At 44.6% G+C, this 288,358-nt stretch overlaps 2 protein-coding genes across 6 annotated transcripts; one reads left to right on the top strand and one right to left on the bottom strand.

Moving 5' to 3' along the window:
* Positions 1–101,465: 101,465 nt before the first annotated feature.
* LOC141154698 (G-protein coupled receptor 12-like) lies at positions 101,466–112,718 on the top strand. Of its 2 annotated transcripts, none has more exons than XM_073641033.1 (2): positions 101,466–101,888; positions 104,229–112,718. In XM_073641033.1, exon 2 carries the CDS (start codon positions 104,231–104,233, stop codon positions 105,251–105,253), a length of 1,023 nt encoding a protein of 340 aa, XP_073497134.1. In that variant the 5' UTR covers positions 101,466–101,888; positions 104,229–104,230; the 3' UTR covers positions 105,254–112,718. The 2 variants fall into 2 exon arrangements, with proteins under 2 accessions (XP_073497134.1, XP_073497135.1); XM_073641034.1 differs by lacking the exon at positions 101,466–101,888 and adding an exon at positions 103,125–103,306.
* Positions 112,719–148,246: 35,528 nt separating this feature from the next.
* On the bottom strand, positions 148,247–264,675 carry LOC141154697 (actin-binding protein WASF3-like). Of its 4 annotated transcripts, none has more exons than XM_073641029.1 (9): positions 264,513–264,675; positions 191,383–191,557; positions 180,121–180,255; positions 169,328–169,481; positions 162,557–162,674; positions 156,884–157,059; positions 156,287–156,547; positions 151,820–152,205; positions 148,247–149,755 (listed from the first exon to the last, which is right to left on the bottom strand). In XM_073641029.1, exons 2-9 carry the CDS (start codon positions 191,513–191,515, stop codon positions 149,598–149,600), a joined length of 1,521 nt encoding a protein of 506 aa, XP_073497130.1. In that variant the 5' UTR covers positions 191,516–191,557; positions 264,513–264,675; the 3' UTR covers positions 148,247–149,597. The 4 variants fall into 4 exon arrangements, with proteins under 4 accessions (XP_073497130.1, XP_073497133.1, XP_073497131.1 ...); XM_073641032.1 differs by having other exon boundaries at positions 156,944–157,059; XM_073641030.1 differs by lacking the exon at positions 264,513–264,675 and adding an exon at positions 225,867–226,116.
* Between the last annotated feature and the right edge of the window lie 23,683 nt (positions 264,676–288,358).

Here is a 288,358-nt window from a genome sequence, read left to right as displayed (position 1 = left end):
GCTTATTTGACTTATATGATGCATTATGATCTTGGAACCAAAATCACTTGCACTATGTCATGATTCGAATTAGGGTTTCCAACTGGTCTTGCATCTTTCAGCTGTGTTGTGGTAAACATTATTAGGGGATATGTGTTAGGGCGCTGCAGCTTTCCTTCCCAGCACATTGCACCTTTTCCTGTTTGGATAAAAACTTTCTGATTGAATATTTGAATAAACTTTATATATGTATTAAATAAATAATAAAAAATCTATTTTTATGCCATACTTACTCGTTGTTTCTCCTGGTTCTTATTATGCTATTTTTGAGTAGGCACATGGGTGAAATGCACAATGCATTGACTGGTTGCTTAGTAACCCGATCATTAAGCCTTGATGCGCGGGGTACTCTCCCAAGGAATGAAAAGTTGCGGAAGATGCTGAGGGAGTACCTTGCCGACAGTACCAACGTCCTCCGTGATTCCTCTGTGACTTATTATTGGGTATCCAAGCTGGACACGTGCCATGAACTAGCTCTCTACGTCTAGGAGGTCCTGGCCTGCCCTGCCGCTAGAGTTAATGCTGACAGGGAAAATAAGGCAAAATAAATAACCATAAACAAAAATGCTCCTCCACACCTTGGGCTATGTTCACAAGTAGCATTTTTTATGCGTTTTTGCACTTTTGCATTGTTTTCAACCCAGACAAATGCATTCACCAGGAAATGTCATTTTAACATTTTACAACCTTTTCTGGCCATGGGGTGTGTGACACATCATGAGACACATCCTGTTTCATTTATGATGGAGGGACTCTGGAAGTCACAAAGCCTATTTTTATAGGGCCATCAGGCGGTCCTTACTATTCTTAAAGGGCCAGCAGTCAGCCCTCGCTATTGTTAGAGAGCAATCAGCCAGCTATGCTTTGTTGTTCCCATTATTAACGAGTGGGTCTCGTATACTGTTATTGCGTATGCAGGGACTGCAAGGGCTGCCAAAAATTGGGACACAACCCAGTACCCCTTGGAAGAGACATAGAGGAGGGTCTCAGTGAAAAAAATGTTCCCATTATAAAGGAGCGGGTCTCCTATAGCTGTAATGCCCATGCTGTGACTACAAGGGCTGCCAAAATTTGGGAAAAACCCCACTAACAATTTAAAGACACATAGAGCTGGGCCACAGTAATGACATGTTCCCATTAGAAAGGAGAGGGTCTGCTATTCAGTTATAGGGTATGCAGTGAGTGCAACGGCTACCAAAATTTAGGAAAAACCGTGCTAACATTTTAAAGACACATAGAGCTGGACCACAGTAATGACAGGTTCCCATTAGAAAGGAGAGTGTCTGCTATTCAGTTATAGGGTATGCAGTGAGTCCTACGGTTGCCAAAATTTATGAAAAATCCCACTAACAATTTAAACACACATAGAGGTGGGCCTCAGTAACAACATTAGAAAGGAGAGGGTCTCCCATACTGTTTGCCTATGCAGTGACTGCAATGGCTGTCAAAAATTTGGAGGAACTCCAATGTCCCCTGCAAGAGACCTAGAGATCAGAGGGGCTCCTGAAAACATTGTTCCCAATATTAGGAAGTGGGTCTCCCATACTGTTTGGCTATCCAGTGAAGCAACGACTGCCAAAAATTTGGAGGAACTCCAATGCCCCTTGCAAGAGACGTAGAGGTCGGAGGGTCTCCTGAAAACAATGTTCTCATTATTAGGAAGTGGGTCTCCTATACTGTTTACCTATGCAGTGAAGCAACGGCTGCCAAAAATTTGGAGGAATTCCAATGCCCCTTGCAAGAGACATAGAGGTCGGAGGGCCTCCTGAAAACAATGTTCCCATTATTAGGAAGTGGGTCTCCCATACTGTTTGCCTATGCAGTGAAGCAATCGCTGCCAAAAATTTGGAGGAACTCCAATGTCCCTTGCAAGAGACGTAGATATGTTGATATGGTATATATGGTGGTGATATGGTGGTGGAGGATGAGGATGCGGAGAAGGAGGAGGACAAGAGCAAATAGACAAAATCAGGAAGCGTATTTGACTTTATGTTACGCTGCTATCATTTGGTGTTGTTGAGATGTCTGGCCCAATCCAGTCCTTGTTCATTTTTATAAGAGTCAGCCTGGAAAGGATGTTCCTTAACATATTTCCCAGGAAAATCCATTTTGGTTACGTTTTTGTATGTTTTATTGTGAGTCCGTAAAAGTGGCATAATACCTCTGAAAACATTGTTGACAGCAGTGACCTGGGAGTCAGAAATGCTTCCAGGGGTTTTCCCCATGTGGTTCCATGTCATTTGAGCAATGTTCCCATCGATTTGGGCAATGTTTAGGCCGTCTGCAGACCGCCGGGGGGAGCCACCGGAAAATGCTTGAGTTTCCCATAGACTTACATTGGGCTCGTTACTCGGACCAAGCACTAGAGTATTCCAATTTGTTTGACTCGAACAACGAGTACCTGAGCATTTTAGTGCTCGCTCATCACTAGTTTTGAGGTAAGAAGAGGCCGTTCACACTGCTGTCCACATTGTCTATCTGATATAATACTGGAGACACCAGGAGTGCTGAGGTAAGAAGAGGCTGCTCACATTGCTGTGCACTCTTTCTATCTGATCTAATAATGGAGTTACCAGTGGTGCGGAAGTAAAAAGAGGCTGGTCACAGTGCTGTCCATCCTGTCTTTCTGAGTGCTGAGCTGTTGCCATGACCGGGACATAGCTTGTCAGTATAGTCATTACCAAAAGTTTTGAGACTGACACAAATTTGGGGTTTCACAAGGTTTGTTTCTTCATTGTTTGTAGATCTTTTAATGAGATATTTATCTTGTGTACTAAAGTACATTTATCAGCATTTCATAACTTTTTAAACTTTTATTGACAAATATAACAAATGTATGCAAAAACTGAATATTTACAATGTTGACCCTTAACATGTCATTTTAAATTCTTCTGCATTTCGCGCCAGCAGCTGGATATCAGTATCTGAGCCAGATCCTGACTGACGACAATCCATTCTTGCCTAATTGGTAAATGGAGTTTATCACAATTTCATAGGTTTTGTTTGTCCATCCTTTTTTGACAATTGATCACAGGTTCTCAATTGGATTGAGACCTGGGAAGTCTCCTCTCCATGAACTCAAAATTTCAATGCTTTGTTCACAGAGCCGCATAGTTATCACATTTGCCTTGTGACACGGTGCTCCATTGTGTTGTAAAAAACTTTGTTCATAAAAAAATTGCTCCTGGATCATTGGGAGAAATTGCTCTTGGAGGATGTTTAGATACCATTGTTTATTCATGGCAGTGATCTTAAACAAAATTGTGAGTGAGCCCACTCCCTTGGAAGAAAAGCGGCTCCACAAATGAATGGTCTCAGGAGGTTTTACTGTTGGCACAAGACAAAACTCATGGACAGGACTTTGTTCAGTAAACAAAATACTGAGATATTGTCTAATCCAGGAATCTTCCAATATTTCAATCTCACTGGGAACCTATAGTTAATCCTCAAAAACACAGATATTGTGATAACCTCCAGTCACTGATTTGGCAAGAATGGGTTGCCATCAGTCAGGATTTAGCTTAGAATTTGATATACATCTGTCAGGGTGAATTGCAGAAGTTTTGAAACGTAAGGATCAACATTGTAAATATCGAGCGTTTACATAAACTTGATGGATTTGTCAATAAAAGTTTAAAAACTTGTGAAGTGTTTTACTTGTACTTTATTAAGAATAGGAACATCTGAATAAAAAAATGTAGACACTGAAGCAGCAAACTTTGTGAAAACCAAAATTTGTGTGACTCTCAAAACTTTTGGCCATTACTGTACATGGTATAGGTTATCTCCATGGAGCTTCCTACTACACTTTGTCATGGGAACAATTCCTATCAACTTTCTAGGACGGGTCTCTGTCAGTTTAACAAGAAAGTGGCCATTTTGATGTATTAACCCTCAAGAAAATATAAATGTGATTTTCTAATCAAAGATATTTAGGAAGTTACGTATAATTACATTTCTATTCTCTCATAGATGTTTATGGTCTTAAATACTCTTTGGGGGTTCTCACATTTGTGAGTTTTGAAACACAATCTGTGTAAAAAAAACTATAATTTTGTGGCGCTGAGTCACTACTTAAGGGCAAGCCGTGAGACCGGGTAGTCAGGAGGTGCATGGTCAGATACCAGGAGGGCTCGTAGTACAGAGGGGAAAGTCAAAGATGTGGTCAGGAAACAATCCAGGGTCAAATGCCAGGAGGGTATGTCAAAACCAGGGAATACAACAAACGGATAGTCTATGTCTGATCAGTTGGGGTCCTACATCTGGCACCCTCGCCGATCAGCTGTTATCGGTGGCAACAGCTGCGGCTGCCGGCTGGGAGTACTCACTTGCGGAGCTGGCCATCTTCTGATAGTGGCCGCCGCATGGTAGTACACATCCGCATCCTATTGATTTGAATAGGAGGTGAAAGTGTAGTACCAAGCCTCGACCACTATCAGAAGACGGCTGGCTCCGCAAGTGAGAACTTAAGGCCAGCGGCCCCCAACCGGGTGTCGGATCAAAACCGATCAGACATTGATGACCTGTCCTGAGGATAGGTCATCACAGTTAAAGTAGTGGACAACTTCTTTAAGCCACGGTTGCCACAGGTCCAGCTTTTGGCAACCACAGCAAACAGATGCAGAAGAAATACATCTTATGGTGCCTATTCAAATGAATGGCTATCCTGTAAGACATGGAAGGTTTGAGTCTGATAGAGTAGGTTCTGGCTAATTGAGGAGACCCACATCTGTGACATCCATATATAGTAAAGTATATGGACATCGGTGGTAATAATGAAACAATCCTATTGAATAGCAGTGTTGTAAAGTCTGCCTAGCCTATACCTTGTATGATTTGTCCTAACAGAATCTATTTTCTTTGAACCCTTTTCAGGACACATTTTATGACTTTCTATTTTATATCCTTGTCATTTATTTAAAAATCACTTTTATAAATTATTTATGAGAACCATCAGGTAAACGACTATTACTTAGTGCACCCATCACTTCTAATGTCAAATCTATATTCAACTACATTTATAGTAATATGGACGTTTTAGCAGAAAGAATAATGATAAAAGTAAAAATAGACTTTTGACTTGTTACTTAGAAAAACATCAGTGATTGCTTTTCCAAGTTTTGTAAGTATCTCCTATATTTTAAAGAAAAAAAATTACACTCAGAATCATTAAAAGAGAGAAATAATGGCCTGCAACATTTTTGGTGATCATAATGGCGTTATAGCTATTAGACATTTTTATCTATGCAGGGTAGATGGGGCTCCACGATTCAAACTTTATGTGCCACTCACTTAAATATTTAATCCACACCATCAACAAAGTAAGGAAAACAGAGGAAAGTGGAACACAGAAAATCCAATCTCCACAATCTCTGACAGGTATTCCCTACCACTATGTATATTATCAATAACAAAGCCATATAGTCACTGCTGCTTTCCCTGATACCCAGTTCAACTTGCTTTATACCTAAACATGACCTTGAACTGAATTTAATCTTCTTTTATCTGTTGAACAGATTTGACCACATCCCTGCCTTTTGAGTTTGTCTTTTCTATCATCTACCTGGTTTTGAGCCATCTCATTGATTTTCCCTGCCAAATCGCACCACCAGCCAGTGGCTGCTTTGTGTATGCGACTCAGGAACCTTCAAATTGAAGGTCAGATTCCTATAAAGGGATGGAAGGTTAAAAACCAAAGCATTACTTGGTACCTGTTACACCGAGTAGCTAGTGCAAAGACTGTCCCTGAAAGCTTGCTTAAAGAGGACCTTTCATCAAATTATTCACGTTGAACATGAGTGCCGACACATCTGGAACGGCGCCGGGACCAGAGGCGAATAGAAGTGCTTTTATTTTAACAGGGGCAAACATTCAGACTGAGAAGAGGTTGTCCTAGTAGTGGAGAACCACTTTAACACAAACAACATGGCATTAATAATGTTAAAATTAGTTCAACATATAGGTAAACGGATGGAACTGGTGGTAACCAAAAGCCTGTTGAATGATACACTGACAGATTTTTTATAACTTTTAAATGTAAAGATAGTTTAAAAAATCCCTTTTTGGGGGCAGATGCCAGCCGTGCCAGTGTTTATAAACAATAAGTGTACACAGAAGAAGCCATGACTTTTTCACAAGTGATAATAGAAAAATTATCCCTGTTCGGGGAGTTTCAACAGGTCTACTGTTAGGTAAATAAAGAAGCTATAGATTTGTAACCCCTTCATGACTGGGCTATTTTCTGGTTTTCATTTTCGTTTTTTCGTCCCTTTCTTCCAAGAACATAACTTTTTTATCTTTCCATCCACATAGCCGTATGAGGGCTTATTTTTTGCGGGATGATTGTACTATTAATGACACTATTAATTTTAATCATTTCATGCACTGGAAAGTGGAAGAAAATATTCCAAGTGTGCTGAAATTACAAAAAAAGTGCAATTCCACAATTTTTTTTTTTGAGGGGGGGGGGTTATTTACCATGTTCACTATACGATAAAACTGACCAGGCAATATGATTCTCCAGGTCAGCACGATAACGCAGATACCAAATATGTATAGCTTGTTTTTTTTTATCTGGTGAAAAAAAATCGGAAATTTGTAAAAAAAAATAAAATAATGCATTTGTCGCCATTTCTGTTACCCATTTACAATTTTCAGGAAATGGGGGTGCGTGATGGCTTATTTTTTGCGCCCTGAGAAGACGTTTTTACTGATACCATTTTGAGGTAGATAAAATGTTTTGATTGCCTCTTATTGCATTTTATTGCAATGCTGCAGTGGCCAAAAACCGTAATTCTAGCATTTCGATTTATTTATCATTACGTCATTTACTGATTGAATTCATTTATTTTATATTTTGATAAATCGGACTTTTACAAATGCAGCGATACTAAACATGGGTTATTGTTTAATTTTTACTGGGTTAAAAGGGGGGTTATTTGAACTTTTGTATTTTTTTATTTTTACACATTTTTTTTCACACCTTTGACTGTGCTTGTTAGTCACCGTTCGATCGCTTGTACTATACAGTTAGGTCCATATATATTTGGACAGAGACAACATTTTTCTAATTTTGGTTCTAGACATTACCACAATGAATTTTAAACAACACAATTCAGATGCAGTTGAAGTTCAGACTTTCAGCTTTCATTTGAGGGTATCCACATTAAAATTGGATGAAGGGTTTAGGAGTTTCAGCTCCTTAACATGTGCCACCCTGTTTTTAAAGGGACCAAAAGTAATTGGACAATTGACTCCAAGGCTATTTTATGGACAGGTGTGGGCAATCCCTTTGTTATGTCATTCTCAATTAAGCAGATAAAAGGCCTGGAGTTGAATTGAGGTGTGGTGCTTGCATTTGGAAGGTTTTGCTGTGAAGTAAACATGCGGTCAAAGGAGCTCTCCATGAAGGTGAAACAAGCCATCCTTAAGCTGCAAAAACAGAAAAAACCCATCCGAGAAATTGCTACAATATTAGGAGTGGCAAAATCTACAGTTTGGTACATCCTGAGAAAGAAAGCACTGGTGAACTCATCAATACAAAAAGATATGGGCGCCCACGGAAGACAACAGTGGTGGGTGATCGCAGAATAATCTCCATGGTGAAGAGAAACCCCTTCACAACAGCCAACCAAGTGAACAACACTCTCCAGGAGGTAGGCTTATCAATATCCAAATCTACCATAAAGAAGAAGACTGCATGAAAGTAAATACAGAGGGTTCACTGCACGGTGCAAGACACTCATAAGCATCCCGAATAAAAAGGCTAGACTGGACTTTGCTAAAAAACATCTAAAAAAGCCAGTACAGTTCTGGAAGAACATTCTTTGGACAGATGAAACCAAGATCAACCTCTACCGGAATGATGGAAAGAGAAAAGTACGGCGAAGGTGTGGTACAGCTCATGATCCAAAGCATATCACATCATCTGTAAAACACGGCGGAGGCAGTGTGATGGCTTGGGCATGCATGGCTGCCAGTGGCACTGGGTCACTAGTGTTTATTGATGATGTGACACAGGACAGAAGCAGCCGAATGAATTCTGATGTGTTCAGAGACATACTGTGTGCTCAAATCCAGCCAAATGCAGCCAAACAGATTGATCGTCGTTTCATACTACAGAAGGACAATGACCCAAAACATAAAGCCAAAGCAACCCAGGAGTTCATTAAAGCAAAGAAGTGGAATATTCTTGAATGGTCAAGTCAGTCACCTGATCTCAACCCAATTGAGCATGCATTTCACTTGTTAAAGACTAAACTTCAGACAGAAAGGCTCACAAACAAACAGCAACTGAAAACCACCGCAGTGAAGGCCTGGCAGAGCATCAAAAAGGAGGAAACACAGCGTCTGGTGATGTCCATGAGTTCAAGACTTCAGGCAGTCATTGCCAACAAAGGGTTTTCAACCAAGTACTAGAAATGAACATTTTATTTACAATTATTTAATCTGTCCAATTACTTTTGGCCCCTTTAAAAACAGGGTGGCACATGTTAAGGAGCTGAAACTCCTAAACCCTTCATCCAATTTTAATGTGGATACCCTCAAATGAAAGCTGAAAGTCTGAACTTCAACTGCATCTGAATGGTGTTGTTTAAAATTCATTGTGGTAATGTCTAGAACCAAAATTAGAAAAATGTTGTCTCTGTCCAAATATATATGGACATTGTAACCCATTGACACACCAAGATCACATCACGGGCAAGCCAATGGGCGCATGGAACAACACATCCCCTGCCGGCGCATGTTAAATGCCGTTGTCCACCCGTGGCTGTTAGAGGCAGATGATAGTTGAATAAATCAGCCGCCATCTTCCGGGAAATATGCAGGCTCGGTGTGCAAGCCTGCATCAAAGGCAGGTACATGACAAAAGGTTAATAATCCTTCCAAAAAGTGTCCCCTTTTTCAAAGCAGTAGGTTTTCTTTTTTAAAGAGAAGAAGCAATGGCTTTTTTGAAAAAGTTAATAAACATCCAAAAATCATGCCTTTTTTGTGATAAGCAACAGGTTTGTTGTTTTGAACACGAAAAAGCAATGTTTTTTTACCAAAGCCTTTAAAAAACGATCCCTTTAGGGAGCTGTTTCAGATTTATTTACTCTTTACAAAGTAGTGCTCCCAGCAGCACTACAGTATTGCTCTTGAACACAATGGACAGGCAAGAGATGTTTGGCTGTCTATCAGTAGTGGCAGAGACAGAAAACACACAGTATATGAAATATACTGAAATTGTATGTGAAATATCCAATTGGAACAAACGGTGGACACCGTGTTCCCCGGCCAGGACTTCCATTCTTCTTTCTATTTTTATACACCAGAGCTACCGCACCTTTTTTGGACCTCTGTCCTTACAGGCTCACTGGGTACATTTTATTGTACACTGATGAAGGACTATTGTGACCGAAACGTCTTTTTTGTACTCCATTTCTTTTAAAATTGTCGAAAGAATTTATTGAGTCACTTGAGTGCCAAGTTTTATTTTCACAATTGGCTTTGGACCCGACTTGTGCACCAATTCACTCCATGATTATTGAGGAGCAAGCGGAGGAAGTGTAAGAGGAGGTGTATATCCACTGCCTGATAGTGGTTCCAGACTTAGCGCCTGACCATGAAGAATTCATCACTTTTCTTAGTTGTGGTGGTGCATGGGTACTGTTAAAAACATTCACCCAGTAGGTTGTGAAAGATACATAATGTATTTGTCCATAGCTTCTGTTCTATGTGTCTACCGTGCAGTGTACGTTTGAGCTCAGTGCCAACTTGAATAAGTGGCCTATGTTCTCGTACAAGTGAGAGCACAAAGCAGGCCCTTCATTTTGAGAGAAATAATGGCAGCTGGTATCTTCCAGTAAGGCCAAACATACGTCATAATTTTTCAAAAGGCAGAAGAGTTCACTTAGTGGTACGGTAACGACTGCGCCACCAATGACTTCCCCAGGTGGGAGATGAGTTAGCACACAAGCAGATAATGGGAAGCTACACTTGTTTGCTAGCCACACAATCAGAGGTAGATATCTGATTATGCAATGGAGAAGGAGAAATCGGAGTATGGCAATCAGTAGTTGTGGATGATGATGATGACAATGAGCAGGTACTATTTGAGGATGTGTCCTGGCTAATTTGCCAACAAGGAGAGATATACATACTAAAATAGAACTTTTAATGATATGCTTTAAAACACCTAGATTAAAATAAACAAACATAAACATAGACCACCAATGATAATAGTTAAAATTCAAGTTCTCAAGACAATCAGCGCTCATATAAAAAGGTTTGGTCTCACCAGCGTTTTATGTGATGAACATCTGTCATCCAGGCAGGAAAGTAGGAGCAGATAATATTAGGGACTTGGTCTATCACACCCTGTCGTGCCCCATGCGTTTCTCCTGCCATGACAAGGGCAATACCCAAATATAGTACTGCCTAAGGCTGCGTGCCCACTATGCGTTTTTCAAGCGTTTTTGCCGCGGAATTTCCGCAGCGAAAACGCTTAAATAACGCGTGGTAATACGTGCCCCATGGTCCCCAATGATAATCCGCATGTGCTGTGCACATGCTGCGGAAATCTCTGCTGCGGATTATCATTGCGGAAAAATCCGCAGCATGTCCATTAATTTTGCGGACACGCAGCGTAATTGCCGCCATTGACTTGCATTGAATCGATTAATATCAGCATGACTACATGTGCACATGTGGATATTAAGCGATTCAATGTGCGGATGGTACCCGGGTCTGGAGAAGAGGAAACTCTCCTCCAGACCCAGGTACCATAGTACCTGTTAAAAAAAAGGAATTTAAAATAAAAAATATACAATAATGTATATAATCATATTATATTATAGTGTCATATTATATTAATGTATATACCCCACTCTCAGATAAGGAGGGAGTACTACCCGGGACCCACCCACCTACATTCAACACTACACCACTCCAGACCAGCAGGCGGGGCAAGATGCATTTGTCTACTGCTGAACCCTGTCCCTGGCTGGAAGGGGGGGGAACCAAAAGAGAGGGGGAACCATGTAGAGGGTGTGGGGGGAGGAAGAAGTTCAGTGGAGCACAGAGGGTAGGAGTATAAAAGAGAGGGTGGAAGGTTCTGGAAGTGGACAGAGCTCAGAGTCGAGTTGGAGGAGCTCAGGAGAAGCTCCGCTCAGAGGAGTTGAGAGAAGAGTCGAGCCTAGTGAGAGAGGCCCAGAAGGAGAGTGGAGAGAGGAGAGAGGAGCAGTGAGAAGGGCTCCAGAGAAAGACAGAGGGGATCCCAGGGCAACGGCGAGTGCAGAGGCCACCCGTGCGCCCGAATTCACGCTGACGTGGAGGGATCAGGCCGAAGAAGGGGACCGGCCCCAGACTAGTGGAGAACAACCAGGCTCAGCTAGCCAACCGGAGGCTGCAGCATTTTCAAGGTGTTGCAGCCAAAATCCACGATTATATCGCCGAAAAGGTGGCCGCATAGGGTCCAGGGGACTGAGAGCACGTCACCCGACAAGGCCCGAGACCACTGGCTTGGGATACTGATTGTGAGGCACAGGGCAGGAGGGCGAGAGCCAGTGCAGCGAGACGACCGGGAAAGGTACATAGAACGGGGTCCCGTTTAAGTGCTCCTGAGGTACCTGAGAGATTGCTGGATCCCTACCCCAGTGGACACAGGACGACGTGGGCGGTCATTACCGACTGCGGTGGTAACCTGGAACTGCCTAGAACTGTGAGTAAAGCCTGAAGACTGCACCCCACTGTGTCCTTGACTCATTACTGTGCCACCAGCCCTGCACTACACTGCACCAACAACATCTACCTCATAGCATCACTATATCCTGCCCTGGAGCTTAACTCTACCTGTGGAGAGCTGAACCAACTCTGCTGCGTCACCATCAGCTCCAGTGCATCTGCACCGCAGCGGCGGCCCCATATAGCCGAATACCACAGGTGGCGTCACGAACATTATCTCTAAAAACTTTATTCCCCTATTACTTTCCCTTTAATTGACCGCCCTAGGTCACAGACCGGGTCACTGCCACCGTGACATCCCAAGCACCGACCGGCCCGGCTACCGAGTACCCCACGCCCCAGGAGGCGCGTCATCTCTGTGTGTTGCATTCCGGTACCTGCATTACAGTGGTTCCCCAGAATAAATTGTAGCCTTCCCTACGGTTTTCCTCCTCTATCCAGGCGATTCATCAGGGGAGTGTGAACTGTAGGGGTAGAAAGGTGTAAATGAAAAAGAGTTTCTGCATTGGCAGGTAACTTTAGACATAGGTCTAACCGGTCATGTCAAGACCCTAAATTGAAGGAAGTGGTCAGGTGCTAATCAGCAATCTGTGCTGCCTTAAATAGCTATGTGCCAAAAACCTTTAATGACCTGGCATCTGACGTCATTCGCCGTGGCTTCCAGTATTTGGAACGCTCATGTGACTTTCAACTTCTGGTTTGTAATATCCGCATAGCGGAAGTGACACGGTCTACAGCACTTGGAGCACACGTGACCTCGGCCGCATCACTTCCGGGTAATGAAACGCATGCCATGCGCCGCTGATAGGAAGGTAAAGACATTGAAAGATAACTCCTCATATGGTAATTAATGTGGGCCCGCCCATCATAGCGCCACAGTGTAACTTCTACGAGAAGTCCTCTCTTCCATACGGATAAATACTTATGTAGACCTCATAGCCATGGGTGGGTATCCGCAGTTTTCTTTTTTGTGGGGGGGGCACTTAGCATTAGGTCTATAGTGGTCTACTTGACCAAAAGTACACTTGTTTTTATTAGCTCAACTTCAAATAAGCAGAATCCCAGGTGCAGAGAGGGACACTTGTTGCATACAATCATCATAACAGCAGGAATAGATAAATAAGTGAAGGGGTCAGAAAGGAATTGAGAGAGAAGATAATGGGGCACATGCTGGGGGAAAATATCACAGGAAACAACAGTAGTTTAGCTGTTCATTCAAGCCTCAGGGGTGGTGCTACGCTCGCTCCCGGACTGACTGGCGTGAGCGTGATTAGTGATCCCACTGTACCATGAACCAAGGAGTGCCTGGAGGGGCGTAACTAAGTATCAACCCGATCCGACCAAGGTCGCACGGTGGCTTAGTCGACTCCGTGGACCAAGGAGGAACCGAGCAGAGGGACCAGGTGCGACTCCAGGTCAGACCCCGGTCACAGTTGTTGACCCACACCGGGGAATGCAGGAACAGGCAGGTTAAACTGGCATACGGGCAGGTGGGTATTGACAAGTACGGCTGGTATGCAGACAGGTGGGTACTGGCAAGTACGGCTGGTATGCAGACAGGTGGGCACTGGCAAGCACGGCTGGTATGCAGACAGGTGGGCACTGGCAAGCACGGCTGGTATGCAGACAGGTGGGCACTGGCAAGCACGGCTGCAGTGCAGACAGGGAGATTCTGGCAAGCACGGCTGGAGTGCAGACAGGGAGGTACTAGCAGGTTGGAGAGCAGGCTGGATAGTGTCCAGTACAGACTGGGAGACAGGTACAGAGCCGCAGATGCGGTAGACAAGCAGAGAAAAACGAAACCGCCGGAGTGGAGGTCAAGGCAGAGCAGAGAGGAACCGCTGGAGCAGTAGACAAGGCAGAGCAGAGAGAAACCGCAGGAGCAGTGGACAAGGCAGAGCAGAGCGGAACCGCTGGAGCGGTGGGCAAGGCAAAGCAGAGAGAAGCCGCCGGAGTGGTGGACAAGTCAGAGCGGAGAGAAACCGCCAGAGCGGTGGGTAAGGCAGAGCAGAGGGAAGCCACCGGAGCAGTGGGCAAGTCAGAGCAGGGAGAAACCACTGGAGCAGTGGGTAAGGCAGAGCAGAGGGAAACCGCCGGAGCGGTGGACAAGTCAGAGCAGAGAGAAACCGCCGGAGCGATGGGCAAGGCAGAGAGGACAGGGCTCTGTTCACATGGAACAGATTGGAAAATACAGGAAGATACGGAGGAAGGGAAAAGGGACAAGCAGAACCAGATACACACAAGGTACTTACTATGCAGTAGCGAGTGGACACAAAACTCACAAACACAAGTACAGAGACAACAAGTTGGAGTTAGGTGCAGGTTCAGATACTGCAGGAAAAGGGAAGGTACGGACATAGAGATAAACAGGTAACAGGCTAGGATACAGTTCAGACAGGAACTGCTACTGCAACGAGACACAAAAGCGAGCCTGGGAATAAAGCCCCCAGAGTGGCGGAAACAGACTAGAAGTCACAGGTAACAGGCCTGGGAATACAGCCCCCAGAGTAGTGGAAACAGACTAGAAGTCAGAGATAACAGGTCTGGGAATGCAGCCCCTAGAGTGGCGGAAACAGACTAGAAGTCAGAGATAACAGGACAGGACCTGGCAATACAGTTGCAAAGACAAACTGAGTGAAGGTGTTGCTCAGGCACCTCCTTCTGGGTGGAGGGGGTTTAAATATCCAGTGACTCACAGCAATAGGCTGGAGACGCATTAGGGGTGCGCCCACAGCAGCTACAAGAATCAGGAAGTAACCGGGCCGCCGCCCTAAGCAGTCAGTCAAGAGGCATGCACACAGCATGAACTGGAGGAAGATTAGCAGGCTGGACTGACAGGTAAGATTGCGGTCTTGCATAGTGGGAGGTGGTGCACTATGCAAGTGACGCGCCCCTGGGCCTGTGTCGCGCTGCGTTGCGCACGCGGGAGCTTACCCGGAGCCGGATCTGTTGAGGGTTGTAGTCTCGTGGCGGTGACCCGGTCCGTGCCCAGGGAGTCAAACTGAGCGGCGATGTATCAGCGGTAGATGTTGGACGACTACGCCACCCGTTGAGTACAGCTAAGGAGCTGCTGCTGCAGGGCAGACCGCTGAGGCCGGTGGTAGGATTGTGCAGCGTGATAGTATAACCCCCAACGGGAGGGGTATGGCCTCAGGGCAGCCGACGTGGATGATGGGGGTAGCAGGAACCACTCGGAGACGGTACGGTGTAGTTCAGGGTCTTTACTGGTGACAAAGATAGACCCTCCCGGAGTACTGGCTAGCGATTGGGGCCTGGTCAGTCCTTGAGCAGATGGGATCTCCCCTGGCCAGGCGGAGTTGTAGGCCTCCCAAACTAACTGTACTCTTCTGGTTACCTTGCTAGAGGCGGGTATAAGTAGCCCACGTCCCTCAGTGTACCGTGTGGTGCTCACCCGTATGGCCGGTGACTCGGGGCCTTCTAGTAGCTTCCGCTCCACGAAAGCGGTGCTGGTCCCATGCGTGTGACCGTGCCTTCGGGTTTCTTGGCCAGAGGACCTGGAATCCCCTGCCTGACGGATTCTGCTGCTGGGTAGGAGTTAGTCCCCACAGCCTCGGACTCCGGGTCCGGTAAGAAATCTTCTCAGTCAGGGCGAGCTCTGCAGCTGCCAGCCCCTGACTCCTTGTAACACTGCTCCCACAGAGCTCCTGATGTTCTGTTCCTATATTTGCTTCTTTTCTCTGTCTCTACTTCTTCTCTACTCACTAACCCTGCCTCAGCCCCAGTTTTATATAGGGGAAGTTCTTCCCCTCCCAGGACTGTGCAGGAGGTGTGGCATGCATAGGATTCCTGACCAAGAGACCTCCCACCTGCTCTCAGACGTAATATCTCTATCACTGTGGCAACCAGACCCCTGGGGTGTCACACAAGCATGCCACCAGGGATGTTACAGGTGGCAAGAGTCAAGTTTAAAAAGCCATCGGGATTCCCTCTGCAGCAATAATTTCTTAAGATTGCCACCCTTTTGGATAGTCTTATTCTGTCAATATCCATGAATTTGATCACTTTGATGTTACCTTGATGCTCACAATTCACATGTCTGGCCAGGGGCATGTCACATTAATTCGTGATATCCCCCAGATATTCCCCCATTAGTTTCCTGAACTTCCTAATCTTTTTGCCCACATAGGTCTTTCCGCAACAACAAGTGGCCTTGTGTTATGCACACGCCCGGACTGACTGGCGTGTGCGTGATTAGTGATCCCACTGTGCCATGAACCGGAGAGTGCCTGGAGGGGCGTAACTAAGTATCAACCCGATCCGACCCAGGTCGCACGACGGCTATGACGCCGTGCACCAGGGAGGAACCGAGCAGAGAGACCAGGTGCCACTCCAGGTCAAACCCCGGACACGGCTGTTGACCCACACCGGGGAATACAGGAACAGGCAGGTTAGAGCACAGGCTGGGTAGGGTCCAGTACAGACTGGGAGATGGGTTCAGAGCCGCAGATGCGGTAATCAAGCAGAGTAAAGCGAAACCGCGGTGGGACAAGGCTGAGCAGAGCGAAACCGCAGGTGCGGTGGACAGGGCTGAGCAGAGCGAAACCGCAGGTGTGGTGGACAGGGCTGAGCAGAGCGAAACCGCAGGTGCGGTGGACAGGGCTGAGCAGAGCGAAACCGCAGGTGCGGAGGACAAGGCTGAGCAGGGCGAAACCGCAGGCGCGGTGGACAAGGCTGAGCAGAGCGAAACCGCAGGCGTGGTGGACAAGGCTGAGCAGAGCGAAATCGCAGATGCGGTGGACAAGGCTGAGCAGAGCGAAACCGCAGGTGCGGTGGACAGGGCTGAGCAGAGCGAAACCGCAGGTGCAGTGGACAGGGCTGAGCAGAGCGAAACCATAGGTGCGGTGGACAAGGCAGAGCCGAGCGAAACCGCAGGTGCGTGGACAGGGCTGAGCAGAGCGAAACCGCAGGTGCAGTGGACAAGGCTGAGCAGAGAGAAACCGCAGGTGCGGTGGACAGGGCTGAGCAGCGTGAAACCGCAGATGCGGTGGACAAGGCTGAGCAGAGCGAAACCGCAGGTGTGGTGGACAAGGCTGAGCAGAGCAAAATCGCAGATGCGGTGGACAAGGCTGAGCAGAGCGAAACCGCAGGTGCGGTGGACGAGACAGAGCGGGCAGGAACCGCCGGAGCGGTAAGTAAGGCAGAGCAGAGATAAACCGCCGGGGCGGTAAGCAAGGCAGAGCAGAGGGGAAACCGCCGAAGCGGTGAGCAAAGACAGAGCGGAGGGAAACCGCCGGAGCAGTGAGCAATGACAGAGCAGAGGGGACAGGGCTCTGTTCACACGGAACAGACTGGAAGGGAAAGGCAGAACCAGATTCACACGAGGTACTTGCAAAGAAGTAGCGAGTGGACTCCAAACTCACAAACGGAAGTACAGCGACAACGAGTAGGAGTTAGGTGCAGGTTCAGACTCTGCAGAAAAAGGGAAGATACGGACATAGAGCAGAACAGGTAACAGGCTAGGTGAGTGTTCAGACAGGAACTGAGTGTTCCACCAGGAACTGACACTACAGCGAGACACAGGAGCGAGTCTGGGTATACGGCCCACAGAAAGGTGGACAAACAGGCTAGAAGACACAGATAACAGGTCTGGGTATACGGCCCCCAGAGGGCGGAACGAACAGGCTAGGAGCGTGTTCAGACAGGCCTGGAAATACAGCCTCCAGGAAGGCGGACAGGCAGGAAAACAGAACGGGACCTGGCAGATCAGAGGCAGGGAGCTCTCTGAGGTAAGAGTTGCTCAGGCATCAGCTCCAAGGTGGAGCTGGTTTAAATATCAAGTGACAGACAGCAATAGGTTGGGAACGCATTAGGGGTGTGCCCACGGCAGCTACAAGAAACAGGAAGTGACCGGGCCGCTGCCCTAAGCAGTCTGAACTGAGACAAACAGACAGCATGAAAAGAAGCCAGGCTAGCAGACTGGACTGAAGATCAAGTTTGCGATCTTGCATAGTGGGAGATGGTGCACTATGCAAGCCCGCCGCCAGGTATGTTACACCTTGTATATGACGCCTTTTGTTTTGCAATTAATAAAGTCTTTTATCCGAAGTGTTGTCATTATGGAATAGTTTCCCTGTTTGACTAGTCACATGCTACACAAGTGCCACACTTAAAGGAGCCATTTGGTTTAACCGGTAGCCACGTGTTAGATATTGGTGGTTGTGTATAGTGGTTGTGGACAACACGGTCACCTATAGATTTACTCTTACGGTACATAATGGTAGGAGATGCTCCAATAGCCTCAGAAATATCCTCATCCATTTTGAAAATGCTCCAGTGCTTCTTGAGGATCCTTCTCACCAAGGGAGCACTGTTATTGAAATTAGAAATGAGATGGATGCATTTGTCCTTATCAGTTGTTTTATCTCATGATACAAGGAGTCCCTCCCTTTTTTGTCCCAGTGAATTACGGAAAGCCTCCCTCAGCACCCGGTCAGGGTATCCCTTGGCAAGAAATCTTTCTCTTAGATCATCAGACTTATTTATAAAGTCTCTTGTTTCAGAACAATTGCGTCTCAGTGTGAGATACTGACCCTTAGGGGTGCCCTTTTTTGGGGGTACGGGTGATGACTATTTCACCGTAATAGTGCATTGGTAGATGTGGGTTTACAAAATATGGTGGTGTTTAATGTCCCCCTATCCAATTTGGCAATCATAACATCAAGAAATGGTAAATTTGTACAGTCAATCTCCTATGTAAATCGGAGTCCAATGTCATTATCATTAAGTGATTGGACAAAGAGCATGAAGGTTTTCCTTGTACCACTCCATAAAATGAAGATGTCATCGATAAATCTTACTTACAATTCTATGAGTCTTGTGAATCCCGACATGGTTTCTGTAAATACCCTGTTGTCCTCCCACAAGCCCAGGAACAAATTGGCATAGCTGGGCGCGCAAGAGATGGCCATGGCAGTGCCAATGGGCTGGTGGTGAATGTTGTCGTCAAAGATGAAATAGTTATAACACACACTAGAGAATTTCTCTAATGTTTTTGGAGTATTTCTCCATAACACTATTTCTAATTTGAGATCTGTGACATCAATTTTTGCTTCGGCTTTTATACAGGCTATGATAGTCCCTCCTGATTGGCTGAACACACAACAAAAAAAATGACAAATTTGAAAATATTTATTTCAAAGTGATTGAAAAGGTATTTTGGACAGAAGTTGCAGTAGAAAATATACGATTTGTGTGTCAGTCTAGGTATAAGGTGGTTGCCCTTTCTGTAACCAGAATGACTAAACACAGATTGTAATGGAAAAAAAATTACAGCTCTGACTATTACAGACTGAAATAGAGCTTGCTCTTTCAGATGGAATGTTCTCATTTCCTTTTTATGTGGAAAAGTATTAATTTTTCTAAATCTGCGAAATATTGCTTTCATCTTTGATCTTCATTTCATTACATTGAAGATAGGGAGATAGTGGTTACTTACACCTTTTGTAAAAAAAAAATATAGCAGCCAGCAGAGTGACTTTATTAATGCCCACAAGTGTATTAATGGAGAGTACAGTGAGATATTGCAGCTTGAAAAAAAGATGTTATTGCTGGAAATATAGGAAGGAACTGTATCTAGGAAACAAGCTTGATGGCTAGGTGAGCCAATTTCTTTCACATTAATATTTTGTTTTGCTACTTAAGGATTACAATGTACCCCCTGTGAAAAATTAAACCTCTTAGGTTCTTATATACTATATAGTTAAAAAAGAAAAAAAAAACATATATATACTGTATACTGTATATACATACACTGCTCAAAAAAATAAAGGGAACACTTAAACAACAGAATATAACTCCAAGTAAATAAAACTTCTGTGAAATCAAACTGTCCACTTAGGAAGCAACACTGATTGACAATCAATTTCACATGCTGATGTGCAAATGGAATAGACAATAGATGGAAATTATTGGCAATTATCAAGACACACTCAATAAAGGAGTGGTTCTGCAGGTGGGGACCACAGACAACATCTCAGTACCAATGCTTTCTGGCTGATGTTTTGGTCACTTTTGGATGTTGGTTGTGCTTTCACACTCGTTGTAGCATGAGACGGACTGTACAACCCACAGAAGTTGCTCAGATAGTGCAGCTCATCCAGGATTTCACATCAATGCGAGCTGTGGCAAGAAGGTTTGCTGTGTCTGTCAGCGTAGTGTCCAGAGGCTGGAGGCGCTACCAGGAGACAGGCCAGTACACCAGGAGATGTGGAGGGGGCCGTAGGAGGGCAACAACCCAGCAGCAGGACCGCTACCTCCGCCTTTGTGCAAGGAGGAACAGGAGGATCACTGCCAGAGCCCTGCAAAATGACCTCCAGCAGGCCACAAATGTGCACGTGTCTGCACAAACGGTTAGAAACCAACTCCATGAGGGTGGTTTGAGGGCCCGACGTCCACAGATGAGGGTTGTGCTCACAGCCCAACACCATGCAGGACAATTGGCATTTGCCACAGAACACCAGGATTGGCAAAGTCGCCACTGGCGCCCTGTGCTCTTCACAGATGAAAGCAGGTTCACACTGAGCACATGTGACAGACGTAACAGAGTCTGGAGACGCCGTGGAGAGCGATCTGCTGCCTGCAACATCCTTCAGTATGAACGGTTTGGCAGTGGGTCAGTAATGGTGTGGGGTGGCATTTCTTTGGAAGGCCGCACAGCCCTCCATGTGGTAGCCTGACTGCCATTAGGTACCAAGATGAGATCCTCAGACCCCTTGTGAGACCATATACTGGTGCGGTTGGCCCTGGGTTCCTCCTAATGCAGGACAATGCCAGACCTCATGTGGCTGGAGTGTGTCAGCAGTTCCTGCAAGATGAAGCTATGGACTGGCCCGCCCGTTCCCCAGACCTGAATCCGATTGAGCACATCTGAGACATCATGTCTCGCTCCATCCACCAATGTCACATTTCACCACAGACTGTCCAGGAGTTGGTTGATGTTTTAGTCCAGGTCTGGGAGGAGATCCCACAGGAGACCATCCACAACCTCATGAGGAGCATGTCGATGCATTGTAGGGAGGTCATACAGGCATGTGGAGGCCACACACAATACTGAGCCTCATTTTGACTTGTTTTAAGGACATTACATCAAAGTTGGATCAGCCTGTGGTGTGTTTTTCCACTTTAATTTTGGGGGTGACTCTAAATCCAGGCCTCCATTGGTTAATAAATTTGATTTCCATTGAAGATTTTTGTGTGATTTTGTTGTCAGCACATTCAACTGTGTACAGAACAAAGTATTCAATGAGAATATTTAATTCATTCAGATCTAGGATGCGTTATTTGAGTGTTCCCTTTATTTTTTTGAGCAGTATATATATATATATATATATATATATATATGTGTATATATATATATATATATATATATATATATATATATATATACAGTACAGACCAAAAGTTTGCACACACCTTCTCATATAAAGATTTTTCTGTATTTTCATGACTATGAAAATTGTACATTCACACGGAAGGCATCAAAACTATGAATTAACACATGTGGAATTATATACTTAACAAAAAAGTGTGAAACAACTGAAAATATGTCCTATATTCTAGGTTCTTCAAAGTAGCTACCTTTTGCTTTGATGACTGCTTTGCACACTCTTGGCATTCTCTTGATGAGCTTCAATAGGTAGTCACTGGAAATGGTTTTCACTTCACAGGTGTGGTCTGTCAGGTTTAATAAGTGGGATTTCATGCCCTATAAATGAGGTTGGGACCATCAGTTGTCTTGTGCAGAAGTCTGGTGGATACACAGCTGATAGTCCTACTGAATAGACTGTTAGAATTTGTATTATGACAAGAAAAAAGCAGCTAAGTAAAGAAAACGAGTGGCCATCATTACTTTAAGAAATGAAGGTTAGTCAGTGCGAAAAATTGGGAAAACTTTGAAAGTGTCCCCAAGTGCAGATGCAAAAACCATCAAGCGCTACAAAGAAACTGGCTCACATGAGGACCACCCCAGGAAAGGAAGACCAAGAGTCGCCTCTACTTCTGAGGATAAGTTTATCCAAGTCACCAGCCTCAGAAATCACAGGTTAACAGCAGCTCAGATTAGAGACCAGGTCAATGCCACACAGAGTTCTAGCAGCAGACACATCTCTTCAACAACTGTTAAGAAGAGACTTTGTGCAGCAGGCCTTCATGGTAAAATAGCTGCTAGGAAACCACTGCAAAGGACAGGCAACAAGCAGAAGAGACTTATTTGGGCTAAAGAACACAAGGAATGGACATTAGACCAGTGGAAATCTGTGCTTTGGTCTGATGAGTCCAAATTTGAGATCTTTGGTTGCAACCACCGTGTCTTTGTGCGACGCAGAAAAGGTGAACGGATGGACTCTACATGCCTGGTTCCCACCGTGAAGCATGGAGGAGGAGGTGTGATGGTGTGGGGGTGCTTTGCTGGTGACACTGTTGGGGATTTATTCAAAATTGAAGGCATACTGAACCAGCATGGCTACCACAGCATCTTGCAGCGGCATGCTATTCCATCCGGTTTGCGTTTAGTTGGACCATCATTTATTTTTCAACAGGACAATGACCCCAAACACACCTCCAGGTGGTGTAAGGGCTATTTGACCAAGAAGGAGAGTGATGGGGTGCTACGCCAGATGACCTGGCTTCCACAGTCACAAGACCTGAACCCAATCGAGATGGTTTGGGGTGAGCTGGACCGCAGAGTGAAGGCAAAAGGGCCAATAAGTGCTAAGCATCTCTGGGAACTCCTTCAAGATTGTTGGAAGGCCATTTCCGGTGACTACCTCTTGAAGCTCATCAAGAGAATGCCAAGAGTGTGCAAAGCAGTCATCAAAGCAAAAGGTGGCTACTTTGAAGAACCTAGAATATAAGACATATTTTCTGTTGTTTCACACTTTTTTGTTAAGTATATAATTCCACATGTGTTAATTCATAGTTTTGATGCCTTCAGTGTGAATGTACAATTTTCATAGTCATGAAAATACAGAAAAGTCTTTAAATGAGAAGGTGTGTCCAAACTTTTGGTTTGTACTGTATATATATATATATATATATATATATATATATATATATATGTATATCACATATATATATATATATATATATATATATAAATATACAGCTCTGGCAAAAATTAAGAGACCACTGCACAGTTTTCTAAAAATCACCATCTCTACATGTCTGACAGCCATTCCATTCCAGTGTCAGTTGAATTCCAACCAAAGTCCACCTCATTCTACTTAATGTGCTTCTGATTAGGTGATCACCTGAACCAAATGTTATGTAACGAGGGAAAGTATAATAAACACTGCTGTGGTCTTCACAACCCTCTTACAATAGGACAAGCTGGATGGCAAAAGAAGTGCTAGGAATAGCCCAAAAGTAATTTGAATGAAAAAATAACTTTTAACCATGTGAAAGGAGTTGAAAAGAAAAGTCTTGAGTGAGGAAAAGAAGCGCTCAATTCTGGCTTTACTACCAGAGGGATACAGTGAGCGTCATGTTGCCTCTATTCTTAAAATTTTGAAGACGGCAGTCTATTACAACAAGGTCAAGCAGCAGACATTGGGGATAACAAAGCTACAGACCGGCAGAGGGCGAAAGCGACTCTCCACTGACCGGGATGACCATCATCTTATTCGAATGTCACTCAGCAACCGCAGGATGACATCAAGTCACCTACAAAAGGAATGGCAAATGGCAGCTGGGATGAAGTGCATGGAAAGAACAGTTTGTAACAGGCTCCTAGAGGCCTCAAGTCATGTAAAGCTAGAAAAAAGCATTTCATCAATGAGAAGCAAAGGAGAGCCAGGCTGAAGTTTGCCAAAGACCTAAGGATTGGACCATAGAGGACTGGAGTAAGGTAATCTTCTCTGATGAGTCTAATTTTCAGCTTTGTCCAACACCTGGTCGTCTAGAGGTTAGACGGAGACCTGGAGAGGCATACAAGCAACAGTGTCTTGCATCCACTGTGAAATTTAGTGGAGGATCAGGGATGATCTGGGGATGCTTCAGCAAGGCTGGAATTGGGCAGGTTAATCTTTGCGAAGGACGTATGAATCAAGCCGCATACAAGGTTATCCTTGAAAAACACTTGCTTGCTTCTGCTCAGGCAATGTTCCCCAACTCTGAGGACTGGTTTTTCCAGCAGGACAATGCCCCATGCCACACAGCTAGCGCAATCAATGTGTGGATGAAGGAGCACCACCTCAAGACCCTGTCATGGCCAGCCCAATCTCCAGACCTGAACCCCATTGAAAACCTCTGGAATGTAATCAAGAGGAAGATGGATAGTCACAAGCCATCAAACAAAGAAGAACTGCTTACATTTTTGTGCCAGGAGTGGCATAAGGTCACCCAAAAGCAGTGTGAAAGACTGGTGGAAAGCAGCCAAGACGCATGAAAGCTGGGATTAAAAATCATTGTTATTCCACCAAATATTGATTTCTGAACTCTTCCTGAGTTAAAACATGAGTTTTGTTGCTTCTAAATGAATAACTTGTTTTCTTTGCATCATTTGAGGTCTGAAAGCACTGTTTCTTTTTTATTATTTTGACGATTTCTCATTTGCTGCAAATAAATACAAAATTTTTAGCTTTGAATTTCGGAGACATGTTGTGAGTAGTTTATAGAATAAAACAACAATGTACATTTTACTCAAAAATATACCTATAAAGAGAAGACTCAGAGAAAATGAAAAATTTGCAATGGTCTCTTAATTTTTGCCAGAGTTGTCTATATATGTATATATACATATATATATATATATATATATATATATATATACAGTACAGACCAAAAGTTTGGACACACCTTCTCATTTAAAGATTTTTCTGTATTTTCATGACTATGAAAATTGTACATTCACACTGAAGGCATCAAAACTATGAATTAACACGTGGAATTATATACTTAACAAAAAAGTGTGAAACAACTGAAAATATGTCTTATATTTTAGGTTCTTCAAAGTAGCCACCTTTTGCTTTGATGACTGCTTTGCACACTCTTGGCATTCTCTTGATGAGCTTCAAGAGGTAGTCACCGGAAATGCTCTTCCAACAATCTTGAAGGAGTTCCCAGAGATGCTTAGCACTTGTTGGCCCTTTTGCCTTCACTCTGCGGTCCAGCTCACCCAAAACCATCTCGATTGGGTTCAGGTCTGGAGACTGTGGAGGCCAGGTCATCTGTCGTAGCACCCCATCACTCTCCTTCTTGGTCAAATAGCCCTTACACAGCTTGGAGGTGTGTTTGGGGTCATTGTCCTGTTGAAAAATAAATGATGGTCCAACTAAACGCAAACCGGATGGAATAGCATGCCGCTGCAAGATGCTGTGGTAGCCATGCTGGTTCAGTATGCCTTCAATTTAGAATAAATCCCCAACAGTGTCACCAGCAAAGCACCCCCACGCCATCACACCTCCTCCTCCATTCTTAACGGTGGGAACCAGTCATGTAGAGTCCATCCGTTCACCTTTTCTGCGTTGCACAAAGACACGGTGGTTGGAACCAAAGATCTCAAATTTGGACTCATCAGACCAAAGCACAGATTTCCACTGGTCCAATGTCCATTCCTTGTGTTCTTTAGCCCAAACAAGTCTCTTTTGCTTGTTGCCTGTCCTTAGCAGTGGTTTCCTAGCAGCTACTTTACTATGAAGGCCTGCTGCACAAAGTCTCCTCTTAACAGTTGTTGAAGAGATGTGTCTGTTGCTAGAACTCTGTGTGGCATTGGCCTGGTCTCTAATCTGAGCTGCTGTTAACCTGCGATTTCTGAGGCTAGTGACTTGGATAAACTTATCCTCAGAAGCAGAGGTGACTCTTGGTCTTCCTTTCCTGGGGTGGTCCTCATGTGAGCCAGTTTCTTTGTAGCTCTTGATGGTTTTTGCAACTGCACTTGGGGACACATTCAAAGTTTGCCCAATTTTTTCGCACTGACCTTCATTTCTTAATGTAATGATGGCCACTCGTTTTTCTTTACTTAGCTGCTTTTTTCTTGCCATAATACAAATTCTAACAGTCTATTCAGTAGGACTATCAGCTGTGTATCCACCTGACTTCTGCACAACACAACTGATGATCCCAACCCCATTTATAAGGCAAGAAATCCCACTTATTAAACCTGACAGGGCACACCTGTGAAGTGAAAACCATTTCCGGTGACTACCTCTTGAAGCTCATCAAGAGAATGCCAAGAGTGTGCAAAGCAGTCAACAAAGCAAAAGGTGGCTACTTTGAAGAACATAGAATATAAGACATATTTTCAGTTGTTTCACACTTTTTAGTTAAGTATATAATTCCACATGTGTTAATTCATAGTTTCGATGCCTTCGGTGTGAATATACAATTTTCATAGTCATGAAAATACAGAAAAATCTTTAAATGAGAAGATGTGTCCAAACTTTTGGTCTGTACTGTATATAGCCACCTTTTGCTTTGATGACTGCTTTGCACACTCTTGGCATTCTCTTGATGAGCTTCAAGAGGTAGTCACTGGAAATGGTTTTACAACAATCTTGAAAGAGTTCCCAGAGATGCTTAGCCCTTTTGCCTTCACTCTGCGGTCCAGCTCACCCAAAACCATCTCTATTGGGTTCAAGTCTGGTGACTGTGGAGGCCAGGTCATCTGGCGTAGCACCCCATCACTCTCCTTCTTGGTCAAACAGCCCTTACACAGCCTGGAGGTGTGTTTGGGGTCATTGTCCTGTTGAAAAATAAATGATGGTCCAACTAAATGCAAATCGGATGGAATAGCATGCCGCTGCAAGATGCTGTGGTAGCCATGCTGGTTCAGTATGTCGTCAATTTTGAATAAATCCCAACAGTGTCACCAGCAAAGCACCCCCACACCATCACATCTCCTCCTCCATGCTTCACGGTGGGAACCAGTCATGTAGAGTCCATCCGTTCACCTTTTCTGCGTCGCACAAAGACACGGTGGTTGGAACCAAAGATCTCAAATTTGGACTCATCAGACCAAAGCACAGATTTCCATTGGTCTAATGTCCATTCCTTGTGTTCTTTAGCCCAAACAAGTCTCTTCTGCTTGTTGCCTGTCCTTAGCAGTGGTTTCCTAGCAGCTATTTTACCATGAAGGCCTGCTGCACAAAGTCTCCTCTTAACAGTTGTTGTAGAGATGTGTCTGCTGCTAGAACTCTGTGTGGCATTGACCTGGTCTGTAATCTGAGCTGCTGTTAACCTGCGATTTCTGAGGCTGGTGACTCGGATAAACTTATCCTCAGAAGCAGAGGTAACTCTTGGTCTTCCTTTCCTGGGGCGGTCCTCATGTGAGCTAGTTTCTTTGTAGCGCTTGATGGTTTTTGCAACTGTACTTGGGGACACTTTCAAAGTTTGCCCAATTTTTTGGACTGACTGACCTTCATTTCTTAAAGTAATGATGGCCACTCGTTTTTCTTTACTTAGCTGCTTTTTTCTTGCCATAATACAAATTCTAACAGTCTATTCAGTAGGACTATCAGCTGTGTATCCACCTGACTTCTGCACAACACAGCTGATGGTCCCAACCCCATTTATAAGGCAAGAAATCCCACTTATTAAACCTGACAGGGCACACCTGTGAAGTAAAAACCATTTCCGGTGACTATCTCTTGAAGCTCATCAAGAGAATGCCGAGAGTGTGCAAAGCAGTCATCAAAGCAAAAGGTGGCTACTTTGAAGAACCTAGAATATAAGACATATTTTCAGTTGTTTCACACTTTTTTGTTAAGTATATAATTCCACATGTGTTAATTCATAGTTTTGATGCCTTCAGTGTGAATGTACAATTTTCAAAGTCATGAAAATACAGAAAAATCTTTAAATGAGAAGGTGTGTCCAAACTTTTGGTCTGTACTGTATATATTTTACCTTGACAGTAATATCATTATTAGAATCACAAGAGTAATACAAAATATAAAACTAATTAAAAAATTATAAACGGGTTAATTTTTAAATGTGATAGTGCAGCAAACTTTTGGTCTGTACTGTATATACAGGGTGGTCCAAAAGTAGGTGGACAGAAAGTGTAATAAGGTTATGAAGGGGGAGATTTATCAAACATGATGTAAAGTGAAACTGGCTCAGTTGCCCTTAGCAACCAATCAGATTCCACTTTTCATTCCTCACAGACTCTTTGGAAAATGAAAGGTGGAATCTGATTGGTTGCTAAGGGCAACTGAGCCAGTTTCACAGATCTAGTTTTCACAGATAGATCTCCCCCAAATCTGTTTTCTTTTCAGATAATTCAGATAACACATAATGGCAAATAATTTAAATACAGATAAAAAAAATGGATTTTAACAGAGTATTGGAAATCTCAAAATGCTGAAACCGTTAGAGCAAATTGAGTTGAAACATTTGGTACTCAAGCCCCAAAGAGACAAACCATTTACCGCATTCGTGACAAATTCAATGCCACTGGCTCAATCCTTAATGCTCCAAAAACTGGTCGACCCAAAACAGTCTGTACAGAAGATAATAAACAACTTGTTGCTGAAACATTGGTTCAGAGTCCAAAAAAGTCCACCAGAAGAGCCTCTTTGGAATTGGGAATATCACGAGTTTCTATCATGCGAATCCTGAAATCTATTGGGTGGAAAGCTTATCGTCCACGTCTAATTCATGGTTTATTGGAGGATGATCCAGACAAGCGGCTGCAATTTAGTGAGAGTATGCTTAACGAAATTGAAGAAAATCCAGTAATTTTAGATAACATTATGTGGAGTGATGAAGCTTCTTTCAAATTATCCGGCCATATTAACAGACATAATTGTATTTACTGGTATAATGAGAACATGCATTTAACATTAGAGGAACCACTAAATGAGCCTGGTGTCAATGTCTGGGGTGGTATTTCAAGTTTTGGTGTTTTAGGACCAATATTTTTTGATGGAACAGTCACAGGAGATAAGTATCTCGAAATTCTAATGAATCAAGTTGTTCCCCAGTTACTGCAACAGCCTAATTCAAATGCTATTATTTTCTGTCCACCTACTTTTGGACCACCCTGTATATATATATATATATATATATATATATATATACACACACATATATATATATATATATATATATACATACACATATATATATATATATATATATATATATATATATATATATATTCATCGGAGTTAGGGTGCAGCCCCAGAGGGGCGTGCCTCCATCCATTTTAAAGATAGGGAGAGAGCCATGTATTCCAGCACATACACTTAGGCTATGTGCCCACGATGCAGAAATGCTCCGGATTTTTCCTGAGTGTTTCTGCATCTCCCTGGCAGAAAAAACGCATCCGATTTTACATGCGTTTTTCCTGCCATGGACAAGCGTAAGTGAAGTGTTTTTCACATGCATTTCCGCATGCAGGTTGTCAAGCGCTTTCCAACCGATTTTAGCATCACTTGGAAAGTGCTTGACAACTTGGGCACACTATATAAATCCATGCAACCGGCATGGATTTATATAGTGTGACCAAGTTATAGTAAAAAAAATGGTAAAAAATAAACATTATACTCACCTTCCGATGGCCCCCGGTCTCCTCCGGTGCATCCGGTGTGTTGGGCGGCTTGCGGTGGTCTAAAAGGACCTTCCATGATGTCATTTAGTCATGTGACAGGTCACGCGACCACCGACATCAGCGGTCATTGCAGGTCCTTTTAGACCATCGCGAGCCACTGGGAAGCCAGGACGCATCACTATGGAGACCGGGGGCCATCAGAAGGTGAGTATAATGTATTTTTTTATTTTAATTCTTTTTTTTTACAGGTACTATGGTACCCGGGTCTGGATGAGAGTCTCCTCTTCTCCAGACCCGGGTACCATCCGCACATTGAATCGCTTAATATCCGTATGTGAACATGTAGTCATGCGGATATTAAGCGATTCAATGCAAGTCAAAAACGCCGAGATTACGCAAAATAATTGGTAGTGCTGCGGATTTTTCCGCAATGATAATCCGCAGCGGAAATTTCCGCAGCATGTGCACAGCACATGCGGATTATCATTGGGCAACATGGCCGGCCTTCTACCATGCGTTTTTTAAGCGTTTCTGCAGCGTTTTTGCCGCTGCGGAAACGCTTAAAAAACGCATAGTGGGCACACAGCCTTAGATAGTGCCCCTACTGAACTACTGAAGTAGCATAATTTCCCTATACAATATAATTCCCCCATATATATGGTATGATGGTATGATATTCACATAGTGAATTTCCTTATACAATTTGCCCTCACAGTAACTCACATGCAAATTATGATGCCCCCACAGTGCCCCTAGCAAAGTATAATGCCCCCCGTACAGTATGATGTCTCTTAGAGCTTCAAAACCAATATGATATCCCCACAATTCCTTCCACACATTATGAGGTTACCACAATGTTCCCAACACAGTATGATGCTCCCACAGTGCTCCCAACACAATATAATGCCTCCACAATTTCCCATGACACAATATAATGCCACCACAGTGGCCCCCTCCACAATATGATGCTTTTGCACTTCCAACAACACAGTATCAAAGCCAGACAGTTCCCAAACATCATAATGCCTCAGTAGACCTTCCCACATACAGTATGATTCCCCTCAGTTTCCTCACATAGTATGATGCTCCTAAAAGTTGCCCCATTCAGTATAATAACACCACAGTACCCTCCACAAAATATGATGCCCCACAGTTCAGCCAAACACAGTATGATGCTTCTACATTTCCTCCACACATTATGATGCCTCACAGTTACTCACACAATACGATGACCCCACAGTTTCCCCATACATTATGGTGCCCCCACAGTTCCCCCACACAATTTGATTCCCCAGTTACCTTACATTCATTTTATGAGGGCCTTACAGTAACCCCTCAACAGTGTAATGACACCACAGCTCCCCTACACAGTATCATGCCACCCAATAAACCCCTCACGCACAGTATGATGCCTCTACACTTCCTCCACACATTAAGAGGCCCATCGTGCCTTCCACAAGTATTGTCTAAATTAAAAAAAAAAATACCTAGACCTGTTCCCTTGATTTGTTACTCCAGTTTGTGCTGTGTGCAGACTGAGGCACCACTGAGCAGGCATGATCTAGTGATGTCACCGAGTGTGCTGCAAAAGATGAATGGAGGAGCAGGGAGCTAATGGCTCCCTGTTCCATCACTGTATTCAACTGTATCTGAATCCTGAGGGTTCAGGTACTGCAGAAATCAAGATACTGAGCAGGGAGTCAATGACACTCAGTACTGGGCCCCCCACCTCACGGGCCCCGTTTGTCTAAGTTTTATGGAAGAATGTGCGGCCTCCACTTTTGCTACTTACATTTTGGGAGTATTGCTAGTGGATCTGTAAGTTTGAACCCATAATGGAGAACTGGTGCTGCTATGTTTTCTTTTTCTTATCTATCTAGAAAAATAAGAGCAGACAGAATTCCAAACTATGCAAAAGAAAAAGTGGACTTTCATTAACCCATGTGGTGGAGCAACGTTTTGGTTACACAGAACCTTTCTCAAGCCACATCATATGGGCTAATTAAAGTCTACTTTCTCTTTTGCATTATTTGGAGTGCTGCCTGCTTTTATTTTTCTAAATACTTTACAACTGGATATTTGTTTGGGAGGCCTTCTGCCCGTCACCCATTTTTGTATTGCGCTGTTCCATTTTTTCTCTATCTGTCTGTCTATTTATATTTAGAAAAATAGAGTTGTACCTTTAAGAAATGAAGGTGCAAGTCCTCACTGGTACATACTAAACCATCCAGATATAAAGGTAAAACTGGAGGCAGCACACCAACGGAGTGTACAAAAGTTGATTGTTTATTTAGTATAGGTACGGAAAGTATTCAGACATCTTTACATTTTTCAATCTTTGTTTCATTACAGCCATTTGGTAAATTCTAAAAAGCTCATTTTTTCTCATTAAAGTACACTCTGCACCCCATCTTGATGGGAAAAAACAGAAATCTACAATTTTTTTCAAATTTATTAAAAAAGAAAAACTGAAATATCACATGGTCATAAGTATTCAGACCCTTTGCTCAGTATTGAGTAGAAGCACCCTGTTGAGCTAGTACAGCCATAAGTCTTCTTGGGAATGATGCAACAAGTTTTTCACACCTGGATTTGGGGATCCTCTGCTATTCTTCCTTGCAGATCCTCTCCAGTTCCATCAGGTTGGATGGTGAACGTTGGTGGACAGCCATTTTCAGGTCTCTCCAGAGATGCTCAATTGGGTTTAGGTCAGGGCTCTGGCTGGGCCAGTCAAGAATGGTCACAGAGTTGTTCTGAAGCCACTCCTTTGTTATTTTAGCTGTGTGCTTAGGGTCATTGTCTTGTTGGAAGGTGAACCTTCGGCCAAGTCTGAGGTCCAGAGCACTCTGGAAGAGGTTTTCATCCAGGATATCTCTGTACTTGGCCGCATTCATGTTTCCTTCAATTGCAACCAGTCATCCTGTTCCTGCAGCTGAAAAACACCCCCATAGCATGATGCTGCCACCACCATGTTTCACTGTTGGGATTGTATTGGGTAGGTGATGAGCAGTGCCTGGTTTTCTCCACACATACCGCTTAGAATTATCACCAAAAAGTTCTATCTTCGCCTCATCAGACCAGAAAATCTTATTTCTCATAGTCTGGCAGTCCTTCATGGGTTTTTGAGCAAACTCTATGCAGGCTTTCATATGTCTTGCACTGAGGAAAGGCTTCCGTTGGGCCACTCTGCCATAAAGGCCCGACTGGTGGAGGGCTGCAGTGATAGTTGACTTTGTGGAACTTTCTCCCATCTCCCTACTGGATCTCTGGAGCTCAGCCACAGTGATCTTGGGGTTCTTCTTTACCTCTCTCACCAAGGCTTTTTCTTCACGAAGAAGAACCCTGCTGCCACGGGCGAAGATGAGGGCCTGATATGTCCCTTCTCCAGACTTTCCGCAATGAAATCCTTCATGGCTTATCTCTCAGCACCATAAAGATTATGCAGTCTGGACTTTGGTAGTTTAGCTCCGGGGGTCAGGTTAATAGGACAGTCATATGCACGATAAGGAGGCAAATCCTGACACCCCCTGTCAGAAAAAACGTCCTCAAAACCAGACAAAAATGCAGGTAAGGTCTCTGTAGAGACTGTAGAAAGGGAAATATTTAAACAGTCCTCATGGCAGTAATCTCCCCACTCTATGATCTCCCTGGATTGCCAATCCACCAACGGATTATGTTTCACCAATCAGGGTAGACCCAATACAATTGGAGTGGGAAGACCGTCCAGGACATAGCAAGGAATTATCTAACAATGAATCAACCCCACCCTCAGTCTTACATTATGAACAATCTGAGTCAAAGCTTTCTGTGCAAGTGGCGCTGAGTCGATGACGAAGATGGCAATGGGTTTAGTTAAAGTACAGCAAGCCAGGCTATGAGTTCTTACAAACCCAGCATCAACCATGCTAACTCCAGCTCCACTGTCAACGAACACAGACATTTTCTCTGTCTTGCTCTTTAGCACCACCTCTGCTGTCAGGACAAACCGAGAACTGCAGGTAGATGATGAATGCACCGCTTGCTTATCCAACTCCAGACTACCAAGGGTTAATCGAGTTTCCTTTTGCTTAGGAATCGAAGGACAGGCCCCAATAAAATGTCCCTTTTTTCCCCACACAAAAAAACATACACCCTTTTTTTTGCGGATCTCAGGGGAAAGTATGATGCAGAGGTACCCCCTAACTGCATGTGTGGCACCCCAGGAGTCCAGTTGCCACAGTGGCATTGCCTCCCTCACAGGGGGTGATGCCATGCCTGGAAGCATGGAGTGGTCCCCTAATCAGGTTTACCAGCATACAACACTTTCCTGGCTCCAGACCAGAAAGGGGAGCTCCTCTCCTTAGCAACTGGAATCTGGAGGCGGGGTTAGTAAGAGTGAGTTGAGAGGAGTTGAAGACAGGACAGTGACGAGGAAGGACCTGGGGAGTGGAGCTGTAAGCCAGCTCACCCCAGAGGAGAGAAGCGCAGAAGAACCGGACACCAGAGTCCGAGGTTGTGGGGCACTGAAGGACCAGCAGCAGAAACCGGAGGGCAGGAGACTGCAGGTCTCCTGGCCCCATCAGACGCCCGGCGACACAGCAGCACCATAGGGCCCAGCACCGCCACGTGGGAGCGACACATAAGGAAGGCCCAAGCTGCCTGCCATACGGGTGAGGAACAGACGTTTTACTCAGGGACGAGGGCCGCAGCATAGCTACAAGCAGCAGGGCCAAAAGAGATTAGCGCAGAGGGAAGGCCTACAACTTCACCTGGTGAGGTGAATCCCCAACTTGCTCCCAGGCCGCCCGGACCTCTACTACCAGCTAGAAGCCCGGTCTGCTTAACAACCGCAAGTAAAGATGAGAGGAAACCACCATTAAGTTGTGGACTGGTTATTATCTGCGCCATCACTTGCACTACACCGCACCAACAACATCTACCCTATAGTATCACTAGATCCTGCCCTGGAGCTAAGCTTTGCCTGTGAAGAGCTGATCCAACTATGCTGCATCATCATCAGCTCCAGAGGATCTGCACCACAGCGGCCGCTCCATATAGCCATATACCACAGGTGGCGTCACGAACGTTATCTTTAAAAACTTTATTCCCCTTCTACCTTTTCTTTTAATTGACCGCCTTGGGTCACGGACCGGGTCACTGCTACCGTGACACCCCCAGCACAACCCCAGCACCGACCGGCCCGGCTACTGAGTACCCCACGGCCCAGGGGGTGCGTTGCATTGGTTCTTCCACCTCCCCCAGTACTGGTTCACCCGCCAGACCGCTCCCCCGGCAAAGGAGCATTACCCCGAAAAGAAGGCTCCGGAGAATGAGGTTTCACCCACCTATCCCGAAGGCGTCTATCAAAACGTATAGCCAATGACATGGCACCCTCCAACGACTCCGGGGTCTCATACACTGCCAAAGCATCTTTCAACCTTTCAGTAAGGCCCCGACAAAATTGGCTTCTAAGAGCCGGGTCATTCCATTTTTGCATCAGTTGCCCACCTGCAGAATTCTGAGCTATACGTCGCTACTGACTGATTCCCCTGCTTAAGGCGACGCAGCCTTGACTCAGACAAGGAGATTCGGTCAGGGTCATCAGAAATGAGGGCTAGAGGCCTGAAAAACCCCTCCACAGATTGGAGACAAACCGAATCCTGCGGCAAAGAGAAACCCCAGGATTGAGGGTCTCCTTGCAACAGTGAGATCACTATTCCCACCCGCTGCTCCTCATCTCCAGAGGAGTAAGGCCGAAGTTTAAAATACAGTTTGCAAGCTTCCTTGAACACAAAAAACTTGTCCCTACCTCCTGAAAACCTGTCTGGGAGGGAAACCTTGGGTTCAAGCTGGACCGGCCTACCTGTAGAGACCCCAACATTAGGGACCTGCAGCCGCTGTTGCTCCTGCTGAACCTCATAGCGGAGGTCAGTCACCTCCAGAGACAGCCTGCGCAACTGCTCTGCCAGCTCTGCAACAGGATCCATGAACCCAGGGAGAAAGGAAAAAAAAGACCACACCCGAAAAAAAACCACACACAAATAAAACCACATGTCAGTTTTTTTTTTCCGTAGATGTGCAAGGCCGGTGATAATGTCACGCAAGGTGTGGGAAAGACTAAAAAAATGTGGATCTAAAGTAAAATAATTTTTGTGAAAAAAAGTCAAATGTTAATTTTTCCCTTCCACATTCCATTAATTCCTGTGAAGCACCTGAAGGGTTAATAAACTTCTTTGAATGTGATTTTGAGCACCTTGAGGGGTGCAGTTTTTAGAATGGTGACACTTTTCGGTATTTTCTGTCATATAGACCCCTCAAAGTCATTTCAAATGTGATGTGGTCTCTATAAAAAATGTTTTTGTAAATTTTGTTGTAAAAATGAGAAATCGCTGGTCAACATTTAACTCTTAAAACTTCGTAACAAAAAAAATTCTGTTTACAAACTTGTGCTGATGTAAAGTTGACATGTGGAAAATGTTATTTATTAACTATTTTGTGTGACATAACTCTCTGATTTAAGGACTAGTGTTGAGCGAGCATGCTCGACACTGCTCGGTACTCGCCCGAGCATCACGCTACTCGGGATGTTCGGCGAGCACCGAGCATTTCCGAGTTACTCGGGCGGGAGCTCGGGTCTCCGCCCTGCATGTTTGGCGCTCTTTACAGAGCCAATGAACATGCAGGGATTGCCAGCCAGTCACTGTAATGCCGCAGCCATGTTGTTTGTGGCCATTACAGTGATTGGCTGGCCGCACAGCGTCACCTCGAGTATTTAAAACCGGGCGCCGCCATCTTGGACACAGTCGCTCCGGATTAGACAGTGTAGGGACAGCGCTGCTGAGCTATGGAGAGATTTATCCTGCGAAATAGTTAGTGTAGGGTCTGTAAAGGCTGCCAGAGCAAACAAACAGTCCTTCTCAGGACTAATATCCATCCCAGATATCAGGCAAGCAGGCTGTATAGGAGACGCAGTGGTTATACCAGCAAACGCTGCATTACAGTCCTGTGTGCTCCTGTTTCTGAAATTGCTTGGCTTAGCTCCAGGTCTCGGGGGCCAGTAAAAATCCTTTTTTTTTCATCTAAATCCTCTTTTTTTTTTCCTCCTTCACACTGTACAAATACCCATCTTATTAACCTATTGGTGTACCCCCCCACCCCCCCCAAAAAAATGTGTGTCTCTGATTTTTCAGACACAAATATATCTGTTGAAAAAAGTCTGGTATAGGCCACAGAAACAGAAGTGTGGTTTTGCAGTTCCAATGGTCAAATCTCTGTATTATCCAGTTTTGGGCCTTTTGTATATAAAAATAAACAGTTTGAGTGTGTCGCTCACTGTTCAGCCGCAAATCTATATATTTAAAAAAGTCTGGTATACACCAGCAAATTATAACTGTCGGTTTGCTGTTCCACGGTAAAAAATCTCTATTATTCTGCTTTTCGCATTTTTTGCAGTAAAAAAAAAATGTAATTGTGTCTCCCTGATTGTCCAGACACAAAAATATATCTGTTGAAAATAGTCTGTTGTAGGCCCGACAAATCCCAGTGTGGTTTTGCAGTTCCACGGGTCAAATCTCTGTAGTATCCAGTTTTGGGCCTTTTGTATCTAAAAAAAACCAGTTTGAGTGTGTCGCTCACTGTTCAGCCGCAAATCTATATATTTAAAAAAAGTCTGGTATACACCAGTAAATTAAAACTGTGGTTTTGCTGTTCCACGGTAAAAAATCTCTATTATCCTGGTTTTCGCTTTTTTTGCCTTCAAAAAAACCAGTAGTGTCTCCTGACTTTTCTGACACAAAAATATATCTGTTGAAAATAGTCTGTTGTAGGCCCGACAAATCCCAGTGTGGTTTTGCAGTTCCACGGGTCAAATCTCTGTAGTATCCAGTTTTGGGCCTTTTGTATCTAAAAAAAAAAATTGAGTGTGTCGCTCACTGTTCAGCCGCAAATCTATATATTTAAAAAAGTCTGGTATACACCAGTAGCTTAAAACTGTGGTTTTACTGTTCCACGGTAAAAAATCTCTATTATCCTGGTTTTCGCTTTTTTTGCCTTCAAAAAAACCAGTACTGTCTCCTGACTGTTCTAACACAAAAAATATATCTGTTGAAAATAGTCTGTTGTAGGCCCGACAAATCCCAGTGTGGTTTAGCAGTTCCACGGGTCAAATCTCTGTAGTATCCAGTTTTGGGCCTTTTGTATCTAAAAAAAAACAGTTTGAGTGTGTCGCTCACTGTTCAGCCACAAATATATATATTTAAAAATTTATGGTATACCCCAGTAAACAATAACTGTCGTTTTGCCATTCCACGATAAAAAATCTCTATTATTCAGGTTTTGGTATTTTTTCCGTAAAGAAAAACAGTAATAGTTTATCCCTGATTGTTCTGATTGTTTAAAAGAGTCGGGTGTAGGCCAGAGAAATAGAACAGTGGTTTTCCTCTTCCACGGTTCTAATCTCCTTTTTATTACCCTTTTTCCATTGATAGTGCGAGTGTAAGCTATTTTACTTCCTTTACAATGGGCAAGGCGCTGGCAAGGGACGTGGAACTGGACGTTCTGGTGATGGTGCGTGCAGAGGACGGGGCCGTGGCCAAGATGAAAATGTGCCACAACCAACAGCCACATCTTCTCGCTCCCACTTCTTGACCGAATTACTAGGGAAGCACAGAACAACACAAGTATTGCGAACTGATCAGTGTGAACAGGTTATTAATTGGATAGCAGATAATACTTCCAGTTACCTGAGCACCACCACCTCCAGTCTGTCTTCCACACGGTCAAATGTTAGTAGCCGTGAGTCTCGACCGCATACTCCTCCTCACCCTGATGCTCCTTCCTCCCACCATGCCGAGTGTCGTCAGACAGCAACTGATCCCACACTTGGACACGCTGAAGAGCTGGTCACTGGTCCATTTCCATATTTGTGCCCCTCGCCTGCTCCGCTTGAAGTGGTGGAAGAGGAGATCCCATGTAGCGATGCTCAAATATTTGAACAGCCACGGCCACAGGAAGTCGACGCTGGCAATTAGTCACAAGAGGTGAACGATGACAAGACACAATTGCCAGGAAGTGAGGAAGAGGATCGTGGTGTGCAAGTGGAAGAGGAGGAGGTGGTGGATGATCTAGTAACTGACCCAACGTGGCAGGAGGACATGCAGAATGAGGCCAGCACCACACAGGAGGAGGGAGGCAGAGTACCCCAACAGGCAGGAAGAAGCAGTGTGGTGGCCGTTCCCCGTAACATCAACATGAGGGACGTTGCCAGTACAACCTGTAGGTCTTCCAGAGTCTGGATTTTTTTAAAGACTCTGCTGATAACCCCAAAAAGGCCATTTGTACCACCTGCCATGCCAGCATCAGCAGGGGTGACAAAACTACCATCCTGACCACCACCAGCATGATCAGGCACATGGCAGCAAAGCACCCGACTTTGTGGGGCGAACCCCAGGGTCCACGACCAGTGTCAGTGGGTGTCACTGCTTCTTCCGCTGTTGTGCGTGCAATAGAACCCCCTGTTGTGTGCAAGGCAATCCCCTGTCCATACTGCATGTAAAGATGCCCCCTCCTCTCAGTCTTCACTTGTTATGGCAGTTTCTCAAGAAACAGCATCAACGTCCACGTCCACGTCCCACCACAGCGTTCAATTGTCCATATCCAAGACCTGTGAACGAAAGCGGAAATTCGCAGCTAACGCCCCACAGGCCACAGTCCTAAATTTGCACATTTCACGACTGCTTGCGTTGGAAATGCTGCCTTTTAGGCTGGTGGAGACGGAATCCTTCCGCAACCTTATGGCGGTGGCCGTCCCTCGGTACTCGGTCCCCAGCCGACACTATTTTGCCCGGTGTGCCATCCCCGCACTACACAAGCACGTGTCCCAAAACATCTGCCGTGCCCTCAACAACGCAGTTACTGGGAGAGTCCACCTGACAACGGACACGTGGACAAGTGCTTGTGGCCAGGGACGGTACATCTCCCTGACGGCACACTGGGTAAACATAGTGGAAGCCGGGACCCAGTCAGACCTTGGGACAGAACAGAACACATACTCCCCACACCGAGGATTGCGTGCCCTATGTCAGTCAGAGTTTCCCCCACAGTGTACAGCTCCTGCGCATCATCCTCCTCCTCCTCCTCATGCTCAGCCTCCATCTCAGATATCACCACATCAGTTACAAGCTGGAAGCACTGCAGTACTGCCTCCGCCAAGCGGCAACAGGCTGTGCTGAAGCTCATAAGCATAGGTGATAAACCTCACACTGCTTGTGAGTTGTGGACAGCTGTGAAAGAGCAGGCAGATCTGTGGCTGAGACCGCTGAACCTACATCCAGGCATGGTCGTGTGTGACAATGGCCGTAACCTGGTGGCGGCTCTGAGGCGAGGCGAGATCACACACGTACCATGCCTGGCTCATGTGCTTAACCTTGTGGTTCAGCGGTTTCTTAAATCGCACCCCGAGTTGCCAGATCTGCTCGTGAAAGTACGCCGCCTGTCAGCTCATTTTCGCAAGTCGGCTACAGCTTCCGCCGCCCTTGCTGTGTTGCAGCAGCGTTTGCAGCTTCCTGCACACCAACTGGTGTGTGATGTCCCCACACGTTGGAACTCTACCCTCCACATGTTGCTAAGGATTTGTGAGCAGAAGAGAGCAGTTGTGGAGTACCAGCTGTAACAAGGCCGTCGATATTCAGGTCAGACTCCACACATAAGACCTCAGGAGAGGACCTGGATGTCTGACATATGTACCATCCTGACAAACTTTGAGGAGGCCACCAAGATGGTGAGTGGCGATGACGCCGTCATTAGTGTCAGCATCCCACTTGTCTGTCTTTTGCAACGCTCTCTGCAGAGAATTAAAGAGGAGGCATTGCAGCCAGAGTATGATGAGATGGATCAAGAAGCCATAGCGGGCGATTACACACAGCCCAGCCTCATCTCATCCCAACGTGCATTGGGGGACAATGAGGGAGAGGAGGAGGAGGAGGTGGAGGAGGAAGAACAGGAGCTGGTATCATCCGCTACAAGGAGAACTTTCACTCTCTTATTCCTGAGGTGGAGAGGTCTACAAAAATGGGGCAGTACCAGAATGCCCTTGCTGCAGAACTGTTAAAAAAATTCCCATCTGAACACGCTAGCGGCAACCAAGGCGTACATGCGAGAGAGACGCAACTCCAATCCAGCAGAGGCAGGGGAACACTGTCAACGTTCTGGGACAGTTTTCTCAGACCCTCCCTTCGGACAGACTCTGAGGCGCGGGGTACTCTCACAAGGAGTGGAAAGTTTCAAAAGATGATGAGGGAGTACCTTGCCGACCGTACCAGCGTCCTCCGTGATTCCTCTGTGTCTTTTAATTATTGGGTATCCAAGCTGGACACTTGGAATGAACTCGCTCTGTACGCCTTGAAAGTCCTGGCCTGCCCTGCCGCTAGCATGTCATCGGAGCGTGTTTTTAGTGCCGCTGGGGGAATTATAACTGATAAGAGCACTCGCCTGTCAACTGACAATGCTGACAAGCTGACTCTTATCAAAATGAACAAGGGCTGGATTGGGCCAGACTTCTCATCACCACCAAATGACAGCAGAGTAACATTAAGTCAAATCCACTTAGTTATTTCGGGAGGTGTATTCCCATGCACCGCTTCACACCCACACATGGGTATATGCTTCCTCATTTCAGCTGTATTTTGCTCTTTTCCTTATCCTCAGCCTCCACCACCACTATACCACAAGGATGACCGTGGTCCGTGTTGCCATTATTGAAAGTTCTTCCATCCTGATTTTTGTCAGCTTTTGCTTGGAAGGCATAAGCAAAGACTGTGGGAGACCCACTCCCCAATAATGGGAATAATATTTTTAAGATGCTGTACTGTATGGCTCTTCCAAGGGGCATTAAAACAGTCTTGTTATACCACTCTGACCTCCACGTCTCTTCTGAGGGGTATTAAAAGCGTCTTGTTATACCACTCTGACCTCCATGTCTCTTCTGAGGGGCATTAAAAGCGTCTTGTTATACCACTCTGACCTCCACGTCTCTTCTGAGGGGCATTCAAAGCGTCTTGTTATACCACTCTGACCTCCATGTCTCTTGTAAGGGGCATTAAAAGCGTCTTGTTATACCACTCTGACCTCCACTTCTCTTGTAAGGGGCATTAAAACCGTGTTGTTATACCACTCTGACCTCTACGTCTCTTCTGAGGGGCATTAAAAGTGTCTTGTTATACCACTCTGACCTCCACGTCTCTTGTAAGGGGCATTAAAACCGTCTTGTTATACCACTCTGACCTCCACGTCTCTTCTGTGGGGCATTAAAAGCGTCTTGTTATACCACTCTGACCTCCACGTCTCTTCTGAGGGGCATTAAAAGCATCTTGTTAAGCTACTGGGACCTCCACGACTCTTCGAACGGGCATTGCATTTCCTCATAATTTTTGGAAGCTTTTGCTTGGAAGGCATAAGCAAATACTATGGGAGACCCACTCCCCAATAATGTGACTTATGTTTGTAATATGCTGTATTGCATGGCTCTTGTAAGGGGCATTGCAAGTTGCTCCGTCCTAATTTTTGTAAGCTTTTGCTTGGAAGACATAAGCAAATACTATGAGAGACCCACTCCCCAATAATGGGACTAATGTTTGTAATATGCTGTACTGCATGGCTCTTGTAAGAGGCATTGCAAGTTGCTCCGTCCTAAATTTTGGAAGCTTTTGCTTGGAAGGCATAAGCAAATACTATGGGAGACCCACTCCCCAATAATGGGACTAATGTTTGTAATATGCTGTACTGCATGCCTCTTGTAAGAGGCATTGCAAGTTGCTCCGTCCTAATTTTTGGAAGCTTTTGCTTGGAAGGCATAAGCAAATACTATGGGAGACCCACTCCCCAATAATGTGACTTATGTTTGTAATATGCTGTACGGCATGGGTCTTGTAAGGGGCATTAAAACCGTCTTGTTAAGCTACTGTGACCTCAACGTCTCTTCTGAGGGGCATTAAAACCGTCTTGTTAAACCACTCTGAACTCCACAGCTCTTCCAAGGGGCATTAAAACCGTCTTGTTAAGCTACTGTGACCTCAACGTCTATTCCACGGGGCATTGATATTGTCTTTTTATTCCACTGTAACTTCCACCACTCTTCCAAGGGGCATTAAAACCGTCTTGTTAAGCTACTGTGACCTCAACGTCTCTTCCAAGGGGCATTAAAACCGTCTTGTTAAACCACTCTGAACTCCACAGCTCTTCCAAGGGGCATTAAAACTGTCATGTTAAGCTACTGTGACCTCCACGTCTCTTCCGAGGGGCATTAAAACCGTCCTGTTAAGCTGCTGTGACTTCAACGTCTATTCCACGGGGCATTGATATTGTCTTTTTATTCCACTGTAACTTCCACCACTCTTCCAATGGGCATTAAAACCGTCTTGTTAAGCTACTGTGACCTCCACGTCTCTTCCAAAAGGCATTAAAACCGTCTTGTTAAACCACTCTGAACTCCACAGCTCTTCCAAGGGGCAATAAAACTGTCTTGTTAAGCTACTGTGACCTCCACGTCTCTTCCACGGGGCATTGATATTGTCTTTTTATTCCACTGCGACCTCCACCACTCTTCCAAGGGGCATTAAAACCATCTTGTTAAGCTGCTGTGACCTCCATGTCTCTTCCAAGGGGCATTAAAACCATCTTGTTAAACCACGCTGAACTCCACAGCTCTTCTAAGGGGCATTAAAATCATCTTGTTAAGCTACTGTGACCTCAACGTCTATTCCACGGGGCATTGATATTGTCTTTTTATTCCACTGTAACTTCCACCACTCTTCTAAGGGCCATTAAAACCGTCTTGTTAAACCACTCTGAACTCCACAGCTCTTCCATGGGGCATTAAAACCGTCTTGCTAAGCTACTGTGACCTCCACGTCTCTTCCACGGGGCATTGATATTGTCTTTTTATTCCACTGCGACCTCCACCACTCTTCCAAGGGGCATTAAAACCATCTTGTTAAGCTACTGTGACTTCCATGTCTCTTCAAAGGGGCATTAAAAGAGTCTTGTTAAGCCACTCTGAACTCCACAGCTCTTCCAAGGGGCATTGAAATGTTGTTTTTAATTACCTTACCTCTAATCTCCACAACTCTTCCAACGGGCATTGCATTTCCTCCTAATTTTAGTCAGCTTTTTCTTTTCAATGCAAAGGTGAAAACTAAGGGAGACCCACTCCCCAATAATGGGTAGAAGGTTTTTAGTACGCTGTAATCCACGTCTGTTTCAAGGGGCATTGCAGTTCCTCATAATTTTTGGAAAGCCTTCCATTCACTGCTTAGGCCAACAGTGCACAGGAGACCCAGTTGCTATAAATGGAAAAAAAGGTTTAGTTAAGGCCCTCTGACCTCCATGTCATTTCCAAGGGGCATTGGAGTGCCTCAAAATTTTTGGTAGGCATTGCACTCACTGTATGCCCTATAACTGTGTAGCCAAACCGCTCCGTTTGTTACAGAAACATATCCTACAAGACATATGTGGTTGACTGGCCTGATATTGATGTGAATGGTCCCTGTTCCTCCTGCTCTTTCTCCTTTGCCACTACCTCATCCATCATTTATCACCTGAAGCTTTGTTTTAACGGGAGTCATAGAACTTGGATAGTAGCAGGAAAACATCCAGCAATCCTCGGAGGAGGTAGGATATGCGCAAAAACGCTGACCACCTCAGGCCTAACCGCTACTACATACATGCACTTGCATTCCTTGAAAACAAAGCAGATGCTAACTTCTATCATCCTCATCATGCTCCTCACCTTGGCACTCTCAACTCGCCTGATGGAGAAGCCAGGGCCCACCGAAGGAGTCGGGTTCTCTGGTGGGCTCGTCCAATGCTGCCCTAAAGCAGGCCAGTCTAAGAAAAGTGTGTTGGGATGTTCCGCAGAGAAATCGGGGTGGCTGGGGACCGTGTGTGAACACCCGGCCGCGGGGCGGCTGGGGACCGAGTGTGGACACCCGGCCGCCGGGCGGCTGGGGACTGAGTATGGATAAAAGAGCCGCCGACGCAGCCATGACATTGTGGCCGGCGTCTGCCTCCACATGCCTAAAAGGCCCAATTTCAAGTGCAAGAAAGCTAGCAGTATGGTATTGCAGCCTGGGGGTGGGTGGGTGGCAGGTTGCACACTTACGCTTGCTTTCTAACAAAACAAAGGAGATGCTAACTTCTATCATCATCATGCTCCTCACCTTGGCACAAACAACTCCCCTGATGGAGAAGCCAGGGCCCACCGGAGGAGTCGGGTTCTCTGGTGGGCTCGTCCAATGCTGCCCTAAAGCAGGCCGGGCTAAGAAAAGTGTGAGGGGATGTTCCGCGGAGAAATCGGGGCAGCTGGGGACCGTTTATGGACACCCGGCCGCCCCCAGGCGGCTGGGGACCGTGTGTGGACACCTGGCCACGGGGCGGCTGGGGACCGAATGTGGACACCCGGCAGCCCCCTGGCGGCTGAGGACCGTGTGGGGACACCCGGCCGGGCGGCTGGGGACCGAGTATGGACACCCGGCCGCCCCCTGGCGGCTGGGGACCGAGCGTGGACACCCGGCCGCCGGGCAGCTGGGGACTGAGTATGGATACCTCGCTGCCGAAACAGCCATGAGGTAGTGGCCAGCTTCGGCCTCCTCAAAACTAAAAGGCCCCATTTCAAGTGCAAGCTAGCAGTATGGTATTGCAGCCTGGGGGTGGGTGGGTGGTTGGCTGCATATTTGCGCTTGCATTGCAAGGAATGGGGGAGGTACAATTGAACACTGCCCTGGGACAAGGACTTGCACGGGGATAGTTGCAAGTCTGCATCTTCTGATGCGGCAAGGATCACTTCTGATGGGCACACTTTTAGGCAGTGACCTGGGAGTCAGAGATGCTTCCAGGGGTCTTCCCCATGCTGTCCCCATGTCTTTTCAGCACTGTATGCATGTGTCACACAGCACATGGCCAGATAAGGTTGTAAAATGTTAAAAGGACATTTCCCGGTGAATGCATTTGTCACAGTTGAAAGCAATACAAAAGTGCAAAAACGCATAAAAAATGCTACTTGTGAACATAGCCCAAGGTGTGGAGGAGTATTTTTGTTTTTGGTTATTTATTTTACCTTATACACAAGTCTTTACCCTGGAAAAGAAATTCCTTAACATATTTCACAGGAAAAAAGTTTCACTTTCGTTTTTGAACGTTTTATTATGAGCCTGTAAAAGTGGCTTAATACCTCTGAACACATTGTTGACAACAGTGACCTGGGGGTCAGAAATGCTTCCTGGGGTGATCCCCATGCTGTCCCCATGTCATTTGAGCACTGTCACTATCGTTTTGGGCACTTTTTAGGCTTTCTACAGACTGTCGGGGGTGCCGCCGCAAAAATGCTCGGGTCTCCCATTAACTAACATTGGGCTCGTTGCTCGGGTCGAGCACCTGAGTATCACGGCGAGCTCGGCCCGAGCTTTGAGCACCCGAGCATTTTAGTGCTCGCTCAACACTATTAAGGACATAAAAATTGAAAGTTTGAAAATTGCAAAATGTTCCAAATTTTCACCAAATTTCTTTTTTTTTTCACAAATAAACGCAATCATATCAAAGAATTTTTACCACTATCATGCAGTACAATATGTCACAAGAAAGTAATCTCACAATCAGTGGGATCCTTTGAAGCGTTCTATAGTTATTACCTCATAAATTGACAGTGGTCAGAATTGTAAAATTTAGCCCGTTCATGAAGGTGAAAACAGGCCTGGGGATGAAGGGGTTAAATAAAAAACATATTTTTGTTAAAAAATAATTATCAAGGCAGTGGATCGTCAAACTGTAAAAAGCTCGCAAAGAGAGATGAGTCATCTTGTTCATCATTAACATATGTTCTGTAAGAGAAGAAAAAAATACATTAATCATCATATTATAACACCATATGATAAGGAAGGGGGGAAAAAACAAGCAAAAGGGGCAAACATCATAACTACATAATACAATTAATTTTAAATTCTACATATAAACCATTAGGTTTAATGCATTTAAAGGAAACCTGTCACGTGAAAAAACATTATTAACCTGCAAAACTGGCAGCTGAACCTAATGCTGAGCTGCTTTCAGTCAATGCTGGGGGTGCGGTTACAGCTGCCACTCTATATACACAAAGTGGTGACTGAATGCCGAACGCTGTAATTTCCTCCTAGCAGCAGGGAGGTCTAAGTGCAGGAGCCGGGCAAGTTAAGAACGCTATTTACCCCCCAAGTTGGTTTGCACGTTAATGACCAGGCCAATTTTTACAATTCTGACCACTGTCACTTTATGAGGTAATTACTCTGGAACGCTTCAATGGATCCCCCTGATTCTGAGATTGTTTTTTCGTGACATATTGTACTTCACGATTGTGGTAAAATTTGCTTTTATATCACTTGTGTTTATTTGTGAAAAAAATGGAAATTTGGCAAAAATTTTGAAAACTTTGCAATTTTCAAAATTTTAATTTTTATGCCCTTAAATTAGAGAGATATGTCACACAAAATAGTTAATAAATAACATTTCCCACATGTCTACTTTACATCAGCACAATTTTGGAACCAACATTTTTTTATTAGGGAGCTATGAGGGTTAAAAGTTGACCAGCGATTTCTCATTTTTCCAACAAAATTTACAAAAACATTTTTTTAGGGACCACATCACATTTGAAGTCACTTTGAGGGGTCTTTATGACAGAAAATACCCAAAAGTGACACCATTCTAAAAACTGCACCCCTCAAGGTGCTCAAAACCACATTCAAGAACTTTATTAACCCTTCAGGTGCTTCACATGAATTTTTGGAATGTGGAAGAAAAAAATTACCATTTAACTTTTTTTCACAAAAATGTTACTTTAGACCCAATTTTTTTATTTTTGCAGGGGTAACAGGAAAAAATGGACCCCGAAATTTGTTGTGCAATTTCTCCTGAGCACGCAGATACCCCATATGTGGGGAAAAAAACACTGTTTGGGCGCACGGCAGGGCTCGGAAGGGAAAAAGCGACATTTGACTTTTTGAATATAAAATTTGCTTGAATAATTAGCGGACGCCATGTTGCGTTTGGGGAGCCCCTGATGTGCCTAAACAGTGGAAACCCCCCATAAGTGACACCATTTTGGAAACTAGACCCCTCAGGGAACTTATCTAGATGTGTGGTGAGCACCTTGAACCCCCAGGTGCTTCACAGAAGTTTAGAACATGGAGCCGTAAAAATAAAATTTTCATATTTTTCCCACAAAAATGTTTTTCTGCCCCCAATTTTGCATTTTCATAAGGGTAACAGGAGAAATTGCACCATGCAGTTTCTTGTGCAATTTCTCCTGAGTAGCAGATACCCCATCTGTGGGGGAAAACCACTGCTTGGGCGCACGGCAGGGTTCAGAAGGGAAGGAGCGCCATTTGACTTTTTGATTGTAAAATTTGCTTGAATAATTAGCTGACGCCATGTTGCGTTTGGAGAGCCCCTGATGTGCCTAAACAGTGGAAACCACGCACAAGTGACACCATTTTGGAAACTAGACCCCTCAGGGAACTTATCTAGATGTGTGGTGAGCACCTTGAACCCCCAGGTGCTTCACAGAAGTTTAGAACATGGAGCCGTAAAAATAAAATTTTCACATTTTTGCAACAAAATTTTTTTCAGCCTCCAATTTTGCATTTTCATGAGGTTAACAGGAGAAATTGCACCATGCAACTTGTTTTGCAATTCCTCCTGAGCACGCAGATACCCCCCATATGTGGGGGAAAACCACTGCTTGGGCGCACGGCAGGGTTCAGAAGGGAAAGAGCGCTATTTGACTTTTTGATTGTAAAATTTGCTTGAATAATTAGCTAACGCCATGTTGCGTTTGGAGAGCCCCTGATGTGCCTTCAACAGTGGAAACCACCCACAAGTGACACCATTTTTGAAACTAGACCCCTCAGGGAACTTATCTAGATGTGTGGTGAGCACCTTGAACCCCCAGGTGCTTCACAAAAGTTTATAACATGGAGCCTTGAAACTAAAATTTTTACATTTTTCCCACAAAAATGTTTTTCAGCCCCCAGTTTTGCATTTTCATAAGGGTAACAGGAGAAATTGCACCATGAAACTTGTTGTGCAATCTCTCCTGAGTAAGCGGATATCCCATATTTGGCGGAAAACCATTGCTTGGGCATACAGCAGAGTTCAGAATGGAAGGAGCACCATTTGACTTTTTGAATGTAAAATTTGCTTGAATAATTAGCGGATGTGACACTGATGTGCCTAAACAGTGGAAAAACCCCACAAGTGACACCATTTTGGAAACTAGACCCCTCAGGGAACTTATCTAGATGTGTGGTGTGCACCCTGAACCCCCAAGTGCTTTACAGAAGTTTATAACATGGAGCCATGAAAATAAAAAAATCAAACTTTTTCCACAAAAATTATGTTTTAGCCCCAATTTTTTTATTTTCACAAGGGTACGAGGAAAAAATGGACCCCAAAAAGTATGCCAATACACCATATCTGGGGAAAATACAGTGTTTGGGCGCACGGCAGAGTTCAGAAGGGAAGGAGCACTGTGTGAATTTTTGAACGCAAAATTGGCTGCAACTGAGAGCGGACGCCATTTTGCGTTTGGAGAGCCCCTGATGTGCCTAAATAGTGGAAACCCCCCCACAAGTGACCCCATTTTGGAAACTAGACCCTCAAGGATTTTATCAAGGGATATAGTGAACATTTTGAACCCAGAGGTACGACAGAATTTGATAAAATTAGGTCATCATATTAAATAAGTTGTCATTAGTCTTGAGCGCAAGTGCTTCCCACTTGAGTTTTCATCGGGTACTCAGGTATACACCATGTATCGCGCGTTCTTGAGTGACATGCTCGAGTCTCCGCCCGCATGTTTCACGGTTATTAGACACTTAGAAAAAAACATGCGGGGATCGCTCGTGCATGACAGGCAATCCCCGCAAGTTTTTTTTGGCCACGAAGCATATGGGGCGGAGACTCGAGCATGTCACTCAAGCACCCGGGATACTCCGTGCATACCCGAGCACCTGATGCAAACTCAAGTAGAGAGCATTTGCGCTCAACACTAGTCGCCATATCATCATCTTTTTTTTTTACTTTTGAAAAAAATCCCAACCCTATCCCCATCCCTAATTCAACCGCAACCCTAACCCTAACCCTAGCACAACCCTAACCCTAACCCTAGAGTTTATTTTTTATGCAGTTCCTCGTGTGGTATAAGTGTTTAGACGACTTTATTCTTCGGGTTGGTGCGATTACAGCGATACCAGAATCATATTGGGTTTTTATTATTGACAGCTGTCACACACTAAAAGATCTAGTTTTTGCATCGCCATATTTTGAGAGCTATAATTTTTCCATATTTTGTCTGACAGAGTCATGTGATGGCTTGTTTTTTGCGGAATGAGTTGATGTTTTTATTAGTACCATTTTCACTCACGTGACATTTTTTGATCGCTTTCTATTCCGATTTTTGGGAGGCAGAATAAACAAAAACCAACAATTCAGGAATTGTTTATTTTTTTGATTTTTTTATGCTGTTCCGCGAGTGGTAAAATTGATAAGGCAGCTTTATTTTTCGTATCACTACGTTTACAGCGGTACCACATTTATATTGTTTTTCTATGTTTTGGAGCTTTTACACAATAAAAGCTATTTTATAGAAAAAACTATTTTTTTGCATCGCTTTATTCTGAGAGCTATAACTTTTTTATTTTTCGGCTGATGGAACGGTATAGCGGCTTGTTTTTTTGTGGGACAAGATGACGTTTTCAGCGGTATCATTTTTATTTATATTTGTCTTTTTGATCGCTTGTTATTCCATTTTTTGTTTGGCGGTATGATAATAAAGCATTGTTTTTGCTTCGTTTTTTATATATTTTTTTCTATCGTGTTCACTAAAGGGGTGGGACAGTTTTATAGGGCAGGTCGTTCTGGAAGCGGCGATACCAAATATGTGTACTTTTATTGTTTTTTTTTTTTTTTCGCATAATAATATTAATTGATGGGTACATTATATTTTTATTTTTGGTGGATTATTTTTTTGATTTTTTTTTTATATTTTTACAATTTTTTTTTTTTTTCACTTTGACAGTTTTTTTACTTTTATTCTTTGACCCACTATGGGATTTTCACTTTTTTTATTCTGATCGCCTGTATAGCACAGGGATGGAGCACTGCAGATGCAGAAGATACTTTGGTCAAGCACTGCTCATGATCAAAGTATCTTCCTGCTGTCTGGTGACTCGGATGTTGTCATGACGACATTGGGTTGTCATGGCAACATCCGGGAAGCCGCGGCAGACAGCGTTGGAAGCCGGCAGGAGAGGTGAGTATCGGCGATCACCTCCCTTTGCCCCGGCAATGCTGCGATCGACTTTGATCGCAGCATTGTGGGGGTTAATGTGCCGGGAGTGGTGCAGGACCACTCCCAGCACATAGCATCGGGTGTCAGCTGTAACAATCAGCTGACACCAGTGGCGATCGCGCCCGCACAGCCTGTGTGCGGGCAAAATCAACAGGGCGTACTAATATGTACCTGGCTCTTAAAGCCCATTATTAGTATTAGTACGCCCTGGGCTTTTAAGGGGTTAAAGGGGTTGTGCGGTCCAAATTGATAAGTCTGCAGTGATTCTTTGTGACTGCAGTCTTAGTAATCCCCCCAGGTCACGCACTGTGTGCTGGGGGAATTCGCCCGGTTCAGAGCCGGGACCGGAGGGTGTGTATGCGTCTGAACTTCAACTGCATCTGAATTGTTTTGTTTAAAATTCATTGTGGTAATGTCTAGAACCAAAATTAGAAAAATGTTGTCTCTGTCCAAATATATATGGACCTAACTGTATGTGTGATGCACAGTGTCTGGCTTGCAGCCTATTGATGACGCCCATACTATTAGATCAGGCGGGTTGCCCAGCACTATATACGTGCACCCCACAGGAGAGACGCCTCAATTCACCCAGCCAACACTAAAGAGGCCTGGCCGCATCCTGCAGAAAAAATGTGCAAAAAAGATGAAAAATAGTGTATAAGATAAATACCCCCCTTTATCATGGAGGCTTGCTGCATCCTGTAGTGCATCGGTAATCTGACCTGGTGTTGGTAAGGCATTATCTTTTACTGTGATGTTTTTTGAAATGATGTCCAATGTTCACCATTTTCACTGTGCTTCATGTCAGTGAAGTGTTTAGACACCAGGAGATCCATTTTCTTTTCCCTTATGGTATATTGGTGATTATTTACACAGGTTTTAAAATCCTATGTTGTCTCACAGATACACCATAGGTTATACTCCAACAATTAAAAATCAAATTCAGAATCATAAGGTAAGGTAATCAGAAGGTAAGGAAGTGTCTAATACTATACTCATTTTTGTGGTGTACAGATCTGTCTTCTTTCAGAATTCAGGGACGGTTAATGCAATTAAGACATGGGACACAACCCTTTCTTAGTTTTCTGTCCGATACATGTGTGTAGAGGATTTGAATGAACCTATATCGACTTTAACCTCTGGGTGATTTTCGGTTTTCATTTTCGTTTTTTGCTTCTCTTCTTGACAGAGCCATAACTTTTTTTTATTTTTCTATCAATATCGCCATGTGAGGGCTTGTTTTTTGCAGGAGGGGCTTTACTTTTGAATGACACCATTGTTTTTACCATATAGTGTGCTGGAAAACAGAAAAAAAATCCAATGCGATGAAATTGGAAAAAAAGTGCAATTCCACAATTGTTTTTTATTTTTTTTTATTTACCATGTTCACAAAGTGCTAAAGCTGACCTGGCAATATGAGTTCACAGATACCAAACATGTATAGTTTTTTTTTTTTATTTAAGTGGTGAAAAAAATCCAAAGTTTGTAAGAAAAAAAAAAGTCTGAATTTTCCGAGACCCATAGCATCTCCATTTTTTTTGATCAGAGGGAGGTTGAGGGCTTATTTTTTGTGCGCTGAGCTGAGGTTTCTATTGATGTAACTTTGGGGTAGATATGATGTTTTGATCGCCTGTTATTGCAACGTAATTCTGGCATTTCGATTCTTTTTCTCGTTAAGCCGTTTACCAATCGGATTAATTTACTTTATATTTTGATAGATCGGACATTTCTGAACGCAGCGATACCAAAGATGTGTATTTTTTTTCTTTTTTCTTTTATTGTTTTATTTTGAATAGGGCAAAAGGGGAATGATTTGAACTTTTGTGTTTTTGTTAATATTTTTTTATGTATTTATTTTTTACTTTTTACTGGCTTCAATAGTCCCCTTAGAAGACTTGAAGCTGCGATCATTCGATCGTCTGAGATACACATAGCAGGGCTTCGGCCATGCTATGTGTAGCATAAATCAGGATATCCTATGAACGCCGACCATGAGCCGGCGTTCATAGATTTACAATGACAGGCACGGGGGTCTTTTGCAGAGCCCCAGCGGATGGAGACTGGGATTGTTGTGGGACCTCCATTTGGACTACAGCAGATTGGTGTGGGTTTTTTTTTTTTTATAAATTGGTGAAAGATTTTTTTTTTTTTGTGTGTTTATTTCTTTTGACTACTGGGTTAGTAATGGGGATATCTGACAGACGCCTCTCCCATTAGTAACCCATGTGCTTGATGTCAGCACCAGCTGCTGACATCAACCCCACAATCCCATTACCCCGATTGCTACTGCACCAGGGCAATCGGGAAGAGCTGAGGCTAAGCAGCAGAATTGACGCATCTAATGGCTGCGCCATTTCTGGGGCAGCTGAGGGCTGGTCTTATTAGGCTGGGAAGGGAATAATATCCATGGCCCTTCCCAGGCTATCAATATCAGCCACCAGCTGTCTGCTTTGCCTTAGTTGGTTATTAAAATTAGGGGGGACCCCACGTTATTTTTTTTAGGGCCCCCCCATTTTTAATAACCAGCAAAGGCAAAGCAGACAGCTGGGGGCTAATATTAATAGACTGGGAAAGTCCATGGATATTGGCCCCTTCCAAGCATAATAAGACCAGCTCACTGCTGTCTGCTTTCTCTTGGATGGTTACTAAAAATAATAGGTGGGACCCCACTTCTTCATTTACTTATTAACAACTGCAGTAAGGTACACCTGCAAGGCACTGCTCCACTCCTCTACTTGGACCTCCGCCTCCTGGTTCAAGATTATAGATTTTTTTATTATATGTTATTTTAAGTCATTTTCCTATCCACATTTGTTTGCAGGGAAATTGTCCTGCTGTCACCCCCATTTTGCTTCCTTTTGCAGTGCCCTAGCCCTTACAATGACCATTTTACAGTACCAAAGTTCGGGTCCTCATTAACTTCTATTTGGTTTGGGTCTGGGGTCAAATTAGGGTCAAGTTCTGGTATCCAACTGAACTTTGTACTCAAGTTCGGCCGTACCCGACAAACCCGAACTTCCACGGGTCCGCTCATTCCTACACATGAGCCATTATTTTGGATTAATATGTTGCAAATTAGTCACACATGAATATAAAAATGTGAGCCAATGTGTTTTTCAGTTGTTTTCTATGAGTCTTCTTACTAGGCGCCTAATATAATTTAGTGAGAAAGCTGTGAAAGAGAAAAAAGACAATAGGTAGGTGAGAACAGGGACAATACATTACTGCTATGCCTGGGTTATTAAATAGCTCTAAAATTGTTTAAATAGCTGTACAATCTAATTTACTGTTCGGACGCAATTACAAAAGAAAGATGTGGCCAGATCTGCTCCTGATCTCATAAGGAAGAAAAGCATCACACTGTTATTTTATGAGATATTGTCGGAACACTCAAGTTGTGACATTTGTGCAAAGTACTATTACATGTCAAGACACAGATTGTTAGATACAGTGTAGTAATGGGCGAGCACTAAAATGCTCGGGTGCTCGATGCTCGGGTCGAGCAAATTGGAATACTCGGGTGCTCGACCCGAGCAACGAGCCCAATGTAAGTCTATGGGAAACTCGAGCATTTTTCAGGCGGCTCCCCTCGGCAGTCTGCAGAGGGCCTAAAAATTGCCCAAATCAGTAGGAACAGTGCTCAAATGACATGGGAACAGCATGGGGAAGACCCCTGGAAGCATTTCTGACTCCCAGGTCACTGCTGTCAACAACGTTGTCAGAGGTATTACGCCACTTTTACAGACTCACCATAAAACATACAAAAACTAATCCAAAATGGATTTTCCTGGGAAATATGTTAAGGAACATCCTTTCCAGGGTAATGACTTGTATATAAGGCAAAATAAATAACCAAAACCAAAAATACTCCTCCACACCTTGGGCTATGTTCACACGTAGCGTTTTTGATGCGTTTTTGCACTCTTGCATTGCTTTCAACCAAGACAAATGCATTCACTGGGAAATATCATTTTAACATTTTACAACCTTAACTGGCCATGTGGTGTGTGACACATCATCAGACTCATGCATACAGTACTGAAAAGACATGGGAACAGCATGGGGAAGACCTCTGGAAGCATCTCTGACTCCCAGGTCACTGCCTAAAAGTGTGCCCATCATAAGTGATCCTTGGCGCATGCGAAGATGCCTCCCGCCATGCACCTGTCGTTGCAGACTTGCAACAATCACTGTCCACGTCCTTGTCCCAGTGCAGCGTTCAGTTGTCCCTACCCCATTCCTTGGAATGCAAGCGCAAGTATGCAGCCAGCCACCCACCCACCCACAGGCTGCAATAATATACTGCCAAATTTTTAACAGCTGCTTGCACTTGAAATGTGGCCTTTTAGGCTCGTGGAGGCGGAAGCTGTCCACAATCTTATGGCGGCGACGACCAGGTATCCATACTCGGTCCCCAGCTGCCACTATTTGTCCCGGTGTCGTCTCCACCTTCCACAAGCATGGGTCCTACAACATTACCCGTGCCCTCCCCAGTGAACTTACTGGGAAGGACCGCCTACCCACAAACACGTGGTCAAGTGAATGTGGCCAGGGATGGTACAGAGCCAGTCCACAGCTTTTTTTGCTGAGTTGTATTTCACCACAGCCATATTGTTTAGCTTGGTGAAAGGACTGGCATAGAGGGAAACCATATCTACTTTCTCCCAGGAAGTCCTCTAATGCAGCTTGTTGCAGAAGCAATGGCAGGCCGTCCAACATCAACTCGCACTTCTCGGTGGTGCTTTGACACACAAACATCTTTCTTTGCGCATTTAATTTCATGACAACCGAGTTGGGCAATGGCCTGATTAGCAATGCGGTTTGAGAAATAACATGCATAAGCACGTCCGATCCACATTAAAAAAGCAGCCATAGAGAGTCCAGAAACCTTCCCCCACACTTATCTTAGCCAGGGCTACTTCTCGGCAGGCTTGGACGGGCCCACCAGAAAACTGGAGACTCCTCCGGTGAGCCCTGGCTTCTCCTTCAGGAGAGTTCATAGTGCTGAGGTGAAGCCATGATGATGATGATAGAGGCCACCATCTGCTTTAGTTTTCTGTTACTTGGAATGCAAGCGCAAGTATGCAGCCAGCCGCCTACCCACAGGCCGCAATACTAAACTTCCAGATTTCTGGGCAGCTGCTTCCACTTGAAATGTGGCCTTTTAGGCTCGTGGAGACCGAAGCTTTTCACAACCTCATGCCGCGTGTCCATACTCGGTCCCCAGCTGCCACTATTTCTCCCGGTGTTGTCTCCGCCTTCTACAAAAACGGGTCCCTGAACATTACTGCTGGTACTTTTCTGTGGGAATCTGCTTGCCTCCTACCAGCCTGGAATATTTCCAGTAAACTATGGTACGAAGCCATGCTATTAGCACTGCAACCAGTAACAGTAGCGAAGCCATCCCCAATTTCATTCTCAAGAATTTTATTTGGTAGACTGAGTGGCTGCCCAAATACATTAGTTTCTCACAAAGGAGCTGAAGATAGAGTGGCAGTAGGTGCAAGTTTCTCTAGCCTGTTAGATATCAGAGGGTGAACGGCAGCACTTTGGATCAGTGGTTAGCACTGAAGCCTTGCAGCGCTGGGATCCTGGGTTCAAATCCCAGCAAGGACAACATCTGCAAGGATTTTGCATGTTCTCCAAGTTTGCGTGGATTTCCACCTCAGTAAAAAAGCAGCCATAGAGTGTCCAGGAACCTTCCCACACACTTTTCTTAGCCAGGACTGCTTCTCGGCAGGGTTGGACGATCCCACCAAAGAATCCTCTGGTGTGCCTGGCTTCTACCTCAGGAGAGTTTATGATAGCGCTAACATTGCAGCTGCTATGGGGCTCTTGAGTGGAGGAGAAAGGTGAGCCCTCCAGAATCAAATCCTTTGGTGGGCCCAATGTTTTTCAATCTGAAACAGCTTCTCAGTGGGAGTTGTATTTCACCACAGCCATATTCTTTAGTTCGGTGAAAGGACTGGCTTAGAGGGAAACCGTATCTACTCCGGCTGTCATTTCTCCGTCACCAGGTTCCGACCATTGTCACACACGACCATGCATTGCTGTATGTTCAGCAGTGAGAGCCACAGATCAGGCTGCTGTGTTACAGCTTTCAACAACTCTGCAGTGCTGGGCGGTTTGTCACCTAAGCATTAAGCATGTTATCTTCAGCACAGCCTGTTGCCTCTTGGCCAAGGCAGTGCTGAAGTGCTTTCAGCTTGTGACTGATGTGGTCATTTCGGAGATGGAGGAGGAGGTGCAGGAGCTGCACAACGTGATTACATTGAGGTTACATTGGCGACTCTGTTTTTTATACTAAAGAAAGATCCTGCTGTTTTGTTTTGTTTTTTACGTTATTTTTTAAGACAAATGCATTTGTGGGGCCCCTGAGGGTTCGGTCACCACAGAGGTACTGCATCTCACCCAGAGGTGTGGTACCTCACTCTCAAGTAAGGAAGGAGTACAGCCCGGGACCCTAACACCTGCATCCAACAATACACTACTCCAGACCAGCTGGAAGGGCAAGATGTGTCGCGCTTCCTGCTGAGCCCTGTCCCTGGCTGGAGTGGGGGGAACCAAAGTAGGGGGAACCATGTAGTGGGTGTGGGTGGAGGAAGTAAATCAGGGGAGCACTTGTTAGGGATATAAAAAGAGGGTGGAACATTCTAGAGGGAGTTCAGACAGGTCAGTCAGAGGAGGACAGTGAGAGGAGCAGGAGCTCTGTAGGAGCTCTGCTCAGGAGGAGGGCCTGAGGAGAGGCCCAGGACAGACTGAGGAGGAGAGGAGCAGGAGAAAGCCTCCAGGAATGTAGAAGGGACCCCAGGGGTACGGGCAGTGCTGGAGGCCACCCGTACGCCCGAATCTGCCAGGCGGTGGAGGGGTCAGGTCGCACAGAGGGGACCGGTCCCTAAACTAGCAGAGTTCTTTAAGCTTCAACTAGAAAACCGGAGGCTGCAGTATTTCAGGTACTGCAGCCACAAGCCACATCTAATCACCAGAAAGGTGGCCATAGAGGACCCAGGGGACAGAGAAGACGTCGCCCGGCAAGGTCCACGGCCACTGGCCTGAGACACTGGGTGTGAGGTGCAGGGAGACGGCCAGAAGGAACACACAGAAGGGGTCCCGTTACATATTCCGGAGAGACCTGGGAGTTTGCTGAACCCCTCCCTGAGTAAGCACAGGACGCCATGGGAAGTTACTCTAGTACTGGTAACTGGGAGTCTATGAAACCGTGAGTAAACACTGAGGACTGCACCTTACTGTCTCTGTGATCATTATCTGCGCCATCCTCTGCACTACACCATAACAGCAACATCTACACTGCCCTGGAGCTAAGCTCTACCTGTGGAGAGCTAAACCAACTCTGCTGCATTCACACCAGCTCCAGAGGACCTGCTTCGCAGTGGCGGCTCCCTTTAGCCGCATACCACAGGTGGCATCACGAACTGTATATAAAAACTATAAATCCCCTGTAAATATCCCCCCTTTTATTGACCACCCTGGGTCACGGACTGGGTGACCGCCACTGTGACAACTCCCCTAGCAACGACCGGCCCGGCACCGAGTACCCCACGGCCCAGGGGGCGTGTCACATTCACCGGGAAATGTCATTCTAACATTTTACAACCTTATCTGGCAATTGTGGTGTGTGACACATCATCAGACACATCCTGTTTCATTTATGATGGAGGGACTCTGAAAGTCACAAAGCCTATTTTTATAGGGCCATCAGGCGGCCCTTACTATTCTTAAAGGGCCAGCAGTCCGCCCTCACTATTGTTAGAGAGCCATCAGCCAGCTATGCTTTGTTGTTCCATTATTAACAAGTGGGTCTCCTATACTGTTATTGCGTATGCAGTGACTGCAAGGGCTGCCAAAAACTCGGACGCAACCCAATACCCCTTTGAAGAGTCATAGAGGAGGGCCTCAGTAAAAAAAATGTTCCTATTATAAAGGAGCGGGTCTCCTATAGTGGTAATGCCCATGCTGTGACTGCAAGGGCTGACCAAAATTTGGGAAAACCCCCACTAAGAAGTTAAAGACACATAGAGCAAGGCCACAGTAACGAGTACGTATAGGGTATGCAGTGAGCCCAACGGCTGACCAAATTTAGGAAAAATCCCACTAAGAATTTAAAGACACATAGAGCAGGGCCACAGTAATGACAAATTCCCATTAGAAAGGAGAGTGTCTCCCATAGTGTTGACTTATGCAGTGAATGCAAGGGCTGCCAAAAATTGGGAGGCACTCCAATGCCCCATGCAAGAGACGTACAGGGCCTCTTCAAAAAATATTCCCATTAGAAAGGAGCTGGTCTCCTATACTTGTAATGCCCATGCACTAAGTGTATGGGCTGACAAACATTTACCCCTGGGGGGTTTATATGAACATATTGTATAAAAAAAATTTTTTACGGGCATCATAAACACCCTTTAAAAAAAATATGTGGGTGTTGCATCACGGACCACGGTCACCTTGGTGATATGGTGGTGGAGGATGAGGAGAAGGAGGAGGATAAGAGCAAATAGCCAAAATCAGGAAACGTATACCCATGTGTGGGTGTGAAAAGGTGCATGCGAATACACCTCCCAAAAAAAGACACTGGATTTGAGTTTATGTTACGCTGCTATCATTTGGTGGTGTTGAGAAGTCTGGCCCAATCCAGCCCTTGTTCATTTTTATAAGAGTCAGCCTGTCAGCATTTTCAGTTGACAGGCGGATGCGCTTATCAGTTATAATTCCACCAGCGGCACTAAAAACCTGCTCTGAAAAAACGCTGGTGGCAGGGCAGGCCAGGACCTCCAAGGCATAGAGAGCCAGTTCATTCCACGTATCCAGCTTGGATAGCCAATAATTATAAGGCACAGAGGAATCACAGAGGACGTTGGTACGGTCGGCAAGGTACTCCCTCAGCATCTTCCCAAATTTTGCACTCCTTGTGAGAGTACCCCGCGCCTCAGGGCCTGTGCGAGGGGAGGGGCTGAGAAAATTCTCCCAGAACTTTGACAGTGTTCCCCTGCCTCGGCTGGATTGAAGTTGTCTCTCTTGCCTGTACTCCTTGGTTGTCCAACGAACTGCGACCTCTGCCGCCAGCATTTTCAGATGGGAATATTTTTAACAGTTCCACAACAAGGGCCTTCTGGTACTGCCCCATTTTTGTAGACTTGTCCGCCTCAGGAATAAGAGAAATAAATTTCTCCTTGTAGCGTGGGTCTAGAAGTGTCACCAACCAGTAATGACTGTCACCCAAACTTTTGAGAACGCGAGGGTCATGGGAAAGGCAGCGTAACATAAACTCAGCCATGCGTGCCTGACTGCTAACAGGCAAGACTACCGTGTCCTCACCAAGAGAATGACTGACCATGCTCTCCTCCTCCTCCTCTCTGTCCTCTGGCCATCCACACTGAACAGACGGTATTACAGTTGTGCAGGTAGTAACGTCTATAGCGCATGAAACTAGCTCCTGTTCTTCAACATTGTCACCCAATCCACGTTGGGATGAGATGAGGCTGGGCTGCGTGTAATCTAATCATCCTGTATGGTTCCTTGTTCCATCTCATCGTGCTCCGCCTGCAATGCATCCTCTTTGATTGTGTGAAGAGATCGTTTCAGAAGACAGAGAAGCGGGATGGTGATGCTAATTATGGCATCATCGCAGCTCACCATCTTAGTGGAGTCCTCAAAGTTTTAGAGGATGGTACATATGTCTGACATCCATGTCCACTCCTGAGGTCTTATGTGTGGAATCTGAACTGAATACGGACAGCCTTGTTGATGCTGATACTCAACAACTGCCCTCTTCTGCTCACAAATCCTTCCCAACATCTGCAGTGTAGAGTTCCAATGCATGGGGACATCGCACACCTGTCTGTGAGCTGGAAGTTGCAAACGCTGCTGAAACACGGCAAGGGCGGCGGAAGCTGTAGGTGATTTTCTAAAATGGGCACACAGGCGACGTACTTTAACAAGCAGCTCCGGGTAGGATTTGAGAAACCGCTGAACCACGAGGTTAAGCACATGGGCCAGGCATGGTACGTGTGTGAGCTCGCCTCGCTTCAGAGCCGCCACCAGGTTCCGGCCATTGTCACACATGACCATGCCTGGCTATAGGTATGAGCCACAGATCTGCCTGTTCTTTCAGAGCTGTCCACAACTCTTCAACATTGTGTGGTTTGTCACCTAAGCATATTAGCTTCAGCACAGCCTGTTGCCGCTTGGCCGAGGCAGTACTGCAGTGCTTCTAGCTTGTGACTGATGTTGTCATTTTGGAGATGGAGGCTGAAAAGGAGGCTGAGTAGGATGAGGTGCAGGAGCTGTAGACCATGGGGGCAACCCTGATTCACATAGGGCCCGCAATCCTTGGCTTCGGGAGGAGGTGTTCCATCCCAAGGTCCAACTGGGACCCAGCTTCCACTATGTTAACCCATTGTGCCGTCGGCGAGATGTACCATCCCTGCCCACAAGCACTTGTCCACGTGTCCCTGGTTAGGTGGACTTTCCCGGTAACTGCGTTGTTGAGGGCACGGCTAATGTTTTGGGACACGTGCTTGTGTAATGCGGGGACGGCACACCGAGAGAAATAGTGGCGGCTGGGAACCGAGTACCGAGGAACGGCTGCCGCCATCAGATTGCGGAATGCTTCCGTCTCCACGAGCCTAAAGGACAACATTTCTAGCGCAAGCAGTCGCGAAATGTGAGAATTTAGTAGTGTGGCCTGTGGGTCGTTGGCTGCATATTTGCGCTTGCGTTCCAAGAACTGAGGTATGGACAACTGAACGCTGCGCTGGGACAAGGACGTGGACGTGCTTCTGGATGCTGCTACTTGAGAGTGTGCAATGACAGGTGCAAGGCAGGAGGCATCTTTGCATGCACCATGGACAGGGCATTGGCTTGCATGCACAACAGCGGAAGAAGCAGTGGTGCCACCCTCAGACACTGTTCCTGGACCCTGGGGTTTGGCCCACAAAGTCGGGTGCTTTGCTGCCATGTCTCTGATCATGCTGGTGGTGGTCAGGCTGCTAGTTTTGCCACCCCTGCTGATGCTGGCCTGGCAGGTGGTGCAAATGGCCTTTTTGGGGTTATCGGCAGAGTCTTTAAAAAACAACCAGACTCGGGAAGACCTAACAGTTGTACTGGCAACTTCCTTCGTGTTAGTGTTATGGGGAACGGTTGCCTGCCTTCTGTCTGCGGCCACCACGCTGCTTCTTCCTGCCTGTTGGTGTGCTCTGCCTCCCTCCCCCTGTGTGCCGCTGTCCTCGCTCTGCATGTCCTCCTGCTAGGTTGGGTCAGTTACTATATCATCTACCACCTCGTCTTCCACTTCCGCACTCTGGTCCTCCTCCTGACATTCTGGCAATTGTGTCTCATCATTGTGCACCTCTTGTGACACTTTCCCACCATCGCCTTCGTGTGACCGTGGCTGCTCAAATATTTGGGCATCGCTACATGCGATCTCCTCTTGCCCCGCTTCAAGTGGACCGGGCGAGAGGCCCGAATCTATAAATGGAAAAGTGAACAGCTCTTCGGAGTGTCCAAGTGTGGGATCAGTTGTCTCTGGGCACTCGGCATGGTGGGAGGAAGGAGGTTCAGGGTGAGGAATATGCGGTCCTAACTCACAACTGCTGAGACTTGACCGTGTGGAAGACAAGGTGGTGGTGGCTAAGTGACTGGAAGCATTATCTGCTATCCAACCAATAACCTTTTCACACTGCTGTGTTCAATAGTGGTGTTCTGCGGTCCCCTATTAATTGGGACAGGAAGGTCGAGCGAGAAGATTTGGGTGTGTGTTGTGGCACAATTTCAGCTTGCCCATGGCCTCGGCCTCTACATGCACCATCATCACCATCACGTCCAGTTCCCCGTCCCTTGTCATGTGCCTTGCCCATTTTAAATGGAGGACAATATCTTCCACGCTCACAACAAATGACTGAATTTGGAGCAAACTTATATGTGATCTGTGTGATGGACAAACCACAGTTTTAAACACCTGGCCTGTAGGTAACTATTTTGAACAGCAAACTGGTGTCAATTGCTTCACTGACACACTGAAACAAATTTTAAATGGATGCCAGAAATGGCAGTATTTTTAGCGCAATTATATGTGATCCATGTGATGGACAAACCACAGTTTTAAATAGATGGATTTTTAGCGCTGTAATATGGAAAGGACCTGGCTGTATTCTAGCTGCCTGCCTGCCTATATACACTGCCTGCCTGATATCTCTGCAGATGGATTAGTCCTCAGAAGGACTGTTTGTTGAGATGGATATATGTCTCTAATATAGTTTGGTACACCTACACTAATTAGAAACAAGCAAATCTCTCCCTAGCTCAGCAGCAGCTCTCCCTACACTGTCTGATTCAGGAGTGACTGTGACGAGCATGGTGGCGCCAGGCCAGGTATAGACCTGATGACCCTGAACGGCCAGCCAATCACTGTAATGCCACAACCAACATGACTACGGCATTACAATGAGTGGCAGGCAATCCCTGCATGTTCATTGGTGCGCTAAAGAGCGCCAAACATGCAGGGAGGAGACTCGAGCTTCCACCAAGCAACCCCGAAAATACTCGGCGAGCGCCGAGCATGTCGAGCAGTGAGATGCTCGGGCAAGCACCGAGCAGTAGCGAGCATGCTCACTCATCACTAATACAGTGGCATGTAAAAGTTTGGGCACCCCTGGTCAAAATGACTGTTATTGTGGATCATTAAAGCGCACCTGTCAGCAAGATTGTGCTCAGTAAACCACATACACTGTCAGCTGGGCGACATTACACTGATTAATATGATACCTTTGTTGATTAAATCCATGCTGTGGTTCTTTTTTAATATTTTATTTTCAGTTTTGAGATAATGATATTCTCGTGCTTCAAGACGGCCTGTGGTGGGCGCTCTATCAGGTGCTCTGCTTATGTATTCCACTCTATAGCTTCTGACAGTTCACTGTGCCTTTAGTGACCTGCCTACTATTTTAAATACTGCATTTGTAATTGTGGTACAAATCAAGAAATTTACATGCAGCAAAACGGCCCCGCCGCCCGCACATGCGCAGTAGCATGTCTCGTTTGCTGAGAGATGCTAATGCGCAAGTGTGGCTGGCGGCGCCATATTGGTGCAGGCAAATTTATTTTTTCTTTAGCAAGATGGCGCAAGCTTGTGCGCATATATCGGCAAGCGAGAGATGCTACTGCACACGCGCGTCTGCCATTTTTGCTGCATGAAAAATAAATTTGCCTGCAGCAATATGGCACCGCCAGCTGCGCTTGCGCGGTAGCATCTCTTGGCAAATGAGAGATGCTACTACGCATGCGCGGGCGGTGGGGCCATTTTGTTACATGTAAATTTCTTCATTTGTACCACAATTGCACAGGCAGTATTTAAAATAGGAGGCAGGTCACTGAGGGCACAGTGATCAATCAGAAGCCACAGAGTGGAATACATAAGCAGAGCACCAGATAAAGCCCCTCCCCAAAGGCCGCCCCGAAGCACGAGCATCTCATTAACTCAAAATTGAAAATAAAGATTAAACAAGAACCACAGCATGGATTTCATCAACCAAGGTATCATATTATTCAGGTTAATGGCGCCCATCTGACAGTGTATGGGGTTTACTGAGCACAATCCTGCTGACAGGTACGCTTTAAGCAAGTTGAAGATGAAATGATCTCTAAAAGGCCTAAAGTTAAAGATGACAAATTTCCTTCATATTTTAGCTAACAAATATATATTTTCACCTTTTACATTTTAAAAATTACAAAAAGGAAAATGGTCGGATGCAAAAGTTTGGGCACCCTGCATGGTTGGTACCTAGTAGCACCCCCTTTTGAAAGTATCCCTGCTTGTAAACGCTTTTTGTAGCTAGACAGAAGTCTTTCAACTTGTTTTGAGGGATATTCATCCATTCTTCCAGTTCTGTGAGATTTCTGGGTTGTCTTGCATGCACTGCTATTTTGAGGTCTAGCCACAGATTTTCAATGATCTTCTGATCAGGGGACTGTGAGGGCCATTGTAAAACCTTCATCTTGCACCTTTTGAGGTAGTCTATTGTGAATTTTGACATCTGTTTAGGATCATTATCCATTTGAAGAAGCCATCCTCTTTTCAACTTCAGCTTTTTACAGATGGTGTTATGTTTTAGATCAAGAATTTGTTGAAATTTCATTGAATCCATTCTTTCCTTTACCCATGAAGTGTCCCCCATGCCATTGGCTGCACCACAACCCTAAAGCATGATAGATCCACCCCGATTCTTAATGGTTGGTGAGATGTTCTTTTCCTGAAATTCTGTGCCCTTTTTTCTCCACACAAACCTTTGATCATTGTGGCCAAAGAGATCTATTTTAACCTCATTGGTCCACAGGCCTCGTTTCCAACATGCATCAGGCTTGTTTAGATATCCTTTTGCATACTTATGATGCTTAATTTTATGGTGAGGATGCAGGAGAGGTTTTTTTCTGATGACTCTTCCATGAAAGCCATATTTGTGCAGGTGTCTCTGAACAGTAGAACAATGTAACACAACTCCAGAGTCTGTTAACTCTTTCCGAAGGTCTTTTGGAGTCAAGTAAAGGTTCTGATTTGCCTCTCTAGCAATCCTATGAGCAGCTCTCACTGAAATTTTACTTCGTCTTCCAGACCTTATCTTGGCCTCCACTGTTAACTGCCATCTCTTAATTGCATTTCGAACTGAGGAAAGAGCAACTTGAAAACTCTTTGCTATATTCTTATAGCCTTCTCCTGCTTTACGGGCCTCCACCATTTTCAATTTCAGAGTGCTAGGCAGCTGCTTAGAAGAACCTATGGCTGTTGTTTTCTGGCACAAGATTAGAGGAGGCTGAGTTTTTATAAAGCTGGGAAATTTGCATCACCTGGCCTTTCCTAATGATAATAGTGAAGAAGCCATAACCCTAATAGGCTAATTAAGGTCCGAAACCTTGGTCAAAATTATCTGCGCACACAAATCTCTATGGGTGCCCAAACTTTTCCATCTGCCCATTTTCCTTTTTGTCATTTTTAAAATTTAAAAAATGACAATATATTTTTTTGCCTAGAATACAAATGTGTAAACTTTAACTTTAGGCCTTTTAGAGATCATTTCATCTTCAACTTGCTTAACTGTTCACAATAACAGTAATTTTGACCAGGGGTGCCCAAACATTTACATGCCACTGTAGATAGATAGATGTTGCTAACAAATAAAGCTGTAAAATAATGTTCAGTAATATCCTGACCCTTTATCTTTATCTTGGAGTTTTACCCAAAGAAAGAAGTTTGTGTTTTGCTTCTAAAATAATAATTGAGAGAAATTCGGTACGGCATATAAAAGTGTGACTCATCACAGTTCCTACATGAACTGCCTGCATTACTGTTTATCAGTGTTAGTCAGAACTCTTTCCTAATTATAGCCCAACCTGATATTCCAAACTTATATCAAGTCTTGAAGGCTTGCAGACTATAGTCAGCAAATTCTAAAATTAAAAATAAAAGCTGTTACCCAATGTCACTAGTTAAAAGTACACATTTTTTAATGTTACAAGATAAATCTGATCACGACTATCTGAAATCCCAAATACCAAACTAATTATAATGAATTTATATTAGGCTACAGCTACCTTGAATAAAGCCATGGATAATAATTCTATTTAGTCATCATAACGTATTTATTCATTTCCCATTGCTTATATTGTGGCTGTAACATCCCTGGTGGCGTGCTGGCATGGCTTACCACCTCCCACCATGCAAGACGGCCATCTTACCTATCAGTCCAGGCTGCACACTTTGCTCCAGTAGCTGCTGTCTGCATGTCTCTGGTCTGATTGCTTAAGCGGCGGCGTGGAAACTGCCTTTTTCTTATAGTTACTGTGTGCACAGTCCTAATGTGTGCCCAGCCTATTGCTGTGAGTCACTGGATACTTAAACCCCCACCACCCAGTAGGAGGTGCCTGAGCAACACTTTCTTTCAGTGTGCTCTGTGCAACTAAGTTGCCAGGTCCTGTCCTGTATCTTGTCTGTTTCCGCCACCCTGGGGGCTGATTTCCCAGGCTCGTTCCTGTATCTTGTTCCTGGTTCAGTTCCTGTCTGAACAGTGTCCTAGCCCGTTACTTGTTTGTTTCTATGTCCGTATCTTCCCTTTTCCTGCAGTGTCTGAACCTGCACCTAACTCCAACTCATTATCTCTGTACTTCTGTTTGTGAGTTTAGTGTCCACTCGCTGCTTCATTGTAAGTACCTTGTGTGTATTTGCTTTGCTCTGCTTGTCTACCGCACTTGCGGGTTTTGCTCTGCTCTGCTTGTCTACCGCACCTGTGGGTTTTGCTCTGCTATGCTTGTCTACTGCACCTGCGGGTTTTTCTCTGCTCTGCTTGTCTACCGTACCTGCGCGTTTTGCTTTGCTCTGCTTGTCTACCGCACCTGCGGGTTTTGCTCTGCTCTGCTTGTCTACCGCACCTGCGGATTTTGCTCTGCTCTGCTTGTCAACCACACCTGCGGGTCTTGCTCTGCTCTGCTTGTCTACCGCACCTGCGGGTTTTGCTCTGCTCTGCTTGTCTACCGCACCTGCGGGTTTTGCTCTGCTTTGCTTGTCTACCGCACCTGCGGGTTTTGCTCTGCTCTGCTTGTCTACCGCACCTGCGGGTATTGCTCTGCTCTGCTTGTCTACCGCACCTGCGGATTTTGCTCTGCTCTGCTTGTTTACCGCACCTACGGGTTTTGCTCTGCTCTTCTTGTCTACCGCACCTGCGGGTTTTGCTCTGCTCTGCTTATCTACCGCACCTGCGACTCTGTTCCTGTATCCCAGTCTGTACTGGTCCCTATCCTGCCTGCATTCCTACCTGCCAGTACCCACCTGTCTGCACACCAGCCGTGCCATCCAGCACTCACCTGTCTGCATACCAGCCGTGCCTGCCAGTACCCACATGTCTGCATAACAGCCGTGCCTGCCAGTACCCACCTGTCTGTATGCCAGCCTAATCTGCCTGTTCCTGCATTCCCCGGTGTGGGTCAATAGCTGTGACCGGGGTCTGACCTGGAGTAGCACCTGGTCCATCTGCTTGGTTCCTCCCTGGTTCACGGAGTCGACTGACCCGCCGTGCGACCTTGGTCGGACCGAGTTGATACTTAATCACGCCCCTCCAGGCACTCCTCGGTTCATGGTCCAGTGGGATCACTAACCACGCTCACGCCAGTCAGTTCGGGCGTGTGCGTAACAGTTTGCTCAGGCCATGGTCCCCATTGAGGCCTACGGCCCTTCGCTCTCAGAGACATTTGAATCCTTGTCTGGCGAATACGTGCACAAAGAAAAAATTTTTTTTTCTCAAGCTGAGGTCCAGGCGATTTACGCACCAGCCCAAATGGAGCTATCAGCACTTGTTCCTGCGGATCCACCACGGTACTATGGGGATCCTTAACAAAGCCGTGCGTTTGTGGAGCAATGCATGCTGCATTTCAAATTCTATGCTCACTATTTTCCCACTGATCGGGTTAAAGTAGCATTTCTGATGTCCTACTTAGCGGGTGATGCCTTGAATTGGATCACCCCCCTATGTTAAGCATGGGATCCTATCGTCTTTGACCTGCAGGCCTTCCTGGTGGCCTTTCTAATGGTCTTCGATGACCCTAACCCTGAGGCTTCTGCTAAAGCTTCCCTTCCCAATATCCTGGAGCAGTCCTGATGGGTGATGCGTGTAGGTAGCCCACCAGCTCTCCATCCTGAAGAGACTGCTGCCCACACACAATCGACAAAGGATGACAATGCTCCACAGAATACTTCTCTTCCCAACCTCAAGAGGCAGTCCAGACGTGCAAGGCGTAGAGGTAAACCGTCACGCCAGGTTCTGTCTTCCCAAAGACCTCCGGTTCCCCAGCCTGTAGAGGCAGCTATCTGCACAGAATCCATGAAGGATAACCATGTTCGTCAGGCAAAGCAGAGCCCGGAACTCAGTCAAAAAATGGGATTGCGGTCCCGCTGCGGTTGTTTGGGACCCCCTAACGGTCTTTGTCCAGCGAAGGTTGGAGAATCCCAAGACATTAGGCCTGTAGGAGAGGCTGCCCTTGGCATTAGTGTTTCTTCTCCACAGATGACCATGACTGTCTCCGTGGAAAGTGAAGGCCTCGGATTAACTGGAAGTTTCGGGCTTAAAGCCTTGAAGAGTCGGTGTCTGATTCCCGTCCGACAGCTCCAGAATCCGGTTGGGGCATTGTCAGCGGAAGGACGAGCCCTACTCAGAAACAGTCAAAATATGTCTGTACAAATTAAGCTCCAGATTGGAGCATTACACATGAAGAAGTTCACATTCCAGGTGCTGTCTGGTTTACCCACAGGTCGTCCAGAGCCGAGAGATCTAGTGCACGCTCAGGTCTGGAGATCCTGTATGGTGTTTCCTGGGGGACTGCTGAGGTACAAGGGGTGTCCAGTCCCCATATCTTCAGAACAGTCAGCAGTGTCTTCTTCTTCTTCACCAGTTCTGCTAGTCGCTGACTCGCTGTGCGCTGAAGTCTCCAAAGGAAGGGAAGCGGAGGCATTGTCCCCAAACAGCCTCAACGATTGTACCAATGATCTGGCTTTAGGCACCGCCCCGCCTCGCAGACGTGTCATCTCAGAAACCAGACTGAAGTTGGTCCCTAAGCAAGGATCCTCCATCTCTAACAAATCTGGCAATAAGTCCATCAAGGCGGTGGCTACCTCCAAGTCTCTGCACCCCTCCAACCAGGCTTAGGAGCTCCAGTTGCCTCCTGAATCCTCCGGGGTGCTACCTGATAACAAATGGAGAGAGACTTTTCTGCACCCTGTACCTGGTACTTCGCCCACTTCATGTTAAGATCTGCAACAAGAACTAAGGAAAGATAGGGTAAAGCTGTCCCTACAGTAAGACTAAGCTGAATCCCTACGATGTAGCGGGCTGCCTGTTCCTAGTGAACAGACCCGCCTTCGTCCTGGGCTAGTCTGAACGAAGACCTATAGAATTAAGGGAGGGGTCCCTAAAAGAACTAAGGACTGGGACAAAAATGGGACACCTCCTAAACAGAAATTGTTGTAGAACACAAAAGACAAACTGACAAAAAGTACTAGAGGTCCCAGAGGACCAAGCAAACTGACAGAGAAAGGCATCGAAGCACCAGGCTAGCAAAACAGTCAAACAACACTGAAGTCCAGCAAAGCCAGAAGGGCGGAGCTGGAATATATAGGCAGATGGTCACGTGACAGCAAAACACAAGATCGAAAAAACTAACTGGAGGGTTCTAACACTTCATCCAGTAAGCTTGGCAAAGTGTACGTCAAGGCAGTGCTTACTCCTGAGTCTCAGCACCCCTCCAACCTGGTGGAGGATCTCCAGTTGTCCCGTGAATCCTTTAGGGTGCTACCCGATATTAACAAATGGAGAGAGACTTTCCTGTGTCTTGTTCCTGGTACTTCACTCACTTCATCTGTTGCTGAGGATGGCTCGATGGGAGGAAGCATCCTAGTCACCAAGATGGTGAGACCAGTTTCGTTCCCTCTAGTGGACAGAAGAGGTAATCTTCTTGAAGAGAAGGATCGGCCTCGAAATTCTCTGCAGAAAATCCTTGCAGGCTTGAAGAGGGGGGGCGTAAAGGTGGGGGTACTGTAACATCTCTGGCAGTGTGCTGGCATGGCTTACCACCTCTCACCATGCAAGACCGCATGTTACCTATCAGTCCAGGCTGCACACTTTGCTCCAGTACCTGTTGAGTGCATGTCTCTTGTCTGATTGCTTAGGGAAGCGGCACGGTTACTGCCTGTTTTTTATAGGTACTGTGTGCACAGTCCTAATGCCTATTGCTGTGAGTCACTGGATACTTAAACCCCCTCCACCCAGTAGGAGGTGCCTGAGCAACACTTTATTTCAGTGTGTTCTGTGCAACTGAGTTGCCAGATCTTGTCTTGTATCTTGTCTGTTTCCGCCACCCTGGGGGCTGAGTTCCCAGGCTCGTTCCTGTATCTTGTTCCTGGTTCAGTTCCTGTCTGAACAGTGTCCTAGCCCATTACTTATTTGTCTCTATGTCCGTATCTTCCCTTTTCCTTCAGTGTCTGAACCTGCACCTAACTCCAACTCGTTGTCTCTGTACTTCTGTTTGTGAGTTTAGTGTCCACTCGCTACTTCATTGTAAGTACCTTGTGAGTATTTGCTTTGCTCTGCTTGTCTACCGCACTTGCGGGTTTTGCTCTGCTCTGCTTGTCTACCGCACCTGCAGGTTTTGCTCTGCTCTACTTGTCTACTGCACCTGCGGGTTTTGCTCTGCTCTGCTTGTTTACCGCACCTGCGGGTTTTGCTCTGCTCTGCTTGCCTACCGCACCTGCGGGTTTTACTCTGCTCTGCTTGTTTACCGCACCTGCGGGTTTTACTCTGCTCTGCTTGTCTACCGCACCTGCGGGTTTTGCTCTGCTCTGCTTGTCTACCGCACCTGCGGGTTTTGCTCTGCTCTACTTTTCAACTGCACCTGTGAGTTTTGCTCTTCTCTGCTTGTCTACCGCACCTGCGGGTTTTGCTCTGCTCTGCTTGTCTACCGCACCTGCGGGTTTTGCTCTGCTCTGCTTATCTACCGCACATGCAGGTTTTGCTCTGCTCTGCTTGTGTACTACACCTGCGGGTTTTGCTCTGCTCTGCTTGTCTACTGCACCTGCGGGTTTTGCTCTGCTCTGCTTGTCTACTGCACCTGCGGGTTTTGTTCTGCTCTGCTTGTCTACCGCTCTTGCGGGTTTTGCTCTGCTCTGCATGTCTACCAAACCTGCGGGTTTTGCTCTGCTCTGCTTGTTTACCGCACCTGCGGGTTTTGCTCTGCTCTTCTTGTCTACCGCACCTGCATGTTTTGCTCTGCTCTGCTTGTCTACTGCACCTGCGGCTCTGTTCCTGTATCCCAGTCTGTACTGGTCCCAATCCTGCCTGCTTTCCTACCTGCCAGTACCCACCTGTCTGCACACCAGCCGTGCCTGCCAGTACTCACCTGTCTGCATACCAGCCGTGCCTGCCAGTACCCACATGTCTGCATACCAGCCGTGCCTGCCAGTACCCACCTGTCTGTATGCCAGCCTAACCTGCCTGTTCCTGCATTCCCCGGTGTGGGTCAAAAGCTGTGACCGGGGTCTGACCTGGAGTAGCACCTGGTCCCTCTGCTTGGTTCCTCCCTGGTTCACGGAGTTGACTGAGCCGCCGTGCGACCTTGGTCGGACCGAGTTGATACTTAGTCACGCCCCTCCAGGCACTCATCAGTTCATGGTCCAGTGGGATCACTAACCACGCTCACGCCAGTCAGTCCGGGCGTGTGCGTAACAGTTTGCTCAGGCCATGGTCCCCGTTGAGCCCCACGGCCCTTCGCTCTCAGAGACATTTGAATCCTTGTCTGGCGAGTACGTGCACCAAGAAAAAATTTTTTTTTCTCAAGCTGAGTTCCAGGCGATTTACACACCAGCCCAAATGGAGCTATCAGCACTTATTCCTGCGGATCCACAACGGTACTATGGGGATCCAAAACAAAGCCGTGCGTTTGTGGAGCAATGCATGCTGGATTTCAAATTCTATGCTCACTATTTTCCCACTGATCGGGTTAAAGTAGCATTTCTGATGTCTTACTTAGCGGGTGATGCCTTGAATTGGATCACTCCCCTATGGGAAGCATGGGATCCTATCGTCTTTGACCTGCAGGCCTTCCTGGTGGCCTTTCTAATGGTCTTCGATGACCCTAGCCCTGAGGCTTCTGCTAAAGCTTCCCTTCCCAATATTCTGGAGTAGTCCCGATGGGTGATGCGTGTAGGTAGCCCACCAGCTCTCCAGCCTGAAGAGACTTCTGCCCACACAAAATAGACAAAGGATGACAATGCTCCACATAATACTTCTCTTCCCAACCTCAAGAGGCAGTCCAGACATTCAAGGCGTAGAGGTAAACCGTCACGCCAGGTTCTGTCTTCCCAAAGACCTCCGGTTCCCCAGCCTGTAGAGGCAGCTATCCGCACAGAATCCATGAAGGATGACCATGTTCGTCAGGCAAAGCAGAGCCCGGAACTCAGTCAAAAAATCGGATTGCGGTCCCGCTGCGGTTGTGTGGGACCCCCTGACGGTCTTTGTCCAGCGAAGGTTGGAGAATCCCAAGACATTAGGCCTGTAGGAGAGGCTGCCCTTGGCGTTAGTGTTTCTTCTCCACAGATGACCATGACTGTTTCCGTGGCAAGTGAAGGCCTTGGATTAACTGGAAGTTTCGGGCTTAAAGCCTTGAAGAGTCGATGTCTGATTCCCGTCCGACAACTCCAGAATCTGGTTGGGGCATTGTCAGCGGAAGGACGAGCCCTACTCAGAAACAGTCAAAATATGTCTGTACAAATTATGCTCCACATTGGAGCATTACACATGAAGAAGTTCACATTCCAGGTGCTGTCTGGTTTACCCACAGGTCGTCCAGAGCCGAGAGATCTAGTGCACGCTCAGGTCTGGAGATCCTGCATGGTGTTTCCTGGGGGACTGCAGAGGTACAAGGGGTGTCCAGTCCCCATATCTTCAGGACAGTCAGCAGTGTCTTCTTCATCTTCTTCACCAGTTCTGCTAGTCGCTGACTCGCTGTGCGCTGAAGTCTCCGAAGGAAGGGAAGCGGAGGCATTGTCCCCACACAGTCTCGACGATTGTACCAATGATCTGGCTTTAGGCACCGCCCCGCCTCACAGACGTGTCATCTCAGAAACCAGACTGAAGTTGGTCCCTAAGCAAGGATCCTCCATCTCTAACAAATCTGGCAATAAGTCCATCAAGGCGGTGGCTACCTCCATGTCTCTGCACCCCTCCAACCAGGCGGAGGACCTCCAGTTGCCTCCTGAATCCTCCGGGGTGCTACCTGATAACAAATGGAGAGAGACTTTTCTGCACCCTGTACCTGGTACTTCGCCCACTTCATCCAGTAAGCTTGGCAAAGTGTACGTCAAGGCGGTGGTTACCCCCGAGTCTCTGCACCCCTCCAACCTGGTGGAGGATCTCCAATTGTCCCGTGAATCCTTTGGGGTGCTACCCAATATTAACAAATGGAGAGAGACTTTCCTGTGTCTTTTTCCTGGTACTTCACTCACTTCATCTGTTGCTGAGGATGGCTCGATGGGAGGAAGCATCCTAGTCACCAAGATGGTGAGACCAGTTTCGTTCCCTCTAGTGGACAGAAGAGGTAATCTTCTTGAAGAGAAGGATCGGTCTCGAAATTCTCTGCAGAAAATCCTTGCAGGCTTGAAGAAGAGGGGGCGTAAAGGGGGGTTGTACTGTAACATCCTTGGCGGCGTGCTGGCATGGCTTACCACCTCCCACCATGCAAGACCGCCATCTTACCTATCAGTCCAGGCTGCACACTTTGCTCCAGTACCTGCTGTGTGCATGTCTCTTGTCTGATTGCTTAGGGCGGCGGCGCGGTTACTGCCTGTTTCTTATAGTTACTGTGTGCACAGTCCTAATGCATACCCAGCCTATTGCTGTGAGTCACTGGATACTTAAACCCTCTCCACTCAGTAGGAGGTGCCTGAGCAACAGTTTCTTTCAGTGTGTTCTGTGCAACTGAGTTGCCAGGTCCTGTCCTGTATCTTGTCTGTTTCCGCCACCCTGGGGGGCTGAGTTCCCAGGCTCATTCCTGTATCTTGTTCCTGGTTCAGTTCCTGTCTGAACAGTGTCCTAGCCTGTTACTTGTTTGTCTCTATGTCCGTATCTTCCCTTTTTCTGCAGTGTCAGAACCTGCACCTAACTCCAACTCGTTGTCTCTGTACTTCTGTTTGTAAGTTTAGTGTCCACTCGCTACTTCATTGTAAGTACCTTGTGTGTATTTGCTTTGCTCTGCTTGTCTACCTCAGTTTTCCTCCTGCACATGCTTAAATGTTCCAACTAATTCAACTATATCCCCCACTCTGACTAAACCAGGAAGTACTCCTATTTATAACTTTCCTACTCCTCCCAAGTGGTAAACTAAAGTTAATAACTATGACTTTACCTACTACTGACTTCAGTGCCCCTGTCTTTTACAAAACCCCTGTACTTAGCTAACCTTTTCTTAATCCTACACTTATACCCTATTATTTCCCTATATTATTTTGTCACAATACATTAACACACATTTTTAATATTTCACAATTATATGCATACTATACATTATACATGTACCTGTTTTATCAGGAAGTGATGCAGAGCGGGTGCAGGCGCCCACACTCCCTTAAACATGGAAGAAATCCTGGAGATGGCTGTGTGAGGAGCAAACAAGAGGTGAGCAAAGAAGGAAGTCTTGTGAGAACTGGAAATTATGGGTAGGGAGAAACTGGGAGATTAAGTCAAAAATTTAAGGCAGTAGGTTGTGTAAGCCTTTTAAGTCAGTGTTAATAGTCTGAACTGGATTCTCTGGGCAGTGAAGAGGTTGGCAAAGGGAAGAAGCAGAAGAGTAACAAGGGGGAAGGTGGAGCAATCAAGCTGCAAACTTTAGGATGGATTGAAGGGGCAAAAACTATTAGATGGGAAACCATAAAGAAGGATGTGACAGTAATCTAGGCACAAGATGATAAGGGTATGCACCAGCATTATTGCTGATTCTCAGTTGAGAAAAAAAAGGATTCGAGAAATGTTGGTTATGGATGTTGACAGAAGATGGCACGGACTTGGATGTGTTTTTTGAAAGACATGGGAGAGTCACAGGTAACCCCCAGTGCATTGGACTTGAGACACTAGGAAAGAGTGGAGTTATTAACAGTGCTCAATATATCTGGTAGGGTGTGGAGTGGGATTGTGGAAAGATAATGAATTCCATTTATCCATGTTGAGTTTAAGAAAGTGAGAGAAGAAGGATAGCTCTGGAAGATACTCAAATTTTGGATAGCAGAAAGTTTATATTTGTACTAAATTCCGTGGATACTTTACCTGCAGATTAAGATACACTCTTGCCTAGCTGTTGTTCCTGTGTTAATCAGGGTTCAAATCAACAAAATGAATTTCAATTCTATGCTTCATATTATTTTTAACTTACGATGTACAATGGACAGGTTTCCTTTTTGGTTTCATCATTTTAAGGAAAAAATTAGTGCAGCATGTGGTGCTATTTGTTCTGGTAAAAATGATGGAATCTGTGATGGAGCCAAGGGGATGGCCAGAAGTTACTGATGATCCCATTAGTCACAGTGGAGCCAACATGGTGCAAATAGTGAAGCAATGAAACGATCAGTAAGTTTATAAAACAAGCAGTAACACTTTTTCTTTTAACGGCCTTCGGCTTGATCTTGTACCATGGTGACTTGATGAATGATCGATCTTGTGCAATCTTAGATAAGTCCTCTCCACCGTTATCTTGATAGTATCATGCCATCACATTGCTGGTCTTCCTCTTCACCTTGTTCCTTCTATTCTTCCAACCATTATGTACTTCTCCAGTAATTACTGTCTTCGTATGATGTGTCCAAAGTAGGCAAGTCGTAATTTATTGAAGTTTGCTTCAACTGACATGTCTGGCTTGATTTGTTCCAAAATTGATTTGTTTGTTCTTCTTGCCATCCATGGTATTGATAACATCCTTCTCCAGCACCACATCTCGAAGGTGTCGATTTTTCTTTTGCCTTGTTCCTTTATTGTCCAGGTTTTGCATCCGAAAAGACCAGACTGTGTACAAGCTATGTCTTTGTCGCTATTGAAATGTTCCTCGATTTGAAGACCTTGTCCAGTTAATTCGTTGTTGATTTGCCCATAGCTATTTTCCTATTCTTCCAGTGTCGCCACTGCATCTTGAGTGATCATCGATCCGAGTAGGTTGAAGTCCTTTACAACTTCCAGTTCGTTGCTGTCCATCTCAAATGTGTGCTGGTCGTACCTGGCAGTAGTCAATATCTTTGTCTTTGATGTGTTGAGTAGCAATCCCATGTTTGAGCTTTCCGTCTTGACACTCTGTAATAAGTCTTCATTCCTTCGCTTCCAGTTGAGAAAAAACACTGTGCAGGACAAAATTTTGCATATAATGTTGCTGAATAGGAATAAACAATTATTTTTAAATATTATTTCTTTTAAGTCGTTGGATACTGTCACTGTTCATATTTTTCCATTGTCTAGTAATTCCAAGGTTATGATGTTTGGATTTATGCTTGTTCATCAATTTGTAAAACACATTGCTGTGCTCTATACCTATCATTCGAATATATTATTGAAAAGTTATCACAAAAGTACTAACATTCATTTTTGGATCATCTTTTGTTGTAATGATGTCCAAACTTTTTCTATTCTATGACATAACAAAAGTGTTAGGTCTATTCAAACATCCGTGTGTCATGATCCAAGTACAGACCACAAAACATGGTCTGGCCATGGGTGTCCTGACCCGAATTTCACAGCATCATATATGCCTATACAGCTGTTGACTTTGGGTTGGGAGACCCATGTTGGGTCCATGAACTATAGATCATGGCACCTGGTTTATGGTCAATATCTCATCATAATGCACAACTCCACCCGCTTTGGAGGTATAAGTGGGACCCTTTACCTCTTGCGCCAATGGTCAGTCTGCGCCTGGGTAGTTCTAAATAGAATGCAGAGCTGATAATGAAAGTCCTGTATAAAAACTGATTGCCAGGAAAGGATCTAGAGTTTTTATTTTTTTTGAACGGGTCAGCTCCAAAAAATTGCTTAAAGAACGGCTGAAAGACTCATCCTCTTCATTTCTATTTTAAAACCACTTTGATGTTTAGTATTTTTAGCGTTTTTTCCACTTCAGATTTGGACAAACGCCTGTCGGAAAAAAAAGAAAGTGGATGCCACTGGTTTGAAATTCCTCCAGATAAAATCTTGTCCTATCAGAAGTCTGCAAAAAAAACCTTCAGGAAAAAAACTCATCCAAAACACCTTCAAAATACTTTTTCTAATGTATGAACAGCAGTTGTTGCATATGTTCATTTTCTGGGTGCTTTTATCAGGTGGTTTTGGTGCAAACCTGCCTGAAAAAGATGACTTGTGCACATACCCTAAGTCTATTTTTTTATGAGTAATGTCAGAGATGTCTCTTAGTCACTAGTTATCTGTAGTAATAACAGTAAGGTGGCATACAGAATGACTAATATTTCTACTGTATTGAAACAAAATGAGAATATATCCTGCAGTAAGTAAATAGTACATATAAATAACATAGGTCTCCTATGTTATTTATATGTACGATTACTATTTACTTCTCATTTTGTTTCTATCTTAGGTTTTGTCTGTTAAATGGCTACAATGTGAACATGCTTCTACGCGTTGTGTACCAGATTGTGCTCCAGCTCATTTCTTTGGTTTTATTTGTACTGTATTGTGCCTAGACATGCCAGATAGTGGCGACTCTATCGATATTGTATATGAGCCTCAGGGCAGTAGATGTAGCTGTAGAAAACACCTTCCTTATTTTTATGCTCTGGTTTGGAGCAATTCCCTAATGTAATGTTATTATAGGAAGCACAACAGGTTTCCACAAACAGCAGTACATTCAGAGAAAGCAGCGGTGCCTTGCTATCTACCGCAGCCTTTATTTTTCTGATGTGATTGTGAAGGCTCCTGCAGGGTAATCACAGAGAACTTTAAATTCCTCATGGCCCTTCAGGCTTATTATAGTATCACAATTTCAACAGTAACCTATTTTGGAGCAACTCTGCTAATATAATAAATTACAGAAGATTGCAATTGTTGATTTAGCATTTGCACCCGAGTCCTGGTGCCCCAGGGGGACCCAGGGCCATTTTCCCCATACAAAGGCGTTAGTACTGTAAATGACACATGGTAGGTTGAGAACCCTGGTACGGAGACTCCGGAAATACCACTCATCTGGGAGGTTAGGTTAGTTTTTGTCTGTGATGTTTCCTGGCCTGGATTATTGTTTTCTATGAGAAATGAGATTACTTTTCTGACAGTTGAAAACACAAGGAAGGAACTACATTATGTAGGAGTTGCTGTCATTTTCTTTCAAAATATAATACCAACTTCATTTAGATGAGTTTCTTATTATGCAGGGATATTATTCAATCTTTTCATCATAATAACATCTATTAATATACCCTTTAATCCATTAATTCCCCCATTTGTCAGTATGGTGAGTAACTGCATAATTATTTAATTGTTATGTGGGACTCCTCCATCCTAGGGAGAGCTGCATAAATAAATTAGACGTTCTGCTGTATTAATGTCATAAAAAGTCTAAGAGAAGAATAACTATGATGAACAGCATGTCATATAAACCAAGTAATTATACTTTGTAAGAAAACGCAGAAGACTGTTTTTGGCTTTATTCAAATAACAATAATGTATTGTATTCCTCACGATATTCGAGACCTATTTTCTAATAAGTGGGCCCTTATCTCTCTCTGTCTCTCTCTCTATATATGTATACCAAAAACATATGTTTATGCTCAGCATAAATGAGTACACCCCAATAGATTTGTCCTTGCCTTGGTCCTTAATGGATCCATGAGTAAGGACCATGTTTTAATCCAAAACACGTAGGAAAAGCTTTTTTTTTTTTTTTTTTCAGTAATGAGAATATTCTGTTTTATCTGGAATTGCAATAAATCTTTTATACATTTTTTTAGCCAAAAAACAGATTCTCTGTCCATTTTACTTGAGCTGGATCATACTTTTACTTGTATCCATTGATGCCATGTGTAAATGTTGGCAGCGGATCATTCAGGATACTCTCAAAGCGTGTTGACAACAGAACAAAGCTTTAATTAGCTATAAACAGGTACAGATATGATAGGCTTTGTGGAATCAGGAATATACATATCTTAAGTATCTCTGTGCAGCATCAGCAGGCTGCTTCTCCTCTCATGCACAGACACAGGAAACTGAACACAGTCACATGGTCTTTTCTGTGTGTGAGCCTCTGGGAGTTTTTTTTTTTAACTTTATAGACAATGCACAAACCTAGCAATAGAACATTTACATACACAAGAAAGGAGTTGTTGCACTAAACATATTCCAACACCTCCACTCAACAACTACTTATCCTGTTAGTCCCACTGCGGTTCTGAAGTCCTCAAACTTGGCTCTTGGCAATGGTTTTGTCATACCATCAGCTAACATCTTGTCAGACTCGCAATAAACTCTAGTACACCACGTTCTACTAAGTCAAGTAAGTGGTGATGTTTAACATCAATGTTTTTAGTCCTTGCACTAATCTTCTCACTGCTGGCAAGTTTAATACATCCTTGCTTGTCCTCATAGATAACTGTTGGCTGAGCTAGTGCCTTACCGAAATCTTGCAAAAGTTGTTTCAAGCAAATAAGTTCTTGACTTGCATAAGCACATGACACATATTCTGCTTCTGTAGAAGACAATGCGACTGACACTTGTTTTCTGCTGGACCAAGAAATTTAATTTTCTCTTAACTTGAACAAGTAACCACTTGTTGATTTCCGATCACTTGTATCTCCAACCCAATCTGCATCCACATAACCTCTGAGAGTGAGATCTTCTGATGCAGATACCTTAAGATTTAGCCTTTGAGTTTCCTTAAGATATTGTAGAATTCTCTTAGTTGCATTCCAGTCTCTTTGGCGTGGCTTGCTTACACGTCGACAGAGAATTCCAACTGAGGCTGTAATATCTGGACGAGTTGTGGTTGCTATATATAGAAGCGCCCACACTGCTTGTCCGTAACTCTCATTGGTGGGTAGCAGATCTTCTTCTTCCAACTTTAAGTAGGATGGATCCATTGGTGTTGACGTACCTTTGTTTCTGACAGTCCAAATTGGTTCAGGAAGTGTTCTGACCATATAAGAAAGGCGTCTAGCTGGGATACCTTTGTTTGGTCTTTCTGATCTCCTGACTGGAGGTTGACTTGGTTTTTCTGTTTCTTTCTTGCTGGCTTCAGAGCTGATCCAGACTTCAGTGTTTTCTTTTTCAGTGTCTGGGTTTGGTGATTGAGATTCTTGTTCTTGTTTCTTGGCTTGAATGACTGGTGTAACTTCAAGGAATTTGAGCAAAATGGAGTTCTCATCAATCAGTAAGTCTCTGCTGATTGTTACTGTGTTGGTCTCTGGGTGCAAGATTCTGTATCCCTTTTGAGTTTCGCTATAGCCCACCAGGACTCCTTGCTCTGCATGTGATTCCCACTTGGAACGTTTTTCTTTGGGAACATACACAAATGTTTTGCTTCCAAATATCCTTAGGTGCTTCAGGTTAGGCTTCTCACAGTTCCATAGCTCATATGGAGTTTTATTTGTGGCTTTACCTGGCAGTCTGTTTTGAAGATAGCAAGCTGTCGTGATGGCTTCTCCCCAATACGTTGTAGGTAGATTCGCATCAAACAACATACTTCTTCCACTTTCACAGAGAGTGTGGTTCTTTCTCTCTGCAATGCCATTCTGTTCTGGGCTGTATGGGATGGTAGTCTGGAACATGATTCCATTCTTTTTCAAAATGGTTTGCACCTTACCACTTGTATATTCAGTCCCATTATCTGCGCACAGGGCTTTTGGCATTCTTCCAAATTTGTTAAATACTATGGCAAGATATTCTTCAAGTTTCTGTGGAACTTCATCCTTACTGTGAAGCAAGTAGGTGACTGTATATCTGGAGTAGTCATCAATAAATGTGAGAAAATATCTTTTCTTGCTTGGAGTTTGAACACTCATTGGACCGCAAACATCTGTGTGCATCAAATCCAGTGGCTGTGCAGATCTAGTGGTGCTTACTTTAGGAAAGGATTTTCTGGACATTTTCCCTTTAAGACAGCTAGTGCACTTCATCATTTGACTACATTGCTTGATTTCCACACCATCTGCAAGCTGACCTAGCTTCCTTATTGCTTCTGGGTCTCTGTGCCCAAGACGTCTGTGCCATATATGGATACAGTTCTTATGCAGATCTTGTCTAGCACTGTACACTCTTTCTTTGCATTTTACCTGATAAAGTTCATTTTGGATTTTTCCTTCTGCAAGAGTGTGACCCTTCTCTGATATAATGAAGCTGTTGTCTTTAAAAGTAACTACATTCTCTTTTTGCATAAGCTTCATTACTGACAGAAGATTGCTTTCAAGACTGGGAACATAGAGAACATCCTTTACTGGGATCTTTCTGCTTTGTGCTGAGGAAACTGTACAGTGGAGGTACCCATCTCCTACTCCTTCTGAAGTCATATATTGACCATTAGCTAAGATGAACTTTTCTGACTTGCTTTCATCAAGGTCAGTGAAGAAATCCTTGTTATTCGTCATATGGCTGCTAGCACCAGAGTCTATACACCACATATGCTTTGCAGATGAGCCTGTACTGGTATTAAATGCAGTTTCAAAGCATGCAAACTTTTCCTCTACAGCTGTTTTTACCTTTTGATTACTGTTCTGCTTTTTAAGCTGACTCATTCTTGCTTTCCAAATTCTGCAGTCTGCTTTAAGGTGGCCGGGCGTTCTACAGACAAAACATTCACGAGTTTCCCTTAAATTGCTCTTATTTTTAGGAAAGTCCTGGGTCTTTTCATGCTGTTTCTGCTCTAGATTCATTACTGCTGCTTACATTGTGTGTTTTTCGCTTGAATTCATCTACAAGCTTGCCTTTGACATATTCTAGTGTGAGCTCATCATCTGGCCGTGCATCTAGTGCAGTGACAAGTGTGTCATAACTTTCTGGAAGACCACTTAATAGTAGTGCAGCAACATGAAAGTCTTTAATTTCTTCTCCAATGCCCCTGAGACGCTCTACAATCTCTAGGGTGTTTCTTATATAGTCCTGCATATTCTGCCCATCACTTAGCTTAGACTGACAGTTTTCTCATGAGATAAAGCTTATTGCTGAGATTTGATCTTTCATGCACTTTCTGTAATTCATCCCACATCTCTTTTGCAGTTGCACATTTGCATATATGCACAATCTGATCATCATCTACACTGAGGGAGATAGTGCTTTGTGCTTTCTGATCATTCTCTAGCCAATCATCTGGTAATGGATGAGGCACTTGTTCCTGCATATATTTCCACGTACCTTCTATTATGTGCAGCATTTTCACATTAAATTTCCAAGATTGATAATTCTGATTGGTGAGACTTTGCACTAAGAACTTGCAGTGATCCCTGCTTGTGGACATCTTCTCTGTTGCTCTGTGCTGCTTTTGCTTTGGATTTCTGTTGCTGTATTACTCTTCTGTGTCACTCCTGGGGTTCTGTGTCACGCTGGAGTTCTGTGTCACACTGGGCCCATAACCTGTTGGCAGCGGATCATTCAGAATACTCTCAAAACATGTTGACAACAGAACAAAGCTTTAATTAGCTATAAACAGGTCCAGATATGATCGGCTTTGTGGAATCAGGAATATACATATCTTAAGTAGTGTTGAGCCACCCCCGTAGTGTTCGAGTTCAGTTCGGTTCGTTGAACACCCGTGTGTTCGCCGAACTGTTCGTCGAACTGTTCGTCGAACACCGTTAAAACCAATGGCAGGCAAACAAAAACACATAGAAACACATAGAAAACACCTTCAAAGGTGTCCAAAAGCTGACAAACTGCTCAGAAGACACAACTAACACATGGAAAAGTGACAAGTACATATAGTCATGCGAAAAGAAAAGAGGTGGAGGAGTAAAAGGAGGGGGAGACACAGATATAGGCATGTCATGCCCTTCTAAAATCCAAAAAGTGAGAAGCCGACACGTTCAGTCCGCTCCTGCCCGTGCCACCTCCATGTCGCCGGGTTTGTGCCAGAGCCGCGGTGAACCCTGATGGCCAGCCCCCCTCTCCCAATACTGGTGCCTGTCCGCTGGTGGGTCGAGCGAGCCCCCCTGTGGTGGAGGCAGCTCTAAGCTTTTTAATTTAAATTGTCTCTCTAATTTGAATGAATACACTTTAAATCCATTTACAAGGATCTATTGGAGGGCAAGTCTCATGCCAGCAGCCGCGTAATTCCAGCTCCAGTAGCGTCCACTAAAGCTGCTGCAGTTAAAAAGCTTTTATAAGGATAGAGCTCGGCTGTCCACCGCAAGGCATCCTACTGCCAGTCCCAGCCCCTATGCCTTGGGGTGCCTCCTGATGCTCTTCACTGAGTATCCCGTGGTCCCGAAGCATTTCCTTTGAAAAAATTAAGTGTCCAAACTACAGGTGGTGTAGCTTGCTTAACAGCCGGGATAATCCGCTGACTAGCAGACACTGCTACTAGGCACAAAGTATTTCCTGGGCTAGATGCAGTTAAAAATTTATAATTAGATACTCTCGTTGGATGCTGAGAAAGCATTCCATAGAGTCTCCTGGCACGCCATATATGATTCTCTTAAAAACCTTGGGGTAGGGGTCTAGGGGACCCTTTTATAGCCAAAATCACGGCCCTGTATCACAATACGTCACCTAGGCTGAAGATAAATGGAACTGTAGCACCCTGAGGGCTCGGTTGCTACAGAGGTATTGCACCTCACCCAGAGGTGTGATATCTCACTCTCAGGTAAGGATGGAGTGTGGATCAGGACCCGACACCTGCATGCATTACACCACATTGCCATGGGGCAGGGCGACCAATATGCCTCTGAGATGGGCACGACAGTCCCTGTCCCTGGCTGGAGTGGGGGGAGGGAACACTGAGGAAGGGGAACCCTGTAGTGCAGGAGCAGGGAGGAAGCAGTTCCTGGGTGCATTGAGAAGGGAGTATAAAAGGTGGGCACCATCTTAGTTCAGTGCAGAGAAGTCTGAGCAGAAGTGGCAGGGAGCAGGGGCTCTGCATGAGCTCTGCTCCGGAGGCGAGCCTAGTAACAGAAGCCCAGGCCTGGAAGAGGGAGAAGGAAGGAAGAGGAGCGGAGAAGGCTCCAGGAACGAGGAATGAAGGGATCCCAGGGGTGCGGACGGGCGAGTCGCCACCGCACGCCCGAATCCACCTGCGTGGAGGGGTCAGGCCAAAGGGGGAGACTGGTCCCCGAAACTAGTGGAGGCAGGAAACGACCCTCAGCTAGAAACCGGAGTCTGTGACATTTTATGTGGCGCAGCCCCTCGCTACACCCGCTAGGAAGGCACCACATAGGGTCAGGGAAACTGGCGCCAAGTTTACCAAGAGGAGGCCCGAGGCAGCCGGACAGAAGGGTTGGTAAGAAAGACCAGACAAAGGACACACAAAGGGGGTCCTGTGAAGCGCTCCAAAGTTATCTGGGAGTTGTCTGAGCCCCTCACCTGGTGAGCACAGTACGACGTGGGCAGCCGTTACCTGCAGACGTGGTCTGGATAATAAGAACTGTGAGTAAAGGCTCTGGACTGCATCACCCATTGCGCCTTGTTCTCTCCTTTCTTTACATATTGAGTCTGCTATTGCTGGGGGCTTAGCCTCAAGACCAGGAGCTGCAAATTGGGCGACCCAGATTGTTCTACACATCGAGAGACGGAAAAACCTTGCAGAATCATCAACAGATAAGAACTGTGTTTAAGACTTTAAAATCTAAACTGCTGGATCATTATGGACTTTTATGTGACCAATAGAGAGAAATTTAGATTATCTCTGATCAATACAGCCCTTAGTAAAGACTTTAAAGATGGCGACAGATGCATATATAATAATCCAACTATGCTGAATGATATAGATCAAAAAAGGTTACGTGGACTGTTTTTGAACTTAGAAAATAATAGCAAAATAGAAATAACTAATCACATAGACACGATGTTTTTAGAACATTACATTAAGGATAACATAATACCTAAGGGATTGAGAATGAATCTCAATTCATCCTTTCCTCAGGATATTGTTTTTACTGAAAGATGGGACAGGTGTATTTCTGATTGCTCAACAACACTGATCAGATTGTTGATTGATAAAAGGAATACTCTGGCTATGCATGCTGTAGAAACAATAGCTAAAATTAAAGGGGATTTGGAGTTCTTTTCTTCATCTACGGAATATTTTGCCACAGATAATGAGGTAAAACTAAGACTGGCTAAGTTTGAAAATGATTTAATAAATAAAAAAGCAAAAAAATTTGAAAGAGATATAAAAGACTCTAAAAAAGAAAAAATCCAATCACCACTTCAAATTTCACCTGTTCCCATCATCTCTGTGCAGAGAACAACTAGGGATAATCCATCATCCCCTATTCTAAGCAATGATACTGATAACCATACAAAACAAGTGAATAGTTTTCAAAAACAGTTTTTTATGGATAAAAAACAACAAGCAATATATGAGACTCATAAAAAGAAGTTATCCATTAACAATAATTACAAGAAAAATACTGCATTTAATTCTAATTTGGAAAAAAATAATGACCTTATAATAGAGGGAATGTGTATGGAAATTACTCCTCCCTCCATACTGATTACTGATCCACCTATTTTATCCACACAAGCAGCAGATGTAGAATTTATTGCTAATCCGTCTACTATTTCCACACAAGTAGCAGATATTGATGAACTGAACTTCACATTACATATTAACACACAGGAGATATCCCATAGTGGATCTAATATCTCAGAGCTTTCTAGTGCAATACAGACTCCTATTGCTGGGGAGTTATCTGGACAGATCCCGTTAGCGGATACACTGAATATTTTTAATCAAGGGAGACCCTCTGATAAAATAAGTGGTATAAACCACATAAAAACCCCTATAAACAGAATGACATCCTTGGAATTATCTCCGATTTTGAATGAAAATAGTATCTTGATAAATTCTCAAACACAGAATGCAGTTGCATCTCAAACTAATAAAACGAAAATTACACATTTTTTCCACGTGGTCCCCGGACGTTGTCCAAAACGAAAAAGAAATTTAGGGGATGTAGAGGGAGTGGAAAAACCCGAGGCCTCAATAACAAAAATAGTCCAAATGCCGAAATTGAGACACAATCCAAATATAAAGAAAATTAAATCTTGCCAATGAACCAGAATACAAATTCCCTGCAGATAGAAACCCCTATCGGTTGTGGGGGTATTTTTAATATTTCTAGCTATGTGCTATCTGAAGCTGAACAATCCTTGTTAGGTCGAGGATTGTCTTTCTGTCCAGCTGTCCCATTTAATAATTTCACTTTGTTCTGTGGTTTTTTTTGGGAAAAAATTTTTTTATTTATTTATTTATTTTATTTTTTTTTTTTTCCTTTCCTTTCTTTGTCTACTTTTCCCTACTTATAATGATAGAAACTGATTGTAATTTTATAACTTTATATTTATATATTGTTTTATGTTGTATGTAAAAATTATTATTTATGATTATAGGATTCACAAGTTTTTATACAGTGAATCCTTTTTATAAGAATCCTTAATGCTTCATTAGGCATTAATTTATAGCAATCCTTTTTACTCTATTGAGCATATATGAACTCAAGGGGTTAATATAGAAGTATTACTCTGTATCTGGCCCCGCCCCTTTTAAGTAATTGTATACCTAGTCAAATGTATATAAGGATCAATTGTTTGCTGCTTGTCACACCTGATGAAGGTGGCTGTGTCCACCGAAACGCGTTGTGTGTGTGTGTGTATTAATAAATTAGTCCTTTTAATATTTTTGCCCTGTTATTGGCGCTCTGGTACCGCTATTCATATCCATTGACTGGACTGCATCACTGACTCCGTGTCGTTACTGCTGCTGCCCTGCACCATCACCCCCATCCTCCGCATACACTGCCCTGAGGCTATACTCCTTCCGTGGGGAGTTATGCTACGCTCTGCTGCACCCACAACACCAGCCTCAGCGGTCTGCCCTGCAGCGGCGGTTCACTCTGACCGCAATCCACGGGTGGCGTAGTCGGACATTTAAACATCAAAACCACATAAATAGTTCCGCCACTGGTTTGACCACCCTGAGCCACGGAACCGGGTCGCCGCCACGAAGACTACAACCACCAGCATCCACCAAAAAGGGTCCGGCTCCGGGTGTCCCAAGGCCCAGGGGGTGCATCAGAACATTTTCATCACCTTTCACAATCACCAATGGGACAAGACAGGGATGTCCTCTGTCCCCTCTCTTATACATCCTAGTGACGGAGCACCTGCTCTCATCAATTCGCCATAACCCCAATATTAGGTGGATTGAGGTGGGAGGCACCGAGTACAAGTGCTCTCTATTTGCTGATGATGTCCTAGTATATATCACTCAATCACATATATCCATCCATGCTGTTATGGCTGAAATAGATCACTTTGTTACATGGTCAAATTTGAAAATCAATGCAGCGAAGTCTGAGGCCCTCGATGTCTCCCTCCCCAAATCCATATAGGATTCCATCCAGTACAACTTTCCCTTTGCCTGGCCCTCACAGGGTATCAAATACTTAGGAATTCCTATTCATAGAGACCTCTCCCATCTATGTTATCTTAATTTTGGGCCCTTTATTGAACAACTCCATACAGACCACGGTTGGCAAGTTAGAACTGTAAGATTCACTACGTGAACCACTGGTGTTTTGTGGAAAAGCACATGTACACTGTGTTCCAAATTATTATGCAAAAAGTGTTTAGGAGTGATAAGGGAAGAATTTGTTTGTTTGTCAGTTAAACTCATTGATGGTGATGTGTGTCAGGGCTCTTTATATCACTGTAAGCAATTGCAGACACCTGTGCTAATTAGTTTGGCAGGTGTGTCCAATGAAAGGCAAGACTACTTAAGAAGGCTGTCTCACATTATTAAGCAGCCTACATTTTCTGCCAAAATGGGAAAGAAAAAGGATGTGTCGGCTGCTGAGAAGCAACAAATTGTGGAGTGTTTAGGTCAAGGCATGACTACAATCAACATTGTGCGATGATCAGGATGAAGTGTCTTGGCAATCAAGAAGTATGTAGCTGATTCACAGTACACACGTGTGCGTGCTGATAAGGGCAAATTGAGGACTCTTTCCTACAGGCAATTACGTCAGGTTAGAAGAGCAGCGGCAAAAAAGCCTTGTCATAGCAGCAGACAAGTTTTTGAAGCTGCTGGTGCCTCCAACGTCCCCCGAACAACAAGATGCAGGGACCTTCAGAGGTTTGCAGCTGTGCATACGCCATCCTGTCAACCTCCTCTATCCACTTCACACAAGCAGAAACGGCTCCAGTGGGCCAAACATTACATGAAGACTGATTTCAAAACTGTTTTGTTCACGGATTAGTGCCGTGCAGCGCTCGATGGTCCAGATGGATGGAGTGGAGGATGGCTGGTTGATGGACACCCCACGCAAACACGGCTACAGCGCCAACAAGGAGGAGGTGGAGTAATGTTTTGGGCTGGAATCATGGGGAGAGAGATTGTCGGCCCCTTTAGGATCCCTGAAGGCGCTAAAGATGAACTCCATAATGTATGTGGATTTTCTCAAACAGCACTTCCTGCCATGGTTCAAGAAGAAGAACCGTGTATTTCACAGCAAGATCATTTTTTTGCATGATAATGCACCATCTCATGCTGCACATAAAACATCTGCATCTCTGGCTGATATGGGCATACCATAACTTATGGTGTGACCCCCATGCTCCCCTGACCTCTACCCCATTCAGAACCTCTGGAGCATCATCAAAAGGAGTGTCTATGATGGCGGGAGGCAGTTCACATCTAAGCAACAGCTCTGGGAGGATATTCTGTCCTCATGCAAAACAATTGAAGCAGAAACCATCCAAAACCTGACAAATTCAATGGACGAGAGAGTTCAGAAGCTCCTTTCGAACAAGGGGTCCTATGTGAAAATGTAACATCACCTAGAATAAAGTTTTGAGTTGAAAACTGTTTGATTTCAGTTTCTAATAACCTGCTAATGCTTATAATTTCAAAAATGACCATTTTTTTGGTCTTTATTAAAATGAAAAGGTTGATCGAAAAGTTTGGGGGATCTAAGAGTGTGGCAACCCAGTAGTCATGATTACTTCGAATTCTGACAATATGAGGGTCATGTTGCAAGTAGTGCAGCAAGAAGGCACTTATGTGTCTTGCGCATCTCGGAGCCCCAAAATTATTTTCCGGGCTAGATGCAGCTAAAAATTATTATTAATTTTAAATCTGGTAGAGCTTAGTATAGATGGCCTAATAGGATCAGTGCTGCACACTGCTACAAAGCCCAAATTATTTTCCAGTCAAGATACAGATAAACATGATTAGTAATTTTAAATCTGGTGGAGCTTATTATAGATGGCCTAATAGAATCAGTGCTGCACACTGCTACAAAGCCCAAATTATTTTCCAGCCAAGATACAGATAAACATGATTAGTAATTTGAAAGCTTAAAACGGTTGGTAGGGTGATTTTAACCAATCATCAAGCTTTTACTCTCCCCAGGATGACACAAGGGTAGAAAAGTCGTTTCGGATCCATGATTTGTTCATCTTTATGAACGTGAGTCTGTCTACAATATCAGTGGAGAGCCGCGTGCGCTTATCTGTCAGCACACCACCAGCAGCGCTGAACACACGTTCAGACAGAACGCTGGCTGCGGGGCATGACAAGATCTCCAAGGCGTAAGTGGCTAGCTCCGGCCATTTATCCAGATTGGAAGCCCAAAAAGAGCAAGGGTCCAGTGACACAGTCATGGCTTCAATGTTTACTTGGAGATACTCCTGTACCATCGTCTCTAGGCGTTGACTATGTGTCAGACTTCTTGTCTCCTGTGGCCTTGCAAAGGATGGGCTAAAAAAGTGGTGAAATGATTCCGCAAAATTGATGTTACCAGCAGAAACTGTGGTTCTGTTACGGTTTGAGTGCTGAACACTTGACGGTCCCACGGTTGGCAAGTTGGAACTGTGAGATTCACTACGTGCACCACTGGTGTTTTGTGGAAAAGCACATGTAAGATTCTTCAACAGTCTCTGCTGATACTCCTGCATGCGTGCATCCCTTTCTATGGCAGGAATAATTTCTGCAAATTTACTTTTGTACCGGGGATCTAACAGTGTGGCAACCCAGTAGTCAGGATTATTTCTAATTCTCACAATTCGAGGGTCATGTTGCAGGTAGTGCAGCAAGAAGGCACTCATGTGTGTTGCGCATCCAGGAGCACCAAGTCCCTATTGTGTTGGTGGCGAGGTAACAATCATGCTTCCTTCCTCTGTCCTCTCCCCCCAACCTCGCACAACAGAAATGTGATCAAGGTCTCCCTCATCTGATGAGTCTTCCATCAGTTCGTCCTCCACTTCTTCCTGGGCTCCTGCACCTTCCTCACTAGTTTGGCTGCTACCATGCGCCCTGGTAAAACCATCTCCCCCACCCTCACATGCCTGCCGCCTTGGTGCTGCCGACCGTCTGGACCTTGCAGATGTTAGCCCTTCCGCATACAACTCCTCCTCCTCTACTTCCTCCACCTCCTCTTGTGCCACCACCTGACTCCAAATTCTGTTTAACATGTGCTCCAGCATGTAAATCACCGGAATAGTCATGCTGATAATGGCATCGTCAGCACTAAACATCTTCGTCGCCATTTCAAAACTGTGCAGAAGGGTGCATAGGTCCCTGATCTGAGACCACTCCTCCAGCGTGTTTTGCCCCACCTCTGGATCTCGTTGGCCCAGGCTATACGTCAGAACGTATTGCACCACGGCTTGTCGGTGCTGCCACAGTCGCTGCAACATGTGCAGAGTTGAATTCCACCGGGTAGGCACATCGCATTTTAGCCGGTGAAGTGGCAGGCCCAACGACTTCTGTAGAGATGTAAGTCGCTGAGCTGCGGGATGCGAACGGCGGAAGTGAGCACACAGCGACCGTGCCCTCTGCAGAAGGCCATCTAGTCTGGGATAGTGGGCTAAAAATTGCTGGACAACCAGGTTCAACACGTGAGCCATACAAGGCACGTGTGTGACATTGCCCCGGCGAAGGGCCGCACCCAGGTTTGCAGCATTGTCGCACACGGCCTTCCCTGGTTTCAGGTCCAGTGGAGACAACCATTCATGAAATTGGTTCTCCAGAGCTGACCACAACTCCTCAGCTGTGTGACTCACATTTCCCAGACATTTCAAAGTAAAAACCGCCTGATGACGTTGAGCCCTACTGCCAGCATAGTAAGGAGGTGTGCAGGATCCCTTCTGCGCAGTTAGAAAGCTTGTGGCATGACCAGACAGGCTTTGGGTGCAGGTGGAAGACCGAGAGGAGGTTGAGGAGGCAGAAGCAGTGGAGGAACTTTGACATAAAGAGGATTGACGCACAACTCGTGGGGACGGCAAGACTTGGACAGCAGCCCCTTGTCCTGCTGTCACCATAGTTACCCAGTGCCCAGTCAGCGACATGTAACGCCCCTGTCCATGCCTACTCGTCCAAGTGTCTGTGGTGAAATGCACCCTGTCACACACAGAGTTTCTCAAAGAAGCGGTGATGTTGTGTGCGACATGCTGGTGGAGCGCAGGCACACCTTTCTTTGAGAAGTAGTGCCGACTGGGCATCTGGTACTGGGGCACTGCGACGGACATAAGGTCTCGAAAATCCTCTGTGTCCACCAGGCGGAAAGGCAGCATTTCTGTAGCCAAGAGCTTGCAGATGGTGAAATTCAACCTCTTAGCTTTCTCATGGCTAGGAGGAAATGGTCTTTTACTTGTCCACATTTGAGGGACCGAGGGCTGGCTATTGTGCTTAGACGGGGTTGATAAGGGTGTCCCCGGCAAACTGCCGGTCTGTGAGGAAGATGCAGGCGGACATGTTAGGTTGCCTTGATCCAAAGGTGGTGCTATCGATGTCGGACAGCGCTCAACACCAGCTGGTGTTACCACCTCCAAAGAAAATGATGACCTGCCAATCACGCTGGCTGTTGCGGGTAAAGAGGTGGCAGGTCTGCGCCCCAAAACAGGTGTGACTGCTGTCCCCCCAGTCACAGAGGATGAAGAGGCCGCGGATGCACAAGATATGGCAGACGGTGGTTGGCCCGGCCGGCTGGGCCGCATTGTAGCACACTGAGCTTCCCACTGCAACTTATGCTTCATGTCCATGTGCCGGTTCATGCATGAAGTACTCAAACTATGTATTTTTTGGCCTCTACTTAGCTTTTGCTGACAAATGTTACAGATAACACGAGTTGGGTCATCTTTATTGATCTGAAAAAATGCCCAGGCTATGCAAGGCTTAGCACCCATGCGACCTGAAGAGCCACCACGACTTGTGGTGAGAGGCAGAGTTGTGTTTGAGGATGCAGTTGTTGACGTGCTTCCAGTACTACGTCTCTGTCCAGGAAGGCGCAACCTGACCTCGTCGTCACTAGCATCTTCCTCCACCTCCTCTGCTGACCTCATCTCTTGGCTGACTGTGGGTTGACAGTAAGTGGGATCTCCAACCTCATCATCATCACCCTGTGCGTTATCACACCCGTCGTCCTCAGAGCCAACCTGTTCCTGCCCTGACAAAAAACTAAAGTTGTCGCTCCAATCAGGTATTTAAGTCTCATCATCGTCTTCCTCATTGTCTCCACCAACAGGAGTTACAGTTTGGGAATGAGGGTCTACATTATGGTCAGAACCTTCTGCGTCTGGTCCTGGATCCGACTCATAAAGATTCTGGGCATCAGTGCAGATCATTTCCTCGTCTGGATTCACAGAAGCGCTGGAGTCGACCTCTGATTCCCAGGCTATAGTATGAGTAAACAGCTCTGCAGACTCAACCATCTGTTCTACCTCATACTCAGACGGGCAGCTGGAGATTTGGGAGCTGTGAGGAAGCAAGTGCGATTGGGGTGACACCTTTGAGGACTGGAGTATTTGTGATGTTGAAGTTGATGTGGAGGAGAGCCCACTTAAAGGAGCACTTGATATCCGTTGAAGCACCTGCTGTTTTTGTGCCTCATCTGGAATTTGTAGCGATTGGCGTGGCCGTAAGAAAGGGATCTTATCACATTGTCCGCTAAAAGAAGTAGACATTTTAGTTTGGCTGGAAGATGGTCTTTCTTCTGCAGATGTTACTGTTGCTTTAACACCTACCCCACGGACACAACCTTTTTTCCCCTTCCCAACACGCCTATTCCCCTTTCCACCAGCAGCAGGCCTTTTTCCACTCATTTTGGTGGTTAACTAATTCACAACTCTGGAGTTGTTTGCACAAAAAAACAATGGATGGGGACCGAGCAGAGCTGAGTGGCCAAACTGTGGTATTAGGCCAAAACTATTGGCTGGGTTAGATGCAGAAAAAAATTATATTCAGTTTGCAACCTGATGGAGGTCAGTATAGATGGACTAATAGAACAAGTCCCACACACAGCTAGAAGCCCAAATATTTTTTCAGAGGTAGATGCAGAAAAAAATTGTATTCAGTTTGCAACCTGATGGAGGTCAGTATAGATGGACTAATAGAACAAGTCCTACACACAGCTAGAAGCCCAAATATTTTTTCAGAGGTAGATGCAGAAAAAAAATATATTCAGTTTGCAACCTGATGGAGGTCAGTATAGATGGACTAATAGAGAAAGTCCCACACACTGCTAGAAGGCCAAATATTTTTTCAGAGCTAGATGCAGACAAAAAATTATTTTTAATTTGCAACCTGATGGAGGTCAGTATAGATGGACTAATAGAGAAAGTCCCACACACTGCTAGAAGGCCAAATATTTTTTCAGAGCTAGATGCAGAAAAAAATTATATTCAGTTTGCAACCTGATGGAGGTCAGTATAGATGGACTAATAGAACAAGTCCCACACACAGCTAGAAGGCCAAATATTTTTTCAGAGGTAGATGCAGATAAAAATTATTTTTAATTTGCAGCCTGATGGAGGTCAGTATAGATGGACTAATAGAGAAAGTCCCACACACTGCTAGAAGGCCAAATATTTTTTCAGAGCTGGATGCAGACAAAAAATTATTTTTAATTTGCAACCTGATGGAGGTCAGTATAGATGGACTAATAGAGAAAGTCCCACACACTGCTCGAAGGCCAAATATTTTTTCAGAGCTAGATGCAGATAAAAAAAATTTTTAATCTGCAACCTGATGGAGGTCAGTATAGATGGACTAATAGAGAAAGTCCCACACACTGCTAGAAGGCCAAATATTTTTTCAGAGCTAGATGCAGAAAAAAATTATATTCAGTTTGCAACCTGATGGAGGTCAGTATAGATGGACTAATAGAGAAAGTCCCACACACTGCTAGAAGGCCAAATATTTTTTCAGAGCTAGATGCAGACAAAAAATTATTTTTAATTTGCAACCTGATGGAGGTCAGTATAGATGGACTAATAGAGAAAGTCCCACACACTGCTAGAAGGCCAAATATTTTTTCAGAGCTAGATGCAGAAAAAAATTATATTCAGTTTGCAACCTGATGGAGGTCAGTATAGATGGACTAATAGAACAAGTCCCACACACAGCTAGAAGGCCAAATATTTTTTCAGAGGTAGATGCAGATAAAAATTATTTTTAATTTGCAGCCTGATGGAGGTCAGTATAGATGGACTAATAGAGAAAGTCCCACACACTGCTAGAAGGCCAAATATTTTTTCAGAGCTGGATGCAGACAAAAAATTATTTTTAATTTGCAACCTGATGGAGGTCAGTATAGATGGACTAATAGAGAAAGTCCCACACACTGCTCGAAGGCCAAATATTTTTTCAGAGCTAGATGCAGATAAAAAAAATTTTTAATCTGCAACCTGATGGAGGTCAGTATAGATGGACTAATAGAGAAAGTCCCACACACTGCTAGAAGGCCAAATATTTTTTCAGAGCTAGATGCAGAAAAAAATTATATTCAGTTTGCAACCTGATGGAGGTCAGTATAGATGGACTAATAGAACAAGTCCCACACACAGCTAGAAGCCCAAATATTTTTTCAGAGGTAGATGCAGAAAAAAATTATATTCAGTTTGCAACCTGATGGAGGTCTGTATAGATGGATTAATAGAACAAGTCCCACACACAGCTAGAAGCCCAAATATTTTTTCAGAGGTAGATGCAGAAAAAAAATATATTCAGTTTGCAACCTGATGGAGGTCAGTATAGATGGACTAATAGAGAAAGTCCCACACACTGCTAGAAGGCCAAATATTTTTTCAGAGCTAGATGCAGACAAAAAATTATTTTTAATTTGCAACCTGATGGAGGTCAGTATAGATGGACTAATAGAGAAAGTCCCACACACTGCTAGAAGGCCAAATATTTTTTCAGAGCTAGATGCAGATATAAATTATTTTTAATTTGCAACCTGATGGAGGTCAGTATAGATGGACTAATAGAGAAATTCCCACACACTGCTAGAAGGCCAAATATTTTTTCAGAGCTAGATGCAGAAAAAAATTATATTCAGTTTGCAACCTGATGGAGGTCAGTATAGATGGACTAATAGAACAAGTCCCACACACTGCTAGAAGCCCAAATATTTTTTCAGAGCTAGATGCAGAAAAAAATTATATTCAATTTGCAACCTGATGGAGGTCAGTATAGATGGACTAATAGAATGATGCTATGCCCAAAAGATTTTACTTCACTAGGTGCAGTAAAAAAATTGGTATTCTATACACAGGTGGTATATCTTGCAACACAGATAGGCTACTCCACTGACTAACACACTCTGCAATAGGCCAAAAAGGATTAGCTTTGCTAGATTCAGCCAAATGCTGTGAAAAAAACTTGCACAGGACTGGCACAGACCTGCCTGGCAAAAACTGATAGGAACTGATGTAACCTAGTCCTGAAAAGGACTGCAATTACAATTAGTCTTTACTCCCACAATCTATCTATTTAAGAGCACAGACCTGCCTGATAAAAGTCGTAGGAAATGCTGTAACCTAGTCCTTAAAAGGACTGCAATCACAACTATTCCCTACTCCCAAGCTATCTGTAGATTTGTGCGAAAATTGGCTTGAAATTAACAAGGTATAGCGCACACAGCAACAGCGGTGCCGTCTAACACGCAGCTGCAGCAGTGAGAAAATGGTGGCGACAGGGAAAATGGCTGGGTCTTATAGGGCAAGGACATGTGACATACACTGCCAATGACACATGCCCTTGCTTGTGTGAAAAAAGCACTTCGCTCCGTGTGTGCGCTGCTGATAGGCTGACAGATTGCACCTCCCCACTGCAAATGCGGGAAAGAGAAAAAAAAATGGAGATCTTCATTGTTCCTGCAGAGATCCATCCCCTGCCCCTCCCCCCGCCCCGCTGTACACTCAAACTGCGTATTAACATTAATTTTCATCATTACTGAGAAAAAATCCAGTTATGATTTTGGTGCACGAACAGTTATCGAACATAACCTCGAACAGCCGAATTTTTCTCAAATCGTTTGTGTTCGCCGAACGGCTCGAACACCGCCCAAAACAGCTCGAATTTGAGATTGGCGAACAGTTCGAGTAGAACAACGCTCATCTCTAATCTTAAGTGTCTTTGTGCAGCATCAGCAGGCTGCTTCTCCTCTCATGCACAGACACAGGAAACTGAACACAGTCACATGGTCTTTTCTGTCTGTGAGCCTCTGGGAGTTTTTTTTTTTAACTTTATAGACAATACACAAACCTAGCAATATAACTTTTATATACACAGGAATGGAGTTGTTGCACTAAACATATTTCAACAGTAAACATAGCTGGAATGTCTCTGTTGTCTAAAACAAGCCTGAATGTGTAACATACTGTACACTGTATGCACAATTATTAAGCAATTTGTATTTGTAATGACTAATTTTATTACTGAACCACTACAGTGCGTTCGGACACTTCAAAAGGTTAATAAACCTGAAAACTGAATATTTAAGAAAGTAAAAGTTTCATAGGTTGAAAAAAGACCTAGGTTCATCAAGTTCAACCTTTCTCTACCAATTTGAGGTTTTGTCTTTCTTAGGAGAATGTGTGCAGAATTATTGGGCAACTATTAGTATGCAGAATTGTTGTATAACTAAATGAGAAATGTAAATTTTCCCATCACAATTCTTTATATTCATGTCATTATTCCTTTATTTTCAAGGCCTTTACTGGCAGAAGAGCAGTGGAGACTTCGATGCTGCGATGGAGCATTTTCTTGCATAGAAATCATGGTTTTCTTGAAAGATGCAGTCTTTTTCCTGTACCACTGCTTCAAGAAAGAGTCTTCTAAAAACTGTTAGAATGCTTGGGAGTTGATTTTGAATCCATCTGCAACCCAAAAGGGTCCAACTAGCTCATCTTTAATAATACCAGCCCATAGCAGTGTAATTGGTGTGGACTAGACTGTCACGTTCCTACCTACCCCTGAAGACAGCAATCGTGTTTTAATGTGTATTATGTCTTGCGTCTTTGTATACATTGTATCATGTGAAGTGTAATATGTTTGCCTGTATAGTGATTATAGGTAATGTATAGTGTAGGACATAGTTTAAGGCATAGGACATAAGATAGGCAGTGTAGATAGTTGACTGTAGTTAGGTAATGACATTAGGGTAAGATAGTGTTAATGTTTGGGATGAGCCCATAGAGGGAGGAGCTTAGTTTTAGGGAAAGAGACCACTTCCTGTAGTTAAGCAGATAGGGGCAAGTTCAAGTAGTAGTAGTTTGGATATGTCTGTGAGCAGTGCTGCCATTGTGGGTGAACTACAGCAAAGGAGACTAAGAAACAAGGGAGTAGCGTGACCTAGAACTGACCGAAGACGAGACAGAGAGGCCTTCCACCTTAAACGATCTTTGGATAGGATTACGTGTCACAAGAAACCCTGAGGTTGCAAAGCACTGAAGGTAATGGACCTAAACAGGACTGAGTTTGTGCGACTGGTGGGAGTCCTGAGCAGTAGATCCAGGGCGCCAGTAGTGGAAGAAATAAGATGCGGAACCACTGAGCAGGTAGAGAGACATGTTGATCAGGACTGTGTTGACAAACTAGGCTGTCACTAAGCAGGGCGAAACAGTGTGCTTCACCGACCCTGGAGCAGACTACAGTGGAAGGAAACAATGTGTGTGAAAGTGCGTTACATTGTAAAGGAAACATCTATAAGACTTGGTACCCGCTACCACTTGTATATAACCCTTACCAAGTTATCGTTCAGTAAAGACTGTGTTTTAGAATGGGAATCTCCTTTATTGAACTATCAAACCTATGGTCCTAGCCAGCCAACTCCATCAGCTACAGGTGGCCTGCATGGACACAAGGCCCTCACAGCACCAGCGCCCAGCCAGGACCCATTCTTTCATGTAGCATGCCGGAGATTCACAGGAAAAGACGAGCGGCTCGTCAGCGGCTATCACCCCGCGTCGCACTATGGCAGTACCCACCTTCACCTTGCTGGCAACTGAGTCAATATGGAGGTCTTTGCCCATTACTGATCCAGCCACGGGCCCATCCATCTGGTCCGTCATGAGTCATTGTCATCTCATCAGTCCATAAAACCATTGAAAAACTTGTCTTTAGATATTTCTTGGCCCAGTCTTGATGTTTACACTTCTTGGTCTTGTTCAGTGGTGGTCAGGTTTCAGCCTCCCTTACCTTGGCCATGTCTCTGAGCTCTGAACACCTTGTACTTTTGGGCACTCCAGAGAGGTTGCAGATCTGGAATATGATAGCACTAAAGGATAATGGTCTTCTGGTTGCTTCATATTTGATTCTTCTCAAATATTAGGCAGTTAATGTGCGTCTTTTTACGTCAACACGTTTTTTGCGACCCTGTGTACTTATTTGCAACAAAACTTTTGATGGTTAGTAATAAGGATGCTGTATTGTTAAATGATTACACAATAATACAAGTGAATAACCAATGGAAAAGTTCTGTACAATTGCATGAATAAATTGGAAACATTGCCCTGACTGCCAAAATCTTTGGGGCTGGAAAATCTTCACGAATCTTCTGTCCATCCCCAAACATCAAATGGTAGGTGCCTGCAAGTCACAATCAACATCAATAGACAAATCCTAGCTGCATCATGGACATGGATATGGACATTGATGTTGATCCATATAATGTCCCCTGTGACAACACTGATTGGTGGGAGCTATGGTCTGGATTCTTCATCACTCAAAGGAACACCCCTAGGCTATGTTGACACGTTTCATTTTTTCTGCGTTTTTTTCCACAGGCAAAACCTGCTCTCGTGGTAGTAAAGAAGCAGCTTCAGAAAAGCAGGTTTTGCTGAGTTCTTGCTGTGTATTTGCAGCATTTTTGTTGCGTTTTTATTATCTCTTGTGCATGCTGATAAAGTTTAGCCCCCCCCCCCCAAAAAAAAGATGATGCAACTTCCTTAAGGTTTTGGCACCAAAAACACAGCAAATCCTGATACCTGCGTTTTTACACTTACCCACTGCTTTATATGGGTGAAAAAATGCTAAAAGAAGTGACATGCTGCAGTTTTCCAAATGAATCAGGAAAAAAAAAACAATGTGTGTGCATGAGATTTTTGATATCTCATAGCTTCTCCTGGTACTGGAAAACACAGCTTAAAATTTGCATGCAAAAACGCAATGTGTGAACATAGCCTTAATGGCAGTCTAAATATTAAAGTTGCTTTTATATGACTCAAACAGTTATAGCGAGGATATGATTTGATAAGACAACATCTTAGAGAAAATATTGAAAGGTTGTATCAACACATGAAGATTATTAATATTACATACTCATATAACCTGACACTGGTTCTCAGACCAAGTGAATGTAGATGCACTGTCAGCTTCATTGTAAAAAATATATGACCCTTCCCTTTATCAGACTGCTCCACATGTAAGAAGCTTGTGAACCGTGAGCCCAAACTGGTGCATTGCGTCAAGATAGATCAGTGCTGGCTTGATACATAGACCTCATTAGCGAGTACGGAGTAACCTCTCTTGTCCAAGACAGCAGCTTCCCGACTACTGACAGTATTAACCAATAAACTGCTGTGGGTTAATATAATATGAATCCGTTAGAAAGTAGTTATCATGATTTAGTGCATGTGGAGGAATTAATTTAAACACATCCCACAGCCTCATTGTTTCACTGGAAAGTCTCATTTTTAAGGAATTCCCCATCTTTGGCTCTTTCAATGATTGATTTTTTGTGGAACGTGGTCATTTCTTTATGAGGCTGATGTTATGTTAAATATATTACTAGTTCAATGGTCCCGAGTGGAATAAAGCAGATTATTATTGCAAACTCTGCATGTCTTCTGCCATTAGGTATTTAACAAAGGCATTCAATAGAGAGACCTTAGGGTTAGGGATTCCTGATTCCTATTATTTCTATGGAAACTGTTGTCAAAGAGGAAAATGTATTGACTGCAAGAAAAAAAAATCTACTCTCTGCAGCAAAATAAAGGACAAAAGATTGTTTAATGACGCAGGAAAGGTTGTTGCTTTAACCCCATCCCTGACAGGCTGGCTCACAATGGATGTCTGGGCTGCGTGTATGTAGAGGGTTAGGGTTAATGAACAGCTCGAGCTTTCCTGCACCGATGACATCATTAGCATCTGGCTACAACGTCACTGAGAAGGAGGGAGACGTGAGGCACAAGGGTGGAGCTCAAATCCTGATTGACAGGAGCTGCCATTTTCTATTCTTATAAATGTTGGTGAAACAAGGCTACGTTCACACAATGAGTGTTTGGTAGTTTTTGATGATGCAGATTTTCGAGAAAAAAAAATGCAAGTAACCTATTTTACTTAATGGGTGCAGAAATGCTACATAAAATCTTCAACATCAAAGACTCGCCAAATACTCATAGTGTGAACGTAGCCTAAGGCAAATTGGATTTTTCTGTTTTGTGAAATCTGGAAGGGAAAGGGTTGAAGGGTTAAATTTTAATGCAGAGTCCTGCCTGGGCAATTGAGGCCGTAGTAGGCAATACTGTACATTGTTAACACTATCATTTCCAGAGCGCACAGATTAAAGGGCTTATTAATCAAAAAGTCTACAATTATAAAAATGAGAACAACAATGCTAATTACAAAATAAAACCTGTGAATCTGCAGAGCAGAAAATGCATTGCATTGCTTTATTTGCAAAAAGAATGTACTGTACTTATAGAAACTATTTATATTTGTGTATGTAACGCTTATATAGTTATTATATATTCATTATAATGTACACACGGGGATGCAGCAAATGGATATAATGCAGGAAGACTCACATTGGGTAAGATTACCAACCATCACAATGATAAAGGATAGAGACAGCCTGAATCCCCCCATGAATGGAGAACAAGTGCAGCTAGATTGTAGGAGCTGACCCAACGGAGGTGTGTCCCCATACAGGGAGAAATCTTATGAATGAAATTCCAGAGGTGTGGTGTGTGCCCCTGTATGTGTGCCAGTGTATGAGTGTGTGCTGATTATTATTCTGCTCACAGCCCCTTCTGATTCACAGACTTCAGAGCTGATCATGAATATAAGCGAACACTTTGACGTCAGAGCTAAGATTTCTCGGCAGACCCAATGGGGCAAGAATATTAAGTGCAAGTCAAAGCCACTGCTATCTGGGAGCAGTATTAGCAATGTTAACCAAGGATTGAGCCTTAACAATCACTGCAAGGACTAGCAGCACAAAGGGACAGAGCTGGAGATCATAGAAGGAAGGTAGGAAGAAGTCTGCATGTCTACAAGTGTATGGGGGTATGCCTATGTCCCTGGTGTCGTATAGCATCTATCCATCCATCCATCTATCCATATCTATCTATCTATCCATCTATCTATGTATATATTAGTCTTCAGATTAAACAAAATGAAGACAGCATATAATCCAGGTGAAAAGTGAGACATTTACTCCATACCTTAGTATGGATGAGTGCAGCTTTATTTGATGTTTCATTTTACTTTTCTATCTACTATCTGTTATCTATCAATCATCTATCTATCTACAGATTAAACAAAATTATAGCAACACTTTCATGCAATCCAGGTGAAAAGTGATATATTTATTCCATGCATTAGTGTGGAATATTGCATTATTTTTCTGCCTACTATTTATCTGTCTATCTGATCTGGTTGTCTAAATCTATTGGTTACTTGTATTATGTCTGCAAATGAAATATAGATAGGACTATGGGATACAATTTTATGCTACGAATAGAAGCCCATTTACATGGGTTGTACAGGTAAAATGCTTTCAACCCAATATTGTGCATGCTTTTAACCCTATCTTGCCCACAATTATTAATCTATTTCAATCTATCTATCTATCCTTATGTCTATTCATATAATCTATTTTTGCATCTATCTATCTAGCTATCCCATATCTATCTATCTATCTATCTATCTATCTATCTATCTATCTATCTATCTATCTATCCCATACCATACCATATCTATCTATCTATCTATCTATCTATCATCTGCTATCTATCTATCTATCTATCTATCTATCTATCTATCTATCTATCTATCTATCCCATACCATACCATATATATCTATCTATTTATCTATCAATCACTCTCCAAGCACATGAATTAATAACATAATATATTTTATTATAATTTAAAATATAATAACTAAATAATTGATTGCAATTTGCAACATATAAATGTACCCATACCTTTTCACATCCTAATATAGATCTACCTATCTATCCAGATACATAGTGAATATGCCACACTATACGTAAATGCTCGCACAGCCTATGACGCGGGTAACCCTTGCTTTAGCAGGCTGATATTCAGGAAGGCTGTAATTGATCTTGTGAGAGGCAGCACGGGCCCTTCTTTAGGCTGCAGGGTCACTGGATAGAGACATCTCACATGCAGTGAAAACTCCATTGTGTATTGAGATAATTTTTTATCTGCTGCATTTAAAAAAAGGGGATTATCCATGATAATTAGATATTTGATTTGTGTGTGAAGATAGCATGAAATGTATGCTGCGGTCACACTGAATATCTTATACGAATAAGAAGAAATGGCCTGCAGCTACTGTCAGGAGCATCTTGAAAGCTTAGGGATATCCTGTATTGTAAAATCCTGCAGATACAAGATGGCAATGATCCGTCTCCAGTGACTGGGTAACTGTATGTTATAGCCTTACCTTAGTGAAATCCTTTGTGATCTGTTAATCCAGTGGAAAAATAGATAGTATCCTTTGTCAGTTCTGGGTAAACATACATATCCAGAGATGTGATATTTCAGCTGGGAGACTTGTAGTGTAGCTTATTGTGGGATCTATTGTTATTACGATAATATATCCTATAATTTTCAGCTTTCACGAGCAGCCGAAGCAAAAGCGTAAAGTGTGTAATCATCTCTGTAGGAAGAGGCGAACACATGCTTAAGGAATAGGCTGCCTTTCTCAGCTCACCTTGGCTGATGGGGAAGGAGACTGCATGAAAAGGGGCAGCAGAACCTGCTGAAAAGAAAAGAATTTACAACCCATCTAATTGCAGATTCGGCAGTGTGGCTGACATACCCGGCTCGGCATCTTATATGTGAAGGTCAAAATAAAAGGTGCAAAGCATCTGTGGAAGGTGCTGTCTTATCTGAGGAACTAGCGATTGTTCTTCCTTGTATTCAAAGCCACTTACTGCTACAATGAAACGACACATTGTGAATACTTTACTTAGAAATATGACCTGTTTCTTCATGATTATGTGTCCGTTTGTTTATTATATGATTTATGCATATATATATAAATATATATGTGATTTAGTTGTATATTAATTCTAGTCTGAGATGGTTTAGTGACTCCTGCATTGAGCAGGGGATTGTGCCAGATGACCCTGGAGGTCCCCTCCAACTCTAACATTCTAGGATTCTATGAAAGGGATGAGGCATTGTTATACCCCAGCACAATATTTACCTATTATTCTGTCACTAACATACAAAGCTATGTATTGGAATGCGTCAGATGACATTGAGGATTTGAACAATGCGCTTTCATTCTATTCTAACCTTATCATTATTTTTCTGTCTCTTTCCTCTGATGTGCAGCAATGCTTCACCAGCCTGCAGCTGCCACCATGGAGCACCTCCTGTATCTCCACAACTCTTCCTCCAGCAGGATGTCTCACCATCTCTATGACCCATGGGATACCAACACCTCCACCGTCACCACATCTGATCTCTCCCCAGATGAGTCTGTCAACCCCTGGGATATCATCCTTTGTGTAACTGGGACAATCATGGCGTGTGAGAATGCAATAGTGATTGCTATACTCTTCTATACGCCCACCCTCCGTGCACCCATGTTTATACTCATCGGCAGCCTGGCGCTGGCTGATCTCTTGGCTGGTGTGGGACTTATTGTGAATTTTATAGTTCTTTATGTATTTAATAATGAAGTGGCTACGCTAAGTTCAGCAGGGCTCCTCTTAGCCTCTTTTTCTGCCTCGGTCTGTAGCCTTTTGGCTATCACAGTGGACAGATACTTGTCTCTCTACAATGCCCTTACATATCACACAGAAAGAACTCTAACTTTCACCTACTTGATGATAATCCTGTTATGGGCACTTTGCATCTGTATTGGCTTGTTACCCATCATGGGGTGGAACTGTGTGAGGGAACAGTCCTCCTGCAGTGTTCTGAAGCCAGTGACCAAAAATAATGCAGCTGCTCTGGCGGTGTCCTTCCTCCTGCTCTTTGCCTTGATGATGCAGCTGTACCTGCAGATTTGCAGGATTGCATTCCGCCATGCCCAGCAGATTGCGGTTCAGCACCAATTCATGGCCACATCTCAAGCCTCCAGCACAAGGAAGGGGGTATCAACCTTATCTCTTATACTGGGCACATTTGCACTATGCTGGATTCCCTTTGCTGTGTACTCCTTAGTTGCTGACTCCAGTTACCCTATGGTATACACCTACTCACTGGTCCTGCCAGCTGCCTGTAATTCCGTCATCAACCCCATTATTTACGCTTTCAGAAACCCAGACATCCAGAAGTCGCTATGGCTCGCTTGTTGTGGCTGTATGCCACCCAGGTTCTTATCTGGACCTAGAACTTCCAGTGATGTATAGAGACTCGAAGTTGTATATTTGTTAACAAACTGTGCCAAACTGGGGAGAAGGTGGAAAAAAAAAAGATGTCAAATGTTGCTATATTTTTCCAGTTGATATCCAATGTACTGCTTTAAAACATGCAAAGGAGCACTTTCCATGTTCTGTTCCAACAGGTTAATCAGCTGGCACTGTTCATATGGTAGATAGGTTGGCATTTGTTTTCTTGTTTTGGAGCCTAATATTGTATGAAATGTCCATTAATCCATTTAAACTGAGTAGTCTGGATGTGAAGGAGTTTTAATAAGATCCCTACATCTATATAGGCAACATTGTCAGTATGTGGTTCACTGTGACCCTACACAATGAACTGTGGGCATTAAAACATACTGTTATAAATCTTACAGTCCAGACTACTCAGATGAGTGGAAATGGTGGAAAATATTACTTTTCAGGCCCATTAACATACAAAAATAACTACTGTCTTCTTGTACCAGCATAGCCAATTCACTAATCCATAAATCATAGTTCAAAAAGTACCTCTTATAGTGCATCTAAAATGTCCATAATCTGATATATCAGTGCACATTGCCGTTATCATAAGTATTTGCAAAGGGAAATATAATTTATCATAAGACACAAATTTAGCGTAAAGGTGCTGCTCTTATACAAGGATTTAAAGGGAATCTATCAGCAGGTTTTTGCTACCTCATCTGACAGCAGCATAATATAAAGCAAGTGAGCCTGATTCCAAAGGTGCATCACTTAGATTACTGGGTGCAGCCGTTCTGACACAATCAGAGTTTATAGATTTAGCATGAAGCAGAACTGAGGAAGCTAACCCCGCCCACACCATAGCTGTCCCCTCCCACACCAGGCAATCTATGTACATTGTCTATTGACAGTGAACTGCTTATCACAGCAGGGGGCGGAGTCAGATGAGTAGGCAAGTGCACATCAGACTTGGCAATGATAATCTCCTTGTGATAATACCTAGATTATAAGTAAACAACAGCACACAGCCTGATAAATGACACATCCCTGAATTCAGAGTCTCAGTCTGCCTCCTGCTGTCTTCAGATGACATAGCAAAAACCTGCTGACAGATTGCCTTCAAATAGGCTGGGCATTATGTTGGTCAAAATGGAGAAGCAGAATAACTCTTCTGTATGCACTAGCATCCCATGTTGTGTGCCTGAAACATAGTTGCCAACTTTTTTAAATGTTTACATTTTCATTGCTGCTTTTGTAACTGGTTATCTTAGGTTAGGCTCACACAAAGTTTGGGGTGAAGGTATACAGTTGGAAAATTCCCTGAAATATACATTTTATGTACTGATTCATCATTTGCAGCAGTTTTTTAAAGTCACATTTCTTTTTTTTACTTTTGTGGTTAATATTGATGTCTTTTGTGCCAAATTCTTCAAAATGTTGTGATGTTCATTGTTTTATCTGTGTCCCATTTTGCAACTTTTTAGACCCATGTTTTGCTAAATGGCACACAATTTGAGCCAAAATAACTGGTGCATATAAAATCACTCCAGGGGGAGATTAGAGTACATTTGTGACAAATTTTGTGACCTTTTTTAAAAGTCACAATTGGTGAATCGGCCAGAGAAAAAAACATGCCCATAATGGTAAACATTAAAAGAAACACTTTTAAGGCTTTAAAAAGGAGCAAATTAAAGAAAAATTAGCTGCAAATGATAAAAGGCGAAAAGCACCAGAAAACTAAACAAAAAACATGTACAGGCAATAATGGATCAGGCCCGTAGACTTTCATTTGAAGGATATTTGCCAAATAAGTGTCCTGGCAAATGTTCAGCCAGTATATCTTTGCCTTAATTACAAGGCATACTTGATCCCCAATTGCGGTGTGATCCTAGCTTTTTATATTCCTTTTTGTTGAACCCATGTAGCACATCACCATTGGACCTGTTCTTAAAATTTAAGAAGAATTAACAACTATGGTGCATGTACCAGCAGTAGAACTGTAGCTCTTTTTAGGTCATTTAAAGGGGCAGTATGGTTAAATTTCAATCATTTCATAAGATCTATAACTTTATTAGCAGTGTATGTCTAGCCTATATATATGGTCTAGTCAGTGACGAGAAAGCACTGAGTTTCAACACTTGCCAATAATGATCAGTAACTTCCACCAAATTGAATGTATTAATGTTGCGAGTGTTTTTCCTATAATAACCGCCAGACATTATAAAGCCGCACGCTATTGCCGTTCCTATGCCATATGGAATTAGGAAAATTGCATATATATTACTTGCTAAAGTTCATGGGAAAGTTTATTGTGGATCATTCTTTTAAGGATGAAATGAGATGAACTTTCATCACAGCAACCTACTTTCAATGAGAATGAAATAATGAAAAAAAAATAGTCACTCTCTTAAAAACAGGGTATATAAAGTATTAGATATTACATGACACCTTTTCTTTTCCTTTAAAAGCTTATTTCCATCTTCATAGATGGATATTGTCGGAGAGTTGATACTTTTGCGATTTACTGCTTATTAAAATTTGCAGCGGTTCTTGAGATATCAACATTTTTCTTTTGTTTGCAGCTCGTTGCCTGGGAGACCGACCACCTCACTTGTTTAGCTTGTAAGTGGTGTGCTGAAGTTGGACGGGATTAGGAGGTTACAGCGCCTCCAGCAAAACTGGCCAACTTCAAAACGATGCCAAGATCGATGGAAAAGAGCTTAAAAGAACAGTGCACCTTCTACTGTCTAGCAGCAGTGGTCGGTCTCCAAAGAAACGGGTTGTATACAAAAGGACAGAAGAGTGTTAACAACATCTTAAGAATGTCTGAAAATTTTAATAAGTAGTAAATTGCAAAATTGCTTTTATTTACAAGCACTGTCGTATAATATCCATTTATAAAGAAGAGAATAGCCCTTTAATGAGGTTTACCCCTAATAGATCTTGACAGGTTTATCATCTCATTAGGGTCAGACTGGTGGGAGTTATGGTAATAATTTCTCGTCAGCCCTGTCTTGACTCCATATAACCTGCAAACTCATTGCTGTTTTCTTTTTCTGGTCAGTTGCATAAAAGGTAGAAACAGATTTGTTAGGAGCTATAGCAAAAATTGTCAATGAGAACAAATCTTACATTATAATGATTAACTGTTATAACAAATCTTTTCTTTAATGGGTGTAATACTAAAATGTTAAATTTTTATTAAAACCAGAACTGTGTTGCTTGGATATAGCAGAGCTGAATTTTTGGTTTTGCTATGCTTTTGCACAGATAAATTGATAGCATTATATTTACCTAAGCAATGTAGCTGCAAAGACATAAAATGCTTCTCTGAGCAATGTCTTCTAAGGTTTATCAATCATTCATAAAAGTCATATGGGAGGATTGATGAAAGGGAATCTGTCAGCAAGTTTTTGCTATGTAATCCGACGGCAGCATGAGGTAGGGGCTGAGACACTGATTCCAGCGATGTGTCACTGATTAGGCTGTGTGCTGTTGTTTAAATACAATGAGTGTTTTATAAGCAGGTGATTATCACTGTCTGGACTACAGCTCATGTGTCTCCTGGTCCAAACACGCCCCCGGCACTGATTAGCAGCTTACTGTAAATATATAATGTACACAGACAGCTGCTAATCAGACGTGTGGGCGGGGCTCGCTTTCTGAGCTCAGCAACATGCTATGTCTTAAATTTTTTATTGTATCACAACTGCTGCACCTAGTAATCTAAATGACACATCATTGTAATCAGGGTCTCGCTCTCTACATCATGCTGCTCTCGGGAAATAGCAAAAACATGGTGACAGATTCCCTTTAAGCAGCTTGTTTCCTTACTGACATTGAGGATAAGTAGGTCTAGGACCCAGTCTTCAGCAACAAGATGGTTGTGCGCCCCTGTAAAACTTATAGGGTACATGCACATGTAAAAATGTCCAAAAGGACTCCAAAAATGTTACTTTTGGAATAACACCCCCGGCGTTGCCTTGAAGCTTATTCTCCTTCTAAAAGACGCTGTGTGAACATACCCTAATAAATGAAAGTCTTTCAGCTCTGTTCCATCTGTACTTGTCCAGGATTCCAATGGCACCTCTTTATTATTAGATTGCCAACAACTCTCAATATATGGAGTTATTAATGCAGAGAACCTGTCACTCGCCATAAATAAGTTTTTTTTTTTACTCGTGTAAATGTCTCTGTTCTCTTGAATCTGGCGTTATTTATTTTTTGTTCCTGCACCATTTCATTGCTGGTTATGGACTCCTCTTCCTAGTTCATAAATCGAATAATTTTATCCAACTGGGTGTGGTCTCCAAAAAGATTCCCATAGAGAAGAGTTGATGACCACGCACAGTTGGCTACAAAGACTAGATATACATACAGAAAAGACGGGGCCAAATTTGGGGGATGAAGAAAAAAGACGGATTCAAGAGAACAGCAACCTTTACACCGGCAAAACAATTACATATTTATGGGAAGTGACAGGTCCTCTTTAATTATATATAGGGCAGAACAATGGAGAATGAAAGGTTGCTGATACCTTTACATATCAAGCATTAGGCAAATCATTTATTAGTCGTCCACTAGTCCCAGGCCAGAATGTTTCAGAACTTTTACACATATCCTTATTTAGAGGTCTGGAAAAAATAATTGTAGCACTTATAAAAAAAAAAATAATGCACTTTGTTTAAGTCTCTTCTGTACTAAGTGTGAATGTTTCATTTTTACACTTGTTTTCTGGTATAAAAATATACATATATCTTTCTCCGAGAAATTAGAGGAACCCATAACGTTATCTTGTACAAGAGAACCAATTACTTGCATTTCTCCATATGTAGTTACTCACTAATGATGTCCCCTAGATAGCACTGCAAAACATCAACCGAAGGCTGCTGCAGCCATATTGCTAATGAAGGGTTGTACTTAGAGCAGATAAGATCCTGCTTTCTGCTGCCTAGTGGAGGTCGTGAGCAGAAGCAGCAGTGTTTAATAGGCAGCTGGTGATTGTGCTTTTATATGCAAACAAGACTGAAAACAGATTAAAAAACCCTGAAAATAGTAAAAAAAACAACATAACAACACTAATATGGGTCATCTGTATTTAGTGCCAAAAATATCATGCGAGTGGAACATGCCCCTGGACCAGCTCTGCCGCAGTGCATACTCTAACCAGCTGAGTGCTGGACGGGCATCCTCGGCAGCACCGCATTATTTGTGTATGCAATGACTTGATGTAAAGTGGCAATGATGAGGGCAGAATGCTATCAGAAATCTGGACTTGGTCTGTTTTACGGATGCACATTGCTGAATCTGCACAGCAGTCACCATGAGCACAGCAAGATAAATAATTCATCCCAAGAACAATCCAGAATCTCAGCAGAAAAGACTGGTTCTAATATCTGAATTTAAGAAATATGTATGAATGTAAAGGTTCTTCCGTCATCCTGTAAATTATACTTTGCCTTCTACATCACATCACTCATGGCGCTGAAGGGGTCACTACAGCTGTCGGCCTGTAACATGTCTATGTGATTTGTGCTATTGATGGATAATCTTATCAGTCTTCTGTTTCTATGATGCCCTGTGAGAAGAAACAGGTCATTCTCCTTTAGATGACATGCACGCCTTACTGTACATGGAGCTTTATTTACAGATATATTGTTTTGTATTTTGTCAATATAGTTGTGTCATTTAAGTCTTATTTTTGGCTACTTTTCCATGTTCGCCTTATATCAACCAACTGTTCACCGGGAATTTTGCAGGTTCTCTGATACTTGTGGAATCCTAACTCTTAAGAGCTTGTTCAGATGTATGGTTTTTTTTTCACGTATGAGAAAAATGGTCTTGGTTTCATCGGTGATTTTGTTCAGAGTGTCATTCGAGTTTTATCAAATTGGTTTGGTCCCAATTTTTATTGAATGAGAATAAAAAACAAGCCTCTCCCTTCTCCTATCTACCAATCCATGAAAAAAGGACAACACTTGGATGTCATCCGAGTGCCGCTTGATTTTTTTGGACCCATAGGCGTACATTGACGATTTTGTTCTGACACTCGGATCAATATCAGACATGTCTCCACAATTTTGTGCAGACCAAAGCAAAATTGGACATCTGAACAGCCCCATAGATTATACTAGTACGAGTTTTAGCTATGAAAAACATAGCTAGAACTGGTACAAAAAAAAAACAACATCTGAATGACCCCTAATGTAGTAACTGCATGCACTTGGCTAATTCCTATTACAGACCTCTGCAAATTTACAGGAGTTTTTTTTTTTGCTCTTGCAGCCCACTTCTCTGTATATCTGTAGGCTGTAATACTACAAATTGCTTAGAATTATCACCCTTTTGACTTGGTGTTTTATTGACCACCATAAATTGGCCAAAAGGACTATACCATAGACTTTCTATCCTATATAGGCATGTAGATTTCTGTGAATTAGGCACCAGCAAGCAGGAGAAGTTGAAAGATGGGGGAAGGGCAGTATATAGACACAAGCAGAATTGTGGTGGCATATACTAAAATAGAGCTTTAGGAGGGATATTTTGAAGCCTGCACCCTTAGGTCCCTGGCCTGACAATCAGCAGATCATTGGCTTGTGTGATCATGGCATCAATCACATCTTTTATGCAATCATAAAATACTTGTTGTAGATAGCACATATTCCTGTGTAAACAGGGGATGTGCTGCCGACAATTTGCCTACTGTATGGGGACCAAATGATTGCATTACCAATTGTTTGCTCCCACATAGATTGTATCGGCACATGATAAAGGTTCCACTGCTTACATTTTCGATTAACGCTCAATGAAAGCAGACACCTACCTGTGTTTATGTGCTTTATTAACTCTTGATTAACTGGTAGTCAACATCTTCTGATGTTGTATAATTGGAGATAACGTCAAATATTGTCTAATCCTAAAATGTCAAATATTGTTTGATTCTCGACAAAACTATTGTCTATGACATCTTCCCGTCTTTTGGTAAAGTTTACAATGTTATGTAAGCTAGGTATTGACCTTGTGTTGGGTTTTTTTTTAGATGTTTTTTATTTTGTTGACATCGGCTTGTAAAGTATTTGCCTTTGTAAAACTTGATCTGTTTCAATCATTTTTTTTTATTTTACGTACATTAATGTTTTGTGCAGAATTCTTCAGTTCTGGGAGCCAGTCAATGACCTCCAAGTGTCCCCCTCTGCCCAGGACAGAGCTGGACGGACATCTCATTGCATGAGCTGGGTGTTTGCCGACTTCAGATGAATCCATATTTTTTCCTGGATGTTTTGACTCAAAGCATGTACAAACTGTAGTCTATTTTTTTATCATGTTCAAATTTATTTATCTACCTGTATTGTCTTTATGAGAAATGAACAGAAACTACACAAGAGTTTTAAATTATTATTTTTTTTATATAAGGTTGTGACAAATGCAAATGTGTGATACTTTTGGCAGCTCATTTTGTACCTTCAATAAAATGTAGCTTTCCAAATCAAAATCTGGTTGCTTATCAAGTGCTACATATGTACTGTATATATTGTAATTGTAATAGAGTCAGAAAAATAGAAATAGACTTTACCATTTCTTTATGGCGCAAGGTTTTAACCTGAAACCACTTATTTTTTAAACCAAATGTTTAATGAATACACATACAAAAGAGAACCTGTCAAATAGCGTAAATCATGGACAGAATCCTCTAATTGCAGATATGTATGCTTAGCCCCTTCACCCCCCAGCCTGTTTTCACCTTCCCGACCAAGCCCAAAGTTTCAATTTTGACCAGTGTCACTTTATGTGGTAATAACTCTGGAACGCTTCTATATACAGTATCCCAGTGATTCTGAGATTGTTTTTTTCGTGACACATTGTACTTCATGATAGTAGTAAATTTAGGTTGATATATTTTGCGTTTTTTATGAAAATATCAAACATTTGACAAAAAATTCGCAATTTTTGAAATTGGAATTTTTATGCCCTCAAAACAAATAGTCATACAGCACAAAATAATTAATAACATTTACCACATGTCTACTTTATTTCAGCATTTTTTTTAAACATTTTTTTTGTTAGGAAATTAGAAGGGTTAAAAAATTAGCAGTAATTTTTCATTATTCCAACAAAATTTACAAATCCTATTATTTTATGAACCACTGTGAGGGTCTTATATGTCAGAAAACCCTCAAACAAGACCCCATTGAAAAAACTACACTCCTCATGGTAATCAAAACCGCATTCAGAAAGGTTGTTAACCCTTCAGGTGCCTAACTTGAATAATAGAAAGTTGAAGAAAATGACACGTTTTTCACTAAAATGTTGCTTTAGCTCCAAAATTTTCATTTTTCATTTTCACAAGGGTAACAGGATAAAATGGACCATCCAATTTGTTGTGCTATTTCTCCTGAGTACACTGATACCCCATATGTGGGGGAAAACTACTGTTTGGGCGCATGGGAGGGGTCAGAAGGGAAGAAGCGCCATTTGACTATAACAGACTGTGGATGTCATGTCGCACTTGAAAAGCCACTACGGTGCTAAAACAGCAGAAGACCTCCAAAAGTCACCCCATTTTGGAAACTACACCCCTCAAGGAATTTATCTAGGTATGTGTTGACCATCTTGAAACCCCAAGGGCTTACGAGAATTTTACGAGGTAACAAGAAAAAATGGACCACCTAATTTGTTGTGCAATTTCTCCTGAGTATGCCGATACCAGATATGTGGGGGAAAACAACTGTTTGGGCGCACAGCAGGGTTCAGAAGGGAAGGATTGCTATTTGACTTTTTGAGATTTGGCAGAAATAGACTGCGGGCGCCATGTCACATTTGAAGAGCTACTATGGTGCCAAAACAGCAGAAACCCCTCATATTTGACCCTATTTTGGAAACTACACCTTTTGAGGAATTTACCTAGGGGTGTAGTGAGCATTTTAAACTCACGGATGATTCACAGAATTGTGTAACATTGGACTGTGGAAATTAAAAATGATATATTTTTTCCAATAAAGTGTTGTTATAGCCCCAAGTTTTTTAATTTTCAAAAGGGCTATTAAGAGACAATGGACCACATAATTTCTTATGCAATTTTTTCTGAGTAAGCCAATATCCTATATGTCAGGGTTCCCCAACTCCAGTCCTCAAGGCCCACCAACAGGTCATGTTTTCAGGATTTCCTTAGTATTACACAGGTGATGGAATTATTGCCTGTGCAGGTGATGCAATTATCACCTGAGCAATACTAAGGAAATCCTGAAAACATGGCCTGTTGGTGGGCATTGAGGGCTGGAGTTGGGGAACCCTGACATATGTGGTTGGAAACTACTTTTCAGGCACAGTGCAAAGCTCGGAAGGGAAAGCGCTCCATGGAGTGCAGATTTGCTGGAATGATTTTAGGTGCCATGTCACATTGGAAGAGCCCCTGAGCTGTCAGAAGAGCAGAAACCTCGATAAGTGACCTTATTTTACATGATACACCCTTTAATTAATTCATCTTAGTGTGCAATGAGCATATTGACACTACAGAGGTGTCACTAAATTTTATATTATTGGGTGGTGAAGAAAAAAATTATTTCATTTTTATCACATAAATGTTGTTTTAGCCCCAAGTTTTTAATTTTCAAAAGAAGCAATAGGATAAAATGACCACATAATTTGTTACACAATTTCTCCTGACTACGTCAATATCGCTTATGTTGTTAGAAACTACTTTTCAGGCACAGCACAAAGTGCAGAAGGGAAGGAGCGCCATATTAAAATGTAGATTTTTCTGGAATGGTTTGCAGGTGTAATGTCACATTGGCAGAGCCCCTGAGGTGCCATAAGAGCAGAATACTCTATAAGTGACCCCATTTTACAAACTTCACCCCTCAGTGAATACATCTAGTGATACATTGAGGATATTGACTCCAGGGGTGTGTCACAGAATGTTATACAGTTAGGTGGTGAAGAAATAATAATTACATTTCTCTCACTAAAATAATTTTTTAGCTACAGATTTTTAATTTTAACAAGGGGAAAGGCATAAAAAACAAAACATAATTTGTTACACAATTTCTCCTGAATGTGGCAATACCCCATATGTGACTGTACAGTACGGTTTGGCTACACAGTAGGGCTTGGAGGGAAGGAGCACTATTTTACTTTTGTGGTGCAGATTTTTCTAAAAATAGTTTGTGGACTCCATTTGCAGAGTCGCTAAGTGGCAGAACAGCAGAAACTCCCCTCAAGTAACCCTTTTTGGAATCTACACCCCTCTGGGAGTTCATCTACCGGTGTTGTAACAATTTTGACTCTATGGCCAAATGAACACATTCAGCATTTGGTCAGTATTTTACATCCATATTTGTAAGCCAAAACCAGGAGTGGGTAAAAAATGGAGAAATGGTGACGTGTTTCTATGATACTTTTTCTCTGATTGCTCCACTCCTGATTTTGGCTTAGAAATACTGATGTAAAATACTGAACAATTACCAAACATGTGACCGTGGCCTATGGGTGTTCTCCAGAAACAAACATGCAGTGAAAGGTGCAGAGTGAAAATTGCAAACATGTCATTGTATTGCCCAATACATTGTAGTGCCCAACACGTTGTGCCCACGCGTGCTTCTGGAGCCATGTACCCATAAATTAAGTGGACTCTTCTCACTACATTAATGGCAAACATGTGGATGCTAACTGCAGTTTAGGCACATTGTGGGGCTTAGAAGGGAGGGGGGACATTTGGATTTGGGAATGCAGATTTCACTGGATTTCATTAGGTGGGAGCCATGTTGCTTTTCCAGAGCCTTTGTGCTACCAGTAAAGTGGACACCCCCTATATTTCTGTTAACAGGTAGGAGACCCAAGTGAGGACTTGTTTTTTTATAAGTTAATGGCATTTTTGGGTACAGAACATTTTGGATCAGTTCACATTTATCTTGTGCTCTGCGCTGAGCACTTACATCAGGGTTTCCATCTAAATTTCTGAAATTCACCTGTTGTTTTCATAATTTTGCTGGAGATAAATGACATATTTAAATTAATAGGTAATGTATCCCAAAAGGAAGCTTGTCAGTAAAAACAAATCGGATGAGCCAGTAGCCCAAGTATGTGTAAGGGTGGTAGAATTTGCTGCAGCATTCCTGCTCCTGAAGACACCAATTGCATAATGTGTATTGTCTCATGCATATTTGTATATATTGTGTCATGTGAATTGCGTAGTAGTGTTATAAGAAATGTACAGTATAGGATGTGATAGCGTATAGGATAGGTAGTATAGGGATAGATAGTTGACAGTAGTTTAGGTAGGGACATTAGGGTAAGATAGAGTTAATGTTTGGGACTAGCCCATAATGGTAGGGGAATCATGTTAGGGCAAGTGACTTCTTCCTGTAGTTAGTTAGATAGGGTTTGGAGAGTGAAGAGAGCAGTACTGCCATGGGATGATCTACGGTAAGAGGAGACCTAAGGACAAGGACAGGGATAGCGAGATCCTGAGGAGATGTGACTGATTAGACAAGGGTCCCAGACAAGGGTCCGTGGATAGATCGCCGAGTCACGAAACCCCAGAGCTTGCAACGACAAAGGTAACGGGTCTAAACAGGACTCCGTTTTTTGAGACTACTAGTGTGGGTCCCGAGCGGTAGATCCAAGGTGCCAGTAGTGGAAGAAATAGACACAGAACCGCTGAGCGAGAAGAGAGGCTCGCTGATCAGGACTGTAGAGTTGAAGCTGGGTTGTGGTGATGTAGGGTGAAATAGTGTGCTTCACTAGCCCTGGAGTAGTCTACAGAGGAAGAATACTGTGTAAAGGAGAATGCTGTGTGTCTTAGAGAAAACAACCATAAGACTTTGTACCTGCTATCCCTTGTACATAACTGTCATCAAGTTATCGTGCAGACTTTATTTTTGAACAACGGTCTCTTTGTTGAACTGTGGAATCCATGGTCCTGGCCAGCTCACACCACCGGCTACCAGCAGCCTGCACAGGTGTAAAGCCCTCACAGCACAAATCCACACACCAAGCCAGGACCCACATATAGCACGCTAGGGCGAAAAGGGAGACGAGTGCTTTGCTCGTGGTTACCTCCCCACGCTACATATGTACAGAATATCTATGTAATAAGATGTCATAGTGTATTATGCAGCCAAATTAGAGGAGGAATGCTTAACTGATCCAAAATGGTAAATCTCATAAATGAGGACATAGCTGCTTGTTTATGGTTAATCTTCAAGAGTGGAAGGAGACAGCTGCTTGCTAAAAGGTTAATCTGAGTCTCGCACTACATACACTAAGAGCAAACAGTAGCCACTCCACACCAAGGAAAAGGCTGCAACAAGGTTTACCCTGTAGTTATTGCTTCTGGTCTCGCCCTTCTGCTGCTCCATAATACACAGGACTACATCTACATATAAGACCAGAGCAGCAGTTCCATTTGGCAGTGTGGCACCCCAGGGGTCTGGTTTCCACAGTAATAGCAATATTACGTCTGAGAGCAGGTGGGAGGTCTCCTGGTCAGGAATCCTAAGCATGCCACACCTCCTGCCCAGTCCTGGGAGGGGAAGAACTTCCCCTATATAAACTGGGGCTGAGGCAGGGTTAGAGAAGAGAGAAAGAGAAGAAGAGGAGTCCCAGACAGAGACACAGTCTGGTCTGGAGTGAGGCAGCTATAGGGAAAGAGAGATCAGGAGCTCTGTGGGAGCCGTGTTAAAAGAGATCAGGGGATGGAAGCTGTAGAGCTCGCCCTGATTGAAGAGTTCTCACCGGACCCGGAGTCCGAGGCTGTGGGGACTAATCCTTACCCAGCAGCAGAAACCGACCGGCAGGGGATTTCAGGTCCTCTGGCCAAGAAACCCGAAGGCACGGTCACACGCAAGGGACCAGCACCGCCGTCGTGAAGCGGAAGCTACCAGAAGGCCCCGAGTCACCGGCCATACGGGTGAGCACCACACGGTACACTCAGGGACGTGGGCTAATTTTACCCGCCTCTAGCAAGGTAGCCAGAAGAGTACAATTAGTTGGGGAGGCCTACAACTCCGCCTGGCCAGGGGAGATCCCATCTGCTCACGGACTGACCAGGCCCCGATCGCTAGCCAGTACTCCGGGAGGGTCTATCTTTGCCACCAGTAAAGACCCTGAATTACACCGCACCGTCTCTGAGTGTTTCATCATCCACGTCCGCTGACCTGAGGCCATACCCCTCCCGTTGGGGGTTATACCATCCACGCTGCACCACCGTACCACCGGCCTCAGCGGTCTGCCCTGCAGCGGCTGCTTCATAGCCGCAATCAACGGGTGGCGTAGTCGAACAGAACAATATCACATCTGCCACTAAAAACATCGCCACTTAGTTTGACACCCTGGGCACGGACCGGGTCACCGCCACGAGGACTACTATCCCCAACAGATCCGGCTCCGGGTATTCCCCTAACATGGCCCAGGGGGCGCGTCAACTTTTGGCGTAGTCGGCAGGATTTCGTGCCCGCAACCACCGGGTACTGCGTGCCTGAAAAAGACTGTTAAACTTACCTGTGGTGAAGATTCCCGCCATCCGACGCCATCTTCTGCCTTCTTCCCGCCATCCGTGGAGTTTTCCCGCCATCCGACGCCATCTTCTGCCTTCTTCCCGCCATCCGTGGAGTTTTCCCGCCATTGGACGCCATCTTGAGGACGCCGCGCGGGAAGAAGAGGGGCGTGGACTCCGAGAGCGCGCGAGAACTGAAGCTCCGCCTCACGTCCGGACATTGCGTAAGGTCCTGGAAGGAGCCCAGCAGACGCCGACGTCACAGGAGCACGACGGAAGGTCCTCAACCCTGACGATCGACTGCGGAGCCGCGGCCTACAGAAGAGGATCATCGCAAGGTAGGCCACGGTCCACTAGGGGGGAGGAGGATGTCGGATACGGAGGAGAGCTTCACCGCCACAGCCGCCGCCAGCGCCACCGCTGCTGCGGTCATGCCTTTCACTATGCCCTATATCCCGGGGGCAGCCTGGCTACCCCAGTACTCAGGGGAGTCACATACCCTAACTGACTTCAAAGAAAAGCTGGATAGCCTCTTCCAGGTGTACCCCCTCACAGAGGAGCAAAAAGTGAGCATCCTGGTGGCTCAATTAACAGGGGCAGCCCAAAGGGAGGTAAAGTCCTGGCCACTCGGGAGGAGGAGGACTGTCGCAGAGATACTAGCCCGGCTGAAGGACACCTTTGATACCCGTACCTCAGCCGAGATCAAGCTTAGATTCTACGGGTGCAAGCAGCGAGCACATGAGAATATAAGGGACTATGCACTAAACCTACAAGAGGCCCTGAGAGCCATTAAGCAGGCCGACCCTGACGGCCTGGGAAATGAAGACAAGTTGTTGACTGAACAATTTATAGAGGGTCTACATTGCAATGCCCACCGAACCCAGTTGCGGGCAATGGCCTTACAGGACCCTCATCTGGACTTTGCACAGTTCAAGGACAGAGCCATCCGGGTGCTCCGAGAACCGGCACCAGGTGGCACTGTGACCCACAAACGCCCTGCTACCATTTACCACCAGGAGACGGCGCCCTTGTCGGCAGGGCCTGTGGGAGCTAATGCGCAGGCTTTAAACAATGGCCCGGCTACAGACCTGCACCATCAGGTCCAAGAGCTAACTAAAAGCGTTGCTGCGCTAACCCGAATAACTGTGCAGTCTTTACAGGTTTCTACTCCAGGGAAGATCCAGCTGGCATCCGGACCGGAGGATATCCCGTGGCGCCGACCAAGGAGGACCCCACCGGCCAGAGGAAGACCCAGCGACCGATACAACGAGGACGGACAACCCATCTGCCGCCGCTGCAATCAACCCGGACATATGGCAAGGTACTGTCCATTAAACTGGCACAACCTGGGGTAGAGGGCCAACCCCTAGGAATAAGATCACCAGGCCCATCGAACTGGCGTGATAAATACGTGGGAGGACGTCCAGTCTTGCCTGTGGTACTGGATGGCATTCCTATGAGTGCCCTACTGGACACCGGGTCACAGGTCACCACCATCCCGTACGTGCTCTTCAAGCAGTACTGGAATGACTCGGATATAACCCGCTACCCTGACGACGACTTGAGTATCATCGCCAGCAATGGTCAGCCTGTGCCACAGATCGGATTTAAAGAGGTGACCATTAAAATCGGTAAAGTCGAACTGGCAGCACAGGGACTGATCATTGTGGACATTGACAAGCGCGAGAGTCACCCAAAGATAACTCTAGGAACTAATGTGATTGAAAATTGTCTTGCAGAGGTGATTCTCATTTTACAGCAGGTTGCCAAGAACGCCAGCTCCGGTCAGCAGCGAGTGCTCCAAAAAGAGATCCGGGCACTGATGCGACGGCAACAGGTGGAACTCTCCGGTGGTGAGATTGGTAGCGTGAGAATGTGTGACCCTTTCCCTATTGCCATGCCCCCGAAAAGTGAAATGATGATTTGGTGCCGGGCAGCTATTGGTCTGAGAGGTAGAGATTACCAGGCAATGGTAGAACCAGTCTACTCAGATAGTAGGCCCACCATTTTGACGGCACAGGGGGTGGTTGATGTACGCCATGGGAGGGTGCCCGTTCGCATAATAAATATCGGGAAGAGGGAAGTGTACCTGCCCCGGTATGCTACGCTAGCCAAATTGTATACCATCAACCAAAATTCTGTACAGTCCGTGGAACCCTTGCCTCCATCTCATCCAGAGGAAGGTAACGGCTCTAAGCAACAAATGAAGGACTGGTGTCAGCAACTGCATTTGGGTACTGACTCCACTCCCTCACACCAGAAACAGGGAGTCTATCGGGTGGTTCAAGAGTACGAGAGAGTGTTTAGTAAACACCCGTTAGACTTCGGGCGAGTAAAGGGGGTAGAACACCACATCCCCACGGGAGACCATCCTCCCATAAAGGAGAGATACCGACCCGTACCCCCTGCACACTACCAACACGCCAAGGGGATGCTTAGAGACATGAAGGAGGCTGGAGTAATCAGGGATAGCTGTAGCCCCTGGGCAGCTCCACTAGTCTTGGTTAAAAAGAAGGACAACACCATGAGAATGTGTGTAGATTACCGGAAAATCAACCGTATCACCCACAAAGATGCGTACCCCTTACCAAGGATAGAGGAGTCTTTGGCCGCTTTAAAATCTGCTAACTTCTTCTCCACTTTGGATCTCACTAGCGGGTACTGGCAGGTTCCTGTAGCAGAGGTGGACCGGGAGAAGACCGCATTCACCACCCCGATGGGACTTAGCGAGTTTACCTGCATGCCGTTCGGACTCTGCAACGCACCAGGAACCTTCCAACGATTGATGGAATGCTGTCTGGGACACCGGAACTTTGAGACGGTCCTGCTGTACCTGGACGATGTTATAGTTTATTCCAAAACCTACGAGGACCACCTGAAACACCTGGCGGAAGTGTTTGAAGCCCTGGCAAACTACGGTCTGAAGGTGAAACCGTCGAAGTGTCACCTGCTAAAACCAAAAGTGCAGTACCTGGGACACGTGGTGAGTGCTGACGGAGTGGCTCCCGACCCTGATAAGATCACCGCGATTAAGGAATGGCCAAGACCCTCCAGCGTAAAGGAAGTACGGCAGTTCCTCGGGTTGGTAGGCTACTACCGAAGATTCATTCCCGGTTTCACCAAAAAGGCAGCTCCTATGCAGGACCTCCTGATAGGTCAGTCCAGGAAGGCCAAGAACCAGAAGCCGCCCTTCAGATGGGAGAAGCTGGAAGAAGAGTCCTTCCGCCAGCTGAAGATGGCCCTCACGGGGGATGAAATCCTGGCGTACCCTGATTACAGCCAGCCCTTTATCCTCTACACCGACGCAAGTAACATCGGGCTAGGAGCCGTACTGTCCCAGATCCAGCAGGGGAAAGAACGGGTAATTGCTTACGCCAGCCGAAAACTACGACCCACCGAAAGAAACCCTGAGAATTACAGCTCATTCAAGCTAGAGTTCCTGGCAGTGGTGTGGGCAGTCACCGAACGCTTTAGGCACTACCTCGCCTCTTCCCGGTTCACCGTGTACACGGATAACAACCCGTTGACACATCTGGACACTGCAAGACTCGGTGCCCTGGAGCAGAGATGGATGGCCCGTCTGTCCAACTATGAATTTACGATCAAATACCGGGCAGGACGCTCCAATACCAACGCGGATGCCTTGTCCAGAATGCCAAACCTACCGGACGTAGGGGAAGATCCAGAGGAACTGGAAGAAGTTGAACTCCCCGCGTTCCACCGTCATGGGACTATCCAGTATTCCCACCGTGTAAGGGGTAAGCAATCCGCTACGTTTAACCCCTTACCTCATTACAACTGGGCGTAAGCGCAGGACAGTGACCCCGCTGTCCGACTGGTGAAGGAGATGCTGACTCAGCCAGATGCCCGCCTTGACCCAGACGCTCCGGAGGAAACCAAGCAACTGTGGGTTGAGAAGAGTCGACTGTTCCTTTACAGGGGGAAGTTGTGCCGCAGAATGGTTAACTCCCGGACGCATGAACTGATCTGGCAAGTGGTGGTGCCGAGAAGAGACGCGGCTATGGTACTGGAGGCATACCATGACGGAGCTGGGCACTTCGGATGGAAGAAGCTGGAGTTCCTGCTGCGCGGGCGGTTCCACTGGGTAGGCATTAGAGGAACCATCGAGAGGTGGTGCAGAGACTGTGGCTCATGCAACCTCAGAAGGAAGGACCGTGCCAGCCAGAAGACTCCCCTGCAGTCCATCGTCACCAGGCAGCCGTTGGAACTGGTAGCCTTGGACCATGTAAAACTGACCCCCAGCAGAAGTGGCTACATCTATGCGTTAACCATCGTGGATCACTACTCCCGGTTCTTGGTTGTAGTCCCCGTCAAGGACTTAACGGCTCAAACAGCAGCTAGAGCCTTCCAGCAGCACTTCTGCCGTCCACACGGATACCCAGAGCAGGTGCTGACGGACCAAGGACCTGCCTTTGAAGCGGAAGTCTTCCAGGAGTTCTGCACTCTGTATGGCTGCCGGAAGATAAGAACAACACCCTATCATCCGCAAACCAATGGACTCTGCGAGAAGATGAACCAGGTGGTGATAGACCTTCTGAAAACATTGCCCCTGGAAGAACGCAGTCTGTGGCCTGAGAAACTGCCTGATCTGGTGGACCTATACAACCACATCCCTGTAGGTTCTACCAACTGTACCCCGGCTTACCTAATGAAAGCAAGACCTGGTAAGCTGCCTGTTGATCTGGATATGGGAGTCCTGACACCCGAGGACACTTCACCAGAAGCAGACTGGGACACAGAGAGGCAGCAGCAGTACCGGAAAGTACAGGAGAGCGTTGAGCGAAGTCTCTGTCAAGCAAGAGAAAGACAGGAGAAGATTTACAACCAGTATGCTCCCGCTGTTCCCCTGGTACCTGGAGAGCAGGTCTTGAAGAGGAAAAGACGGCTCCACAAGTTGGACGACCAGTGGGAGAAGGACCCGTACACCGTACTGCCCTCAAGCCATGAAAACCCGAAAGTCTGCACAATCAGTAAGGATGGAGGAGAAACCACAGCCATTGTCTCCCGAGATCACCTGAAGAAGTGTCCCGAGAAGCTACGAAACCCTGAAGAAGATCAAGAAAACCCTCGACCCGCAGAGGAAAGGGAAGAGATGGTCAGTACTGTACTCGGAGACTTCCCTCGGTCTTGGACACAAGTAAATGGCGCTGTTGTGGTACCTGTCCTCACCTTCCTCCAGCCAGCATCCCAAGTGCCTACGGAAAAACAGGTAGAGCTGGAAGCGCAGCCGGTCCAGGAGGCAGAAGACCCCACACAAGCAGACCAGGAGAATCGACCCTCTGCTTATAGTGAGCCTGCCGTGCCCCTAGTGAGCCAAAGAGTCCGTAGACAGCTGCCCAGCTTACCTTCAACAGCTCCTACACCTTGTAGCTTAGGACCAGTCAGTCAGCTCCGTAGGTCTACTAGGGCCACTAAAGGCCAGTTGCCCGTACGTTGGAGGATCTAAAGTGTTTAGACTGTTTTATTTGTATGTACCTGTTTATAGTTGCTTGTAAATAATTATGTATTTCTAGTTATTTTATAGGTGTCTTTTATGGATTATCCGGAATCCTTTGTATATATGTTTGGAGCGTAACCCAGGAAAGGACTAAGACTGTTAAAGACTCGGGGTAGGACAGACCCCTACCTGGTTACGGCTCCCTGTTCTTTGGTGAAATGGACACCCTTGTTTTCTTCAAAAACTGCACCCGGTTGCGGACACGCCGTGACCATCCTAATGTGGTTTTCTTTATTGTACTGTTTCTGTTTATAACTTGTTATGTTTAAAAAAAATATATATATATATGTTAGTCCCGGAGTACTAAATTTTACTAGGGGGGAATGTGGTTTCCACAGTAATAGCAATATTACGTCTGAGAGCAGGTGGGAGGTCTCCTGGTCAGGAATCCTAAGCATGCCACACCTCCTGCCCAGTCCTGGGAGGGGAAGAACTTCCCCTATATAAACTGGGGCTGAGGCAGGGTTAGAGAAGAGAGAAAGAGAAGAAGAGGAGTCCCAGACAGAGACACAGTCTGGTCTGGAGTGAGGCAGCTATAGGGAAAGAGAGATCAGGAGCTCTGTGGGAGCCGTGTTAAAAGAGGTCAGGGGCTGGAAGCTGTAGAGCTCGCCCTGATTGAAGAGTTCTCACCGGACCCGGAGTCCGAGGCTGTGGGGACTAATCCTTACCCAGCAGCAGAAACCGACCGGCAGGGGATTTCAGGTCCTCTGGCCAAGAAACCCGAAGGCACGGTCACGCGCAAGGGACCAGCACCGCCGTCGTGAAGCGGAAGCTACCAGAAGGCCCCGAGTCACCGGCCATACGGGTGAGCACCACACGGTACACTCAGGGACGTGGGCTACTTTTACCCGCCTCTAGCAAGGTAGCCAGAAGAGTACAATTAGTTGGGGAGGCCTACAACTCCACCTGGCCAGGGGAGATCCCATCTGCTCACGGACTGACCAGGCCCCGATCGCTAGCCAGTACTCCGGGAGGGTCTATCTTTGCCACCAGTAAAGACCCTGAATTACACCGCACCGTCTCTGAGTGTTTCATCATCCACGTCCGCTGCCCTGAGGCCATACCCCTCCCGTTGGGGGTTATACCATCCACGCTGCACCACCGTACCACCGGTCTCAGCGGTCTGCCCTGCAGCGGCGGCTTCATAGCCGCAATCAACGGGTGGCGTAGTCGAACAGAACAATATCACATCTGCCACTAAAAACATCGCCACTTAGTTTGACACCCTGGGCACGGACCGGGTCACCGCCACGAGGACTACTATCCCCAACAGATCCGGCTCCGGGTATTCCCCTAACATGGCCCAGGGGGCGCGTCAGCAGCACTCCAGGATTCCCTCACTTACCCAGCAAATGTAACGAATAAATGTATGTATACAATGTGATCATGATTGGCTTACTTCCCTGCATTGAACCTGCATTAGTAGTCTATCACATAGTATAAAATGAAGCTTACAAGAAGGAATCATCTCAGAGAGACAATTGCGGCGTACAGAATTTACCTCAGTGTCCGTGTCTTCCTCTACAATATATTAGAAACCTGAGTGAGTCACAAGCCAGATGATTTCAATCCGATCCTGTGAATGTGACGAAACATGTAAGAACTACATTTGGACGTGCTTTCTGGCGCTTTTTTAACTCTACTGAAGGGTGTAATTCAACTTCTTTAGGCGGCATTCACATGAAGCGGTGATGCTGTGACTTAGAACTTCAACAGCCCTGTACCACTGTGCTCTTTCCTTGCACAATCCCTTAATCTCTCAGGGAAACAGATGTTTCACCTGCAATAGACACAGCTGATCAAAATGGCTGCGTGATTTTGCATGTGAAACAGGCGTTTCCCTGCAAGATTAAGGGATTCTGCAAGGAAAGAGCTCAGTGGTACAGGGCTGCTACAGTTTAAAGCTCAATATGACTGCTGCAAGTGAACACAGACACGGGCCTCATTATAGTCTATGGGGCTATTCAGATGTTTTTTTGTGGCCCTTATGCTTAATGATGCTGCTCAATGCTCATTTCTCCTCCTTGTAGTATAAAGGTCGGTTCACACAAGTGAACTTTCGGTCCGAGTGCTGTCTGTGAAAAAGAGACAGCACAGTCCAATGTTATTCATTGGGGCAATGCAGATGAGGGAGTTTCACAGACTGAATCTGCTTGTGAAAAAAAATCAGAGCATGCACTAATTTCTTCCGTGTGTTGGATAAGACTCACCTGAGCAAATCTATGGGTGTGCAAAAGAAAACAGATCCAATACAGAACATCAATATATCATTTGTTTTTGAACAGAGACATTACAATTCTATTACATAGGAAAAAGCAAATGGTCTTGCAAATTATTAATAGCTGTTTCTGTAAAAAGAAAAGTGTTGCATATGGACTGCACATGGATGGCAAGTGAGAAAAAATAGTTTTTTGGATGAAACTGATGATTTTTTTTCTACACTTATGTGAATCCGGCCTAACAACGCTGATGAACAGATATCAAGGTAATTAATCGGATAAACGGCTCAGGGGTCACACAAACATATTTAAAGGGGTTGTCCACTACTAGGACAACCTTTTCTTGATCTAAATGTTTGGCCTCGATAAAATAAAAAAGCTTATACTCACCTCCAATGCTGGCGCTGTTCCAGCGGTGTCAACACTCGCGGTCCTGGGGCTCTCATGCGGTTGTGGTGACACGTGACCCCGGCACCCAATCAGCGCTGTCACTGTCTCTGTCTCCGCCTTCGGACAAATTGAAAATGAAGAGGAAGTCCGGGCTGCAGCTGATCTCTGACTTCCTCTTCATGTTCAATTTGACAGGAGGCGGGGCCAGTGAAGCCAGCGCTGATTGGGCTCCGGGGTCACGTGTCACAACAACCGCACGAGAGCCCTGGGAGAGCGAGTGCCGACACCACTGGAACGGCGCCAGCATGACAGGTGAGTATAGGCTTTATTATTTTATCAGGGCCAAGCATGGGGGATGACAAGGAGTTGTCCAAGTAGTGGACAACTTCTTTAATGTCCGTGTGCTGTCTGTATGCAAAACTGATAGAATACGGACAGACACTGACCAATGCAAGTGAAGGGGTAGTTCACATGAGTATTTTTACACATGAACCGATGGCTTGTGTGTAAAAAAATTGCACCACGCACGATTATGATCCGTACTCTGGATCAGACTTTCCCATTATAAGTAAATGTGACTCGCCCCCTGGGCCTGTGTTGTGCGTGCACGTGTGTGCGGGGAATACCCGGAGCCGGATCGCTGGGGGTTGTAGTCTCCGTGGCGATGACCCGGTCCGTGCCCAGGGTGGTCAAACCAGTGGCAGACTTAGTAGTATTATAATTGTCCGACTACGCCACCCGTGGATTGCGGTCAGTGGGGACTGCCGCTGCGATGCAGCCCACTGAGGCTGATGTTGTATGCGCAGCCAAGTATGGGACAACTCCCCACGGGAGAAGTATAGCCTCACGGCAGTTAGTGCGGATGATGGGAGTGATGGTGCACGAGCGTCCCAGCACTGGTGGTGCTGGTGTGGCGAAGAAGCACAAAGACGTGTGGTTGCAGTTTCCAATGCTTTACTCACAGTTTTTTACTGGTCCTAGTCACATCGGCACCGGCGGCGACTGCCCAAGCCGTGCTGCGTCCACCAGGCAAGGGGCTCGACCAACTCCCAGGCAATTCCAGAGCGTGGCACAGGGCTCCCTTCTCTTCCCTTCTCTGGCCGTGCCCCACCAGTGACTCTACGTTTGTCCGGCTGCCTTGGGCCTTCTCTGGGTCTGCTGATTTCTGCGTCCCTGACCCTATGTGGTGTGCCTTCCTGGTAGGTGTAGTGAGGGGTCGCACCGAGATATAGTCACGACCGCCGGTCTTTGGCTGAGGATTAGTCGCCTCCACCAATTTGGGATCCGGTACCCTGTTCTGCCAACCCGTCACCCGCAATCTCCTGGGCCTATGGGGTTCCTTCTTCTCTCATGTCTCTGGGCCTCTCTTAATGTTCTGTTCCTTGTTTCCTTTCTCTTCTGTTCCTGTTCTCTCTGCTGTTTCTGGCCTCCACTCCAGGCCTGTCTCGTGGAGCTGGGCCCAGACTGAGCCACAGCTCCCTGTCAGCCCCCTCTGGCTGAACTCCTTCTCTCACTCCTCTCCTCTGACTGTCTGTCTTGTCTTGTCTCCTAAGATGGTGCCCACCTTATATACCTCCCTCTCTGTGTGAGCCCAGGTGACTAGCAACCAATGGGCTCCTACCTATGCCCAGAGACCCACCCCTATCTGCTCCTACACCACTGGGTATTCCAACCCCCGCCCCACTCCAGCCAGGGACAGATGCTGTTGTGCCTGCACTTCTGTCTAATGGGAGCACCATTGAGCTGTCCCTCGGAAATGGGGTGTGTGTGGTGCTTGCAGCTTACTGAGTCCTGGTCCACACTCCATCCTTACCCGGGAGTGGAATATCACACCTCTGGTTTGAGGTGCAGTACCCCTGTAGCAGCCGAGCGCTCGGGGTGCTACAAATGCGTGTGTAAAAACGGATAACATATTGGTTACCAGCCGGATGTCGTTTTTTTCATGGATTCACAAATAGAAAAAATGTGTTCAGCTCACTTTTCGTAATTGAGTAACGGTGAATCCATGAACAGTGATCATTTAAGAAATCATGGTTATAAAGGAATGGATACAACTCAGGAAAAAAATCCAGCACTTGGTTTCTTCTGAGAATAAAAATAGCAGCCTATTTCGTAGAGGAGGCCCCAGTGGGTTATCACCTTCTGTGATCGCCAAGAAAAAGGCCCACATTTATTAAAAGTGATGTCATTTTGTTCAATATCTAAATTTCGGCTAATTTATTACATAATGTTGTGACAAATCAGTGATTTCAGATTTGTATTTCTGTTGAAACCTAGAAGCAGAAAAACAAAAATAATGGAGAAGCAGATGCTTTGTACGACAGGCCCCAATGGTGCCTGATTTACCCCATTGACTTATAAAGGACTCTGGGAAGTTCTGTCATGGTGTACATGGTTTTGACGTTAATGGCGTTGTCCTGGACTAACAAATTGATGACCCACAGATTTGTACATGCTGCCAAGTACTGTAGTTTTTTGTCCTGCTGTACATGACAGTGATACTCTTAAAACACACACCATATTTATGAAGCTTTTGCACCACTTTTTCCTAATTGATATTTTTCATCCGTTTTTAATCAGTACTGAACTGACATATTAGTTCATGTTATTCACAGGACATGCTTAAAGAAGTTGTCCACTACTTTATCATTGATGCCCTATCCGTAGGACCCCCATCAATGTTTCATCGGCCGGGGTCACGCACACGGCACCCCCGCCATCAGCTGTTTTCGGTACCCGTGTCGGAACTGCTTACCTGCGGAGCTTGGCCATCTAGCTATAGTGGCCACCGCAGGGTACTGCACATTAGCCTCCTATTCAATTCAATGGGAGACAGATGTGCAGTACCCCGTGGCTGCCACTACAGCTAGATGGCCAAGAACAGCACATAGGTACTTCCGGTCGGGTGCCGCTGCCGGCACTGATAACAGCTGATTGGCGAGGATGCTGGGTGCGGGACCCTGGCCGTTCAAACATTGATACTCTATCTTACAGACAGGGCATCAATGAAAAAGTAGTGGACAACTTCTTTAAGCTAAGCCAAGAGGAAAGACTTGTGCAGTCTCATAAGGCCTTCCGGCAAGCAAATTTTCCTTCCTGTACAAAACACAACATTGACCAATGTATGGAATGGGCTAGTTTAGACTCACCCACAGAACTGAATGGGAGCATACAAAAAACAAACAGAAGCTATCCATATGACGTGAATGTTTTATATATTGCAAGTAATACTTAGGAAGCTGAATTTGGCCTTTTATTACTGGATAAACTAATTTTATTGTCTTTAGTATTCTTAAAAAATTAGTCTTTGAGCACATTTTGTATGTGCAATGGACATGTGATACAGCAGTTCCCCACTTGTTTCACACTTTTGCTATCACTGTTATTGCCAAACAGGCTGATTTTGGATGGATTTATGGGAAATATGTTTACCCCAATTGTGTGGCATTTAACAGTTCCAGATAAGGATATTTTCTCAATTCTTGCAGGGAATGCTACTCTGTCCTCTTTCATTTTCCCTCACCCCGAGTCTGCAAATTGAAATTCAGGTTTGGCTTTTATCTTTAGTCATATGACAAGGCTCGGCAAAGGGTCGATATTGACTTGTAGTATCGCTGCTTCCAATAGGTGGTGCTAGAGTTCAAGTCCCCTTCCTCTCTGAAGAGACAATTTCTATATTTAAGCCGCACCTGTCAGCAGGATTGTGTTTAGTAATAAACCACATACAGTAAGTACACTGTCAGATGGGCATCGTTACACTGATTAAAATGATATCTTTGTTGATGAAATCCATCTTGTGGTTCTTTTATAATATTTTTCATTTCTGACATAATGAGATGCTCGTGCTTCGGGGCGGCCTGTGGGGAGGCGCTCTATCTGGTGCTCTGCTTATGTATTCATATGTATAGCTTCTGACAGGTCACTGTGCCTTCACTGACCTACCTACTGTTTTAAATACTGCCTGTGTAATCGTGGTACACATCAAGAAATTTGTCTGCAGCAAAACAGCCCCGCCGCCCGCGCATGCACAGTACCATCTCTTGGTTGCCAAAAGATGCTACTGCGCAAGCGCGGCCGGCGGCACCATATTGCTGCAGGCAAATTTCTTTTTCCTCCAGCAAAGTGGCGCCGCTAGCAACGCTTGTGCAGTAGCAGCTATTGGCAAGCGATAGATGCTACTGCGCACGTGCAGGAGCCATTTTGTTGGAGGAAAAAGAAATTTGCCTGCAGCAATATGGTGCCGCCGGCCGCGCTCCACGGAAAAAAAATATTTAAAGTAGCACATACCACTCAAGAGATCTAGCTGTAGGCAGCACTGTTTTGTTGTGTACTGATGGGTCTATGGTTTGGTTATTATGAGCTAATTTGCTATTTCTTTCCCTTGGGGCAATGCTTTGAAACTAAGTTTCCACGCCCCCACCCCCCAAGCAACTCATTCAGCCAAGCAGCACTATGCCCTGCACTGATGAGGGGTAAGCTCCCCAGAACAGCGCTTTTGGAGTGGGCTGTGATAGACTGCACTTTTTGTGGCATCGTTAAAATATTTTATTCCACTTTTGTGGAGAGCACGATCTCTGGCTTTGAAAAATGAAAACAAATGGGTCTCTGGTTTTGATGATATGAGCCATTTTGCATCGTTAAACAAAAAAAATCCACAGAAAAAAACAGAAAAACTGCTTGCAAAAAACATGAAATTCGATAATAAGAAAACTGTAAAGCCATAAATATGTATAATATAATGAATGTCTATATGTAGCAGCCTATAGACAGAACCACCATCAATTTAGCCCTTTCTTTTGATGCAATAATTGTGGTACAATCATTTCCTATTTTATAAAGTCACACACCATGTTAATATATTTATTTAATAAATTAACACATGCATTACTGGCATTGTCTTTGTGTCATTAAAACAAATACATCAATCTCTTTAAATACTGTAATAACAAGCAGCATTTCATCATGGTCCTATGGACAATAATACAGCAATAAAGCTCATACTGATACCTTACGTGTCCTGGGCTAGTGTGCGCATACACTACACAGTCCACTATACAGAGCACTTACAGTTAAAAGCTGTGTACATTAATATATAAATACAGGCAAAAACATATATACCAAAGTCACATGTTAAAAGGTCAAGACAGTGCATGTGTTCACGCCTTCACTGATGAAGGAATTGTCTCTCACTTTGGCTTCATCCTCTTGGTTTCTTGAGGTCACTTTATTCTAGAATTGGTAATTTTCCTAATATAGTATTTGCTCAACTACATCATCCATGCTGTTTTGCCAGAAAGTAGTTCTCTAAAGATTGTGTGAGCTAAAAACAGAAGCTTCAATGTAAAAAGTTGACCTTTATGCATTACTCAAGTTCTACGAGTTTGTGCTACGAGTGATTGTAATGGAAGAAAGTCTGGTTTTGCTTAAAGCACCACTCCAATGTCTTTTTAAATTTCAATGCTGGAGTGGTGTCACTAATCTAAGTGGTCTGATCCTAGTAATATACTCACCAGCCACCGTCTTTATCTGTTCTCAGCGCCGCTCCAGTTGGTCTCCAGCAGCCAAATTGCTCCAGTGTTTGCTGATCGATCCGGAAGTCACTACTCAAAGCTATGAGAGCCAGAACGAGGCCAGAACAAAGCTCTCGTAGACTTACACTGAGAACTTGTGACAGTTACCTCTGATTTCAGTCAGTCAGAATTTGCGGTCACAGGATGGCGGTGCAGGACCGGAGCAGCGCTTGGATCAGCTGAAGACAGTGGGGAACAGCTGAAGACAGCACTAGGTAAGTACAATACTAGGGTCAGGAATCTGACGTTAGTGGCATCACTCCACGCTGGAGTGGTGCTTTAAAGATGTTCTCACCATTTTTAGGAATCAGGAATTTCGATTTCTCCAGTCAGCTAGCTGAAATGTTATTTCATATAAATTCATTTGAAACTAGAGGTGTTACTGAAAAGTCCTATCCCACTATAGACATTCAGAGCATATATACCAGAAGGGCCATAAAATGTGTAATGGATGAGAGTCCATCCTCCGGTACCCCACTTATTGGGAGAATTGTGGGCCCCTACACCTATTTCACTAGGTAAGGTGGTTGACGTCTTCCTCAAGTAAAAGGGCACTGACTGAAGAGGGGGTGCACAGCACTCTCGATTGAAATTTGAAATTAAGAAAGCAGTCATGATAAGGCAAAAGTAGGATCTCTGTGAATACACAATATATATCTATTCTATTATAAGAAAACCTCTTTAAAGGGGATGTTTACTACTTATATATACAGTATACATATATATTTAAAAGGCTCAGCTTGATTTCAAAATAAAAAAATAATGTATACTCACCTGCCAATTCCCTGCTGTTTCGCTAACATGCTTCCTCTTCTGGCAAAGAAAGACATGTGCTGCAGGCAATCATTGGCAGCAGTGGTGACTAGCCCATCACTCCTGCAACCAGTGACTGCCAGACTCAGAACATCCTATTCTGGTCACATGACCATCTAACTGCTGCATCTAATCATTGGTGATAGTAAATCACTGCTGCAGACAGTCACATGCCATGCTCCTCTGAAAACATTGTTTTGTTGACCGGCTAGATGCAATGACAGCTCTATGAAGGAACGGTAGGGCCACTGTGGTGGACTACCCCTTTAACTGACATTTGGATATTTCACCTTTCCAAACAGGCTTTTTCTAATGGCAAATATTATTTTGTTTTTAAGAATTTCATCAAAATACCCCCCCTATATTCCTGCATGTAGATTCTAAATATCTAAACATTGCACAAAATATGTGCACCTAAAATAAAGTGTAAAAATCATCTGTAAATTCTCCAACTTGTTATAGAAGCAGTTCACTCATTACTTATTTACTGTATATATCGGTTTCTTGGAAAGGTGGATGACAACCAATCTAACTGTTACATCTCCCACCCATAGTGATGTCCAATTTTCTCAGACTCCTGAATGACAATTCTGCCTATTTATGCAGAAACAAATCCTACTCCTGTAGTACTGCATTACCAGGCAGATATTTGATTTCCCTACAGGAGCCAGCATCTAGATCAGGGGTCTCCAACCAGTGGCTCGTGAGTGATTTGTGTCTTGTGGGACCCTCATGTGTGGCTCATGGCTGTCTGATCAGTATTGGCTTACAAAGGGGCATTATACCTTGTTATGCAAGCACTTGGGCATTATTACTTTTTAAGGGGGCACTAAAGGGGCATTATTACTTTATAGGTAGCACTCAGGGCATTACTAATTTTTAATGGGAAATTTGTAAAATTGGGGGCACACAAGAAATTATTATAAGTACTTATGGCATACTTTTAAGGGGGTACTCGAGGCATTAGTACTTTATTAGGGATCACTTGGATGATTATTACTTTATGAAGGAACACTTGGAGCATTGTTATTTTTTAAAGAGGCAGTCAGAGCATACCATATGCACTTTATAAGGGGAGCTTGGGCCATTATTACTTTATAAGGGAGTACTTAAGGCATTATTAATTTATAAGGGGCATTTACAACATTATTATGTGAAGTTATAACCTTTAAAGAGACAGACAGGGGTCTTCTATGATGTATTTGTATAGAATGTGGCTTATGACCATCTTTCAAAGCTGAATGTGGCTCCCAGGGTAAGAAAGGTTGGGGAACGCTGATGTAGACGATCAACTTTAGAAACCATCAACTCACCAAAATAGCCAGTAAATAGCTGAACAGAATTGTTATAAACTAAAATTTGTTATTTTTGTAAGACTAAAGCTTAAAGTTATAGATGTTTTTCTCTAATTTAAGAAATGTTCTTTCATGATTCAGAATTTCCAGAAAATATAGACATTTGCTTAATGGAGATCAAAAAGGCAAAATTGATACCATGTCCAAAATACTAATCACTAACTTTATAATATACCTCAAGCTTATGATACTTGCTAACCCCCAATATATATATATATATACAGTACAGACCAAAAGTTTGTACACACCTTCTCATCTAAAGATTTTTCTGCATTTTCTTGACTATGAAAATTGTACATTCACACTGAAGGCATCAAAACTATGAATTAACACATGTGGAATCATATACTTAACAAAAAAGTGTGAAACAACTGAAAATATGTCTTATATTCGATGTTCTTCAAAGTAGCTACCTTTTGTTTTGATGACTGCTTTGCACACTCTTGGCATTCTCTTGATGAGCTTCAAGAGGTAGTCACCGGAAATGGTCTTCCAACAATCTTGATGGAGTTCCCACAGATGCTTAGCACTTGTTGGCCCTTTTGCCTTCACTCTGCGGTCCAGCTCACCCCAAACCATCTCGATTGGGTTCAGGTCTGGTGACTGGAGGCCAGGTCATCTGGCATAGCACCCCATCACTCTCCTTCTTGGTCAAATAGCCCTTACACAGCCTGGAGGTGTGTTTGGGATCATTGTCCTGTTGAAAACTAAATGATGGTCCAACTAAACGCAAACCGGATGGAATAGCATACCACTGCAAGATGCTGTGGGAGCCATGCTGGCTCAGTATGCCTTCAATTTTGAATAAATCCCCAAAAGTGTCACCAGCAAAGCACCCATACACCATCACACCTCCTCCTCCATGCTTCACGGTGGGAACCAGGCATGTAGAGTCCATCAGTTCACCTTTTCTGCGTCGCACAAAGACACGGTGGTTGGAACCAAAGATCTCAAATTTGGACTCATCAGACCAAAGCACAGATTTCCACTGGTCTAATGTCCATTGCTTGTGTTCTTTAGCCCAAACAAGTCTCTTCTGCTTGTTGCCTGTGCTTAGCAGTGGTTTCCTAGCAGCTATTTTACCATGAAGGCCTGCTGCACAAAGTCTCCTCCTAACAGTTGTTGAAGAGATGTGTCTGCTGCTAGAACTCTGTGTGGCATTGACCTGGTTTCTAATCTGAGCTGCTGTTAACCTGCGATTTCTGAGGCTGGTGACTCGGATAAACTTATCCTTAGAAGCAGAGGTGACTCTTGGTCTTCCTTTCCTGGGGCGGTCCTCATGTGAGCCAGTTTCTTTGTAGTGCTTGATGGTTTTTGCAACTGCACTTGGGGACACTTTCAAAGTTTTCCCAATTTTTCGGACTGACTAGCCTTCATTTCTTAAAGTAATGATGACCACTTGTTTTTCTTTACTTAGCTGCTTTTTTCTTGCCATAATACAAATTCTAACAGTCTATTCAGTAGGACTATCAGCTGTGTATCCACCAGACTTCTGCACAACACAACTGATGGTCCCAACCCCATTTATAAGGCAAGAAATCCCACTTATTAAACCTGACAGGGCACACCTGTGAAGTGAAAACCATTTCTGGTGACTACTTCTTGAAGCTCATCAAGAGAATGCCAAGAGTGTGCAAAGCAGTCATCAAAGCAGAAGGCGGCTACTTTGAAGAACCTAGAATATAAGACATATTTTCAGTTGTTTCACACTTTTTTGTTAAGTATATAATTCCACATGTGTTAATTCATAGTTGTGATGCCTTCAGTGTGAATGTACAATTTTAAAAGTCATGAAAATACAGAAAAATCTTTAAATGAGAAGGTGTGTCCAAACTTTTGGTTTGTACTGTATATATGTGTGTTTCAATATATGAGAACACCTTAGATGGATCTGACAAAGATGTACATGTTACCATATTCAAATCCATTTCCTGCTGCTCTAATAATAAACTTTTCATATTATATTTAAAGATCTAGGCCCTATAATGTCTAGTCACAAGTCTTTAAAGTCCCAAGATACATAAATATCTAATATCAGTGTTAAGCAATTCATTGACCAGATGACATTAAAATTGCATTGTAACACAGAAAAGTGCAACAGTATTGTGCAGTACAACATAAGAAAGAAGTCCTGGCCCACCGGCTGTACTGTAATGTGCCTTATATACAAGTCAGGAGGCATGCTATGTTTAGGCTAAAGCTAATCTCATAAGAAGAACGTTGGTAAACATCATCATATAATTTGGAAATTTTGAGATAAAGTATGGCTTACATTAAGAGCTTGAACTGATTCTGTGTTTTTAATGTCCAGGACAGTTCATGTCTTTTACTATCAGGTTGTGAGATGGAGGCATATTATTGAAGAAAATCATTGCATTTAAAGGGCTTGTCCATTCTTAACAATCCCTTTCTGAATTTATTATGAAGACATACACTACCGTTCAAAAGTTTGAGGTCACCTAGACAATTTTGTGTTTTCCATGGAAACTCATACTTTTATGTATCAATTGAGTTGCAAAATGATTAGAAAATATAGTCCAGACATTGACAAGGTTAGAAATAATGCTTTTTATTAGAAAGAATAATTTTCTCCTTCAAACTTTGCTTTCGTCAAAGAATGCTCCCTTTGCAGCAATTACAGCATTGCAGACCTTTCGCATTCTAGCTGTTAATTTGCTGAGGTCATCTTGAGAAATTTCCCCACATGCTTCCTGAAGCCCCTCGCACAAGTTGGATAGGCTTGATTGGCACTTTTTGCGTACCATACGGTCAAGCTGCTCCCACAACAGCTCAATGGGGTTGAGATCTGGTGACTGCGCTGGCCACTCCATTACAGATAGAATACCAGCTGCCTGCTTCTTCCCTAAATAGTTCATGCATAATTTGGAGGTATGATTTGTGTCATTGTCCTGTTGTAGGATGAAATTGGCTCCAATCAAGCGCTGTCCACAGGGTATGGCATGGCGTTGGAAAATGGAGTGATAGCCTTCCTTATTCAAAATCCCATTTACCTTGTACAAATCTCCCACTTTACCAGCACCAAAGCAACCCCAGACCATCACATTACCTCCACCATGCTTGACAGATGGCTTCAGGCACTCTTCCAGCATCTTTTCAGTTGTTCTGCGTCCCATAAATGTTCTTCTGTGTGATCTAAACACCTCAAACTTTGATTCGTCTGTCCATAAAACTTTTTTCCAATCTTCCTCTGTCCAATGTCTGTGTTCTTTTGCCCATCTTAATCTTTTTCTTTTATTAGCCAGTCTCAGATCTGGCTTTTTCTTTGCCACTTTGCCCTGAAGGCCAGCATCCCGGAGTCGCCTCTTCGCTGTAGAAGTTGACACTGGCGTTTTGCGTGTACTATTTAATGAAGCTGCCAGTTGAGGAGCTGTGAGGCGTCGATTTCTCAAACTAGAGACTCTAATGTACTTGTCTTGTTGCTCAGTTGTGCAGCGGGGCCTCCCACTTCTCTTTCTACTCTGGTTAGAGCCTGTTTGTGCTCTCCTCTGAAGGGAGTAGTACACACCATTGTAGGAAATCTTCAGTTTCTTGGCAATCTCTCGCATGGAATAGCCTTCATTTCTAAGAGCAAGAATAGACTGTCGAATTTCACATGAAAGTTCTATTTTTCTGGCCATTTTGAGAGTTTCATAGAACAAACAAATGTAATGCTCCAGATTCTCAACTAGCTCAAAGGAAGGTCAATTTTATAGCTTCTCAAATCAGCCAAACTATTTTCAGCTGGACTAACATACTTGTGCAAGGGTTTTCTAAACATCCATTAGCCTTCTTACCAGTTAGCAAACACAATGTACCATTAAAACACTGGAGGGGTGGTTGTTGGAAATGAGCCTCTATACACCTATGTAGATATTGCAATAAAAACAAGACGTTTGCAGCTAGAATAGTCATTTACCACATTAACAATGTATTGTGTGTACTTCTGATTCATTTAATGTTAGCTTCATTGAAAAAAAATGTGCTTTTCTTTCAAAAATAATGACATTTCTAAATGACTCCAAACTTTTGAACGGTAGTGTATGTAGGTGATAGAGTAAAGTCACTTGATCGGAAACCGCCTTCAAAAAGCGGTTCTGCAAAAAGTTTGGACTCGATCTCAGAGCTGGCATCCGTTACATTCTAAGAGCTTGTAGCTCGTCATACCTCTACACTCCTTACTAGAAGTTTTACTATTTTCCAAAAGTATGAAAATATGTCGGCAGGGTGAAGAACGTGAGGAGGGGAACGTTTTGTTTGGTTTTCCCATTTGTCTGAACTGTAAATAAGTCTTTAGAAAGGAGAGAATTTGGAAGAACTCCATACTTAGTCTGTATTTTGGTTTCCAAAAAAATAGTGAGTCATCTGGGTTATTTCTAAGGCCTTACCTAATGATAAGGTTGGTAGAAATCAACTGGCAATATACAGCAACGGGGATTGTAGAAATAACTACACAAAAGTAAATATAAATGCAAGCAGGTGTAGTGCTATAGGAACTTAAAACTTAACGTTTATTACCATTAAATAAAATATGTGCAAAATGCAAGGACCTAAAACCACACAGTTTGACTGTCTGTGATATAAAATAGCCAAAAAAACTTCCATATATTGTTGCTTCCAGAGATATAAATATATGTCATATAAGCATATTGTATCTCTAACACAAACCAAGGAAAAAATGGCAATAAGAAATAGTGGAGCCCACGGTACACTATATCAACTTATTGTACCCCAAAAAAATGAGGACATGAAAACACTCGCCCTGAGATATGGGAACATGAAAACACTCGCCCTACCAGTGGTGACCATTTAACTTTGTTGTGTATAGAAATGGAACATCCTCACCAGTTATGATATCTGTTCCTGCTCTCAGACTTCAGAGGGGGCTCCATATGATGGAGGTGGACCGAAACTCATAAGGTCACCAGCCAAATACCGCTCCCCAGATGCCGCTCCCGACACGTTTCTTAGCCTTAGTTATTCATCAGGGGAAAAGGGAAGAGGACATGCGGTATGCACGCTGCCCAAAATCGCGCAGCTCATTCACCAGACAGCGCTACTCCTAGAAATCAACTGGATCTACTGTATGTTTGGCTACCCTGGACTCATTTGCTGCTGCTCTTCAATTATAGGTGGTTACTGTTACTACTTTGGCTTAGGGTCCTTAGAACATCTATTCTGAGTTGTAAGAAGGCCTTACTGAAATTTTTTAGGGAACATATTAGTTTCTACTAAGCTTACATCAGTGCAAAGTGGAAAAGAGCAAAACACCATGAAGTCCACCACTTATCAGTATTTTAGTTTGCCAATCTTGGAGCCTCACGATCCTATGAATGAGCTTCATGTCTTCCAGACAACGAATAAGGAGGCTAGAGAGTAAGGGCACTGCCTTTCAGGAACCAGTGCCTATGGTTCCTGAAAGACCATTCATTAACTTATCCAAAAAAGTAAACTTTACTGGATAATTAACGCAGGGTCGGAAATTACATGAATAGGAAAAAATGCAGAACACATTGACGTATTTTAAGGAGTTATCCAATAATTCAGAAAAGGTCAATTGAGTCTGTGATAAAAGCAAGATGAATGGGGTCCAACAGTTTACTAATCTCAAGTCAATTCATATCTAGGAATCCAGGTTTTGGGGAAAGTTTTATTTTTTAAGTGATGGGTATATCTTCCAAAACCACCACGTATCCTATTTGTCTAAATATCTTTCATTCAGGGCAATCAGTAATGGGATGTTCCTCTTTAATTTTGCTTTTCCTGAAGCCAATTTGTCAAAAACAAGAAAATCACTTTAAAGACCCACCATACAGAATATACACAGAAATGCAAAATATTCCTCCAGTATTTAAAAAGATAACATCTGGTCATCGATTAGAAAGCTGTCAATGCAGAAAATGAGGATTTAATGCGAAAGAGGAAAATAAAAATAACTGGCGGGGTGTCTGCTATTTTGGGCTGTACTGTTTGATGCCACAACAAGATGCAAAGGGAAATCAAGGGAAAAGCTTTGATGCTGCGGCTGAAATATTGTTTCCTAGGAGACTGGATGAACTCCACTGTTTGAGGAGGAGGAGAAAAGCCCATGCCGTCTCTGAAGAGGGTGATATAGGAAATATCTGGAGTGTCTGATAACTAATAAAGGCTGCGTGTACAAGGCACACAAGGATCACAGTCAGTGAGCGCCGCGCACAATTCACATTCCGTTACGGGAAGTTGAGGCAGAATCACATAAGTGATCTTGTAAATTTAGTCTGGTATAAAACTTGCAATTGCCCCTTTAAGCGTTAGTCACCACATGCCGCCACACCTTTAAGATTCAGAGGTCCACTGTGACGTGGCCAAGGGCATCATACAGTCTGACCAGAATGTTAACTAAGAACCTCATGTTCAGTTTTGCAAATGTTTGCTTGGCTGCAATAGATCAATATATGAGTTTTGGAGGTGCGGTCCATGTCATTTTTCTACAGTTCTAGTAATATTTGCGTATATCATCTCTAAATGGCCAGGACCGGATACTGGCATAGATTCCTATACACGTGTCCCACCACACCCATAAAGGATAAATAGGCATCCGTTTGTAATCCCTTGGGGCACAATGGAATAAACCTGATGATAAATAATTAGAATAAATATATTTCTCTGTAGTTTTGGTCTTTACACATATACACTGGGGCCCTTACAGGATGGAAGTAGTTTGTAGGGAGGTACAAACCCATAACTGGATCCAGGAGAGGTAAGGAAGACACTAGACAAAAGGTTTTATCTTGTACACTAAACCAGTCCAAAAGGAAAGCAGGTATTAAACTTTCTACTACCCTAGATCACAGGTAGGCTGGTAATTACCTCTCCTGAACCCTATGCTACCGACAAAGTAGGAATTTATCCCTCCACTACCGTCCTCAGACCACCAGGGAAGCAGTCATTACACCTTACTCTGCACCCAAACTACCAGGGAAGCAGTCATTACACCTTACTCTTCACCCAAACTACCAGGGAAGCAGTCATTAGACCTTACTCTGCACCCAAACTACCAGGGAAGCAGTCATTAGACCTTACTCTTCACCCAAACTACCAGGGAAGTAGTCATTAGACCTTACTCTGCACCCAAACTACTAGGGAAAGAGTCATTAGACCTTACTCTGCACCCAAACTACCAGGGAAAGAGTCATTAGACCTTACTCTGCACCCAAACTACCAGGGAAATAGTCATTAGACCTTACTCTGCACCCAAACTACCAAGGAAGCAGTCATTAAACCTTACTCTGCACCCAAACTACCAAGGAAGCAGTCATTAGACCTTACTCTGCACCCAAACTACCAAGGAAGCAGTCATTAGACCTTACTTTGCACCCAAACTACCAGGGAAGCAGCCATTAGACCTTACTCTGCACCCAAACTACCAGGGATGCAGTCATTACACCTTACTCTTCACCCAAACTACCAGGGAAGCAGTCATTAGACCTTACTCTGCACCCAAACTACCAGGGAAGCAGTCATTAGACCTTACTCTTCACCCAAACTACCAGGGAAGCAGTCATTAGACCTTACTCAGCACCCAAACTACTAGGGAAAGAGTCATTAGACCTTACTCTGCACCCAAACTACCAGGGAAAGAGTCATTAGACCTTACTCTGCACCCAAACTACCAAGGAAGCAGTCATTAAACCTTACACTACACCCAAACTACCAAGGAAGCAGTCATTAGACCTTACTCTGCACCCAAACTACCAAGGAAGCAGTCATTAGACCTTACTCAGCACCCAAACTACCAGGGAAGCAGTCATTAGACCTTACTCTGCACCCAAACTACCAGGGAAGCAGTCATTAGACCTTACTCTTCACCCAAACTACCAGGGAAGCAGTCATTAGACCTTACTCTGCACCCAAACTACTAGGGAAAGAGTCATTAGACCTTACTCTGCACCCAAACTACAAGGGAAAGAATCATTAGACCTTATCTGCACCCAAACTACCAGGGAAAGAGTCATTAGACCTTACTCTGCACCCAAACTACCAGGGAAGCAGCCATTAAACCTAACTCTGCACCCAAACTACCAGGGAAGCAGTCATTAGACCTTACTCAGCACCCAAACTACCAGGGAAGCAGTCATTAAACCTTACTCTGCACCCAAACTACCAGGGAAAGAGTCATTAGACCTTACTCTGCACCAAACTACCAGGGAAGCAGTCATTAGACCTTACTCTGCACCCAAACTACCAGGGATGCAGTCATTAGACCTTACTCTTCACCCAAACTACCAGGGATGCAGTCATTAGACCTTACTCTGCACCCAAACTACTAGGGAAAGAGTTATTAGACCTTACTCTTCACCCAAACTACCAGGGAAGCAGTCATTAGACCTTACTCTGCACCCAAACTACCAGGGATGCAGTCATTAGACCTTACTCTTCATCCAAACTACCAGGGAAGCAGTCATTAGACCTTTCTCTGCACCCAAACTACTAGGGAAAGAGTTATTAGACCTTACTCTGCACCCAAACTACCAGGGAAGCAGTCATTAGACCTTACTCTTCACCCAAACTACCAGGGAAGCAGTCATTAGACCTTACTCTGCACCCAAACTACCAGGGAAAGAGTCATTAGACCTTACTCTGCACCCAAACTACCAGGGAAAGAGTCATTAGACCTTACTCTGCACCCAAAGTACCAGGGAAGCAGTCATTAAACCTTACTCTGCACCCAAACTACCAGGGAAGCAGTCATTAGACCTTACTCAGCACCCAAACTACCAGGGAAGCAGTCATTAAGCCTTACTCTGCACCCAAACTACCAGGGAAAGAGTCATTAGACCTTACTCTGCACCCAAACTACCAGGGAAGCAGTCATTAGACCTTACTCTGCACCCAAACTACCAGGGAAAGAGTCATTAGACCTTACTCTGCACCCAAACTACCAGGGAAGCAGTCATTAAACCTTACTCTGCACCCAAACTACCAGGGAAGCAGTCATTAGACCTTACTCAGCACCCAAACTACCAGGGAAGCAGTCAATAAACCTTACTCTGCACCCAAACTACCAGGGAAGCAGTCATTAAACCTTACTCTGCACCCAAACTACCAGGGAAAGAGTCATTAGACCTTACTCTGCACCCAAACTACCAGGGAAGCAGTCATTAGACCTTACTCTGCACCCAAACTACCAGGGATGCAGTCATTAGACCTTACTCTTCACCCAAACTACCAGGGAAGCAGTCATTAGACCTTACTCTGCACCCAAACTACTAGGGAAAGAGTTATTAGACCTTACTCTGCACCCAAACTACCAAGGAAGCAGTCATTAGACCTTACTCTTCACCCAAACTACCAGGGAAGCAGTCAGTAAACCTTACTCTGCACCCAAACTACCAGGGAAGCAGTCATTAAACCTTACTCTGCACCCAAACTACCAGGGAAAGAGTCATTAGACCTTACTCTGCACCCAAGCTACCAGGGAAGCAGTCATTAGACCTTACTCTGCACCCAAAGTACCAGGGATGCAGTCATTAGACCTTACTCTTCACCCAAACTACCAGGGAAGCAGTCATTAGACCTTACTCTGCACCCAAACTACTAGGGAAAGAGTTATTAGACCTTACTCTGCACCCAAACTACCAAGGAAGCAGTCATTAGACCTTACTCTTCACCCAAACTACCAGGGAAGCAGTCAGTAAACCTTACTCTGCACCCAAACTACCAGGGAAGCAGTCATTAGACCTTACTCTGCACCCAAACTACCAGGGATGCAGTCATTAGACCTTACTCTTCATCCAAACTACCAGGAAAGCAGTCATTAGACCTTACTCTGCACCCAAACTACTAGGGAAAGAGTTATTAGACCTTACTCTGCACCCAAACTACCAGGGAAGCAGTCATTAGACCTTACTCTTCACCCAAACTACCAGGGAAGCAGTCATTAGACCTTACTCTGCACCCAAACTACCAGGGAAAGAGTCATTAGACCTTACTCTGCACCCAAACTACCAGGGAAAGAGTCATTAGACCTTACTCTGCACCCAAAGTACCAGGGAAGCAGTCATTAAACCTTACTCTGCACCCAAACTACCAGGGAAGCAGTCATTAGACCTTACTCAGCACCCAAACTACCAGGGAAGCAGTCATTAAGCCTTACTCTGCACCCAAACTACCAGGGAAAGAGTCATTAGACCTTACTCTGCACCCAAACTACCAGGGAAGCAGTCATTACACCTTACTCTGCACCCAAATTACCAGGGAAGCAGTCATTAGACCTTACTCTGCACCCAAACTACCAGGGAAAGAGTCATTAGACCTTACTCTGCACCCAAACTACCAGGGAAGCAGTCATTAAACCTTACTCTGCACCCAAACTACCAGGGAAGCAGTCATTAGACCTTACTCAGCACCCAAACTACCAGGGAAGCAGTCAGTAAACCTTACTCTGCACCCAAACTACCAGGGAAAGAGTCATTAGACCTTACTCTTCACCCAAACTACCAGGGAAGCAGTCATTAGACCTTACTCTTCACCCAAACTACCAGGGAAGCAGTCATTAGACCTTACTCTGCACCCAAACTACCAGGGAAGCAGTCATTAGACCTTTCTCTGCACCCAAACTACCAGGGAAAGAGTCATTAGACCTTACTCTGCACCCAAACTACCAGGGAAGCAGTCATTAGACCTTACTCTGCACCCAAACTACCAGGGAAGCAGTCATTAGACCTTACTCTGCACCCAAACTACCAGGGAAAGAGTCATTAGACCTTACTCTGCACCCAAACTACCAGGGAAGCAGTCATTAGACCTTACTCTGCACCCAAACTACCAGGGAAAGAGTCATTAGACCTTACTCTTCACCCAAACTACCAGGGAAGCAGTCATTAGACCTTACTCTGCACCCAAACTACCAGGGAAGCAGTCATTAAACCTTACTCTGCACCCAAACTACCAGGGAAAGAGTCATTAGACCTTACTCTTCACCTAAACTACCAGGGAAGCAGTCATTAGACCTTACTCTGCACCCAAACTACCAGGGAAGCAGTCATTAAACCTTACTCTGCACCCAAACTACCAGGGAAAGAGTCATTAGACCTTACTCTTCACCCAAACTACCAGGGAAGCAGTCATTAGACCTTACTCTGCACCCAAACTACCAGGGAAGCAGTCATTAAACCTTACTCTGCACCCAAACTACCAGGGAAAGAGTCATTAGACCTTACTCTTCACCTAAACTACCAGGGAAGCAGTCATTAGACCTTACTCTGCACCCAAACTACCAGGGAAAGAGTCATTAGACCTTACTCTGCACCCAAACTACCAGGGAAGCAGTCATTAGACCTTACTCTGCACCCAAACTACCAGGGAAAGAGTCATTAGACCTTACTCTTCACCTAAACTACCAGGGAAGCAGTCATTAGACCTTACTCTGCACCCAAACTACCAGGGAAAGAGTCATTAGACCTTACTCTGCACCCAAACTACCAGGGAAGCAGTCATTAGACCTTACTCTGCACCCAAACTACCAGGGAAAGAGTCATTAGACCTTACTCTTCACCTAAACTACCAGGGAAGCAGTCATTAGACCTTACTCTGCACCCAAACTACCAGGGAAAGAGTCATTAGACCTTACTCTGCACCCAAACTACCAGGGAAGCAGTCATTAGACCTTACTCTGCACCCAAACTACCAGGGAAAGAGTCATTAGACCTTACTCTTCACCTAAACTACCAGGGAAGCAGTCATTAGACCTTACTCTGCACCCAAACTACCAGGGAAAGAGTCATTAGACCTTACTCTGCACCCAAACTACCAGGGAAGCAGTCATTAGACCTTACTCTGCACCCAAACTACCAGGGAAAGAGTCATTAGACCTTACTCTTCACCTAAACTACCAGGGAAGCAGTCATTAGACCTTACTCTGCACCCAAACTACCAGGGAAAGAGTCATTAGACCTTACTCTGCACCCAAACTACCAGGGAAGCAGTCATTAGACCTTACTCTGCACCCAAACTACCAGGGAAAGAGTCATTAGACCTTACTCTTCACCTAAACTACCAGGGAAGCAGTCATTAGACCTTACTCTGCACCCAAACTACCAGGGAAAGAGTCATTAGACCTTACTCTGCACCCAAACTACCAGGGAAGCAGTCATTAGACCTTACTCTGCACCCAAACTACCAGGGAAAGAGTCATTAGACCTTACTCTTCACCTAAACTACCAGGGAAGCAGTCATTAGACCTTACTCTGCACCCAAACTACCAGGGAAAGAGTCATTAGACCTTACTCTGCACCCAAACTACCAGGGAAGCAGTCATTAGACCTTACTCTGCACCCAAACTACCAGGGAAAGAGTCATTAGACCTTACTCTTCACCTAAACTACCAGGGAAGCAGTCATTAGACCTTACTCTGCACCCAAACTACCAGGGAAAGAGTCATTAGACCTTACTCTGCACCCAAACTACCAGGGAAGCAGTCATTAAGCTCTCCACCACCCTAGACTCATAGATAGGCTAGAATTACCTAGACACATAGACCCATAGGTAAGAAATAATTAACCGTTACATTGCCGAAGACCAATAGGTAAGCAGGCAATAATGAAAAAAACATTGTATTTGTAAAAGCAAAAATGCAATAAATGTAAAATGACCTGGAACATTTATTAGGGTATAACATGACTCTTAGTCCTCTCCTTATGGGGTCATTGCATTGCCCGTTTATCACATGGGAAAACAAGAGAGAATTAGAAAAGAGGGACAATTCAGATGTGCATATCTAAATGGAGCTTTTCTAGTTATATAATATTATTATATACATCATAAAATATGTGTAATCCAAGTACATTGTACATAGCTGCTACACTGAAGCACGATATGTAAAGCGGGGCAATGTTTGTACTTATGTAGACACGTCTATTACACCTCTACGGATGAGCTGTGTACATATTCCCAATGGTGGGGGTTTCCAGGAATAGCCATTCCCATCTTTAGCTCAAAATGTGTGGATTATGCATAATACCTTATGTGTATGAGGGCTAAAGCTAAGATTTGAATACTCAAGTAGACGGCATGTGTCTAAATAAAGTTATGGAAGGTTTATGTCACAGGACAAGTTCCATATATATTATGGAGTCTGTAATATGTCCTATCAAAGCTCCATATCTGTGAATCATAACATTGCATTAGCCCCAATACACTTTAGATAGTTGTCAGCCGAATGATGGTTTGGCCAGCAACTATCTCGCCGCCTCTGCCATACACAGGAGCGCTCAGATGACCAAGCTCTCTTGTATTCTCTTATAAGAAAGCTGCTGCCAGATATCTCTGGCGGTGGCTCATGTATTAAAAACCAAAAGGATTGGTAGTCCAAAATCAGACATTATCCTTCAGGAGACAGCTGGAGGTTCCAATACACATTAGACGGTTACACGTTAATAATTCACAGTGCGGAGCAGGAGACTGTGGTCACAGATGGAGCTCTATGTGGCTCTATACAATGAAGCCACAGGGACTGTGTGTGATGCTAAAACTGCAGTATGTTAAAGAAGCACAAAATGTTTTATGCCTAAACCTGTGTAAAATGTGTGTGTAATGTAGTATAAGTGCATTAATATATATAATGTAGTGCAAGTGCATTAATATACTCACCGATCACCATCTTCCCCGATTTTCAACGCTTCTCTTGTCCTCTTCTCACTCACGTGACTTAAACTCCAACTCTACGGATCACACAGGGGTTTATGTCGCGTTTTACAATGTCTTCATTCTGATGCTCCATAGATTTACATTGTAAAAGCGTCTTCTGGCTCACACATAAACCCCAGTGTGATCCGTAGAGTTGGAATTTCAGTCACGGGAGTGAGAAGAGGACCGGAGCAGCGCTGAAAACTGTGGAAGATGGCGATCGGTAAGTATATTAATACACTTACACTATACTACACACACTACACACTTATACTATACTACACTGACATTCACACAGGCTCCACAAGTTTTGGGCATAAACATTTAATGGGAGTGCTTTTTTAAAAATTTTCTCCCCTAGAAGCAATGGTTCTAGGGGAGGATTGTTTATAATATGACAATTGTTTTTTTTTGCGAGGGGTTGTGCTGAATCCATGGACCTATATATGCTCCATACAAAACAGCCCCATAAAATGAAGGTTTAAGATCTGATCTTCCTTTTAGTTTTTTTTTTAATGGGAACAACTGTGTCTACTAAAGCTTTGATAACCAATTTAAAAGAAATTTTGATCTAAAGAACTAGTGATCGACTTCATTTAAGTAAAATAAATGGGAAAACCTGAATGCGTAAGACAGAAGTCTTACAATAAATGGTAGCTTTTAAAGAGGCAATTTATTAAGGCAGTAAAGAGCAGCGTGTTAAAAAATATATGAATAGTTTTAACTATTTTTAAAATGAATTAAACTACCAATTAGATCCCCCATAATGGAATAGCAGAGGGCACATGAATATACTACTTTTCTGAGCTGTACGGGTTTGGTCGCTCATCAGAGTCACTGTGATTTTTGTGGCACTGTCTGTACACTATTTCCATTCGTCAGTATTGAAGGATGTGGTGCCTATATATTGCACTGTTACCTTTAAGCCATAAACCCTTTAGCTATGTCAGATACTATACTATGGCACACAGTGTTGTGCTTTTAATATAAGATGACGCTGTTGCTTGTCTCTTATGTCGCCACATACAGCAAAATAATACACAGAAAGGACAAAATTGTGCAGCACAAGTGTCCCCCGTCTGAGTGGCTCATATTTCTGTACTCTGTGGTTTACTATGGTCCATAGTAACAACAGGATACAGAAGTTGGCCATCTTCTTACATAAAATCGTAAATTTGACTCATCTGCACAATGGAGATTCTCAGCCATGTAAATCTACACAAACAAGAACAGACAGAGCTCAGTGATATTGGCGGCTGCACAACTGTATAATACGTTTTGTGTCCATTTTGTATCCATTGCAGGAGTTATGTGAGAGTTGGGATGGATCATATAAGAAACACTCCAATTCTTTAATCAGACCATTCATTCTCTTCCAATTCTGAGTCATCATCAGACTCACTGTATTCCACAGCGATCCTGCGGGACAAGATTGTGGCCACGTCGTTGCCAACTGGCTCCTTCTTTGCCTCCTGTTCTCTCTGTTCTTGAACTTTCCGAAGTTGGATACCTAAATAACAATCATACGTATCAGATATATAGCCTTTATAAATAAGATAGGTGGCAACGGATAACACAGAACTATTAAACCAACACTCCAGAACATTTAACGAGATTTATCAAAGTTGGTACAATGTGGAAGACGTAGGCCCCGATTCATCATTTGCGTTTTTTCTTTTAAGTCACTTTCCTTTTCTATTTTATCTTGTGTTATCAGTTGTCGTTTTTGGCACTAAATTCTTCAAAATGGCGCACATGATTGATGAATTTGGCGCAAAGTCAAAAATTATTTTTATCAGTCCTAAACTGTTTTTGCAACTCTTTGATGTCAAAAGTTGCAAGTTTTGCAAAATGGTACAAATATTATGCCAGAAATACTGGTGTACTAAAAAACACACCAGGGAAAGTGAGACTAGAGTGAAGTTGCGCCAAATTTTGCACAATTTTTAAAAAGTCACAATTGATGAATCAGGCGAAACCATCTGGAATCGGCAAACTCTGCCCACAAAGTGGAAAACAAATCAAGAACAGGCAAGAAAATATGAAATAGACTTAAAATAATAAATGAATTGGATGTAAACAAAAAAAAGGCACAAAACACACAAAACTAGACAAAAAAAAAAAACAGGCACAAAGGCGATGATGAATCCAGGCATAAAGATTCATTTCCACAGCATGATTATCGTGAATTTGTGTTCCTAGGTAGATTTGCTTCATGATAATTGTGCAGTCCAAACAGGCTGTTCAAAACTATAAACCAGCAAAACGCTTGTTCTTTGTTTCAAATGATCTTTTGGTTTGTCCAAAATATCATTTTTCTCAGCAGCACATCGTCCTGTGCCTATGCACCCTACTACAGATCTATTACTGATTGTTCAGTGCACATCTAAAGACAAGTCGGTCAATATAAACCCGCTATTAACGGCCACCGAATGGCACCATGTGTAACACATGCAGTGTCAATACACATATCCATAACCACCAGTCAACGAAAACTTCAAGTTTGGAAATTTGGAAGTTATCCCCAATCCATAACTTCCCGATCGCTGAAAGTTCGACTGCTGGGACTCACTAGTCCCGAGAACTTGGGGTATGAATGGAGCTGAGATCGATCATATGCACTACTTATGGAAACAAAGAAGACCAGCGGAGGGCGATGCTCGGCTATCTCCGGCAGTCCCATTGAGAATGAATGATTGGAACTGCGCTTGATCGACCACCACACCATTCACACAGGGCTTTTCAGAAGTCAGACCTCTTCCATGGACAGGGGATAACTTTCAACGTTGAGAATACTGATTTAATACTTAAAGAAGTTGTCCAGTACTTTAGATTACCCGCCAATGTATCCCCCCGGGGCCCCTAAAACTTTTTGTAAATACCTTATGTTGCTGATAATGCCTGTGAGTGGCGCTATTGGTGGCCGCTCACAGGCATCACATGACCCTGCGCTGATGTCACGACAAGTGAGGCGTGACTCAGCGCTGGGGTCCCCGCGGTGGCTGCTGGGTTGTGGACGGGGTTACCCCCACGTCACACCCAGCATCCACCGCGCGCTTTCCCAATGAACGGGGAGAGGCAGAGCGCGCGGTGGATGCCGGGTGTGACGTGCGGGGTAACCTTGCCCACAGTCTGGCATCCAACGTGGAACCAGGAAGACAGAGACCCCCGGCTGCTGCCAGCACTTGTCGTGACGTCAGCGGATGTCAGCGCCGGCTGCAGCCGAGGGTCACGTGATGCCTGTGAGCGGCCAGTGATAGCGCCACACAGGCATTATCAGCAACATAAGGTAATTACAAAAATCCTTAGGGGCCCCGGGAAGATACATTGGAGGGGTAATCTAAAGTACTGGACAACCCCTTTAATGGCAGTATATCATTTTATGACCGATAGACAGATTTAGAGCTTAGATTATTGTAAAATGGAATTAATTCTCAAATATCTCCAAACAAAACATTTTGATTACAAGCAATAATGACTTTCAAGTATTTCCATAAGTAATATACCATTAGTAACTTTTGGAAGCTACAATTTAACACATTTACCGAGGATATAACAGGAGAAAACCACTTACCTCTGCGGATTGCAGCTAGAAGGTCGCTCCTAGCGTCACTCATGGGAATGAGTGGAATCTGAGGTTTCCTTGGTTCCACAGTGACAGTGGGAGGGGAAGATGAATGAGCAGGTGAAGCTGTAATAATAAGAGCGCCTGGAGGGGGTGGCGGAGGTGCTACAGGTGGTCCCAAAGAACCAATTTGAGGAGGAGAGCCAGTGTATGGACAAGGGGGAGCTGGAGGTGGGGCAGGGACATACGAAGTCATGGAGGCAGCAATATTGGGAGCTACAGGAGTAGGTGCTGAAATTGGGCTGTCAAAAGCTGTTTGTGCAGAAGGAATTACAGGAGGAGGTGGTGGAGGTGCAGGAGGCACAAAATATTCAGTCATAGGACCTTGTTGGCCACTGAAATGAAAAGAAATAACACATTAATCTTAATTTGAGTGAGTAACGGTAGTAGGTCCATGGAGGTGGACATGCATTGGATTATGTATTGAAATAATATACACTTCAACTTACTAAAATCACTATTTAAAAAAAAAAAGGCTTAACAAATGATTTAGACAAATGGGTCTAAATTCTACAACTGATTTTAGGTCATACAAAAAAAGATACTATATCTATTTATGTTATCTATCAATTGGATCCCTGCAGGGTCGCCAACTGTCCAGAAATTCCAGGACAGTCCATAAAATAGGGCAGTCCATAGAAATGTAAGGTGTCTGTGATTTTTTAGAAGGTGAAGACACTTATATAAATTAATATGACTCTAATTATCATCATTTTACCATTTACAGTGAATACAGCTGATGTCTTCATATCTGAATTATTGGCTGTAGAGATGTTTCACTAATATTCATAATGATTTATTATGGTTTTCTAATGTGCCCATAAAACATATTGTCTGTTTGTGATTATTTGGTAAGCTGTCCAGACAAAATAAAAAGTCAAGTTGGCAACCATCGGTATGTAAAGGAAGAATATAAGTAAGCTACTCACACATCCTAAGTGTATTAATATACAAGGAGCATAAAGTTCTGTCCTGGGAAGAAGTTAAGCAGTTATTATATTCATCAGTGATCTAGGAAAGCCATTTCCCGTGGATGTATCTCCCGCAGGACCAGATCAGTGTGCAGTATGGTAAACCAAAGTAAAATACAGAATTCAACCAGCCTACAAGTTCCCTTTTAATTTTACAAATTAACTGCATAATTATGTATATATCAAGCCTAGAATTAGGGAACGCATTTAGTGTTGATGAAAATATCTGCCTGGGATGTCACAAATTATTGATGAGCGCCAGAAAAACAACTAATAAATACAGTACAACATTTGGAATTTGAAGTTATTTTTACATGTAAGTATATATGTCGATGTAAAGTCAGTTTGGCCTTCTTCTTTCTGTAGTGGATAATAGGAAATGATTTTAAGCAGCACAAAATGAATTTGATGATTTTGAGCAGCACGGTGGCTCAGTGGTTAGCACTGTTGCTTTACAGCAACAGTTCAAATCCCACCAAGGACAACATCTGCAAGGAGTTTGTATGTTTTCTCCGTGTTTGTGTGGGTTTCCTCCGGGTTCTCCAGTTTCCTCCCACACTCCAAAGACATACTGATAGGGAATGTAGATTGTGAGCCCCAATGGGGACAGTGATGATGATGTATGTAAAGTGCCGTGAAGTTAATGGCGCTATATAAGTGAATAAAATAAATAATGAATAAAGCCAATTGATAGATTAATTCTAATAATATGACAAATATGTATCTGGAAGAAAGCAACTGAATTAAATGGATCATTTAACATACTTGCTGGCATCGGAATATTGCATGCCTCCCAAAAATTCCAATTTAATACCCTGCACTCACTTCAACTAGAAATATCCCCAACACAGTAGAAATTCTTTCAATGCGCATTTCCATATGTCACACCACTTATTTTGTCAGGACTGTTCACTTATATGATATTGTATTTGTATGACTGTTTGCTGCAAATATTTCATAGGATCTAAATCCCCAGGAAAAACTCTGCAGATACTGAGCCAAGATCTGGAAGTGCTCTATGAGAGAAAGCCATCATTCTGCATTATTATTACACCCAAAATAAAAATGCTGGGCATAAAACAATATATCACTTTTGTCCAGATTCTTCCTGTAAGTGTAGCTTTGCTTTGGTTAGCATTCCCAACAGTAATCCCAGACATTAAAGGTCTTCCTGAGAGATTATGTAAGTAGAAGAAATACATAAGACAAATGACTGGCTAATAATTTAGATACATGACCAATCACAGTGATTTGCGCTTTTAGAATAAAGTCAATTTATTTAGAGAGCTGCACACTGACAACATCTGACAGCCTATGAAATATTACACAGAATGAGATGGACGCAGTCCAAGAGTTGTGCGCCAGTCCTCTCCCACAGTCCACAGCTTAATCACGCTGATATTTCTACATCTGTCACAGAAGTTAGCTAAATGCTTCTTGGCAATCAGTGTGAATGGCATCTAGTGCCAGGTCTGGGATTTAACACTTACCGCTGTCACTGGTTTGCCTAGAAACAAGTTGTGAACTCTCCAAGGTGCTGAAGACTTTGTACAGTGACCCATGTGTAATATATATATATATATATATATATATATATATATATATATATATATATATATATATATATATATATATTTATATATATATATACAGTACAGATCAAAAGTTTGGACACACCTTCTCATTTAAAGATTTTTCTGTATTTTCATGACTATAATGCCAAGAGTGTGCAAAGCAGTCAACAAAGCAAAAGGTGGCTACTTTGAAGAACCTAGAATATAAGACATATTTTCAGTTGTTTCACACTTTTTTGTTAACTATATAATTCCACATGTGTTAATTCATAGTTTTGATGCCTTCAGTGTGAAGGTACAATTTTCATAGTCATGAAAATACAGAAAAATCTTTAAATCAGAAGGTGTGTCCAAACTTTTGGTCTGTACTGTATATATATATATATATAAATATATATATATATATACTGTACATGTAAAACGGAATATAAGTATCAGAAATACGTCACATATATTGAGGAAGACATGGGCTCTGGAGCAGAGGCGTTGTATAGTAACCATATATGTCCTATTTGTGCAGTTGTGAGAATGGATTCTGTACATTTAAAGGGTAGCCATCATTTTATTTAACTTTTTTTCATAAATCATAGTACATATGAAAATAAACAACTTTGTAATATATCTCATAAGAAAAATCAGCATCCTTCTCCTCCTGGACTGATCGTTCATTCTCAAAATTCTTAATTCAAGGGTTAAAACCTGTCTTCAATGAATACATACTTTCCCACTACCTAGATAGGGGATGGCAGTTGGTGCTCATAAAGTTCTATGGAGAGCTGTAACTATCATGTCAGGAGAACTTGCAGCAGAATGTCTGTGTCTGCCTCTAGTTCCTCCTCCTTCCATAGATTTTTAAAATCACCAACTGCCATCTCCTATCTCAGTAATGGGAAGGTCTGTATTTACTGAAGACAGATTTTAACCCTTGAATTGAAAATTTTGAGAATGAATGATCAGTCCAGGAGCAGAAAGACGCAGATTCCTCTGATAAGACATAGTACTATTATTTTCATGCATATTATTGATTTATAAAATAAATATGAAAATGATGGTTACTCTTTAAAGGGAATCTGTCACCAGGTTTTTGCGACCTCATCTGAGAGCAGCATAACGTAGAGAAAGAAACCCTGATTCCAGCGATGTGTCACTTAGTTTACTGGGTGCAGCAGTTGTGATACAATCAGAGTTTTCTCAGCCGTAGATGTAGCAGAGCTCAGAAAGCTAACCCCGCCATCACAGCTTTCTATGTACATTGTATATTGACAGTAAGCTGCTAATATAAATTGGGGACGTGGTTGGACAAGGAGGCACGTGGGAGCTAGTCTGACAATGATAAAAACACTTGCTGATAAAATACTTATTGTATTGAAATAACAGCACACAGCCTAATAAGTGATACATCGCTGAAATCTGTGCCTCAGCCGCTACATCATGCCTCCCTCAGATTATATAGCAAAAACCTTCTGACAGATTCCCTTTAAGTCTATGCATAGATTTAGGACATGGCTGGGGACAGCACCCACGGCTTCTTCTCTTGTCCTATGTACATATCTCTTTGGAAACATTGGCTGGGATTTCTAATAGAAAAGCCTTTGACAAACAGATCTAAATTACATCTAAATTATCTAAATGGAGAAATAAATCAAACTAAATGCTGCAGTTGGGAAACTACACATCAATCGTAACTTAATCTGGTAGATTAGAAAACATACAGTATGCCCAATATTCATGGATATAGGATGGACTATTGGACTAGTCTGCTCATTCATTTCCGCAATGCGCTGTATGCAGGTTTGTTTCAATGCTGAAAGTGTTAATAGAACTAAATGGTGTCTTTGCTCACTTTAGACATAATCCAATGTGTCACTTACCCATAATCCTTTAGGACCTGAGGTCGTGGGCCATTCAGAATCGCCTCTGGTGGTGGTGGTGCATGAGCCTGCTGGGCTCTGTTCAGACTGTTCTGTCGGCTACCCGGAGCAGATGAGCGATAGCCATGTTCTTGTGCTTGACTGGCCATTAGGATGATCTCTTTGTTCTCTGGGGTCAAGTGAGGGACGGCAGCTAGGATCTGCTGAGTGGGGTGATTGGGGCTGGCGGGATACGAGTGATCAAGATCTGAAGCATACGACCTGCAGTTACAAATATAACAAAAGACGACTGTCATAAGCGGAAGTACATACAGTCTACTACATCTAATGGTGCGGACATCCCACCCAGGATGAGAGGGGTGCAGTCATTGTGCAGTTTGTCTGGAATGTTACCAAGTACAACAGCAACATTTCTATTTTGTACATAAGAAGGACTAGAACATGTGCATGTACAGTACTTGGTGCACAATCGCTTACACATATTACAAAATGATGCCGACAGTATATTTCCCTCCAACCAGCCCACAAATATAGAACTTCCATCTGTTTCCCAGCCTAAACATATTTCAATGTGGACATATTGTGCGTGGAACCTGCCTATTATCAGGGGACAGTGATCCCTCGGATGAAGTCACATGATATGGAGATGGTGAGAACCTGTTATCTGGCCTGAACTCCTTATCATATGCCATCATGTTCCATTCCAGCCTCCGGTTCCGCGCTTTCCGAACCTTCTTCACTTCCCTGGTGGGATCTTCCACCTGCCTCTGCTCCTGCAAATATACAAGGTAGTTATGGATTAAAGCTCTTACACTGATCTATTCAGAGCCGTCATATTCTACAGCTTTTTATACATCCTACTTGCACAGCCCATGTAATTGTAGGGAGGTTGTAGCACACAGGCTAAAACTCCATTTGTCAACCTGGGATGTGCATGGCCGTAAAGTTCTACTGCTATCCTCCATAGGCTTACCAAAGAAGATGCATTAGTGGGTGCTTAGTGCATATGGATTTATACAGATTCCACTCAGTCCAATATGAGCTTCAGTATATAAATCAGTTAATTATTATTTAACTGTGTGGAGGAAAACATTGAATTTGGAGATCTACATAACTGGACTCTGACCCCCTAGAAAGAGATGTGGCACAATGTTAAAAACACCAAGCCATCTTTAGAAGCCAGGCTGATCAAGTAGGGGAAGTGCTCTCCTCTACTCATGGGTGGGCAAGGGTGTCACCCAGGCAGTAATTCACGGTGTTGACAGTGTCAATCATGGCTCCTAAATCACTAGAACCAATGAGCATGTGGATTCTGTGGCCAATGGGCACACTAGGTGCTCTACTTAAAGGGGTTTTCCCATAAACAAAGTTCATTTTAATCAATAGATCTTGGAATAATAATAATTTCCACAATTGGATGTGTATAAATAAAATGTTCCTGTGGTGAGATAATCTTATAAATGTGCCCCTGCTGTGTACTGTGTAATGGCTGTGTCTGACCGTGCAGGGACATGGTCTGATCATACCACATCTCCTGGAGAGGGAAGGAAGCAAAAAAGTATACAGACATTGTAGCTTGGTATCGCAAATAAATAGTTCTTTGAGGTAAAACATTGTTTAAAAACAGGCAGTGAAATGCTTTATCTCACAAAAAGAATCAGCTGTGATCCCCTGCTATCCTGTCTGTATACTCTTTTCCTTCCTCCCGTGCCCAGGAGCTGTGGTATGATCAGACCATGTTTGTCACGGGTGTGTCGCCACGAAGATCGTCACGAGTACACAGCCTGACTTCTCGCAGCTGACTTGTTGGTGCTTTGTGTTTTTCGGCAGTGAGGGAGTTAATTCTCTCTCTCTCTGTGCTAGACGAGGTCCAGCCTCGCCCAGCTGCAATCAATACTGCTGTAGAGAGACTCCTTCAAATGCCTGCTGGTCTGTTTGGGAAGTGTCGGTGAAAGCATTTCATTCAGACTAACAGAGCGGATCGTGGTGTTTGGAGTTTCTGAGATAAGTGTATTTGGAGTGTTTTTTCCCTTCCTCGCTTTATCATTTATCTCCTTTCCCGTTGGTGTTCCCTCTGTTGTAGTTGTGTAGTTGTTGTATGCAAGGTGGTTTTGGTTTTTCCCTTGTACTGTCTCGTTCGTCTAAGTACTGTGTGTGGACATATTATTACTTGTCCCCTTTTGTTGTGATCGGGGTCCTTCTCAGGACTAGATTACTTAGGTGCAGGGATCCTCAGGAGGTAGGGGTTACGCTGGCGGCCTGGACCTCTGTACCTTTAACAGTACCTCCAGGTTGAGGGACTAGTCAGGGCCCCAGCTTAGGGTCAGCTTAGGCCCCCTACCTCCAGTATACAGAGACAGCGTGACATCCCCCTAGTGGTGACTGCAGACAGGATCTTATAATGTATCTCTGTATACAGAGAGGTCCCCCTCCAGTGGTGGTCAATGGTAACTTGGAGTTCCAGGTATCGAGGGTCATCGATTCACGCTTTAATCGCCGGTCCCTTCAGTACCTGGTTCATTGGAAAGGGTATGGTCCTGAGGAGAGGATGTGGGTTCCTGCGTCGGATATTAACGCAGACCGATTAGTTCGGGCCTTCCACACGACTCACCCGGATAAACCTGGCCCTGAGGGTCCGGAGGCCCCTCGTAGAAGGGGGGGTACTGTCACGGGTGTGTCGCCACGAAGATCGTCACGAGTACACAGCCTGACTTCTCGCAGCTGACTTGTTGGTGCTTTGTGTTTTTCGGCAGTGAGGGAGTTAATTCTCTCTCTCTCTGTGCTAGACGAGGTCCAGCCTCGCCCAGCTGCAATCAATACTGCTGTAGTGAGACTCCTTCAAATGCCTGCTGGTCTGTTTGGGAAGTGTCGGTGAAAGCATTTCATTCAGACTAACAGAGCGGATCGTGGTGTTTGGAGTTTCTGAGATAAGTGTATTTGGAGTGTTTTTTCCCTTCCTCGCTTTATCATTTATCTCCTTTCCCGTTGGTGTTCCCTCTGTTGTAGTTGTGTAGTTGTTGTATGCAAGGTGGTTTTGGTTTTTCCCTTGTACTGTCTCGTTCGTCTAAGTACTGTGTGTGGGCATATTATTACTTGTCCCCTTTTGTTGTGATCGGGGTCCTTCTCAGGACTAGATTACTTAGGTGCAGGGATCCTCAGGAGGTAGGGGTTACGCTGGCGGCCTGGACCTCTGTACCTTTAACAGTACCTCCAGGTTGAGGGACTAGTCAGGGCCCCAGCTTAGGGTCAGCTTAGGCCCCCTACCTCCAGTATACAGAGACAGCGTGACATTGTTCCTGTACGGTCAGACATAGCCATTACACAGCACACAGCAGGGGCACATTTATAAGAATATCTCAGCACAGGAACATTTTATTCAATCACATCCAATTGTGGAAAGTATTACCATTCCAAGATGCATTGCATAAAATCAACTTTAAAATTAACTTAGTTTGTGGGAAAACTCCTTTAAATCCCCTCAATTTTTACCACCTGTATATATTATACTGCTCTGGTACACTATTGTGGATTGCTCTCCGTCCTGCTTGTTCCTGTTAATTCTGTTTAACCCTGAGTGATATATTGGACGTGACCAGTGTATTGCCAGTCCAATCTCTTTACTTATCAATACAGTCTGTTCTCTTTGTCTTGAATCCATCAATCTTTTTGGCTCTGACTTGGTACTTGCCACTATCTCTCTTGTTCAGATCCGATTTTTTTTTATGGGTTTCCTGATATTGTTCTAAAGTTATAGTTTCCTGAGTTTCAGTGTGACGATTGTGATGTTACGTCAACAGTGATTAGACCTGACAGTATCATCCCACAGTGACATTTAAGTCACAGGTATGTTACATCATGGGGCCACTGAAGGTAATATGTGGCCATTGGATTAGAGGCCTCATTACGTAGGTTCTCCACCACTGCTCTAATTAACACTTTCTAAGCTGCATTTCTAAGCTTCGGCCCCAATACATTTGGTGGCACACAAAGAACGCGTGCAATGGACAAACTTTTATAGTGGAGACGAAGATGGAAGCCAGTGGCCAGTGCCGCACTGTGAATGTGTGCAATTACACTTTATGTTAACATGGTTTCGAAGGGAACAAGATGGGTATGTGCACGTACAATTCTATTGATCTGTCAAAGTTTTTGTCAGACTCTCTTTATCAATTTTTATACCAAAAGGACAGGGTCAACTCATATCAAGGAACTTATCAAAACACTGAAAAGTGTCCCCGGACTGTCAGAAGTGCTTTCAATCTCCTCCTACAATACCTATAATTCCTATCACTAAGATCATATACTGTATGTATGACGAAATTGCCATTGTGTCCAATGTTGTATGATTCCTTCTAAAATTTCACCTCCTGCTTTACAATTGTCAGGCAAGTGGATGAAAAATCAGCCTAATGTGTAGCCGATAATTTTAGCAGCACGCTCTACATAGTGATGATGGAAACTTTGGCACACATATACAGCGAGTAGGGCAACGCTTATGTTGTGAAATGACAATACACATAGAACTTTATAATATCTATTTCTAAATCTCCATTAATATGCAGCCTGGTGTAAAAACACAACATAGACAGGAGCCCCAAGCAGAAAGACACAATGCTTACTTACAGCACACATATCCTGCAGACAATGTTCCTGCTGGGACTAAATTAAAATTACTATGCCATCGCGTGACATGTCTTGGTGACAAGACATTAACACGTCACAACATATAATCATCAGCGAGGAGCGCACTACACTTTCTGCCACACAGATCTGTACTGTTTCTTCCATGGTTGCTTATTATCCCACCCCAAAGAGTCAGTGCTACTGTAGTATTAGAAGAAGACGTAGAATAGGAATGTCAATCTAAAACACTGTACCGTACTTCCATATATTCCTTTACAATACAAATTTTAAGCTCATATGCACAGCAATTTAGCGTTTTTCTGCCCTGCTTGTCATCATCAGTGTCATAATAAAAGAACAGGAATGAAGACAGAACATTTTTGTATGATCAAAAATATACTGAAAGCTTGCTCCTATCAGACTGGTGGAACATCCACCCGGTTATGTAGTATCTAAACCCTAGACACCTACCTCCGACACGTAGGGACAAAGGTAATAAATGCAAAGATGTATGCTGCTATTAGTATAAATGTAAAGCATGAGTAGTCTGACTAACTGGCCATTTGGCTTCTTCCTAAGGATCCATTCTCACAGAGGACAAACAGATTGTCATTAGTGAGGAGCGAGCGTGCTCGTTTAACTCTTTCACCGAGCGTGCTCTCCAAGTATCTTTGGCGTGCTCGTATATTATGTTCTAGTCCCTGCGTCTTTACAGCGGTAAATCATGCAGACGCAGGGACTAGAACATAATATACGAGCTCGCCAAAGATACTTGGAGAGCACCCGAGCACGCTATGTGAAAATGTTAAACGAGCACGCTCGCTCCTCACTAATCATCGTTCATTACAAGTTTACTAAATGAAAGGCAGGCCTGCTAAACTGTGATGATGGCATCCATCAAATGACGTCATTGCAACATCATCCCATCTTCAGGCCCAGTCGAAGGAGAACATTCACCCGGTCCCACATAGGGGAGGCCGTTCTCTCACACCAGGTTACAGGGGGAGCATGTGTGGCCTATGCAATGTGTGCATTTGATATACAACCCCAATTCCAAAAAAGTTGGGACGCTGTGTAAAATGAAAAGAAAACAAGAATGCAACAACTTGGAAATCTCTTGTAGCCATATTTTAGTCACAACAGAACATGGAACACATCAGAAGGTGGAACGTTAGACATATCTCAAATGAATTTTCTCAAATGAATTGGAAAAATGTCTATGTCTGAAACACTGTTTCAGAGAAAACAGTTTGAAAAGCTGGCTAGGGACTGTAGAGAGAGAGGAGACTCATCTGGTGCGGACCAAAACTGGTTGCTTTCTGCACCGCTCTAGTTGGATCATAGGTGTCTCTAACCTGTACATAGGGAGAGACCTGTCAATCAACTGGAACAGGGCAGGGAAAAGCCAGGGGGGTGGAGTCAGCCTAGTTAGGTCTCTCCCTTTAGTCACTTTTCAAACTCTTTTCTCTAAAACACCGGAGCATTTCAGACAAAGACATACCTAGCTACAATCGCACAGCCAGGCTCCGATTCCTACAGTCTGTGGCATGAGTTTAGTGCCAGCTTCGCTTTAATGGAAGTCTTGTCTAACCAAGGTTTTCTCAAGTAAAATAGTTTGGGCATTAGACTGTAACCATAAAAACTCACTTTCTGCCTCCTCTTCTCCTTCCTCTTGTCTTCAGTAGCTTGTAACATCTTTTCTTTCCATAAGTTAAAGAAATATGAGGGATCAGTGTAAAATCGAAGGCCATCTTTCCTGTCATCCCTAAAATGAGAGTAAAGCAGTTATTTGAGCTGAACTAAACAAATCTTGTAAAATCTTAAAATCTTCAGTTTTCTATGGGCCTAGAAGTGCTGATGGCAGACACACACACACACACACCACCAGCACAGCTGGACCCATGTTCCTTGGTAAAAACATTGTGTGTTCATCTGGTTGTAGAAGGGGCCTCACTTGAGACCAGTTAGAAAGTTTTTGTCTATCTGCTGGAATTCTTCCCTAAACATATATTTCTGCATAGAGCATATAGTGAGCATCTACAGGTCTAGATTCATTTTTATCATCATGTGAAACAAATAGGTCACATTCAAAATGAAGTAGATCCTGGTTTCAATGTTCTGAGTGCCAGCAGTGCTCAGATCTGCCAGTGACTTATTTTCCTATAGTGTGTAGCTTAAAGAAGCACTTCTCCTCCCATCAAAGTTTTATCCTCTTAATATATTGCAGTCATCATATTACATAGCACTGTGTACTTACAATTGCTCATTTTGCCTTTCTACCCAGTTAATTCTTCTCTTTTCCATTAGGTCTATGACATCACGTGATTAAAAACTGAATCCTTCTAAGCTCTATGTAGAAACAGGAGGTCAATTTTCCCTGCGTGAGTCATCACTGCAAAAGTCAGTGGCAGGGAGGAGGAGGGATCAGCTGGGTCAGGAGTTGAAGGGGGGAATACTTTTTGCAGGGAAAAGAGACTTCCTATTTCTACATAGAGCAGAGAAAAGAGAAGATTTTCCTGGGTAGAAAGGCAAAATGAGCAATTGTAAGTACACAGTGCTATATAATATGATGACTGTAATATAGTAAGAGGATAAAAACTTTGATGGGAGTGCTTCTTTAATGTTTTTCCCTATAAAGGGGGAATCCGTAAGAGCCAAAAGTTGAAAAAAAAAATCAATAAAGATCAACAACGTTCCCCCCAAAATCGTTGATCATGTTGTAGGGAACAAATTATGTAACAAAAAAATACATACTTAAAAAATTTGCAACATTTAAAACAAAAAAGTAAAAGAAATAAAATTTCCCTACTGCAAAAAATATAAAACAAAATATTTTTTTTTTCACAAAAATATTTTTTTCTTACATAAATGTAAGAAAAAAACAAAGGCCTACAAATCTTAGGTACCTAAATGATCATAATAACCTGGATAATTCATTCAATGGATTATTTTATATGAAATGTGAACAGTAAAAAATATAATCAAAACAAACTAAACCAACAACAACAAAAAAAAAAAAAAATTGCTTTTTTATATTTTCATTGCGAAAAAATTATATAAAAAACACAGTAACTTATACATACTGCAAAGTAGTGCTAAAAAATAATACAAACTGTTGCGCATAAAAGCCTCATACAGCTACATCAGATTATCCCTTAGAGGCAGCTTATTCTGATTCCTTCTTTTGCAGATTAACCTTTTTTAGAAAATGCTTATTTCCACCTTCTTTATCTGGGCTGCATAATAAACAGGAAAATCTTAGTATAGGGTTGAAAAATAACAATATTCTGTATGAAGTTCAAACTCAGGTTCTTGGCTAGAGGTGAAGGAAATTGTTGTGTTTTGCTGATTTATTTCCTATTGGGATGCATTGTGAATTAATTCACCATGTTTGTTAATATATGATTAAAATACATAAATTCACTCTTCCATTATATTTATGGATCAACAACTCGATGAAACAGCGAAAAGGGTGAATTCCTGCCAATTCTGAATACAAGGCTCCACCTTTGTCATTAACCTGCTGCATAGATTCAACACCCCCTCACAGTTAATATCTGGACAGATTCCCCCCCACTCTAGTGATGAGCCAGCATCTTCCTTATCCAAACAACTGGGTGTTAAGTAATTAGAGGGTGTTTCACATACTATTAACCCAGTATTGTGTGGAAGGAAAGAAACACTATACAAACACAATTCAAACTATTTTTAAATGTAGGTGTTTGGATAAGGAAAATACAAAAACACCATGGGACCCGCACATAACAGACCATGATTAAGACTTATCAGTCGAAACGCGTTGGTTTGTAATCTGGGCACTTGGTGGCTCCGTGAGGTGATCCACATCCAGACAGGGTGCAATCAACTCTGGAGAGCAGACTTTCCTCTCCCTCTCTTAGTTATAATGTTATTCAATAGGGCTCTGCGCATGTCCGATTTTTTCCTCGGACAGAGTCTGTCTGATAACAGAATCGCAGCTTGCCAGAGTTTGATCTGATATTTGGATCGCAGTCGGCCATACATATCTATGGAAGTCGAGTCTATGGAAAACATCGGACTTCACTCGGATGACATCAGAGTGCAGTTCGATTTTCACAGACTGACAGAATGGAGAAGATGGAGACATTTTTTTTCCATCTTCTTCTCATCTGAGAAAATTGAAGCACACTCTGATCAGACTTTGATGAGAGTGTGATCAGAATAATCACCCCGATTCTCTTGGATGAGAGAAAATATGATGGTGTGATCTTAGCCTACATATCCCTCATGGCAGGGCCGGCGTCAGCACCCAGCGCACCCAGGCAAGTGCCGGGGCCCTGAGCAGGCAGGGGGGCCCACTGGCGGTCGCGCACCCCACTGGGCTATGGGCGGAGGAGAGCAGTGCCAGCGCCCGCCCTTCTCCCCCGCTTGCTCAGGGCCCCGGCAGCCGGATACTTACCTCTCCCCGTGCCTCCGCTGATCCGCTGTCTTCCTGCTCTGCGCTCCCTGTGACGTCACAGGTCAGAGGGCGCGGTGACGTCTTTCCACCGCGCCCTCCCCTGAGCCGTCACAAGGAGCGCAGAGCGGGACGACGCCGGCAATGCTGGAGTCCGGACCAGAGCAGCGGGCAGCAGGTGAGGAGGAGGGAGGTGAGTATTTGATTTTTTTATTTTTTTAAAGTATGGAGGCACAGGGCATAATATGGGGGGGGGGGGGTGACATCCTGCATGGGGCATAATATGGGGGGGTGACATCTTGCGTGGGGCATTATAAAGAGGGGGGGGTGACATCCTGCATGGGGCATTATAAATAGAGGGGGGGGTGGCATGGGGCATAATATGGGGGGTGACATCTTGCATGGGGCATTATAAAGAGAGGGGGGGTGACAGACTGCATGGGGCATTATAAAGAGAGGGGGGGTGACATCCTGCACGGGGCATTATAAATAGAGGGGGGGTGGCATGGGGCATAATATGGGGGGTGACATCTTGCATGGGGCATTATAAAGAGAGGGGGTGTGTGACAGACTGCATGGGGCATTATAAAGAGGGGGGGTGACATCCTGCATGGGGCATTATAAAGAGAGGGGGGGTGGCATGGGGCATAATATGGGGGGGTGACATCTTGCATGGGGCATTATAAAGAGAGGGGGGGTGGCATGGGGCATAATATGGGGGGGTGACATCTTGCATGGGGCATTATAAAGAGAGGGGGTGTGACAGACTGCATGGGGCATTATAAAGAGAGGGGGGGTGACATCCTGCATGGGGCATTATAAAGAGAGGGGGGTGACATCCTGCATGGGGCATTATAAAGAGAGGGGGGGTGACAGACTGCATGGGGCATTATAAAGAGAGGGGGGTGACATCCTGCATCGGGCATTATAAAGAGAGGGGGGGTGACGTCCTGCATGGGGCATTATAAAGAGAGGGGGGGGTGACATCCTGCATGGGGCATTATAAAGAGAGGGGGTGACATCCTGCATGGGGCATTATAAAGAGGGGGGTGACATCCTGCATGGGGCATTATAAAGAGAGGGGGGTGACATCCTGCATGGGGCATTATAAAGAGGAGGGGTGACAGCCTGCATGGGGCATTATAAGGTGGGGAACAGCCTGCAAGGGGCATTATAAGGGGGGACGGACGGCCTGCATAGTGCATTATGTGGGGGGAACAGCCTGCATGGAGCATTATAAGGGGGGGGGGGACAGCCTGTATGGGGCATTATGTGGGGGGTAACAGCCTGCATGGAGCATTATAAGGGGGGGGGGACAGCCTGTATGGGGCATTATGTGGGGGGTAACAGCCTGCATGCAGCATTATATGGGGGCCAGTATCCTGTATGAAGCGTTATAAGGGGACCAGTATCCTGTATGGAGCGTCATATGGGGGCCAGTATCATGTATGGAGCTTTATATGGGGGCCAGTATCCTGTATGGAGCTTTATAAGGGGACCAGTATCCTGTATGGAGAGTTATATGGGGGCCAGTATCCTGTATGGAGCTTTATAAGGGGACCAGTATCCTGTATGGAGAGTTATATGGGGGCCAGTATTCTGTATGGCGCCTTATATGGGGGCCAGTATTCCGTATGGAGCCTTATATGGAGGCCAGTATTCTGTATGTAGCGTTTTATGGGGGCCAGTATTCCGTATGGAGCCTTATATGGGGACCAGTATCCTGTATGGCGAGTTATATGGGGGCCAGTATTCTGTATGGCGCCTTATATGGGGGCCAGTATTCCGTATGGAGCCTTATATGGAGGCCAGTATTCCGTATGGAGCCTTATATGGGAGCCAAGTATTCCGTATGGAGCCTTATATGGGGGCCAGTATTCCGTATGGGGCCATATATGGGGGCCAGTATTCCGTATGGGGCCTTATATGGGGGCCAGTATTCCGTATGGGGCCTTATATGGGGGCCAGTATTCCGTATGGGGCCTTATATGGGGGCCAGTATTCCGTATGGGGCCTTATATGGGGGCCAGTATTCCGCATGGGGTCTTATATGGGGGCCAGTATTCCGTATGGGGTCTTATATGGGGGCCAATATTCCGTATGGGGCCTTATATGGGGGCCAGTATTCTGTGTGGAGCGATTCGCCGGTTTCTGAGCTATTGTGGAATTTACAATAGATATCACTCATGTAATGTAAGAAGTGAAATATTCGGCATTGTACTATAGCGTCATATATATATTTCTCTGCGGTATCTGTGCATCATGAATCGTGGTATGTATTAAAGGGGCCCACTGAGACTCTTTTGCCTGGGGCCCAGAAAAACCTGGAGCCGGCCCTGCCTCATGGCCTCATTATCGCTAACAGACTTTAAATTCTGCATTATAAAACATACTTTTATATAGTATCCACATGAACTAATACCTTTCTACAATGCAGCATCAATTCTTGTACCTTAGTCGGAAAGGCAAAAGCTACCAAGATCCCGATCATTTACATTTACAGAAATTTCATCTCTAATGTAATACCTGCCGTTTGTGACCAGATGAAATGGCTGAGACCTCTGCAGCTCGGAGCCCTGGTGTCTGCTCCCCAGTCACCCTCATTAATAGCTATCATCCACCGCTGTGCTCAATACTAAACTTCTGTCCACCGCTCACAAGTTCCCTTTAACTCTCATTAGCAGAGATCTCAATAAACATTTTTCCCAGTTGCATTGCTGCAGAATTTCTCTAATCCAACCACAAGGCTGAATATTTTGGGGCTTTATAAATAAATGATAGAAATAGCAGATGTTGGCGGCTTCATGCATAGTAAGAGCTGAATGAATTCTGTTCTTGTTAAAGGAGCACTCTGTGCTTTTATTTATCTTTCAGTCTGATTAGTAATAAATATCCAAAAATAATACTGTCCTTAATTATCCTACTGAGTACTTTACTACCTTCATCAATGTCTGAACAACGTCTTCTGTATGGCCCAGAAGTAAGTACATGCCTACGACTTTCATGGAGGCTACTATCTGTAAAAAAAAATTGTCGGAGTGCTACTTTATGCATTCTTGGATTCTTTTTAGAGTAATGTAACCCAACTATCACATTTTCTTTAAATCAGTACCAAATCGAAAATGTCAATATACCTGTATGAATCCATGCTGCACCTCTAAAGGTAAACTGATTAACTTTACCAAATGTCTCTACTCATGTCTATACAACTACACATAAAGTAACATAGATAATCTGTCAAACAGGATTTCTCCCTGCAAACTATTTAAATGTCCATGTAGCTCTTTCAAAGAAAAGTCCAGCAATATCTTTTACATTGCCAGCCTGTTGCTCCATTACTGAAAAATCAACATTTTAATTGATATGTAAATGCCGCTGAAAAGCAGTAGATCTGAAGCCTCTGGCACTCCAGCTCTATTCCCCGCCCAGCGCCGCCTTCTCCTGCTTGACTGTCGGCTCCTATGCCTGAAGTCACAGAGTATAGAGGCTGTCAGTCAAGCAGGAGGAGGCACCGCTGGGCTGTTAATAGAGCTGGAGTGACAGAGGTTTCAGATCTACAAATAGCTCTTCAGCTTCATTTACATATCAATTCAAATGCTGATTTCTCAGTAACGGAGGAACAGACTGGCCATGTAAAGATATTGCTGGACTTGTCTTTGAAAGAGCTACATGTGCATATAAATACTTAGGGGTGTGAAATCCTGCTGACAGATTCACTTTTTGTGATAATTTGAGGCTGTTATTGTGATTTGGTGAACTAGTGAGTGAGTAAATAAAGCAGCCTGGGGAATGCAAAAGAACCAAATAATATGGCTGTTCAGGGTTGGGTGGTGATCAGTGAAATCTCAAATACCAAATATATAAATAATGTATTATATAGTGTTTATACATGTGCCTGGGATATCTCCGTACAGCACTGCATAATATGTTGCAGCTATATAAATAATGTTAAATGGCACATGGCTTCATATTCTCTGTATGACCTGTATGGGGTCAGGATGTTGAGTGGTGGAGGCTTGTCACCGCGTTGGTACATCTCCATAACTGGATTCGGGATGGAATTCCTTGATACCACCTGCTGATTCTGCACTGTGGAGCTTTTGAATGCTTTCCTCATATTTATGTCCTGCAATGATACTGTAAAAAACAAAAGAAAACCAAGGAAAAAAATTGATGAAAAATGGATAAATCGATACATACAAAATAACTAAATCAATATACAAGGCTTCACTAAATGTATGACTTTATATGAGCAGTATGTAGTGAGGCTGAGTACACTGGCTAATAGGAGAGCCTGACTATTGTGGGAAGGTCGATTTATATGCACTGTTTACTACGAAAAATTACAAAGCAGAATAAAATCGTACAAGGAGCCATGGGTCACTATCAACCTCCATACAACATTTTTTATTCAAGTTAACTTTCGAGTATACGCCAAATACTATGGCCCCGATTCATCATTTGCGTTCTCTCATAAGTCACTTTCCTTTTTGTCTTGTGGTATTACTTGCCTTTTTTGGCGTAAAATTCATCAAAATGGTGCACGCGATTCATAAATTTGGTGCACAGTCAAAAATTGGCTTTCTTCCTGTCTTGAATTATTATTTTGAGCCAAAGTACTGAAAAAGTACGCCAGTGAGGGACTTGAGTAAAGTTGCGCCAAATTTTGCACAACTAGAACAATGAATTGGGTGCAAACAAAAACACACAAAACTAGACAAATAACAGGCACAATGGTAATACTGAATTGGGGCCTATGTTTTACAATTACAGTTGTAATCAAAATTATTCAAACCACCATTGCAAATAATTTTTTTAGAAAAATGTACAAACTTTCTGCAATTATCCAATCAAACAAAAGTACTTTCACCAGAACAAAAGCGGTCAATTTTTATTCTTATTTTATTAACGCTGCTCCCCAGAGTATTCCACTCTATTTTTTTTTTTTTTAAATCTGCCATACGGACCAGAAATATGGGTCCTTACCAAGGAGGCATTGATCACAGGGTAATATTGCAGAGCAGCCTGAGGACACTCCCCCAGAGAATTTTGGGAACAACGCCCCCTTGGTAAAGGCCAAGCAAATTATCACTAAGTGAAAAGTCTTATATCTCTGGAACCAAATGGCGGATTTAAAAAAAATAAAAAAGGGAGTACTCAGGAGAGCATGAGGAATTAAATAAGTGCACAAACTGGGCACTTTTGATGAGGTGACAGGTCAATAATAAATTCAGCACAAAATGCCACTTTGAATGACTGCTGAAGTCTCAGAATGATTCAACCCCATCATGACGAGCGTCTTCCGTATGTAGTAGAGGCATCTTTGGCTGCTATAATCTTCTACAAACGTGATGCAGGCACCAGCTTCTGGCAGAATTTCTGGGGAATCCTAGCCCATTCCTCATTATTGGGTTTGTGTGCCATCACCGATTTCTTGAAATCCTATCAAATATTTCCTATAAAGGTCTATGTCAGCGTAGGTGATGGTTATTCCTGAATCTTCCAGGACTTCTGAAACCAAGCCTAGGTAGACTTTTAGGTACTTTTTTTTAAAGAAAAACAACACAACTGATATAATAAGTGATTAGATTATACCAAATTCAAACCAAAATACCACTTTTAAGGACTACTGCAGTCTCAGAATTCAAGCCTTTCATGACAAGTGTTTTTAGTATTTAGCTCTTATGACCTGCTGCAAACGTGATGCATAACCAGGCACCAGCTTCTGGCAGCGTTCCTATGGAATCCTAGCCCATTTCTCATGGGCAATAGTCTCCAGTTCACTAATATTCTGGGGTTGTCAAGAGAGTGGTCCAAAAAGTAAAAAAGATGACATCATTGCCTTACATGAACAAGGAATATGAAACACAAGAAAAGGCATTGACTGTGTCTAGAGATACAGCTGGAAGCAGAGTTCGCAAGTTGAAAGTTACAGGATGAAACACTGCGGCGTTTTGGGGAAAACATAGTTTGAAAAGTCAGCTGGGGACCAGTGGGAGAGAACTGATTAATCTGATGATGTCTCTGGCTGGCATCTCCCTGTTCTGCTCCAATTGATTGACAGATCTCTCCTGTTTACACACATGGGAGAGACTAGTTAATCAACTAACTGGAGTGGTGCAGGAAGTAGCTGGCTGAGGATGTCATTGGACTAGCCAAGTATCTCCCTATAGTTCCCGACCAGCTTTTGAAACTGTGTTTTCTCTGAAACGCTGCAGCATTTCAGAGTAAAACATACCTGTCCGCAGTCGCTCAAGCAACCTCTGATTCATGCTGGCTGTTGCTCGGCAGCAGGGTTGGACTGGCCCACCAGAAAACCGGAGAATCCTCCGGTGGGCCGTGGCTTCTCTTTCAGGAGAGTTCATAGTGCAAACCTTGCAGCTGCTATGGGGCTCTTGAGCGGGGGAGGAAGGTGAGCCCTCAGAATATAATCTTCTGGTGGGCCCAATGTTCTACACTCTGACACTGCTCGGCAGCATGAATCTAGTGACAGATTCCCTTAAGAGGAAGAGTGGCTATACTACCTGGACATGGTAGGAAGAGGAAGGTATCATTGGCTGCCACCAGATTCCTGAGGACACAGGTGGTCAAAATCCCTTCAGTGACTGCAAAAGATTTGGTGTCAGCAGTCACTGAAATTTCCTAGTAAAAAATGCACAGTAAGTTGCATGCTAAACACTGAAGCTTTCCTTGCTCCAACTCCAAGACATACATATCTTCTGACCTTAGAAGCCAACAAAAAGGTATATTCAAAATGCGCAAAATCACTAAATAAGCCACATAAGTTTTGGGATACTAATTTGTAGAGCAATGAAACAAAACTGCAACTTTTGGCATCTGTGGATCAGAGGTACTTCTGGAGGAGGAAGTATGAAGCTTATGGGGCATAGAAACGCAGCCTAAAGTTAAGCATAGTGGTGGCTCTATGATGCTCTGGGGCTGCTTTGCTCCCTTTGACACAGGAAACCTTTACCATGTGAAGGGCAAGATGGAATCAAAGAAAGTATCAGGAAATCATACGAGAAAATGTCATGCTTTCTATGAGGAAATTTGGATGACAGTAGACTTTCCAAATGACCAATGAAGCCAAGCATAGCTAAAAGTCCCCCAAGGTTTGGTTTCACAAGAAAACCTGGATTATTCTGGAGTGACTGTGACAGTCACTGACTGGAACCCCATAGAAAATCTTTGATGAGATTTGAAGAAGGCTATTGCAGCATGCAAACTCAAGAATATTAGTGTCCTAGAAGCCACTGTCAATGAGGAATGGGCTAAAATTCATCAGGAAAGCTGCTGGTGTTTCAATCATGTTTGTAGCCAGTCACAACAGCCAAAGGGGTTCTACTAAGTACTAGAGATGCTTGTCATGAAGGAGTTGAATAATTCTGAGACTGGAGTAGTTATTCAAAGTGGCCTTTTGTGATGAATTTGCAGAAACCAATTGTTATAATAGTTGTGTTGAGGTACTTAAATTGTTCTTGTTTGGTTTATTGCAAATGGCAGAGAGTTTGCTCGTTTTGCTAATAAATCCAATTTGCAATAGTGTTTGACTAATTTGATTGTAACTGTGCATTTCCATCAAGAGACACAAAGTAATAATGCTCAACAAAAAAAGCCAGAACATAGTCAATGAAATGACAAGAAATTACCAACTGCTGTAAGAAATCTACATGCCTTAAATAACAACAAAAAAAATAAGCAAGTATTCTGAGCCCATAAGTGCGGCCAAGAAAAAATGCACACCCTAGACAAAAAGGGATAGGGGGTGAATTTATTTTTGCCACTCTACTAGTCATCAGTATCCTGAATTGGCGTTGCATCATTTCTGTTTGCCATTTGGTCAAAATAAGCTTTATACTTCTTTCCTTTTTACTAGGCACAGCAATCAAATACTCCAGAGAGACATAAAAACTCAGGCGAAAGATAATTGGCACAGAACTGGCCACAGAACACATAGCAAAGCTGTTTTACAACACAGCACAAAAATTTTTTGGGCTATCTGGCCACTGGCTGAACATTTTACAGCGCCCAAGCACACCATAGTCCAAACCATTCTTCATGGTGATGATGGGTCCCACCGACCCTGGCACATACTGTCTTTCCCCAGACTGGACACAAAATAGGAAAATATCACCAGCCTTTCATTGAGCTTATCCACCTGGATCCTAATGAACTTAATTAACCAGCTCAAAACATGGATAGGTATAGTAACATAGAAACATAGAAAGGTAGAGTTGGAAGGGACCTCCAGGGTCATCTGGTCCAACTCCCTGCTCAATGCAGGATTCACTAAACCATCTCCAACAGATGTCTATCCAGCCTCTGTTTGAAGACTTCCATTGAAGGAGAACTCACCACCTCTCGTCGCTCCTCTCGTGCCATCTCTAGTGGCAGTCTGTCAGCCTTAAGCCCCTCATATATCTTAGATGGCTGACGGCTGAATGATGGCTTGGCTATTGTTCGGCTGGCAGCCATCTCGGCCATGTCTCTCTTATACAGGTGCCCTTTGTCTGTTGCATACACCTGTTTTCTAGGAGACAGCTACTGACAGACATATTTGGAGGTGGCTTATCTCAGGGGAAACTAAAGCAATGCAGTCCCAAAGCGGACATGCTGAAACCTTAACTCCTTCGACAATCATCTGTCCGTTGCTCCCATACACATTAGACTGTCGACTGAACCTGTTGGTATCAGCTGACATTAGACTAAAGGCTCATTCAGACGTCCATGCCAACTGGTCCAAGCATGGACCTCTAATGCATAAGTATTAGCCGCAGCACTCCCGGCCCATGCGTGAATGCTTCAGAAATTTCTACAAAGCTGTCACCCCAAATTTGGGAGACCCGTGGCTCATCCGTGCACGGCGGTTCGATCTTGGACTAATTTGCATGGACGTCTGAATGAGTCTTAATGAGTATTGGAGGCTTTCGTAATTCCACTTTTCATCATTTTGAGCTATGCTTGGGATGACTCATTCAGGTACACTACATAACAGTGTAAGATGATAAAATACATACAAGTCTGATATATCCTACAGTGTAAAACGTTATGACGTGTTCGACGCTTTGGGTTCTGCACCCTACCATTCCTGTTCTGCAGTGTCTAATGAGTAACAAAGAGGGATTCATGTGGAGAATATTATTATCTGTATTGTGCCGATGACAAACCCTTTCTAATTGTAGTTTCTTTAATGTAAAAGCAAGAAGTGCCATTACATTAGAGTGGCATGACCTATGCCGCAGTTTACTTATCCTCCAATTAATAAGCACATGGCCTGATTATTTAATTAATAGGACTAACAGCAAGGAAATCTAGCACTTAGGAAACAAATGCTTAATACAAGTAGGTCGCCTCCGTATGGCCACCCTTTCTGAGCCAAAAGGGCAGAAGTTCTTAATTGAAATTTTCATCTGGTCAATTACTGCCAGGCTCTGGAGATTTATGGACAGCATTTTTTTCTTATGGAATTTTAACAACTGTCTCTTAGAGCTGATACTATGACCGCATAGACTTTATGTATGACTTCAGAGGTAATCAGGACTCCACTGTCATGATGAAACATCACAGAAAGATATTACATTGAAAGCACTAAGGTGTTACATACGCTTAAAGCATAAGTCATCCCATACTCCAATGTACAACTATCCATTTCAATCATATCTCTCTTCAGCATTTTAATCCCTTAGAGCTGCAGCTAGTTTTGGTCATTGTTTTTCATTCTTGCACCCTTACCTATGAAAACCATAACTTTTTTATCTGTTGATAAAGCTGCATGAGGGATTGTCTTTCAGGGAAGTAAGGATTTTAACAGCATTTACCTGTTACCTTTATTCTGCATGCCGATATTATAAATTACAAGATGATACAATAACCAGTGATGGATTAACATGAGGGTCCCTGTCACTTCATCGCCTTACCCAGCGGCACGATCGTGGAGTGCCAATGGTTTGTCATGATAGCCAGGCTTTAGGCATAGTAAGGGCTTCATAGGGGATAGTTAAAATTACTATACACTTATATACTTGAGTATTACAATGTATTTCATAAGCAACCCAATCATTGCATGGTAAGTAAAAATAGTTATTATAAAAAATAAGAAAAAAAGTCAATTTTTTTTCCAAAAAATAAAATTAAAATCATCCCTTTTTCCCCATAAAAAAAAACAAATATTAAAATAATCATATCATATTTAAAAGTCTGAAATGTTAAAAAATTACATTATTTATCTAGCATGGTGAACATTACAAAACATAAATAGAAATGGCAGCTTTGCCAGTTTTAGGTCACCTCACTTCCCCCCAAAAAATGTAATAAAAAGCGATCAAAAATGTTGTATGTACCTCAAAAATGTACCAACAACAACTACAGCTTGCTCATAAAAAATATACCCTCTCACAGCTCTGCCAACGGAAAAATAAAAAAAGTTATGGGACTCAGAAAATGGAGACACAAACTATGTTTCCATATTTTTAAGCAGTAAAACATAAATTACCATGTAGATTTGGTCTCTCTGTACTCACACCAGCCTGCACAATATAATGACCAGGTCATTTTTACGCAACAGTGTGGGTCGTAAAGACTTAACCCAGATGAGATTTTTTTCATTGTTTTTCAGTACATTATATGACAAATTATATAAGGGCATTCAAGATTACAACTTGTCATACCAAAAAAAAAGTCCTCCTATGGATATCAATGGAAAATTAAAAAGCAATGGCTCTTGAAAGACATAAAGGGAAAAGCAAAGTACCTCCGATCTACACTGCTTTATTGCCATTCAGTGTAACTTGAAAAGGTACCTTGTTAGGCAGTGCCTAAGAGGTGTACGAAACTAACACACCTAGGGGTCACTGTTGGTGGCATGACAGAAGGAGCCCCTCCTTCTGTCTAACCACCTAAGTATCATGTTTACTATTGACCATGGCATCTAAGGCGTCAAATGACCTGTAATAAAGTGATCTCCGCTCTCAGCCTTTGCAGCTGGAGCCCCCCTGTATAAAGGAGAGGTTAAAGGAATATTGTCAAGTTTGAAAGTTGTGCACAGGTTAGGGAACAACTTTCTGATCACTGGGGACCCAACAGTCAAGGCCCAGAGCAGCTGAATGGAGCGGAGGCAGATAACGAGCACTACCGCTCTATTCATTCTAATGGGAGTGCTTAAGATCGGTCATCTGCACTACTCTGTAATCTCCGGCGCTCCCATTAAGAGTGAGTGGAGTGGTAGAGCACATGATCAACCTCCACTCCATTGAGATTGTACGCTGAAGAGCCCCAGGTGTCAGTATTGCTGGGGGCCACTGGGGTCAGTAAGTTATCTATAATACTGTGGATAATTTTCAAACTTGAAATACCCCTTTAAGTGAGAAAAATAGAGATATTGAGAGAAAATAAAGAATAAAAGCACTTCATGTTTTCTTAGCAGTAGCAAGATGTCTTTGACCTCTACATATCCAGGATCGATACTCACTTACCACAGGAAATTTACTCTTGTATAACAAAAAGCACTTAGTGATAGCAAGGTGTTGTACCGGATTAATACAGAAGCTGGCACAATTCTGTATTTTTGCTATTACTTTTCTTGCATTACCCCATGGGTTAACCCATTGCGTAGGTGATATGTGACCGTGTTATATTGACAATACAGAAATTAGACATTTACTTACTATTTAATACACTAATCAGCTTCAATATAGATATCATTTTTAAAGAGGTTGTCTCATTATTGTTATCCACTTTAGGCTAAGGCTACAGAGCGACATGTGTAGCGTGACAGCAATTCTCAGTAAAGTCACATATCTAAAAACATTTGAGCAACTAATCTGTGAAATATGGTTGTACAACTATTTTATAGCGGCTGATTCTTCCAAGTTAAGTTGCCGTGGAATAACCATAGACATCGATCGAATCCATGTGCCCAAAAAGGAGCTTATAAATCCACTGCGTATTACTTTTTACTGAAATTAACTGTTTTTAAACTTCGTTGAGCAAATTTGTTACATATACATAGACAGGTGAGGAAGAAATGCTGCAAAGTGAGAATGATTTCCAATATACAGTGGCTTGTGAGAGTATACACAGCCCTTGGCATTTTTCATGTTTTGCTACCTCAAAACCTGGAATTTCACAGTTTTTTTTAAGGTTTGCATCAGTTAATATAAAGAACATGCCAGCAACTGTGAACCTTTGGTTTTATTTTAAGTGTGAAACAATCAACAAACAGGACAAAATAACTGAAAACGTCAATGTGCATAACTATTCACTCCCCTAAAGTTAGTACTTAGTAGAGCCTCCTTTTGTGGTAATTACAGATGCAAGTCATTTTGGATAAGTCTCTCTGAGCTTTCCACATCTTGCTACTGTGATTTTTGCCCATTCCTCAAGGCAAAACTGCTCCAGCTCCTTAAAGTTAGATGGTTTCCTCAGGTGAACAGCAATCTTCAAGCATGACCACAGATTCTCAATTGGATTAAGGTCTGGGCTTTGACTAGGCCACTTACACGTTTCCCCTTAAACCACTTGAGTGCTGCTTCAGCAGTATAATTTGGGTCATTGTCTTGTTGGAAGGTGAACCTCCATCCCAGTCTCAAATCACTGGCAGACTGAAACAGGTTTTGCTCAAGAATATCCCTGTATTTTGCACCATCGATCTTCCCCTCGACTCGGACCATTTTCCCTGTCCCTGCTGCCAAAAAACATTCCCACGGCATGATGCTGCCACCACCATGTTTCACTGTGGGGATAGTGTTCTTCGGGTGATGAGCTGTGTTGGTTTGGCATCTGACATAGCGTTTATCTTGGTGGCCAAAACGTTCAATTTTGGTCTCATTTGACCACAGCACGTTCCTCCATACATTTGGGGAGTCTCCCACATGTCTTTTTGCAAACTCAAAACTAGCCGTACATTTTTTGTGTGTAAGTAAAGACTTTTTTTCTGCCCACTCTTCCATAAACAACACATCTATGGAGTGTATGGCTTATTGTGGTTGTATGGACAGATACTCCCGTTTCTGCTTGGGAACTCTGCAGCTCCTTCAGGGTTACCTTTGGTCTCTGTGCTGCCTTTCTGATTAATGCCCTCCTTGCCCAGTCTGAGAGTTTTGGTGGGCAGCCCCCTCTTGGCAGGTTTTTGTGGTACCATGTTCTTTCCATTTGATGATAATGGATTTGATGGTGCTCCGGGGGATCATCACAGATTGGAATATTTTTTTATAGCCCAACCCTGACTTGTACATCTCAACAACTTTGTCCCTGACTTGTTTGGAGATCTCCTTGGTCTTCATGGTGTTGTTTGGTTAGTGGTGCCTCTTGCTTAATAGTCTTCATGAAAGAATTGTTGCCAAAAAGACAAATCTTTGACATGGCAATAAGGCCAAGAAACTCGCGGGGTGTTCTGTATTGACGAGCCAAATTTTTAAAATATATGGCTGCAACAGATGGAAATTTGTATAACGAAGGGCAAGAGAGTGGTACAATAATAAGTGTCTGTAGGCAGCAGTGAAGCATGGGCGAGGGTCCCTGCAAATTTGGGTCTGAAAATGGAGTGAGGGGATTTGGTCAGGATCAATGCTGAGAAATTTAGGCAAATACTTATTCATTATGTAAAATCATCTAATTGGCTCCAAATGTATTTTGTAGGACAACTACCCCAAACATTTAGCCATTTTCATTAAGAACTACCTTCAGCGTAAGAAGAACAAGGAGTCTTGGAAATGATGATATGACCTCCACACAGATCCCTAAGCTCCATATCTTTGAGTCTGTCTGGGATTACATGAAAAAACAGAAGGATTTGCACAAGCGATGTCCACAGAAGATCTGTGGTTATTCCTCCAAGATGTTTGGAAGAACCTCCTTGCAGAGTTCCTTCAAAATCTGTGTACAAGTGTGCCTAGCAGAAGTGATGCTACTTTGAAGACAAAGGGCGGTCACACCAAAAATTGATGTAGCGCCTTAGATTTCTCTTTTGTTCATTCAGTTTGCATTTTGGTAATTGATAAAAATAAACTATTAACACTTCTATTTTTGAATTAATTCGTACTTTGCAGCATTTTGCACGCACCTGTCTAAAACTTCTGCACAGTTCTGTGTATAGGAATATTATACATTTTATATATAAATGTGTACATGTACATATATAAGGGAAAGGAGGCAGCGCACCAAAGAAATTTTTGCAAAAAAAGTGATCTGCCTCCTTTTCCTTTACAATATTACAAGACAACTTGAGTATAAGTCTTGGAGGCTTAACACCCCAAAACTGAATATTCTGGTTCAACTTCACTGCAATTTTTATAGATGATGGTATTTAACATTTTTGTGCCGTCTGCTGGAATGTAAGGGGGAGATTGATGGAAGCTGTGTAAAAACGAAACTGTCCACAGCACCGAATAACAGTGCAGATGTCATTTTATATCCTAATCTTGAAAATTCAAAACTGCCCTCTGATTTGTTGCTATAGTCTACAAAGACAGTTTTTCTTTTATACAGTTTTCATAAATCAGTCATAATGAAACCCCCAAAATAATGCATTACAGCTCTATGATCTGATGTGAATTTATAAGACTTCTAACCTTCCGTCTCTGACCATCAGGTACTGATACAGTTCTTGGAATTTGCTAATTGAGGACTTATCTGAATTGGAAGCCCCCAATTAGCTGTATGTAAAGAATGATAAGTTATAAATCATTCAACATAAGTGCAAAAATAACTATTATATGAATCACTGGTCCCATAATTACCACATAATAATAAATGTCAGGGATATGGCGTGAATCATTACCTTCTTCCACAGTGGAGTCTAACTGAGTTACTTTGATGACAAGCAAGTCCACTCGCTCCTGCAGTGAATTCATCCGCATGTAGAAACTGTTTGCTTCATTAAACAGCTCTCCAAAGATGTCCTCCGCATGTCGACCTGCATCATGGACAAAGCAAGAAGAACTAATACAATTACCAAAACCCAAAACAATAGAGCAACTATGTATTTCTATTTAATCACAAACAATAAACGTTTGGATCTGGATTTTGGCTTAACTTAAAACCTTATCATGTTAAATAAATTGTTGGCACTTACAATACCACAGTTGCATTTTACTCCACTTTATAATAACCCTTGAGACTACAACACTTAAGACCCTTAGCTTTAATACAAATAATAGTGTCTATAATAATCCTGGCAGCACAACTCAAGAGAAGTGAGACCCCCCCCCAAAGCAAACCAGAACCCCGCTTTAATGGCTGCAAACACAATAGAGAAGGTCATAGCTATAACTAAAAGAGTTCAGAAGCAGAAAAACAGGCAAACAAATATTATAAATGAAATCCTAAATACAAAATAAATAGGTTACTAAAATAAGTTAGTTGATAAAATGTAATTAGCAATCAGACTGGTTTTGGCTAAGGAGGTAATCGCTATAGAAAGGAAATGGTCACTGTCTTATGATGCAGATGACTCGCCCCCTGGGCCGTGGGGCACTCGGATCCGGGCAACAGGGCAATGATGGGGGTAGTAGTGGCAACCCGGTCCGTGGCTCAGGGTGGTCAGACCAATGGCAGTCTTCTATATGTTTTGCAATGTCCGACTACGCCACCCGTGGATTGCGGTCAGGGCTAACCACCACTGTAGTGCAGACCGCTGGGGCAGATGTAAATGTGCAGCACTGAATAGTACAACTCCCCACGGGAGGAGTATGGCCCCAGGGCAGTATATAATGGATGATGGAGGGGATGATTCCGACCACGATAGCCAGGAAACGGAGGCCTCTTAAACAGTTCAGGGTCTTTATTAGAACAGGTGAAACGACCCAAAAACAGGCCCGGCTAGGAGGGGGCCTGGATGTCTGAGAACAAGTGGGAAGCTGGCCCTGATCAGGGTGAGGGTGTAGGCCTACCGTACTCTCTGCGCTCTCTCTGGCTATTTCCCTCCTCATGGTGTAATAGCCCACGTTCCTGAGCTCACCGTGTCCTCTCGCCCGAATAGCTGGCGAGTTGGGTCCCTTTTTACTCTTGGCCTGGTATGGCTTTGCTGGTCCCTTCTGCTGTGGCGGAACCTCCGGGCTTCTTAGGCCAGAGAACATACAATACCCTGCGGACTGGTTATTTGCTGTAGGACTTGGAATCCTCACAGCCTCAGACACCAACGTCTTGTAGATTAGTCTCTTCGTCTGCCAGGACAGGCTCGCTTCGCCTCTTGTCCCTGGCTTGTGGCTCTCCTACTGCCACACGGCCTCTTAGGCTGCAACACAACTGTCTGTCCCTGCTCTGGGACACCTCTCAATCTAGAGACAGGTTGTCCAGTTCTCTCTAACCCTGCCCCCAGCTCCAGCTTTTATAGGGGGAGCCTGCTCCCCCTACTGGCCTGGGACAGGAGGTATTGCATGCGAATGGTCCTTGACCAGAGAACCTCCCCCTTGCTCTCAGACACAGCTTTATTATACATTTGTGGCATCCAGGCCAGGCTGACACACAGGCAGAAACTTGTCCTAGAAAGTTTATAGAACTGTTTGTGAGCAAAAGCAGGAGGAAGCTCTGTAGCTGTAACCTAGTGATAGCTTTATGTAGATCTAAATGTGGGGAACAGAGCGCTCCATAGGGTGATACCCTATGGAGGGAGATTAAGAGAGTGCTGGTTACACTCACCTGGTGGTGACAGGCACAACTCCTATGAAGGCATGAAGAAAAATAGCAGCTGCTGCCCCGTGGCTGGAAGGTAAATCCTCCAAGAGATACTGGATCCAGTTGGATAAACACGTAAGTGGGCTGCGCTGTTGAAGTATTCAATTCTTCAGAGATGACGATGATGAAAAGGCTTTATCTTAACGCGTTTCAATGCCAAACCGGCGTCTTTTTCAAGTAGAAAAAACAAATGTCACATTTGGTTTTTTTACTTGAAAAAGAAGCCGGTTCGGCGTTGAAACGTATTGTTAATAAAAAGCCTTTTCATCATCATCATCATCTCTGAAGAACTGATTCCCTACTGATAACTTTAGAATACATGGGGAAGGTTCTCTCTAGGCCACAACAGCTGCTCAGCATTCAGAAAAGGCAGGGCGGAAAGCAGTGTGGGTGACTTCTTCTTAGCTAAGCACCTCTGGTTTCTCCAGTATTAAATCAGACAGACAGGGTGGTCAGTAGTGTGAGAAGCCTCTTATCAAAGCCCTAGTATCTCTTCAATAGTAGATCAGATATACAGGGTGGTCAGCAGTGTGAGCAGCCTCTTCTTACCTCAGCACCCCGGTATCTACAGTATTAGATAAAATAGACAAGATGGACAGCTTTGAGAGCAGCCTCTTTTAAAACACAACACTCCTGTTATCTATAGTATTAGATCAGATAGACAGCTGAATAGCAGCATTAGCAGGCTATTATTAAATGAGCAGTCCTGGTATCTCCAGTATAAAATCAAACAGACAGGGTGCTCAGCCGTGTAAGCAGCCTCTTCTTATCAAAGTCCTAGTATCTATTCAGCAGTAGATCAGATATACATGGTGGGCAGCAGTGTGAGCTGCCTCTTCTTATCTCAGCACCCCTGGTATCTCCAGTATTAGATCAGATAGACAGGGCGGACAGCAGTGTGAGCAGCCTCTTCTTACCTCAGCACCTCTGGTATCTCCAGTATTATATAATATACATAGTGGACAGCAGTTTGAACAACTTCTTCATACCTCAGCAGTCCTGGTATCTCCAGTATTAGATCAGATAGATATGGTGGACAGCATTGTGAGCAGCCTCTTCTTACCTTAGCACCTCTGGTATCTCCAGTATTATATCAGATAAACATGGTGGACAGCAGTGTGAGCTGCCTTTTCTTACCTCAGAATTCCTGGTATCTCCAGTATTAGATCAAATAGACATGGTGGATGGTGGACAGCATTGTGAGCAGCCTCTTCTGCTATTTCCAGTAGTAAATCAGATAGACAAGATGGACAGCTTTGTGAGCAGCCTCTTTTAAATCACAACACTCCTGTTATCTATAGTATTAGATCAGATAGACAGCTGAATAGCAGCGTGAGCAGCCTCTTCTTAAATCAGCAGTCCTGGTATCTCCAGTATTAAATCAGACAGACAAGGTGCTCAGTAGTGTAAGCAGCCTCTTCTTATCAAAGTCCTAGTATCTATTCAGTAGTAGATCAAATATACAGGGTGGTCAGCAGTGTGAGCAGCCTCTTCTTACCTCAGCGCCCCTGGTATCTCCAGTATTAGATAATATACATGGTGGACAGCAGTTTGAGAAGCTTCTTCTTACCTCAGCACTCCTGGAATCTCCAGTATAAGATCAGATAGATATGGTGGACAGCAGTGTGTGCAGCCTCTTCTCACCTAAGCACCTCTGGTATCTCCAATATTATATCAGACAGACATGGTGGACAGCAGTGTGAGCAACTTCTTCTTACCTCAGCACCCCTGGTATCTCCAGTATTAGATCAGATAGAAATATTGGACAGCAGTGTGAGCAGTCTCTTCTTACCTCAGAACCTCTGGTATCTCCAGTATTAGATCAGATAGAAATGGTGGACAGCAGTGTGAGCAGCCTCTTCTTATCTCAGAACCTCTGGTATCTCCAGTATTATATCAGACAGACATGGTGGACAGCAGTGTGAGCTGCCTCTTCTTACCTCAGCACCCCTGGTATCTCCAGTATTAGATCAGATAGAAATGGTGGACAGCAGTGTGAGCAGCCTCTTCTTACCTCAGAACCTCTGGTATCTCCAGTATTATATCAGACAGACATGGTGGACAGCTGCCTCTTCTTACCTCAGCACCCCTGGCATCTCCAGTATTAGATCAGATAGAAATGGTGGACAGCAGTGTGAGCAGCCTCTTCTTACTTCAGCACCTCTGGTATCTCCAGTATTATATCAGACAGACATGGTGGACAGCAGTGTGAGCAGCCTCTTCTTACTTCAGCACCCCTGGTATCTCCAGTATTAGATCAGATAGAAATGGTGGACAGCAGAGTGAGCAGCTTCGTCTTACCTGAGTACGTCTGGTATCTCCAGTATTATATCAGACAGACATGGTGGACAGCAGTGTGAGCTGCCTCTTCTTACCTCAGCACCCCTGGTATCTCCAGTATTAGATCAGATAGAAATGGTGGACAGCACTGTGAGCAGCCTCTTTTTACCTCACCACCTCTGGTATCTCCAGTATTATATCAGACAGACATGGTGGACAGCAGTGTGAGCTGCCTCTTCATACCTCAGCACCCCTGGTATCTCCAGTATTAGAAAAGATAGAAATGGTGGACAGCAGTGTGAGCAGCCTCTTCTTACCTCAGCACCTCTGGTATCTCCAGTATTATATCAGACAGACATGGTGGACAGCAGTGTGAGCAACCTCTTCTTACCTCAGCACCTCTGGTATCTCCAGTATTAGATCAGATAGACATGGTGGATGGTGGACAGCAGTGTGAGCAGCCTCTTCTTACCTCAGAATTCCTGGTATCTCCAGTATTAGATCAGATAGACATGGTGGATGGTGGACAGCAGTGTGAGCAGCCTCTTCTTACCTCAGAATTCCTGGTATCTCCAGTATTAGATCAGATAAACATGGTGGATAGTGGACAGCAGTGTGAGCACCCTATTCTTACCTCAGAATTCCTGGTATCTCCAGTATTAGATCAGATAGACATGGTGGATGGTGGACAGCAGTGTGAGCAGCCTCTTCTTACCTCAGAATTCCTGGTATCTCCAGTATTAGATCAGATAGACATGGTGGATGGTGGACAGCAGTGTGAGCAGCCTCTTCTTACCTCAGAATTCCTGGTATCTCCAGTATTAGATCAGATAGACATGGTGGATAGTGGGCAGCAGTGTGAGCACCCTATTCTTACCTCAGAATTCCTGGTATCTCCAGTATTAGATCAGATAGACATGGTGGATGGTGGACAGCAGTGTGAGCAGCCTCTTCTTACCTCAGCACTCCTGATATCTCCAGTATTAGACCAGAATTTTCACTGGGAGCACATCTTCCTGCACAGGAAGGATGAAGGGAGAAGGGCAGAGCTTCCTACTGCACATGCTCACAAGCACCTGTCCTATTAACATTATAGGACACCTTTCTGTCAGTCTAGCAAGATGGCGGTCATTTTAAAATACAATAGAGATTGGCTCAATAGATAAAACAAGTGTGATTTAATAAAGAAAGGTATTTGAGAATTTATTTATAATAATATTTTCTTTATGTATTCATTTTTATCTATTCCCAGACAGCCTCTTTTGGGGTTTGAAACACATAAAGGTTGATATTACATGTTCTAACACATTTTAAGGAAAATTAAAAAAAAACAGATATGCTTTTACAGGATTTTGGTTTCTTTTGTGTTGGCTACATTACAATTGTCTACTGTACCATCCTGTATTTGCACAATGTGTAGATGAGTTGAACTTGTTTCATGCACCTCCAATCAATCATTCTTTCAGCCACTTAAAATAAATAGGGCAGATTCATCTACTGGACAGTTTTCCTCTCCTTTGCTAATTGCAAACAAAAAAGTGGTGCATGTCCAAACCACCCAAGGGGGAGTGCGAAGGGGTCTCTATCTCATCCTCAAACAACAAGGTTCATTATGAATCAATATGTTTTTAAAACAAAAAAAGGCTGTAATGTTCTGTTTCCCAGATATACACATTAGAATGGCGGACGCTTAACATTTAATGCAATTTAACACTGCAGAAAACTTTATGGTAGAACAAACATTTTCAAATTTGTATTTGTCCTTTTAAAATCCGTAAAAAAAAAACACATCAAATGTATTTGATTAAGTATAATACAATAAGTTTTGATTTTGTGAAACACAAAGTAGAAGCCTTCCGTTTATGAGGTTCTTTCAGTGCCTCTGTTCAAAATACATCGACAGTCACCCAGTGACTTTGGAAATAGTGCACTATGTTAAGAATGTCTTTTCAAGACTCTCCGCTTACAGACCCCAGGTTTAGGAAAAAAAAGTACAGACAAAATCCAGAAAGTGGATTCTGAGTGACATTCTGTACCTTAGATTATTGTAGATCTCTACATTTTACCATACATATAGTGGTGAAAATAAGTATTTGATACACTGCTGATTTTGCAAGTTTTCCCACCTACAAAGAATGGAAGTCTGTCATTTTTATCGTAGGTACACTTCACCTGTGAGAGACAGAATCTTAAAAAAAAAATCCAGAAAATTACATTGTATGATTTTTACATAATTAATTTTATTGCATGAAATACGTATTTGATACAATAGAAAAACAGAACTTAATATTTGGTACAGAAACCTTTGTTTGCAATTACAGAGGTCAGATGTTTCCAGTAGTTCTTGACCAAGTTTGCACACACTGCAGCAGGGATTTTGTCCCACTCCTCCATACAGATCTTTCAGGTTTTGGGGCTGTCGCTGGGCAACATTGAGTTTCAAAGATTTTCTACTGGGTTCAGGTCTGGAGACTGGCTCCAGGACCTTGAAATGCTTCTTACGGAGCCACTCCTTAGTTGCCCTGGCTGTGTGTTTCGGATCATTGTTATGCTGGAAGACCCAGCCACAACCCATTTTCAATGTGCTTAGTGAGGGAAGGAGGTTGTTGGAAAAAAATCTTGCGATACATGACTCCATCCATCCTCCCTTCAATACGATGCAGTCATCCTGTCCCCTTTGTAGAAAAGCACCCCCAAAGTATGATGTTTCCCCCACCATGCTTCACGGTTGGGACTGTGTTCTTGGGGTTGTACTCATCCTTCTTCTTCCAAATACGGCGAGTGGAGTTGATACCAAAAAGTTCTATTTTTGTCTCATCTGACCACATGACCTTCTCCCATGCCTCCACTGGATCATCTAGATGGTCATTGGCGAACTTCACACAGGCCTGGACATGTGCTGGCATGATCAGGGGGACCTTGCGTGCCTTGAAGGATTTTAATCCATGACGGCATAGTGTGTTACTAACAATAATGTTTGAGACAGCTCTCTTCGGGCCATTGACCAGGTCCTCGCGTGTAGTTTTAGTCTGATTCCGGACCTTTCTCAGAATCATCCTTACCCCACGAGGCGAGATCTAGCATGGAGCCTGTAACATCCCTGGCGGCATCCTTGCATGATGCACCACCTCCCACCATGCAAGACTGCAATCTTACTTGTCAGTCCATGCTGCACTCTTTGCTCCAGTACCTGCTGTGTCCATGTCTCTTGTCTGATTGCTTAGGGTGTCGGCGCGGCTTTCTGCTTGTTTCTTATAGCTACTGTGTGCACAGTCCTAATGCGTCCCCAGCCTATTGCTGTGAGTCACTGGATACTTAAACCCCCTCCACCCAGTAGGAGGTGCCTGAGCAACACTTTCACTCAGTTTGTCTTTTGCAACTGAGGTGCCAGGTCCTGTCCTGTATCTAGTCTGTTCTGCCACCCTGGGGGCTGAGTACACAGGGCCGCTACCTGTACCTGTGACTTCTAGTCAGTTTCTACCACCCTGGGGGCTGAGTTTCCAGGCTCGTTCTTGTATCTTGTTCCTGGTTCAGGCCCTGTCTGAACAGTGTCCTAGTCTGTTACTTGTTTGTCTCTATGTCTGTATCTTCCCTTTTTCCTGCAGTATCTGAACCTGCACCTAACTCCAACTCGCTGTCTCTGTACTTCTGTTTGTGAGTTTTGTGTCCATTCGCTACTTCACTGCAAGTACCTTGTGTGTATCTGGTTCTGCTCGTTCTGTTTCCCTGCCTCTGTATCTAACTCCTGTGTTCCAGCTTTCTTCTTGTGTTTTCCAGTCTGTTCCATGTGATCAGAGCCCTGTCCTGTCTACCGCATCTGCGGGTTTTGCTTTGCTCTGCTTGCTCACTGCACCTGCGGTTTTGCTCTGCTTTGCTTGTTCACCGCATCTGCGGGTTTTGCTCTGCTTTGCTAGTTCACCGCATCTGCGGTTTTGCTCTGCTTTGCTTGTTCACCGCATCTGCAGGTTTTGCTCTGCTTTGCTTGTTCACCCCATCTGCGGGTTTTGCTTTGCTCTGCTTGTTCACCGCATCTGTGGGTTTTGCACTGCTCTGCTTGTTTACCACACCTGCGGTTTTGCTCTGCTTTGCTTGTTCACCGCATCTGCGGGTTTTGCTCTGCTTTGCTTGTTCACCGCATCTGCGGTTTTGCTCCGCTCTCCTTGTCTACTGCACCTGCGGCTCCATTCCTGTATCCCAGTCTGTACTGGTCCCTATCCTGCCTATGTTCCTACTTGCCAGTACCCACCTGTCTGCATGTCAGCCGTGCCTGTCTGTGCCCACCTGTCTGCATGCCAGCCGTGCCTGCCAGTGCCCACCTGTCTGCATACCAGCTGTGCCTGTCAATATCCACCTGTCTGCATACCAGCCGTGCCTGCCAGTACCCACCAGTCAATATGCCAGTTTAACCTGCCTGTTCCTGCATTCCCCGGTGTGGGTCAACAGCTGTGACCGGGGTCTGACCTGGAGTAGCACCTGCTCCCTCTGCTCAGTTCCTCCCTGGTTCACGGAGTCGACTGAGCCACCGTGCGACCTTGGTTGGATCGGGTTGATACTTAGTTACGCCCCTCCAGGCACTCCTCGGTTCATGGTACAGTGGGATCACTAATCACGCTCACGCCAGTCAGTCCGGGCGCGAGCGTAACAGAGCCCCAGACCGAGGAAGATTGATTGTCATCTTGTGTTTCTTCCATTTTCTAATAATTATGCCAACAGTTTTTGCCTTCTCACCAAGTTGCTTGCCTATTGTCCTGTAGCCCATCCCAGCCTTGTGCAGGTCTACAATTTTGTCCCTGGTGTCCTTAGACAGTTCTTTGGTCTTGGCCATGGTGGAGAGGTTGGAGTGTGATTGATTGAGTGTATGGACAAGTGTCTTTTATACAGGTAACGAGTTCAAACAGGTGCAATTAATACAGGTAATGAGTGAAGAGTAGGAGGGCTTCTTAAAGAAAAACTAACAGGTCTGTGAGAGCCAGAATTCTTGCTGGTTGGTAGATGATCAAATACTTATTTCATGCAATAAAATGCAATTTAATTATCTAAAAATCATATAATGTGATTTTCTGTTTTTTATTTTTAGATTCTGTCTCTCACAGGTGAATTGTACCTACGATAAAAACTACAGACCTCTCCATTCTTTGTAGGTAGGAAAACGTGCAAAATCGGCAGTGTATCAAATACTTATTTTCCCCACTGTAACTGTCTTCTGTCAGTTTCCTTGAACTACAGCTTCCACGGAAGTCTGCACAGCTAATCTTAGGGTTTATTTTTCTTTTTTACCATTGAGTTTTCTTATCTGCTTTCCTACAAAAATCCATTCATCTCCAGAACCAGCTATTTTTTCCCACTGCTCCCTCCATTTAATCATAAAATGATTTTTCTGCCTATTTGAAGTAAATCGGTCACCAGATTTCACAACATAAACTGCATATATTATAACATAGATCTTTTAGACTTGACAACACTGTTGTACTTACTTTGAAAATCTACGTAAGAATGGGCTCATAATCCTTTTACGAAAATTAGTTTTTTTAGTCCAGCTTGAAGCGTACTCATAAAATTATTATTTTAATGGTAAGTGGTAAAACTTTCAAAAAGGATTACACAACCATTCTGGGTAAAAGTAAGTTATCAGGTCTCAGTATCATCCTTAATAATATAAGCAGTGTGAAATCTAGTGACAGATCCATTTTTCCAATGTGACATCTACTTCACGTAAGAATTAACCATTAATTTGACTGCAATGTGCAGCTAAAAGTGAAAAATAAAATGAAGAGCATGTCAGCTTCAAACTTAAAATTACAATAAATTTTAATGAAATCATTAAACCAGATGCCAAAAAATCTTGACATATAGTCAATAAATATAGTGAAAGTGAGTACACAGTATGGTGGCAGAACAGGGCATAACAAGGAGAATGACATGAAACCGATGAGGTGTTTGCCTGCCATCACTTAGTAGCAGAGCTGTGGTTGTGCCAGATTCGGGTAAGCATCTGTTTGACCTCAAAGTGGCGGTCAGTACACCTTCGGGATTTAATTTCGAGATTCCAAAAGAAGTTTTCTATTCTTATTTCCCTACTTTAAAGGGAACCTAAAAGCTGATACACGCGGCCCGATCCACGAGCAGCATGTATTAGACCATGGCTGTATGATTTCAACCATATATGTTTAAAGGCATATTCCATCCTCCAAGATACCATCCCAATATGTAGTAGGTGTAATAATAATAATATTAGTAAATACCTCCAATTAGTAATATAGTATAGTTCTTCTGATAAGCTATGTCGCTTACCCCATGTGCAGGGCATTGCAGTAGTTAAATTTCCATGGTTATTATGACCATTAACAACTAACAAACTGTCACTATGGAAGTGGTTGTAGCCATGGATACCTAAGCTACTGAAATGCCCTGGACATGGGGTAAGCAACATTGCTTATCAGAAGAACTATACTACATTTTAATTGGAGGCATTTGCTAATATTATTATTACACCTTCTACATATTGGGATAGGATCCCAAAAGTTTGACCCAAGTCATTCAGTTTAAGGGCAATGGTACCAAATACTAATGAAATGTATATAAACTTTTGACTTTGCAGTAAGTAATAAAAATGCCTTAAACCATTCTCTCTCTCTCTCTCATTATTCTGGCATTTGGCAAATATTAAACATTATGGTAATCCTAATTGACCTAAAACGGGAAAGGTTTATTCTGATTTCATGTCAGATATTGAGACAAACATGGATGTGTCTTTTTATATAGTGTATGTAAACTTCTGGTTATACCTGTATATATTAACAGCCAGAGATTGAAGCATATTTGATATCCAGATAAGCAGGAGATTTCTCTCATCGGTTTCATGGCAAGTAGGTAAATTATGCTGGTCTTGTAGTGTTGGATATTAGGTCTGCTAGAGGATTTGCGGGATGTGTATTTGTAATCGGGCAGGAGCTTGAGCCTTATGAGCCCCATTATCCTGCAGATTATAGTACGGCGGGTAATCTAGTCAATATGTAAAGACCGGCTCCTAGTGATGTATAATAAATATACAGAATCCTCAGTGTTCCAGTAACAGATTTGCACTTACTTAGGCTGCCCAGTTGTTTGATGATGGCGGCCAGGGTACTGTTTGTGACACACTCCAGCTCGCTGGTGACTCCATCTGGCACCGTCCCACGGCATAAATGCCGCGGTTCAATATTTCTCTTAACCAATGGCATTTTCTTCTTTTGGATTCAGCTGAATAGGACATCAAAAGGCAACTGAAACGGCAATAGAAGAGACCTGATATTTCCACCACCTGTAATAGCACATATACAAGTTGATGATAATATAAATTCTCTAATAAATGTAAAAAAAAAGTAGTGTCTTATGACAAAAGTAATACTCCAAAGTTAAAATGTGAGTCCCTAGACAATGTCCTGAAGAAGCAGTTCCCAGAAGACTTCACATGGTTGAGCCTCGCTTGAATGGGAATTATGGAAATCGGACGAGGGTATAAGCCCTCATCACACAACTGAAAATCTGCCCAAATCCCACTTATTTAGGACACATGCCCCTACCGATGTGATCTGACTGACATAATATTAATATCAAGAATAGTAGAGACCATGCCTCAAAGACAGATAGGCTGTGCTATAAAGATGACTTCTAGCAAACCATGATCACGGGTGTGTCAGGTTTGACAGACAGTCATTCTGGATCCGGCTGTAGAAGGTCACTGCGCCTTGCAGACACCTTCTTGATCCTTTCATCATCCCTCCCTCTCTAGGATCCAGCGGTGATCTCCACCTTCTGCTGCTAATTAACACACCCTTGCTGGATCTTTAAATACACTCAGTTTCTCCAGAGAGGTGCTGATAATAGAGCTAATTCCTCTGTTCAGGTCTGGAATTCTAGCAGTTGGCTAGATTCACCTTGGAGTTCCTTTGTGGACTGTAGTCGTGATCTCTCTGGTGTCTTTTCAAAGCTAAGTGTATCCCCTTGTCTGTTTTCCTTGTTTGTCTTTCGTTGCAGTGGGGCTGACTAGTGCTCACCCCTCCCCCTCCCTTCCTAGGGCCTAGCTCTAGGGCCTGCCAGGTCTAAGGTATCCCGCTCGGCGATAGGTGCGGAACCTATTTAGGAACGATAGGGGAGTCAGAGTGTTGTTAGATTTGCTTAGGGGTCTCCACTCCCCCATTCCCTAGTTGCTGGGCTTCCCCCCTTTTCCCATCATCGTACGCTGGGTTATTTCCATACCAAGCATGACACGGACATACCCATACAGGGTTTAGAGGTTGCAGTTGGAGCCTCGCCCTGGAGCCTTAAGGAAGCCCAGAAGGTCCCTTTGGATCATGTAAGAAGACCAGAACTCTTAAAAGGACTCTACCAACAGGTTTTTGCCATCCCATCTCAGAGCATCATGATGTAGGAACAAAGACCCTGATTCCAGTGATGTATCACTTAGTTTACTGGCTGCAACAGTTGGGATAAAAATCTGTTTAATCTGCTGCAGATCTAGCAGTGCTCAGAATGCTGAGCCCTGTATAACCCCACCCACACCACTGGTTGCCAGCTTTCTGTGTACACAGTAAATTGACAAAAAGCTGCTAATCAGTGGCGTGGGCGGGATTATACAGAGCAGGTTGACTAGGTGGCACGAAACAGCTAGTCCTCTAGCGATAATCTCCTGCTGATAAAACATTGATTTTGTTGAAACAACAGCACAGCCTAATAAGTGATGCATCGCTGGAATCAGGGTCTCTGCCCTACATCATGCTGCTCTCAGATTACATAGCAAAAACCTGCTAAAAAATTCCCTTTAAAAACCTGTGATAGTTGGGAACTCAGATGGAGATTTTACACTAGGGCCCAGAAGTTTGAAGCTTTGCCACCAACAGCTGCAGAATCATTGTTATAGATATGATGGACTTGGTAATATGAAGAATTGCAGGGATTGTTTTCCTGATAAAGAGGTAAATCTACTACTAGAACATCGGGGATGACAAGACTTTTTGGAGAGATTATTACTGCTGTTATGGTTTAGCCGTAATGTAATCTAGTTCAGGAAATGTATATTTATTCAGTAACAGCACGCAGATTATTTAGGCCAGGCAGTAACATAGAATGTATTATTTATCATAGTATCACAGAGGATCTGTCCCTGTATTACGCTGTCCTATTTAGAGTCTGCACTTCCATTAGCTTTAACTGCAGGAAAAAAAATGTTTGTGCCATTTGGCTAATAGCACATAACAGAGGGTACAGTGGACTTATAGTTGTACGTATACATAGTGGCCATCAATGACCGATAGTCATCGTGTATTGAAATGTTGGCCTACTGAAATGTATGTTCAGTAAATGCACTCAGTACTTGGTCGGGGCTCCTTTTGCATCAATTACTGCATCAATGCGGCGTGGCATGGAGGCGATCAGCCTGTGGCACCGCTGAGGTGTTATGGAAGCCCAGGTTGCTTTGATAGCAGCCTTCAGCTCGTCTGCATTGTTGGCTCTGGTGTCTTTCATCTTCCTCTTGACAATACTCCATAGATTCTCTATGGGGTTAAGGTCAGGCGAGTTTGCTGGCCAATCAAGCACAGTGATACTAATGTTGGTTAACCAGGTATTGGTACTTTTGGCAGTGTGGACAGGGGCCAAGTCCTGCTGGAGAATGACATTTCCATCTCCAAAAAGCTTGTCGGCAGAGGGAAGCATGAAGTGCTCTAAAATGTCCTGGTAGACGGCTGCGCTGACTTTGGTCTTGATAAACACAGTGGACCTACACCAGCAGATGACATGGCTCCCCAAACCATCACTGATTGTGGGAACTTCACACTAGACCTCAAGCAGCTTGGATTGTGGTCTCTCCACTCTTCTTCCAGGCTCTGGGACCTTGATTTCCAAATGAAATGCAAAATTTACTTTCATCTGAAAACAACACCTTGGACCACCGAGCAACAGTCCAGGTCTTTTTTTCCTTGGCCAGGTAAGACGCTTCTGGCGTTGTCTATTGGTCATGAGTGGCTTGACACAAGGAATGCGACACTTGTAGCCCATGTCCTGGATACGTGTGTGTGTATGTGTGTGTGTGTGTGTGTGTGTGTGTGGTGGCTCTTGAAGCAATGACTCCAGCAGCAGTCCACTCCTTGTAAATCTCCCCCAAATTTTTGAATGGCCTTTTCTTAACAATCCTTTCAAGGCTGCGGTTATCCCAGTTGCTTGTGCACCTTTTTCTACCACACTTTTTCCTTCCACGTCCATTTATATGCTTGGATACAGCACTCTGTGAACAGCCTGCTTCTTTAGCAATGACCTTTTGTGGCTTACCCTCCTAGTGGAGTGTGTCAATGACTGCCTTCTGGACATCTGTCAAGTCAGCAGTCTTCCCCATGATTGTGGAGCCTACTGAAACAGACTAATAGACCTTTTTAAACGTGTAGGGAGCCTTTGCAGGTGTTTTTTGTTATTTATTCCTATTTACTGAGATAATGACTTGTGTTTTCATTGGCTGTAAGACATAATCATCAACATTAACAGAAATAAACACTTGAAATAGATCACTCTCTTTGTAATGACTCTATATAATATATGAGTTTCACTTTTTGCATTGAAGAACTGAAATAAATAAACTTTTTCATGATATTCTAATTTAGTGAGACGCACCTGTATCTGCAGGGGAAAAAGCAATGAGGAGGATGCAGAGCTTCATTCTCAGACACTATGAAAGTCCTAATATTTAAAACCTTGCGGATGATATCGTGATGACATATGATAGTAAAATGTCATCACTTTATAACATTAAAAAAACATTTAAAAGGGTTTTCCAGCCTTACTAAATTGATGACCTATCCTTGTGATAGGTCACCATTATTGGACGGTGGGGATCCATCACCTGGTACCCTCAGTGATCAGCTGATTTCAGCTCTGGCAAAGGCTAGATATAAACAGTAAATGGAGCCAAACAGCACAGCACCATACACTGGATAGTAGCCGCTCTCCGATGGGGCAATTTATCTCCTAATGAAGTGAGTAGGAGCTGATCTGTAGTACCGGAAAAGCCATTACACAGTGTGTGGAGCTGTGCTGCTCCGCTCTATTCACTGCTTATATCCGACTGCCATAGCTGGAAACAGCTGATCTATGGGGTTCTGGATGTCCAACAACACGGGTCAGCTATTGATAAGCTATCCTAAGGGTATGTAATCAATATGTTAACAGGGTTCTCTGAGCTGAAGAGAAATTTCGGCAGACATTCTAGGTGACTGAGGATTGCAGAATTGTGACTATGTGCAATCAGCACACTCAAAAAACAAGAGCACCAGCACCACGTCAAATAATAAAAAGAGACTCTGTGCCATACACCTTAACATAATATTAGAAAAAGGGAAGACAATGGTGTAAAGACACCAGACATCTAAATAACATATAAATAAATTGAATGGCAAAAAAAATGAATATTGTAATACAAAACCATTTTTATTCATTGAAAAAACACCAGAAATATTAAAAGCCATTAAAACAGAAGTAAGTCCCTACGGAGAAGCATAGCAATCATGTAAGGATTACAATAAAGGTGTATCAAGAAAAGTTCCCTTCCAAATATCCAAACAATATGGATGAGACAGGAGTAATAGGTGCTTATATATAGAAGCTATAAGACCTATAGGGTACAATAACAACCTATACAAGACATCTGATAAGTCTGCTTTAAATATAGATGGAATCCCACCAAGAGGGATAAATACATCCAATGAAAGGCACAAAAGTATGTGGCCCATGTAATAATAACCATACACACCTCCACACAGGGTCTCCTGATTCAATATAGGGTATGGGAGGGATACCAGACCCTAAGCGTTACGCCACTACTGTGGCTTCCTCAGGGGTAAAGTGCAGCAAAAACACATACCAACACTATAAGTAGAGGCATACCAGGTGTGATTAATAAGATAATGATTACTCAGCCGTATGACCTGTATACAGGGAACATACGCTGAGAATATACTGTCACAAGATGCTTTTATTTCCAGCACGAGTTGGTGGTTATATGCTCAGAAGTACGATATTTCCATAATAGTGGTCGCGTGTCAAAAAGCTTTTAATCCACTTCTCCCAATGTTCTCTCTATAATTTGTTGAGAGAAGCGAATAAGAAACTACTCAGCCTGTGACTGCAAGCATGCAAATCATTTACTCATAGTCACGTGACAGCCTGCTCATGCTGGAAATAAAGGGGCATCCTGACAGTGTGCAAGTTTCACACTGTCACGATTCAGCAATCTGCAGTCACATAGAATGATTGCAGAACTTTCTCTTTAGCCTGGAAAACCCCTAGAAGTTTGTTGTTTCCTTGGATATTTGCTCTGCTTCTTTTTCTGTATGTCTATCCGAATTCTGTGGCTCCTCATATCAGTCCAATGCATATTTCTTGAGCAGCCAGTTAAGTAGAGTCCTTAGATGAATGTCCCATCCCAGCCACCTCTATCTTTGCACATTAAATCAGTGAGTATCTAATAGATTACTAAACCCTGCCAGTAAGCCACTCAAAGAACCTCTATAATCACAGTTCATTACAGGTCTTCACTAGTGATGAGCAAACGTGCTCGCCACTGCTCAGTACTCGCCCGAGCATCACGGAGGTCGACTTGCTCGCCGAGTATTTCCGGGTTGCTCAACGGGAGCTCAGGTCCCCTCTCGGCATGTTTGGCGCTCTTTAGAGAGCCAATGAACATGCAGGGATTACCTGTCACGCACTGTAACGCCGCAGCCATGTTGGTTGTGGGCATTGCAGTGATTGGCTGGCCGCACAGCGTCATCAGGTCTATATGAGACCCGACGACGCCATGCTCGTCACAGTCTACCCCGGAATCAGACAGAGTAGAGAGAGCTGCTGCTGCATCAGGGAGAGATTTGCTTGTTTAGAGTCTGTATAGATATTTCACAACATATATATATCCATCTGAACTAACAGTCCTTCTGAGGACTAATCCAGGTGCATATTTTCAGTGGTGAAGGTGATAGCAGGAGTTAGGCAGGCAGGCAGTGTATGTGGCAGACTGCAGTGCATATAGTGCAAGAGGGTCCATAGAACGTTCCTGCTGCAGCTGTTCTTTACAGATATTTGTAGACATAGTCCCTGGTATCAGGGGCCAGGGCATTTTTTTTTTTTTTATCTTAATCCTGGTTATTTGCTTAAAAAGCAATCCAGAGTACACCATTTGTCTGCTCCATTTGCTTGTTAGCACTGCAGAATAAAGCCTGATCTGTTCCATATTTCAGCGATAAAAATCCAGAAATTTGAACTGAACCTGGAAAATATTTGCCTCCTTTTCCATTCTGTTGCAGTGTGTCGGTCAAACTATTCACAATAGGTTTCTGTGACGAATAATATTAGTAAATCACAGGCCTGCTATTTAAAACCATGGTTCTCTGTCAGACATATCACATATAACAGTGTTCCAAAATCAGCCATTTCTGCCTTCCATTTTGTTGCAGTGTGTCGTTCAAGCTACTCACACTAAGTCTCTGTGAAAAATAATATTAGTAAAGTAGAGGCCAGGTATTTAAAACAGTGGTTCTCTGTCAGACGTATCACATATAACTAAGTTCCAAAATCAGCCATTTCTAGTGAAAGTGGAAAATATTGTCCTCCATTTAAAATGGGCTAGGTGCGTAGCAAGGGACAGAGAAGTGGAGGTGATGGAGCATGCAGAGGCCGAGGCTGTGGGCAAGCTGAAATTGTGCCAGAGCAAAGACTCACATCTTGTCACCCAACCTTCCTATCCCAATTGCTAGGGGATCGCAGCACACCACTATTTAATCCAGAGCAATGTCAAAAGGTTGTAGATTGGATAGCAGATAATGCTTCCAGTCACTTTGCCACCACCACTACCACCCTGTCTTCCACACGGTCAAGTCTCAGTAGCCAAGGGTCTGGACCGCATATTCCTCATCCTGATCCTCGTTCCTCCCACCATGCCAAGTGCCCGGAGACAACTGATCCCACCCTTGGACACTCAGAAGAGCCATTAGCTTTTCCACTTGTAGATTTGGGCCTCTCGCCCGGCCAGCTTCAAGTGAGTCAGGATGAGAACGCGTGTAGCAATGCTCAAATATTTGAGCAGCCACGGTCACATGAGGGCAACTGCGGGAAAGTGCAATTACTGTCGCAAGAGGTGGATGATGATGATGAGACACAATAGTCAGAAAGTCAGGAGGAGGACCAGGGAGAGGAAGTGGAAGACGAGGTGGTGGATGATATAGTAACTGACCCAACCTGGCAGGGGGGCATACAGAGCGAGAACAGCAGCACACACGAGGAGGAAGGCATAGCACCACAACAGGCAGGAAGAAGCAGCGTGGTGGCCGCAGACACAAGGCGGGAAAGCGTTGCCCTAACACCAACTCGACGAAAGTTGCCAGTACAACTGTTAGGACTTACTGAGTCTGGTTGTCTTTTAAAGACTCTGCAGATAACCACAAAAAGGCCATTTGCACCACCTGCCAGGCCAGCATTAGCAGGGGTAGCAAAACTAGCAGCCTGACCACCACCAGCATAATCAGGTATATGGCAGCAAAGCACCAGACTAAATGGGCCGAACCCCAGGGTCCAGAAACAGTGTCTGTGGGTGACACCACTGCTTCTTCCGCAGATGCCTCCCGCCCTGCACATGTCGGTGCATATGTCTCAACTAGCACCATCAGCAAGCATGTCCACTTCCTTGTCCCAGCGCAGCGTTCAGTTGTCCCTACCCCAGTCCTTGGAACACAAGGGCAAATACGCCCCACAGGCCACACTACTAAATTCACACATTTCGCAACTGCTTGCACTCGAAATGTTGCCTTTTAGGCTCATGGAGACGGAAGCTTTCCACAACCTGATGGTGGCGGCCGTGCCTCGGTACTCAGTCCCCAGCCGCCACTATTTCTCCCGGTGTGCTGTCCCCGCATTGCACGAGCACATGTCCCACAACATTAGCCGTGCCCTCAATAACGCAGTTACTGCGAAAGTCCACCTAACCACGTACATGTGGACAAGTGCTTGTGGGCAGGGAGTGTACATCTCGCTGACGGCACAGTGGGTTAATATAGTGGAAGCCGGGATCCAGTAGGACCTTGGGATGGAACACGTTCTCCCGACGCCGAGGATTGCGGACCCTGGGTCAATCAGGGTTGCCCCCACATTATACAGCTTCTGCACCTCCTCCTCCTCTTTAGCTTCCATCTCTGAAATGAGCACATCAGTCAGAAGCCGGAAGCACTGCAGCACTGCCTAGGCCAAGCGGCAACAGGCTGTGCTGAAGCTAAAATGCTTAGGTGACAAACCGCACACCGCTGAAGAGTTGTGTACAGCTCTGAAAGAGCAGGCTGATCTGTGGCTCACACCGCTGAACCTACAGCCAGGCATGGTCGTGTGTGACAATGGACGGAATCTGGTGGCGGCTCTGAAGAGAGGCGAGTTCACCCACGTACCATGCCTGGCCCATGTGCTTAACCTCGTGGTTCAGCAGTTTCTCAAAACCTACCCAGATCTGTTGCATCAGCTTGTCAAAGTACGTCGCGTGTGTGCCCATTTTAGAAACTCAGCTACAGCTTCCGCCGCCCTTGCCGTGCTTCAGCAGTGTTTGCAGCTTGCAGCTCACAGACTTATCTGCGATGTCCCCAAGCATTGGAACTCTGCATTGCAGATTTGCAGATGTTGGGAAGGATTTGTGAGCACAAGAGGGCAGTTGTTGACTACCAGCATCAACACGGCCGTCGGTATTCAGGTCAGACTACACATAAGACCTCAGGAGTGGACATGGATGTCAGACATCTGTACCATACTCCAAAACTTTGAGGAGTCCACCAGGATGGTCCTCCTTATCCTCATCCTCCACCACCATATCACCACAATATCTACCATATCACCATATCTACGTCTGTTGCAAGGGTCATTGGAGCTCCTCCGAATTTTTGTCAGCCGTTGCATTCACGGAATAGGCAAACAGTATGGGAGACCCACTTCTTAAAACTGGGAACATTGTTTTCAGGAGGTCCTCCAACCTCTACGTCTCTTGCAAGGGACATTGGAGTTCCTCCAAATTTTTGGCAGCCGTTGCATTCACTGCATAGGCAAAATGTATGGGAGACCCACTTCCTAAAAATGGGAACATTGTTTTCAGGAGGCCCTGACCTCTACGTCTCTTGCAAGGGACATTGGAGTTCCTCCAAATTTTTGGCAGCTGTTGCATTCACTGCATAGGCAAACAGTATGGGAGACCCACTTCTTTCTACTGGAAACATGTCGTTGCTGTGGCCCAGCTCTATGTGTCTTTAAATTGGTATTGTGGTTTTTCCCAAATCTTGGCAGCCCTTGCAGTCACTGCATGGGCATTACCACTATAGGAGACCCACTCCTTTATAATGGGAACATTTTTTTTCTGAGACCCTCTTCTATGTCTTTTCAAAGGGGTATTGGGGTTCGTCCATATTTTTGGCAGCCCTTGCAGTCACTGCATACGCAATAACAGTATAGGAGACCCACTCTTTAATAATGGGAACAACAAAGTATAGCCGACTGCTGGCCCTTTAAGGATAGTAAGGGCCGCCTGATGGCCCTATAAAAAGTGTTTGTGACTTTCAGAGTCCTTCCTTCATAAATGAAACAGGATGCGTCTGATGATCTCTCACACACCACATGGCCAGATAAGGTAGAAAAATGTTAAAATGACATTTCCTGGTGAATGCATTTGTCACGGTTGAAAGCAATGCAAAAGTGCAAAAACGCATCGTGTGAACATAGCCCAAGGTGTGGAGGAGCATTTTTGTTTTTGGTTATATATTTTGCCTTATATACAAGTCACTACCCTGGAAAGGATGTTCCTTAACATTTTTCCCAGGAAAATCCATTTTGGTTTTGTTTTTGTAGGTTTTATTGTGAGTCCGTAAAAGTGGCGTAATACCTCTGACAACGTTGTTGACAGCAGTGACCTGGGAGTCAGAAATGCATTCAGGGGTCTTCTCCATGCTGTTACCATGTCTTTTGAGCACTGTTCCCATCGAATTGGGCAATTTTTAGGCCCTCTGCAGACTGCCGGGGGGAGCCGCCTGAAAAATACTCGAGTTTCCCATAGACTTACATTGGGCTCATTACTCAGACCGAGCACTCGAGTATTCTAATTTGCTCCACCCGAGTAACGAGTACCCGAGCATTTTAGTGCTCGCTCATCACTATTGTTCACATGACCACCACTAATCCAGTGTCTTAATAACAGAGACTGTGAATTGCAGATGTATGTAACATAAGTAGATTCTAAAATGGTATTTTACTTAACAGAATAAACATTTCAGACTTTTACATTTTCCTTATCCAATGCACCATAATACATAGACAGAAAAAGTTCATTGTGCTTTTCTATCATTGTGCTCTATTGCCATCTTTATATTATAAGTAATAAGCTCAGTGTCCACTAGATGGAGCTACAGCAACATAAATCAGTTAAACTACACAAGACCGTTTCAGCCATACATCTGGTGTATGCATTTGTTAAAATTACTGCAACACTGACAGATTTGTATTTTACTATTTTTTTGTCAAGTACTGAATAATGTATATCCTTATTCATAATCATATAATTTATCCACATGGTCCAAACAGTGACTAGTGTTCCCTCTAAACATCTGGCCCAGTTTCCCAGGGACCACAGTGCTCGGGGCCGATGGCTGCGTTTTGCCAGCTGTAGGTCCTTTAATTGCTTTTTACATTGCGAGCACGCACACGCCGCATTCACTACTGAACATGCATGCAATTAAGGATTACATCCTGACAATAGCCACTACCAGCGTCAGGATGTACTTTGTGGGTGGAGTCAGCGCGCTTTGCGTCTAGTCCCACCGATGATGACGATGACAGCAGCGGCACCTCCAGTGTCTCCCGTGATGTATAAATGCTTCAGCGTCTCCTATGATGTATAGATGCCCCTGCCTCTCCTGTAATGTATATACAGTGTGTTCCAAATTATTATACAAATTGAATTTAAGTGTCATAGAGATGTAATTTTTTGTTTTTCAAATAAACTAATGGATGGTATTGTGTCTCAGAGCTATTTGGATCTCTGAAATCAATCTCAAACACCTGTGATAATTAGTTTGTCAGGTGAGCATAATTAAAGGAAAACTACTTAAAGATGTTCCACATTATTAAGCAGCCACAAGTTTCAAGCAATATGGGAAAGAAAAAGGATCTCTCTGCTGACGAAAAGCGTCAAATAGTGCGATGCGTTGGACAAGGTATGAAAACATTAGATATTTCAAAAAAACGTAAAGGTGGTCATAGCACTGCGAAGAGATTTGTACCTGATATAGGGCACAGACGGGTTAATGCAGATAAAGGCATAATGAGGAAGGTTTTTGCCAGACAAATTCATCGGAAAAAGAGTGCAGCTGCTAAAATACTATTACAAAGCAGCAAACAGGTACTTGAAGCTGCTGGTGCCTCTGAAGTCCTGTGAACCTCAAAGTGTGGGACTCTCCAGAGGCTGCAGTTGTGCATAAACCTACTATTCAGCCTCCCCTAAACAGTGCTCACCAGCAGAAATGGTTGCAATTGGCCCAGACATACATGAAGAATAATTTTAAAACAGTCTTGCTTGATTGACCAAATATAGCAGGATAAATTTCAAGTTGATAATTTAGTATGGCCTTCCACTGATGCTATAAATATCCAAATGGCCCTTGGCATAAAAAAGGTTTCCTGCCCCTGCTCTAAATTGCTTTGATTAGTGCACCTGGCTAGCTCTGCATATTAACAGTCTGCTGAGGAGGCTGAGCAGACTGGATGTGTCTTGAAGTTGAAGTGAGAAACAAGCCAGAATGTCTTTGAGAAGAGTCTGCACAGGCCGTGTGCACCAAACTGCAAGTATCGCTGGTTGCTATGGATGACAGCACTTTTGTTTGACTGAACTGGGGCTAGCTCAGCCGTGTCTGAGTAATCAGGGTTTCTACTATTTAGTTAGCGCCTGGACTAGGCTAGGGATTTATGTTTAATTTCGTTTTGGCGCTGTGCAACCTGTGGGAAGCATTAAAACTATGCTACGTAATGCCTACATACCTCTGAGAGTGAATCCCTACAATATATATTAGTAAAAAATAAGTGTGTGTGTATGATTTGTGCAGTGTCATTATCACTGTTCCCTCTGAGCTGTGCGCTCTGAGAGATGGATAAAATTTACACATGCAAGTTTATCAATCTGTGATAATGGACAGGAGAAGCTTTATAATTAGTGATGAGCATGCATTAGGGTGACAATACATTCTATAGAAAAAATAAAATTAGTTTTATTCATAGTCTCACCCCCTATAAGTGTTACACATAATGATCTGTAATATCCTTTAAAAAATCGTTTCTTTTGGTTGTGTTTAAAAGGCGACTCATTGTCGTCAATGTCGTCCCTCGAACACTTAATAGCCGTTAAAAAAGGATTTGGATAGTTTTAATATAGAGCAGCAATAAGGACCCCAACACTCCTTTAAACTGTCTCCAATTTGCTTATTTGTAATCTGTACAGAATATTTAATATTATTAATATTAGTTTAAATTTCCTGTTTCAAAGTAAACTTGCCAGATTACAGACAACATTCAGCATTATTCACTGTTTTACGTAAATCTAATCTTTGTAATAGTACATTGCAAGTGTTGATGAACGATGTTAGGGTGATTTGCAGCAACTATGGATGGGTGAATCCTTGTGTATTCGTTTTCGGTTGCATTCGGCCCGCACTGGAAGTGAATGGAGCGGAGGGCGGGCATGCGCGGTAGTGCGCATTTCCGCTCCATTCACTTTCCCAGCTTCCGTCCCAGACAATAAAGTTTGCTGAAAGGCTGAGTGTAGGGCAGCCAATCAACAAACTTTGTGGCTTTAGCCCCTCCCTCAGTCTCCCTCAGTCATTAGCATAGGTTGCTAATGGTGCACAGCCGAATGCACAAGGATTCGTTCATCCCTAGCAGCAACGTATCAAACTTTAATGAAATGAGGTTTTATGTTTGCTATTTAGGCCTCCCACAGGTTTAGTCACTGTTGTCAGAAAAAATGGCATCTTCAATTTGCAGTGTTAGATGAGCGTGGTTAATTGGAGGGACATTATTACCGGTTCTAAGCTGCCGCTGTATCGGCAGGTGTTGGCCAGGTTTTATTTCCTGCACTGTACAGAATCGCACCTAACATGTACCAGTGCTACCGTCACAGACAACGAAGTACTCTGGTTCTGGGAAAAAGTGAGAATCCCGACAAGGCAACAATATCATGTGATCAGTAAGGTGAAGAGTCTGTTTGGTCAATGGAAGAGTATCAAGAAGAATGCTAAAAGGTGAACCAAAACACAAGAATCCAAGGAGAAGGAATTTGTTAATAAAACTTGATGATTTGTTTGATGTCGCTCATGCTGATGCCATGAAACGTATAAAACTTCAGGAAGACCGTGACGTCTTGCTTGTTCAAGGAGAAAAAGGTCGTCGTGGAAGCATGGGACCATTAGACAGAAAGCTGGCCAAGGTTGAGGAAAGAAGATTTATGAGAGAATTACAGGCAGAGAAACAAAGAAAAAAGGAAACTGAGCGAGTTCAGAAGTCGAGAGCATCGGCTGAACTCTGCAGCAGTGGTAGCAGTTGCAGCAACAACGGCGCTTCCGACAACGATAGTGATGAGTGTGAAGGGCATTATAGTCCCAAGAAAAGTAAGTAAGGTAAGACCTGTCAACATTATGATTTTGGCAGTTGCTGCAGCTCTAGACAGAACTAATACCAGTGATAGAAAAGCGACCTACCTGCTTGCTGCTGCTTCTCAGTCTCTTGGCCATGTTCCAGACAGTCTCACGTTGAATAGGGAATCTATTACACAGGCTCGTCGCCGGCATCGAAAGATTGCAGCAAATGATATCAAAGCTTCTTTCTAGAGCAGTGATCCACTGACAGTACACTGGGAAAAAGGTTTGCAAGCCAGACCGGCAATGAAACTGCTGAGTGACTGGCAGTACTAGTGTCAGGAAGAGGAACTGAGAAGTTGTCGGTGCCAGAGATGGCTAACAGCACAGGAGCAGCACAAGCTAAGGCTGTATTTGAGGTTCTGCAGGATTGGCAGCTCTTGGATAAAGTGAAGTTTATGTCATTCGACACGACCAGTAGTAACACTGGTATAGAGGCTGGTGCATGCGTCCTCTTGCAACAGAAACTGCAGAAAGAACTACTGAGTTTGCCATGTAAGAACCACATTCACAATCTAATTTCGCAAGCGTGTTTGATAAATTGTGGCTGACATCAACAGGTCCAACAGGTGCCATGACTGGGCAGTTAATTTACAGGGCTATAGTCTGTTCAGAAATGACCGCACAAACAAGCGAAGAGGGGGGGGGGTGTTTATATGTAAAATCATCCTTAAAACCCATCTTGTGGGAGGATATATTTGAATCTAATGGAAATGTAGAGTCCCTGTGGGTGGAGATAAGGGGAGGGGGAAAAAATAATAAATTACTGATAGGGGTTTGTTATAACTCTCCAAAAATAATGGAAGCAGCGGAGAATATCCTCGTAAAGCAAATAGATGAAGCAGCGACTCAAGGAGAAGTCATTTTTATGGGGGACTTCAACTACCCTGAAATACATTGGGGGACAGAAACCTGTAGTTCAAGCAAAGGTAATAGGTTTTTGACAACTATGAGAGACAATTACCTTTCACAACTGGTTCAGGTCCCAACAAGAAGGGGGGCACTGCTAGACCTAATATTAACCAATAGGCCAGACTGCATATCAAATATACGAGTTGGGGGTCACTTGGGTAATAGTGATCACAAAATAATACGTTTTCATGTAACCTTTAATAAGATGTGTAGTAGAGGGGTTACAAGGACACTAAACTTCAGGAAGGCAAATTTCCAACGGCTGAGAGATGATCTTAGTGCAATAAACTGGGACAATATCCTGAGACATAAAGCTGCACAAAGCAAATGGGAGACATTTATTAACATCCTGAAAAGGACCTGTACACAATATATACCCTATGGGAATAAACATGCTAGAAATAGGAGGAAACCACTATGGCTAAATAGAGCTGTAAGGGGCACAATAAGTGACAAAAACAAAGCGTTTAGAGAACTAAAGCAAGTAGGTAGTGATGAGGCATTAAATAAATATAGAAAATTAAATAAATTCTGTAAAAAACAAATCAAGGCAGCAAAGATTGAGGCAGAGGGACTCATTGTCAGCGAAAGCAAAAATAATCCCAAAATATTCTTTGACTAAATAAATAGTAAAAAACTAAAAAATGATAGTGTTGGTCCCCTTAAAAATAGTCTGGGTGAAATGGTGGATGAGGATGAGGAAAAAGCCAATATCCTAAATGATTTTATTTCAACTGTATTTACACAAGAAAATCGCATGACAGAAAACATGATCAGTGATAACAAAAATTCTCCATTAAATGTCACTCGCTTAACCCAGCAGAAAGTACGGCGGCGTCTAAAAATCACTAAAGTTGACAAATCCCCGGGCCCGGATGGGATACACCCGCGAGTACTGCAGGAATTAAGTAACGTCATAGATAGACCATTATTTTTAATCTTTAAAGATTCCATAATAACAGGGTCTGTACCACAGGACTGGCGTATAGCAAATGTGGTGCCAATATTCAAAAAGGGGACAAAAACCAAACTTGGAAATTATAGGCCAGTAAGCTTAACCTCTAGTGTGGGTAAAATCCTGGAGGGTTTCCTAAGAGATGCTATACTAGAGTACAGTTATATGAAAAAGTTTGGGCACCCCTATTAATCTTAAGCTTAATGTTTTATAAAAATTGGTGTTTTTGCAACAGCTATTTCAGTTTGATATATGTAATAACTGTTGGACACAGTAATGTTTCTGCCTTGAAATGAGGTTTATTGTACTAACAGAAAATGTGCAATCTGCATTCAATCAAAATTTGACAGGTGCATAAGTATGGGCACCCTTATCATTTTCTTGTTTTAAATACTCCTACCTACTTTTTACTGACTTACTAAAGCACTTTTTTTGGTTTTGTAACCTCATTGAGCTTTGAACTTCATAGCCAGGTGTATGCAATCATGAGAAAAGCTACTTAAAGTGGCCACTTGCAAGTTGTTCTCCTGTTTGAATCTCCTCTGAAGAGTGGCATCATGGGCTCCTCAAAACAACTGTCTAATGATTTGAAAACAAAGATTATTCAACACAGTTGTTCAGGGGAAGGGTACAAAAAGCTGTCTCAGCGATTTAACCTGTCAGTTTCCACTGTGAGGAACATAGTAAGGAAATGGAAGAACACAGGGACAGTTCTTGTTAAGGCCAGAAGTGGCAGGCCAAGAAAAAAATCAGAAAGGCAGAGAAGAAGAATGGTGAGATCATTCAAGGACAATCCTCAGACCACCTCCAGAGAGCTAGAAGTGGTGCAGTATAATCTTAAAAATTTACTTTTATTTGTCTATTTAAAAAGTTAGGTGAATATATAAAATTAATGTAAAAAACGAACGATAGCAAATGTTTTAAACGGTACTTAGCAGCCTTTAAACAAAAATATATCTGTGGAACTGATAGCACGCTTGGTATAGTTCTCACCAAGCAGGGAGCTTAATGGACCACAGGTATATGGCACTGTAGACCACCACCTCAATTTTAACCAGGTGGTCTTAGTCTATACCAAAGGAAATCCTGTCATGCAATCAAAGTTTTACTCTATATGTGCATTAGAGCATATTGAATATACAGGTATACATCAAAAATCTCCCATACCCATTTCAACTCAGGAATGGGCGTGGAAAAGAAAAAGATAGACCAACTGCAATGTAGAGTCTAGATGTGACATAAATTACCTGGTGAAAAGTAAATAAGGTATGGAACAATCTCACCGTTAAAATGTCAATGTCATCTCTGTTGACTCATATCCGTGCAGTTCTGTGCAATTCTAAAGAGGACCCTTTGGAAGTGGCATTATCCAGTAGAGTGCAGGACTCATTTTCTCTGGAAGGACTCAGACCAACAGGGTGAGGGGTGCCCTCCCGACGCATTTCCTCATGCTAGTGATTCATCAGGGGAGAGAGCGAGCCGCTGTGCGGGTAGGTCTATCGGTCAGCAATAAAAATGGTCTGAGTCCTTCCAGAGAAAATGAGTCCTGCACTCTACTGGATAATGCCACTTCCAAAGGGTCCTCTTTAGAATTGCACAGAACTGCACGGATATGAGTCAACAGAGATGACATTGACATTTTAACGGTGAGATTGTTCCATACCTTATTTACTTTTCACCAGGTAATTTATGTCACATCTAGACTCTACATTGCAGTTGGTCTATCTTTTTCTTTTCCACGCCCATTCCTGAGTTGAAATTATGGGTATGGGAGATTTTTGATGTATACCTGTATATTCAATATGCTCTAATGCACATATAGAGTAAAACTTTGATTGCATGACAGGATTTCCTTGGGTATAGACTAAGACCACCTAGTTAAAATTGAGGTGGTGGTCTACAGTGCCATATACCTGTGGTCCATTAAGCTCCCTGCTTGGTGAGAACTATACCAGGCGTGCTATAAGTTCCACAGATATATTTTTGTTTAAAGGTTGCTAAGTACCGTTTAAAACATTTGCTATCGTTCGTTTTTTATATTAATTTTATATATTCACCTAACTTTTTAAATAGACAAATAAAAGTTAATTTTTAAGATTATACTGCACCACTTCTTGCTTGTCATTCTGCTTAATACCTGTGGTTTATATCCCTTTGCTTATACTACCACCTCCAGAGAGCTGCAGCATCAACTTGCTGCAGATGGTGTCACTGTGCATCGGTCAACTATACAACGCACTTTGCACAAGGAGAAGCTGTATGGGAGAGTGATGCGAAAGAAGCCGTTTCTGCAAGCACGCCACAAACAGAGTCGGCTGAGGTATGCAAAAGCACATTTGGAGAAGCCAATTTCTTTTTGGAAGAAGGTCCTGTGGACTGGTGAAACCAAGATTGACTTGTTTGGTCATACAAAAAGGCGTTATGCATGGTGGCAAAAAAACACAGCATTCCAAGAAAAACACTTGCTACCCACAGTAAAATTTGGTGGAGGTTCCATCATGCTTTGGGGCGCTGTGGCCAATGCCGGCACCGGGAATCTTGTTAAAGTTGAGGGACGCATGGATTCCACTCAGTATCAGCAGATTCTTGACAATAATGTTCAAGAATCAGTGATAAAGTTGAAGTTACGCAGGGGATGGATCTTTCAGCAAGACAATGATCCAAAACACCGCTCCAAATCTACTCAGGCATTCATGCAGAGGAACAATTACAATGTTCTGGAATGGCCATCCCAGTCCCCAGACCTGAATATCATTGAACATCTGTGGGATCATTTGAAGAGGGCTGTCCATGCTCGGCGACCATCAAACTTAACTGAACTGGAATTGTTTTGTAAAGAGGAATGGTCAAAAATGCCTTCATCCAGGATCCAGGAACTCATTAAAAGCTACAGGAAGCGACTAGAGGCTGTTATTTTTGCAAAAGGAGGATCTACTAAATATTAATGTCACTTTTCTGGTGAGGTGCCCATACTTATGCACCTGTCAAATTTTGTTTGAATGCAGATTGCACATTTTCTGTTAGTACAATAAACCTCATTTCAAGGCAGAAACATTACTGTGTCCAACAGTTATTACATATATTAAACTGAAATAGCTGTTGCAAAAACACCAATTTTTATAAAACAATAAGCTTAAGATTAATAGGGGTGCCCAAACTTTTTCATATAACTGTATCTGAAGAAGAATAACCTCATGACCCAATATCAACATGGGTTTACTAGGGACCATTCCTGTCAAACTAATCTGATCAGTTTTTATGAAGAGATAAGTTCCGGACTGGTCCAAGGAAATGCAGTGGATGTTGTGTATATGGACTTTTCAAAAGCTTTTGATACGGTTCCACACAAAAGGTTGATACATAAAATGAGAACAATGGGGATAGGGGAAAATATATGTATGTGGGTTAAGAATTGGCTCAGTGATAGGAAACAAAGGGTGGTTATTAAAGGAAAACACTCAGACTGGGTCTCAGTTAACAGTGGGGTACCACAGGGGTCAGTATTGGACCCCTTCTTTTTAAAATATTTATTAGTGACCTTGTAAGGGGGCATACAGAGTAATATTTCAATATTTGCAGATGACACTAAACTCTGTAAGGTAATCAATACAGAGGAGGACAAGTTTATATTACAGGAGGATCTATGTAAACCAGAAGCTTGGGCTGATAAATGGCAAATGAGCTTTAATGGGGATAAATGTAAGGTAATGCACTTGGGCAGAGGAAATAAAATGTATAATTATATGCTTAATAGTAAAACACTGGGCAAAACTGTAACTGAAAAAGACCTGGGTGCATTGGTGGACGACAAGCTCACGTTTAGTGGCCAGTGTCAGGTAGCTGCTGCAAAGGCAAATAAAATAATGGGATGCATTAAAAGAGGCATAGATGCTCATGAGGAGAACATAATTTTACCTCTATACAAGTCACTAGTGCGACCACACTTAGAATACTGTGTACAGTTCTGGTCTCCGGTGTATAAGAAAGACATAGCTGAACTAGAGAGGGTGCAGAGAAGAGCGACCAAGGTTATTAGAGGACTGGGGGGTCTGAAATACCAAGACAGGTTAATACACTTGGGGTTATTTACTGTGGAAAAACGAAGGCTTAGGGGTGATCTTATTACTATGTACAAGTATATGAGGGGACAGTACAAAGACCTGTCTACTGATCTTTTTACTCTGAGGCCTGAGACGGGGACAAGGGGGCATCTTCTACGTCTGGAGGAAAGAAGGTTTAATCATAATCACAGACGGGGATTCTTTACTGTAAGAGCAGTGAGACTATGGAACTCTCTGCCGCATGATGTTGTAATGAGTGATTCACTAATAAAATTTAAGAAGGGCATGGATGCCTTTCTTGAAAAGTATAATATTACAGGTTATTTATACTAGATTCCTTGATAGGGCGTTGATCCAGGGAACTAGTCTGATTGTCGTATGGAGTCGGGAAGGAATTTTTTTTCCCCAATGTAGAGCTTAGTGTTTGCCACATGGTTTTTTTTTGCCTTCCTCTGGATCAACATGTTAGGCTATGGGTTGAACTAGATGGACTTAGTCTTCCTTCAACCTTAAAAACTATGTTACTATGTAATTATAAAGTTGTTTGAGAGATTTTCGGCTGCTTGGAATCAACTGGATAGAACCAAGTTTTCAGCTGGAATCGAAGATGACAGTTTCAACTGAGCTAGGTCCACTTAAGGAGTGTCTAGTTGAATTTTTCACCAACCAGCTTGCACAATGCCATCCAAGAGATGATTACAAGGAATTGTTAACACTGGCACTCCTGTTCTTTGATTCGCCAGCAAACCCAGACATACACATCAACACTTCAGATGCCTACTATCAGGCCCGATGGGTGGCCAAAGTGATATACGCTCTGAAGACCTTCATGTTTCGTTACCAATTTCGTTAAACTTTGACAAAGTTAAAAAATCTCCGTCAATATTGCACTTTTACTGTCCGCTTATACTTGAAGACTTGGTACCTCTGTCAGATCCCAGCCACATCGCTGTGAAATGAGTTGACATTACTGCAAGAACTTGTAGAACACAAATGAATCAACGCGCCTTTTTGCTGAGGCAGCAATAAAAACTTTCAACAGACATTTGTGGTACCTCAATGAGATTATGGGGGGTCTGGATTTTTTTGACAATGAGGCGCCAACCACAGAAAAGGTTGAGATGGTCCTGGCTCTATAGAAGGAAGGCAACAATGTCTGCTGAACTCGCATGCAGCTTGCCGAAGACCTTGTGTCACACAAGAAGCTTCATCACTTCAAGTTGCCCAACACAAAAAAAACTGTTTGTTGCACTGGAAATAAACCAAGATTTTCTTCATCAAGATACTTGTCCGTGGCACAATAATGCAAGTTACATCGATGCATCCTCAAAAGTCACCAGATTGAAGATCGTGAGTGATGCCGCCGAACGCTTCATTGCACTCATACAGTACAGACCAAAAGTTTGGACACACCTCATTTAAACTTTTTGCTGTATTTTCATGACTATGAAAATTGTACATTCACACTGAAGACATCAAAACTATGAATTAACACATGTGGAATTATATACTTAACAAAAAAGTGTGAAACAACTGAAAATATGTCTTATATTCTAGGTTCTTCAAAGTAGCCACCTTTTGCTTTGATGACTGTTTTGCACACTCTTGGCATTCTCTTGATGAGCTTCAAGAGGTAGTCACCGGAAATGGTTTTCCAACAATCTTGAAGGAGTTTCCAGAGATGCTTAGCACTTGTTGGCCCTTTTGCCTTCACTCTGTGGTCCAGCTCACCCCAAACCATCTCAATTGGGTTCAGGTCTGGTGACTGTGGAGGCCAGGTCATCTGGCATAGCACCCCATCACTCTCCTTCTTGGTCAAATAGCCCTTACACAGGTATGTTTGGGGTCATTGTACTGTTGAAAAATAAATGATGGTCCAACTAAACGCAAACCGGATGGAATAGCATGCCTTGCAAGATGCTGTGGTAGCCATGCTGGTTCAGTATGCCTTCAATTTTGAATAAATCCCCAGCAGTGTCACAAGCAAAGCACCCCCACAGCATCACACCTCCTCCTCCATGCTTCATGGTGTGAATCAAGCATGTAGAGTCCATCCGTTCACCTTTTCTGCGTCGCACAAAGACACGGTGGTTGGAACCAAAGATCTCAAATTTGGACTCATCAGACCAAAGCACAGGATTTCCACTGGTCTAATGTCTATTCCTTGTGTTCTTTAGCCCAAACAAGTCTCTTCTGCTTGTTGCCTGTCCTTAGCAGTGGTTTCCTAGCAGCTATTGTACCATGAAGGCCTACTGCACAAAGTCTCCTCTTAACAGTTGTTGTAGAGATGTGTCTGCTGCTAGAACTGTGTGTGGCATTGACCTGGTCTCTAATCTGAGCTGCTGTTAACCTGCGATTTCTGAGGCTGGTGACTCGGATAAACTTATACTCAGAAGCAGAGGTGACTCTTGGTCTTCCTTTCCTGGGGCGGTCCTCATGTGAGCCAGTTTCTTTGTAGCGCTTGATGGTTTTTGCAACTGCACTTGGGGACACTTTCAAAGTTTTCCCAATTTTTCGCAGACTGACCTTCATTTCTTAAAGTAATGATGGCCACTCGTTTTTCTTTACTTAGCTGCATTTTTCTTGCCATAATACAAATTCTAACAGTCTATTCAGTAGGACTATCAGCTGTGTATCCACCAGACTTCTGCACAAGACAACTGATGGTCCCAACCCCATTTATAAGGCAAGAAATCCCACTTATTAAACCTGACAGGGCACACCTGTGAAGTGAAAACTATTTCCGGTGACTACCTCTTGAAGCTCATCAAGAGAATGCCAAGAGTGTGCAAAGCAGTCATCAAAGCAAAAGGTGGCTACTTTGAAGAACCTAGAATATAAGACATATTTTCAGTTGTTTCACACTTTTTTGTTAAGTATATAATTCCACATGTGTTAATTCATAGTTTTGATGCCTTCAGTGTGAATGTGCAATTTTCATAGTCATGAAAATACAGAAAAATCTTTAAATGAGAAGGTGTGTCCAAACTTTTGGCCTGGACTGTAAGTACATTCAATTCATCCCTGAGCACCAAGAAGACCAGAAACTGCTTATTCTCCAGTGTGTGGAGAAGCATCGCCATTACTATCCTGAACCAAATAAAGCGTGTTTCGTTAAAAAAAAAGTGAAACCGTGGTGAAACTACTGTAAAATTGTACATTTACTTTTCTGCAAGACATTTATTACAAATAAGTGTTAGTTTTTGTGATGATTGAGCCACAAGAAAACAATGCTGCATGAAACTTTGTGTAGGTTACCATCACACCAAAGGGAATTATTCCCGGGGTGAGACCTAAAAATTTATACAAATTTTTTTTAACTTGTCACCCTAGTGTGCATGATTGGATACACAGGAATTCTCCGCATGTGTAGCGGCTGCGGGTACACGAGCATTTGAATCGAGTACACTGGCTACTCTATCCGAACCTGGGCACGCTTGGATAACTCAATATCAGAGTATGCACGCTCATCACTATTTATAATGTATTTATTTTTTAATCAGTGAAAATCACTGATGAAATACTGATGGTAAAAACTGACCAAACACTGATGAAAATGAGAAATTATGTTCATCGGGATGAAGCCTTAAATAACAGTGAATTTCTTACTATATGTCTAACTATTTCATTTGGCAAGCTAACCACTTTTTTTAATGTACTTCAATTAAAAATTCATTACTGTTCCCTCTCTACTCTAACTTTCTATTTCTCTATTTCACAACACTTGGAACTTTTTTGTCCCATTTTTCATTACATTGTTGGGTAAAATTAGTGGTGTACTCAAAGCTATAACTCATCCTGGAAAAAAAAAACAAGACCTCATAGCACCATGCCGACTAAAAAAAATGAGAAAGTTATGGCTCTTGGTAGAAGGGGAGGAAAAAAGAAGGCACAATATTAAAAATTAGCTGCTGTGAGAAGGGGTTAAACCTTATGGTGCTAAACAGTTCACGATTGGGAAGTAGGCAACCAGAAGGATTTGACAATGGTAATGGGGCAGGCACAATGATTATGCTCAGAAGTACAGATTTTAGGTAGGGTCATTGTTGGGTTGGATGTACTTGATTGACAAGTCTGAGCCAGCCCTTGATCGCTCTGATACATATCTAGCACTTCACTTGTCATTTTATTTCTGCCCAGTGAACAATGCCGGATATTTAAAATGCCAGCAGACCTCACATAATGCTGGGAGTGGGTGCAACGTATTTTAGCCATAAAATCCCAACACCTTAGAGAGATGGCAATTGTAATAAGTGGTGTATTACGATGACTGACGGCATATGCTGAGAGCCGCAGCCATAGAGCAGGGGATCCGGCCACCTCTCTGCAGTCTGCACAACAAGGATCTGCAATGGTGGGAATATCCATGTCTCCCGTCCTATCAGCGTGATGTTATTATTAGGATAGGAGCAGATGGGCCCTATGTCTGTCCATGCATACTGTCCGCTGAGCGGCATAAGCCCAGATTAATCACCGTAAGCTCTGTACTCTACAAGAGTAAGAGAAAACCCAACTGTTTATTCAGCTTGGGATCCCGGGAAATATTGTGCACTTTGCAGGAAAGAAAGTATGACGCCTCACTTTATAGCAGGTATCAGGCCATGCTACTAAAACAGCAAAAATGTGATTTGGAAACAGATGACTTCTACTCCTTCTCACTGAGCCATCTGTGTAGGGTAGTGGTGTCCAGCCAGCAACTCGTGGGCCACATGCAGCCCGCACATGCTGTCTGCCAGGCTCAGCCACCCACAGCAATGCGTATAATAATGTGCTCCGCAGCCAAGGGATTTACGCAGACTGCAGCATGGAGAACGGAAGAATGGCCAGCTGAAAGTATGCAAGGGTTAACCAAGTGTATGTCAGTTTACGCTGTTGTTTCTACTTCATTATAGATTTATTTCCCATTGCTTATATAGTACCAACATATTCTGTAGCGCTGTACTGAGACTGCCGCTGTTCACATCCGTCTCTGACCCTAATTGCGTTCACAAAGTCATTTTACCTATCTTAGATATCTACATGATATAGACTACATATTGTTCAATTTTTTTCCTCTCGGGATCAATTTTATATGAAGCAGATACAAGGAGAACATACAAGCGTTATACTAATCAGATTTTTATTAATCATCTTTTTTCTCCATTTTCAACTAAATACAACCCCTGGCAAAAATTATGGAATCACCGGGCTCGGAGGATGCTCATTCAGTTGTTTAATGTTGTTCAAAAAAAGCAGATCACAGACATGGCACAAAACTAACGTCATTTCAAATGGCAACGTTATGGCTTTAAGAAACACTAAAAGAAATCAAGATTAAAAATGTGATACTCAGTAAGGGTAATTTTTTTCAGACCAAGCACAGGGAAAAAATTATGGAATCACTCAATTCTGAGGAAAAAAATATGGAATCACCCTGTAAATTTTCATTTCCAAAACTAACTCCTGCATCAAATTAGATCTGCTCGTTAGTCTGCATCTAAAAAGGAGTGATCACACCTTGAAGAGCTGTTGCACCAAGTGGACTGACATGAATCATGGCTCCAACACGAGAGATGTCAATTGAAACAAAGGAGAGGATTATCAAACTCTTAAAAGAAGGTAAATCTCCAAAACCCTTACTGAGTACCACACTTTTAATCTTGATTTCTTTTAGTGTTTCTTAAAGCCCTAAAGTTGCCATTTGAAATTACTTTAGTTTTGTGCCATGTCTGTGATCTGCTTTTTTTCAACAACATTAAACAACTGAATGAACATCCTCTGAGCCCGGTGAGTCCATAATTTTTGCCAGGGGTTGTATATGTCCGCTGGGACTCCCGCCGATTATGAGAACAGTGCGCCAAACGTCTAGTGTGAATGGAGCGGTAGAGCTCTTTTTAAGGATCTAATGGAGCTATACAAAGTAAATAGAGCTGTGGTCACACAATCACACAGTATTTAGGACCCCCGTTCTTCTGATTACGGGGGGTCCCAGTGGTGAGACCCTCAGCGATCAATTTATTAAAGGATTTACATGGAAAATGCCTTTAAACTGCTCTGAAACAAAGAAAGCTTCATGTCACTGGTTATTATGGGCAGATTATTATTATTTTATTCACTTATATAGCGCCATTAATTCCACAGCGCTTCACAGACAATATCGGCACTGTCTCCATTGGGGCTCACAATCTAGATTCCCTATCAGTATGTCTTTGGAGTGTGGGAGGAAACTAGAGAACCCAGAGGAAACTCATGCAAACACAGGGAGAATATACAAACTCCTTGCAGATGTTGTCCTTGGTGGGATTTGAACCCAGGACCCCAGAACGGCAAAGCAACAGAGCTAACCACTGAGCCACCGTGCTGCCCATTTGCCATTGTCGCGGCCAGGCTCGGTCTGGCCTGGCGGGGCGCCGGGAAATTTCCCGGTGGGCCCCGGGCCCCTTGCAGAGGGAGCAGGAGAATTAAAAAAAAAAAAAAAAAAGTGGTCGTGGGCCCTTTAAGGGCGCGCGCACGCACTTTCATCGATGCGATGCCCAGGACAGTAGCGGGAGGGGCCTGGGAGTAGGAGAGCAGGGGCTGCACTGCAGCGTCACACCCAGCAGACAGGGCCACACGTCTGCTAAAAGTGACGTCACAGCGCGCCCTGCACTGCAGTCTCCCACATTAGGAGCGTGTCTGTACACTGTATGGACTGGAGACAAGCCAAGGTACTGTAATATTTGTGTGTTTGTATGGATTTTTATGTATATGCTGCCTGCATGTGTGTGTGTGTGTGTACAGTGTGTGTATATGCCTGCATGTGTGTGTATATGCCTGTGTGTGTACAATGTGTGCATATGCCTGTGTGTGTATATGCCTGTGTGTGTACAGTGTGTGTATATGCCTGTGTGTGTGTGTGTGTACAGTGTGTGTATATGCCTGTGTATATGCCTGTGTGTATATGCCTGTGTGTGTACAGTGTGTGTATATGCCTGTGTGTAGTGTGTGTATATGCCTGTGTGTATGTGCCTGTGTGTGTGTGTACAGTGTGTGTATATGCCTGTGTGTGTATATGCCTGTGTGTGTGTACAGTGTGTGTGTACAGTGTGTGTATATGCCTGTGTGTGTGTACAGTGTGTGTATATGCCTGTGTGTACAGTGTGTGTATATGTCTGTGTGTGTGTGTATATGTCTGTGTGTGTGTGTATATGCCTGTGTGTGTGTATATGCCTGTGTGTGTACAGTGTGTGTGTATATGCCTGTGCGTGTGTGTATATGCCTGTGCATGTGTGTATATGCCTGTGCGTGAGTGTATATGCCTGTGCATGCGTGTGTGTATATATATGCCTGTGTGTATATGCCTGTGTGTGTGTATATGCCTGTGTGTGTGTGTATATGCCTGTGTGTGTATATGCCTGTGTGTGTGTATATGCCTGTGTGTGTATATGCCTGTGTGTGTGTATATGCCTGTGTGTGTACATTGTGTATGCCTGTGTGTTTGTGTCTTCACACGTGTGTGCATGCTTCCCTGCGTGTCTGCATTTTTGTGTGTGTGATTGCCTGAGTGTGTCTGTGCATTTCTGTGTGTGCTTGCCTGTGTGGGTACGTGTCCCCATTTCTGTGAGTATCTGTATCTGCGTGTGTATATTAGGGCTTTTTCACATGTCCTGATATTTACGGGACTAGAGATATCCGTGTCCACCTGTGTGTCATCCAAGTGACACATACTGGCGCTTGGGAATCAGTATACAGTTAGCGCTATTCCCAAGAGCCGGGTGCTGAGCGCTGCCCTCATCATAGATCCCTGCAGGCGCAGGTCAATGATGAGAGTAGTAGTCTACTCCCACCGTGTCTGTGTCCAACTGTAAAAATAAGAATAAAATAAAAAATCCTTATACTCACCTCTCCTAAGTGTCACCTGCTGTAATCCGTGTGACCGCTCACGCCGAGGAAAATGACTCCTGCAGCGAGCTTGCTCCAGAGCTGCGCTTAGTGAATGACAGGGCACCGCTTGTTGAGCACAGCTCCGGAGCCCACTCGCTGCAGGAGACATTCTCCTCGGCGTGAGCGCTCGCACAGATTACAGCGGGTGACACTTAGTAGAGGTTAGTATAAGGATTTTTTTATTTTATTCTTTTTACAGTTGGACACAGCGGGTATAGACTATTACTCTCATCATTGACCCTGCTGGTGCTGATCGCAGCGCCTGCAGGGATCTATGATGAGGGCAGCGCTCAGCGCTCTTCCCAAGCACCGGGTGCTAACTGTCATCAGTGTGCGGGACATTTTGCGGTCTGGACAGCAGGTAAAAAACAGACATGTCAGCGTGTGTTGCCCACGGACACCACATGGTCTGTGGAAAGTGGAAACACACTGACATGTGCACATACGCATTCATGTGAATGGGTCTACGTGTGTCAGTGTCTCTGGTACGTGTGGAAATGGTCACCGCATGTACTGACGTGTGAAAGAGCCCTTAGTATGTGTCTGTGTGCGCTTGTTTTCGTGTGTGTGTAAGCGTGCTTCTGCATGTCTGTGTGGTCTTCCGAAGATTTATTATATTTGGAGAGAGATGGGAGAGAAATTTTAGGAGACAGAATGGGGAGATGTGTGAAGAAACAGTATGGTGAACTAGGGGAGGGGTGGGAATGGGTGCGGGAACAGAATGGGGAAGGGATGTATAAGACAGTATGGAGAGTGGGGGAATAGTGTGAGGAGACAGTATGGAGGGAGAAAAGTGTGAGGTGACACAGCACAGAGACTAGGTAGTGTGGGGGAAGGTATAGTGATGCGGCAGTATGGGGGGAACAGTATGCTGAGGAGGGGGGAGTGTGATGAAGGGGCACAGTATAGAAACTGGGCAGTATAGTGGGGACACAGTGTGAGAGAACAATGTGAACAGGGGGCCCAGTATGGTAAGGAGAGGACAGTGTGGAGAGCAGGTACCATAAGAGGGGTAGAGTGTATGTCATATTTTGTGCAGGGAGCATTGTAAGAGTTAGGTTTATTCAGGGGCTCAGTGTAGATATTTTTATTCAGGAGCATTATAATGACACTGTATCTTTAAGGGCATCGTGTCGGAATGTGCTGCAGAAGACCGGAGAAGATGGAAGTCTGCAGAGACGGAGCTGTGGATGAGAAAAGTCATCATGGAGACTGGACAAGAGGGAGAAAAGTCATCATGGAGACTGGACAAGAGGAAGAAAAGAAAGAGAACGACTCTAATCAGAGAAGCCGTCTCAGGTAAGATACCTGGATGTAAATGTTCATTTGTGTTCCTGCCTGTGTCTCAGCAGTACTGTGGTTCCTGGATGGTCCGCAGTCTGATGATGACTGATAACAACTCCCAGTATCTCTATTGTTAATTACATACTGGGAGATGTAGGTTTATGTAATACAAAGATATATGGGGCTGACCTGACATTACAAATGATGGTGGTTCAGATGATGTATTCATTTACTGATGTGTTTGTGCGCGTCTGCGTGTTTGTATGTGTCTACGTATCTGGAATAATATGTATTTTTGTAAGATGCGTGTATGTAAGAGTCCATTGTGGTGTGTAATAACATTCATATGCTTGGGGCACCTTTACTAAATCTGTTAGGACTTGCTCACATGTGTTAGGGAATTCCATTTGTCTTTCCACATTTAGGAACAGACAAGTGAAATTTGCTAACCTTGTCATAACCATAGGGTTGTACTTGTATGGAGCGGGTTCAGGAGCTGAGCCTGCTCTATACCGGGCAGATGTCGGCTGTGTTACATAGCCGGCATCTGCCTGTAACAGCAGTGATCAGAGCTTGCCTTGATTGCTGCTGTTTTGAGTATTTAAGTGCCCTTGTCAATCACTGACAGCGGCATTTAGATAGCACGATGGCCGGTGCATGCAGTCAACTGCTCCCTTCAGCCCCCTGTGACGCAGTTGCAGGTTGCTGATGGGTTGCCAGTAGTGCTGAGTGAGCGTGGTCGGACAAGGTGTTATCTCAGCAGGCTCGGGTGTTATCCAGGTATCTTGTAGTGCTCTGCTAATATGCTCGAGTCCCTGCGTTAACATGTTTTGTGGCAGTAGACAGAAGCAACACATGCAGTGATTACCTAACAAACAGGCAATTCCTGCATGTGTTGCGTCTGCCAACCGCCGCAAAACATGCTACCCTGGGGACTCGAGCATATTAGCAGAGCACTACAAGATACCTGGATAACACCTGAGCATGCTGGGATCACACCTTATCCGACCACGCTCGCTCAGCACTAGTTGCCAGGTGCTGCTGCCATGTTAGTCGTTCAATGAAGCTCAGCCTGAGGTTGAGCTCCATGGAAGTGTCACAATCAAGGTGCCGGACGTTATTGCAGCACCCTCTCACTTTGTAGTTCGCGGGGACTGTAACGTCTCCCTCCTTGCACCGACCTTATAACAGGAAGCGAGTTGCGGCAGGGAGAATAAAACGTAATTTTCTCCGTGTAGCCAACGCTTTTCCATTAAGCCGTCTAACCAGGCTTTAAACCCTATTTACCTGCAGATTACCCCTATATCTGCAGATAAATAGCGTTTTTCAAGGTGACAAGTTACCGTTAAAGGGACTCTGGCAGTACGGAATGACTGTTCGAACAAAGTCCTGCAGCTCAGTGCTTCACAGCGTGGCCAATCATGTAATTATAGTACATTATAGAAAAACATAACAAGTAATAAAACCGTTTATGGTGGGCTGTAGTGTGGGCCCCTAGAGTCAGTTCCCCTGGTGGGCCCTAGGCACCCCAGTCCGACCCTGGTCGCGGCTATTTTTCTGTAAAACACTTTTGACCAGTATGCACTACAGTTCTCCGACATATTACAGATAGGACGGCAACAAAAGAAAACTCATGTTTGTAGAATCCCTCAACGAAAATGTATTTATATCTTGGGTGATCAATCATAGTTTTATCTCAAGCGCAGGACAGGATCGATAGCTATTCATAGAAGAGCAGTGTAAGTCTACAGACAATGAATGAATGAATACAAACTTAGAACGGCAGTCTGATGTACCAATCTGTGAAAATGAGATATATTCCCGCAATCTGTCACATTAAGGCTGGGGCTATACGGCGACTATGGCCACCACACCTGTCGTGCAGAAAAACTTTGCAGCTCAATACAAGCGAAATGGGTTGCATTGTGACCCTAAGGGTACCGCCACTGTGACAAAGAAGTCACAAAATGTCCAACCACAATACATTTTTTGTGACTTGCTTGTTGCGGTTGCAATACCATTGGGGCCGCAATGTGACCTCATTCACTCGTATTGCGCTGCGATGTAGCAGCGCCACCTAGCGATCTCTGGTTACGTGACTTGTGTCACAGCCAAAGTCACCAACTAGCCTCAGCCTTATAGAGAACTGGTAGCATTGTCCTGTATTAGAAGTATTGCCTTCAAAGGGTTGTCTGGTGAACATAAATTATAATTTATTGATCGGTGGGGCTCTCACCACTGGCACAGACACCAATTGGGAGAACAGGAAATTTGTATCCCCTAACTTTATTCCCTATGGTGCTGCCGAGAAATAAGCTTAGCACAACACTTGGCAGACAAGTATGGAATGAATGGAGCGCAGGTCAGACATATGCACCCCAGCTCAATTTTATCAAGACAAAAGTGTCCCTAGAGGGTAGATCCTCACCGATCTATAAGTGATCACCTATCCGGAGGATAAGTGATAAATTATCTTCATTGGAGAATCCCTTTAAACAAAGGAATTTGCATTGGTTCTGATCTAGTATTCTTATGACGCGCCCCTGGGCCTGCTGTGTCGCGCAGCGTCTCGCGCACGGGGGCTTACCCGGAACCGGATCAGATGAGGGTTGTAGTCTCCGAGTGGCGGGGACCCGGTCCGTGCCCAGGGAGTCAGACTCAGTGTGTGGCAGTCTTGATAGATGTTATTTGAGTGTCGACTACGCCACCCGTTGATTTGCAGCTATGGAGCTGCCGCTGCAGGGCAGACCGCTTAGGCCGGTGTAGAATTGTGCAGGGTGATAGTATAACCCCCAACGGGAGGGGTATGGCCTCAGGGCAGCCGACGTGGAAGATGGGGGTAGCAGGAACCACTCAGAGACGGTGCGGTGTAATTCAGGGTCTTTACTGGTAACAACGATAGACCCTCCCGGAGTACTTGCTAGCGAACGGGGCCTGGTCAGTCCTTGAGCAGATGGGATCTCCCCTGGCCAGGCGGAGTTGTAGGCCTCCCAAACTGACTGTACTCTTCTGGCTACCTTGCTAGAAGCGGATATAAGTAGCCCACGTCCCTGAGTGTACCGTGTGGTGCTCACCCGTATGGCCGGTGACTCGGGGCCTTCTATTGGCTTCCGCTCCACGATGGCGGTGCTGGTCCCACACGTGTGACCGTGCCTTCGGGTTTCTGGGCCTGAGGACCTGAAATCCCCTGCCGGTCGGCTTCTGCTGCTGGGTAAGAGTTAGTCCCCACAGCCTCGGACGCCGGGTCCGGTAAGAAAGCTTCTCAGTCAGGGCGAGCTCTGCAGCAGCCAGCCCCTGACTCGTAGTAGTATTGCTCCCACTGAGCTCCTGCTGTTTCTTCCTATGACTGTTTCTTGTCTCTACTCTCCTTGACTCCTAACCCTGCTTCAGCCCCGGGTTTATATAGGGGAAGTTCTTCCCCTCCCAAGACTGGGCAGGAGGTGTGGCATGCACAGGATCCCTGACCAAAGGACCTCCCACCTGCTCTCAGACATAACATCTCTATCACTGTGGCAACCAGACCCCTGGGGTGTCACACTTATATATACTTTGTACTCAGTTTTTACATTCAATTATTGAAGTCTGGAAAAGCAGGGAGACAAGACCTGAAGAATCTCATAGTTAGAAATAAAAAAATAAAAAAAAGAGAAAGAGATGAACTAGAGTATAAGTTGGTATTCATGCCAATTTTTTATCCTATATGATTACAGGCTAAGTTTTAACTACTTTCCTTTTGGTTCTGGAGACCATCCCCTTTAGGACCATTGAGAACTTTTTGACCTGGAAGCCAGACCAGTGTATACTCCGTGCACCACAGCCAGACCACAGACTGTCTACCCTGGAAGTCTCCTGAGATATTTATCTCTAATACAAGAGTTGTGAGCTAACTTGACACTATTTTTTGATAATGTAACATGCTTATGTCACAGGTGTGTCAGATGTGACAAACAGTTGCTCTGCAGTTGGTTGCAGAAGATCTCTTCGTTTGGCATTACAGACACCTTCTTAGATCTGTCTCACTCTAAGACCCAGCGGCTACCTCCCTCTTGCTAATTGACACCCAGGCCTGGGTGTTTAAATACTTTCTGTTTGCTACAGGGAGGTGACGGTGATATTCACATGTTCCCTTGTGAAGGCTTTGAGCTATTGCAGACTGATTACTTTCTCTCTGGTGTTGTGAGGACATGTGGTGTAATCTCTCTGAAGTCAGCCCATCTAAGTTACTTTTCCCTGTGTTTGTCTCCCTTGTTGTCTTTAGTTGTTAGTGGGGACTGATTAGTGCTCATCCTCCCCCTTCCCTAGCCAGGGCCTAGCTCTAGGGAAATACAGGGTTTAGGTTTCTGTGCGGCGATTGGTCAGGAACCAATATAGGGATGTTAGTGGAGACAGGGTGATATCAGATCAGCCTAGGGGTCTCCACTCCCCCTTTCCCTAGTGTCTGGGCTCCCTTCCCCTCTTCCCTTTATGTTGCACTTAGTCTTTCCCACACCTTGCATGACAGCTTATAATTGAGTAGTATGCGCTGATTCAAAGTAAATAAAATCAGACGCACTATGCAAATAGTACAGGAAACCAAGACCCAACTGAAATGTCAGTAAAATCCCATGAATGACGTGAAGTGTGGCATCTCCATTTTTTCCTTCCTTATGTTGTTAGTATAAGTCTTAAACGTCTGTGCCAAGTACTCGAACGGGTATTGGATTTGTAATAAAGTAGAGGTACTCGAGCGTGGAACGACTTGTCTCACATTTGTTGCTTCTGTTACAGCGTGAAACATATTTAATGGATTTTCAAATCTAATCTCCAGAAAACCTATTCTAAAAAGCACATTTCACAGAACACACCCCACTTACAAAGAACAGATTGGTTGAGTACGCTGTATTAAATTAATTTCCGTTTCAGTATTCTGTCCTAATTAAAGCCTTTTGGAAAATGTGATATTCAACTTGATAGCAAAAAATAGTAGATAGAAGAAATTGGTGCCTGTTAACACTGCTGAATTACCGAACAGCAAGAATACCTTGTAACAAGGCTCCGACTCCTAGTGTGAACGCTACAAGATAAATGTTCTGCATAGATTCTTGTATAGCGCCAGTTGTACCGAGAGCTTCACTCCTGGCAAAATGGACTTGTGAATCTTAGTGGGAAAGGTGACACCAAAAATAGTGCTAGCCATGAGTATCCGGGTGCAGTGGTCATGGTTTAATAAGCAGGCAATTAAATCAGAGAATTGGAGCAAATTGCTCAATACAGCAGAACGTTAAAGGCCATTATTTTATATACTGCAGCTAATCCAAATGACGAGGTCTCCTTGGTGACCAAAATTCTGCAGCTGAAAAGTCCTAAATTACTTATTATACGGGATTTGCAAAAAAAAACTGCCACAGATCTGTTATAGCTCTGTAAACGTAGTACCAGCTTTGAATGTGACTTTTTTTTGCTAAAAAAGGTAATGACTAGAACTAGTCATATACATTAGATACATGTTATTGGATTAAACCATAGTGAAATGTTAGGCAGCAGCTCAACCCTCAGAATTATGGGTCTCATTCATCAAAATTATATAAATCAATGAGTGAAATCTTTTTGTAACCAAAATGTACAAACTTTTGAGAATGTTCCGTTCAGGTACCAGAACATTATCTGATCTTCCACCAGAATCCGAACCCCATTGAAAATAATGGATACCAGAACTGCTAATAAAAAACTCTCTCTCTCCTCCGCGCCACCACGGACTTACCTCGAACACTACACCGGACTCCAGCAAAAAGTCCGTGTTCGGCAATCAGGCCTGAACAGTGACTGTCTGGTACTATAAAGAAGGTAAAATCCGGTGCCACATGCGATAAATCCTTTTATTCCAAAAATAAAAATCACATGTCCCTAGGAGGGGAACAACTGGACGCGTTTCGAGGACACAGCCCCTTAATCGCCTTGAACTCCTTCAAGATTGTTGGAAGACCATTTCCGGTGACTACCTCTTGAAGCTCATCAAGAGAATGCCAAGAGTGTGCAAAGCAGTCATCAAAGCAAAAGGTGGCTACTTTGAAGAACCTAGAATATAAGACATATTTTCAGTTGTTTCACACTTTTTTGTTAAGTATATAATTCCACGTGTGTTAATTCATAGTTTTGATGCCTTCAGTGTGAATGTACAATTTTCATAGTCATGAAAATACAGAAAAATCTATAAATGAGAACGTGTGTCCAAACTTTTGGTCTGTACTGTATGTTCCTCTGCTGTGTACTCTGAATGGCTGTGTCGGACTGTGCAGGGACATGGTCTGATCATACCACAGCTCTTGGTCAGGGGAGGAAGCAAAAGAGAGTATACAGACAGGACAGCCCAGGATCGCAGCTGATTCTTTCTGTGAGGTAAAGCTTTTGCTGCTTGTTTTTAAACTATGTTTTACCTCACAGAAAGAATCAGCTGTGATCCCGTGCTGTCCTGTCTGTATATTCTCTTTTGCTTCCTCCCCTGTCCAGGAGATGTGGTATGATCAGACCATGTTCCTGCATGGTCAGACACAGCCATTACACAGTACACAGCAGGGGAACATTTATAAGATTATCTTAGCACAGGAACATTTTTTAACACATCAAATTGTGGAACTTATTATTATTCCAAGATCTATTGATTAAAGTGCACTTTGTTTGTGGGAAAACTCCTTTAAGCCTCATGTTCTACACAGTTCTGACCACGGCAGAATTTATGTACCCCCTCTAACCCCTCATATTTCCATTGCCATGTTCATCAGGACATTATTATCAAAATAGTTGACCTGTTTGGAATTGTGAAGCAGACCCAATGACCAAGTCTGTTCTTATTCTGATTCTAACTAGCCCAACCGGCAGGACTGGTTCAGTCCAGGTAACCCGCCGCACTCCAAGCAAAGTTAGCCAGTGGGAATGTGATGCCTTGGTTCCCTCGCAGTCTATAGTCGCACCCTATGTTCTGCTTCCAATCAACAAGCACTTGGAGGATGGCAGCCCGACCCTTGCTGTATGGAATGGGAGAAGCGGTCAACTTGATTTTGTTCAAGGAGATGGTGTCCTGACCTAAGCTAACTAGGGATAAATCCATTTTCATTCTATTCTCTGCAAACCAAAAAGAATACAAGAGGTAACTACAAAAAAAAACCTGTGCAAGCAGCCAAACGAGGCATTACTTCTGATATTGGGTGACAGAATACCAACTGCAACAAAGTAACAGCCCAGCATTAAACTTTTGAAGGGTAAGTTATTTAAAAGGTTGTCCATTTTAGGCAATCAATTTTTTAGGAAGTCATGTTAAAAATAATTGATCACAGCATATCCTTGAACTGGGAACCCCAATGATCAGCTGTAATCCACAGGTCAACTTGGCAGAAAGCTTTCAATTTTACAGACCCATCTCATGGGAAAAAAAGTAATACCTGGTTCCCATCTAAATCAATGGTAAATCTGAGCAGTGCGTGGTGTCACCCCAAGAGAGACAAATCCTTTGTAGCAATTCTATATCTAATTGATAGCTGTCAGAGGAGGGAACAATATTCAGAATAGTCTAATAGGGCATTAGAAATGGGTTTCCTAAAGTAACTGCTACATGGTAGCCACCAATGTATGCTATTTGAATACTTGTATTTTTGTATCTCTCTCAAATAGATTGCTTTGTGCAACTCCCTAATTGCAGTGGAGTGCCAAGTGACAGATGGTAGTAATAGTCTTTATTTATTGCACCCATGACATTAAAGGCATAACTGGGAGTTTGGATCTGATAGTTTCCTCTAGAAAGAAAAACCCTAAGGGAAGCTTTGGAAAGAAAATCCTATCTGTGAATGCTCCCATGTGGATTTGGCATTTCAGATGAGATCCTGACATTTCAGGCTAAATGACTATAAGTACCATGCACCACAGGAAGCTGTTCTTGCAGTTTGACACAAGGCTACATTATTTAGCATTAAAGCATTCAATCAACCGTCCAAAGGAAGACACTGAAATGTGTGTACCGTGCTGTTATCTATGAATATGGCTGCCAGGAAATGCTAAGAGTATTCTGGAACAGTATCATGTATCGAGGAGCAGCAGCTCAGGCTATACACTCAATAAGCACCAAAAACGGCACATGAAAGCTTTTCTAGTCTACAGTGACGTTCCCGATAATTGTTCTAAATTACCAATTTACTGCATTCCACTATCATTAAGCACAGCGCAAGTATGAGAAATAGCTACCCAGGGAAGGTACCGACTTGTGGAAAGAATACTTTACCCGCCTTTGCTCACACATGAGCATATGAGGTTTTAATCACACTAGACACAAATCACATACTTACTACTTTTTCAATTCATATTTTTGTAGAGGAAATAACAAGAGATAGGTGCTTCCACTCTATGCTTCCAGGATTCTTCAATATGATTTATTAAAATACAATGATAAAACCTGACACGTTTCGACTGAGTCAGCCTTCATCAGGTGTACAGCTATTCACCTAGCCGAAACGCGTTGTGTTTTATCATGGTACTTTAAAAAATCATATTGAAGAATCCTGGAAGCATAGAGTGTAAGCGCTTATCTCTTGTTATTTCTTCTACAAAAATATATATGTAACATTGGAACCTTCTGAAGGACTCTCCACGGTATATCAAGGTGGCCACAGACCGCTTACAAGGATCAATATTGAATTCAAGTTATCCAACAGCTGTGCCTATATGCACAACCACACAAGGTGAGCAAAATTTCTTATTAGCTACCAATCATGATATAATCTAATACTACGCTTAGAAAGCGCTCCTTTGTCTCCATTGTAATCTACGTTACACCCTGCAGCTGTACTTTTAAATTCAGGAAAAATAATGTTTTGTAAATAATTATTATTGCATAGTGAATTTGCAGAAATAAATATTAGAATCTGTAAAAAGCAGCTATAAAATCCAATCAAAGGCAGTAAATAAATACAAACATCATTTGATTTTTTTTCAATCAATCCTAATCCATAACTTAGTGACTGCTTAAAAAAGTTCAGTAGATCAAATACATAGCAACCGTCCCCATTAATAGGTCAGTGGCTAGTCTCTATTGGCAGGAATATATAACTAAATAGTTAACGTAAAGATATTCCTGTAATGGCGCCAACTTGGCCCAGGACTGTGGGCAGCAAAACTAGTCGCGTAAATCGCTTTAGGTTGTCACATCTTCATTGATGATCTAGGCTTCCTGGATCAATAAGGCCCGAGGTTGTCGTCTGGATATATCTCAGCCGGCAGATCTGCAGGGAATACCTCCGCAGAGATGACAAATGCAGAGATTTATGTATGCAGTAGTTGACAATCATTTCACTGAGATGCCAAATTTGTGGACAAGCAGGAAGGCAATCAGGCAACTGACGGTAAGGACGGTGTATGTTCTCCTGTGGTTGAGTAGTCATAAAGGGGGTTAACCCTCAACCCATGGAGAAACAAAACAATGCAAACGAAATTCAGTTACCATGGCAACCTCGGGGGCTCCAGAACTCCGTTAACTTTCCATCCACTCTTAACCATTTATTACTGAAAATCGAGCAAGCTTTTCCTTTGTACTGTACATTTTACTGGTGCAAGTGGACAATCATGTTACCACATGTATGCATATTTCTAATTAAAGAAATGGTTCTAATTAAAGAGACCACCTCAGTATGGAGTCTAAACACTTGCCGACAGATTTGCCTACAGCTAACTGATTTCTGGGGGTCTGAATAGGGGGAAACTTTGTGATCTGCATATTGTCAAGGGACCCATCTAACAACCATGGATTCTGCAAGGATAAAAAACGGTTTTGTCCCCTTTATGACCTTGCTATTTTCCATTTTTCGTTTCTTCCTACTCTTATTCCAAAAGCCATAACTTTTTTTAATTTTTCTGTCCACACAGCCATATGAGTTGTACTTTTAAATGCCATCATTCATTTTATCATGTTATGCACTGGAAAGCAGGAAAAAAATTCCACGTGAGTTGAAATTGCAAAAAAAAGTGCAATCAAACAATTGTTTTGTTTTTTAATTTACCAATCACTATACAGTAAAAACGACCTGGCAATATGATTCTCCAGGTCAATATAATTACGCAGACACCAAACATGTATATGAAAAAATTCAGAAATGTGTAAAAAAAAAATTGCCTGTATCGCCATTTTTCGAGACCCATTATGTTTTCAATTTTCGGGATATGGGGTTGTTTTCTGCACCCTGAGCTGACTTTTTACGGATACCATTTTGGGGTAAATACGATGTTTTAATCGCCTCTTAATTGCATTTTATTGCAAAAAAACATAATTCTGGCGTTTTCATTTCTTCTCATTATGCCGTTTACCAATTGGATTAATTTGTTTTATATTTTGATAGATTAGACTTTTATGAAAGCAGTGATACCAAATGTGTTTGTTTTTCAATTGTTTTATTTTTAATGGGGCAAAGGGGGTGACTTGAACTTTTTATTCTTTTCATATTTTTAAAAACTTTAAAAACTGACCTTCGGCGGTCATGGTAGTCAATCGGCTCTTTGCGATCATATCATGGGCGCTGATGGGCGTGTGGAATGATGCAGCATGTGTTAAATGCTGCTCCGCTCCAGCCATGGCTGTTAGAGGCAGATGATGGTTGAATAGTTCAGCCATCATCTGCCGGGAAATATGGGGGCTCGGCCTTCAAGGCAGCTTCAAAAGCAGGGACACGACATATGATGTAACATGTTTAGAAGAGGTTAAAGAATTGTGAAATCTGTGAGCTGTGAATTCCTTTTTCACGGTGGGAATTCTTTTTTCGACTGTCCAGTCATCTGTCCGTCAGCTCAATTTAAAGGTTAAATTTGGTTATGCAAGTGGGTGATGAAAAAAATAGAAAAACAACTCTACACCTGAATTACTAAGATGACTCAAAATGTCACATTGGATTAATCTTTTCAAGCTCCATAACCTACAGCACAAGAACTTTTGTGATTGAACCTGAAATAAGCAGTTCATGCCTGAACTACCAATGATACATTATTTCTGCTGATTGCAGGAAGGTTTGGATGCAAAAATTGCTGCTTTTTATTTTTAGGCTGGAAATGTAATTTCTATAAATATTGTAATATGGCTAATACCCCTATTTTTACTTCTTTATATGGATGATCCATACACCATGCAGTATATGGATGTTCCAACACTGAGGAAAAGGAAAACGGAGTCTGCACACCAACCGAGGTCCTCCCTTGTATGGAAAGGGATGTGCTGCAGCCACAGAGCGCCATGCAGGAGGGGAGTTTGCACAGTGCTTTCAAGGTGCTGCACAAGCTGGATACAATGTATTGGGCACTACAATGTATTGGGCACTACATTGGCATATTTGCAACTTTCACTCTGCAATGTCCACTGCTGCTTGTTTGTAAACAAAACATCTATGGAGTCAAAATCATCACAACACCTGTAGATGCATTCCCAGAGGGGTGTAATTTCCAAAATGGGGTCACTTGAGGGGGGTTCTGCTGTTATGGCACTTGGAAGCTCTGCAAATGGCGTCCGCGAACTATTCTAGGAAAATTTGCGCTCCAAAAGTCAAATAGCGCTCCGTCCTTTAAGAGCCTTTCCGTCTGCCCAAATAGTAATTTCTGACCAAATATGAGGTATCATCATACTCATGAGAACTTGCACAACAAATTTTGGGGTCTATTTTCTTCTGTTACCCTTGTATAAATGAGAAATGAAAACGAAAAAAAAGCAACATTTTCATGGAACAAAATGTAATATTTCATTTTTACAGCCCAATATTATAAAGTTGTAGAAAGCACCAGTGGGTTCAAGATGCTCATCACACCACAAGATGAATTCCTAGAAGGGGTGTAGTTTCCAAATGGCATTATTTTTTAAGAGTTTCTGCTTTTTGGCATCACAGAGGCTACCCAAATGCGACACGGCATCCGCAATCTATTCTAGCCAAATTTACACCATTTCAAAAATTAAATAGCGCTACTTTTCTTTCGAGCCCTGCCGTGTGCCCAAACAGTAGATTCTCACCACATATTGGGCATAAGTGTTTTAAAGGGAGTTTGTCACCCCCCTGGGCGATATCAGACCACTACTATGGCCATAGTAATCTTCTTTTATAAAGTTTCTTCTCCAGAGGCTTGGCGTCTGGAGGACGCCAAGCAAACCCCTCCTATCTGCTTTTTATGCAGCTAAATCCCTACCTCTGGGCTAAATTATCCCAATACAAGGGCTGCGGCGCAGTGCGGGCCGGGGAGAAACAAAGCGCGCTCCATGGGAGTGGCGCTTTGCGCATGTGCGTCAGGGGAGACAGCAGGGCACGTCACGGGGCAGTCACAGGGCCCTGTGATGTGCCGGGGAGGGGGGAGGGGACATGATAATTTAGCCCAGAGGCAGGGATTTAGCTGCATTAAAAGCAGATAGGAGGGGTTTGCTTGGTGTCCCCCGGACGCCAAGCCTCTGGAGAAGAAACTTTATAAAAGAAGATTTCCAGGGAATCAGACCACTGCTATTGACCATACGGGTAAGTATAGATTTACTTTTCTATACCCTGTATGGCCATAGTAGTGGTCTGATATTGCCGGGATGGGGGTGACAGATTCTGTTTAAGTAGAAGTTGTGGTGGCTATTTTTGTCTTTTACCTTGTGAAAATGGAAAAAAAAAAAAAAAGTTTACCATTACCATGATTCAAAAAACTGGTGCTTGTATCCCTCCAGTACAAAAACCTCTGTATACCTGTACCATGTGCTGGTAACAAACTAATGGCTATTTCTGAATAACAAATTAATATAAACTCACAATATCAAATACCACATAGTATATACGGTAGATAGCCTAAAAGAAACCATCTATAATCATCTGATCATGACATGAAGAATTAAATGATATGATGACATGTTGCTGGTAAGAATACTCCACAATTGTGGACACCTCATCTCTTCAATGCAATCATCCCCATTTATTTTTTGATTAACAAATTAAATATTTTTTATCATATATGTGTAATGACATAAACAAGGAGATTTAGGTACAGTAAGATTCAAATGCTTTCTAAGCATTGACAATCATATCTAAGAACTGTGCCCAAAGTTTTCCTAACTTAATGACCTCTATTAGTAATAGTTAACTGGGCCACCCTGCTCTTTTTTTATGTTAAGACCTACAATGTCTAGTAATAAATTGTTGTTTTTTTCTTTATTTAAAGCCAAGTGAGAAACAATTAAGTTAGGGTCAACAGCAGTTACTGACGGGTTTCAGACCACTATGGTCTGTAGTGTTATCCACATGTTTTTCATTTGGATATCAATAAAAAAAAAATAAAGCTTTTATGGCGGATAGTGATGATCTTCACCTAAAGACTACGGATCTCACAGATCTCAAGGAGACATTTGAGATCCATGCACAATATTTAGATGGCAAACCAATGACTTCTATTAGAAAATCCATTGAATCATAAATAATTCAGTGAATATAGGCAGCAGGGACCAGAGATGCAGGTGAAAGAGAGTGATACAATGAATTACTTTTCTTACTTTATTGTTAAAACCCATTACATATCTATCAACCTCTTCTACTAATAAGTTAACCGGGAAAATGTAGTTATGCTAAACATAAGCGGATATAATAAATTGGCATTATTGTCTAGACATGCGGGAAGACGACTCAGAAACAGATACCAGCATTAAGGGATTGTATAACAGTACAAGGAGAGGATCGCTTCTCTCAGTGGAACTCCCGGCACATCTGTGTCTGACTCCTAACAGATGCTCATTGATAAAGATTTACACAACTCTGTAAGGAGACCTCCTTCTGCCTATAGCTACTCTGATTATGTCACTAATGGATTATGCCTGTCATACACGGCCTTGGGGGCTCTTGATCTGTTATGTAAAATTTTCATGAGCCGACCGAGTTACAAGTGATTATGTCACATTGCACAAAATCCATATAGTCTGTAAATTGAAACATTCATTTGTCTATTAAGAAAGTAGGAATTCATTATTAAGCTATTATGCACCACTTACAACGTCTTCTATAACACCATGACTGAGCGATTCCCATTGACACCACAAGTTCTGCTTCCTTTGCAGACAAACAGTCAAATGGCCAGCTGCTTAGGAGGTAATCCAGGTGAAGAAAACATGGCGGCTTTCTTCCAAAAACTTGTCCACAGGTTGTGTAAGGTATTGCAGTTCAGCCCTATTCAGCTAACCTACAATACCACACCCAAACTGTAGACAGGTGAGGGTTCAATTTCTGTAAGAAAGCAACCATGGTATTCTAGTGCTGGCCAACCTCTTTAAAAGGAATCTGTTAGTAGTATCAACCCTCTTAAACCGTCTATATGGGTATGTAGATCATAGGAAGCTGAATAAAATGATACCTTCATATCTGTGATCCGATGTCTTATTCCAGAGAAATCCATGTTTTTCTTACTATGTAGTTGAGCTGTTAAGATCTATGGGCCGGACATAGATCTCCCCAAGGGTCTGCCTCCAGAGATTATTTTAAATGAAAGTGGCGTTACCAGTGTGAGACATCTAGAGAGCAAGAGAGCAGACTGTCAGTCATTACATGTCTCTACTGGTAACACCCTATTTCATTTAAAATAATCTCTGGAGGCAGGTTCTCGGAGAGATCTATGTCGGGCAAATAGATCTGAACAGCTCATTTACATATTAGAAAAATGTGGATTTCTCTGGAATAAGACATTGGATTGCAGATATCAAGGTATCATTTTATTCAGCTTCCAGCACCCGTACAGTGTATATTGAAACATTCACATAATCTTTGTTTTGGTAATGGGATTAAAGGTTCCAACATCACATTCTAAATACAGATAAGTTTGTCTATTCTTTAGTGCAGCAGACATGTGAGGGAAATACGTTATTTTTACAAAGCATTTTAAAGGGAATCTGTCACCCCCAGGGACTTTTCAGACCTCTAACATGGGCATACAGGTGATAGAAATGTAAATCTATACATACCTGTATGGCTCATATTAGAGGTCTGCTTGCTTTGATATATCTTTTTATAAAATCCATTTTCCTAGGCTTGGCGATCGGGGGACGCCAAGAAATGCCCGCCTATATGCTTAATTTAAATATTCCCCCCTCCCCTGCCCTCCTCTGCACATCATAGGGCCCTGTGACGTGCACTCTAGATCTGCACATCCCGCGCATGCGCAATGCGCCTATAACTTAGGCCGTGTGTTTTTTTTTCCTTGTCCTATTTTAGTGCTGCGCTCTAATGAGCAGGCGCCGGGGAGTCACTGTGACTTCCGCTCCAGTGACCTCCGGCGTGTGCAACAACAGGTTTGATCCCACTTCCTCCCTTATAGTTGCTAACTATCAGGATGCCGGGAGGAAGTCGGGACCAAACTTCATTTGTTGAGCTGTGTATAACCCTGACCACAGCACAGCTTTCAGCGTACAGTGTTATAGTGACAGAGAGCTGCTTAAGTACTTATCAGTGCTGGGGGCAGGGGCGGACATACCACCGATGCAGCCAGTGCAGCTGCACCGGGACCCGGAGGTGGAGGGGGCCAGGGCTATTAATAATGTGAGCAATCTGGCCCGAGGTTCCCATGGTCAGATTGCCCTCATTATAAGCAACGTGCCGAGCAGGGATCGTTCCTGCAGAGCTGCAGAAACACGTCCTCAGCTTCCTACCCAGCGCTTCCCTGTGACACAGGAGCACACGTCATAATTCCGCACGCGCCTGGATCATTCAGAAAGTTCCCGGAGAGGAGAAGGAAGCGATGCTGCGGCGGGGGACCGTAAGGAGAGGTGAGAGAGAGTGTGTATGTGTGTATGTATGTATGTATGTGTGTGTGTGTGTATGTATGTATGTGTGTGTGAGTCAAGGTGAGTATGTGTGTGGTGGAGAGACAATAAACTGGGAAGGCAATAAACCGGGGAGGCAATACAGCTGGGAGGCGATAAATTGGGGAGGCGATAAACTGGGGAGGCGATAAACCAGGGAGGCAATACAGCTGGAAGACAATAAAATGGGGAGGCGATAAACTGGGAAGGCAATACAGCTGGGAGGCAATAAACTGGGAATGCTGTGCAGTGGAGAGGCAATACAGTGTGGGGCAATACAGTGAGGAGGCAATACAGTGGGGGAGGGGCAATACACTGGGGGGAGCACTACACTGGGGAAAGGACGATGAGAGCTGGTTGGTGGAGGGTTGGGATGGGTGGAAGAGGAACTTCAGGGACTTATAATAAACAAGTGGAGGGGGGAGGAGGATGTTTGATATGGATTTAAAATTAATTGGGTGATGGGGGGGGTGCCGAGTCCCTGATAGCGTCATAATGAATTGTGGGATGGGAGAAGACGCTGTTAGGGACTAAACATCCTCCCCCATCGCCAATTCATTATAAGGCCCTAATAGTGTCTTCTCTCATCTCATAATTCATAATAACGCTATCAGGGACTTATAATGAATGGAGGGTTGGACACAGGACAGGGACTAAGACTATGTGCTCACATTCAAGATTTGCAGCAGAAAATTCTGCTGCAAATCCTGATGTGTTGGCAGGAAAAATGCTGCATGAAATAAGCATTTTTGCTGTGCTTTTGAAAGGCATTTTTGTTGCATATTTTTCTCCACTCATTAGAATGGGTGAAATCTGCTGCAAAAACTTCAAAAATTGACATTATGCAGATTTTAATCTGCTGCAAATCTGAAAGGAAAAAATATGCCGTGTGTTCATGAGACTTCAGGATTCTCATTCAATTTGCTGGTACTGTAAAACGCTGCGTATTTGCTGCAACAAAAGCACAACATGTGCACATAGCCTTGAAATTAATTGGGTGAGAGTCACAGACACTGATTAATTTATATTAATTGGGTGCCGGAAATTATAGTTAATGGGAGACACAGAGATAGGCTATCACTTTATATTTTTAATGGTGTGTGGCTGATTGTATATAAATGGTGGGGTACACATCTGTAGTCAGCGGCGGAATGTGGGGGAGACACATGTATGTATACAATATATGTGATCTTGTTATTTTCAAGGCTGTGGTGATCATCGTGACAAGAGGAGTCGTGGCTGGGAGATGTTGACATGAAGGTCTGACCAGATTGTGGCGCCCCTGAGGGTTCGACCGCCACAGGAATGCTGCACTTCTGCTATGGAGTGTGGTGTTCCTCCTCTGAGGTAAGGCCAGTGTGATGGTAGTGATCTAGCCTTTTGCATCCAACACCACATTTCCACCAGAGGGAGCTAGTATGCACTAGGTGCTGCTCCCCTGGTTACAGGGAGACTGGGGAACACAAAGTGGTAGGAACCAGTTAGTGGGTGTGGGTGGAGGAACAACTAGTTGGTTACACTTCAAATCTAATATTTAATAGAATGCCATCTTTGATCTTGGTCCAGGTTGTTCGTTGGTCCTTTGGTTCTTCTGTGGTCCATCAGTCTAGCCTTTGCTAGTCTGTCGGCTGTCACTGTGCTGTCAAAATACTGTGTGTAATGTGACTTCCCTCCGGTAGCGCAGATCCTGTGTGGGCCTGCACCGGCATGGGACAAAGCCCTCGTACCCTGATCTTGGGACGAGAGGGAGGTTGCAGGCGTAGGAATGTCTCAACCCGGCCGAGGACCAGGATCAAGAAAGCCCGGGAGCTTTAGAGTGTGGCTCCCTAGCAAAAGGGTCCCGGGGAGGATGCAGACAGAGCGGAGCACGCCACCTGTCCTCGCCTACCTGATCTATTCAGAGGGATTCCGGCTGCAAGAGGGGTACTGGCCCCCGACACCCGACCTCGTACTCTACGTCCAGGATGGGAAAGCCCGGTTAGGCCCTGAGGATCCCGCCGGGCGTCGGATGGAGAGGAATTGCCACCCGAGCCCTACACCTGAGAGGAGCTGAGAGGGAGACCAGGCCTATCCACACACTCACAGACGGGAATGGGTGAAGTCTGTAGTGCAGGAACACTCTGGTGTAGGGTCGCTACCGAACACTGGACTTCCTCGGAGGTAGTCGGACCCTCGTCCCTGGTGGCTGCAGGACTCCGCGAGGAGCAGGGAGTCGCCTTCCCGCTAACACATCTGAGTGAGTAAAGCCTTGGAAGTTCACCCCTATGGCCTCCGGACTGTTCATTACGCGCCATACCACCCGGCGCAGTGCCCGTACTCCCGCGCTACTGCTACCCCCCTTCGTCCTGTTTGACTGCCCTGAGGCCTTGCTCCGCCTGTGGGGAGCAGTAATAACTTTAGCCGCCATGACATCGGGCCTCAGCGGACTGCTAGCGGCGCTGGTGACCCTTCACCAGACACCACAGGTGGCGTAGTCGTTAATCAGCCACTCAACCCGGACAAGCCCACACCATCTCTTTCTAATGTCACGGCCCTGAGCACGGGTCGGGCCCGGGCCACGGCTGAATCCCATCTCTCCAACAGGGCCCGATACCGAGTCCCCCAACACCCAGGGTAAAACACGGGCTTTCTGAGTAGAGGCGTTACAACCTGGCGCAGATGGAGAAGAAAGAGCAGAAAACAACTCTAATCAGACGAGACGTCAGCGGTCACTGGATGTAACTATTTAGACTTTATACTGTGTGACTTGGAGTAATTTTGTTATTTGTAAAATCCCTTAGGCCACATTCTGACATTCATGTGAAATGTCCGTATGCTGCCAGGTTTTTTTATTGGACGGCACATGGACTTAGCGTTTCATAGATCAATTCACATATCTGTGAAAATCATGGATCAGAGAATGAGATCAGCGAGACTCAGAGCATGTCCTGGTCTGATCCGATTTTGAAGATCAGAATAAGACTTACTCAGTGGGTCTGTGTGCTGAGAAAAAAAATCAAGCAGCACACGGATACAGAAATGTATCGCCGTCCCTTTGTGTATAGTATACTCACTTATTATGTATAGCACAGTCCTTAAAGGGGTATTCCCATCTCCAAGATCCTAACCCAATATGTAACAGGTGTAGTAATATTAGCAAATACCTCCAATTAGAAATGTATATTGTTCTCCTAATTATCTCGTTTACACCATGTGCAGGCATTGTAGTAGCTTAGGTATCCATGGTTACGGCCACACACATAGTGACAGTTAGTCAGCTGTTAGTGGTCGTAACCATGGTTACCTAAGCTACTGCAATGCCTGCACATGAGGTAAGCGATGTAGCTAATTAGGAGAACAATACTACATTTCTAATTTGAGGTATTTATTAACTACACCTACTACATATAGGGATAGGATCTTGAAGATGGGAATACCCCGTTGGCTCCGTCCTCCACCAATCATGAATTCATCACTGTCTGCGTCCTGAGGATGCAAATAGTAGTGACATTGGGAAACAGGCGGCGGACGGCTCTTTGACTGTCTCGGTCCGCGGGCCAAATATCGAACAGCCAGAGGGTCAGATGTGGTCCACACTTTGCTTAGATCTGGTGTAGGTGTGACACCCCAGGGGTCTGGTTGTCACAGTGATAGAGATATTACGTCTGAGAGCAGGTGGGAGGTCCTTTGGTCAGGGATCCTGTGCATGCCACACCTCCTGCCCAGCCTTGGGAGGGGAAGAACTTCCCCTGTATAAACCCGGGGCTGAGGCAGGGTTAGTGAGTCCAGGAAGAGTAGAGACAAGAGCAGCATAGGAAGCAGCAGAGTCACAAGGAGTCAGGGGCTGGCAGCTAAAGAGCTCGCCCTGACTAAGAAGATTCTTTACCGGACCCGGAGTCCGAGGCTGTGGGGACTAACTTCTACCCAGCAGCAGAATCCGTCAGGCAGGGGATTTCAGGTCCCCTGGCCCAGAAGCCCGAAGGCCCGGTCACACGCGTGGGACCAGCACTGCCATCGTGGAGCGGAAGCCATTAGAAGGCCCCGAGTCACCGGCCATACGGGTGAGCACCACACGGTACACTCAGGGACGTGGGCTACTTACATCAGCTTCTAGCAAGGTAGCCAGAAGAGTACAGTCAGCTTGGGAGGCCTACAACTACGCCTGGCCAGGGGAGATCCCATCTGCTCAAGGACTGACCAGGCCCCGTTCGCTAGCAAGTACTCCGGGAGGGTCTATCGTTGTTACCAGTAAAGACCCTGAACGCTACCATACCGTCTCTGAGTGGTTCCTGCTACCCCCATCATCCACGTCGGCTGCCCTGAGGCCATACCCCTCCCGTTGGGGGTTATACTATCACGCTGCACCATCCTTCCACCGGCCTCAGCGGTCTGCCCTGCAGCAGCAGCCCCCTGGCTGCATTCAACGGGTGGCGTAGTCATCAACCATTTTCTACCGCTAACAGACTGCCGTCCAGTTTGACTCCCTGGGCACGGACCGGGTCACCGCCACGAGACTACAACCCTAAACAGATCCGGCTCCGGGTAAGCTCCCGCGTGCGCAACGCAGCGCGACACAGGCCCAGGGGCGCGTCAACTTTGGCGTAGTCGGCAGGATCTCGTGCCCGCAACCACCGGGTACTGCGTGCCTGAAAAAGAGACTTTTCAAACTTACCAGTGGTGAAGATTCCAGCCATCTGTGAAGATTCCCGCCATCCGTGGAGTTTTCCCGCCATCCGGCGCCATCTTCTGCCTTCTTCCCGCCATCCGAGGAGTTTTCCCGCCATCCGGCGCCATCTTCTGCCTTCTTCCCGCCATCCGAGGAGTTTTCCCGCCATCCGGCGCCATCTTGGAGACGCCGCGCGGGAAGAAGAGGGGCGTGGACTCCGAAAGCGCGCGAGAACTGAAGCCCCGCCTCACGTCCGGACGTTGCGTAAGGTCCTGGAAGGAGCCCAGCAGACGCCGACGTCACAGGAGCGCGACGGAAGGTCCTCAACCCTGACGATCCACTGCGGAGCCGCGGCCTACGGAACAGGATCATCGCAAGGTAGGCCACGGTCCACTAGGGGGGAGGAAGATGTCGGATACGGAGGAGAGCTCCACTGCCTCAACCCCCGCCAGCGCTACCGCTGTTGCAGTTATGCCCTTCACCATGCCCTATATCCCGGGAGCAGCTTGGCTACCCCAGTACTCAGGGGAGTCACATACCCTGCATGACTTTAGAGAAAAGCTGGATAGCCTCTTCCAGGTGTACCCCCTCACAGAAGAGCAAAAAGTGAGCATCCTGGTGGCCCAACTAACTGGGGCAGCCAAAAGGGAAGTAAAATCCTGGCCACCTGGGAGGAAGACTGTCGCAGGGATACTAACCCGGCTGAAGGACACCTTTGATACCCGCACCTCAGCCGAGATTAAACTTAGATTCTACGGGTGCAAGCAGCGAGCGCATGAGAGTATAAGGGACTATGCACTCAACCTACAAGAGGCCCTGAGGGCCATTAAGCAGACCGACCCTAATGGAGTGGGAAACGAGGACAGGCTGTTGACCGAACAATTTATAGAGGGTTTATATTGCAATGCCCACCGCACCCAGTTGCGGGCAATGGCCTTACAGGACCCTCATCTAGAATTTGCACAGTTCAAGGACAGAGCCATCCGGGTGCTCCGAGAACCGGCACCAGGTGGCGTTGTGACCCACAGACGCCCCACTACCACTTACTACCAGGAGGCGGCGCCCTTGTCAGCAGGGCCTGTGGGAGCTGATGCGCAGGCTTTGGACAATGACCCGGCTCCAGACCTACACCATCAGGTCCAAGAGCTAGCTAAAAGCGTTGCTGCGCTAACCCGAACTGTGCAGTCTTTACAGGTTTCCACTCCAGGGAAGATCCAGCTGGCATCCGGACCGGAGGACATCCCGTGGCGTCGACCAAGGAGGACCCCACCGGCCAGAGGAAGACCCAGTGACCGATACAGCGAGGACGGACGACCCATCTGCCGCCGCTGCAATCAACCCGGACATATGGAAAGGTACTGTTCTTTAAACGGGCACAACCTGGGGTAGAGGGCCAACCCCCAGGAAAAAGATCACCAGGCCCATCGAACTGGCGCGACAGATATGTGGGAGGACGTCCAGTCTTGCCTGTGGTACTGGATGGCATTCCCATGAGTGCCCTACTGGACACCGGGTCACAGGTCACCACCATCCCGTACGTGCTCTTCAAGCAGTACTGGAATGACTCGGATATTACCCGCTACCCTGACGACGACTTGAGTATCATCGCCAGCAATGGTCAGCCCGTGCCACAGATCGGATTTAAAGAGGTGACCATCAAAATTGGTAGAGTCGAACTGGCCGCACAGGGACTGATCATTGTAGATATTGACAAACATGAGAGTCACCCAAAAATAACTCTAGGAACTAATGTAATTGAAAATTGTCTTGCAGAGGTGATTTTCCTTTTACAGCAGGTTGCCAAGAATGCCAGCTCCGGCGAGCAGCGGGTGCTCCAGAAAGAGATCCGGGCACTGATGCAACGGCAACAAGTGGAACTCTCCGGCGGTGAGATTGGTAGCGTAAGAATGTGTGACCCTTTTCCTATTGCCATGCCCCCAAAAAGTGAAATGATGATTTGGTGCCGGGCAGCTATTGGTCTGAGAGGTAGAGATTACCAGGCAATGGTAGAACCAGTTTACTCAGACAGTAGGCCCACCATTTTGACAGCACGGGGGGTGGTCAATGTACGCCATGGGAGGGTGCCCGTTCGCATAATAAATATCGGGGAGAGGGAAGTGTACCTGCCCCGGTATGCCACGCTAGCCAAATTATATACCACTAATCAAAATTCTATACAATCTGTTGAACCCTTGCCTCCATCTCACCCGGAGGAAGGTAACGGCTCTAAGAAAGACATGGAGGACTGGTGTCAGCAACTACATCTGGGTACTGACTCCACTCCCTCACACCAGAAACAAGGAGTCTATCGGGTGGTTCAAGAGTATGAGAGAGTGTTTAGTAAACACCCGTTAGACTTCGGGCGAGTCAAGGGGGTAGAACACCGCATCCCCACGGGAGATCATCCTCCCATAAAAGAGAGGTATCGACCCGTACCCCCTGCACATTACCAACACGCCAAGGGGATGCTTAGAGACATGAAGGAGGCTGGGGTAATCCGGGATAGCTGTAGCCCCTGGGCAGCCCCACTAGTTTTAGTCAAAAAGAAAGACAACACCATGAGGATGTGTGTAGATTACCGGAAAATCAACCGTATCACACACAAGGATGCGTACCCCTTACCAAGGATAGAGGAGTCATTGGCTGCTTTAAGATCTGCTAACTTCTTCTCTACCTTGGATCTCACTAGCGGGTACTGGCAGGTTCCTGTAGCAGAGGCGGACCGGGAGAAGACCGCATTCACCACCCCGATGGGACTTAGCGAGTTCACCTGCATGCCGTTCGGACTCTGCAACGCCCCAGGAACCTTCCAACGATTAATGGAGTGCTGTCTGGGCCACAGAAACTTCGAGACGGTCCTGTTGTACCTGGACGATGTCATCGTATACTCCAAAACTTATGAGGACCACCTGAAACACCTGGCGGAGGTGTTCGAAGCTCTGGCGAGTTACGGCCTAAAGGTGAAACCCTCCAAGTGTCACCTCCTGAAACCAAAGGTGCAATACCTGGGACACGTGGTGAGCGCTGACGGAGTGGCTCCCGACCCCGATAAGATCACCGCAATTAAGGGATGGCCAAGCCCCTCCAGCGTAAAAGAAGTGCGGCAGTTCCTAGGGTTGGTAGGCTACTACCGAAGGTTTATTCCCGGTTTCACCAAAAAGGCAGCACCTATGCAGGACCTCCTGATAGGCCAGTCCCGGAAGGCCAAGAACCAGAAGCCGCCCTTCAAATGGGAAAAGCTAGAAGAAGAGTCCTTCCGCCAGCTGAAGATGGCCCTCACGGGGGATGAAATCTTGGCGTACCCGGACTATAGCCAGCCCTTCATCCTCTACACCGACGCCAGTAACATCGGGCTAGGAGCCGTACTGTCCCAGATTCAGCAGGGGAGAGAACGAGTAATCTCCTATGCCAGCCGAAAACTGCGACCCACCGAAAGGAACCCCGAAAATTACAGCTCATTTAAGCTAGAGTTCCTGGCCGTGGTATGGGCAGTCACCGAGCGCTTTAGGCATTACCTCGCTTCTTCCCGGTTCACCGTATACACGGATAACAACCCGTTGACACACCTGGACACGGCAAGACTCGGTGCCCTGGAGCAGAGGTGGATGGCCCGTCTGTCCAACTACGAGTTCACAATTAAATACCGGGCAGGGCGCTCCAATACCAACGCGGACGCCCTGTCCAGGATGCCCAACCTGCCGGACGGAGGAGAAGATCCGGAGGGACTGGAAGAAGTTGAACTCCCTGCGTTCCACCGTCATGGGACTATCCAGTATTCCCACCGGGTAAGGAGTAAGCAGGCTGCTACGTTGAACCCCTTACCTCACTACAACTGGGCGGAAACGCAAGACAGCGACCCTGCCGTCCGACTGGTGAAGGAGATGCTGACTCGCCCGGAGGCTAGCCTGGAATCAGACGCTCCAGAGGAAGCCAAACAACTATGGGCAGAGAAGAGTCGACTGTTCCTTTACAAGGGGAAGTTGTGCCGCAGAATGGTTAACTCCAGGACGCATGAACTACTCTGGCAAGTAGTGGTGCCACGAAGAGACGCAGCCATGGTGATGGAGGCATACCACGACGGAGCTGGACACTTCGGGTGGAAAAAGCTGGAGTTCCTGCTGCGCGAGCGGTTCCACTGGGTAGGCATGAGGGGAACCATCGAGAAGTGGTGCAGAGACTGTGGCCCGTGCAATCTGAGAAGGAAGGACCGGGCCAGCCAGAAGACTCCCCTGCAGTCCATCGTCACCCGGCAACCGTTGGAACTGGTAGCCTTGGATCATGTAAAACTGACCCCCAGCAGAAGTGGCTACGTCTACGCGTTAACCATCGTGGATCATTACTCCCGGTTTCTGGTTGTCGTCCCCGTCAAGGACTTAACGGCTCGAACAGCAGCTAGAGCCTTCCAGCAGCACTTTTGCCGTCCACACGGGTACCCGGACCAAGTGCTGACGGACCAGGGACCTGCCTTTGAAGCGGAGGTCTTCCAGGAATTCTGCAATCTGTATGGCTGCCGGAAGATAAGGACGACACCCTACCATCCGCAAACTAATGGACTTTGTGAGAAAATGAACCAGGTGGTAATGGATCTTCTAAAAACGTTGCCCCTGGAAGAACGCAGTCTGTGGCCTGAGAAGTTGCCCGATCTGGTGGACCTATACAACCACATCCCGGTAGGTTCCACCAACTGTACCCCGGCTTACCTAATGAGGGCAAGACCTGGTAAGTTACCTGTTGACCTGGAAATGGGAGTCCTGACGCCCGAGGACACTTCACCAGAAACAGACTGGGACACAGAGAGGCAGCAGCAGTACCGGAAAGTACAGGAGAGCGTGGAGCGAAGTCTCTGTCAGGCTAGGGAAAGACAAGAGAAGACTTACAACCAGTATGCTCCCGCTGTTCCCCTGGTACCCGGAGAGCAGGTCTTGAAGAGGAAGAGACGGCTCCACAAGTTGGACGACCAGTGGGAGAAGGACCCGTACACCGTACTGCCCTCAAGCCACGAGAACCCGAAGGTCTGTACCATCAGTAAAGACGGAGGGGAAACCACAGCCATTGTATCCCGGGACCACCTGAAGAAGTGCCCCGAACAACTGAGGAACCCTGAGGAGGAACAGGAAGACCATCGACCCGTGGAAGAAAGGGAAGATATGGTTAGTACCGTGCTCGGGGACTTCCCTCGGTCTTGGACTCAAGTCAATGGTGCAGTTGTGGTACCCGTACTCACCTTCCTCCAACCATCATCCCAAGAACCTACGGAGCAACGGGTAGAGCTGGAAGAGCAGCCGGTCCAGGAGGCAGAAGACTCCACCCAAGCGGAACAGGAGAATCCACCCTCTGCTTATAGTGAGCCTGCCGTACCCCTAGTGAGACAAAGAGCCGGTAGACAGCTGCCCAGTTTACCCTTGACAGCTCCTACACCCTGTAGTTCAGGGCCAGACAGTCAGCTCCGTAGGTCCACTAGGGCCACTAGAGGCCAGTTACCCGCACGTTGGAGGATCTAAATGTTTAAGTTGTTTTACAATGTTTACCTGTTTATTGTTGCTTGTGTGTAATTTTGTGTTTCTAGTTGTTTTTAGGAGTCTTCGGTGGATTTACCGGGAATCCTTTGTATATAGTTGGAGCGTAACCCAGGATGGACTAGAGACTGTTAAGGACTTGGGGTAGGACAGACCCCTACCTGGTTACGTCTCCCTGTGTTGGTGAAATGGACACCTTTGCTTTTCTTCAAAGACTGCACCCGGTTGCGGACATCCGTGACCATCTTATTGTGTTTCCTTATTGTATGTTATTGTTCTTTGATATACCTTGTTATATTTTTCTAAAAAGTGTTTAGTCCCGGAGTACTAAATTTCACTAGGGGGGAGTGTGACACCCCAGGGGTCTGGTTGTCACAGTGATAGAGATATTACGTCTGAGAGCAGGTGGGAGGTCCTTTGGTCAGGGATCCTGTGCATGCCACACCTCCTGCCCAGCCTTGGGAGGGGAAGAACTTCCCCTGTATAAACCCGGGGCTGAGGCAGGGTTAGTGAGTCCAGGAAGAGTAGAGACAAGAGCAGCATAGGAAGCAGCAGAGTCACAAGGAGTCAGGGGCTGGCAGCTAAAGAGCTCGCCCTGACTAAGAAGATTCTTTACCGGACCCGGAGTCCGAGGCTGTGGGGACTAACTTCTACCCAGCAGCAGAATCCGTCAGGCAGGGGATTTCAGGTCCCCTGGCCCAGAAGCCCGAAGGCCCGGTCACACGCGTGGGACCAGCACTGCCATCGTGGAGCGGAAGCCATTAGAAGGCCCCGAGTCACCGGCCATACGGGTGAGCACCACACGGTACACTCAGGGACGTGGGCTACTTACATCAGCTTCTAGCAAGGTAGCCAGAAGAGTACAGTCAGCTTGGGAGGCCTACAACTACGCCTGGCCAGGGGAGATCCCATCTGCTCAAGGACTGACCAGGCCCCGTTCGCTAGCAAGTACTCCGGGAGGGTCTATCGTTGTTACCAGTAAAGACCCTGAACGCTACCATACCGTCTCTGAGTGGTTCCTGCTACCCCCATCATCCACGTCGGCTGCCCTGAGGCCATACCCCTCCCGTTGGGGGTTATACTATCACGCTGCACCATCCTTCCACCGGCCTCAGCGGTCTGCCCTGCAGCAGCAGCCCCCTGGCTGCATTCAACGGGTGGCGTAGTCATCAACCATTTTCTACCGCTAACAGACTGCCGTCCAGTTTGACTCCCTGGGCACGGACCGGGTCACCGCCACGAGACTACAACCCTAAACAGATCCGGCTCCGGGTAAGCTCCCGCGTGCGCAACGCAGCGCGACACAGGCCCAGGGGCGCGTCATAGGCAAATAAAAACATTCTCTGATCAATGTCTGTCAGAATTTGGTCTCTATTCTCTGACAATAACTGGAGCCACAGATGCATCAAGAAGGGGAAGTGGATATTGTCTATTTAATTACATCTAAAATAGTGCAACATCCTTTAAAAGGAATCCGTCAGTAGATTTTAGCTATGTGTCCTTAGAGCAGCATCAAGTAAGGGCAGAGACCCTGATTCCAGTGATATGTCACTTACTGGGCTGCTTGCTGTTCACTGTTTTCTCTGCTGTAGATCTAGCAGTTCTCTGAATGCTGAGCTCTGTATAACCCCGCCCACACCACTGATTGGCTGCTTTATGTGTAAACTGTGCATAGGCAAAAAGCTACCAATCAGTGCTGGGGGGGTCATGAATATGGATGACTGCATGGCAGCAGGTTTACTAGTTCTCTACTGATAATCTCCTGCTGATAAAACAATGATTTTATGAAAACTACAGTAAGCAGCCCAGTAAATGATACATCATTGGAATCAGGGTCTCTGTCTCTACATTATGCTGCTCTCAGAATAGTTTTCAAAAACCTGGTGACAGATTCCCTTTAAGATGTAATTTTTCTAAGACTGGAATCAGACCAGCTTATAGCATCCAATGCGAGAGCGTGACAATCTCTTACAAATACATGTCGCTGTGATCCTCAGGTCAGGAGTGCTGTGGCCAGTCTTCTGGTGGGTCCGTCCCTTTACTACTTGCTGTATCTCCTTGTGGAGAGTGACACACCGGCTCTGGCATGCCAAGGTAAGGAGGCTTATTCGCCGTGCAATGCTCCTCTGGGAAATTTAATATGCAAATGTAATGATCTGTAGTCTGAAAAGTGCAGTCTTCCCCATGCACTGTACAGTGAAATAATGTGCAATAAGCTCTCAGTTTTACTGCAATATATGAGCTCCAGTAAGTTTATAGGCAGGTGCCTGTCGACAAGCTTGGCAATTCTTTCCAGCAACCGGCTGTAGCTGAGGATTAGTACAAGACTGAAAAGCAATGCAATGGCAAAGTCATGAAAGTTACATTTATACACTGTAAACGGGTGCCGAGCAGTGAGAGTATCCTATTTACGTATCTACCAAGTCTGGACGTTCTTTAAAGTAAAACGTTAAGCAGTACGACTGCCCCTACATCATTTTCTAGGAGCAGTAGTTCCTATGAGACCCTTTAGGCAATTGCTGCACAATTCAGTAAAAGAAGCAGCAGATGTCAAAACCTATATCCTTCTCTGTGCCCTGACCTTAATGAAATCTCATGATCCTGTCTTCTTGAGCACACCGCTCCCTGACACCTGGCTTCATGCTGGGGCAGTGCACTTCTGATGAGTGACAGTTCGGCTGAGCGGCATGGCTGACCCACTGGCTATGCGCTCTCCCATGCTGCAAGCAGTTTTTCACGCACTCGTTCCTCGCTTAGGAAACCAGCCACCTCTGGTAAACTGCAGAGATGGCCTGCAACCTTGGCAACAATCAGAACGCAATTGAATTAAAAACCTTTCCATTCTCGAGAAAGGGGAGGATTTTTAATAAGAGGAAAATTGCAAAGTTCCTTTTTTTACAAGCACTTTGCAATTTTACCCATTTATGATGACAGAAAACTCTTTAAACACTGCACTCTCATGGGGGTGCAAGCACTGTATAGAGAGTATTAAGCTTTACTGTAGGTGAAGAGGAGAACTATGCTATAAAAAGGCACATCTCCCAAAAAATAAAATCAACAATTTTTATTTGAAAAACATATAAGGAAAATACTTGGATATATGGAAAAACACCAATTGCAATAGGTTAAAACCAATTAAAAGACTGCACAAATCAATGTGCCCAGGTGAAATAACAATCTATGGTCAAGGTAATGGGTCAATAGACACCCTCACAGGGAATACAAACACATATATATTCAAAATAACATAGCATCAAGGTACACGTAAAAGAACACCAATGAGGAATAAAGACCAATACAGAAGGATAGGTCAATAGATGAAGTGATTGAAAAAAGTCCCTGTGAGGGGCAGAAAAATCCTCATGTGTATCACCAAGATTTAGGCTTCATCAGTCGGCCTGGGCACTCAAACAACATGCAAGAAAAAGCAGAAAAGTACAGAAAAGGAAAACCCAAAGAATATGTGTTAGATTGTCTGGATACAGTTCATTAAATACACATTTACAGCTGCCTAAAGATTAATTGTGAATTATTTTGTGTAACAATACTTCCCTAAATTTTACTAATCAGTGAAACTTATTTTTGTAAAAGTGAGCAGTATGAATGAAATTCTGTAACAAGTCCTTTTAGGAGACAGTGCATCTTTTTTGCCCTTTTCCTACCAGAAGACTCTCTTTCAGTGCTCCTGAACCTCCTCAGTCTCCAAGTATTCATATAGACCAGTGTTTAAAAACTCCAGTCCTAAAGAGCCACCAATATGTCATGATTTCAGGATTTCCTTAGTATTGTCCAGGTAATAATTCCATCACCTGGGCCATACTAAGGAAATCCTGAAAACATGATCTGTTGGTGGCTCCTGAGGACTGGCGTTGGGGATCACTGATATAGAGCACAATCTACAGCCCAGGAGGCCACATATGGCCCACACTACCATTCTGGTAGCTGTTCACATGTATTTTCCATGTCAGGGAGAACAAGTGGTAGTTTGCACCTTATAGGATGGTACTAATGGTGCACTGTGTGGCCAACTCTGGGACCCCCCTATTTTGGCATAATGGGGGAAACCTGTAGCACGAAAAGGACTAGATGAGATCAAGAAGTAGCCACGCATGAGTGCCACTATATTCATTCTGATTTACTGCCACCGGTCAGTATGTGTAATGGTAAATGGACCCTTTTAGTGCCAAGGGAAGCATGAATGCCAAATGCGGTCCAGTGCAACTGGCATTTCTGATCTCACACCGTGTCAGCATAATGGAAATCTTATAGTGTTCTATAAAAGTCCTTATGTTTCAAATTTTTCACCGAATTAAATCTCTGACTACGATTTTACAAGAAAATATGTATTTACCGATAATTATCACATTATAACATGGCATTTCTATTAATAGGAGCGGCACAGAATACCCATCAAAATACTATAAATCAACTATAGCTGAAATGGAATGCACACATTACAAGTCTCAGAAAAGGAGAAATACTGTAGAATGGATCAATAGTCTGTGTGAATAATAGAAGGCCAGTAATCTGGAGGAAATAATGTGACACAAACTGTAGGGTAATGAATTGAGCAGTTGCAGCCAGGATGAGGTTAATTCTTGTACTCCAAGTGAATATTAATACGTTTAAAGGGAACCTTTCATGTCCCCAAACGCTATTAACCTCCCCGGGCCCTTCGCTACTCACCGACACCAGTCCAGTCCTCGCCGCATCTTCAGATCCCCCGCCGCTCGCGATGGAATCTTTGCGTCTCACGCACTGTTCCAGGACGTCCAGGTGTCATGGCGCCCAAGAGGGTTCTGCACATGCACGCGGAAGGTCATCGGCATCATGACATCACACCGAACGCCATTTATTTAAATGACGAACATGCCAGGCAGCAAACCGGCATGTACATGCAATTTTTTTCTTAAAATTCCCAACACCATACTACCAACTACTAGCCAAAAAGCTAAATAAATTTTAAGGATGGGGAGGGGGGTACTTCCTGTACTCAGACTCAGTCATTGATCTGTGAACCTCACCTAAATAGTAGCCTGTTCTGCTATATACACCTTTGCTATTAGCCCGGGAAAACACTAGCCCCTTCCCAAACAGACCAATTTTTTTTTTTTTTCCTCCTCTTCGTCCTACAGCCATAACTTTTTTGTTTTTCTATCAACACAGCCGTATGAGGACTCGTGTTTTGTGGGACAAATTGTAGTTTTGAATGACAACATTTATCATGTAATTTACTGGAAAACAAGAAGCAAATTCCACATGTAGTTACAGTGGGTACGGAAAGTATTCAGACCCCTTTAAATGTTTCACTCTTTGTTTCATTGCAGCCATTTGGTAAAATCTAAAAAACTTATTTTTTTTCTCATTAAAGTACACTCTGCACCCCATCTTGATTGAAAAAACAGAAATGTAGAAATTTTTGCAAATTTATTAAAAAAGAAAAACTGAAATATCACATGGTCATAAGTATTCAGACCCTTTGCTCAGTATTGAGTAGAAGCCCCCTTTTGAGCTAGTACAGCCATGAGTCTTCTTGGGAATGATGCCACAAGTTTTCACACCTGGATTTGGGAATCCTCTGCCATTCTTCCTTGCAGATCCTCTCCAGTTCCATCAGGATGGATGGTGAACGTTGGTGGACAGCCATTTTCAGGTCTCTCCAGAGACGCACAATTGGGTTTAGGTCAGGGCTCTGGCTGGGCCAGTCAAGAATGGTCGCAGAGTTGTTCTGAAGCCACTCCTTTGTTATTTTAGCTGTGTGCTTAGGGTCATTGTCTTGTTGGAAGGTGAACCTTCAGCCAAGTCTGAGGTCCAGAGCACTCTGGAAGAGGTTTTCATCCAAGATATCTCTGTACTTGGCGCATTCATGTTTCCTTCAATTGCAACCAGTCGTCCTGTCCCTGCAGCTGAAAAACACCCCCATAGCATGATGCTGCCACCACCATGTTTCACTGTTGGGATTGTATTGAGCAGCTGATGAGCAGTGCATGGTTTCCTCCACACATACCGCTTAGAATTATCACCAAAAAGTTCTATCTTCATCTCATCAGACCAGAGAATCTTATTTCTCATAGTCTGGGAGTCCTTCATGTGTTTTTGAGCAAACTCTATGCGGGCTTTCATATGTCTTGCACTGAGGAGAGGCTTCCGTCGGGCCACTCTGCCATAAAGGCCCAACTGGTGGAGGGCTGCAATGATAGTTGACTTTGTGGAACTTTCTCCCATCTCCCTACTGCATCTCTGAAGCTCAGCCACAGTGATCTTGGGGTTCTTCTTTACCTCTCTCACCAAGGTTCATCTACCATGATTTCTCAGTTTGGCTGGACGGCCAGGTCTAGGAAGACATCTGGTGGTCCCAAACTTCTTCCATTTAAGGATTATGGAGGCCACTGTGCTCTTAGGAACCTTGAGTAATGCAGAAAGTCTTTTATAACCTTGGCCAGATCTGTGCCTTGCCACATTCTGTCTGAGAGCCTTAGGCAGTTCCTTTGAGCTCATGATTCTCATTTGTTCTGTCATGCACTGTGAGGTCTTATATAAACAGGTGTGTGCCTTTCCAAATCAAGTCCTATCAGTTTAATTAAACACAGTTGGACTCCAATGAAGGCGTAGAACCATCTCAAGGAGGATCACAAGGAAATGGACAGCATGTGACTTAAATATGAGTGTCTGAGCAAAGGGTCTGAATACTTATGACCAAGTGATATTTCAGTTTTTGTTTTTTAATAAATTTGCAAAAATTTCTACATTTCTGTTTTTTTTCAGTCAAGATGGGGTGCAGAGTGTACTTTAATGAGAAAAAAAATGAACTTTTTAGAATTGATCAAATGGCTGCAATGAAACAAAGAGTGAAAAATTTAAAGGGGTCTGAATACTTTCCGTACCCACTGTAAATGGGTTTTTTATTTTTCATTTATACAGTATTATTCATTGTGAGGTAAAAATGACACGACAAAATAATTCTTCAGTACTGAATGAAAATTATTATTTTTTTATTTAAGTGGCGAAAAAAAAATTCAGAAATTTGCAAAATAAAAATATGGTTTGTGTCACCATTTTCTGAATACTATATTTATTGTTCCGCTGATGCAGTGTATGAGGGCTTCTTTATGCGTGTCTGTCGTAGCATTTTTGCTGCAACATGTACAACATTTTGGTCACTTTTTATAGCTTGCACTTTTTAAGCTAGATGTATCGACCAAAAAAAAATAAAATTCTGTCATTTTGATTTTTATTTCTTTACAGGATTTACCATATGGGTTAATTTATTTTATATTTTGATAGATCAAACTTTTATGGACATGGAAACACCAAACATGATTAGTTTTTATTTTTTTAAACTTTTTATTTTTAACGGCGGAAAAGGAAAGGTGATTCCAATTTTTATATTTTTTAAATTATTTTTATATCTTTAAAAATATTTTTTACTTTATTTTTTAGTCTTCTTGAGGAAACCTGTGATCTGTACTGTAGTGTATAAATATAATGATGATGCTCTCCTATGAAAAAAAGCCACAGGCTGGGCTTCACAAGACAATTAAGATGGCAGCCATGGGACAGTTCAGCAGGACCCCAGCTGCAATGACAACCCATCAGCAACCCGCAACTGTATCAGTGATTGACAGCGGCATCTAATTAGTTACACAGCACCAATCGGAGCAAGCTCCTGTCGGTTATGTCACAGGTATATGCCGGCATCAGCCAGATATGGTCTTGTGCCTTCTCCACACATGGGAACCCAACTTAGGACATAACAGTTCATCCTATATTGGGAAGGGAATAAAGGAAACATTACATTAACCCTTCTATGGACATGCTTAATAATGGAACCCTTAGAATTACGATCCACAGCCAATTTTCTCCAGTTTTAGGCCCTATGACTATATGCCTGAAAGCCCACAACACTGCATTAATATAACAAAACCCACTTACCAAAGGCGAGCAAAATGCATACAGGCCAGGTCTAGGCTTGGCCTACTTCTCTGAACACATACAAATTTAAAAAAAAACACAAAGCAAAGGATACACCTCTGTACGATTTAGGCTAGTCGAGAAGTAAATCCGGGTGAACATTACCAGGAAAGCATTCTAAAAGTCATGGCCTGATGGGACACACTTCATCATCTGTAAAGTTAAATTCTCTGGCTATAGTTACAGCCCAATCCAAGACAGCTTTAAAATTTGAAGACCAAAACTAAGGGAAAGCCAAGATTAGTTTAAGCAAAAATTAAAAGGAAACTGATCACTGAGAGTCGCACCTAACAAAACATTTCATCTCATCCTTTTCTTACCTACTAAATAAAGAAGACTTGGTAACATCAGACCATCCTCAGAGTTTAATGAAGAAGGTGAGACAAGCCAAAAGTTGCTGTACCACTAGGCCCAAAACACCTTTTCTGTTCAATGTTTACAAATATGTTGGGGTATATGTAAGATGTGTTTGATCATCATGACCTACAACCCTATTATCAACCACCTCCATCCACTCCATCCATGCTTTATAATGGATGGATCAGGTCGAGGAACCATGGATGCCCTCACAAGCAGGAAAAGTTGATCTCCAGTATAGTTCATAAAGAATCTGGACATCCGACCCTGATCGACCCTTGGCCAAAAGGTTTGAAAAACCTGCCACTGGAAATAAGAGATTGAGCTGGTGTGTCCTCAAAACCTAAGATATGATGAGCCCTAAAGTGAATGTTGTTTTGGAGACAATGTAACACCAACCTGCAGAGCAAAACCACTGTAGGTACTAAGGTGGAAGTTAGCTGGTTAATAGCATGTACAGCACCTAGGTTGTCAGACCAGAAAGTTACTGCTTTATTCACCATCTTTTCAGGCAGTAAATTGACAGCTATCATTTTAGAGAATAGTTCTAAGTAAGTCAAATTAGTACCCCAGGCCCTGTCCTATCAAGAATTGGGTCAGAGACGAGCATACCAGGAAGTTTTGATAATGGCACCAAAAACCAAGAGTCCCGATGTTTTTATAACTAAGCAAAAATCAAGACTCGTCACTTGCATTGCACTCCATCAAGTTTGACCATTATATTCTACCAAGAAATGTACTTGTAACACCCTGAAGTCATCTTTAATAGGCCTAATGATCCACACATAGTGCCAAGGAACAGATTCGCCAGCTGTAGCTAAGGAAAGGTGCTTAGAAAAAGCACAGTCCATTGGCATAACTCTGAAAGCAAAGACCAAGTGACCTAGCAAACACGGTATCTGACACAACTACAACTTCTGTGAAAAGAAGAAAAGTTCTAACATCTGTGAGGCAGTGACCAGGATTGTATACGAGGGACGTTATATATCCCCCAGAATATGTACAGAGACCTATTAAACCCATTGGAGTGCATTGCAGTCACAGACACACCTGCGGTTGCAATGCAGGAATGAAGGTGAGCATTGACCTGGTCAGGCTATCTGGCTAAGGCAGATTAGTAAAACCCGGCAGGGCCTTCATTTCTTGGAGGAGGCTGCAGGAAGGCAGTGGGGCGGCCTCCTCCCTCCAACCCGGGTTTTCCAGTGGCTCTTGCAACAGGTCCTTTAAAAACCCTGCACTAAGGATTAGTGTTGTTCAGTGTTGGGACCTGCTAGGAACATAGCAGGAAAGCTCGGCGGGCCTGTGTATAGCTGAACCTACGCCTGGGAAGGCTCTGCACCCGTCAGGCTCTGAGCAGCCCGACGTGGCCGTTGCCCACGGCAACCATTGTTATGGACTGATGTTAACCCGGCTGCGAACCGGAGGACTTTCTGTTTTACCCGTTAGTGCTGAATAAAAGCTGCTTATGTTGGACTTGCTTGGGTCACTGCCTCAGTTACTGCACGGTGTGAACACCGCCGCCTTACAAATCCTACAAAGTCTGACAGTCTTATCTATGGGTAAAAAAGTACCATCTCCACAGAGTCAATTTCAAACCCAAGAAAAGAAACTACTGTTGTGGGACTCTCCGTTTTCTCAACCAAAAAGGGAACACTAAGACGCTGTGCAAAGTAATGAAAGGAGTTTGGGAAGAACTGACAATGGGACAACCCAACTGGACCAACAAACAAGCAGTTCTCTAAGTAACATGGAACTTCTGAACTTTCAGTCTCAGAAAGGAGCGCTCACTCAAGAAAAGAGATAAAACCATCAAAACAATAACAAGAAAAACCAACTGGCAAACACATGTCTTAGTAAAAATTTCAGTCCAGCTAACACCCAAACAAATGAAAACAGTCTTAAAGAACTGGCAGAAAGTGGAGAGTTGACTCCACGTCCAAATTTTCCCGTCAAAAGAAACATAGAACAAAAAAGCTAAACCTTTACAGAAGTGATCATTAACAGACCTCAGATTGGAAAGATGGTTAATAAAACCAAATTTTCTTATTTCCTTTTTTTGGACTAACTCCCATATGAGATGACTTCTAGTTTGGGAATGGTAGCTCTACGAAAGTTCTGGCCATGTAATGTAATAAAACCTCCTTTCTCACCTTTCCCAGGTAGGTTATACAAATTCAGATAATGATTTAAAATGAAAAGAAACACTAGGATAGGGGCGGAAAACAAAGGGAATAAAGAAACCAGAGGAAAAGCCCATCCTAAGTAGTGTGGTCTACTCTTCCTGGGATACAGGTTTAGCCAGAGCAGCATCTCTGCCCAAGTGGGGCCAAGTGTTCCCCTCTGCAGGAGGAGTATTTCTCCCCGAACCAGCAGATTTCATAGAATCTGCAGTGTGCCCTGTTAAAAATCCAGCATGTCCTTACTGTATGTGATGCCTGGAACTCAACCTCATAGATGAACTGTCTGTCTGAGGCAGAAGAGGAGAAGGCAGCTGGCGGAAAGGGACAGTGAGACATCATACAGTATATCGCAACCACACAAGGAATGCCTTCATGTCCCAAACAATATCTGGCCAGCTGCCTCCTAAACTCTTCATTAACCAGGTGGTATTATCTGAAAAGAACTAGAAATTGAACCCTGAACCGTGAGCAGCATGTATCAGCCATGTTCCATGTTGTTTGACTCTGAAACGCAGCGGCTTCAGAGACCTACTTGGCTCTGATCGTACAGTCAGTGGCACGCGGTACATCCACGGTTTGGGCAGCATGTATCACCTGTTAGGTTCCCTTTAAACATTTTTTCTTAGATCACTCACACCCCTTGTATATTTAGTTTTTTTGTAGACTTATATGCAGAAGACTCTGTGCTGGCAGTTATAATGAATAAAACTAAGCCCCTCATTTGCAATATTCCCCCTCCCACCGAACTACTTATTCAACTTAACATCGAATTTCAAGCCCAGACCCCATTATAATTCTTTTGTGGGTATTAAAGACACCAATTCACTAGATTCTATCCACAAATGGAATTACCCACTTTTATATAATAAAATCTGACCTACTAAGTAAAGACCAACCCACATTGTCCTTGTTCAGACAAATCAACTCGATTAGAATGACTATCCGAGGAGGATCTTTTATTTGTTCAGATGCCTTCCTGTCACCATCCCCACCCCACCCTGATCTAAAAAATCTTAATTTATATCTCACTTGATATGAAAGAATCAAACAGAAATTGTTGTATTTCCACAAAAGTGTTGGCGTTTATCAGTTCTTGATGTCCAGAAATATTATTTCGCAGCCCAACTGTCACAAGTACCACCAATATTGGCTGAAGCGACTGCAACACTCTGGATAAAACCAGAATCTGACCTCACCGCACCATTACATTTGGCCTCTTTTTTTCTGGGACAAAGATACTACACTATGTTCCATCATCTCGATCTCATCTGGAGAAGGTCAAGATATAAATTCAACCTAACATCCTATGATCTACAGCAATAATTCCCAGCCCACATTCACACATTCAACCATCTCGTTTTCTCTAGTGGAATAGTAGGAGTATAATTTCTTTACATAATTTTACCAATATCTCAAGCATTATCACTCCTCAACAATTTTCGGAGAAGTTTGATCTACCATCACAAACAATGATGGACCGTCAACAAATTCTGGACTTTGTAAAGTCTCTAACCAAAACTGTCTTCATTCCAACCAAACAGCATCTGACCAAATTTACTGGAGATCTCATTTCTACTTGCCACCATGAATCAACCATTGTTAGAGACCTCAATAAAACGTTATGTAATAGTGGGGAAGGGCTTAGCCTTCCCTTGGTACTGAGATAGTTAAAGGGAGTGTTCCTAAAGTCAGATCTCTCTGTACTGTTGGTAGACCAAGCTAAGGGGTTAGCTTTACTGGTCCAGTCAGTAGAGTAAAGGGGGAACTTAGTGCCCGGATCAAGCCTTGAGTGATATAGAGCTTGTTCCTGGCATAATTCGTTGTGGGCTGCAGTACCTTTAAACGGCCACAATATGCCACTATTTTGAGTGCAGATGTCAGGTTGAGTCTGCTAGCAGGGTTGCAGGCAGTGATGAGTTAATTCTGTGTGATGACAGCTCACAGGGGGTGGGCACATTCACAAAAAGCCTCGGTTTTAGTGTCCAGAGGCCAGTAAGAGACAGTACGGGGAATCGTGCGGGCAGCCTGACTATAGTGGCTGCTAGGGTAGACGGGAGCTCTACACCCTCAGACAGTGGGATCACTACTGTGCAAGTCTCCTCACGCAAGAGCAAGAGTCCTGTTAGCTGGTCGGAGAAACTCATCAGAGATAGTGAGGACCCGAGGCACTTCCAGTCTGCAGGAAGCAGAAGAAGTTAAATAGGACTCCAGGCTAGGACGTGGGGGAGATATTTGATCCAGGTCACTGCTAATGTTACAGAAGAGTCTCGTGGACTAGAGATAGAGTCACAAGAGATGCTTCACTTAAAGAGGGAACCAGGGCTGAAGATGTTGTCAGTGCCTGTGAGAGAGATGATAGCCTGTCGGGCCTTATCCATTATAACTGCCTGTAAATACTGTATATATCCCTCTTCCCCAAGTAAAGTTCAAGTTCTGGTTAAGAACCTTGTGTCCTCTGAAGTTCTTGCTGCCCTGGTCCCAGAAGAGAAATGCCTGGAGACAGCCGCGATCGGATGGCTTGAAGTAAGTGAAGAGCAACACATACACAGCCACACTTCAGAGGGAGGACACGTATTGTCTGTAGGGTGCCATAGCGAGTGGGGACTACAGCTCGCCCACGACTACCTCGCTGGGGCACCTTACATTTGACGTAGTCGGCAGGATGCGAGCTCCTCGCATGAAGAAAGCGGGGAAGAGCCGACACAGAACACTGAGGAGAAAGTGTTGGAAGACATGCGGCCCAAGATGGCGGCCCGAAGCATGGGTTCCAAGATGGTGACGACGGCGGTAAAGTCTGGAAGAAGAACCGCCTATCGTGGGAGTGCACGGCGCTGGAGAGCGCGAAAAGATGTCCAGCCCCTACGAGTTCCGGCCCGAAGAAGGATGGGCCCAGCGGTGAAGATGTGTCCCAGGATGGGACGTCCAGAGGGAAAGAGGGCACGGCGTAAAGTGAAGCCCGCCACCGTGAGTATCAGCGCACACAGAGAGGGGGCGCGGCTGAAGGCGGAGCGGCCGAGAGTGACGAGTGACGCGGCGGTCGCGTCAGAGGGCCGGCCTAGGAAGAGGCGGAGCTGGACGTGCAGGACGCGCGTCACCGGTAAGCGACCGGCGCCATTTTCTGTCCGACACGTCAGGAGAAGGAGATCCGGCAGCGGACGTCTTGCAAGAATGGCAGCCTTAGAGCCTAACAGCGTGCAAGAGACCGGCGGAGAGTTGGAAACCCTGCAGATTATTACCCCAGGGGCCGCGGCTGGAAGCCGTTCGCCGGCGGGCACTGCCCGCGAACCGTTGCCTTTACCCCAAGTGGCTGTCCAGTGGGCCACTAGGCCCGATCCGGAGCTGGGCCTGCTTCTTCACGAGCTTCGTGTGTGGTGCTGGAGCCGGATACCGGAGGAGTCGTCCCCCTCGGCTGAGGGAGGAGAATATCCCGGAGGGGCCGGAGCCATAGTTGCAGCGGAGCCAAGAGAAGGTGAGCGGTCCATGCCCCAGCGGCCGGTCACCCCTGTAGAACCTGCCCAGCAGCCTCGGCGGCAACAGAGGCCCTCAGGCCCTCAGGAGGCGGAGCAGAGGAGAAGCCCCCTAAAAGAAAGGCCCCGCAAGAGAGCTTCTGGTCATTGGCCTTGGAAGCCCTACATTCCCCCTCCGCAGAGCGGTACACCAAGCCCGGAAGTCCGCAGTGGGCCACCCGCGACCCTCCGATGACCTCGCGGGAGCAGCGGCGGTGGACCGACGCCTTCCTAAGAGGCTGGCTAGAGGGGTCCAACGCAGCGCAGAGGGAGTCAGTGGAGGACTCCCAGACACGGGGCGGGTTGTGGAGTTCCGTGTCCGCGAGGGATACGGGTTCCTCGAGGAAGAGTGGACCGGGCATGAGGTGTTTGTCAGCCGGGAAGCCGTTAAGCGTGAATACCTGCCTGATCGCCTCCACAACCTGCATGAAGGGGAGATTGTTCGCTTTGTGAAATGCGAATGTGCAAGGGGGTGGTACGCGGCTGCGATCACCCGCCCATATAAATGGGAGGACGTCCTGGAAAAGGACAGGCAGGTCTTCCGGTGAAGAGCTGAGAGGGAGGCTCGACAACGTCGGGCTAGGGAAGCCCCTGGAGGATTCGTGTCCCCTCCTAAGGCCGGCAACCCACAGGAAGAAGAGTCCAGACGCCAGCAGCGTGGAGATGGCGTTGAAAAAGAGGATGTCCCAGGTTGTAGTAGGGCTGATTCTCCCAGTGAGGCTGTAGGCTCAACCACCAAACACCCAGAAGGGGCCGAGGCGGTTAGTTGTGGAGTCGCCGAAAGGACTCAGGCTGCTGTCAGTCAGGAGGTTCACAACTTCACCGTGACTAGATACGGCCCCACACAAGTTGGCTGTGGCAGCGCCACCTCCTCGGATGAGGACTCCGGGCGTAGCCGATACCCTGACCAGCCCTGGAGGTGGAAGAAGCCACCTTCCTCTACAGCATGGGCCACCTTAATGAAGGAAAGGAAGGAGGCCCGAAAGAAGTGAGCTGGCTGAAAGGTCCGTTGACCTTCCACTTTTCTCTTTAGGACCCATCGATGGTGGTCTTGTCTGCAGTTTGGGACTGTTACCCAGTGGGGGCGGAGTGCCCCATGTTGATTTAAGTGGAAAAAAAATAAATATATGGAGGACTGTTCCCCTACCTCCCAGGCCAGGAAGGCCTTAAGCAGCAAAAGTTGTGTGCCCAGGAGAGCTGCTTTTTTGTTTTTTTACTTTTTATTTTTCTTTTCGTTGCGCCTTTTTCTGCTGGAATTTATAATGCTGAGGCACACCTTGAGGATGGATATCCTCCAAACCTAAGAGACTTGCGGCCTGGCGATAAGAACCGGTGACCCCCGCTAGGGCCAAGAAGAAAGAGACTTACAGGGTGTTACCTGTGACCGTGTGCCCCAGAATGCAGCCCTCGAAGGAGATTGAGGGCTATTGAGGTGTTGGTCTGCCCTAAAAATATGGACATGGACATTGCGTTTCCAGGGTCCTTACCAAGAAGGACCGGTACCTCTGAAAAGTTGATAATGGACTGTCCTGAATTGCTGTTCCGGGGCCCTTAACCGAGAAGGGCCGGTCTTCCATCCAAGATGACCTCAGGACCAGTTGTTTGCTAAAATGTTTTAGTAAAATTTAGTAATGTGATATAATGTCATAGCTGCTGATTTGTGTTTATTGTTTAGTGTGGTCGGGGACGACCAACATTAAAGTGTCGGAGAATGTAATAGTGGGGAAGGGCTTAGCCTTCCCTTGGTACTGAGATAGTTAAAGGGAGTGTTCCTGAAGTCAGATCTCTCTGTACTGTTGGTAGACCAAGCTAACGGGTTAGCTTTACTGGTCCAGTCAGTAGAGTAAAGGGGGAACTTAGTGCCCGGATCAAGCCTTGAGTGATATAGAGCTTGTTCCTGGCATAATTCGTTGTGGGCTGCAGTACCTTTAAACGGCCACAAGATGCCACTGTTCTGAGTGCAGATGTCAGGTTGAGTCTGCTAGCAGGGTTGCAGGCAGTGATGAGTTAATTCTGTGTGATGACAGCTCACAGGGGGTGGGCACATTGACAAAAAGCCTCGGTTTTAGTGTCCAGAGGCCAGTAAGAGACACTACGGGGAATCGTGCGGGCAGCCTGACTATAGTGGCTGCTAGGGTAGACGGGAGCTCTACACCCTCAGACAGTGGGATCACTACTGTGCAAGTCTCCTCACACAAGAGCAAGAGTCCTGTTAGCTGGTCGGAGAAACTCATCAGAGATAGTGAGGACCCGAGGCACTTCTAGTCTGCAGGAAGCAGAAGAAGTTAAATAGGACTCCAGGCTAGGACGTGGGGGAGATATTTGATCCAGGTCACTGTTAATGTTACAGAAGAGTCTCGTGGACTAGAGATAGAGTCACAAGAGATCACTTCACTTAAAGAGGGAACCAGGGCTGAAGATGTTGTCAGTGCCTGTGAGAGAGATGATAGCCTGTTGGGCCTTATCCATTATATCTGCCTGTAAATACTGTATATATCCCTCTTCCCCAAGTAAAGTTCAAGTTCTGGTTAAGAACCTTGTGTCATCTGAAGTTCTTGCTGCCCTGGTCCCAAAAGAGAAATGCCTGGAGACAGCCGCGATCGGATGGCTTGAAGTAAGTGAAGAGCAACACATACACAGCCACACTTCAGAGGGCGGACACGTATTGTCTGTAGGGTGATATAGCGAGTGGGGACTACAGCTCGCCCACGACTACCTCGCTGGGGCACCTTACATTTACATAGGATATATCGCAGCCCTGTGGCTTTGCAGCACTGGGGTCCTGGGTTCAAATCCCACCAAGGACAACATCTGCAAGGAGTAGCCTGTATGTTCTCCCCATGTTTGCATGGGTTTCATCCCACAGTACAAAGACATACTGATAGGGGATTAAGAGCCCCAATGGGGACAGTGATGATGATATCTGTACAGCAGACAAATAACAAATAACTACAGTACTTAACTAACCCCAATACCTCTCACAACTGTCTCAGGGGTGCTCTGATCTGGGCTCTTCAGTGAAATTGAGCTAAGGTTTTGGGGACAGGTGAAACCTTATAAGGCTTTTTGATCAAAACCCTTAACGTCTGAATTTTCCCATCAATAACACGAATCACCACAATTGATCTGCATGGCCGCTTTGCAAAGGCTTTCTGCAATCCGCTCAATTCCAGCAGTGGTCGTTAGTCTCCAGCATGATGCTCTATGAGACACTATATGCTGTATGGACTGGTTCTATGGAACTGTATTATAAAAACTGCTCTATGTAAAACCCCGTGGTCTCTTTATATATAAATCTCTGGTATCCCATGCCTGTTTTCTACTTCGGTTTAAGTAAAATCAACTTCAATTTCCACAATCTTGGACATATAGCTGTAACGTGTGGTGGTATTTCAGGGAGGATTTTTGTTTTTGGTTACCTATGCTTCACCCCCCTATACGCTGCTTTTGTAATTTGCCAACTGTTCATGCTTTGAAACTTAATAAAAGGTGTTTGAAACTAATATGTTGGGCAATTGGGGAGCAGCCAACACTAGTGAACCCTGAGGTTAACCATCATAGGCCACCTGGGATTCCCGAGAGTCACCCTGGGCAAACGATGAGCCCCTCATCCCTGGATCAGCAGCAGACATCTGAGGGACTGATCTGGAAGAGAAGGAGGAGGACAGGGAACGTGCAGCTTTCCCCAGCAGGAGGATAGGGCTGAGGATGGGAATGAACCCCTGTGCTGAGCTCGGCATTATCAGAGCTGGGATCACCGGATGCCTGGCAGATTAGGAGGGTGACAGGGCTGGGGGAGGGTGAGAGACGGGACTATAGGGCAGATCGTTTCTGAAATGTGTCTGGTGATGTCCCCTCTGCATTAACCCTTCACATGACAGCCTAAACCACGAGATCCACAGACATGGAGCTGGTGACACAGCCTAAGCCATGGAGGCACGCAACTCATATACATTAACCCCTCAAATCCCCTGAAGCTAACACTAACCACTGGGTCTGCTGTATAATGAATGACCCCTTAGTCCTAGGTCTCAGGACCATGCTCCTCCGGCTTACAATGATGCACTGACAGAATCCTAATAATACCATCCTCCCCTGGGAACAGGCAATGCCACCCAGTGTGGGCAGAGTGCGGGCAGGGTGCAGTGATCAGGGTGTGAACAAGGTGCCCCTGCCTCCTCACCCCTCCTGGTGCATGTCCCCAGCATCAGCACCATCTTCCCCCAGTGCTGGGATGTTCTGTGCCTCCTCCTACAGGTGCAGCCTGCCATGGTCCTGCATACATCCTCTGCACAGAGCAGCCACACTGGCTGACGAGACCTCCCTCACAGCTGGTAGATGGGCAGTGATGGGGCTGATGGGCAACTCTGATGATGGCAGCACTGCCGCTACGAGCCGCCATGTCCTCCTACCTGCTGGAGCCATAGCGGTGCGGGCTCCGGGCTGGAGAGACGCGCGCTGCTGCTGCTCCCTGTCTGCAGTGCTGGCGGCGCATGCGGAGCGCACAGGCTGTGCTGACATGCAGGCTGAGTGCAACCACTGGTGAGAGGAGGAGGAGAGGAGAGGAGGGAGGAGGGGAACATCTGTCCCAGGACTTAACCCTGACACTGCCGCAGCGCTCATCACTGCTGCACTCTACATCCAGCATAGAGCCGGGTCTTGTCCATGGATCTCCCTGATAACTGTGCACGGCCGCTATGACAGCAGCAATGGCCGCACCACACGCGGGACACACAGACCAGGACATCATACACTGACAGCTGATTAGCGCCATGTGAAAAGAGAGCTTGTTTCCATGACAACTGCTATACAATGTGTGTAATCATGGCTTCTCCTCCCACTCTAACACAGCCAGTTGCATGGATCTATGTGTCCTCTGCTCCAATGTATATCCTTCTAATATCCCTCCATAAATCAGACATTATTTTGGATTGCTTATTTTTTTATCTCGTTTTTTTTTTTTACAAACATAGCAAATGTTATTTTGACAGATCAGTAACAACATAGCGTGCCGCTACACCCTGCACTGAAAGTGGAGTGTGCCATGTAAACAGTAAGGATATTGGGATGGTGCCGCACTTATAGAGCCGTGCGCAGACTGTTAGGATCACATTAGCTGCTCCAATCTGTAACACTTCATACATTTGTCAGAAAGAAATACTGTAACATGAATGCTATACAGCGCCATAGTGGAGATCACGTGTCCTCCATATACAGTACAGACCAAAAGTTTGGACGCACCTTCTCATTTAAAGATTTTTCTGTATTTTCATGACTATGAAAATTGTACATTCACACTGAAGGCATCAAAACTATGAATTAACACATGTGGAATTATATACTTCACAAAAAAGTGTGAAACAACTGAAAATATGTCTTATATTCTAGGTTCTTCAAAGTAGCTACCTTTTGCTTTGATGACTGCTTTGCAGACTCTTGGCATTCTCTTGATGAGCTTCAAGAGGTAGTCACCGGAAATGGTTTTCACTTCACAGGTGTGCCCTGTCAGGTTTAATAAGTGGGATTTCTTGCCTTATAAATGGGGTTGGGACCATCAGTTGTGTTGTGCAGAATTCTGGTGGATACACAGCTGATAGTCCTACTGAATAGACTGTTAGAATTTGTATTATGGCAAGAAAAAAGCAGCTAAGTAAAGAAAAACGAGTGGCCATCATTACTTTAAGAAATGAAGGTCAGTCAGTCCGAAAAATTGGGAAAACTTTGAAATTGTCCCCAAGTGCAGTTGCAAAAACCATCAAGCGCTACAAAGAAACTGGCTCACATGAGGACCGCCCCAGGAAAGGAAGACCAAGAGTCACCTCTGCTTCTGAGGATAAGTTTATCCGAGTCACCAGCCTCAGAAATCGCAGGTTAACAGCAGCTCAGATTAGAGACCAGGTCAATGCCACACAGAGTTCTAGCAGCCGACACATCTCTTCAACAACTGTTAAGAGGAGACTTTGTGCAGCAGGCCTTCATGGTAAAATAGCTGCTAGGAAACCACTGCTAAGGACAGGCAACAAGCAGAAGAGACTTGTTTGGGCTAAAGAACACAAGGAATGGACATTAGACCAGTGGAAATCTGTGCTATGGTCTTATGAGTCCAAATTTGAGATATTTGGTTCCAACCACCGTGTCTTTGTGCGACGCAGAAAAGGTGAACGGATGGACTCTACATGCCTGATTCCCACCGTGAAGCATGGAGGAGGAGGTGTGATGGTGTGGGGGTGGTTTGCTGGTGACACTGTTGGGGATTTATTCAAAATTGAAGGCATATAGATCCAGCATGGCTACCACAGCATCTTGCAGTGGCATGCTATTCCATCCGGTTTGCGTTTAGTTGGACCATCATTTATTTTTCAACAGGACAATGACCCCAAACACACCTCCAGGCTGTGTAAGGGCTATTTGACCAAGACAGTGCAGACCTACAGAGGGATTTGGATAAGCTGGGTAGGTGGAGCATTAAATGGCAAATGAGGTTTAACGAGGAGAAATGTAAGGTCATACATATGGGAAGGAAAAACGGAAGTCACCAGTACTCACTGAATGGGAAATCATTGGGGAATTCAGAGATGGAGAAGGACTTGGGCATCTTGATTGATAGCAAACTAAATTGGAGTGCCCAAAGTCAGGCCGCTGCTGTAAGGGCAAACAGGGTAATGGGATGTATCAGAAGAGGTATAGCTGCAAAGGATGAGAACATTGTTCTTCCACTGTACAAAGCACTGGTCAGACCACACTTGGAATACTGTGCTCAGTTAGGGCCCCAATATATAGAAAGGATATAAATGAGCTTGAAAAGGTACAAAGGAGGGCAACAAAATTAATAAAGGGAATGGAGGGACTGCAATACCCAGAGAGGTTGGCAAAACTAGGACTATTCAGCCTGGAAAAGAGAAGGTTGAGGGGGAACATAATAAATGTGTACAAATATGTTAGGGGACAGTATAGAGATCTTGCCCGGGATTTGTTCAAAAGGAGGGATATTACGGTAACAAGAGGGCATTCACTAAGACTGGAAGAGAAAAGGTTTCAGCACCAGCATAGGAAGGGGTTCTTTACGGTAAGAGCAGTGAGAATATGGAATTCACTGAGTGAGGAGACGGTAATGTCGGATTCACTACACCAGTTCAAGCGGGGACTGGATGCATTTCTAGATACCAGGCAGATTTCAGCATATACTTAAAAATAAAATAAAATAGTAGGTTGATACAGGGATTTATTCTGACTGCTGGTTTCAGAGTCGGGAGGGAATTTTTCCTCAGGTGAAGATTGGCTAAATCATTTGGGGTTTTTGCCCTCCTCTGGATCAACTTTAGCAATTACAGAACTAACAGGTCGAACTTGATGGACGCAAGTCTTTATTCGGCTTTACAAACTATGTTACTATGAGAGTGATGGGGTGCTACGCCAGATGACCTGGCCTCCACAGTCACCAGACCTGAACCCAATCGAGATGGTTTGGGGTGAGCTGGACCGCAGAGTGAAGGCAAAAGGGCCAACAAGTGCTAAGCATCTCTGGGAGCTCCTTCAAGATTGTTGGAAGACCATTTCCGGTGACTACCTCTTGAAGCTCATCAAGAGAATGCCAAGAGTTAATTCATAGTTTTGATGCCTTCAGTGTGAATGTACAATTTTCATAGTCATGAAAATACAGAAAAATCTTTAAATGAGAAGGTGTGTCCAAACTTTTGGTCTGTACTGTACATGTGTGAGCTGTACTACACACGGGAGTCACAGCCGGGCAACAGACTCAGGCTTTATTCATACATCAGTATATTTGATCAGTATTTCACCAGTGTTTGTATGCCAAAACACAAACCATGTGTCAGGCTATGTGCCCACGATGCAGAAATGCTCTGGATTTTTCCTGAGCGTTTCTGCATCTCCCTGGCAGAAAAAACGCATGCGGATTGTACATGAGGATTGTACATGCGGATTGTACATGCGGATTGTACATGCGTTTTTCCTGCCAGGGACAAGCGGATGTGAAGCGTTCTTCACTTGCATTTCCGCATGCGGGTTGACAAGCGCTTTCCAAGCCATTTTAGCATCACTTGGAAAGTGCTTGACAACTTGGTCACACTATATAAATCCATGCAAGCAGCATGGATTTATATAGTGTGACAAAAAGAATGGTAAAAAATAAAAAATAAATCTATACTTACCTTCTGATGGCCCCCGGAGTCTTTATTCGATGCGTCTCGGCTTGCCGGCAGCTTGCGGTAGACTAAAGGACCTGCTGACGTCAGCGGTCGCGTGACCCGTCACATGACTAAATGACGTCAGCGCAGGTCCTTCAGTCCACCGCGATCTGCCGGCAAGCCAAGACAAAGACACCGGGGGCCATCAGAAAGTAAGTATAATGTTTATTTTTTATTTTATTCTTTTTTTTACAGTTTTCTATGGTACACAGGTCCGGAGGAGAGTCTCCTCTTCTCCAAACCCGGGTACCATCCGCACATTGAAACGCATGGATTCCGCATGTACAGATCCAGTGATGCAGATTCCATGCGTTCCAATGCAAGTCAATGGCGGCAAAAACGCAGCGCTTCTGCAAAATAATTGGTAGTGCTGCGTTTTTTTCCGCAATGATAATCCGCAGCGGAAATTTGCGCAGCATGTGCACAGCACATGCGGATTATCATTGGGGAACATGGCAGGCCTTCTACCAAGCGTTTTTTAAGCGTTTCTGCAGCGGAATTGCCACCGCGGAAATGCTTAAAAAATGCATCGTGGGCACACAGCCTCAGTCTTTCAATTATAGTTTTTCTCTGTAAATTCTGTAAGAGAATTAGACTTAGGCCACGGCCCCACTATCAGTATTTGGCCACGGCGCCACTATCAGTATTCGGTCAGTATTCAGTCAATATTTTTCTCAGGACTGGGAACCAAAACCAGGTGAGGAACAATCAGAGAAAAGGTATAATGGAAACAAGTCACCAATTCTGCATTTATCACACACTCCTGGTTGTGGCTCCCACTCCTGAGAAAAAATACTGACCGAATACTGATAGTGGGGCCGTGGCCTTATTAGGCCTTATTATTCTGATCAGACTCAGAGTTTGATCAGACTGTGGTCCGAGTATCATCCAATTTTCTTGCACCTGGAGAAATTAAAGAAAAAAAAAATTCTCCACCTTCTCCATTTTGCCAGTCCGTGAAAATTGGAATGCACTCAGATGTCACCCGAGTGCAGTCTGATTTTATCACAGACCCATTGACTTGCATGGCTGATTCTGATCTGACCTTCGGATCAAAATTAGACATGTCTCCTATATTTTAACCGGACCACTCGGTCCAAGGAAAAAAATCAGACAAGTGAATATCCCCATAGACTATCAGGTACGAGTGCTAGCTGTGAAAATTACAGATAGCACTTGTATGCAAAAATCAGAAGTCTGAATGAGGCCTTAACCAAATACCGCAAAGTCTAAAAAGATATCAAAATACCACCAAAGCTATGATCATACACTATACTCAGGCTTGGACTGGCCCACTGGAGAACAGGAGAATCCTCCGGTGGGCCACCACCCTCTTATATGAGCAGCACTTGGCACAATATACTGTACTTGAATCACTATGTATGAACAGTGGGACCCTGGAGTTGGTTACTGGAGGACCCTTGGCACCCCAGCCCGACACTGACTGTATTGTAGACTAAAAGCACAGCATTAGGCCTCATTCATACGTTCTTGTTTAAACACGTATGTGAAATATGCTCCGTGTTTGGTCCATGTGTCAGTTTTTACCATCAGTGTGTCATCAGAGTTTTTCACAGATGGATAAATTAATAAATGACAAAGCTTCTCCTATAATTTTCAATGTTAAATACGGACAGCGCACAATGCCATCCATGTACAGTACGTGGTTTTTATGGACCCATAGACTTGTATTGGTCTTAGTTGTCCATGCTGCCAGAAAAAACAGATATGTCTTCATGTGTTTTGTACAGACACTCAAACCATGTAAAAACATGGACATGTGAATAGCACCATAGATTATAATGGGTGTGTGCAGTATCCGTGAGAAAAACGGTTAGAACACATACGTGCCACACAGAGGTGTGAATGAGGCCTTAGCGTAGTGCAAGAGCCATGCCGTGTACACAGCCCCCATAGTAAATAGGAAAGTATCCAGCTCACCATTAAAGATGTCCACTACTATAGAGAATGCCTCGTTTTTTTAAAAGGTGGAAATAAGATTTTTTGTAAGTACCTTGTGTTGTGATTCTTTCCTGTGAGTGGCGCTATTGCTCACCAGGCATCACGTGACCCCGGCTACAGCTGGCTCTGACATCTAATGTGAGAATAAGGTTGGTTGGCGGCCATGTATGTGGAATCTGAAAAATGTAATGTTTGTGACTATGTTACACATTTGATAAAAAAAAATTTATGCCTGTATAATATGGAAATATTGCTTCTGTATGATAATATTGTGTTTTTGTTTCCATGTAATGTTTTTTTTCACTGTTCTCTATTGTTCCAAAACTGAATAAACTCCAAAGCTGAAAATCCAGACTTTCTGCACAAAAAAAAGAGAAAGTGACCGGTGCAGAACGTGGAATCATCGGACCACTCGTTTATCTGGAAGCCTGCGGAGTAGAAGGAAGACAATGGGGCGGATACTCCAGGTTCAGGAATGTTGCTCATTATCTAAATGCATGAATGAAGAACATCGACAGTAATTATAAATGCGTTGTTACTTCCATGTCTACCACTCTCACAAGTGTTTCTCTAGTGTCTGCTGCTCAGCGTGATGTGACAATAAGCCTTTAGTGGAAACTTTAAAGTGCGCTGCTGACGCGCCCCTGGGCCTGAGTCGCGCAGCGTTGCGCACGCGGGAGCCTACCCAGAGCCGGATCTGATAGGGGTAGTAGTCTCGTGGCGGTGACCCGGTCCGTGCCCAGGGAGTCAAGCTGAGTGGCAGAGTTTAGCAGAAGATGGTACGGTGTTCGACTACGCCACCCGTTGAATGCGGCTATGAGGCCGCCGCTGCAGGGCAGACCGCTGAGGCCGGTGGTACGATTGTGCAGCGTAGATGGTATAACCCCCAACGGGAGGGGTATGGCCTCAGGGCAGCCGACGTGTTTGAAGGGGGTAGCAGAATAGCATGCAGGTAGCAGGAACCACTCAGAGACGGTGCGGTGTAGTTCAGGGTCTTTACTGATGACCAAGGTAGACCCTCCCGGAGTACTGGCTAGCGATCGGGGCCTGGTCAGTCCGTGAGCAGATGGGATCTCCCCTGGCCAGGCGGAGTTGTAGGCCTCCCCAACTAATTGTACTCTTCTGGCTACCTTGCTAGAAGCGGGTAAAAGTAGCCCACGTCCCTGAGTGTACCGTGTGGTGCTCACCCGTATGGCCGGTGACTCGGGGCCTTCTGGTAGCTTCCGCTCCACGACGGCGGTGCTGGTCCCTTGCGTGTGACCGTGCCTTCGGGTTTCTTGGCCAGAGGACCTGAAATCCCCTGCCGGTCGGTTTCTGCTGCTGGGTAAGGATTAGTCCCCACAGCCTCGGACTCCGGGTCCGGTGAGAACTCTTCAATCAGGGCGAGCTCTACAGCTTCCAGCCCCTGACTCCTTTTAGCACTGCTCCCACTGAGCTCCTGATCTTTCTTTCCTATAGCTGCTCCTCCCCAGACCAGACTATGTCTCTGTCTGGGACTCCTCTTCTTCTCTTTCTCCTCTCTCACCCTGCCTCAGCCCCAGTTTTATATAGGGGAAGTTCTTCCCCTCCCAGGACTGGGCAGGAGGTGTGGCATGCATAGGATTCCTGACCAGGAGACCTCCCACCTGCTCACAGACGTAATATTGATATTACTGTGGAAACCAGACCCCTGGGGTGCCACATTCCCCCCTAGTGAAATTTAGTACTCCGGGACTAAACATATTTTTGTAAACATAACAAGTATAAACAGAAACAGCATAATAAAGAAAAACACATTAGGATGGTCACGGGGTGTCCGCAACCGGGTGCAGTTTTTGAAGGAAACAAGGGTGTCCATTTCACCAAGGAACAGGGAGCCGTAACCAGGTAGGGGTCTGTCCTGCCCCGAGTCTTTAACAGTCTTTAGTCCATTCCTGGGTTACGCTCCAAACATATCTACAAAGGATTCCGGATAATCCCTAAACGACACCTAAAAAAATAACTAAAAATACACAATTATTTACAGGCAACAATAAACAGGTAAATACAAATAAAGCAGCCTAAACACTTAGATCCTCCAACGTACGGGCAACTGGCCTCTAGTGGCTCTAGTGGACCTACGGAGCTGACTGACTGGTCCTGAGCTACAGGGTGTAGGGGCTGTCAAAGGTAAACTGGGCAGCTGTCTACGGGCTCTTTGGCTCACTAGGGGTACGGCAGGCTCACTATAAGCAGAGGGTTGATCCTCCTGGTCTGCTTGTGTGGGGTCTTCTGCCTCCTGGACCGGCTGCTCTTCCAGCTCTACCTGTTTCTCCGTAGGTACTTGAGATGCTGGTTGGAGGAAGGTGAGGACGGGTACCACTACAGCGCCATTGACTTGAGTCCAAGACCGAGGGAAGTCTCCGAGCACAGTACTGACCATATCTTCCCTTTCCTCTGCAGGTCGAGGGTCTTCCTGTTCTTCTTCAGGGTTCCGTAGCTGTTCGGGACACTTCTTCAGGTGATCTCGGGATACAATGGCTGTGGTTTCTCCTCCATCCTTACTGATTGTGCAGACTTTCGGGTTCTCATGGCTTGAGGGCAGCACGGTGTACGGGTCCTTCTCCCACTGGTCGTCCAACTTGTGGAGCCGTCTCTTCCTCTTCAAGACCTGCTCCCCAGGTACCAGGGGAACAGCGGGAGCATACTGGTTGTAAGTCTTCTCCTGTCTTTCTCTAGCTTGACAGAGACTTCGCTCAACGCTCTCCTGTACTTTCCGGTACTGCTGCTGCCTCTCTGTGTCCCAGTCTGCTTCTGGTGAAGTGTCCTCGGGTGTCAGGACTCCCATCTCCAGATCAACAGGGAGCTTACCAGGTCTTGCTCTCATTAGGTAAGCCGGGGTACAGTTGGTAGAACCTACCGGGATGTGGTTGTATAGGTCCACCAGATCAGGCAGTTTCTCAGGCCACAGATTGCGTTCTTCCAGGGGCAATGTTTTCAGAAGGTCTATCACCACCTGGTTCATTTTCTCACAGAGTCCATTGGTTTGCGGATGATAGGGTGTTGTTCTTATCTTCCGGCAGCCATACAGAGTGCAGAACTCCTGGAAGACTTCCGCTTCAAAGGCAGGTCCTTGGTCCGTCAGCACCTGCTCTGGGTATCCGTGTGGACGGCAGAAGTGCTGCTGGAAGGCTCTAGCTGCTGTTTGAGCCGTTAAGTCCTTGACGGGGACGACAACCAAGAACCGGGAGTAGTGATCCACGATGGTTAACGCATAGACGTAGCCACTTCTGCTGGGGGTCAGTTTTACATGATCCAAGGCTACCAGTTCCAACGGCTGCTTGGTGACGATGGACTGCAGGGGAGTCTTCTGGCTAGCACGGTCCTTCCTTCTTAGGTTGCATGGGCCACAGTCTCTGCACCACCTCTCGATGGTTCCTCTCATGCCTACCCAGTGGAACCGCCCGCGCAGCAGGAACTCCAGCTTCTTCCATCCGAAGTGCCCAGCTCCGTTGTGGTATGCCTCCAGTACCATAGCCGCGTCTCTTCTTGGCACCACTACTTGCCAGATCAGTTCATGCGTCCGGGAGTTAACCATTCTGCGGCACAACTTCTCCTTGTAAAGGAACAGTCGACTCTTCTCAACCCACAGTTGCTTGGCCTCCTCCGGAGCGTCTGGGTCAAGGCGGGCATCTGGCTGAGTCAGCATCTCCTTCACCAGTCGGACGGCGGGGTCACTGTCTTGCATTTCCGCCCAGTTGTAATGAGGTAAGGGGTTGAACGTAGCAGATTGCTTACCCCTTACACGGTGGGAATACTGGATAGTCCCATGACGGTGGAACGCGGGGAGTTCAACTTCTTCCAGTTCCTCTGGATCTTCCCCTACGTCCGGTAGGTTTGGCATTCTGGACAAGGCATCCGCGTTGGTATTGGAGCGTCCTGCCCGGTATTTGATCGTGAACTCATAGTTGGACAGGCGGGCCATCCATCTCTGCTCCAGGGCACCGAGTCTTGCCGTATCCAGGTGTGTCAACGGGTTGTTATCCGTGTACACGGTGAACCAGGAAGAGGCAAGGTAGTGCCTAAAGCGTTCGGTGACTGCCCACACCACTGCCAGGAACTCTAGCTTGAATGAGCTGTAATTCTCAGGGTTTCTTTCGGTGGGTCGCAGTTTTCGGCTGGCGTAAGCAATTACCCGTTCTTTCCCCTGCTGGATCTGGGACAGTACGGCTCCTAGCCCGACGTTACTTGCGTCGGTGTAGAGGATAAAGGGCTGGCTGTAATCAGGGTACGCCAGGATTTCATTCCCCGTGAGGGCCATCTTCAGCTGGCGGAAGGACTCTTCTTCCAGCTTCTCCCATCTGAAGGGTGGCTTCTGGTTCTTGGCCTTCCTGGACTGGCCTATCAGGAGGTCCTGCATAGGAGCTGCCTTTTTGGTGAAACCGGGAATGAATCTTCAGTAGTAGCCTACCAACCCGAGGAACTGCCGCACTTCCTTTACGCTGGAGGGGCTTGGCCATTCCTTAATCGCGGTGATCTTATCAGGGTCGGGAGCCACTCCGTCAGCACTCACCACGTGTCCCAGGTACTGCACCTTTGGTTTCAGGAGGTGACACTTGGAGGGTTTCACCTTTAGGCCGTAGTTTGCCAGGGCTTCGAACACTTCTGCCAGGTGTTTCAGGTGGTCCTCGTAGGTCTTGGAGTAGACGATGACATCGTCCAGGTATAACAGGACCGTCTCGAAGTTTCGGTGTCCCAGACAGCATTCCATCAATCGTTGGAAGGTTCCTGGTGCGTTGCAGAGTCCGAACGGCATGCAGGTAAACTCGCTAAGTCCCATCGGGGTGGTGAATGCGGTCTTCTCCCGGTCCGCCTCTGCTACAGGAACCTGCCAGTACCCGCTAGTGAGATCCAAAGTGGAGAAGAAGTTAGCAGATTTTAAAGCAGCCAAAGACTCCTCTATCCTTGGTAAGGGGTACGCATCTTTGTGTGTGATACGGTTGATTTTCCGGTAATCTACACACATTCTCATGGTGTTGTCCTTCTTTTTAACCAAGACTAGTGGAGCTGCCCAGGGGCTACAGCTATCCCTGATTACTCCAGCCTCCTTCATGTCTCTAAGCATCCCCTTGGCGTGTTGGTAGTGTGCAGGGGGTACGGGTCGGTATCTCTCCTTTATGGGAGGATGGTCTCCCGTGGGGATGTGGTGTTCTACCCCCTTTACTCGCCCGAAGTCTAACGGGTGTTTACTAAACACTCTCTCGTACTCTTGAACCACCCGATAGACTCCCTGTTTCTGGTGTGAGGGAGTGGAGTCAGTTCCCAAATGTAGTTGCTGACACCAGTCCTCCATTGGTTTCTTAGAGCCGTTACCTTCCTCTGGGTGAGATGGAGGCAAGGGTTCCACTGACTGTACAGAATTTTGGTCGATGGTATACAATTTGGCTAGCGTGGCATACCGGGGCAGGTATACTTCCCTCTTCCCCATATTTATTATACGAACGGGCACCCTCCCATGGCGTACATCAACCACCCCCCGTGCCGTCAAAATGGTGGGCCTACTGTCTGAGTAGACTGGTTCTACCATTGCCTGGTAATCTCTACCTCTCAGACCAATAGCTGCCCGGCACCAAATCATCATTTCACTTTTCGGGGGCATGGCAATAGGGAAAGGGTCACACATTCTCACGCTTCCTATCTCACCACCGGAGAGTTCCACCTGTTGCCGCCGCATCAGTGCCCGGATCTCTTTTTGGAGCACTCGCTGCTGGCCGGAGCTGGCGTTCTTGGCAACCTGCTGTAAAATGAAAATCACCTCTGCAAGACAATTTTCAATCACATTAGTTCCTAGAGTTATCTTTGGGTGACTCTCGCGCTTGTCAATGTCTACAATGATCAGTCCCTGTGCTGCCAGTTCGACTCTACCGATTTTAATGGTCATCTCTTTAAATCCGATCTGTGGCACGGGCTGACCATTGCTGGCAATGATACTCAAGTCGTCGTCAGGGTAGCGGGTTATATTCGAGTCATTCCAGTACTGCTTGAAGAGCACGTACGGGATGGTGGTGACCTGTGACCCGGTGTCAAGTAGGGCACTCATAGGAATGCCATCCAGTACCACAGGCAAGACTGGACGTCCTCCCACGTATTTGTCACGCCAGTTCGATGGGCCTGGTGATCTTATTCCTAGGGGTTGGCCCTCTACCCCAGGTTGTGCCAGTTTAAAGGACAGTACCTTGCCATATGTCCGGGTTGATTGCAGCGGCGGCAGATGGGTTGTCCGTCCCCGTTGTATCGGTCGCTGGGTCTTCCTCTGGCCGGTGGGGTCCTCCTTGGTCGACGCCACGGGATGTCCTCCGGTCCGGATGCCAGCTGGATCTTCCCTGGAGCAGAAACCTGTAAAGACTGCACAGTTCGGGTTAGCGCAGCAACGCTTTTAGCTAGCTCTTGGACCTGATGGTGCAAGTCTGGAGCCGGGTCATTGTTCAAAGCCTGCGCGTCAGCTCCCACAGGCCCTGCCGACAAGGGCGCCGCCTCCTGGTAAGCGGTAGTAGGGCGCCTGTGGGCCACAATGCCACCCGGTGCCGGTTCTCGGAGCACCCGAATGGCTCTGTCCTTGAACTGTGCAAAGTCCAGATGAGGATCCTGTAAGGCCATTGCCCGCAACTGGGTTCGGTGGGCATTGCAATATAGTCCCTCTATAAATTGTTCGGTCAACAGCCTGTCCTCGTTTCCCACGCCGTCAGGGTCGGTCTGCTTAATGGCTCTCAGGGCCTCTTGTAGGTTTAGTGCATAGTCCCTTATGTTCTCATGTGCTCGCTGTTTGCACCCGTAGAATCTAAGCTTAATCTCGGCTGAGGTGCGGGTATCAAAGGTGTCCTTCAGCCGGGTTAATATCCCTGCGACAGTCCTCCTCCCAGGTGGCCAGGACTTTACCTCCCTTTGGGCTGCCCCGGTTAGTTGGGCCACCAGGATGCTCACTTTTTGCTCTTCTGTGAGGGGGTACACCTGGAAGAGGCTATCCAGCTTTTCTCTAAAGTCATTCAGGGTATGTGACTCCCCTGAGTACTGGGGTAGCCAGGCTGCCCCCGGGATATAGGGCATGGTGAAAGGCATGACCGCTGCAGCGGTGGCGCTGGCGGTGGCGGTGGCAGTGAAGCTCTCCTCCGTATCCGACATCCTCCTCCCCCCTAGTGGACCGTGGCCTACCTTGCGATGATCCTCTTCCGTAGGCCGCGGCTCCGCAGTGGATCGTCAGGGTTGAGGACCTTCCGTCGCGCTCCTGTGACGTCGGCGTCTGCTGGGCTCCTTCCAGGACCTTACGCAACGTCCGGACGTGAGGCGGGGCTTCAGTTCTCGCGCGCTTTCGGAGTCCACGCCCCTCTTCTTCCCGCGCGGCGTCTTCAAGATGGCGCCCGACGGCGGGAAAACTCCACGGATGGCGGGAAGAAGGCAGAAGATGGCGCCGGATGGCAGGAAAACTTCATGGATGGCGGGAAGAAGGCAGAAGATGGCGCCGGATGGCGGGAATCTTCACCACAGGTAAGTTTAAAAGTCTCTTTTTCAGGCACGCAGTACCCGGTGGTTGCGGGCACGTAATCCTGCCGACTACGTCAAAGTTGACGCGCCCCTGGGCCTGAGTCACGCAGCGTTGCGCACGCGGGAGCCTACCCGGAGCCGGATCTGATAGGGGTAGTAGTCTCGTGGCGGTGACCCGGTCCGTGCCCAGGGAGTCAAGCTGAGTGGCAGAGTTTAGCAGAAGATGGTACGGAGTTCGACTACGCCACCCGTTGAATGCGGCTATGAGGCCGCCGCTGCAGGGCAGACCGCTGAGGCCGGTGGTACGATTGTGCAGCGTAGATGGTATAACCCCCAACGGGAGGGGTATGGCCTCAGGGCAGCCGACGTGTTTGAAGGGGGTAGCAGAATAGCATGCAGGTAGCAGGAACCACTCAGAGACGGTGCGGGGTAGTTCAGGGTCTTTACTGATGACCAAGGTAGACCCTCCCGGAGTACTGGCTAGCGATCGGGGCCTGGTCAGTCCGTGAGCAGATGGGATCTCCCCTGGCCAGGCGGAGTTGTAGGCCTCCCCAACTAATTGTACTCTTCTGGCTACCTTGCTAGAAGCGGGTAAAAGTAGCCCACGTCCCTGAGTGTACCGTGTGGTGCTCACCCGTATGGCCGGTGACTCGGGGCCTTCTGGTAGCTTCCGCTCCACGACGGCGGTGCTGGTCCCTTGCGTGTGAACGTGCCTTCGGGTTTCTTGGCCAGAGGACCTGAAATCCCCTGCCGGTCGGTTTCTGCTGCTGGGTATGGATTAGTCCCCACAGCCTCGGACTCCGGGTCCGGTGAGAACTCTTCAATCAGGGCGAGCTCTACAGCTTCCAGCCCCTGACTCCTTTTAGCACTGCTCCCACTGAGCTCCTGATCTTTCTTTCCTATAGCTGCTCCTCCCCAGACCAGACTATGTCTCTGTCTGGGACTCCTCTTCTTGTCTTTCTCCTCTCTCACCCTGCCTCAGCCCCAGTTTTATATAGGGGAAGTTCTTCCCCTCCCAGGACTGGGCAGGAGGTGTGGCATGCATAGGATTCCTGACCAGGAGACCTCCCACCTGCTCACAGACGTAATATTGCTATTACTGTGGAAACCAGACCCCTGGGGTGCCACACTGCCACCTACGATAGGAAACTATAAACAAGCAGATACGTGAATGGAAATAAATGAATTTCTTTTTTTATAGTAGCATTTAAAGAGGACCTGTCACCAGGTCAGGAATGGACAGTTTTTGCTCTTATTTTATTCCCAATGCTTTACCTGGGTATTCAGTTTTTTGTTTGTTTGTTTTTTAATCCGCCATACAGTTCCAGTGATATACACTGCTCAAAAAAATAAAGGAAACACTTAAACAACAGAATATAACTCCAAGTAAATCAAACTTCTGTGAAATCAACCTGTCCCCTTAGGAAGCAACACTGATTGACAATCAATTTCACATGCTGTTGTGCAAATGGTATAGACAATAAATGGAAATTATTGGCAATTATCAAGACACCCTTAATAAAAGAGTGGTTCTGCAGGTGGGGACCACAGACTACATCTCAGTACCAATGCTTTCTGGCTGATGTTTTGGTCACTTTTGAATATTGGTTGTGCTTTCACACTCATGGTAGCATGAGACGGACTCTAAAACCCACAGAAGTTGCTCAGGTAGTGCAGCTCATGCAGGATGGCACATCAAAGCGAGCTGTGGCAAGAAGGTTTGCTGTGTCTGTCAGCATAGTGTCCAGAGGCTGGAGGCGCTACCAGGAGACAGGCCAGTACACCAGGAGACATGGAGGGGGCCGTAGGAGGGCAACAACCCAGCAGCAGGACCGCTACCTCCACCTTTGTGCAAGAAGGAACAGGAGGAGCACTGCCAGAGCCCTGCAAAATGACCTCCAGCAGGCCACAGATGTGCATGTCTCTGCACAAACGGTTAGAAGCCGACTCCATGAGGGTGGTATGAGGGCCCGACGTCCACAGATGGGGGTTGTGCTCACAGCCCAACACCGTGTAAGACGCTTTGCATTTGCCACAGAACACCAGGATTGGCAAAGTCGCCACTGGCACCCTGTGCTCTTCACAGATGAAAGCAGTTTCACACTGATCACATGTGACAGACATGACAGAGTCTGGAGACGCCGTGGAGAGCGATCTGCTGCCTGCAACATCCTTCAGCATGACCGGTTTGACAGTGGGTCAGTAATGGTGTGGGGTGGCATTTCTTTGGAGGGCCGCTCAGCCCTCCACGTGCTCGCCAGAGGTAGCCTGACTGCCATTAGGTACCGAGATGAGATCCTCAGACCCCTTGTGAGGCCATAATGTGGCACCCCAGGGGTCTGGTTTCCACAGTAATGCAATGTTATGTCTGAGAGCAGGTGGGAGGTCTCTTGGTCAGGAATCCTATGCATGCCACACCTCCTTCCCAGTCCTGGGAGGGGAAGGACTTCCCCTATATAAACCTGGGGCTGAGGCAGGGTTAGGGAGTTCAGAGGGAGAGTTCAGCCAGGAGGGCTGACAGGGAGCTGTGGCTCCGGCTGGGCCCAGCTCCTGGGCCATGCCCGAAGTAGAGACAGAGAAGAGAAGCAGCTATGGGAAGAAACATCAGGAGCTCTGTGGGAGCAGTGTTACGAGGAGTCAGGGGCTGGCAGCTGCAGAGCTCGCCCTGACTGAGAAGTATCACCGGACCCGGAGTCCGAGGCTGTGGGGACTAATCTCTACCCAGCAGCAGAAACCGACCGGCAGGGGATTGCAGGTCCTCTGGCCCAGAAACCCGAAGGCACGGTCACACGCGTGGGACCAGCACCGCCATCGTGGAGCGGAAGCCATTAGAAGGCCCCGAGTCACCGGCCATACGGGTGAGCACCACACGGTACACTCAGGGACGTGGGCTACTTTTACCCGCCTCTAGCAAGGTAGCCAGAAGAGTACAGTTAGTTGGGAAGGCCTACAACTCCGCCTGGCCAGGGGAGATCCCATCTGCTCAAGGACTGACCAGGCCCCGATTGCTAGCAAGTACTCCGGGAGGGTCTATCTTTGTCACCAGTAAAGACCCTGAACTACACCGCATCGTCTCTGAGTGGTTCCTGCTACCCCCATCATCCACGTCGGCTGCCCTGAGGCCATACCCCTCCCGTTGGGGGTTATACCATAAACGCTGCACCATCCTTCCACCGGCCTCAGCGGTCTGCCCTGCAGCGGCAGCTCCATAGCTGCATTCAACGGGTGGCGTAGTCATCCACCATCCACTGCTAATAGACTGCCACTTAGTCTGACTCCCTGGGCACGGACCGGGTCACCGCCACGAGACTACTACCCCCCATCTGATCCGGCTCCGGGTAGGCTCCCGCGTGCGCAACGCTGCGCGACTCAGGCCCAGGGGCGCGTCAACTTTTGGCGTAGTCGGCAGGATTTCGTGCCCGCAACCACCGGGTACTGCGTGCCTGAAAAAGAGACTTTTAAAACTTACCATCCGTGAAGTTTTCCCGCCATCCGGCGCCATCTTCAGCCTTCTTCCCGCCATCCGTGAGGTTTTCCCGCCATCCGGCGCCATCTTCAGCCTTCTTCCCGCCATCCGTGGAGTTTTCCCGCCGTTGGCCGCCATCTTGAAGACGCCGCGCGGGAAGAAGAGGGGCGTGGACTCCGAAAGCGCGCGAGAACTGAAGCCCCGCCTCACGTCCGGACGTTGCGTAAGGTCCTGGAAGGAGCCCCGCAGACGCCGACGTCACAGGAGCGCGACGGAAAGTCCTCAACCCTGACGATCCACTGCGGAGCCGCGGCCTACGGAAGAGGATCATCGCAAGGTAGGCCACGGTCCACTAGGGGGGAGAAGGATGTCGGATACGGAGGAGAGCTTCACCGCTTCAACCCCCGCCAGCGCCACCGCTATTGCGGTCATGCCTTTCACCATGCCCTATATCCCGGGGGCAGCCTGGCTACCCCAGTACTCAGGGGAGTCCCATACCCTGCATGACTTTAGAGAAAAGCTGGATAGCCTCTTCCAGGTGTACCCCCTCACAGAGGAGCAAAAAGTGAGCATCCTGGTGGCCCAACTAACCGGGGCAGCCCAAAGGGAGGTAAAGTCCTGGCCACCTGGGGGGAGGACTGTCGCAGAGATACTAACCCAGCTAACCGAGGAGGAGCTGCAGTACTACCAATACGAGGAAAGCCAAGAGGACCCGGACGGGTCTGAGGACTACCCTCAGGAGAGAGCACAAAGAGGACATAGCTACTGAAGGGAAGTAGCGTGAATAAAGAGCTGTAAATAGTTACCCGTAAGGGTACAAGAACTGTTACCAGTAAAGTATAGTCCCCGTAGGGACCAGCAAACTGTTACCCGTGTGTCCCTATCCCCCAACAGGCTGAGGACTGTGAACAGCCATCCCTTATTCCCTCTACCAGGCTGAGGACTGTGAGCAGCCATCCCCTATCCCTTACCAGGCTGAGGACTGTGAGCAGCCAATCCTTATCCCCACTGGCCGAGGACTGAGAGCGGCCATATCCTGTAAATAATTATGTGTTTCTAGTAATTTATAGGAGTCCTTGGTGGATTTACCGGGAATCCTTTGTACAGTTAGTGGAGCGTAACCCAGGATGGACTAAAAGACTGTTAAGGACTCGGGGCAGGACAGACCCCTACCTGGTTACGTCTCCCTGTTTTGGTGAAATGGACACCTTTGTTTCCTTCAAAGACTGCACCCGGTTGCGGACATGCCGTGACCACCTTTATGTGTTTTTCTTATTGTATCATTATTGTTATACCTTGTTATGTTTTTCCAAAAATATGTTTAGTCCCGGAGTACTAAATTTCACTAGGGGGGAATGTGGCACCCCAGGGGTCTGGTTTCCACAGTAATGCAATGTTATGTCTGAGAGCAGGTGGGAGGTCTCTTGGTCAGGAATCCTATGCATGCCACACCTCCTGCCCAGTCCTGGGAGGGGAAGGACTTCCCCTATATAAACCTGGGGCTGAGGCAGGGTTAGGGAGTTCAGAGGGAGAGTTCAGCCAGGAGGGCTGACAGGGAGCTGTGGCTCCAGCTGGGCCCAGCTCCTGGGCCATGCCCGAAGTAGAGACAGAGAAGAGAAGCAGCTATGGGAAGAAACATCAGGAGCTCTGTGGGAGCAGTGTTACGAGGAGTCAGGGGCTGGCAGCTGCAGAGCTCGCCCTGACTGAGAAGTATCACCGGACCCGGAGTCCGAGGCTGTGGGGACTAATCTCTACCCAGCAGCAGAAACCGACCGGCAGGGGATTGCAGGTCCTCTGGCCCAGAAACCCGAAGGCACGGTCACACGCGTGGGACCAGCACCGCCATCGTGGAGCGGAAGCCATTAGAAGGCCCCGAGTCACCGGCCATACGGGTGAGCACCACACGGTACACTCAGGGACGTGGGCTACTTTTACCCGCCTCTAGCAAGGTAGCCAGAAGAGTACAGTTAGTTGGGAAGGCCTACAACTCCGCCTGGCCAGGGGAGATCCCATCTGCTCAAGGACTGACCAGGCCCCGATTGCTAGCAAGTACTCCGGGAGGGTCTATCTTTGTCACCAGTAAAGACCCTGAACTACACCGCATTGTCTCTGAGTGGTTCCTGCTACCCCCATCATCCACGTCGGCTGCCCTGAGGCCATACCCCTCCCGTTGGGGGTTATACCATCCACGCTGCACCATCCTTCCACCGGCCTCAGCGGTCTGCCCTGCAGCGGCAGCTCCATAGCTGCATTCAATGGGTGGCGTAGTCATCCACCATCCACTGCTAATAGACTGCCACTTAGTCTGACTCCCTGGGCACGGACCGGGTCACCGCCACGAGACTACTACCCCCCATCTGATCCGGCTCCGGGTAGGCTCCCGCGTGCGCAACGCTGCGCGACTCAGGCCCAGGGGCGCGTCAATATGCTGGTCCGGTTGGTCCTGGGTTCCTCCTAATGCAGGACAATGCCAGACCTCATGTGTCTGCAGTTCCTGCAAGATGAAGGCATTGAAGCTATGGACTGGCCTGCCGTTTCCCCAGACCCGAGTCCGATTGAGCACATCTGGGACATCATGTCTCGCTCCATCCACCAACGTCACGTTGCACCACAGACTGTCCAGGAGTTGGCGGATGCTTTAGTCCAGGTCTGGGAGGAGATCCCACAGGAGACCATCCACAACCTCATTAGGAGCATGCCCAGGCGTTGTAGGGAGGTCATACAGGCACATGGAGGCCACACACAATACTGAGCCTCATTTTGACTTGTTTTAAGGACATTACATCAAAGTTGGATCAGCCTGTAGTGTGTTTTTCCACTTTAATTTTGGGGGTGACTCCAAATCCAGGACTCCATTGGTTAATAAATTTGATTTCCATTGATGATTTTTGTGTGATTTTGTTGTCAGCACATTCAACTTTGTACAGAACAAAGTATTCAATGAGAATATTTCATTCATTCAGATCTAGGATGTGTTATTTGAGTGTTCCCTTTATTTTTTTGAGCAGTGTATATTTTTTTATTTAATGCTGATTTTTCTTATTTTTACCAAGGGGGCAGCATAATGTAGGCTCTGAGACCCTGATTCCAGAGATTTGACTCTTACTAGGCTGTGTTTTGTTGTTTCAATGCAATCAGTGTTTTATCAGCAGAAGATTATTGTTACAGGACAAGCTGCCTTGTGCCTCCTAGTCCAACCACCCCCCTACACCCAGCACTGATTAGCTGCTCTCTGCCACTATTCAATGTACAGAGAAAGCTGTGCTGTGAGCGGGTTATACAGCGCTCAACATCTGAGGTCTGCTAGATCTGCAGCAGAGAAAACTATGATTCTATCATAACTGCTGCACTCAGTAATCTTAGTGATACATCACTGGAATCAGGGTCTCTGTCCCTACATCATGCTGCTATCGGATTGCATAGAAAAAAACTGCTGCCATATTCCATTTAAAACTGTTCTCTCCATCAAACTTTATATTCATCAGATTCCCATTTGGTGCAATACCAGTTTCATTGACATTTGACTTTTAAACTGTATGTTTTTAAAGATATTCAATGGACTTTTTAAACCACAACTTCTTGAGTTTGTCTGAAAACTTGTGATGTAGGACACAATAGTAATAGTATGATATTGCAAAATAAAGTGGCATCCTTTCATATTAATTATTCCTTGAAATCTTTGCTAGAACTAACTCAAACCAATGACATTTTCTGCACCCAACCTTATAGAAGACACTTAAAGGGATTGTCCAAGACAAAATTATTTTTACAGTAAAAACACCTTTGTTATCTGTGGACTGCGTCCGGTATTGCAGCTTATCCTTTTTGAAGTAAATTAGTCTGCACTGCAATACCAGACACGGCCTATGGCCATGCGTGACTACGTTTTTGGAGAAAAAAGAAGACAATGATTTTTTTCTAATGAACAGTAGAGATGAGCTTTGTTCGACTCGAACTGTTTGCCAATCTCAAATTCGAGCTGTTTTGGGCGGTGTTCGAGCCGTTCGGCGAACACGAACGATTTGAAAAAAATTCGGCTGTTCGAGGTTTTCGATAACTTCGTGCACCAAAATCATAACTGGATTTTTTCTCAGTAATGATGAAAATTAATGTTAATACGCAGTTTGAGTGTACAGCGGGGTGGGGGGAGGGGCAGGGGATGGATCTCTGCAGGAATAATGAAGATCTCCATTTTTTTTTCTCTTTCCCGCATTTACAGTGGGGAGGTGCAATCTGTCAGCCTATCAGCAGCGCACACACGGAGCGAAGTGCTTTTTTTCACACAAGCAAGGGCATGTGTCATTGGCAGTGTATGTCACATGTCCTTGCCCTATAAGACCCAGCCATTTTCCCCGTCGCCACCATTTTCTCACTGCTGCAGCTGCATGTTAGACGGCACCGCTGTTGCTGTGTGCGCTATACCTTGTTAATTTCAAGCCAATTTTCGCACAAATCTACAGATAGCTTGGGCGTAGGGAAGAGTTGTGATTGCAGTCCTTTTAAGGACTAGGTTACAGCATTTCCTACGACTTTTATCAGGCAGGTCTGTGCTCTTAAATAGATAGGTTGGGAGTAAAGACTAATTGTAATTGCAGTCCTTTTCAGGACTAAGTTACATCAGTTCCTATCAGTTTTTGCCAGGCAGGTCTGTGCCAGTGCTGTGCAAGTTTTTTTCACAGCATTTGGCTAAATCTAGCAAAGCTAATCCTTTTTGGCCTATTGCAGAGTGTGTTAGTCAGTGGAGTAGCCTATCTGTGTTGCAAGCTACACCACCTGTGTATAGAATACCAATTTTTTTACTGCACCTAGTGAAGAAAAACCTTTTGGGCATAGCATCATTCTATTAGTCCATCTATACTGACCTCCATCAGGTTGCAAATTGAATATAATTTTTTTCTGCATCTAGCTCTGAAAAAATATTTGGGCTTCTAGCAGTGTGTGGGACTTGGTCTATTAGTCCATCTATACTGACCTCCATCAGGTTGCAAATTCAATATAATTTTTTTCTTCATCTAGCTCTGAAAAAATATTTGGGCTTCTAGCAGTGTGTGGGACTTGTTCTATTAGTCCATCTATACTGACCTCCATCAGGTTGCAAATTGAATATAATTTTTTTCTGCATCTAGCTCTGAAAAAATATTTGGGCTTCTAGCAGTGTGTGGGACTTGGTCTATTAGTCCATCTATACTGACCTCCATCAGGTTGCAAATTAAAAATAATTTTTTTCTTCATCTAGCTCTGAAAAAATATTTGGGCTTCTAGCAGTGTGTGGGACTTGTTCTATTAGTCCATCTATACTGACCTCCATCAGGTTGCAAATTGAATCTAATTTTTTTCTGCATCTAGCTCTGAAAAAATATTTGGGCTTCTAGCAGTGTGTGGGACTTGGTCTATTAGTCCATCTATACTGACCTCCATCAGGTTGCAAATTAAAAATATTTTTTTTCTGCATCTAGCTCTGAAAAAATATTTGGGCTTCTAGCAGTGTGTGGGACTTGTTCTATTAGTCCATCTATACTGACCTCCATCAGGTTGCAAATTCAATATAAATTTTTTCTTCATCTAGCTCTGAAAAAATATTTGGGCTTCTAGCAGTGTGTGGGACTTGGTCTATTAGTCCATCTATGCTGACCTCCATCAGGTTGCAAATTGAATATAATTTTTTTCTGCATCTAGCTCTGAAAAAATATTTGGGCTTCTAGCAGTGTGTGGGACTTGGTCTATTAGTCCATCTATAGTGACCTCCATCAGGCTGCAAATTCAATATAAATTTTTTCTTCATCTAGCTCTGAAAAAATATTTGGGCTTCTAGCAGTGTGTGGGACTTGGTCTATTAGTCCATCTATGCTGACCTCCATCAGGTTGCAAATTGAATATAATTTTTTTCTGCATCTAGCTCTGAAAAAATATTTGGGCTTCTAGCAGTGTGTGGGACTTGGTCTATTAGTCCATCTTAACTGACCTCCATCAGGTTGCAAATTCAATATAATTTTTTTCTGCATCTAACCCAGCCAATAGTTTTGGCCTAATACCACAGTTTGGCCACTCAGCTCTGCTCGGTTACCATCCATTGTTTTTTTGTGCAAACTACTCCAGAGTTGTGAATTAGTTAACCACCAAAATGAGTGGAAAAAGGCCTGCTGCTGGTGGAAAGGGGAATAGGCGTGTTGGGAAGGGGAAAAAAGGTCGTGTCCGTGGGGTAGGTGTTAAAGCAACAGTAACATCTGCAGAAGAAAGACCATCTTCCAGCCAAACTAAAATGTCTACTTCTTTTAGCGGACAATGTGATAAGATCCCTTTCTTACGGCCACGCCAATCGCTACAAATTCTAGATGAGGCACAAAAACAGCAGGTGCTTCAACGGATATCAAGTGCTCCTTTAAGGCTCTCCTCCACATCAACTTCAACATCACAAATACTCCAGTCCTCAAAGGTGTCACCCCAATCGCACTTGCTTCCTCACAGCTCCCAAATCTCCAGCTGCCCGTCTGAGTATGAGGTAGAACAGATGGTTGAGTCTGCAGAGCTGTTTACTCATACTATAGCCTGGGAATCAGAGGTCGACTCCAGCGCTTCTGTGAATCCAGACGAGGAAATGATCTGCACTGATGCCCAGAATCTTTATGAGTCGGATCCAGGACCAGACGCTGAAGGTTCTGACCATAATGTAGACCCTCATTCCCAAACTGTAACTCCTGTTGGTGGAGACAATGAGGAAGACGATGATGAGACTCAAATACCTGATTGGAGCGACAACTTTAGTTTTTTGTCAGGGCAGGAACAGGTTGGCTCTGAGGACGACGGGTGTGATAACGCACAGGGTGATGATGATGAGGTTGGAGATCCCACTTACTGTCAACCCACAGTCAGCCAAGAGATGAGGTCAGCAGAGGAGGTGGAGGAGAATGCTAGTGACGACGAGGTCAGGTTGTGCCTTCCTGGACAGAGACGTAGTACTGGAAGCACGTCAACAACTGCATCCTCAAACACAACTCTGCCTCTCACCACAAGTCGTGGTGGCTCTTCTGGTCGCATGGGTGCATAGGCGGATTATAATGAGGGCAATCCGGGTGACCGCCCGGGGCCCCGAGCCTGCAGGGGGCCAGCGGCTCCGGGCGGGGTGTCT

The sequence above is a fragment of the Phyllobates terribilis genome, unplaced genomic scaffold (genome assembly GCF_046119375.1).
Source record: "Phyllobates terribilis strain yellow unplaced genomic scaffold, ASM4611937v1 Scaffold_7__3_contigs__length_470593459, whole genome shotgun sequence".
Taxonomy (NCBI): domain Eukaryota; kingdom Metazoa; phylum Chordata; class Amphibia; order Anura; family Dendrobatidae; genus Phyllobates; species Phyllobates terribilis.
This window is presented reverse-complemented; position numbering and strand designations above follow the sequence as displayed.

Bases quoted from the DNA above. Each gene is read 5' to 3' on its own strand.
- LOC141154698 (XM_073641033.1), top strand. From the start codon at position 104,231: ATGCTTCACCAGCCTGCAGCTGCCACCATGGAGCACCTCCTGTATCTC.
- LOC141154697 (XM_073641029.1), bottom strand. From the start codon at position 191,515: ATGCCATTGGTTAAGAGAAATATTGAACCGCGGCATTTATGCCGTGGG. The intron at 180,256-191,382 runs GTAAGTGCAAAT...TCCATGATGCAG, and splicing joins CAAACAACTGGGCAGCCTAA to GTCGACATGCGGAGGACATC. The intron at 162,675-169,327 runs GTCATACAGAGA...CTCTCATTTTAG, and splicing joins AACATCCTGACCCCATACAG to GGATGACAGGAAAGATGGCC.